The following is a 288,358-nucleotide window of genomic DNA, read 5'->3' on the forward strand; positions in this document are numbered from 1 at the left end:
AATGACTTCTCTGTAAAAAAGAGGAATTGTTTAATACATGTAACCTCACTGTTTTTTTTAACCTAAATTAATTACAAAAATATATAATTTAACGAGGACTCCCTAAACTATTGTGATTATTTCATTTGTTTTGTTATTAATAATTGTTTTTATTAACATGTATTTATTTTATGTTATTATTTTTTACACATCTTAATATAATACAACTCAAATTTCCCCAATACGGGAAGAAAAAATGGTGTATCAATAAATCAATTATCTACCGCTTATTTTTGCACTTTGTTAAGACAAATACATAACATTTAATGTATACGTAGAATATTCGTGTTTTATTGGCTTCATATTTCGTGTCAATATCATATTATCGTGATTATTAAGTATGGTTGTGTTGTTGGCTATGTTGTGTCATCTTTTTAACAAGAGTCACTGTAGAGTTTCTCTTTAATATTCCTGCCACTGAGACACAACATCGCTTCACTTTAGAAGCAAACGTGAAGTGGTTTTGTGACGTCATCATTAAAGCGGCACGTAAATAGAGGTTCGTGTCCAGCAAACGTGTTCAGAAACATCCAGACTTCTGAGGATCCACTTGTTCTCCTGTAGTTTGAGTCAAAGTTATTGTTTTTCTTTCACAAACGTCTGTTTTTGAAGAGCTGCTCTGAAAGTCACCACAGCGTAAGTACACACGTCCGGAAAAATGTTCTTAAATACATTTAAACAGATTATTAAACGGTTTTACTCTGGATTAAATCAACGGAAAAGTGATATTTTTGGTTCCTATTGAGTTCATATTTAGATCGTGATCTTTACAACAAATATCTTGAACCAGATGTTTAAATATATATATTTTTAATTCATTTTATATTCAAGTTATTCAGGTTGTCTTGAGTTGGCAATAATTGACATCGTCATAGTGAGATGGACTCCCAGGTCTTTAGAGCAAAGCTTTGTGGCATCAAATAACGTTGTATCATCATTTAATAAAGACTCGTTCTCCAAATACCTGATGTCTGTTCAGGCATATCGAAGAAGAATAATAAGACATTTCTCAAGACGATATACTAATATTAACCTTTTTTTGTTTATAAAATCAATAATTAATTTATACCTGTGATCAATTAAACAGTGAACTCTTGCTATTGAAGCAGGTCTATGGTTATTTTACGGTAATTTAGTCTTTTAAACATTGTGAACATTAAAAAACAACAAAAAAAAACAAAAACATTTTTAGTGTATTTACAACCCTTAATGTTCTTGTTGGTGTCATATTGCAAAGAAATTCTACGAAATAATAAAAAAGTTTGAAAGAAAAGTTATTTTACTCTATTTGAAAAAATATCCATTAAAAATTTACAGCATTAGAAAGAAGAAAAAAAAAGGAAATTATTTTTTCTTTTACAATTATCAAGTCAATTGTAAGTTCTCCCTAATGCCTGGAGAAATAACTTGTATTATATGTATTTGGTTCACTTTTTTACAGTGTAGTCATGAGTTCTAAGTCAAATGTGGGTTTTATTTGGGTTGAAATGTATCTTACTGTCTTAGTATTTCACATTAATGACGAAACTAAATAAATATATTTTAATTTATTTTATTTTTAAGTTTTCTGATGAGTCTAAATACATTTTATGTGAAGACAAATTACCCATTTCAAGCTCTCGTTCTTGTTTCCAGATTATAAAATGTGTATGTTATTTTGTTGGGAAAAAATTATCTTGTTGCAAGGATGCATAACTTCCAGCTGAATTTCAACTTGTGTTTATAGTAGAGCAGGTGGATATATAATATTGCGTCATCAAAGCACGCCTAGACGAAGCCAGAAAAGGCATGAGGTCAATAGGGTTACAGAAGAAAGACACAAAATCGTATCAACTTCTGCTTTATTGTTTAACTAAGATGTTGTTTTCTTTCTCCAGGCTTTTAAACGTTGACCTTGTTGTCAATGATGGATGACAGGAGTCAGGCTGAGAGGGAACCCTCCGACATGCCGACCCAGGCTCCACCAGCCAGCTCAGTGTCATCCGCCCTCAGTGTCCCGCAGGTCCAAGCGGCCAAAGAAGATGATCATCTTAACATGCCTCAGCCCACGGGTCTGCTAGCTAACCTGAAGCCCCTGGCTCTTCTCTCCCAGCCGAAAAGGACGTTACTTAACAGGAAACCAGATGCCCTGATGACTTCTGACAAAGCGTTTGGCATAGCTTCTCTGAATCTTTCCACGTGGGAGCCCTCCACGTCCCCCTGCCACCCTTCGCCATTCTCGGCCATAGTCTCCATCCCGGCCCCCTCTCAGTCAACTCCGACGACCCCCCGAGAATCCTCCCCTGAACCAGCGAGGAACTCTTCTTCTGTGAAAAACAGGAATTTAGAGACTTCTGTTATCAGGATCAATACACTCAGACAAATAAAGGTAAGAGGAGATATCACCTCTGACTGCAGTGGTGGAGGTCGTTCACCTTGACCCAGAGGCAACACAGGGGATACCACAAACTCATTTGTTTTTGGGCGTATGGGTCACCTTGACACTGAGAAAACACAAGATTTGTTTTTCCTCAACTACTTATTCCAGCTGGAATTTAAAATGTTACAATCAAATACATACATTGACCCTCAATCGTTCACCGTTTCCTTCTTACATCAATGATCTGATCCAGCCTTACACCCCAGCTCAGGCTCTGAGGTCTGTGGATCAGAATCTACTGATGGTTCCTGAACACGCTTCCGGACCAGAAGAGAGAAATCCTTCCAGACTGTTGCTCCTAAGCTTTGGAACGATCTCCCTCTGTGTTTGATGATCTACTGATTCCTTCAAGAAACATCTTAAGACTCTTCTTAGTCATGCAGACTTTTCCCTGATTTTCTGGGACACCTGTGTTTTTCTCGTTGTTATCTTGATCTTTTTAGTGTATATTTTTTGAGAATTTCTTTTGATTGTTGAAGCGCTTTGTGACCCTGGTCTAGAAAAGTGCTATATAAATACAAATTACTTACTATGTTCTGGAAGTGGTTCTGCCGCCTGCTCGTATCAACATTGATTAGACCTGACAGCTAAATCAACTACGTTCGTTCTTTAGTTTTGTCCCAAATCAAAGAACAATTTCCTTTATTCCTACTCCGTCATAACTTTCTTCCTTCCCTTCTTCTTGTGTTCACAGGGTCTGTCAATCCCATACAAGAAGCGAAAGCCTAGGGTGCTTCGAAAGGGACCAGACAGGCCTGAACAAGGAAATTCGTACCTACCACCTCCACCACCCCCTGCGGAGCTGCCCGACAACTCCACTCATTGTCACCACCCCTTTGAGATATTGATGGCCAACGCTCTCCTGGGGCTGCAAGAGCCCTTCATCCACAACAAAGACGCGGAAAGTTCCTCACAGGAATTCCCAAGTGTGACGCCAAAAACATCGTCCTCCTCATGCATGACCCTCGAACTGAACCGCGAGGATCCTCCGGACCAGAGCGCCCAAGCAAAGATCCTCCTTGAAGACCCGGCGAAGTCCTGGGCGAGCTTCTCTGAAAAACATCTGGTTCCTTTGCTAGTGGACCTGTTCGGAGGACACCATGGCATTGAGATTCCAGGGATTTGTGTCTCAGGAATTCCCGGGGTGGACACACATGGAACGAGTGATCGCGTCGCAGCAGAAAGCGAGTGTGGAAGCTCCGTTGATGACAACGTGGACAAGGGCGAGAATGAAAAGGAGGCTGACAATACACTGGCAGGTGTGGGACTTGTTAGGATGAACTTTTTTTTGACACATTTGGAAATGTTTTCCTTGATTGTCCGTAACTGGATTATTTCATTGAATCTGTTTCAGAAGAGATGACTCACCGTAAAGAGCCTGGAGCAGCAGCCAAACAGAACCCAACCAAGCACAACACCAGCTCTCACATGAACCTTAAGGACATCAAGAGTATTCCTAGGGTCGCTGCTGAGTCAGGTAAACGTTGCTCAAAGTCAATAAAGGTCAACAACTAATGTTCTTCCCCAACTGAAATCGCGTCAAACAAGAGGTTACGAGAGCGGAGTCCATTATGACATAATAATGACTTCACTCCTCCTCCAGCCAGCTGTAAATCACACCCCGCTTTGTTTATACAACGAGTTCCTTGGAGGTGGCAAATTCTGATTTATGACATGCGTTGACAAACCTTGATGCTTGGGTGTGGTTATGGTAAACAAAATCTAATCTCCAGAAAAACCAAGTGTTTTCAGTGGGCGGGGCTTAAGTACATTTTGTAATGTAAATATTTAAATGAAAAGAGAGTTTTGTACAAACAGACACATACTGATGATACAATAGATATATTTAAGACACACTTAAATCCCCACATTCAAGAAATCCTCCTGTTTTCTGCTAAAATCCGAGAAGTAAAACCAAGTATTTCTTTCAGGTGTGAAGAAGCGAGTGATTGACATGCAGGAGTTGATGTTGCCTCTGCAGTTGGGGTATAAAAATCTCTGTCGTGACTCAAAAGGAAACGGTGCAACTATTAAAAACGGCTAAACCTCTTAATCCAGGTGGCGTCGAGAAACCAAGATCACTTCAGGGCCGGGGCGTCCTCATGGCCACGTGACCTACTACGCTCCCTGCGGCAAGAAGCTCAGACGATTCTTTGAGGTTGAGAAGGTGCTGGACAAACAGTTGCTAATGTATCAAACTTATGCTCGTTGTTCTGACTGATGCGCTAACTTTATATAGAGACCTTGATGCTAAACCGTAAGAAGAGAAGTGAAATTCTTGCACTGTAACTTCAAAATGCTTGTCCTCTCATCATTGTCTCTTCTGTAGTATCTCTCTAGAATTGGAATCAGCGGAATGAAGCGAGAGCATTTTAGCTTCAGTGCTAAGGTGAACATTGGCGAATTCTATGAACGCAAGGAAGGAAACAAGGTGATTTAATCACTATTATTCTCTGTCAGGATTTAATCTCAGGAACATCCATCATCCTTTTAACAAGTTGAAATGAGGAAAAATATGAAACAACTTTGCTGCACATTTTTTATAGAATTGATCCTCCCAAAACGACAATTCTTTTTGCAGGGTTCACATTGGAGGCGGTTGCAGGTGGATGAGATCCCTCCTCGTCTTTCCGCGATGGAATGTCAGCGGGGTCGCCCCAGGAACTCCGCCCGTCAGGCACCAGTTGATCCCGACATGGTCTTGAGGAGAGAAGAATACGCTTCAAGTCAAAGCTCGTGTCATCCCGGTGAGTTCAGATGGTGTGAATATAGTTTTGTTCTCGCGTTGACTCTCTCCAAATACGAGATATCCTAAAGATAATCCAAATACATGGTTAATATCTCACCATGTTTTTTATTCCGCTGTGCAGGAGATCGACTGGTGGCTCGTGCTCAAGGAGAAAAACAGAAGCAGCGCGGTAAATTTATATTTATCTGATCATGAACTCATTTGAATGTATGAACACATTTAAATAGATTATATCATTTCAAATGTTTCTATTAAAGATAAAAATACATTGTAATAAACGTGTATTGTGTAGCATTGACTGCGTATTATAATATGGCTACATTATATATCGGATGCTGATTTTAAAAGTCACATTTGTCCGTCAATCATGCAGATGAGAATAAGTTAGTAAAATATTTTATGTACTTTTGGTCAGTACCAAGTTAAAGAGTGTTATGTTTGTTGCAGACAAGACGGAGCCTATTGTGATCGCTGAGCTTCTCAAGCTTCAGGTATGTTGTGACAATAGTTTCTCCGCCGTCCTCACACTTGAGAAACCACCTCTTTATCCTTCCTAATCTTAACATAGAGGAAGTTTCTTTATTGGATGCCTTTAGAAATGTAACCCAAATAGAAATGCCATCCCATTTCCGCCGTTACTTTTGCTTCTGCTCATACTGTGATGAAGAAAATAGTATATTTATCTACGACTCATAATGCTGTCACTGATGAAGAACTTTATTTGGATGGTGGTTCCCTCAGTCTATATCAGGGTTAATGTGATACTTTGAACCGGTCAACCATGCTAGAGCCAAATGTAACAATTTATGAACTTCTCCATCTGTAAATGACCAGTACTCTTTAAGCAGGAAGCATCTAAAGCAAGACATATACAGACAAATACACGTTGAATATTCAGGAATGATCTCCCTTTTATACATTAGCATCTTTTATTCACTTGCTTATCTTCCTTATTTTTACCTTATTAGGAGCAGGAACTGTTGCTGAAGAACACAAATAACTGCAACAAAGAACCAAAAGTGATACCCAAGGTGGAGCCAGAGGATGCCATTGAGGACATGTGTTTATCTGATCCTAAGGTTAGTGAAATCATTCATCCCCCCCAAGGCTCACGTGTTCTCAACAATCTTCAAGCTCATGTTTGTATCTGTCCAGCCTCTTCCAGAGTTCTCCAGGATCCCCGGACTGATCCTGCCGGGGCGTGTGGTGTTGGACTGTTTGTTGGTCCTTCACTTCATGAGGAACTACCAGGAGGTCCTAGGGCTGGATTTTTGCGCGGATGTTCCTACTCTGGGTGTCTTTCAGGCGGGTCTGCTCAATGTGGGCGACAGCATGGGTCGAGTCCAAGACCTCCTGGTCAAGCTGCTTTCTCTGGCCGTCAATGATCCCGGTTTACCTCCCGACCAAAAGGCATGTCATTTTTGTTTACTCAGAAATTCGAACTGCAAACTCTGCGAAGACTGACATCTAATTGGCTAAATGGTTAAGAATCTTATTTTGAGCCTAACTAGAACAATGTTAGTATGTTTTCCCGATAATTTAAAGTCCCAATTATCCGGTAATGGGAAGATATTTAAGCTATAATAAGGCGTGAGATTCTTTTTGCCTATTTTAAGAGTGGGATTTGTTTAAAACAGGAATTATAAGTGTTTTGGATCGTTCATTCATTAATTTTCTTTGCCGCTTAATCGGGGTAGCGGAGTGCTGGGGCCTATCCCAGTTTATTCGGGCGAGAGGTGGGGGACACCCTGGACAGGATGCCAGTCTGTCACAGGGAACACAAAAACCCAAAACCATTCACAAACTCACTCATACCTACGCACAAGTTCCCAATCAACCTCTGGATGTTTTCGGACTGTGGGAGGAAACCGGAGTGCCCGGACTGTTTTGGTCTATATTACACTTCTTTTTTTTTCTTTTACAATTTATATAGAGTTTCAGCTCCCCCGGTCAGAACCATGTATTGGCAGAAGTGGAACTACAAAACTATATAATCATTCCTGTCTTCATATTATACATCATATCATCAATTTGGAATTGATCTCTCCCTCAGACGAAGACCTTGCTGGGCGAGCACCTGACCGATGTTGACATCAACAGGGATAATGCTTCAGAGGTGCTGCAAATATACATGAGGTTTAACTCTGCCAACACCGTCCTGGCTCCACTGGCACACAGTTTAAAGACCAAAGCCTTCCAGGCTCACACTCCGGCACAGAAGTCCTCCATCCTGAGGTTCTTGGCTGATGAGCTGGCGTGCAGTAAAGCTGTCGTTGGGTAAGTGACAAGGATCAAATCTTTATTATCTTCAGCTTTACAACCACAAATTTAACTGGATTTCTTGCAGAGAGATTGATAAAGGTCTGGAACAAATGGCAGACTTGAGAAAGGACAATAATGATGTTTTAGAAAAGCTTAATAGGTAAGTTTTACTAGTTGCTGTGGCTTTCAAAAAGAAATAAAAAAACAATTAAATCATGTACATTGTTTATAAAACAGCTTCATTTCATCTAAAAAACAACGCACACAGATAATATTCATTATGAATCTTTAGTGGACGTGCTTTTTTCCCCACATTTTCCTGCATGTGTTGGTTTATTCCAGTTTGAGGGCGATACATGTCTTCTGCAAAAGCATGAAGTCGAGGGCGAGTGTAGCTGACGCACCGTCGAAAGGACTTCCTTCTGTCCTTAAACGCAAGCGACCACTGTTAAACCTCAACGGTGATATTGGGCAGGACAGGTTGGCTGAGAAAAGGGATGAGATGAAACAGATGAAAAGAGTCAAGACTGGAGAGGTAAATATGAGAATATCAATATCAGCCGTAGTTATTGACAGCTGGATAATTCTTTCTTCAAGTCCTGTCAGGGTAAAGTTAGTCATGTGATCAGTCAGGAAGAGGCCAGGAAGGAGTCAGAAGAGTTAGTCAAGGTAGGATTTTATTTTAACTGGAAGAAGGATTATCATGTGACTTGTGACATGAATACCCAATTCTAGTGGTGCTTACTGACCTCGAACCGATTTTATGGGGTACACGGCGCAGTACTTAATTGATATTACGCCTGATAATCTGGTGCAACTGACAATGTTAACAAACTGACTTAGGACTGAAACTCAAAAAAACAAATTTCAGAGATCAGAATTGGGTTAAAGTCTCAACAATTTGACTGGCAATGAGAGTAATACAGAACCTTCCCATTGAATGTCCTATTTCACTCTGAAAACAACTGTTTCCGTCACAATTTTACTGTCCATATTAAGATATTGAATATCCAAGAGAGAATAGCAAAGTTTAAAACTGGAAAAATACAGTCTTAAATGAAGCATAACATTTATTTTTTTTTCTATTGGCTAATCTGAGTTAAAAAAAGGTATGTGTCCTTCTGCAAAATTCCCCAATTCTCTCCAATTACAACTCAGAACGAAAACAAATGTCTTTGAGGTATCCCTTGTGTTGCTTCTCGGTAAAGGTGAATGACCTTCTTGGTTTCATTCATTCATTCAACACACAAGCTCAGTCATTTTTTAATCATCACCAATAGTATGAAAAATATGTTATATACCTCTCATAGCGACAGATAAAACAATATTCTTCTCAATAATTCTGTTTCAGGAACATTACAAGAACAGAAGAAAGTCATTTGAAATTTCCCATTCGCTGCGCTCCCTGATGCATGGACAGGACCGCTTCTACCGCCGTTACTGGGTCCTTCCTCAGTGTGGGGGGGTCTTCATCGAGGGATTGGAGCACCAAGAACGTACGAAAAGAAACTGTCTTCAACCAAAACTTTCAACCAAACTCATCCGCTTTATCTCATTCCTCGCAGCTCGAGAAAGGCTCGAGGAAGAGCGACAGAGGTGCGTCAAAGAGGAACCTCAGGAGCTTCACAACGGATCCATTTCCTTGGAAACGCAACCAAATGGTCAGCAAAGCTCCATCGCTGTGATGCGCTCGATCCTAGAAATGAAGAAGGAAGATGACAAAGAGAGGATCAATGCGGGAAACAACAAAAGGCGAATGTCTCTTACCACTTCAGCCTCTCTAAAAGTACAGATGGGAGCTCCAGGCATCGTTCTTCAACATTCACTCCCAGCTTTGCCTCTGAATCCCTCCATAAAAAATCACAACCAGCTGTTTCAGACAGACTTTTCTTTGCCAAAAGCTGCTCCCTCAAAGGGTCATCAGGTAACTCTGACACCTAAAAGTGCACTTCCTGCTGCCCCTGCCAGCCCAAAACCCCCAAAAGGTTTGCTGCATTTTCGACCCTCAGCCCTGCAGGTCAGTCCACCAGCATCACCTTGACTCATTTATTGTTGTTATACAAAAAGTCTCCATGTACGCGATATGATGAAAAAAACGTGATTTTTCAAACAATTTTCGTTTTCTTTCAAGCCACAAAAAGTCGGATCTTTACCTGGAGTTTCATTCGAGAGCTGGTACAGAAGCATGATGGCTCCTCGGCCACTCATCTCTCAAGAGGGAAACGCGGCAGCCTGGGTCCCCCCTATGAGTGGATCCCCCGCCCCGGAGCTTCTTCATTCGCTGGACCATGGGACAGCACGGCCAGTTCCACAGGGTGAGTTCCTGCATCTGCATCGTGAAACAAGGTTGAAGGCTTACAATTATTGTCGACCCAGAGATGCTGACCGGCTGGTGGCGACTGACGGAGGTTGAGGAGTTGAAGGCCCTCGTGAAGTCTTTGCACACCCGCGGTATCAGAGAGAGGAACCTTCTGACTCAGCTCCACAAGAACATTGAGATCATTCCTCAGGTCTGCTACAAGCACAGAGATGGTAAGTACTCTGAGGGAAAAAGGATTTCATTTCTTTTTTCTTCCACTTTCTTGACTTTCTTGGTCAGATGGCTCCAGATTCTACCCACAGATACAATAGACATATAGAAAACAATCAAGTAATATATTAAAAGAGTTTATATATAGGATCAACAGTCACTGCAAGTCCTCAGCTCTTCCGGTGTCCCAGAACCCTCATATGATATTGTCACCATCAATTCCCTCCCTGTAGTGACCCAAATTGACCACAAGGAGAGCCAGGTCAGCGTGGAGTCTGTCCGGGGCTGGTGTGTGGAGGAGCAGGCCATGGAGATGGACATCGCTGTGCTGCAGCAGGTGGAGGAACTAGAGAGGAAGGTCACTGCTGGGTGCCTACTGGTCAAGGTAAGACATTAAAAAAAAGGTGGGTGTTGTGGGTGTTCATTTAAAATGTTCCCTCCTCCAGACCCCGACTTGCCAAGACCCCCACTCTGAGCGGAGGAACTTGGTGTATTATGAGCACAAGCTCCAGAACAAATCATCTCCAGCGAACCTAATGGAGAAGCATGAGGTGGTGAGACTCCCGGACAACCCACTGGACATAGCGGTGACCCGGCTGGGTGTTCTGGAGCGCAACATCGACAGGAGGTACCTGAGCAGCCCCTTATGCACCACCGCACAGATCAGGCTGGGAGAAGGCCCTAACTCCACACCACCGACCGCTGACGACATGTACCCTCACTTTCTACGTTTTTTTAACTTCAGATGTTGAGCCACAATACATGTGAGAATTCTCCCTCCATAGGTGCGAGAAAGAGGTGACTCACGGCATGAAGGTCTGGAGAAAAGCCCTGAGTGAAGTCCGCAGCGCCGCCCAGTTGGCCATGTGCATCCAGCTGCTGCAGAAGTCCATCGCCTGGGAGCGCCCCATCATGAAAGTGGTGAGCAATCGACCCCATCATTTGACTGAAGATCACACCACTTGACATTAATCCTTTTGCTCCAGTGCTGTCAGATCTGCAGGAGGGACGACCAGGAGGATCTGCTGCTGCTGTGTGACGGCTGTGACAAAGGCTGTCACACTTACTGCAATGAACCCCAAATCGCCACAATCCCAAAGGGAGACTGGTACTGCCCATCCTGCATCACAAAGGTATTTCAAAAATATATATATCTGGAGCTCATGTTGGCTTTAAACAGGCTGTTTGTGCTCAGGCTCATTCCTCTGAAAAGAAGACCACAAGTGAGACTTCTGCGTCCTGTGAAGTGAAGAAAACAGCTGAAGAAATGGAAGAGCGGGACAAAATCAGGAAGAAGGAATCAGAGGAGAGCTCAAGTTCTCCCGAACTGGCTGATCAGGAGAACCACACCTGCCAGATAAGAGCCAAGAAAGGGAGAGACAACAACAGAGATCTGGAGATGTGCAGGTTTGTTCTCGGATAGATACGTTTAAAAAATAATTGTTACTTAAAAGTCGACTGCTTATCGCGTGCACAGGATTCTCCTCACTGAGTTGGAAGAACATCATGATGCCAGGCCTTTTCTCAACTCAGGCAGCGTCAGATCCATCCCTGACCACCAGGTGGTCACCAAGGACCCTGTAAACTTCCTCACCATCCGCCTGAAGCTTGAGTGCAGAAAGTGAGTGACGTCGCCTCTGATGAATGTATTTCAGATGTAGAAGTCAAGAAAGTCATTTGAACCAAAATGTCTTTTCACTGCAGATATGAAACCCTGGAGACCTTCCTCAGTGACGTCAACATGCTTTTTGACAACTGTGACAATCTCAAAGAAGATCTCAAAAGTTCTGCTCTCAACATGAGAAATTTCTTTGAGAAGCGTTTCATGGAGCTCGTCAGACAAACTTGCCAGAAGTGAACGAACTGTTCCTCTCGCCCTGGTTGTGGATCCCTGAATGATAGATTTCAAGTGCAGGTCCAGTTCTAAATACAGCTTTAAATATTTTGAGGCAATGACTCCTCTCATGAAGTTAATGCTGTATATTGCAATCACCTGCAATTGTTTGGAATAATTAATAAAATGATGACATGATGAAATGATGATAACATGTGTATTTCTGGTCTAGAAAGGCGCTATATAAATAGAGATTATTATTATTATTATTATTATTATTATTATTTCTTTGCAAGCTGCTCAGTATGGAATGTACGGTAGAATAGAAAATCAAAAATCAAATTATTATGTCAAAATCACCTGTTAGTGTGGCCATGGACCATTCCAACATAAACTCAGAATTCAATGGATTTATTTATTTCCTCCATGAACTACGTGAGTAAATTCATTTTTTTCTAAATAATGTTGCGCTTTATGAGATCAATAGTGGTGCTTATTGTGTGTGTGTGTGTGTGTGTCGCTTTAGTGCGTGTGTGTTTGTCGCTGAAGTGTGTCGTGTGTGTGTGTGTGTGTCGTGGCCATGTAAACCAAACAGACTGTAGTCAGAGTGAAATTTTTATATAATGCACTGATTCTCATTTGATGATAAACGTCTTATTGACCTATAACAGTACACGCTCAGATCCCTGTGGTGTATAAAGAACCTTGAAAGTAGTTATTGAGAGGTGGATTCATTCAAACGTGCGCCCCTGGAGGCCTATGTGTGAAATGCACGGCCCGCCACTGATTTAAAGGTGAACTTTTTGTATGGAGGTTAAGTTTTAGTAGCTAAATATAAATAATCGTCGTTATCAGACTGACTTATTGAGGTTGGTCTGTATTTGTTTAGCTTGTTTCTTCCGTTTGTTGTCATTTTTTTTAAGGTGGAGTCTAAGTTTTTAACTTCTTTTATCAGATTAAATCGTGGGGGCAACGCTTTATCTTTTCATCCTCCTGGTGTCTCAGTAAATGAACTGCTCAGAAGGAAACTGGAGTCTGTTATTCAGAGTCATGGTTACACTTTATTAATACTGCAGAGAAAAAAAACAAAGTCACAATGATGACAATCAAACACAGATTCATCTCAACACACGTGGATCATGTTCGTGGCTGAAGAGAGTCTCTGACTGCACCTCTGCTGACGCGGGAGACAGGTCGGACATCTCCACCTCCTCCACAGGTACTGGGCGCTGCTCTCGACTCCAGGTTCTCCAGACTGTTGCCACGACAACGACACACATCATCACGATCACAACAGTGAGCAGCGCAGACCTCACCAGAAGGAGATCAACCTCTGGCTCTCCGAATATAAAAAGGGTCTTAGACGTGAACACACAACGATTGTCTTTTAAAAGCACACACCAGAACTCCCCGCTGTCTTCCACAGAGATGTTAGTGATCACCAGCCTCGGGGGAGGGAAGTAATTTCTGTATTTTGCTGTGTAATTTCCTTTGCTTGCCACTCTTCCTTCAGTTCCGATTGTCCTCATGAACCATTGAAACCCATGGGTCTCTTTCCTGGTGTCACATTTTAAAGTTATGTTTTCTCCTCCAGTGAAGTACACAACAGCAGGCGGGTCAGACTCGGGACACACAGACAGTTGGTACCTTTCCGGATACAGATCCCTGTAATCACATGTGTAATAACCTTCGTGATTCAAGGTCAGTGATGGAAACATCAATGTGTGGTTGTGGCTCACTTCTCTTTCCACCACTAAATTACTTATCACCCACACATGTGATTTGTTTCCACTGTTGTCAGAGCAGTTCAGCTCCAGACTCTCCCCGAGCGAGCGATGAATATGCTCAAAATCTAAAGACACATATGACCATTTCAGTGCATCACACCTGTGATGGTTCTTCTCCAGACAGTAATAGTCGATATAATGAGACGATTTGTCGAATGTTACCAGAAGAGATGATGTGTTCTTCACCAGCTGGAGTTTGTAAGGGGAAAATGTTTCGTCATCTATCAAAGACAATTCGAAATCACGTTTGTTAGGGGAAAATGTTTTGGAATCACTTCTTTGGTAGAAGTGGACACTCTGGTTTGGTCCCGCATTGTCACAAGTCAGCTCCAGCGTCTGTCCGACATCGGGGTAATATTTCTGATATTCCATATTTTGTGTGTCACAAACCAGGAGTGTGAAGTTCCTCTCGTGCGTCACGTTGTTCTGGGTCCAGCACTGGACTTGGTACTGACCCGAGTCTGAAACCTCCAGACGTGAGATCCCATAAGAAGCTCCTCTCTGCAGACTGGAGTTATGATGCTGTGAAGTGTTCCACAGTAGTTTCTCCTCCTCACCGCTCCTTCTTGAGATCAAGCAGAAGTCGGCAGTTTGGTCCAAGACAAAGTGATGAGAGTTTCTTTCAAGCTTGATGATTTCAGCGAGGATGTTGTTGGAGAAGAGCGCCACCAGCATCAGGATCTGTGCAGCCATGTCTTCGTCTGTCAGTCTGAAGCTTCTCTGACTGTTGCTTCATGAGCTCCATCTCTTCACCATCAGCAGCTTCTCGTGTACTATTGGTGGAACTGGGGGATTTTATCTGGAGTTTGCTCTGCATGCGTCTTCCTGTCGGCTGTATCCCGTGTGAAGATTCTATAAAGATAAATATGAACTGAAATGAGTGAATAGATGAAAAGGGTACATGTTCGAGTGTTTGATCCCGTGTGTAAATGTTCGTGACAAGAACTCGTGTGTGTCTTTTTCTTTTTCCATTTCTAAATGGGCCACGTTATACAGCGACCGATGTCCAGCCAGAAGAAAGAAGGGGTACAGAAAATGAGATGTACTCAGATAGGAAAACAAAATTTAAGAAACGCAAGCAAAAAGTGAAGATTAAGAAAATTCTAGTGCAAAGATAATTTGTCTATATATGTCTGTCAGCTGAGTCAGCTCAGTCTAGAGGTTCTCTTCTTGAATTAGAGGATTTGTCTTTACTCGTCCCACATTGAGGCCATTTGATTTGTCCTCACAAAAACCAAATCATGACAAAAACAATATTAAGGTAAGGTAAGGTAAAACTGTATTGATTCATTATTTTTTTTCCAATAGCCACTATATATATATATATACTGTATATATATATATAGCCAATATAATGAATAAAAATAAACAATGAAAACTCTAATGCTGAATAACAATGACATGATAATAATGAAATGATAATAAACTTATAAAAATCAAATATGCATAATAATAATTAATAAATAAAAATAATAGTTAAACAAAAATCATCAACACAAATAGAAGTAGAAGTATGTGTCGAATTAACAAGGTGGATGTTTACGTTTTAGCCAATTATTAAAATTCTGTAAGACACAAACAAAACATTTTAGTGGGACTGATTTAGTGGGATTGGTTAAAAACTAGTTTCTTGTGATCTTCTGTGTTTAGTGTTCTTCGGTCAATGACTGTAAGAAAGCTACAAGTCGCCGACAGACGAGTGAGTCGATGGGGTCACCATCTTGGCTCCTCCTCCAGCCTACGATAGTTCACAGCTACACTTCCTCTGAGCTAATAAAAAAATGGTCGGACCCAAATTCTAGTTGGTTCTGAAGTCAACAAACTGCGTCTTTCAATCATCAAATGTCAGGTGAACACTTTCTTACCTTTATTGTTCTGCTACAACAAAGCTTTCTAAATGACCTAACAGGGGCCTCCCACACACTTCAAAGTAGAACTCTAGAATACTTAAGTTTGAACTCATTTAACAGTAACAGTAGTACAGGACACAACAGTAGCTAAATATAAATGATCGTTATAATCAGACTGACTTCTTTAGATCGGTTGGTACTAATTCAGTTTATTGCCTCCCTTTAATATTTCATCTTTGTTCAGCAAATGACAGAAAACCCCAAGTTGTCAAATGAGTTAAAGTTACAGAGTGGTATCGTCTCCCTGAGCTGATCAACCAATAGGTGCTTGAACGTATCTCCTGACATGGTGAGTAGAATATTGTCCAGCGTATTTTTCCTTTTGAAATCAAGACTAATTCATTTATTTATCAGGATAACTCATATGCAGTCTTGTCAGGATTTTTCAGAATTAATCAAATTGTTATTCAATTAAAATCATTTATTAAAACAAAATATTTTTTGTTTGTTTGTATGTTTTAACAACATCATGTCTTGTCCCAGGCAACAATCAAGGATGCTATAGCCAAATGGGTAAGTGCGTTGTTGATTCCTATTTAAAGTTAAAGTGTTTTCTATTCTTTATAAAAAAAAAAGATATACTTGAAAAATTGTTTTGTGCAGGAGGAGAGCATCGGAGAGAAGGCGTGTGACCAAACCCACGTCAAACTTTACGGTCAACTACCTCCAATAGAAAGGATGGACGCCTCCATCTCCACGCTTGTCAACTGCGAGTGAGCTATCTTGCCTTCATGTCCACATTTATCATAGGGAGTCATTCAAATGTGTTATTGAACTACTACCAGGCAGCTGTCACTGTCCACCAATAGGATCAAGAAGATCACCAGTCTTCACGGCTTGAGTAAGCGCTCCTTGTCAGAGATCTATGTTCCTTTGTGTCTGAGATGAATGTATGTGCTTCACCAGAGAACCTGAGGATTCTTTCTCTGGGGAGAAATTGCCTCAAAGACCTCAGTGGGCTGGTGAGAGTTTACACACACGCACTGCTGTCATGTTGAACTGGGTTTTAGTGAGTCTCCCATGTCTCCACAGGACCCAGTGAGAGAGACACTGGAAGAACTCTGGGTCTCTTACAACCTTGTGGAGAAGCTTGACGGAATCCAGAACCTGAAGAAAATGTCTGTTCTCTACATGTCCAATAACCAGGTGAAAGACTGGGGTGAGCTTGAGCTTTATATTTCACACTTTTAACAAACAGAATGACAGAACTGTGAGGTCATGCAGAAATCTAGATGAATAGATCTATCTATTCCTCAATTAATATAACCTTTTTATGCCCTTAATAATAAGAATAACAATACGTTATACAATGACAAAGATTTTTCTAGCATTATTTTTTTTTTTGATTAAATAACATAATAACTTTCATGTAGAATATGACATTATGAAACCTGCAACTCAGAAAGACTATCTTTGGTCGTATGCTATTGACAGGAGAGTTTTCCAAGCTGGCTGACCTGCCCTGCCTCTCCATGCTGGTGTTCGTTGGGAATCCTCTGCAGGTGAAGCACATGGCTGATAATACGTGGAGAGAAGAAGCCATCAAGAGGCTCCCAGTTTTGACCAAGCTTGATGGTAAGATATGATCCAGAAGAAGTTTTGGTCCTTCATGTGAGGATTCAAAAAAAAACAACCCAATAATTTCACCATTTCCTAATATGTCCTAAATATCCTCTCAGTTTTTCAATTAAATGTGGTGTTTAACTGACTTTTATGAATGTCCAAAGACATAAAAAAAAACGTAATGATATTAAAGTTTATTAGGGAGGAAATAAGCTCCATAAATAGACAAAAACAGATCCTCTTCATATGCTGATAATCAATACTTCCTCTTCTTTTTCAGGAATTTCTACTCTGAAGAAGTAACGCCTGGACGCCTTATGGACCCTGAAATTAAAATCTATAAATAAGAATATGTTGAAATGTCTTTTTTTTCTCTGCAAATACACGTTAAAATAATGAAATAAAAAATTATACAGGGACTATCTGATCATCCGATATATATATATATATATATATATATATATATATATATATATATATATATATATATATATATATATATATATATATATATATATATATATATATATATTCCTATGTTGTGTTTACAACACTGTCAATTAAAGTTTCTTATTTTGATACAGTTAAAAATAATAAAAATAAAAACAGTGGAATAAAGGCAATGACTGTAATGACGTTTGAAAGCGTGTCTCGTACATGCAAATAATAATAATAATAATAATAATAAAATGAAATCTAACGGGTTTATGTCAGCTACGTCACGTGACAACAGTGCATTGCGTCATGGGCAGCTGATCAAACAGGAAGTAAACAACAAACCCAGCAGACTACGTTGCCGAGACGAGAAGGTAATATTAGAATTAAAAAAAGAGTTTAACATCTAATTAGAATTATGGCTTCTGAAAAGAAATACGTTTAAGAAAATATTTTCGAGAATGTCCTTAGCAACCTAGCTCGTGAGCTGTTGTTGCATTTCCGGTCCACACTGTATTATTTTCTTTGGTCAGCCTAGCATCGCAGTTAAAAAAACGACCACACAGAGCACGAAGACCATTTTTAAAAGGCGTCACGACAATTTAGAAGTGGACAAAGTGTCCTTACTGTCAATAACATTAATTTTGAAATGTTTTCTAATACAACTTTCTTTGCTTTAATGTCCTCCTGCAGCTTTTCCCTTCCTTTCCAATGGTCTCCCTGGTGTGCACCTTGCAAGACCACCTGGACGATGTCAACTGGTGTTCTTTTTCCACCCAGCATTTAGCCACGTGCTCTGGGGACAAAACTCTGAGGTTGTACAAGTGCAGTGACTTCTCGGAGCTGCCGTTCTCGCCTCTCATCGGCCACGGCTATGGCGTCCACTGCTGCTGCTTCAGCTCCTGCGGTCAGTTCCTCGCCTCCTGCTCCACCGACGCCACCACCGTGGTCTGGTCCACGGTCACCGGTGAGATCGAGGCCGTCCTGGAGCATCCCGGTCGCAGCCCCGTCAGGATCTGTGCGCTGTCCCCGGACTGTGTCCACCTGTTGTCGGGCGGATCCGATGGATCGCTGGCGCTCTGGGATTTTCCCTCCAAAAAGCTTCAGAGGTGACCTTTTAATATTTGACTGTCGATCAAACAGATCTATAATCTTGAGGGTCTCGTTTAGAACCGGGGCGGTGGAAGACACGACCATGGTGGCCTGTTCCTTCACTCCCTGCAGCCAAATGTTTATGAGCGGGTCCACCTACGGAGACCTGCGGCTCTGGGACCTCGACATGAACCAACTGCACGTACAGAAGAACGCACATGACCTCGGGGTGACCTGCTGCGTCTTCTCTCCCACAATCCTCAGTGGTAAGATTTAAAAAATAATCTGGAACCTGATGTAGAAGAAAAGCCCAAGTCTTGATGAATTTAGAAATAATTAATTATTATTATTAATTATTGGAACAGTCACTGATATTAGTGCCCACAGCTCAGGGAAAAACATGTTTTTAACTCATCCAGTTATATGTGATTATTGCACCTTTTCTTTAACAAACTAAATCCAGTATTTAAACCTAATAAAATAACATAGTTTAATAGAAGATTGTCAATTTATAAATTCATTGGGAACAAAATGTAGGTAGTGGTAACTAGACAAAGAACCTTGAGAAAAAACTGAGACGAGAAGAGATGTTCAGTACAAAGGAAGGCATTTTAAACTAGCATTAGATATGGTTTACTTTCACCATGTAGCTCAGTCCACGTGTCTCTATTAAAAACCAACATCAATCTAACAGCTGACATGATTCAAGATGTATCTCACTGTAAAAAAAAAAAAAAAAAAAAGGTTCTCTGTCCAGGACTCCTCTGAGGAAATGGCTGCTATTTAATATATGCTTTCAAATTCCCGCAGCCATTGTTGGGGGTTTTGTTCCGAGGAACAGACCCCGTCCCAGTCTCAGAATTGAGTTTAAGAGAAAATGCTTTGTTTAGTGAAATATGCAAAAGTCAGAGACACACTTAGATGATTCATGGGCCCTGGCAAAGCAGAGATCTATCGCAGAGACTTCTTCGAATTCCGAGCGCCGGGTTCTAACGAAATGTTGGATCTTTATAGTCTGAATAAACGGTAAACGAAATATAAAATAAAAATAAATAAATATGGTAAACGCCTCTAGTCATTTGTGCATGTATGATTGGTCAGTGATACTAAACACTTGACTTCTAAGATGGCCGTGCCCACGTGTTAGTTGTGTAAAGTTACAGCAGTAGATTAATTCTACAGAGAATCTGTTTTATCCGTTGACTTACGCAGATGTTGTGTTCTTGTCCTTGACTAACTGACACCATTGAGATTATTTTGTATCTCTCAGTTTCGACCTGACAGCTGAACACGTGGATTGGAAAGAGAGGCAATGATGATTCAATATGAATTAAATATGAAAGATTACCAGTTAATCATGTGACTATTTGAAATGTGTGTTAAAATTTGGATGATTGATTCCAGTAAAGTTGTCAGATCTTACGCCATCTGAAGGGTGGTTTCATTTCTCAGAACAGCTGAAGTAAATCTTCACAAAAGAAAAAAACAGTAAAATGTTGACTTGTTTCCAAATAATCTTAATAATATATTTTTTGTAGTGAATTCTGTCTGGTTTATATAAATTATAATTATATAAATGGCTGATCCCTGATATTCCAATCCTCCTCGCCCACTCTTCAAGTGAGCGAGGGCAAACCAATCGAGTGTTGAAACGCAGCCAGCAAGTATTACCATGTGCCCTGCTGCATTCAGGAGTCCCAAAGTGTCTACCAAGTGCTGCCTAGATACCGTATTTTTTCAGACTATAAGGAGCACTCAAAATCCTTCAATCTTCTTAAAAATAGATGGTGCACCTTTTATTCTGGTGAACCTGAAAAATAATCTTAAATAATACGGTTCTCTGAAACAACATGTTTTGTCACCACCAGGAAGTTTAATTATTTAACAATTTCGATTGTATGCTGTGGTTATAAAGTCAAGTTTATAACTGAGAAAGTGCCATTAAACATTCAGTCCTTTTCGTCATTTTTTTACTTTGTTATTTTCCTGACAAACAAATAAACACCAAAAAAAAGTATAAGCTCTTAGTGGATGTGGGGGAAGAAAAATTGGTACTAAAAAAAAAAGAAATTTAACGTCTTTGTGAATCAAAATATTGAATGAGTTTTTGAAAAAATTTGTTGAAAGAAGTAAACATCATAGTAGAGACTTGAAACAGTCCAAAACAACCAAACATTCCTACATGTTCTGTGTAATAACTGTTCCCGTTGCTATCTTTCAGGCAGCAACGTTGTGGAGTTCGAGCTAGCGTCATGTGGACAGGACAGTCTCGTGAAGATGTGGACCATCACGAAGCTGGTGTCTGGAGGTGAGCTCTCTCACCCTCTGGCTGAATGATTGTGTCGTGCATATGGTTTTGTTTCACAATCTGCACTTTCTTTAAATTTTAGGTTGTAAAATGCAACTGTTGCGCAAGTTAACAGGCCAGACGGCGCCGGTTCTGTCCTGTGCGTACTCCTCTGATGGTCAGCTGCTCGTTTCAGGGTGAGATTCCACTAAAATTTTGAGAACCTTATTTACCATTATTAACCCATTTTTCATCTTTATATTGAAGTTGTCCTCCAATAACTGTTAAACTCTAGTATTTCAAGTTGGTATTTATTTTAGGTTTCCTTTTTTTTAAGACTTCAATCAAATCATTTTGTCATGAATACAAAAATTGTGGATGAAGAGTAGTCATTTCCAATGCTTATATAATTCAATCCATATCCTTCAATAAATTACACTTGCAAGTTATTGTCAATTTTAGAACCCAACTTGTTTATTTTCCATCAATCTCTTGCTCTTATTTTTGATCAACTTAGATTTAAGGTAGATTTATCTTTAACAAAGGTAATTAAAGATTGATATGATTCTGTTGTTTCTAAATATATTATTTACTATTTTCTTTCTTGAAGGCATCATTTTTTTTATTTTTTCAGAGCCAACTCTTTTCTCTGCTTTATATTTTGTTTAATGTTTATAGTTGCCTTAGAATGTTAGAAGCAGCTTTAAAAACACACATTTAATTGATCAATTTAATTTTTAATCCCAAGTTTCACTTTTCATTTTGTGTATTGTATTATTGGCTGCCATTGATGTAAATACAAGTATTCTATTTTAATTTATTAAAAAATACATGTTCTTAAAATGATTAATTCTGAAAATATGTTTTAATCAAACAATCTTTTTTATCAAAGATATTTTCTGTTCTTTGAAACTTCGTCAATGTTTGGACAATTTCCAGCACATTTGATTGTCCTTTTAAATATATAACACCAATATGTACCATCTTTTAGCATTAAGTAAAGTCTTATTAGTTTGAGGGAAGTTTGATTTATCTCAAATCATGATTTCTTGTGTTTGGTAATTTATACATCTTCATTATTTCACTATATGTCCAAAGAGTAATTTCCTAAAACTACATTTGCTCATATATACATTTAAATGTCTGCTAGTCAAGTTTTTATCTTCACACATGTTGGCTCATGTTTCTTGTTCAACTTCTAAGAAGGAGATCATTTGATACATTTAAAAGTCTGCAGTGGACAGTGGCTTCTTATTTCTCCATCACTGGAGGGCTTCTCAACACCACCTGTAACAGGATAAGAATGATCAGAATGTATGAGAAGGTCAGTTTTGAATCTATTCAGGTGATGACGAGGATATTGTGTGTGTGTGTGTCATGAGTTGTGTATTCCAAACTCTCCTGATAACTAAACTGTTTAGCACTTCCGCATGCAGTTCTCCATTGTCGCCACCAGAGGGACCTCGGTTCACGTTTTATTGTGTGCTACAAAATTTACTTTTATGTTGTTTCTTTCAGCTCTGTGGACAAAACAGTGACGGTCTACGACGCAGTGAGTGTTTTTTTAATCAGTAAATATGGAGTGAGTGTGAATCATCTTAATTTTCATGGATTATATTTTTAAATATTTGTCTGTCATTTTTTGCAGAAAAATGGCGTATTACTGTACACGTTACACCAGCATGAAAGGTGAGTCAAACAAGGGCACATTGATGCGTTATTTAGCTATAAATTGTTTCTATATTCTTTGCCAATTTGAGTTAATAATATCATGCATACTGGTGTGCTTTTCTTCCTAACACAAGTAACCTCTTTAGTAGAAAATAAACATACATGAGAAAATTGAGGTAATAATGTAAGGAATATGGAGTTGATCTTTTAAATAATCTAAAATGAAATCCATAAAAATATACACGGACAAGTATCTCAATCAGGTCTCAACCCATTATTAAATGTGAAACCTGGTAACCTGAATGATGAGATGCAGCACTGACTGTTGTGTGCTCCAGGTACGTGACGGCCTGCGCCTTCTCTCCGGCGGCGCCGCTGATGGCGACCGGATCTATGGACAAGAGCGTCAACATCTGGAAGGTGGAGGACGGCTGCAGCCTTCAAGGTGGGAGCGGCAATTGTATAGCGGGTGAAAGTGACTTCTGACATGTTTTCATTTGGTCTGACAGCTGGGAAGTCACTGGCAGGTACGTCTTCAAATCGCACTTTCAAACACGAGTGAAGGGATTTTTGTCTGGATATGTTAAAGAACACAACAAGACTTTTTAAAATGTTCTCCCTCCAGACCAGTCCTTCCTGACGTCAGGTCCAGGTGAGAGGTTTATAATTTCACTTCTTTAAATGTGTTGAGTTTCTCAAAAAAGAAACTTGTTATAAAAACGAGTAAAAACTCGATATGACACCATCTTGCCGCAGAAATAACGAGTCTAGAGCTCCTGCTGAGTCAGCGTTATGGTGAGATGTATTATTTAGTTTCTGTAGGTTTGCTTCGTGAATATCAAGGCGACTTTCCCCTCCATGGTCGACTCCCGATTTAAATTCCAGATTAACTAAGAAAAGGTGACCTTTCTAGAAGAGAACGGTTGTAAAAACCAAATGATATCTTTTTTATTTTTAACCCCTCACACTGTTCTCCAGTGTGTCATTCTTCGGTTGGGTGTCGATGAAGCGGCTCAATAAACCCTCTTAGCCTTGACAGCTGCCTTCAGCCTCCACTCTCGGGTCGATTCCGTAGCATGAGGAGCTATTGAAAAACCGGTACAGGGTTTCTTGGAAACGCAGCGGTGGCACTGACCACGGTGGCTCTGACCGTCAGGCGCCACGTCAGCCGGACGCTCCAGGCTGCTGGTCAGCGACTGGTCGGAGGAGGACGTGTCGGCGTGGCTGCTGGACGAAGGGCTGGAGACGCTGGTGGACAAGTTCAGGAGCAACAACATCGACGGCGCCGAGCTGCTCAGTCTCACCAAGGAGACGCTGGCGTCAGAGATGCACATCGGTGAGGACTCACACACACGTCACACACACGTCACACACACGTCACACACACTCTGGTGGAGGAACTCACTTGTTTCACAACTTTATGCAGGTGAGAAAAGTCTGTCTAAGCACCTCTTACTTCCACGAGACTCTCTTACGTAAGCCGCTCCCCCAACACAAGGTTTCCCACAAGGATTAGCTTGTTTCACAAAATCTAATCCCTGCAGCTCGTGTCGTGTGTGTACTTCTGCCAGTGAGCAGTGTTTTGGGAGCCAGCCCGTCGTCCTCATCATGATCCTTCATCTACATTGTTCCCATAGAGTCGCTTGTTCAACAACACTGAAGTACAGCAGGTAGAACAGTTTTTCAAGGTCGTAAAGTTTTGCAGTTTTTGCAGTCATGGAAGTGTCGACACATGGACTAACTCTCCCTGGCTGTGTTTTTGTGGCAGTCGTGATGAGCTCCCACCACGTCACTGCCGTCGTATACATAAACAGGGGCCACTTAGTACTATGCTGCCAGAATCAGTGGTATAACTTTGTAAGGCTTCGTAGTATTACAATGCCAGGCTCTGTAGTATTACTCTACAAGGCTCCCTAGTATTACTCAACGAGGCTCCGCAGTATTACTCCGCTAAACTCTGTAGTATTTCTCCACGAAACTCCGTAGTATTACACTGCCAGGCTCCGTAATATTATACTGCCAGGCTCCGTTGTATTACAGTGCGAGGCTCTGTAGTATTACTCCCCAAGAATTTGTGCTATTACTCCGCAAGGCTCCGTAGTATTACTTCGCAAGGCTTCATAGTATTCATCTGCAAGGCTTCCTAGTATTACTCCCCAAAGCTCCATAGTATTACTCCCTAAGGCTCAGTAGGATTACTCTGCAAGGTTCTGTAGTATAACTTTGCAAGGCTCCCTAGTATTACTCCACGAGGCTCCGCGGTATTACACCGCGAAACTCCATAGTATTACTCTACAAGGTTCTGTAGTATTACCTTGCAAAGCTTAGTAATATTACTCTACAAGGCTCCCTAGTATTACTCCACGAGGCTCCGTAGTATTACTCCGCTAAACTCCGTAGTATTTCTCCACGAAACTTTGTAGTATTACTCTGCAAGGTTCTGTAGTTTTACTGTACAAGGCTCCCTAGTATTACTCCACGAAGCTTTGCAGTATTTCTCTGCAAAACTCCTCAGTATTTCTCCGCGAAACTCCTTAGTATTACTCTGCAAGGTTCTGTGGTATTACTATGCGAGGCCCCCTAGTATTACTTTGCAAGGTTGTTTTAGTACTACTATGGAAGTTTTTTTTTATTTTTGATTACTATGCGAGCCTTCATAGTATTACTCGGCGAGCTTTCGTAGTAGTACTCAGTGAACCTTCATAGCAATGCTCAGCCAGGCTCGGTAGTATTACTCCACAAGGCTCCTGACTAAGGTACACTAAGGTCATGACACCTGGTCTCCACAGAGTCTGTGGGTCTGCGTGGCCGAGTGCTGAGGAAGGTGGAGGAGCTGAAGAACGAGTCGCTGTGTTCCGGCGTCCCGGACGAGTTCCTGTGTCCGATCACCCGAGAGCTGATGAAGGAGCCCGTCATCGCGGCCGGTGAGTGTCCGCCGGTCCTCGGGACCCCCCTCGCGTCCCCCCAGCTGACTCTCCTGTCCACAGACGGCTACTCGTACGAGAGAGACGCCATCGAGAGCTGGATCAACACCAGGAACCGCTCCAGCCCCATGACGAACCTCCCGCTGCTCACGACCCTGCTCACCCCGAACCACACCCTGAAGATGGCCATCGGTCGCTGGAAAACCAGCCGTTAACACCAGAAGGTTAAATACTAACAAGAACATTTCAGGTCAGTCTTAAATGTTGATCAAGACCACAATCCTATTTTCTTATTGACGCAGCCACACGTTAGGTTTATTTTTTAATTAAACCACAGTAATAATAACGTGGCAACATTCTCTAATCCGTAGCTTAGTTTGAAAAGATGATTGACACCTCCGGACGTTGCTCGCCCGCTCTCTCTCTCTCTCCTCCGGCCGTGACCGCGTGTGCAAACGCTCTCTTGTAAACACTCTTGTGTCTCTCCTGTGCAAATATGAACCACAAATACTGTGAACGTTGAACCACGATGCATCCATGGAGAGTTGGTATCAAATGTGCAAAGAAAGAAAGAAAGAAAAAAAAAAAGTATGACGAGTGATTCATTCTGAACTCAAAACCGCTGAAGTCGTCTGTCGTCGTCTACACCGTACAAATATAAATGTTCTTAAGACACGATAGGACGATCAGACCTAAGAGCGTGAGGTTTTTTTTTCCTATATTCGTGCACGAAGCTGCTCTCCTCTATGTCCATACAATAAATATATTTGAAATATAATACTTAAATCTCTCAGTCTGGTTGTCTCGGGGTCTTCAAAGCCTGAGAAGTACTGGTCCTGTCCAGGAAAAGTTCTTCTTCTTCTTCAAAAAAAAAACGCCGTCAGACGTTTGACTCTATGAACGAGCGTTTGGGTTTGATGGGGGTCATGTGCAGAGCCGGGTTGTCCCGGGTCAGGCTGGCTTGTCGGTGCCGGCCCTCCGGGAAGTGGAGCTGCGCCGGGCCCCGAGCGTCCCGCTGGTGTAGACGATCCCCGAACTCCCGGATCTGCTGCTGGCTGTTGGCCTCCTGAAACGAGGCGCGCTTGTAATCGTTGGGTCCCGCGAAGTCCACGTTGAAGCTGTCCCCTCCTCGGCCGGGGGTCTGCTGGACCCTCACCGACTTGTCCATCACGCCCATGAAGGGCCGCGGCTTCAGGTCGGGTTTGCTCTTGAAGCTCCCGCTGCTCTTGAGGAGACACGGAGCCTCGGACAGCGACTGCCGGCCTCCGTCGGAAAGGTTCCCGCTGGAGGCCTGACTGGAGCTGGAACCTCTGGACCCGGCCGTTCCCACCCCGTCTTTCCGGTGCTCCATCACAGAACCCAGAGCGAGCGCAAGACTGTCCAGCCCGCCTGCGTGAGCGCAGAACCGATCGGTGCCTCTGGAGAAGCTGGAGGAGCGGGGCTGGAACATCTGATTTGGACCGGGTGGGGAGCAGCTTTTAGGGGACAAGGGGTGGTAGAGCTCCGTGGGGCTGAAACCGGGGTGTTCGCTGATGGATCCGGGTCTGATGTCGATCCCCAGAACCGGTACGGGCCTGAGGGAAGTGGAGATGTGTCTGCCGGGCAGCGGACTGGAGGGTCCACACAGCGAAAGGGGCCGACCCCCGACCCTCCCCCCGGACTGGAGAGAGTGACTGTGGTGAGTCCTGCCGGCCTGGTTCAGCCGGTTTAGAGCCGGAACCGGTTCTGGCAGGTCCACGAACACATGGTTCTGTCCGAACTCTCCGTGTGAAAAAGTCGGCGCCTGTTCCGAGAAGGCGAAGGCCACGCCTCCGGGCAGAGTCCTGTTGGGGCCGTAAGGATTCAGGGGCCAGAATTCCAGATTCTTCCCACAGACCGGACCCGGGTCTTCCTCCTCGTCCTCCTCCTCCTTCTCCGTGTCCGTCTGCTCCTCCAGGTTCTGTCGGTCCAGCGAGAACACGTCGGCGTCCTCCTCGGCGCCGCCGTGATGGAAGTGACCGTGAGAGTCCCTGTTGCTGGCCTGCGCCCTCTGGTGGTGCCTGCATTCCTCCTCCACCCGGACCAGGAGGCGCCGGATCTCCCGGTTGGACGGACAGAGTCGCGAGGCTTCGTGGAGGTCGGCCAACGCTGCGGCAAACTTCCTGGAGAGACGACACAGACGAGAGGAGCGTCAAGACGACAGAGCGAAACGACGCCGAGGTAGACGGTGGCGTCTCACCTGCTGCTTCTCTTGGCGCGAGCTCTGGCGTAATACGCCTCGTAACATCGCGGCTTCAGCTCCAGGGCTTTGGTGGCGAAGTCCTCAGCGATGCCGAAGTCCTGCAGGTTCACAGAGAGACGATCAATCGTTTGAAACACGGTCTGTGTTTCCGAGGCTAATATTAGATGAGTGGACGATGACAAAGTGTAAATGAAGGACATTTGTTCTTGTAAATAATTTGATGGCATATGGTCAGTGTTGTGCTCAGTGAACAGTAATTTACTATTTATATTTAGTGCCGAACTGGGAGGTGAACATTCTTATATTATGTCCCATATTATGTAAGTAAGTAATTTTTATTTGTATAGCGCTTTTCCAGACCAGGGTCACAAAGCGCTTAAACAATCAAAACAATATTCAATAAAGTATATACTTTAAAGGTCAAGATAAAACTGATAACACAACAGGAGTTCCAGAAAATCAAGGAAAAGCCTGAACAAATAAAAATGTCTTAAGATGTTTCTTGAAGGAGTCAGTAGATCATCAAACACAGAGGGAGAGGATAATCGTTCCAAAGCTTAGGAGCAACAGCCTGGAAGGATTTCTCTCCTCTGGTCCTGAACCGTGTGTGAGGAACCATCAGTAGATTCTGATCCAGTATTGTCCGAGTACTTGACTCTGGTGATGCGGAACTTACGGAACACATGACTCTTGGCGTAAGTCGTAACTGCTTTCATTTATTTTGAAACCAAAATATATGTCCAAACAAAATTTAACGCTTTAAAAAAAGCTGCTGGAATCACTGTATCCTCTCATCCTCAGTCCTTACTGGGATCTCATGGGATTTCATTGTTAATTAAGCTGTGGAGGACGTGTTGACTGTTGCCATCTAGTGGCCGGGGGGTTTAATTGCAGCCGAAACATTAACAAACGCAGTGAATATTTGCATGTTAATTGTAAATCGAATAATTGTATTTTGTACACACTTTATTGAAATAAAGACAATAAAAAAAAACTTCAATTAGAAGGCCAAAAAAACGTTTGTGGAAGAAACTTGATACAGTGCTGTTGAATATGGTTGTATTAGTGTATTTATATGGTCTCACACCTTTAGTCGTGTAAATAACTGCAAGTAATAGTAGCAAGAATGTGCTGTTAGCCACTGAAACATTATTTCATTCGATGTATGTGTCTTGAATGTGTGTTTCTTTCATTTCCTTGCTTGGTTCATGAGACAAATCCTTGGACCATCATGGCGGTGGCGTGTCGTCTGAAACTCTTCATTAGAATCGTCATCAAACGGAAGCTCGACACGACTCGCATGAAAGCCTCGCTGCAGGTTCACGGTGGATTCTTATCTCTTAATTAGCGACAAGGTCGACACAACATGTCTAATAAACCCTGAAATAGATCAAATGTGTGATCATCAGATGTGGCGGCACTTCTCTGACAGAAGCACCTGTTTTTTTCCTCGCGCCGTCACTCTCCCAGGTGGATGTTTAACGAACGCATTGTGATTCCGTCCTTGAGCTCAGAGTCAGAGTGTTCGCCGTGACGGTCGAGCTGCTGCTGCTGAATTTTTAACAAGACCCCCCCCCCCCCCGCGCACCGGACTCTCCTCGCCCGGATCCTGATGGTCCTCGTCGACGTAATTGGCCCACTTGCACGTGCAGTGTAAATACGTGTCGTGGCCTGTCGGACCGTGACCTTTATCACGTTATCGGCTCCATTATTCATGGCGAGCGCCCCCCCCCCCCTCCACCACCCCCCCACGGAGGATTGGCCGTCTTCCTTCTGTCTGTCAACAGCGAGGGGCTTCCACTCGTGACTGCCGGCCACACATCCATCTCGCCACCATGAGATCTGGACGCTTCATTGTGTTTCCACCTGCTCCCGCTCAGCAGCACGGTTTTCACATCAGGATATTGAACTATTGTTGGAACTTTGAAATCGTTTGATTGAAATGTTGTTTTTCTGAAGCATTTTTGAATAATTCACTTCAATAGTTTCTGTATTGAAATGTCTTTTTTTTTTTTAAACTATTGAATTTAATTGATTTGTTGTTGTTTTTTTTACACATAAATTTGATATTCTAATAATTCAATCTAATCCTTACTAAATGTTTTATTTTTTAATTTGTCGCGTTTTTAATTTCAATATAAAAAAGTTGCTCCAATAATGCCGCCTCACCAGACTAATCCAATCGAGCGCTGAGCCACTAGCTCTTACTTTTCAATTCAATATAAAAACACAAATTACTTCACAATACATACAATACAACTTGCTTCGGAATCCACGATGATGAATTTACGCGCCAATGCTTCTACGTCGTCACGAGATCGTATGAATGTCGTAAGTTTGATCAAGTAGTTCGGTGCTCTCTGTATTTTCTGTCGGCAATATCTTACCAAAATGTTTGTATTGAATTTAAGAGCGAGTGGCTCAGCGCTCGATTGGATTGGTCTGGTGAGGCGGCATTAATGGAACATTTTTAGATTGAAATTAAAAGGCGATAAAATATATAAATTAAACATTTAGAAATGATTAGATGTAATTATTGGAATTAGAATAGCAAAATATATGTGTAATATATTGAAATTGGATCGTTTATTTTTAAATTATAGTAATACGAATATCAAACTATATCAAATTTTTTTTTTGAAAATTCAACTAAAAAACTCACTGGAACATTTATAGTGTTAAATTCTTCCCTTCAATAATTCGTTGGCACTGAAATACTACCATAAGCAACTATCTATTATCATGTGGATGTGGATGAATTCTAAATGAATGGTGAGGAATCTTCCATCTTTCCTCTCCTCCGCCTCACGTCTTTAAAAGTGCATGAAGTGTTTGACGGAGCTGTCGGACTCACGTTGGTTTTCCGGCGGCAGCGAGAGAGGTTGAGATAGAGCGACACCCGCAGGTCCTTCAGGCCCTTCAGCTCCCCTTCAGAGTGGCCCTCGCGAGGGAACTTCCTCAGGGCGTACTGGTACCGCTGGCCCGCCTCTTTCATGCGTCCTTTCTGGGTTCAGCAGAGAAACGCAGCGGTCAGCGTTTTGAAGTTTTATAACATGTAGCAAAGGTGCTGGGGACACTTCCTGTGTCACGAAAATGCACTTACACTGTGTTACCAGAGGAGGGAGCCAGAAACAAATGTAGTAGCTGGGATTTCTTAACTTACATTTCCTTTTTGTCCATTTATTTTCATTCCCATTTTTACGTGAAATAATATAAGTTTCATCTTTGACTCAGTCGTACCTTGTAGAGCATGTTTCCCTCCTCCATGAGCTTCTGCAGCAGGATGAGGAGAATGTCCGGCTTGGATGAAGCCATGGCCCATGTGGCGTGACCTGAAAAAGATGGTGCAGAGATTTGTTAATAATCGACGGAATTTCATGTTCATTTATCGGTTTCCACGTCAACACACCTGATCGGTCGTGCGGCGTTGTTCTGGATCCTGTAGATCACAACAAATAGATTTCAGACCAAAATCCTGGTGTCCAGAACAAGCTGGGGGTCATACTAAGAGTCCACACCATGAATATTTTCAGTCGAGTTCAGATAGTCTTGGGTGTTGGTGATTTTAAAATGTGGATCTGGAATGTACTGTGGCTTCTGTTATGGATCTTAAGTCAGACCTAAATGAGGGTTTTTTAGTTGTTACCCATCTTGGCTCCTTTCTTGACCAGGGAGGCCACCAGGGCTGGGTTCTGGCAGCCTTCGGAGTCCCGGGCACCGTCCACCCTCTCCAGCACCGCGCCGTGCTCCAGCAGAAGTTGAACCTGGAGGTGTATCTATCATTGCTCCTCTTCTTCTTCCTGATATTGTGTTACACGTTCACTGTTACCCACCATCTCGGAATCCCCGTTAAGAGCAGCCAGGTCCAGAGGAGTTCTTCCTTGGCGGTCCGGAACGTTCAGGTCAGCTTCAGCCTCCACTAGCTGTTGTAGCACCCCTTTGTGACCCCTCAGACAAGACCAGCTGAGGGCGCTCAGACCCTCTTGGTCAACGGCTGAAACCGACGCACCTATAAACCCCAGAATCATCAACAACAGAAGGTGGTTCTTGTGATATTGTGATGTGTGTTGCGACGTCTCACTTTTTGACAGCAGCAGCTGGACGCTCGAGACGTGACCCTCGGCCGCCGCCAGCATCAGAGCCGAGCGACCCTGTTTGTCACAGGAGTTGATATCGGCTCCTTTTTTCAGCAGCAGCTCCAACACCTGGCGAAGTAGAGATTAGAGATTTGGTCGTTCGTCAAAGTATTTTCCCATCACTCCCTGGTGTGTGTCAGTGCTTGATGGAGTTTTTTTTATGGCAGGAGTTTTTGACAACAGCTACATGGTTCGATAACAGTGGAAAATTGTTTATTTATAATTGAAAAATTGTAGTTGAATATTTTTTGATTACAGTTGAAAATGGTTTGATTACAGTTGAAAATGGTTTGATTATAGTTGAAAATTGATTAATTATAGTTGAAAATTGATTAATTATAGTTGAAAATTGTTTGATTACAGTTAAAATTGTTTGATTACAGGTGAAAATTGTTTAATTATAGTTTAATTTTTTTTTTATTATAGTGGAAAATTGTTTAATTACATTTGAAAATTGTTGAATTACAGTTGAAAGTGGTTTGATTTAGTTAAAAATTGTTTGACTACAGTTGAAAATTGTTTGATTATAGTATAGAAATGTTAAATTATGGTTGAAAATTGTTTGACTATAGTGGAAAATTGTTCAATTACAGTTGAATTGGTTTGATTATAGTTGAAAATAGTTTAACTACAGTTGAAAATAGTTTGATTATAGTTGGAAATTGTTTAATTTTATTTGAAAATTGTTTGACTACAGTTTAAAATGGTTAGATTACAGTTGAACATATTTTAGTTACAGTTTAACATTTTCTACTCACAGTTATAATTGTTTGATTATAGTTTAAAATGGTTAGATTACAGTTGAACATCTTCTAGTTACAGTTTAACATTTTCTAGTCACAGTTATAATTGTTTGATTATAGTTGAAAATGGTTAGATTACCGTTGAACATCTTCTAGTTACAATTTAACATTTTCTACTCACAGTTATAATTGTTTGACTACAGTTGAAAATCGTTAGATTATAGTTGAAAATAGTTTGATAACAGTCGATCAATGTTTGATTACAGTCATAAATTCTAAGATTGTATTGTATAATGTATCCAAAAACCCTGTGCAGGAGAGAAACCGGCGACCGGCTGTGTTTTCCGTCTCTTACATGCGTGTGTCCGTGCTTGGCGGCGCTCAGGATGGGCAGCATCCCTCTGCGGTTGGCTACCTCCAGCCCCGCCCCTCGCTCCAGCAGCAGCGCACACACCTCCGTCCTCCCTCTTCCTGCCGCCGCGCTCAGCACTGACGGAGGGTCGGCAAGGAGACGAGACAGCGAGGGGGGAGAAGAAAATGTTACTGACACGTTGGTGAAGGAAGAAGAGCTGCAGCAGCAGCAGGCTGGTGATTTTCCACTGACTAATACTTCACATGCTGCCTTCCATCAACAGGAAAAAAAAAAAAAAACTGCTTCAAGATTCCTTCATCGCCCTTCATCAGTGACCTTGTCACCGTCACTGATAGAATACAGGGGTGACCTTCAGAGATGAGATGAACACAGAAGCCGTGAGTGGCACAAAGTGGAGCGTGGTCAGTTAATCTGTGGCTCCAAATACACACAAAACTAAAAAAAAAAACGTCGCTGCGGCGGTCGGTGGACCTCTCGTCCAATCAAATGCTCGTGTGGTCGAGTCCTTTAGACATCCAAGCTGGGTGACTCCGAATAAAGACGATGAAGGTTTCACACCCGCAGAATACTAACGACTGCAGACGTGATCTGAAACCTGCTCCTCTCTTATGCTTCATCACTGAGTGATACATATGGTTCTAAGAAAATATTAGTATGTTTATATATAAGTACCGCAATATTTTTTTTCACTGCATTGTATGAATGTTTTGGTTTGTTTTGACGTCTCCCTCAGCTAGAAGAAGAATGAAATCCTGCCAGATCCTGGTGATGACTGAGGACAAGAGGATACAGTCCACTCCAGCAGTTAAAAAAAAGAAAGATGTTTGGTCTGTGTACTGTGTGGCTGGGACAGACTAGAGTGAACAGACATGTTTAGATGAGTGTGAGGAAGGACTTTATATTCAGACTTTCATGAGACTATAATTAGACTGAAAGACCAAAAGAGGTGGATTTCTAAAATTTGCTAAAACGCACCAGTTTCTCCCCAGAGAGAGTCGTGAGCGTCCATCTGCACGGCCAGATGTTCATCTTTCAAGTCCAGTAAGCTCCTCACCACCTGCAGGAAAACACACTCTAATAGTCGGGTGTGTGACTGTGCAGAAACGGCGAGGCGGGGGGGCGGGAGCCGTGCGGCGCATGACAACGAGCAAGAGTTTTTGGGTGAGGATCTGTACCTGAGAGAGTCCCACACTCGCCGCCACAGTGACCGCCTGCTGCACCGCCTGCGTTCTCGCAGTCTGGCTCGTGTGCGGCTGCTGCTGCGGGTCAGCCGGGTTCTCCTCCGCCCAATCCTGGCCCAGCAGGACGGCGATGATCTCGGCGCTGCCCTTCAGCGCCGCATGGACCAGCGAGCACTGGCCGTTCTTATCAGCGTGGCCCACCTGGCAGAGAGGAGGCAGACAGAGGCGCTCGTCGTGATTCAGGCGCTAATGCGCTGGCCTAGATCGGGAGTGTTTGTCAAACGTCTCCCGGAATAGATCTGGAAATCAGGGCCGTTCGGAATGAGGTGGAAGTGTTCGTAATGATTTTCGAAATTCGTCACCTTGGCCCCCTTCTTGCACAGCAGGCTGACTAGGTCGGCGTGTCCTGCGGCGGCGGCCAGGCAGAGCGGCGTCATCCCCGCGTCATTGGTCACGTCGACGCAAGCTCCCATCTCCAGGAGCAGAGCTACCATTTCTAGGTGGCCCAGGTGGGCGTGGACCCCCAGGATGGGCGCGTGACCCACGACCTCGGAGCTCCAGGACACATTAGCCCCGCCCATCATCAGAAGACGACTGACCTGCAGCACAAGGAAAACATCGGGTCATTTTTCCTTTGTGAGGTCAGGTCGCAGGGGCAGCGTTCAGGGCAAAGAAGTCTAGTCTTCCATCTCCCTGGAAGCCTCCTCCAGATCTATACGTGGTGGATACATATTTGAGAATGATTGGGAGGAAAGAGATACAACTCACATAACAAATACCGTAGTTTAAGACTAAAGTATGAGACGCACTTAGAACCATTAAAATAAAAAGAAGAAAAAAAAGCCTGTGCGTATTATTTATTAATTGTGGTTGTACTTACTGACCTCGAACCTGCGCTCACACTCAAAATGTTAGTATTATTCTGCGAGGTTATTATATTATTCTGAAAGGCTTTTTAGTAATACTCCACGAGGCTCCATAGTAATAACCTGTGAGGCTCCGTAGTATTACTCTGTGAGGTTTTGTCATATTAATCTGTGAGGCTCTGTTGTATTACTCCTCCAGGCTCCTTAGTATTAATATGCGGCTCCCTAGTATTATTCCACAAGACTCTGTAGTATTATTTGCGAGCCTTAGAAGTATGAAACTGCCACGCTCCGTAGTATTAAATTGCAAGGCTCTGTAGTAACAATCTGCGAGGCTTTGCAGTATTACTCTGCGAGGCTCCAAAGTATTCATCTGTTACGCTCCCTAATATTATTTTGCAAGAATTTGTAGTATTATTCGCAAGACTCGACAATTAGTATGATCCTACGTAGTATTACTCTGCAAGCCTCTATAGTATCAATCTGTGAAGCTCAAGTATTTGTGCAAGGCTCCGTAGTATTACTCCGTAGGGCTCTGTAGTATTAATCTGAGGCTCCGCAGTATTACTTCGCAAGGCTCTATAGTATCAATCTGTAAGGGTCCCTGGTATTTTTGCCAAGACTTCGTAGTATGAATCTGCTAGGATCCGTAGTATTACTCTGCCCTGCTCCAAAGTCAGGAGCCTGAGAGAGTAATACTCCACCAATAAGGACTATGACTTACACAGTAATACAAAATGCTTATGTATGAAAACAGACTCGCTCATTGATAGTATAGTAAGAATATACGTTTTTTGAAATACAAGATAGTTTAAGTGTGTGAGTTTGTGAGTACAAGCATACGTCACCTTGATGTTAGGTGTGTAGAGGTTCCTCAGGGATGCTAGCGCTGCAGACAGACTGTCCGTGCTGCAGTTCACCCACATGGCCTGCAGGACGCTGGAGGACACTCCTGTTCTCTTACTCAGGCCCTGCAGATGCAATCAGAGCTCAGATCTAATCTGTGCAGCACATGTCGACTCGTGTCCCAGAAGTACGGGTCTACATATCGAGTGTCAGTCAAGTGCAAACAGTATCTGAGTGTTTATGTGTACAAGGAGCACTAATGTGTGTAGGTGTGTGTACTATCTGAAAGATGATGAGGAAGCTCTTCATGTTGCACCCCCAGGAGTTGTCAAAGACCTAAAGGTTTTAGGGGCCAATCATCTTGTTATAGTCATTGAATAATACATTGGAGCTTCCTCACCTTGAAGATGTGAGCCTTGAGGATGTGGTGTCCCAGTTCCATGGTCTGCTGACGGTTCAGCTTCCCCTGCTGGCGGGAGAACATGAAGGCCAGAAGAGCGTGGCCGGATCTGTAAACAACGAGCGTCACACTCTCATCTCACCGTCAACAGTGATCCTGCGTCAACGTTTACTGCTCTAGTCTTGCCAATGTCCTAAAAATACTATTATAATGCTATAATATACTAATAATAGGTTGAGATTAAGTTAAAATCAGCCTCTGAGTAGATTTATAAGTCATTCATAAAATTGGGGGGGAAGGAAATGGCGCGATATTGTGACTTTTTTTTAGTTTTAAGAAAGTAAAGTTTGATTATAGCTGAAACTTTTGGATTACAGATCAAAATTGAAGAAATGTTTTATTACAGTTGATAATTGTATGTCGTGTATACAAACAAAAGATTGTGAACAATTGATTATATACCGTAAAAGATGTAATAGTTGTATTAAATGTTCTGAATTACTACAAGATTAGGAATGGATAATGTATATTTGACAGAACTAGAATATATACAGTATGTTGTATGTTATGTATTGTATACATGTAGAACAATAGTTCAAATTGGGATATTTAGATATTTTAACAGAGCAGAGGCACAGCTTGACAAGTCAAAGAGAACATATGTTCCATCAATTCCCTCAATTGACTTGAGTTTGACCAGAGTCCGACCCGCAGTGACGCACTCAAGTCTTACCTCGGCTCACAGAGGAAGTCGTTGCTCTCTCCGTCCGCCCTCCACACCAGCCACTCTCTGAAGGACGGGTGACACAGCATCCGCGTGCCATCCCTGCGCCTCACCTAAAGACCGAGAGGAGGTTCATTCATCCGCTTTCATGTCAGTGTCCATAGAAGAAACCGACGGGAAAGAGCTGAAAGTCTAAATCAACCCACTCCCATCCGTGCATAAAGAGTCTCACCATGAATCCAGTCAGACTCTCTAATCTCTGCTGGAAGTCTTTCCACTCCAGCTCTCCGCTCACACTGCCTGCATTCAGCGCCCGGAACATTTGCTCATCAGTCAGCGGGTGCAGAGAGGCAAGCGCCACATTTAGCACTGGAAGTACTCGCTCAAAAGCCTCTTTATCAGGGAAGTTGACTTGACACATCAGCAGGTAGACCTGCCGGATACGAGGGAAGGAGCAGAGAGTTAGAGCACAAAAGATGGAATACATTAAAAGTGTAATAATCATCGTGACAAGATAGGAATTGTAATCATTGTGATGACACCGTCTTATTTTCAACGTAAATATATATGGAAGTATTTCGGTGTCACCAGGATTTTTTTTTTAATTGTAGAATTTAAAATTTGAAATGTTGAATATTTTTTTGAATTAAAAAATCTGTTGTTTTTTTAAGTATTTAAACATTTTTTTAGGAATTTAATTCAATAATTTGTGAATTTAAGGTTTGATTTCTTTGTTATAATTTAATTTAAAAAATTTAATATTTAAAAGATGATTTTTTTTTTACACAGATGGTTTGATGGTTTGATTCTCATTCTAATTATCCAAAATATTTTTTATTTATATATATCATATTTTTTTATATTTGTATACTAAGTAGTATACAAATGTTAACAAAATAGTTCAAACGTTTGGTTTTAATTATTATAAAATTAAACTTTAATAAGCATCTGTTTGAAAATGTTTTAATGTTTTTAATTACATTTTCAATTAAGTAATTCAATTATTATTAAATATTTCAAATATTAAAAGATTGTTATAAATGCTTAAAGAAACCCTATAATGGCAACATTGTTAAATGTTAAATTCAATGATTTAATATTCTGCTGGTAATATTCGTTGATAATCTTCCATAGTTGTAGCTGCTGTTGTAATTGTTATTGTGACCTTAATTAAAAATGTAATTTAATTGAATTCCTCTTCACTGATGGAATAAGATGGTCTTGAAAAGATCCACCTCAACATCACTTCCATTTTCCGTGGCGCTTGTAAGCAATCACGGAATAATTAAGTCATTATACTGCTGTCATAACACCTCGTCATCGTCCTTAATACAGTCGATTATGCAACTTTAAAATGCCACTGTCACTCAGTTTCAACTATTCTGGTATTCTGACAAAAAACTCTTTTATCGAAACCCTTTTCATCTCCTGACGTCTCCTCTGGGTGTTGTGCGAGTTTGAACGATTTGCAAAACAGGTTGACCTCTGACAAGGAGACGGGCACCACCATGTAGTTCCCTCCTTTCAGGACCAGGTGGCTCTTGTGGAACAGGTCCAGGGTCAGCTGCAGGTACAGGAGGGAGCCGTGGCTGCGCGTGGAAAGGTGGCTGCTGAACTTGCTGAGGAGCAGGGGATCTGGGGCGGAGCCCGTGGGCGTCGTGACGTTGGCGGCCACCTGGGCGCTGCCGCTGACCCGGTGATGGATGTAGTCGCTGAGGTCGGCTCCCAGGTCGCTGCTGTCAGGTAGGATGTCCAGAGAGATTCCCGAGAAAGGAAGTGGAGTGGTAATTTCCTGAGGGGCAGACGCGACACAAACACCTCAATATTTAATCACCCGGCTGCGTGATTTAACTAAGACCAAATTAAAGGCATCAGGACTGGTTCCGTGGATGCTGTGAGTCACACGCAGCCATGGGACAGAACAGTAAATAGTGTGACAATGACTCAAGCTCCCACATTGCTCACAGGCCGTGCTCAAGATTTCATGTCTTCATCTGCTCAAACTCGCTCTGAACCACTGAGAACCAAATGAGAACACGACCAAAACATGAAAGGATTGATTCACTGACAACTAAAATGTACAACAGAATTCTTCCTTGCAAAGCTGAATGAATGAATGAATGATATAAACATTATATTTTGTTGATGACTCATGAAAGAATGGATAAAGTCACAAGCATATTCAAAAACTATTGCAAATAAATGTGTCGCTTCCTCTTGATTAGGTTTCCTTCCATTTCCTCTTAATATCCCTTAACTACACCCATGGAGCACCTCAGGGTTTGACTTTAGGCCCCTTTTCACTCACTGCAATTCTGACCAAAAACATAACCAAAGCTACTTAAGGATCTACTGTAACTTGTACGTTGTTAAAATAAAAATGATATACATGACTAAATTATCTCTGAAATCTTTCTGATATTATCAGGGATAAAGTCTTGTCACCACTGCAAACATATAAAGCTTCATCACCATTTAAGTTTCAATAATAAAAATGTCAGGTAGCTTTGTGTAGTTAAAAAAATAGAAATAGAATGATGTAAAGTATTTTTTCCTATAGAAAATATATTCCAGAAAGTCCATTTCTAAATGAATCCATGAATATATTTTGATAACTTCTAAATTAGACAACATGTGTTTTATCATAGGAATAATATTTATTCTACCAACAATCATATATAACATAGAAAAGATTCATAGAGTGCATCTGAGTATAAGATGCACCCAATACATTTAATATTTAAAAAAGTTACAATTATTTCTAATATACATATATATTGGTCGCATTTTTACCTATAAGCCAGAAAATAATTTACACAGAAAGATTTGTTACGGCAGAAAAGGCAAAAAAAAACCCAATTAATTAGCATTAATAGTTTTTACGCTGCCGTCTCCAACGTCTCAGAACCAAGCACCAAGATGTATTTCTCCGTATGTTTTCCAACATGAGGGTTTGTGCATGATTAGTCAACTAACCAGCTTTTGGTGAATTATCACCATCTCTTGTTCCTGGAACTATTGCCATCCCCAGTGTATTATCTCTGCCAGCTGTCTGGCTCGTTGGTTTGCTGGAGCGCCTCCTGGAGGCCATTAACCCATAGAAATCTAAAGATAAACGGCATCGTTCTATAAAGCGCAAGGCTCAAAGCAAGTGGTATAATCCGTAAGCGACTGTATATGAATCCAACTTTCAATGGAGATGTCGAAGCCAGTGCTGTATATTTTTACGTGTAGATTTTAATTTAATAGGATTGGAGCAGCCGCTGTAATAAAACCCATATTAAACTCGCCCACTGTGTATTTCCAAATCACTAATCTAATTATGAAACTGACTGTCGAGCGGACTCCTCGTATCACTTCTGGTCCTAATCCATTCATCATTCGAAGACTTGGCTCTGACGTTGGGCAGATGTGTCTGTGGGATTATCGACTGGATTGAGGAAGAATAAACATCAGAGAGCCAACAGCCACAATGTAGAGATCAGACATCAGGGCTTGGAAATGTTCTCTGGCTAAAGTAAACACCGACATCAAGATGTGGTTGTTTGAAATCTATCCATATCATAGTGGATAAACTACACAACAGTAGAACGTAATAAACAAGATGCAAGATAGGTCGTGTAGAAATGTATGTTGGAGTGACGTGTTGTTCTTACTGTATAGTGAGTCATTATTAGTGCCTCGGTGTATTTAACACATTTTGAATCAGATTTTAAGAATGAAAGGTTCCGTGTATTACTTGTATGTGGAGTCAGTAGGAAACAGTGTAGGTAAACCAGAAAGCGATGATAACAATTGTTTATTTTTCCAGATTTGTTGTGCATTTTATCTTTTTGAATGGATGTTTAAATGCATTGTAATTCGACACACAGACTCAGATTTAGTTTAGTCCCTCCACAGTTTTTCCTTAAGTGAAAAATGATCTTGTCAAATGTGACAATAACAATAAATCAACAATAACAAAGAGGCGTGAATGACAACTGAAGACAAACCTCTGCTTCAATGATATCTGACATGTTAAAACCACCTTAAATCTTCAGGGTTTCATCTTTCAAAAGTTATTTATCTCAGCTTTCAGCAAATGGCTTCTTCAAGTGTTTATCAAAGGTAATCAAACAATCTTTGGCGTCACAGTTGGTTTCTATGGCAACATGTCCAACAACAAGGACAGGCTGTCGGGATGAATGAAAATGAATCTCCACTCTACGAGAGTTGTATCCAACTTTAAACCAAAGTACAGATTTGTAATGTACCTATTGAGGTATCTTTAGGTAATGAATGGTCGATGACACTTGTTTTAATCGTCCTCCCCGGTCACACCGGGCCACAGTCCAAGTCACATGCAAACAACAACTGACATACTTGAGGTGGAAATAAGATTCTAATCAGTCACAAGTTTTAAAAGGACATTTTAAAAACTAATTGATAAAAGATACATTAATCTTCGACAGAATCGCCGTTCCATCCAAATCAGAAGAAAAGCTTTTGCATAAACATCGCCTGATAATATGGAATCTATTGCAGTTAAAGAATTAATAATAAGAAATAAATCTCACCAACAGGCCCGTCCGGACTGTCACCACCAATTTTAGCCATGATGGGAATTTGGAGACGATTTTGGTGATGAAGGTCGCGATGGTGTCGCCGTAGTCGGGTTTGTGAAACTCTGCCTCGTTGAGACTGTCGACCAGGATGACGTAGTCTTCTTCAGGCAGCCGGCGCTCTGATATCGAAATAAGAAGCGTGAAAACATCTGGCTCAGTAACCACAGCAAAGCAATCGCTCGAAGCAATATGGAGGCATCTTTGTCGTCTTAACAATGCCGGTATTGATTACATTGTATTCAAAGAAGCCGAGAGGGAGCGTTTTTATCGCCCCCAACAGGAAATATTCATCAGGTTTCTTATCATCTGGGTGTCAATGCCTCTCTTTTCTGCTCGAGGGCTCTTCATTTTTTCTCCTCTGCCTAATAGAGATGGAGTAGATGCTTCGCTGCTCGGCTCAGGTTTTTAGTTTGGTGGCAATAATGCAGCCATTTATCCGAGGGGCTGAATCACAAGCAGGGTAGTACGTCGCTAACGTTTACTGTCTCTCCGGAGGATTCATGACCTTGAAACCGATCAGATGATGACGATGAGGGGGAGGAGACGAGAGGCAAAAATAACACTCCCTAATGTAAACGGCCAAACATCTGTTTCATGCTTGAACATCTTTTAAAGCTGAAGTTATAGGATCCAGTAAAAATAACGCCACGACTACCATCCTAGTGTCAAGTGGACGAGCGACTTCATTACCCTTGCGGAGGCTGGCGATGGGCTCCAGGATGCCTTTTCTGAAAGCAGCGATGGGGTCTTGAACGCATGACCGCAGGCTGAGCGTGTTCTGCTGCTGAGGCTCTTGAACCAGGAGCTCTCGGTATGCGTTGAGCTGAGGAGCTCTGGCCAGCAGGGCGGCGACACTGTGGACGAACTCGGGCACGAGGCAGGTGTAGGTGTTGTCTGCCTGACAGAAATGATAGGCCACCACCTGCAGGGGGCGCAAGACGAGAATTATTTGATATTTAATTTCGACTTTGTGAGCCTCATGGATGTGTTTTCTCATGTCAGAGGTTTGTACTAGCAAACATTACCAAATTACAGTATTAGTATTGTTTTCAACATAAAAAATCTAGCTCCTTCAAAACCATGTTTTTAATGAATACTACCATCAACTCTTATTCCTGAGCTTCATAATTCTTGAACTATTGACATGCTCTTAGTTTGCTAGCTATTGTCTCGCTTATGTTTTGCATAAAAAGCATAAAAGGATTATTTATATTTTACCTTAAAATGTGAACATAGATTACAATTAAAAATAAAATTTTAATTAACTTCCTTTTTAATTATTTTACATGAGCTAAAGAGCCACGAAAGGTCAGAGTGGGCGCTACATGAATAAATGCAATAATAGGGCAGATATTCTCTGTCAGTACTAGTCAGACCAGTTCCCATGGAAACTGTTATTGAGGCCAACTCAGTAATTTTAGCAGCTTCCATGTCATCTCCGTGATGCAATCAGCAGCATGTTCTTCATCTGTCCATACAGGGAGAACACTCAAAGTTGTGAGTGCCAGAATTCAAACTCTCAAGCGCTGTATGTGGTCAGAGTTCTCCAACTTTTTAATGACTCTGTGGGCCTGTGAAGAAATGATACTGAGTCGTGAAGGATCTTCAAAGATGAGCGGGTGAAGGAAATTGGATAGAATAATAAACCTTTTTTCAAGACCACCATCTATTATTTTATGAAATGGTTTTGGCTACAAATTAACGCTTAACTAACACGTTATCAAGGGGTGATGAGATCCGCACCCAAAACTACACTGTAGTCAAGACCAGTTGAGCTTCTCATTAAAAGTAGGAGAGAACTCCACCTGGAGTAGCAACCAAATCCACTGACTTGATAAACATCTCACCCCCTATCTTGGTTTTGAAAGACATCTCAGCACAAATAAATTAAGTCCGATCAAATGCATCAACAAGCTTAGTTAAAAAGATAGTAATTCGTTGTGTACACTATTCTCAATATAAATTTAAAAAGAAGTATGGACAAAACATGGATATTATATTGTCACTTTTTTCTATTATCTTTCAATTTATTTTGAGGGACAAGAAATACACTAAAACACTAAAAAGAAGCTAAAAAGATTAACAATACATAAATAGATAGATATGTTTATAGTTATATTTACAGAAAATCAAGAGTAATGGAGTATACAAATGTAAGTGCTAGTAAGCTGTCAGAAACGTTTACTCTGACCTACAGTGACCCACATAAGTACACAAAGTAGTCTCTGACTACTTGACCTCCTTCATCTTTCCCCAATTAAATTTAACCTGTTCTCCATATTTTTTATTTTATTATTCCAAAATTATAATATTATTGTGTAGTTGTTATTCCACTGTTATGTTTAGTTAATTTTTATTAATATTTTCACATGCATTTCTATTTTATGTACTGCTTTTAATGACCATCTTTCTAAGAGGACCCCTGTCATAATGTGATGGTTGCTAGAAATGGCCCCAAATTATTTTTGGCTGAAGAAGTTGTTGACCTTGCTCGAACTCTACAGAACTAGAACGAAAAGAGCAGCTGAAGCTGCTGAAGGGAGACGGAGGAACCCTGAACCAGCCATGAGACGTCCCATCCTTCAAGTGTAATTGCCAGTAAGACAGTAATAGTCTCATTGCACAGCAAGTCTAGCTGTAACATTAACCTTTAAGCAGACTTCTATAAGCAAACACTCTCCTCGTGAACCACAAAAACAAGTAATTCAAATGGGAGCAGAGAGCCAAACCTTGCTCATCAATTTTAAAATGAAAGCGTGTACTTGAAAATGCGTGTTGATACCTTGGCAGCGATGCTTTTGACAGCCTCCTTCCTCTGGCCCGTGCTCTCTCCTGCCGCTGCACTCTGGTTGGTCTGGGATTCTGCTTGTTGTTTACAGACCGCTCTTCCTTGCTTATCCCCACCTGAACAAAAGCACACAAGACGAACACAACGCTGCAATTTACACTCCACGTAGGATGAACCCGGTGGATGGAACACAATTAAACTGCTGCAACTAATTAACGTATCTTTGACCAAGGCAGGAAATATACCATTATGCTAAATCATAGATGAGAGAAATGAGTAAACCCTCGCAGGGAAGTGAACCGGGAGTTGAACATGAATAAAAATAACCACGACATTGTTCTGATATTTATAAATAATGCAAGGGGACTAACAAACCAGTGCCATTTTTAGCCTTTTTTCTAAATTTATATTTACTTTTTAAAAGCGTGGGTTATGTAACCACAGGTTTCCCGTGAAGGTTGTTGAACCGTCGCTCACATAGGAGCACGGTTACTGCACTGCTTATTAAAAACACTCTGGCATAGCTTCACGCCGCTGACAATTCTCCTGGGAGTGTGACCCATTTTGGCTAAAAATACCATTTCTGTCAGTTTTAGAACCGGACTATCAATTGCAATTCAGTGGGTTTTGCTCCCGACACATACGCTCGTAGTAAGCAATCGTACCGCGAGGGGAGGAGCCGGGGCTGGGGGGGATGTTTGACCCTCCCTGTGGCATGCGTGTGCCGTGGCAGCTGAGCGCCACGAGCTGCCAGATGACAGCAGTCTTTCCCGCGCCGGCGTTACCGACGATGACAGCCCCTCGTCCCTCACAGCTGCTGGACTTTTGCAGGACCTCGGTCAGTCGCGTGAAGAGCCAGTCTCGACCCACGAGAGGGGTTTCTGCGGTGGTTCCCGGGACCTCGAACAGCAGCGGCTTAAGCATGATTTCGGCTTGTTTGAAAGGTGCCAGTCTCCCTGAAGAGAAAGGATGTTGTTATTTACACACAACTGCAGACCAGAATGCGAGACGACTACCTTTGCTGTCATCGCTGGACCGTCCGGAGGTGTTGTGTTTTCGGACGGATCCTCTGTGTCCAGAGGCTCTTTGGTTCTCTAAATAACTTAAATCCTCCAGGCGAGTTGAACACGTTGCTTTAAAAAGAAGAGGGGAATTCAGAAAACATTGAGTTTTGTCCTCACAAAAAGACACTGAGTGAACACTCAAGACTATCATCCGTCCTAAATCAATTAATTGAGATGAAAAATGCAAATATAAAACATTGAGAACACGCAGTACAGCACAGCAGAGTTATTGACTCCCACGTTTGTTTCCCATCCGCCTCCTCAAACTACACGAGTGTACAGGTCAGCCTGGTTTCTCACTCGGCACAGTTAAAGATTGTTCTAATTCTCAGCAAGATTAAGAAATATTCAGTGAGTCCCTGTAGTTTAAACGAACAGATTCGACAGTCAGGCTAACATCAGCATTCTCGTATCAACGTAAGAGGTCTTCACGGTTTAGTATCGCTTTTTTGTAAGACACATTTAAACTGGAAAGTCCACAAAAAGTCACATTGTGTTCACCTGGAATTAGGAACTGCTCATATGGATTTACTAATCTGTCCATAGCACTTTCTCACTTGAACAAAGCTGCAATATACTTAAGATAGCCCACAGTGTCGACTGGATGAAGCCAACAGATGTAGTTCAGCAAAGACTCAAAAATATCAATTTTTCAGCAGTTAACTGATGATCAAAACAAAATAAAATTAAACTATTTCTAAAAAACGTACAGTGTGTATTTTTCTGGTAATTTAATGCTTCACTTTTAACTCAAATCATTCCCAAGCAAGATTCTACCTGGCACCATCTTATCGCCTAATCTGGTGACTTGACACTTCCCTTCAGCTAACAAGTACATCTGAGAGCAGTGTAAAGTAGAGCGATACTCAACCATGGTGAATTTGCTAAAGTTAATTTTAGATTCTTTTGTTGTCGCTTCTGGCAGATCCTTCACTTAACAATGATGCCAGGAGCCACTGAGGGAAGGAAATGAAACAAAATGAGCCAAATCCAAACTTCATAAGCAAGTCATATGCTGCGCTTTTGGAAAAGTTTGATCAAAACCAGAGTTTCCTGACTTTAACCCTTAAGGGAAAACTAATTTGTTGGTTTAAGTGTGTCTTAAATTAACCTTGGACCTCTATTGTACTCATCAGTATTAGTCTGTTTGTACAAAACTCTCTTTTTATTGAAATATTCACATTAGAAAATGTGCTTAAGCCCCGCCCACTGAAAGCTTTTTTTTCTGGAGATTAAATTTGTTTACTACAACCACGCCCAATGTGATTGGTCGAATCTAGCAAAATCTATTGATATTAAGAATGATCCAATGCTTGTCTATTTAAAAAATCTTTTTTGTTTTTAATTGTATATGTTTATGAGATTGGGCTGTAACAACATCCAGTGTTGAGGAAGGCTGCAATGTTCGGACATTAATGCTAATATAGAGGACAAGATTACTTACTACCATCTTTGTAATAATTCCCACATTAGTCTTCCACTAAATCTAGTTTCAAAATTCAAACCAGCTTTAGATAAATTCATCCATGACCACAGTCATTTGTAATAAATATAATTACAACAGTGCATACATGTCTTGTCAAAGTTATAGAACAGGTATAAGCGTACCGGTGCTGTCAGTAAGTTCACGTCACCAAGGAAAAACGGCTTTCATTTAGAAACCTGGTGCCACCCATTATAAAAGTCAAGAAATGGAATAAGAGGGTAATAGTTGAATATGAGCTGTGACTTGTGAGATCAGGACTTGTACTAGTTAAGAAGACGACCTTCATTTCTATAGCGCTGAAGCATGATTCACTCAATGATTTCTGTCTGAAAGTACAAAAAAAAAGATTGATCTCCATGATGTGAGACTACAATAATGGGGCGCTATCTTTTTTTGATATCAGAAGAACACCGAGTCCATGCATTGACAATCAAAAAAGGACATACAGTTCTACACCCTTTAACCAGACACGTCAAGCATCCCTGCATGTGTCCATCACCCCGCAGCATGAGAGCCAGACAGCATCTCAGCAATAATAGACTTTTATTCAGAGGGATGTGAAGGCAGCCTCTTAATCTACAACCACTCAATTAGTAGCAGAAAACATGAAGGAAGAAGACCTAACAGGTACGAGGAGAATTTAAGATCAGGGACACCGAGTGAATTAATTACCCAGAGAGCCACCGTGGAGACTGGAGGATTGAAAGAACATCTTCAGTCAGAGGTGTGAACTGAGAAAACAGTATGAAGGAGGTGTGGCGTGGGATGAGAATGATAGCCTGCTTAAGACAGCTGCGCCAAATTGCTGAGCAGCACCAGCGATAAAATAAACAAGTATCAGATGATCTTTTTGCTGATAGAGCGCTGGTCATCGCCTCCTGACCTGCACTCCTATTGACCCGCCCAGCTGATGACAGAGCGACTTATCACCAAGGTCCCCTGTTGATCCGTTACCACTTGAAAAGGTCAAGCCAGTGTGAGCGATTGGCATTCCTGAGAGCTTCAGCGGCACAATGCTAATAACAAAAGCAGTCTGGACACGACTCCTGGAAACTGCATCAGTGCTGCAGCATCCATGAGCCTCATTGTGTGACTTTAACCAGTGTAGCTACACAAGATACATATTTTAGTTTTATATGTATAGATAGATAGATAGAACTGTATTGATTCCTCAGTATATATATATATATATATATATATATATATATATATATATATATATATACTGTTAAACCAACAAAGAGGCATTTTCCCCTAAAATTAGGCGTACATCGTATCTTAAACAGTTGAAGAAAAAATATTTGTTGCACAATCTTTACCCGTGCTGCAGAGAAAATAATGAATAAGTTGCTAGAAGGCTGATTAGCAAATAAGTAATGTCTCTAGGAATTCAAAATGGCTGCTTAGTTAAAGGGCAACTCATTTGTTGATTTAAGTGTGTCTTAAATCGATGTTGGCCCTAATTCTACTCATCAGTATGTGTCTGTTTGTACAAAACTCTCCTTCAATAGAAATATTAACATTGGAAAATGTGCTTAAGCCCCGCCCACACGTTCTTATGGGAGATTTAACCTTATTTACCAAAACCACACTGCTGTGATTGGTCAAACATCAAGGTGTATCATCAACCCCGGTCTCCACCTCCAAGGGCCTCGTTGTTTGTGAAGCCATCATTACCATTATTATCATAATGGACTCCACTCTCGTAACCTCTCGTTCGCCAAGATTTCAGACGGGGGAGAACTTTATAAAGTAATAAGTTCAAAACATGGTCATGATGAGAGACTTACTGCATCTTGGAGAGGAAGACTTCAACATTTGAAACATGTTGGTGAGTCAGAAGAGTTGGGTTTCTACATTAATCGCCCATTAAACAAGGTAATTTTCCAAGCTACTAAGTAAATACAAGGCCTTTCTTTTACCCAGAGGAGTGACGACTGTGTATTGGGTGGTCGGACTAGATTTGTCAAACTCAAGGTACGGAAACCAAGTCATTTTATGTGGATGGCTAACTAAAATCAAAGTAGACTCAAATCAATGTTGAAATGGTGACCTATAATATGTCAATTACAACAACAGGGTTTAAGTTATTTAAGATAAGATAAATAGAAGAGATCATGTACTTCAACAACTATACAGCGACATGAAATAAGAGAAAAACTGAGGTCAGTAAAAAAAATAAAAGGTTAATTAAGATAAATAAAGACCCCAATATTGATAACAATGCAATCAGAATCGCACTAACTGTCGGAGAAATTTCAGTAAATATACAATCTTTTGGCCCGTAATTCAAATCTTTATAGATTTTGGCCTTTTAAGATTTATAGCGTCATCACTGGACAAAAGCAATAGCTTGATTCAGCCCGTTGGTCTGTTCTCCATTAATAGGGATGAGGCTCAAGATAAGATGAGGTGAAAGACACTGACATGCTCTGGCAACTCGTGATGGGTCATTTGAAAAGGCAAGGACAAAGACACTAAGACTAACATCCATTGCAGTGACAGATAAACCAATTATGCTATAGGCAGATATTTGGTACAGAGATGCAAGAGAAGAGCTGTGTAGCGTAGAAAAAAACCTACAAGTTAAATCGTTATTCAACAATAAAATACTTTTAATGGAACTATTGAAAGACTGTGAATGAACCTATCATCTTCTTTTTATATTACCTCAGTTATTAAACTTACATTTTGAGCTGTGCCCCAAGAGTTACAATGATAACATTCAACATCAGTATGATTGGACTTCAACTGGACCAAATTATCTTTATTTATCATGATCAGACTTTCTGCAACTAAAACCAAATAAACCCGCAATGACTATTTCTGAACAACAAGAGCATGACTGTATGCCTGGGAATACAACAAGAGCTTTAACATTACTTACACCATGGGGCCTGGAGGCGAAATGAAATGGATTCTGTTATTAAACAACACATCTAGAACATAAGCATCATATGGGAGTTCATTTTGATTACATTCGGTGTCAGGGACCAAAACAAGACATAGAATAAGTTGTCTGGATACCAAGACCAGTCTTGAAAAACACACTTATTGAAGCTTTTATAATATGTATGATTGATTATTGTCGTACAGTATTCTGGTAGTTAAAATAAACTATTTCAAAATCTCCTTCACAGTGCAAAATGACTATTACTCTCACCGTGCAAAAACTGTTTGTGATTTTGTTGTGGACTTAAGTTGCCGAACTGATATTTAACTTTCACCAATGTATCAAATACAGTATCAAATACCTACTGCATAATTTAACGTAACTGTCTAGAGCTCGGCTTCTTACTAGACATGGTTTATTTAAACTGAGTTGTGTAAACACAATTTCATTACCACATTAAACTAACACAACTTTTTTGCAATTTATTTTTTCCCTAATATAGAATTCAGTTTCCCTTGGGAGCCATTAACAATCCATTTGATGTCATGTCCTAAATTCTCCAGCATATTTAGACTCGTTTTTATGTTCCTGTGCGGCACAAACACGGGCTAAAGTCTTAATGCTCAGCCAGGTGGCTCGTTTCATGCTTATCTTAAAATTCATCAAGAACTGAAATGAAAGAGAACCCTGACAAAATAAACTGGCGCATGTTGCTGTGAATCCACTCCATAGGGGATAGTTTGCGCTTCCTGCAACCACAAAGGAACTGACATCTAAAGAGAAAAATGAAAGAGCCTGGTGCACTCAGCAAAGATGCTGACAAGAAGAGGAGGAGGAGATTTTTTTAATGACAAGTTGGTCGTATAAAAAGAGAAGTTTAAGATGAGAGTTTTCAATCAACGACAAATTGCATCAGCAATCTCTGCACGGCTTAAAGATCAGCATTTGTTTCTTTGTGGTGTGGAATCAGATAATAAGTGTTCAATAGTGCCCCAAGACTGCTTGTTGCCTGGCAACCTCAAGGTAAGCACAAGATTTTTATTTCAACCCATTTACATTCATATACAATCCAATGAATTTTCCACGGCAATCCACCCTTAAATTCAAAATCGATCTTCTTTTTGTTTGTATTGAACTTTTCTTTAACAGGAATCACTAAACCATGGCAACACAACTAAACAAGAAGTCCAAGTCTAGTCCTCAATGTTTTCTGTAACATCTGACACAGCAATAATTATAAACTACAGTAGAGGCAACAGAGTACCACGTCATTTAGCAATGTATCATAATGCAGCATTTCCTAACTATATTACTATGTGTATTGATTATAAATGCATGCCTCGAGCTAAGCAGGACCAAAATATTTTATTTGCTTCTACACTAATCACAGGTTAGCGCTTGGTCACTAGCAGACTGGATGGAATGGAAAGGTGTGAGATGGTGCAGACATCCCATAAGAATTAAAAAAAATCTGTACATCAGAGGTAATAGGAGCCCATTGAATATGATGGAGAGACATTTAGGAAAGCACATTTCTTGCTGAAGAATCTTGAGAACTGCTAGTAAAACACTGAAGCAAATATAAAATAATCCAATAGTTATTTCATTTATCTGTACGTTGAAAGAGGAGAAGGTTTAATTTTATTTTTTAGTTGAATATTACACAAACATGGGTGGAGTAACTATGCATTAAACTGTGTACATTTGTGCTTATCCAGAAGTAGGGAAGTTTTTACTATCAATGCTAAATACACATGGCGCTATTAATTAAATGCTCAAAAAACATATTAGTTCTCTGGTGAATAGATTCTGTTAAAATATATATATTTTTAAAGGACCTAATTCTTTATGATCAGATGGTTAATTAGCAACAAATATTCTGAGCAGACAGGTTGGGATATTTGAACTAAAAATGATCCATGCTCACAAAGATCATCTGCTATTTCGCATAACCCTTGTGTTATCTCAGAATGAAGGTGAACCGGAGGCCTGGAAACAAACGTGTTTGAGGTATCCCTAAGTATTTCTCTGGTCAAGATGAATGACCTTCATCACTGCATATGTACACATTTGTTTTCCGGCCTTCCAGTCACCTTGACCCTGAGATAACACAAGGGATAAAAGCCAGGTTAAAAGGGCTGCATGTCACCATTCCAATTTACTCCTTAACCATCTGAAAGCCAAAAGCATAATTATGCATTTAAGGAGATTTCAAACATACTATTGATATACATGATTACTTTTGTACATACGCTCTTCTATCGGTTATTCACAAGGGCAAGAATAATTGAGTCATTATGGCATTGCTGGCCACAGCTCCTAGTTAAAACTCTAAGAGGTAAATAGAGAGCAGCAAAGCAAAAAGGTCTCTGGATGGTTCTCAGGCGGGAGAGTTATTATTAACCCTCATAAATAATAAACATTGTTTAAAGAAATCGACTTTTTCCACGCAGGATGTGTTCAATATGCACGAGGTGAGGGTTTCAGTTGGTCAGAGTAAGTGCACTATGTACCAAGAGCTTTATATTTGACGAAACAACACAGATCTGAAGCAAAGGTTGGTTCCTTTTAGTGGAATATTACACGCAGTTCCGCTAAAAAAAAGCACAGAATACCAAATAAAAACATAAATATTGCATGTACCTGCCACAGAGTTTGGACGTGGCATCAGGAATGAGGATGGGCTTTGTATGTGGTGCTGCGGGAGGGGTCTCTTCGGTGCAGGCGGGGTCCTTGGCTCCAGGGCTTCATTTTTCAGTGAAGAATCATCAGGCAGCACGTGCAGATGGTCCTTAAATATCCCGGGATGGCCGTCCTCTGGGTGGGCACTTGCCCCAGCAGTGCCCCCCGGGCCTTCATCCATCGTCAGGTCTGTGCTCGAGGCGCTCCGCTCCTCATTCTCAGAAGAACTGGTGATAGTTGCTGCACAACAAATAGAAAAGTGGGTTACCTAGAGCGGCATTATAATGAATAAAAACCATGTTGTTAATTCCTCCTCTTCTCCTTTCATGTTTAAAAGGTTTAACTGGTATTAGACAGACCGTGGATGTTAAACAATGGATATCAATAAAATTGTCCTCAGTGTTATCCATCTGGCCTTCAACACACCGTACACAATTAAACACATTAAGATTATTTAAGGACAGAAAAATGTTCATATTTAGAGGAATCAGGCCCGTAAGCAACAAAGACAGCAGTGTCCCAGATTTGACAGCAGGGAGCTGAATCCTCGGGGCTCTTTTGGCACAGGAAACATAGAGAATCTCTTGGTGTTTACATTTGACTAGGATGCAAAAGTTTGAAAAAAAATATCCAAATAATTTAATTAAAAGATACAAAGTTGTTCCTTTTAAGCTCAATCACCAACTTCCATCGATATCACATGAGAACTCGTTTGTCAAGTCAACATTATGATGAATACCCGAGCATAATGACAGCTTATTATCAAACATTATACAGTGAATCTTATAGACAGATGGATGGATGGATGGATGGATGGATGGATGGATGGATGGATGGATGGATGGATGGATGGATGGATGGATGGATGGATGGATGGATGGATGGATGGATGGATGGATGGATGGATGGATGGATGGATGGATGGATGGATGGATGGATGGATGGATGGATGGATGGATGGATGGATGGATGGATGGATGGATACTTACTTAAAAAAGTGTTCCCCTTACTTAGCACTTTCATACTTTATTATTAACATTAGACATTATTAATGACATCAGGCTATGTGCCTCAGATTTTTAAAGTTGCCGTAATCAAACCTCAATTCTTGATCCAGAGGTTCTCACTAACTATAGGCCAATCTCTAATCTTGTCTTCATTTCAAAAATTCTGGAGAAAGTGGAAACAAGTCAGCTCTGTGTTTATCTCCATGACAATGATCAATTTGAGGTGTTTCAGTATGGTTTTAGGGAACACCACAGCACAGAGACCGCCCTGGTTAAGGTAAGTAACAAACTGCTAATGACTTCTGATCGGGGCCAAGTTTCGGTTCTTGTTCTTCTAGATCTCAGTGCTGCATTTGACACTGTTGACCACAAAATCCTTCTACAGAGGCTAGAAAACCATATAGGCATACGTGGAACTGCTCTAAACTGGTTTATATATTACCTGTCGGATAGAACGCACATGTACATGTCAACCACCTCTCACCGACACACATTAAGGTCAGCTATGATGTCCCACAAGGTTCTGTTCTTGGTCCAATCCTATTCACAATCGATACGCTCCCACTAAGGGACTTGATCAGAAGACACTCTATAAACTTTCACTGTTATGCTGATGACACCCAACTCTACTTGTCAATGAAGCCAGATGAAAGAAATCAGCTAACACAACTACAGTCCTGTATTACAGATATCAAGCCCTGGATGACCAAAAACTTCCTCCTACTGATCTCGGAAAAAAAAGAGGTTTTACTAGTTGGTCTGCAACATCTCAGACAATCATTATCTAGCTAATTATCTAGCTTTACAGAATGGACTTGTTCCTTTTACTAGCACCACTGTAAAGAATCTGGGTGTCTGCTTTGACGAGGACTTGTCATTTAACTCAGACATAAAACAAATCTCACGGACCGCCTACTTCCACCTTCGTAACATTTAAAAAATCAGGCACTTCCTTCCTTCAGATGCTGCTGAGAAACTCATCCATGCTTTTGTTACCTCCAGGCTGGACTATTGTAACTGTCTTCTGTCAGGATGTTCTAAAAAGTCTCTCAGAACTCTTCAGCTCATTCAGAACTCGTGTCCTTACTAAGACTAAGACGCGCAAACACATTTCCCCTGTGTTGTCTTCTTGGACATTGGCTTCCTATAGAATTTAGAATACAATTTAAAATCCTTCTCTTAACCTATAAAGCTTTACATGGTCTAGCACAAACATACATTAAAGATCTAATCCAAACTTATCAACCCTCTAGGACCTTAAGATCCTTAAACTCAGATCTATTATTTATACCACAAATCTCTAAATGTAGATTTGGAGCCAGGGCCTTCAGTTTCCAAGCCCCTCTGCAGTAGAACCAACTCCCGGCTTCAGTCCGGAGGGCAGACACCATCTCTATGTTTAAAAACAATCTTGTAACCTTACTTTTCCATAAAGCCTATAATTAGCCTTACTGTTTTTCTTAGCTGCTATACGCTGAGAATGCTTCAGCAGAGTGTTAGACACCGAGCTCTGTATATCCTTCTTTTCTGCATTACATTCATCACCTGTGCAGTTTAAACCCACACTTTTTTATTTCTCTCCCAGAGCCCCAGGGCTCCACCTCCAGAGCTGCTGCTGATCCAGGATCTTCACCACGTCAGCAGATCCCGAGTTCTCTCCAGCAGCTCCATGAACTCTCCCATACTCACCTCTTTTCTCTCACTGTATCCTCCCTCACTCTTCTTTTTATCCATCTGTCTACCCCCCAGTCCTTCCTCCCAGCCTGTCAAAGCAGGAGGCGGTCAACAATGAGTCAGGTTCTGCTCGAGGTTTCTGCCTTGTAAAAGGAAGTTTTTCCTCGCCATAGCTCACTGCACAGTGTTTGGCTTTTTGCTCATTGTTGAATTGCCAAGATCTGCTTTTCCTTTCTCCACTTGGTCTTACCTCAGCTGTAAAGTGTCTTGAGATAACTTTGTTATGATAAGACACTTTAAATAAAATTGAATTGAACTGAATTGGTGGGATTGAATGATGGATGGATGGACGGACGGATTGACGGATGGATGGATGAATGGATGAACGGATGAACGGATGGATGGAAGGTAGAATACTGTAAATGTGCTTGGCGTAGCAAACATTATACGTGGAATAAAGACAAGCTCACCTATAATCCCACTGTCTTTGCTCTCCAGAGTAGAGTTGGGACTCTGAGAAGGTGGTGCAAGAGTGTTTCCTTGGGCGGTCCCAGGAGTAGTGCAGGATACTGGGCTGGACAATGGGCTAGATAGAGCCCCACAGGGGCTGTTGTCGGCGCCACATTGTGGAAAAGGCAGGGATAAAGGCTGACCTTTAGCATTTGTGCTCAGGGTGGATGAGGGACTCTCAGAGTAGGGTGACGCAGTGCTGCGGGTCAGAGTGGAGCTGGGGCTCTCACCCTGATCAGGGGTTTCATGCTGAAATGAAAACAAAAAAAATCAAAAGTTATCATGTAAGACAATAGGTAAGGTATTGTATTGTACGTATAACTTTCTTTTTACAACAAACCCTTTGTTGTAAAAAGCAGGATACCATAAACAGAATGTAATCGTAATGTACTTGGTAATAAGGAAGTGTTTTTCTCTGTAAGTGCACACACTTCTAACATTAGTTGCCTTCCCTCACAGTTTGTGTGTACATGCAGCCAACTGTGTTTGAGTGTGCACACAGATGGGAAATGAAAGGATAATTCCAGTTATTTTCATCCTAGCTGTCATTTCTCTCCCAGTTTTTCATAATGACAGCTGGTTGTGTTCAAAACTAGATCACGTGCTGTACACATTTAAAGTCACTGCACATACGCACACAAGCAGGTGCAGACAGGACTCACAAAGATAAAATGATGATGATTTCTCAAGACGCAAAAATAACACACTGTGTTTGAATAGTAATGAGGCTTCTTTGTTAAATAGAAATAAAATAAAAAGTGTTCCTAGATGGAATCAAAAAAATATTGATTAAAGTCTCGTAATAAGAGATGGAAATTAAAAAGTATGACCATTAATTAAAACATCAAATATCCAGTTCTGCTACATTATTTATGTTTACTTACATGCTTACATACAATAAAACTCTTGAGTAATGAGGATTATTTTGGCTACTTTTGGACCGCATTGGTCCATAACTGTCAGAAGAAGGAGTGGAGTTATGTATGACCGTGCCTCAGTGATGCATGACGACGGTGAAAAAAGTGTTCATGCTGATCCTGATAGAAATGTGTCAGAACATAACGTGCAGCACAATGTGTTACATATGAGACTTCTAGTCACGGTTTGAAGACAATATCAAACTCAAAGTGGCCTACTGTGTGCTCTAAATCTATTCATGATTTCAATGCTACAAACAATATAAATATGTTATTATATCGAACATTCAACTTTAATTTTTAAAAAATCAGCTGGTAAAAACACACAAAACTAACATTTTGGGTGTAAATTGGACGCAACATTCTAAAAAAGCAGATCTTTGCTTGTGTACTCAGTCGAGGGAGGTCACTGTTATTCCCACCTTTCCACGGCCTCATCTATCTGAGCCGAAACAACCCACATTTCTCGTACAATCCATGCTCTCAGAAATTATCTGGATCTGGATCGTAGGTTGAGGAGTGAGGCTGAGAAAATGGGCCATCGCTGAACAAAACGAAGGCGCAGAGATGAGAACGTGCCCATCAACTCTTAGATAACGTTGACTGAGAGCTCAATGCAAAGTAATGCATAGATAAGTACGTTGATGCAATTGACCAGGAGCTGTAGTTTGTTGATCTTCGTCACGGATTGTGGTTTGTTTTTCTACAATAAAACCATCAAATGCTGTTAAATCGAAATCGTTTCCTACCTTCTTCTCCTTCCTGTCCTCCATAGCAGCGCTAACTGTGCCAGGTGTTGCTTCTCCCAATAAGATGCATAGTCTGGTCATCAGTTCCTGGTTAAAAAGGGAACCCGGCTGGGTCTCCGCCTGGAGGTCTGAAACACACACACACACATGCACACTGATTGATTACGAAGCCAATGGGATGATAGATGGCAGATGAAGCGGCCACATAACTGATGCTCTCGTTCTAGCTGAGCCAAAGGTTTCCAGCCCGCAGTGTCGTGAGCGGTGAAACATTTGCATCCACAGGTCAGCAGAGACTCAGCTTTTCCGATCGCGGATGCAGAGAGTGTGACTTTCCAGTCGGTGCATGTTCGGGGTGGCAGCGAGAGGTTGTGTGAGGTTGTGAGTTTGCCTGCGTACACGCCTGGCAGGTGCTCTCCGTTAAGAAACGGGATGTGAATTTAAATGAGCTCCGTGTTGACTGGAGTGTCGTGAAGGAGTGATTTTGCAGGAGAGGAGGCTGACACCATAGATGTGCTGTATTCATTTCTCACTTCAAGGGCTCCCCACTGTGCTGACCTACAAACTTGCGCCCTTTTAAGGTCTACAGCCCCATCTGCATAATTGCAGATGAAAATGAACAGTTCCTGATGGTGTCGCCTACAGCTGTGCACCAAAACTTCCATGTTTTGTTTTATCTACGTGTGCGCTCACCGTCAATTTCCATCCAATCTCACTCTCAAAACTGGACGCACTTTTGGAGATCAAGGTCAAGTTTTTATTTTACGGGTCGGCACCTTCCTGAGGCAGCTATCACTGTCCAATTGGTTTTAAGAAAAGAAAACTATGCATTCACTAAGCAAAGCAATGAGCACCGAAGCAGAAAATCTGAATGCATACTGCATGTCCTGCACTATTCATCAACCAACTAGCAGTTGCCATTGGAAACGGGAAGCTGAGAGGTGCCTGGCAACCAACACGGACTATGCTTTATGAAATCCACGGGTAGCCTCTTGACCACATTGACAAAGAAGATATGTTGATGTACCTATATGTACATTTTATCATATTATTTTTTCCACTACAAATAAAGACTAATATTGAGACCAAACTGGTATTATAGCTAACTCATAAAACAACATTTAAAAAATAACAAAGATGTACCTGCAAACCTGAGAGCTACAACTTATAACATTGGAAAGAAAAAAAAACATCAACCAGCTCTCGTCTCAACCTCATTTATTCTCACTCAGCTTCTGCGATCCATTCTCAACCTAACCTGTCTAATCACACCCGGACACTCACTCTCACCTCTGGGATCTGTCTTGCCACGGCACCAGCCCAGGACTGGAGCTTCCCTCGGTTCGGAAGAGCCATCCACATACTTCCTCACCCGTCCTTTGGCCACAGCATACAGGGAGGAATTGGAGGGAGGGAGAGTCGACAGGAGGGAGGGAGAGAGGGTAGAGGGTGGAGATTGGGAGGGATGTGAAAGAAAGTGTATGATGGAGGGAGAGAGAGGGAGAGATTGGTCTCCACAGATCCAATCTGTGGAGCAGAATTGCTATTGTGCCACATGGGAATAAATCAGTATGTATATATGGTGAGGAATGCAAACGGTAGTATGTAACAATATCCACTGCATCGTGGGTGTTTTTAACAAACAAACACTGATGTGACAACATGCTAGTATGCATGTTTATAAATGTGAGAGATAAAACTGAACTCCCTCTGATGCACGGATGCTTTTAAAATAATGCAAAATTAGCTACACTAAATACAGAGTCACAAGTTATTCGGAATTTGATTCATGCATCAACAACAAAATCTTAAAGTACAAAAAGTCTAGATTTATTTGAAATCGTTAAAATGTTCGTCATTTTCCACCGTTATAGAGAATGTGTGAGGGTGAGAAAAAAAGAGAGTAACAGAGAGAAATAGAGAAGGGGAGTGAAGGGTGGGGGGGGCACTATAGCTGCAATATAGTGCCACCTTGTGTTTAATATAAGGCCACGTTACACGTTTTGTTTATGGTTTATAGTCACCAAATCAGTAGCTTGATTTCTTAATATTTTAGATTTATCATTTTTTGTGCTTCATTTGTTTGTGGATTTCATTAAATGTGAAAAATGTCAAATGTTTTGTAACATTAGAACTAGAATTTTGTTTTTCATTTTTTTTTCCCTATCTCGAAACAATGTAGATGAATAAAAAAGGATTTTTAATGCAAGCTATGTATATATATACTGTATATATATTATATATATATATATAATATATATATAATATTATTCTCATATAATATTGTGATATTATATGAGTATTGATTTTAATTTTAGACGATATTTATAAACAGGCTGACCCAATTGGATTATTTTCTTGGCCTAAAGTTAGCTTGTTTAATCATTAACTCTGACAATCTGTCGCAGGCTCTTGGGCCCTGGGGGCCACAGTCTCCGTGCCTGCGCTCACATATATTGAACAGCTGAACGCACACAAACTGTCTGCTAATCAAGGCAACCATGAAACAATTCTGCTGTTACTGCAAGAATTCCCTGGACACATCACACTGGCAACATGCTCTGTTTAACTTATTACCATTTCATATCCACCCACCTGGGAACCTCACACAGGAATGCGAAGGAACCTTGCTGTCGTTATGAGGGAGAATAGGAGACGATGGTAGTGAAATAGACACGCCCTTGGTCAGTCTCCTGCGCCGTGACTGACCGTCCTTGTTGCTACTAGGACGGTCTTGTGATGGTTTGACCTTTCCAACACTGTGATGGTGTAACCCTGCTCCTACATGTAAAGAAACACAAATAAGTGAGAAGATAGTGGTATGATATATCAGACGCAATAGAATCAGTACACTTTCATTTTGTAACAAACTCTGAAAATAATTGACATTACATAAGAGTAAAGAACTCAACAAGGACACATAAAGTACTACCATTGGGAAATATCTGATCAGTTTCAATAACTAGTAGAATAAAAGAGAACAAGGATCATTAAAACTCTTTAGCTACTGTGATTCATCTCCATAAATCATCTTCAAGTCTTTTACTTGATCTTATTTTAATGAGCATAACATTCGGTCTTCCATGCAAAGCAGAGCAACTCTTTGTTAAATATTAATGGTCGCTCTGGTATTGAGCTTCATTAATGTTTATCTCATCTCTTTCTTCGGTGAGGAAACCTTATCTGAATATGCGGTGCAACATAAATAGACCCTGTGCAACCTTGATCATCTCCTCATTTCATGAGAACTCGTTTCGGTGATATCTTTAGCACGGATTTGTTTAAATGTGGTGACTTAATAAGTTTATCTTAAAATTCAATTTTGATTTAATTCATTCAATTTGTTTCTCAGTAGGTAGGTCAGGATGTTTTTCTAACCCTTCTCCTGACATACTTAAAGTGGCACCAGCATAAGGGACGGCACAGTCTCATGAAATAGGCTAATTGAGAGAAGCTCCACTTAAACCACCCGAGAGAAGAGAAACTGGATGTTCGTTTTTGCATGTTTTCAACACATTTTAACTCAATAGTGTTCCTTACATCCTTCAAAACAGCAAAAAAGGTTTGCATGAATGTGGAAAAATATAGAAGAATGTTACCTCTAAAGTTTAGTCATACCTGCATTTTTTTGCTTTTTCTTTTCACTCCGGTTTTCCCCTGACTGTCTCTTGCCTCCAAACACTGCCTTGAACATTCTTGCTGTTCTTTTATGGCTTTATTGCCTGGGGAAATGTTACAAATGTAAATAGAATTCATGAAAATAACCCATTTAAATAGTGATGATCCATTAGAATAGAAATTACTAGTCAATTTAAAATCAACACTTACCCGTCGCTTTCGCAAACTATGTCCAGGTTAGGTTCCGGGAAGGTCTTCCTCTCTGTCGGAGTAACAAGTGATGCACCTCCTCTCACTACTCGCAGGGAAATAGAGGCGTTATGCAACGCACATGCGTATTAAGTCCTTGATGAATACTGATTAATATTTCATTTATATGCTTTTTATAAAGATCATAGGATATATTCCCAACAACACAAGCAAGCTCATAATTACATTGAGTAACTTGGTAAGCATTTCAATAATTAATGAAGGAAAGGTACCTTCACATACATTCAGATACGCAACTGTAATCCATTCTTTAATAGCAGCTTAACTAGTAAAGGTTAGCACAATTATGAGACTGCACTGTGTTATAAAGCTGGGTATCGGTACTACTTATGTAGGAAAATGATGTCACAACACGAACTGGAGCTTGTAATCCATGTGTTTGTGTCTTCTCATTTGGACTATTGTAACAGTTTGTTTTCATGTCTAAACAAGAAGGTCTCGCCTGGAGTTAATACAAAACTCTGCTGCAAGAATACTGACCTGCTCTAGTAGAAGAACTCACATTTCATTATCATTAAAACTCTTCACTGGCTGCCAGTTTCTTTCAGGATAACATTTTTATTTGTGCAGGCTTTTCCTTGATTTTCTGGGAATGTGTTTTTCTTATGTGTCTTGTTTTTGATCTTTAAAGCGCTTTGTGACCCTGGTCTAGAAAGGCGCTTTACAAATAACTATCACTTACTTACTTGTTCTTTGGTGGCACTGACCAAAAAGCTTCATTTTTCATATAAGAATCAGAAACTATTACCAGTGTTGTAAACGCATCAATTTGTTGTGGTGGCATTACATAATAAACCAATGAAATAATATGAATTAAAAAAAAACCCATAGAGATTTCTTCCATGTGTGATCAAAATCTAATAATATGTGGGTTTTGGTTTTAGTTTTTTCTATAGGAAAACAGCTTAAACTGGGAATTGACAAAACCTGAAAAAACAATATTTGTTTTTTCATGTTCCTTTTTTTTACAATTGATCTTGTGAAATTGGCATCTAAAAAAAAGTATCATTCAGGAACCGGTATCAAAGTAAAGACATCGGTATCAGCACCGGTTTCTGCAATATTTGATCGACACCAAGCCTTGGCTGTAAGTAGCTCAAATGCATTTGAAGCAAAGCTAGTTATTTGTTTTGTTTTCAAGCTTCACATTTGATCGTCCTGCAATCCAAAAACTTACAGACTGGAGATTCTTAACTGTCTGACTGTATTTACTCATAGGTGAACTCTCCAGAGTGTCCCCTGCCTATCACCCCAAGTAGCTGGGAATCATACCTATGCTCAGGTACCTCCCTTGAGAGTTCTTATCTAGAATATCTAGTGTGTCCTCAGAGTTTTCAAGTTTTGTTCAAACGGATTTTAAATACATTTTTAATAAACTATATGCTAAATACCTAATCCATAAATGTCCTGTAATGTCCTTTATTCTTACCTGAACGTCAATGTTGTGTTTAAAATGTATATTTTTAGTAAACTTACAGGTCCAACCCACCTCAATAGAAACCGCCAACAAGAGCGTCGGACAGGCGGAGCCGCCATGAGGGGTGGAGACGAAAAGGGAAACAGGAAACACTATTTAAACCAAAGGGAAGAACTTCTCGACCTCTCTCTCTGCTAGATTCCGACAATGCAACGACAAGGGGAACTGCGGAAGATGAACAATCTTACAAATGGTGAGGCTTTAAGCTAGTTTCCTTAGACGTTCTGTTAGTTAGTTAGCTAGCTAGGTAGCTTGATGCAGACACCATGTTTTATCAACTTGTACTACTAAACTTTCATGGATATCTAACACAACTTGTCACATATTACTCAAAAATGACTGAATTATTTGTTTTGCTTTTTTCCAGTCGCGTTTTTTAGCTCTTAAGTTAGCAACACTGTGCTACAGTAGCAGTGTGCTGCCATGTGTTTGAGCGGCTAATGCTAACATGCTAACTCGTGTAGTAGTCTACGCTCATTCTTCAAGACTTGTACGAGCATCACACGCTCTGAATTAATATTTACACCATTTCATCTTGATAGAAATCGCACATAATTTATAGTTTTATTTACGTTACCCTTAACCAATCTGAGTTTTGTATTCCAGTACCAGTGATGCATTGCTTGCACACTCCATCTGTACACGAGGTCAAATATTTACTACAAAATTGACCATGTAGACATTTTCTCAAGCCCATCTATTTTAGTAATGGTTCAATTGTACATATTTTGTTAGAGCTTTTTTTCCCCCCTCCATACTTGTCGTTGGTAATTCTTTGGAAATGTTATATTGTATGCGATGTGGTGCCATGTATTTTCTGTTTTGACACTTTCATTTCAAATCATTCGTTTCATTTTTATTAAAAGAAAATGTATTTTTCTGGTCTGAGAAATAACAAAATGTCATGATGCAACCAAATTAAGACTATATCTTGTTTAAAAATGTCTTACTTGATGGCCCCTAATACCTTTTTACAGTATATATTGTGGCCCCTGATGAAATTGAATTGCCTTTTATGTCCAAATGAAGGACACGAATGTACTGGTGTAGACTTGTATCCAGTGTAACTGGAATATTTGTGTCTAACTGATCCATTCCTGTTTTAAGGTGGATTCCTGCAGAAAGAAGATGGAGGATGACCATCCAGAGAGAAATGTCTTCTGCGTGTGGGGCTTGAATAAAAGTCCTTGGGATAAAATGTGAGTCGCCATCATCGTTCATGTGGATTCTTGCCAAGTAGCATCTTTGACAGCTTGGGCTCTCTGACGTGAGATATCCTGGGTTTAATTCTTTCAGATGCAAAATCAAATATCTCCGCGCTTTCTGTGCACCCCTTCATGGTGTCCTGGATTGAAGGGGAGATGATAATCTCAGTTTGTTTTGTGAAAGTGGTGCATGTTTATGATGACCTCATTTGTCAAGTAAAAAAAATATGGCAGCTAATGTAGTTCTTATTCCCCCCCCAGCCAGATGGTCTGAAACTGGTACAGTGAACTCTGGCAGCCCAGTCAGGAAGTGGCACCGAGTACTGCCGTAATGTGGTGAGTTTTTTTTTTATGGTAATCTTTATTGTACGTGATCCTAATATTTTGCATCTTTCAGTGATTTGGAAGATCGTTAAAGTGGAACCACTGTCCTAATGAACAGATGCCCTCAAGTCTGTTGGAGTACATGCTTCAGGTAAAGAATAGTTTACAGCAATGAATAATCATCATAAATGTATTATGTTTGAGTTGATCAAATGCTTATTTAATGATTGACATGGCTCTGGTTGATCTGGATAAGCATCCCCCGATAGGCCTGAAGCATCTTCTTTGGCTTCAGGTTTGCATGGAGATGCAACAAAAACTTTCTTGCGCTTTCTACCCGCTACTTGAAGAGCGGTATGGATTGAATTGAGAAATACATTTTTGCTGTTTAAGACTCAATCGGAGTCCTCTGCATGGTCACGCATGAATTGAAATTATCTTGCATTAAGTTTCACGTCTGATAAACCGTATTCTTGTCTTGCAGGTTAAAGGGTCAAGTGGTGGCTTTTCTTCAGAACCTAATGTGTTGTAACTCATGAATTTTTGTCAAATAAAATGGATAAATTGAAGATGTCTTTGAGGCTCGAGTTTTACTTGATCATCCTATTTCTTACGGTTCTTTATACAGAATTTCTGAGGTGCTAAACAACACTAAAATTGGCTTAAAACCCTAACTGACTATTTAAATCTTAAAGGGTACACTTTTAATCATTCAATTTAGGAAATCTTTTTTCCATGATCGTATACGTAGCATAAGCAAGTTATAATTCAGAGATTCTAGAGTTCACTATGGGCACCAAATGTAGCCTACTTGAATAGTATATAATGGAACATTTCGTTGCCGTTTATTAAATCCAATTTGATCATTGTATCTTTTAATTCAGAAGCTTAAAACGACTGGTCATTTGGGTCACATGGTGCCCTTGGTGTAAAATGTTGGACTCCTGTTCTGGGTTGCAGATGAAGGCAGTGAGATTTTTCAACTGACTACCCTAAAGTAAAACAAATAACATTGATTTGAAGCGTAATGTACTTGTTAGACCACTTGTATGTACCGCAGTCTTTATTTTCTACGTGTGCACATGTTAACTTTATCAATGTTCTATGGAAACATGTCTGTCAATCGTAAAAGTCGGTTTGACAACGACAATGGGTACTGTAATTTAATAAGGATTCCTAGACGCCACCAGTAATATTTGTACACAAGGCCTCACTCTGTCTTCTCGCTGTGATAATGTCTATACTCTGGTTTGAGCTCCCATGTGTTCTTGTGAGTCCCCTTCACGTTGTAAATGCCAATGTCGCGGAGGATGTCCTTCAGGTAGATCTGAGGGTGAAAAGTTAATTTGGCAAGATGGAATAACGATTAAAAAAAATGCGTGCTGTTCTCACCACTGGCTGTTTGGTGATCTCTACCAGATCTCGGATGTTGTAGAACTGATGCTTCTCGAAAGCGGAGAACAACATGTCCAACACTCGCTGCTTCTCAGCTCTGGCTCGCTTTCCTTCCTCTTTCTTTCTTCTCTCGTATTCAATCTATCCCATAGAAATGGAAATAAAACCCATTGATTTGAAGTATTTTATATTCTACCACCAACTGTTAAACTCCAAATACTAGAGAAAACGGGTGTTTTACGTTGTAAGCGTGGTTGGCCACTGGCTTGTAGTTGCTGGTTACAGGTCTCTCCAGCTGCTGTGACAGTCGCACTGGCTTGGCAAGGTCTTGAAGTTGAATCCTAATAACGGATGAAAGGGACTCATAATGAGCCAAAACAAAAGACTTGTTTCACATTAAACTTGTAAAAAGTATTACCGCTTCAGCTTCGTGTAGTGTTCGTTGATGGCAGGTTTGCACTCGGCTCTGTGCGCCACCGATCCTTCTATAGATATTCTGCCTGGAGAATGACAAGATAAGTCACTGAAGTTCAACACAGATAAGAGATGGTGATCTCACCTGGTCCTGCTGCTGGCTTAGAAACTGTCAAAGACTCGCTGATGGACTCAAAACCTCCACTACAGAACATGTCTTCCGCTTTAACTGTAATGGCTGGAGTAGAAATTTACAGAAAACACAAAATGACATTGTGTTATATCCTTTTTTTTTTTTTTAAATGCACATCTCTTGAATGGCCCTTTTTAATTTTTTACTTTTGTATCTGTTTGAATAGAAATAATTGACAGAAGTTTTGTTTCCTCAAACAGTGAATACATCTTAAGTTTGTGAAACTATTTGCTGGTTTAAGTGATCTGATCTCAGCGAGTAATAAAGTTGAACGAGCGATTAGACGCATCCGACTTCCTAGTGATGACACTTGAATCAAATGAACAAGAGCGAATATTGATTAATAAAGTGCTCGCAAAGGTTATAGTGGCGTCATTCTCACTTCTTCAGGAAAATTATTTCTCTGATTACGATGGATCTGCCTGAGATCCAGGGAGGAGACGGCCCAATTCTTCTCCATAACCTGGGTAACAAATGAATATTTAAGACGTTACATCCCTTATTGTTAACATAATGGGAGGTAATAAAGTGTTATTATACCATGAAACCTTTTTTTCATATATATCTTTTTAATTATTTTATGTGAAATACACCGATTTTAATAATATATATAATATGATATATAATATATTCTCTATTTCTCGGGTGCTACAGGGGTTCTACAGAGATCTTCTTGGGCTTAAAATAGCTGCCATAAACCGCTCTCTGTCTGGACTAAGCCTGATTTTTAGTTTCTGTTATTCATCCGCAGAGATTAAACTACTCCCGTTACTCATTTTCTAAGTGTAATTCCAAAAACAAGGTTATTTTTTAAACCAAATCAGAATTAAAGCAGGTTACAACCTTTTAAAAGTAGCACGTCCTTCAACGTTTTTCGTCTTTTCTTTAACCCTTAGAAGCTTTCGCATAATTTTGTCGCCATCAGCCGAAAATTCTGACGCTAGCATACTTTTATTTCAAGTATCTGAAAAGGGACACTGAAATATATTAATATAAGTAAATTACATGGTTACTCGGCATACTTGGTATGATATAACATTTTATTTTTTTAATTTTCTAGGAACGAAAGAATACGAGTTAGTTCTCATAAACATTTATAAATGATCAGTTTTATCGTCGAGACTCATGAATCCAGTCAAATATACCTGTATATTGATGTCAAAGACGGCAGAACATGTAGAGATTGAAAAAAGAAAGAAAATAATGTGGTGACTCAGGCATGATGGACAAGGGAGTGACACCAGGGCAGAGGCAGGACTCGCCGCTGAGGTATATCTGGTGACCTGTGAAAGTCACTATTCACCCAGAAGAGATTTCGTGGGAGGTCCAGGCATCGCTTCTTAAAAATGTTACACCCACCAGCAAACCTCAGACAAGCCAAATGAAATGTATTTCTGACCCACAGCTTATGCAAGCATCATGTTTTTTTTTTTTAATGAAATATTAGACTGTACCTGTGGTTTCAGAAAACACCACCAGTGTTTGACCCCCGACCGCCTGGATGGTGAACGGGTGTTCTCTGGGAGACGATGCCGTCTTGTCCACTGAATTCTCTATCGCTGATAGATCTTCATTCAGGACGAAGGAAACCTGGACGGGGACGAGTCACGCTCGAGTGAGTTCTCAGCGTCACGACCGTAAAAGTATTCAGATTTGAACCGAATAGATTAGTAAAGGTCCTGGTCCTTGTTATGGGATTGTGCAGAATCCAAGTGGGAGAGAACAGCAGGGAACATAGTTCAAATGTCACGTACCTGCGCTTTCGCTTGATTAACATTCCTCAGGAGACACAAAGGACGATATTAGAGCACATTAACATTCATGATTATTCACTTTCTAACCTGAATACTGTAAATATTCAAGAGCTCTTACTGGCAGAATTTGAGCGTCCCGACTTCACCTTTCCCACTGGCCTTGGACCACTGTTTGGACAGATACTTGGGCACCTGTTGAAGGATAAATCGCATTGAGATGATGTCAGATCTTTGTAAACTCTCTGCACCTACCTTGACGAGCCACAGGCCTGGGTTCAGTTTGGCTGCCGTCAAATCCGCATCCACCCTCTCAGACATGATTTGAAAATCCAACTGGTGACGAAGACTTTAGTGTCTTGACTTTTAAAAGTCTGATTCCCTGACCTCACTTTTTTAAAAAACATAAAATGAGCTGATCATCCTCAGGACGACTTTGATTTGTATTTCATCGCCGTGATGTTACAAAGATGATCTTAGGTCACATGAATGGTTCAATTTACTCTGTGTGACTCACTCCCACTTGTTCAGAGAACATGATTTTTTACTTTATTTGAGCAACTTTTTCTTGCTCTTAAGAAGCACCTGAACAAATGCGTCAGAGGGTAACAAGACTTAATATACTGTATAAATATAATATTGAGAACATTTGAAAGCTTTTTATTTTAAAACTTTTATTTTATTTTACTTAAAGGACAGTCATTTATAAAACTAAAGTAGTAATGTAATGGATGGTTGGCTCAAAGTCAGTGTAGATCAGTGTTTAAGATAAGGGGCAAAGAATACGCATGACAATAATACAAATAAACTAAGAGAATTTCGATTTTTAAACCTCAAAGAATGAAAAGACAGTATCAAAGTGAGACTCCTACAGACGTCCTATTAGATAAATACATTTTGTTTGCGACTTTGACCGTCAAAGTATTCTGGGAAAGGTATCTTGTGTGATTGAGGTTGACAACTCTCCTCTGGAACTTATTGAATTTGAGCTCGCTGTGATTACCACGAAACTGACTTGTTTTCTGTACGAAACATTTCACTTGAGAATGACCGAGACAAGTCCACCGGATGTCATATCCTTTATTTTAAACACTTATTTGAATGAAACCTCATCATATATCATAATTTAACCTACTGAGCTCTAAAAAAAATAACACTGCTTCATGAAACAGTGTCATTATTTTCAGAGTCCACTAGATGGCGGTCTCTGCTCTATCTTCCTTTATTTTGAACAACTGTTCTAATGAAAATCACATAATTTCTAAGCTAATTGCACCACCTACTGACCTCTAAAACAACATGACACTGTTTCATGAAGCTTCACAAACCCATCACTAGTAATAACCATCTGTCTGTTTCATAAAAATGAAAAAAGAAATCCTCACTAAAACACACAAACCACAATTTAATAGTTTTATTGAGAACAACTTGAAATTCTGAATGTACACACTTAGAAAATCCACTACAAAAATTACAAACAAGTTCAAACATTACAGTGACATAAACAGATTAACACTTGATGGAATAAAAACATTCAACACTTGTTTAAAATATTTTTAAAAAGTGGTGCAGATTTCTAAAAATAACCCTGTCGTGACAAGATTTCAGAAGCCTGTCTCTGTACAACGATGATCAGATGTTATCACATCAAGCATATCACTGAAGCTTGACTTTTCCATCTCCACTACAAATAGACATGAAACCCAAGAATGTGAAATGGTGACCAAGTCTGGAGAAAAAGCGGTCCATGGAAGTTATGAATCGTTGCAGTCTTCTGTCTTCTCTTCACCTTGATAATGCCGGTACTCTGGTTTCAGCTCCCACGTGTTCTTGTGTGTTCCCTTCACATTGTAATTCCCGATATCGCGCAGAATTTCCTTTAGGTAATTCTGAAAAAGCAGGTGTTTCCAAGTTAAAAACAGCAGGCGACAAATTACAAATATTCTTAAACTTTCTATCCTCTTACCACAGGTTGCTTAGTGATCTCCACCAGGTCCCGGATGTTGTAGAACTGATGCTTCTCAAAAGCGGAAAACAACATGTCCAGCACCTGCTGCTTCTCAGCTCTGGCTCTCTTTCCGAGCTCTTTCTTTCTACTCTCGTACTCCAGCTGTAATTAAAAACAAAAATCGGTCACAAAATTTTCCAAATCAAAAATAACAATGGCTGGCTTACATTGTTGGCATGGTTAGCAACAGGCCTGTAGTTGTTGGTGACGGCTTTATCCAACTGTTGTGAGAGCCGAACTGGCTTGGCGGAGTCTTCGATTTTTAACCTGTGAAATAAATCGAGATCCAATTAGCTAAAAGGCAAAAATAAACATATTTGGGGTTTGGCTGGTACATATCATCAAAAATCATATAAATACAAGTAAAAAAAAAAGCTTTAATCGCAACATTTGCATGCACAATAGGACGTGTCCCGATACAGGGGCAACAATGCGATTTTTGTTGCAGAACTTAGAGACCACGTGACTCTTGACGAGGTCGTAACTGCTTTCATTGGTTCCGAAACCGAAATATATGTCCAATACAAGCTTTAAAAGCTGCTATGAGTGTTTCCTCTCATCCTCAGTCATCACCGTAATCTTGCTAAATTGAATTTTTCCTTTATGGCTACCATCTAGTGTCCTGAAGTGTAATTGCAACAATGCTGGGAATATTTAAATACACATTTCATTTTAATGTAAACCACAAAAAACTATGATCAAATAAGACATTTGAAAGGCCCTTCAATAAAAAGAAATATCACCCAACACGCAATACCGTGCTGTTGAATATCGATACAGTATCGTGACAAAAATATCATGAAATTTAAAGTTATAATTCAACAAGGTCTTAACTCATTTTCTACTCACTGATACAAGATGGACGTGACAGACAATAAGGAGGTATTTAAAACAACAACAAAAAAAGATTACTGAGCTCCAGTGACTACTTTAAAACGAAAATACATCTTTGCCAATAACTCTGAAAAGGAACAGATTACTCTGAAAATAATCCCAACCCTTGGTCGACATGAGGGCGAGTAGAAAATGAGTGAAGTTTTACCTTTGGGTGAACCATCACTATAACTGTATTGATATTTTCTTACATCCCTACATCCGACCTCAGGTCATCTACGCCAGTTTTAATTATAATGGAATAATCAAGTTTATCTTGTGTCTGTGTCCTTTCTTCGCAGACAGATAAAAGGACGTTCTGTCATTATTTGCTCCGTGCTCGCTATGCAGTACTCCGGGTACTCGTCTGTCTCTGTGTGCCCTGCAATAGACTGGCAAACTGCCCGCCTGCAGGCAATGACAACTGGGACTGGCTCCAGCGTCCTTGCTAGGAAGGACTTTGCAGTAGGAGCAGTGATGAATGAGGGTGAATGAGATACAGCATTTAACTTTAACATGTTTGAGTCAAAAACTCAGAACTAGCATGAATAAATCGCATTAAATTACCTCTTCAGCTTCATGTAGTTTTCATTAACAGCAGGTCTGCACTCAGCTCTCTGAACCACCAGGCCTTCCAAAGCTATCTTGTCTGAAAAAGAAACACATTATTACATATCGAACGGCTACAGCCTGATTCATCACACATTCAAGTCAGCTAATCATTCAGATTAACAAAAGACAATAAGTTTGAATCACATCCGAAATATTTGGAAGACGTCTTTCTTTACGACGGTTACAGCATCCATAGAAAGTTGAAAATGTTTTTTGAGTAATACTGTGTTCAATGTGTCTGGAACGCTGCTCTGCAAGTGAATCAATCACTCTGAGCAAAACTCACCTGGACCTGCCCCTGCCCCCGAACCTGAGCAGCTGCCATCAGATCTTTCTTCTGACTGGCCTACAGGGAGGGAGGGATGGAGGGAGGGAAGGTAAAGTAATAATATAGTGGATGGATAGAGAAGGCAGGAGTGGGGAATCGAGCAATCAGAGCCACAGACCAAAGTTTAGAGTCTCAAAACAAGAAGTCACACAGGATACTGGCGACAAGATTAATGTGCACACAAGCAAAGCTGTCATGCCCTCACAACAAGCAGAGACATTGAGCCAAACACCTCCCTCCACACGCAGAAGCCCATATTTAGCAACCTTTTGAAGAATCATATTAACATTATCATTAATCTAAATTACCCTTACATTAAAACCATTAATGAATTTTAAGATTAATAGATTGTGGATCATGACTTTTGCCATGACACACAACTCCCCATTCGCAGTTCTTCTTCCCATGCCCTGCATTTATTTTCCAGTGCAAGACATGAGAAGTTCTGATTTATTAAGCAAGGACAGACAACAAAAGCAAAAGAAATCCCATTAAGGTGAAACACCACATTGTTAAGATTACGCCACACAGCAAAAGCCCATTCTCAAATCACATCAACTCTGAATGTTAACGTGTATTTTTGGACATTGCAAGAGCTCATGATGGGATTTTAAAGGCAGCACATGTTAAACACCAACACATATACATCACATTTGGAAGACACAGACATGAAGGATCTGATTTTCCCACTTCAAGCTGTGATGTTCAAACAAGACCTCAACAGGTTTGGTCTTTTACATACATCATCAACTATAACAATCAGAGAGGCAGGCAAGGAAGGCGGGAGAAATTAAAAATGAGAACAGCAGGCTGCACACCAAACGCCTCACCACACAGCAGTACTCACCTCTGACTTGTATACAAATCATGATTTCAAGCAAAACTGGCAGAATATCTTGGCATTTAGATATAGATTAGTAAAAAACACTTCCTTACCGGAGGGATTTTCAGTGAAGACCGCCAGTGTTTGACCTCCCACCATCTGCATTGAGAAGGGATGCTCACGGGGAGCAGACACGGTCTTGCCCTCTAAACCTTCAATGACGGTTAAATCTTCATTCAATGTAAAAGAAACCTGTGGAAATGTAAAAAAAAACTATTAAAAAAAAACAACAACTTTTGTTACATCAACGCATAACTAATTGATAGGAAAGCCCTGAGCTAAAGAATGTTTATTACATTTACATAACAACATATAATAATATTCTCTCACTGATCGCATTTCTTTCTAGGGGAGGAATGAGGGAGTTAAGATATCTGGGACGATCACACTGAAGGAGAGAGTGTTTTTGTTGGACACCTTTGGAGTGAGAAAATGAACAGCTTGAGAGCTGCAAAGAAGATATAACGGCAAACTAACAGCTCTGTAAATTAGAAAGGATTCAGAAAGCGATGTTTAAACCAGATCTGATTACCATTCTTTGATTAAGTAAAAGCGTTAAGTTAGGTTCCTAACCAGACACTAATACTACTATTACTATTACTTATGAATGAAATACAACCAAATCGTAATACATCTGTCTCTGTCCATATGTGCGGAAATTATTTGCATATGTTAGATTAACAAGTTTACAGTTTGGTTAAGATTTGACCTGAGAAATTCAAACAGACCAATTAGTAAATTCATTTAATTTATAATTAAAACACACACGCACACGCAAACAAACACACAAATACAAATGCATTCTATGATAAACTTTGTTTCAAATGTTATATTCTACATACAAATAAATAAATAATAAACGAGTAATATGGAAACACTTACCTCTGGTTTTCCTAAATTTCCTTTCCTTCAAATAAAATGTAAATAGTATGAAATTAGAGAGAACATTATTTACGGTCTGAAGAAATGAACCATAATCTATCATTACAGCAACACTTACTTGCAGATCCGGAGTTTGCCGACATCCCCTCTGCCGGTGGCTTTTGCCCATTGTTGTGAAAGATATTTAGGCACCTTCGGGAAAGAAAAATACATGACATATTTTATGACAAAAAAGGTACTTGAGCATTTGTTATTGTTTAATAAAGAAAACTGGAAGTTGTTATTCATACAGCAGCGCACCTGGAATTTCACAAAATTAATTTTTCATGTTTATATTTAACTACTTTGACTCGATTTTTCCACTTCAACACAAACTATATTTGTGTACTTCCTTTCTATACAATTAGTTGTGATTATTCTGACTGCATTGGTTAAGTTTTTTGGTCACCTTGTATAAAAATTCATGTCATAAAAATAAATACGTACTTGAAGCTACAAATATCATGCAATTTAAAATGAATGAATGAAAGCAAGGGGCATTTAGCACGACCTTGGTTTTACTTTCTCGTTAAATGAAGTTAGAGACTTTAATTGAACCTATAATTGTCAACTCCAGATTACCACAGATTCGAAAATGTCACATGGATTTCTCAGAACTTTAAATTACGTGATGTCTATTATTCACATGTTTGCAGCATTACGAGTGTATACTATTAATACATATGCACGAATAGTTTTAGTTTTAAATATGTTATATAGCAAATTTAAGTTATATAGACCAGCAAAAAAAATCACCAACACAGCATGTTTACTGTTAGCAACAATGCTAACAAGAACAATAGTTCAATAAATAAAAGGATTCGTTGACTTTAAACTGGAATGATTGGTTGAAATACAAGCAGGCGAACCTTTACGAGCCACACTCCAGTGTTTTGCTTCGCCCCCGTTAAATCGACTTCTCCTTTCTCTGACATAGTTTTAAAAACAAGCTGCTGAGATAAGCTACTTGATGCTACCGCCACACGCCTGCGCAGTAAGACTTACTCAAGAAGTACGGTGGCTCAGCCAGCTCAAGACCTCAGAATCGCCTTTCAAAGTTGTTTTAGAATACACAACTATTTAAAAATTAAATAGAAGCGTACCTATTAAAATGTATTTGTTCAATAAACAGATACACGTGTTTTACATAATGTCAGTAATATTATAGTTACATTTTATTTCGTGTTGAGTTTTTACTTTTCAATTTAAAAAAAAAGTTCAATCGCAAGCCATTAAAGCCACTAAAACGTTTCAGCACAAGAGCAGAAGACACACATAAACTTAATCTTGATTAATTCATTCTTTCCATGTTTTGATTAATTTTGTGTAGATTATATTTTATCCAAAGGAAGGAAAATCACAAGACAAACTTCATGGAAAGTATTTTATTAAAAAAGAAAACCTGAAATAACAAACAAAAAATGAATGACATGAAAAAAACAAACCTGAAAAAATATAGTTCGTCTGACTGGACCTCTTTCTTTTTGGAACACTTTTCAAAATCGATGAATACATTTTTCAAAGTGTTTTCTAATAGCCATGAAAACAGTGAATAATATTGAGAGTGGAATGCGGCTGTAAATGTTCTTACCTTTTAAACCCACGCAGCACTTTAACATAATGACTATAAAAATATTCTCTGCTTCCACATATTAGATTCTAAAAATTCACATCGCCAACTCCCTATTTTTTTAATTTTCTTTTTACAAATCAATGTCCATGTTAGGTATACAGGGGAATCACGCTTCACAAGAACATCTTGTCTCTGCTGTGAGAGAATCGGGTGTTCAGACCCTGGGATTTTTTGAGCAGCTGCTGCTTCTGTGCCTCATCGAATCGGTTAACCTGCAGGTCTGTATCACGATCAAAAGCTCTTCTTTCCACTGGCTCTCCTTCTTTTTCCTTCGCCTTTTCCTTCAGGGTTTGTGCGTGCAAACTCATCAGTGACTCGGAGCGCTTGGTCTCCTGAAAAAGATAATAAGAGTTAAAAAACATAGACAAGTTAAATTAAACTAACCTTTTATATACAAATGCACTTACATTGTACTTTGAAATTGTCTCAGCTATTTTCAACTCTTTCTCCGGCATCTGGGGAACACTTTCTTTTTTATCTTCCCCCTTCTTCTTCTTTTCTTGATGCTCCTGTCCGTCAGGAATTAAATCATCAGTGCCAAAAAAGGGAAAATAACAAGTTGCACTGAACATACATTGTCAAAGTCACCAAATAATATTACATTTATAATAATGATTAAAACAATGACATAAATAATAAACATTTTATTAAAGTACAGTTTAAAAACAAGCACCAGGGCACTGAACTTACTATGGCCTTGCGCTCTCTGTCAGCTGGTGTGTCAGTCCACATAGACCGATCGCCTTTCTCTGGACCCGATTTTTTCTTAAAAGTTCGAGCGCCAAGACCAATGTGTTGGAGTTCAGGTGGAAGCTCGGTCATCCATGTTTCTCTTCCCTGTACTTCGGGTACGTCCTGTTAAAAATTGGTCAAATAAAGAGGCCCAAACTCAATAAAAATGCATTTCCAAAAAAAGGTAACTTAATAAACTACATCCACTACTAAAACTAGTGACTTACTTTTCCAGTCAGTTTCTCTTTCATTTGTTTTGCCCTGCGCTCAATGTCCAGGGCTACAGAATCTTGAACAGGGCCTTTGGCTGGAAGTGGTCCAATAACATCCTCCTCTTCCTCACTGGTAGCAGGATCTACCTGGTATCCTGGTGGAAGGGCCGGACCAGAGAGACCGTCGTCATCATCTTCATCATCGTCACTGTTTTCCTCGTACGCTGCTCTGCGAAACCCTGGAGGCAAAGCTGGACCCAGGACAGGAGGCCTGTGGAGACGCCGAGAAGTTACACCTTCATAAGGGACAAAACCAACTTAATTATTTTTTTTAATTGATTAAGTAATTTTCTTTACTTCTTAATCACTTATGGGGGTCACAGGGGCGCTATCCCAGATTCTACGTTCAATAATCTAAATAAATGTATAAACTGTGTAATTAGTTATAAAATGAGTAATATTAATATAATAAAAAAAAACTAAATAAATAAGTGTTCTTTCATTAAAATATATTTTACCATTAGAAACATGCTCTAATTTAAGGTTGGTATGATGGGATACACGTTAAATTATCAATCTAAATGTCAAACACACGACAGGTGATAACAAAATTGTCTGATATGAGAAGAGATAGAGAAGAAAGAACAGATTTTTAGTTTAGTGAAACCTTTTTTGTTTCTGTTAAACTCACATGTTACACAATTTTACCTCTTTTTTATGTTCTTTACTTAGACCAGGCTTCACAATAAGTCTTTACACACAGTTTAAGACTCCGTAAAGGAAATTGATTTATTTTGAACTATAGTGTATTGCACTTGACTAGTCTGTTGTAAAATGTGTGAACTACATGTTTTTTTTTCAGAGAGCTAACGTTTCAGTTTCAAACCTCTCTGGTGAACTCTGCTTTTTCTTGAATCCTGGTGGAAGAGCTGGACCAAAGAAACCATCATCTTCATCTTCGACCTTCGCCCCTCCTCGCCTATTTAAGAAAACAAAAACAAAATCCATTATTGTGCTTATAGTATAACGTTTTTAACAAATAGAACCTACTCTTTAGATTTGTCGTGACTCGTCTTGGTTCTTTTGAACGACACCTCCGGCTCACTATCATCGGATGAGCTAGAAGGTTCGGTCCGCTTGTATCCAGGGGGCAAAGCGGGACCAGCGACTAAGAAAAAACACCAAAACATTTTATTAAAAATTTAAAACGATGGAAACACATCAAAACAAAGGCTAAATACTTACAATCGTCGTCTGAGTCCTCATCACTCTGTCCGAACGACGGAGGCAAAGCAGGTCCAACTAATTCATCGGACGACATTATATTGTACTATTTGTTGCCTCTATAACTTCAGAAGTTAGTCTTCAATATTTAAAATCTGCTATACATCCCCAGACAAATAACAAATAATCTGACCTCTGACCGACGGAAGTAAACAAATCGGGTTCCGGTCTCAACCAAATTAAACTTGTAGTGAAGTGAAACAGGATAAAGACAAAAGAAAGCGGGAAATCAAAAACAAACTTCGAAAGGATTTTGTTTTAATTCGATTCCACATTGTTATTTTGGAGACGTAACTTTAATTCTATCCTCGTCTATAATCTTACTGGAAATTGATCTTTCTTCAATTTTAATATGAAGGAAAACAACCGGATGTGGCGAGAAATACATTGTCGAATTGTTATTATTTTTTATTGTTATTATTGGACTCTTTGATAATGTAATAATACTAGCTAATCTCGAGCGTGTTAAATTTCGTGTCTTAAAATTAGAAATTGTATAGTTTTTGGGTTTGTTTTTTTTAAGCAAAGAGTCTGATTGACACTCCGGGACAAGAGGGGGCGCTACTGTTACAGAAGCTAGATGTCATTCGCTGTTTAACAGCTACAAGAAAGAAGCGGATGTCGCATTAGTTGTGAGCTTGTTGTTGTGAACGCCACACTGAAGATGAGTGACAGATAGAAAACCTTTAATAGATCAGGATTCCCAACAGTTTGAGACATTTCATCCATTATTCTGAAATAACAATGGGCAAGAAAGACAGAGGAGACAGGGGTAAGTTGATCTACTTAAGCCACAATTGTTACTGTCATCGACTTTATGCCACTAAATCCTTATTGTTGGCAATTAACAGTTAATATATGTAGTAAATCACATAGATTTAGCAGATGTTAAAAATAGTGTTTTGATTAACATGTTGTTTCTCATATAAATAAAGTGTACTTGGTTGTTACACCACATGAAAATGCAACCTTTTTGATAAACCTAGTGACATCCTTTACAAATATATGTTGCTATATTAATCGTGTCACACATATACAGTACCTACTGGGCAGTAAATCAATATTTCCACAGTAAAAGTACATACATACATACTACATGCTTGGCTCACTTTTAGTTCAAAACCTGGTAAACGCGGACATCAGGTCAGATTTTTGTCAACTATTATCTTTCACATGAATTAGAATATATTGTGATATATCAATGACATATTTGGAGAGTATAAGAGTTAAAAGTTAAAAAATATTTCCAAAGTAAAGTATCTTTGCTCACTCATAGATCCAAACTTACTGATAAATATTAATATAAAAATACCGATACGCCTTGTTTTCTTAAATTGTATGGAAAAATACATCCCATAATACATATGACCAGGGGTGTTGAGATTAATATTTATGCCACTAAAAATCCATTATTATATTATAGAGCTTTTTCCCTTTGCACTTTGAAGGTGTCACTGTGACTAAATACATTAAGTATTGTATATAAATCCAGTTTTATATTTTTCATATCCCTTTTTTAACAGAAAGAAAATCCAAAAAACGTATCTATGAGGAGGAAGATGATGATGAAGAGGCTGTTGGCGGTGAATCCCAGGAGGCCATACCGGCTGCAGCAGGGAAAACGGTGGATGAAACTAGTAACAAAGTTGACGAGTACGGGGCAAAGGACTACAGGGATCAGATGCTCCTAAAAGGCGATCACTCCTCCAGACCTTTATGGGTGGTAAGAATGTTTTGTCTTCTCTTCTGGATGTCAATATTAAAATACTTTTCCTTTTAAATACATTGACTGTCCCTTTCCTCACCTAGGCTCCGGATGGTCACATCTTTCTAGAGGCATATTCTCCTGTGTACAAGTATGCACAGGATTTCTTGGTGGCCATTGCGGAGCCAGTGTGTCGACCCAGTTGCATTCACGAGTACAAACTAACAGCCTATTCACTTTATGCTGCTGTAAGTGTTGGCCTGCAGACCTCGGATATCGTTGAGTACCTGCAGAAACTCAGCAAAACAACTGTACCTGATGGAATAGTTCAGTTTATAAAGGTTTGGATCGAAAAGCACCTTTGACATAATGGGAGAGAATAGATTTTGTGTGTTTAACGTTTTTCTATTTAATCTCTTTTAGCTCTGCACGGTCAGCTACGGCAAAGTCAAGATGGTGCTGAAGCACAATCGGTATGGATCCAATTTGTGTTGATTGAAATACACCAATCTCATCGTAACTTTTGACCATTTCTATGTATTCAATCAGGTATTTTGTTGAAAGTACCTTCCCCGATGTGATCCAAAGACTTCTCCAGGACCCATGTATCAAAGATTGCCGACTCCGCACTGAAAGTGGAGCAGACACAGAACTCATCACTGAAGTCCTGCACAGCAAGTCAGCGGTGAGTTTTCGTCACTTTCTCAGTGTTGCAGATCATTGTGTGTCAATCAGTTACAATAATAGTTTATTTTTTTTTTTAAAAACATCTCAATTCAGCCTCTCTAGTGCAGGTAAACCTGTAATATAAAAGTATTTTTAAACCAACACGACCTGTTGTTTGTTTCAGATATCTAAGACTTTAACTGAAAAGGAAGCTCCCTCGACTTCAGACCAAGCCAACAATGGACAGTCTTCCTCTGAGCAGGTCCCAGAAGACATCTTTAGCTACTATGAGCGCATGGATAAGGAAGAAGAGGATGAAGAGGAAACCCAGGCTGTTTCTTTTGAGATTCAACAGGTACTGCTGCTCATATTACTACCGTTTTGCTGAATAGCATAGCCTAAATAAATCTGTCCACGTCTTGCCTAATTCTTGATGAATGACAATAATAATCCTTGAATCAAACTTGTTTGGATATGTAAGTCATATTATTTTTGGTTTGTCAGGTTGGAAAACTGGATTAGATCTGGAACTCTAAGACCAAACACCAGATTTAGTCCAGAGTCACAAACTTTTAATTTTACAAGAAGACACAAAATGGGAACATACATGCATACATTTAATGTCAGGTTAGAAAACCTGAATGAACGTTGAACTATATCTGGTGTCAGATCTTTGAATTTCAGCTCTTAGTCAGTTTTCTAACCTGACATGGTTCAATTTTACTTTGCAAATGTTGGAAGTCATCAGGGAAAAAACACATTTTGAAGTATATCTGATGCAATATAATGTGTTATCGGGCAAAAAGTGAATAAATTATGTAATAAAAGTAAAACTCAAAACATGAACATTGACAATCGTATATAAATTCAGAAGGAGGCAAATGACCAGAGCACAAATGACTCCCAATACTCTCCTCCATGTTTGTTTTCAGCTCTGATTCCCATCTTTGTTTGTCACAGGAAAAGATTGAACAGCTGCAGAAGCGCTGTATTGAACTGGAGTACCCCCTGCTTGCGGAATATGACTTTCGCAACGACACCGTGAACCCAGATATAAACATTGACCTGAAGCCCACCGCCGTGCTGCGGCCGTACCAGGAGAAGAGTCTGCGAAAGATGTTTGGAAACGGACGAGCACGCTCGGGAGTCATCGTCCTTCCCTGCGGTGAGGGCCTGGATATGAAAGCAGTATTTATTTACACGCTTGTTGGCTTATGTCCTCAGGCAGCGGAAATGAATTCATGTTGTGCTTGTAGGTGCGGGGAAGTCTTTGGTAGGAGTGACGGCCGCCTGCACGGTGCGTAAACGTTGCCTGGTGTTGGGGAACTCGTCGGTGTCGGTGGAACAGTGGAAGGCCCAGTTCAAGATGTGGTCGACCATCGATGACTCCCAGATCTGCCGCTTCACCTCAGACGCCAAGGACAAGCCCATCGGCTGCTCCATAGCCATCAGCACCTACTCCATGTTGGGTCACACGACCAAGCGCTCCTGGGAGGCTGAGCGGGTGATGGAGTGGATGCGCAGTCAGGAGTGGGGCCTGATCATTCTGGATGAAGTGCACACCATCCCTGGTGAGTTGAACGACACACGACTCCAAACAAACAGGCATATCATTTTTATATTTTCAGATATCGTCTTTATTAAGGTGAACAACTTCCCTGGCTTCCATAATTACAAATGCAGTCGTGGAGGTCTTTCACCTTGACCCAGAAAAAACAAAAGGGATACCTCAAACACATTTGTTTTCAGGCCTTCGGGTCACCGTGACCTCGAGATAACAAAAAGGTTAACATTAAAATGTCAGTACTTTCTGAAGTCTTGCATATCAATATTCAAGACAAATTTGCAATATTCCTCAGAGTCACCTTGATAAACTAACTGATGAAGCCATTGAGAGAAATAAGTTCACAGTAATGTTATTAGAGTCTTTGGTAAAAATAAGCAGATTTCCGTTATTTCCCAACATATGAGGATATGCTTATGTGTCAGCATCTGACTTCTACTGTGTGTTTCTGTCTCCAGCCAAGATGTTTCGTCGGGTACTGACCATCGTGCAGGCCCACTGCAAACTGGGCCTGACGGCCACACTTGTCAGGGAGGACGACAAGATCGTAGACCTTAACTTCCTGATCGGACCAAAGCTGTATGAGGCGAACTGGATGGAGCTCCAGAACAACGGCTACATCGCTAAAGTGCAGTGTGCAGAGGTGACTATGAAAATAAGCTACTCGTTTCATTTGTTTGATTTATGACTTCTTATGCAACTTAAAAGGAAGAGGGGGTTCGGACAGACATGCTCAATAATACTGGTATCATTGCTACACTCACAAAGAGCAACACAAAAAACTGAGAACACAGGTTGGCAACTTGAAACTATTTTAAACAGAACTCAAACATTCTACTGAGAACTTTTTATTTGGACTCTTCACTTAATATTTGGTAGATCATCCCTTGGAAATAAATGAAATTGTTTACTTCCTGTGACCATGAATCTGCCTTTTCTTGTAAAGTGCTATTCAAAGGTTTGGAATATGCCTTCTTGAAAACGGCTACAGGATTATTTCTGGGCTTTCTTGGACCTCCTGAATTTTTTTGTTGTTTTTGTAATTCATCAACATTCTTCATCCAGTATTCAAACAATCTTTTTTTTAATAATCAGTTTTGTTGTTTTTGTCTTCTGTTCTTTCCCATTTAGCTTAGTTACTGTAGACTTCTAACAATGTGCGCAGCAGTCATAAGAATTTTAAGAAAGTATGTGTCTAACATTCACAGACGACTTAATTACCACATGCTTCAAATATTACTCAAATGTTCAGTCGGTAAAGATGACCTTTTACCAAAGAGCTGTGAGAATACACATTTTAACTGAATCACCTGCTTAGTTTTGAGGGCGATTACTGTGGATATGAAAAGTTCTTCCTGTCCCCAACAGGTCTGGTGCCCAATGTCCCCGGAATTCTATCGAGAGTACGTCGCCATCAAGACCAAGAAGCGTATCTTGCTCTACACCATGAACCCGAACAAGTTCAGAGCCTGCCAGTTTCTGATTCGCTTCCACGAACGCCGCAACGACAAAATCATGGTCTTTGCCGACAACGTCTTTGCTCTGAAAGAATACGCCGTTCGCCTTAATAAGTAAGTCATGAACAAAGATGGCTCTTTAAGTATATAAGTTTATTTAAACGTGCTTTCTTTTTTTTCTTTCAAGGCCGTACATCTATGGCCCGACCTCGCAAGGGGAACGAATGCAGATTCTGCAGAACTTCAAACATAACCCGAAGATCAACACCATATTTATTTCAAAGGTAAACCTTGTTTTAACATCGATTGTTTCATAACCAGAAACTGTTTTTGCCAGTGTTTTAAACACAACATGGGTTTCTTTTGATGCGTCGGTACAGAATAAATATTATGTTTTCACAAATTGACAATATACATTTTGTATTTAATCTTGTAATGTACGAATCAAACAAACAGGCCAAAAAAGATTTTTTGAAGTAATTATTTTACTTTACATACATTTGTCTCCAAGTGCTTAAAATAAAAGCAGGTCAATAAGGATAACCCCTCTTTTTATTAATGACCTTTGATATCTGGATCCTTGCAGTAAAAGACTGTCGTCATATGGCTTGGTGAACTTTTACTAATTACTTCATAATACTCTCAGTAATATTCAATTGTTATCATTATGTACAATAGTTAAGGAGGCTAGTTTATATGTTTGGCAAAATGTATACAAAAAATCATTCAAAATTCCTCTTTTCTGAAATGAATATGACTTTAAAATAAAAGGCACAACCTTGAGATTGCACACAAAGGATTAGGCAAGAGAATTTATTATTTCAAAAATATATTTGCCCTGAAATTAACTGACAATATTACCTCTTCTGTGAGACCTTGGTGCCAAAACTGTTGGTTGCTTTTCAACTACTATTAACAGCTTTAAGCTTCATCTGTGAAAGAAAACATTGTTTCTAATTTAAAATAAAACCCAAAGAAACTATACTGCGTTAACAAATTCCATTTGCATGCTTTTATTCTTCCTATTTTTCCTAAAAAAACAACTATATTCACCTAAAATATGAAGCCTTTTCTCTGTTTTTTTTTGTTCTGATTTTCTCCACTAATGCATATTCCTACACAATCCTCAGGTTGGAGACACCTCATTTGACCTCCCAGAAGCCAATGTTCTAATCCAGATCTCGTCTCACGGAGGATCCCGCAGGCAGGAGGCTCAGAGACTTGGCAGAGTTCTGCGGGCAAAAAAAGGTTTTAAAAAGGAGATTTTTGTTTTCCACAAACACGATTTAAAGGGTCGTCTGTGTGTTTAGGAATGGTGGCCGAGGAGTACAATGCCTACTTTTATTCCTTGGTGTCTCAAGACACTCAGGAAATGGCCTACTCCACTAAGAGGCAGAGGTTTCTTGTCGACCAAGGCTACAGCTTCAAGGTACAAAGGGGTTGACGTTGTGATCATTTTATACGCTTTTAAAATCAAGTCAAAAGACTTTTCATCCTTCACCTTATATTGAGATATTTTGTAGAAAAATGAGATGCAAGCTTTGAAATGTTCCCGCCCCAGGTGATCACAAAGTTGGCGGGAATGGAAGAAGAAGACTTGATGTTCTCCAGCAGAGATGAACAACAGCAGCTCCTGCAGAAGGTTATAGCGGCGTCTGATATCGACGCTGAGGAGGAAATCGTCCTCGGGGAACTTGGATCCCGACCACAGGTAACCGTCAGACTAGCTTTAAAAAATGAATCGTAGACAGTAGATGTGAACATTCCGGCTAACGCCTCGTTTCATGTCAAGTTTTCCAGACGACCCGGCACCATGAGCTCCATGTCAGGGGCTGACGACGCCATCTACATGGAGTATCATAGCAAAGGCAAGGGTTCGGCAGCCGGCAAGAATATTCATCCACTGTTCAAGCGCTTCCGTAAATAAAGTAATCAAGTGTTATTTGATTAAACATTTTTGGAATGGCTCTGGAACATGATGGATCAGATCCATTTATATTCCATTCATTCATTCTATTCTTTTTTATACAATGGCGTGGCAAATAATTCCTGTATTTTCAATACTGGTAATAAATCTTTTCTGACTCTGAGTTTGTATGGGATCTCTTCATGGTGTTGATGTGAGCTCGAGTCTGATAACATGCTGTCATGTTAAAGTCAACCTTCATGTGAAGCCAAGTAGTCTGACTTTACATTCGTAATAATTTATTAGGCTTTCACTCTCTCCGTCCGTCTGCTTTTATCTGGTCCTTGTAAGGTTAGTGTCTTGGTTATTGTTTCATTTGAATTGTTTAACTTAATCAGGTCCTTGTTTTGTTTCCACATTTTAAGGTAAGGTAAAACTTTATTGATTGGGTTAATTGTTTAAAATTATAAACATTATAAAAATTGTTATTTTGGACACGTTTGACCTCTCAATGTCAAACTTAAAATAAAAAAATTAAAATCGTATACAATTGTATATCTTTTAACTTATTGAATAATAAATAACGTTTTTTTTCTATTATAACTTTCTTAAGATATTTGAAATTGTACAATTTCAAATCAATAAAGTTCTACCTAACCTAAAATGCGTTATAAATTCAAATTGTATTATAAAAGTTCAGTTTACAGTAGAATATCCGCCTATAAAAGGTACTCTTCTTTTTTCCTGTCCTGCCTGGTAAAATTCTGTCTCTGTCAGCTGAAATAAACAGTGGCTTATTGTCACTGAGGTTTATAAGGTTGCCGAGGTGACCTATAGTAGAAGCCTGTTGTGTGAAATTATAACTTTAGGCTGTGGCAGCCGTAAAGAAAATGGACGGGAGGTGATCTGGTTGTTGAGATGCTGGCATTGAACTTGATAACTTAATAACTATAAAGCACACTTACAGCTATCAATTGAATACACATGGCCTTGATGTCGCCCCGTGGGGCCAATAGTTTGCCAACAGTTTCTTCCTCAAACCTTCTAATTCATTTACCTGCTTCTTCATGGAGTGTCTGCCATGGAATACAGTGACGTTTGCTTCCCTTTATCCTGCGTTGTCTAACTTAACCCAGTTGGACTGGAACCTGATCTGTTCTTTATTATTTCATTTTGTTCGGCTTAGCGATCTGCAATTTCAGGCCTTTTGATTTCATTACATTTTCTCTATACACTGCAACGATTTGGAATGATGTTTGGGACTCACACTTGCTGTTTCTCTCTCTCACTCAAACTCCACTCACACACTCAGACAGTCTCATGAAGACATGTACACTAACACACACACACGCAAATGTACACACACAAACTTGTTTACTCCTTTACTGTTTAATCTTCCCTTAGTGATCACTTAATCTGTCTGTGCTCACACACATGTTGGTCCAAGTCGTATTTTGTTCTTGAGATCACTGTTCTGCTTTAAATATGCAGAATTTGTTTATTGATAATAATTCAGCTTTAAGACTTGACACACATACAGTTAAAGCCTTCTGACTGAAAGGTTGCGATCAATTATTTGGACTTCAAAATATCCGTCACACAAATACTAATCATTTTCTTAAAATTGTCAAAAATGGCTTCAGTTTATCTATTTATTCTTATGCAGCGACAAAGCAAATCGCCTGCATTTGCCACACTGAGCAGTAGGCCGCCTTTATATAACGCCTCATTTTACACAACGCAGGGAAGCAGTCTGCTGGGCCACACGTGCGTAATGGAGTAAATGTGCTCCCCGGGGGCCGTGCCTTGATGAATGTCCCGCCTGGAAAACGCATCCAGCCCATGGTCCCAGTGTGGATTTCAAAGTCTCCAAACACAGAAACTGCTTCGCAAGACCTGAAAGATCCTCGTCTTCCTCTAGACTGTGACTTGTTCTGGCCCCTAAAATTTAATTTCCTGCTGCTCAGAGTCTCTTTTCGCCGCCTCCCTTTGGAACAACCAGCTTGGACATCTCAGGCCCAAACAACATGGACTCCATCAAGGGGGTGTTCGGACACACTTTTGGTATTCCTCTGCCATTGAAGACATGCACAACCTAAGATGACGCTGGCCTACCTAAGCTGCCTAAAGTGCCAGGCAGACGGCTCGATCATCCCACGTATGAGAGGCTCCCCAGCACTCAAAACACAAGTTCTGTTGATCTGTGACAGAAGCATATTACAAACCAGACAGCCATTTGGAACCTTTAACCCCGATAATGACTTGCAGATCTTCCTGGTAAGGAACATTTATTTGTCAAAGCTGAGCAGAAAGTTACTGACGTTTTGTGTGAGGTTAGGCCTTGTATAATAATTTTATATATAATTGTTTTCATTTTAAGCTATCCTATGCTCTGAATGTAAATTTTGATTAAAAAAAGCAATTTTCTTTAACTTAAATTGCAATAATTAAAAAACGAAAAAAAGATGCAGTTCCCGCTTCTTCATTTGCTTTCCAGCTTCCCTTTCAGTCAACGCTTAAATGACACCGTCCTCCTTTTTTTAGGGAGAAGTTCCCAAAACAACCGACATGGTGCGATTCAGCTCTGCAAGAAAAAGGGCTGTAGCACAATGAAAACCCAATGGATGGTACCAACACAAACTAAACCAAAGTGAGTATCTAAATGTTTTGATAAACACACAATCGTTTTTTAAAGAAAATAATTCAATAGGTTAAAAAGCATTTTACTGAATACCAAGTACTGTACGTGATGAAACAGGTGACTAACCCAGGACTTTCGTGGTTGTGTTGTGTGGGTTTGTGACGCTTTTTTTCCAGGAAATCCCGGACACTGAGCACAGGCCTTGTTTGCAGCTGGTGTTGTTCCATAAAGAAGGCAAGCTGCTTATAGACACATGCGTACACACGAGTAGGTAAGGCACAGAGCCATTTTAATTGTTTAATTCTATTTTTAATCGTGGTTTAGAATGTTATTTTGAGGCTTGCTATTTCTAGAGTTTTGTAATGAATGTAATTGGGAGCGCATGCGCGTGTTTGTCTGTACATCTTTTTCTATCAGAAGCCAATTAAATCTCTAATTCTAGTTTTGGCTGTGAATGGATTTGGGTTATTCAGCCGCTCCACATTGCCTAACGGCTCTTAGTGTCCTGGGTTGAACCCTGATCTTCCTAAATCAACTCACAGTATGTGTAGTACTTATCAGGGTGCCTGTGTGACTCAAACCCAATTAGTGAGTGATGTGACTGAGATTTGGTGAGGATAACCCCTGCTACGGTTGGAAGACACAACTTGCTCGGACTTGCACCACGGTTAAAATTCTCCTTCTTGAAGCTTAAGTTATCTGGTGGACGTTGCTTGTGCCCTCTCAAATGGGTCTTGAGACACCCTCGCTCACCATGCAATTGGTGGACCGCCCAAAACGGCGAGCGTGCCTCATGGTTAGTGCAAAGCCATGCTTGGATGCAAAAGAGGTCGAGGGCTATATGGCACTAGTTGAACCAATTCGGGGTACCAGTGACCCGCCAGAGCTTCCTTGCATACCAAAATGAACCCAAACCTGAGCCTCGTTCTCTACAAGAGTGGGGGGGGGGAGGAAAAGTTTTGGCTGAAATGCATCAAGAAATCGAAAGAGCCAGGGTGTCTACACCCAGAGGGTTGTCTGTTTGATGCAGGAAGAACCACCGCTTGCAACAAGTCCACACCACGGGCATCTGTTACCACCTCACAGGAAGGTTGGCGCCACCGCAGACAATACCCCCACATCGCCCACACCTCTGTAGAGACACAAGATATGATTGTAGAGGACCACACCCATCTGGCTATGCTGTACAGTGCACCTGACACAGCCTTGTCAGCAGCTGACAGCCGCAAATCATTACGATAATTCCACCAAACACATGAGAGCCTCCCAGACACACAAAACACAAGTTAGGTGGATCTGAGAAGGGGGCCACATTATGTAACAAACCGCGATGACTTTGCGGATCTTCCCGACAAGAAGTGCGAACAGTCTTTCATGAAAGCTGGGGATGAAGATACTGATGGGCTGTGGGAGGTCCCACTGCCAAAAGAGGGGTAGCAAGTGCTACCGATCTCTTTCAGCGATGAGGCAGAGCCTCAGCAGGGTAACCCGGCATCAACCAGTAGAGGGCGGAACTACAAATGAAGTAGAATACTAATTTCATTATTTTTCATGTTAATGAGCAACTTGTGTGTTGATTTGAGTGCCTCTTTTAATTTACATATTTACTTTACAAAACATGATTAAGCCACGCCCAATGAAAACACTTATTTTTTCTGTAGATTAAATCTTGTTTGCCATAACCGCACTCAATCTGCTTTGATTGGTCAAACAACAGGTTTTGTCAACGTCATCAGAAGTCCCACCTCTGAATGACTTGTTGTACAAACAAAAGGGAACTTCGGATCACATCACAAAAAGCTTGTAATTAAAACATTCGGGATCCTATCTGATAAGCACAAAAACAATTTAAAAGTTTCTAAAAGTCCAGATAATTTCCCATCTCTCTCGACCAAAACATGTAACACTTCTACAGTTTTTCCTCTCCTCATTATTAAGATGAGAAGAATAAGGTTAAGGTGGTCTCAGCTCTTTTGCTGAAGCTAATGCAGCAAAAAAACTGTCACGTACGCCCCTAGAGGTGAGTCACAATACTGCACCAGCATCTGTTTTCCTTCTTTGCCTTATTGAGTGACCAGCAGGCATTATTCAACCAAAAAAAAATATCTACGACGTTACACAGAGTGCAGAGTCATGCTCTATAACAAATATTTATGTAAAGTTAATATTTGGCAATATGTTGAGGAAGTGCCTGCCTGTATCTGATGGCCAAATAGTCCAATTATTTTTTATTCATGTTTTACTTGATAACATTTAAAAACAATATGTAGAATCATACTGGATATGCAACACAGATCAGTGTAAAATATTAATATTTATTTACTTTTTCTCACGATGCTGGCAAGACATGTCCTCACCTGCCTTACCTAACCACAGGTCACTGTCTCACACTCCTGTCTGCTGCATTGTTGGCAGGCCGCGTTGTTTCATAAAGAACCTGCTTATGGACACGTGCCACCGACAGGGAAGGGCAAGGGACATTTTAATTGCTTAATTCTATTTTTAATTGTTATTTATAATGCTTTTTTTTTAAAGGCTTGCTATTTGTGGAGTCTGGATTTATTTATATAGACATATCCTTATGTCAGACCTTAAGTTTGTAATTGATTTGTTAGTACTTTTTCCACCAGAAGCCAATGTAATCTTTAATTATAGTTTTGGCTGTGAACTTGCTCCCGGAGTTATACATAGATGTCGGTTATTCACAGTTCCCAGTCCCTGCACACACCTCATTGGCTTTCAGTGTCCTGGGTTGAACCCTGATCCTCCTAAATCGACTCATATGATAGACAGCCTTTCTAATACCTGTTGAGCCCTTATCCAATTATATATACCTGTGGTATCCCTGACCCCGGGGCTCCTGGGGACTGGTACCGGTCTGTGATTGCATTTGTTACCAGGTCACACAGAAAGAAAGAAAAACAAGTTATTTATCATTTTTATATAGATAGATAGATAGATACTTTATTCATCTCACAGAGAAATTCATATTGATCTTCCTCTCTCTTTAGCACTTGATGGATCTACTGACTCCCTTAAGAAACATCTTAAGACGTTTGTATTTGTTCAGGCTTTTCCTTAATTTTCTGGAACTCCTGTTGTGTTATCAGTTTTATCTTGATCTTTAAAGTATATACTTTATTGAATATTGTTTTGATTGTTTAAGCGCTTTGTGACCCTGCTCTGGAAAAGCGCTATACAAATAAAAATTACTTACTTTACTTACTTATAAATCAATAATTCATATTTAACTTGTTGATTCATTGAACTTGTTGAAGCATGGAACACATTTAAATATATATATATATATATTTTTTTAATAAAGCAAAGCAAAGTTGCTGTGAAATAAATGTGACATTTTTATTTTTCAATTGGACGCCAGGAAGTTGTTAAAATAACATAGCTACAAAACTATCCACTTTTTTATTTTAAACATCAGGAAAACAAGGTTAAAAAAAAAAAGTTCAAGCAGTTGGTAAATGTCACTCCGATTTACGTGTAGATTAACTTGATGTCATTAGTTTTATTAGGTGTATCTGATTAGTTCTAATGACGTAAGTGAGATTTGACACGTTGAAATCCACCCATTCTGTAATAAAAGGCCTCCCTCCCTTCATGCCCGTGACATCCAATCATCTTCTCCTCCTCGCATCGAGAAGCTGTGCAAAAAAAAAAAAAGAAAAAAAAAAAAGGCGATCCCTGTTCCCAAACTTTTTCACTGTCTTGCACGAGCAGAGGGAAAAACTGAAGAAGCATCTTTTGGAAAAAAAAACTTATTCATAAACTTAAAAACACGTCATGGCTGTTCGGGGTTATTTTGCAGCGACGAGTCTTCCACGATTGTTCGTCCGGTCGTTGCACAAGTCCGCGGGCAGCAGCGGGACTCTGGAGATCCCGGCGAGCAGCGAGGAGACCGTGGGGGACAGGGTCATCCCCCCGACGCAGACCGGCTACCAGACCCGGATCAAGAGCCTCAAAGAGATGCCTGGTCCCAATACGTTTTCCAACATCTACGAGTTCTTCTGGAAAGACGGCTTTAGCAGAATCCATGAAATCCAGGTAAAAAAAAAAAAAAAAAAAGTGGTTATATATGTTGTTTTTTTTTGGTCGCACTTTAAATAAATCATTTTCTCTCCAAGATATCAATGGACTATTTTACACATTGGCTAAGATTAACCTACAATACTTAAGTAAAGAAAAAGATTTATGTGACATGCTTTTCCTGCTGCAATGCACAAGTTACTTAACCTCAACAAGAGCCTTCACTTCTACTGCCTGGCTGCCAATGATGTAATCTTTCACAAAAATCCCAATAGCATTTATAGGTTTTATTCTTAAAAACAAAATGAAATCAAATTGAAATTAAATATAGCTTATTTGTGGAACAGTGTTATATCATAACTAATGGCTCTTGGAAAGAAGAGTCTCCCCCGAGTCTATATGTCCTTGTGTAGTTCTCTGAAAAACTGTTATAAAAAGAACTATTTAGGACTTGTTTTTAAACATATCTGCTTCTTGTAATCCATCCATCCATCGTCATCTGCTTATCCGTCGCCGGGTTGCTTCTTGTAATGTGTTTCGGAAATAAAGTATATTGTTAAGAGGATTAAAAAAAAATTTTTTCTGACAATTGGCTTTAAAAATATATATCATCTATATATAATCAACAGAATATTTAATTGTTCAATATTATTAATAATATAATTTTGCATTTTAATATCAATCAAACTGCATCCCAATCCGACCATAATACTAATAAATATCATTTTTCTTTCATAGAGGGAGCAAAGAAAAAAGTATGGAAAAATATTCAAATCCCACATTGGGCCACAGCTGGTGGTTTCTTTGGCTGATAAGGACCTGGTGGCTCAGGCGCTAAGGGCTGAAGGTGTGGCTCCCCAGAGGGCTAACATGGATTCCTGGAAAGAGTACAGGGATCTCCGTGGGCGAGCGACCGGTCTCATTTCAGCGTAAGTCCGTTCAATGGGATTAATGTGGGTTTCTAGGTACTTATTAGACGCATCATGTTGTGGGGAATCCTGCAGGGAAGGAGAGGATTGGCTGCATATGCGAAGTGTCCTGAGACAACTGGTCATGCGTCCCAAGGATGTGGCCGTCTTCGCTGATGACGTCAACGCCGTGGTTGATGATCTTGTTAAAAGAGTCCAAATTCTACGCACCCAGGGTGGCGACGGCTCGACGGTGCTCAACGTCAACGATCTCTTTTTCAAGTACTCCATGGAAGGTTTGTCCCTTTCCTTTAAATGTTTAGACAAACATTTGAATCCTTGCTGAATTTGTCACCAGAAGAAAAATTGGTTTCACTCGCCTCTGTTCTCCCCCCTGATCAAGGCGTGGCGACCATTTTGTACGAGCGTCGTCTGGGGTGTTTGGAGGACGTTATCCCCCCTGAAACTCAAAGCTACATCAGCGCTCTGCACCTCATGTTCAGCTCCTTCAAGGTGACCATGTACGCCGGAGCCATTCCCAAATGGCTTCGACCCCTTATCCCAAGACCCTGGGAGGAGTTCTGCCAGTCCTGGGACGGCCTCTTTAAATTCAGTAAGTGGAGATCAAGTTAAAAATAAAATGAACAAATTGACAAACCTGTGTAAGTTAAGCGAAAAACCGAGCTTAATCCTCTTTAAGACTATCTGGGATAATAAGGAAGAAATGATTACGTCAAACTAAATCCTTAGATCATATCAGTAGACAAAACACTTTCAACAGGAATGTTGATTCACTTATAAATCTTCTCCCCTGGAATTTAAGTTTGAGGGGTCCCCACGTTACATAACATGTGTTTTTCTTTCCTTTTTTTTTCCTTCTTCTTCCAACCCCCCTCGCGACAGGAGGAGCTGCCTTTTAACAAAAACTCTTTCTCATTCCAGGCACTATTCACATCAATAACCGGCTTAATGAAATCAAGGCTGCGATGGCGAAAGGAGAGCCTGTGAAAGGGGGAATGCTTACGCACATGCTTGTGACCCGAGAGATGAGCTTGGAGGAGATGTACGCCAACGCCACAGAGATGTTGCTGGCCGGCGTCGACACAGTGCGTTTTTGTTTGCCTTTTCTCTCAACTTCCTGTTTTTTTTTTTTCTGTTTTCAAGACGAACTAATAGAGATTCACTTTATTTTATTAATACTTAAAAGAATGTTTCAATGCAGACACATTCTTGCCTGTAAATGTTCAATATTATATATGTGTCGACTAGTTATTGTTTGGCGTAACGAACAAAGAAAAAAAAAGTCAGTTAAAAAACGGCTGCTCACTTGTGAGTCACCGGTCTAGAGTTTCAGTGTTCCTGCTGTGACTTCCACACCTTTGTAGCTGTGCCAACATAAGGTCATGGCAATGAATCGGAGGGTTATGCAGCGTCCCGCTGACAAACTCGTTCATGTTAGGCTCCCAGTCATTTGTCAGTCGGACGCACGGGAGGCCCTTTTGTCTTCTCATCTGTTATGGGTGTAGGTGTTGTCCTCCCGTGATTGGACGACTCCCAAAGACCCTTCTGAAAAACTGCTCCTGCGGCGAGACATTCTTGAGTGTCACATGAATACAGAACCTCCAATGTTATTAAATATACCTGCCGATGGGAACATCAAACAACCACGGCCGTGTGAAAAACCACACTCGCCTAAGAACTTTCATATCCAAAGAACCCTAATCCAGATTCGGTTGCGTTCATGTGACGCTCACATCAAAGGTAAACGCCGCTGATTTAGACGTACCAACGGATTAATGAGGAGCTACAAGTGTAGAGTGTTTTTGATGAGTCGACAGCTTCTGGATAAAAGGGTGTTCGTTTCACTTGAACTTACAATGGCCGTGTCCTGGTGGGGGGTTGGACTCGACAGAGTCTGCACACACAAGAGCTGTCAAACCATATTAGCTGTAGCCAGAGTCGGAGCTTCTGCTGAGCAAAGGTGAGAAGAGAGAAATAAGAGTGCGGCAACGGTCAGTGGGCATCGTGGCCACATACTTTATGTACAGACCCCCTTTTTTTTCCCCGGCCGTTATTTTTTATTTTTTTGGGTCGACCTCAAGGGACGATCAATTGATACCATCTTAAGTAAAGTGGTTAATGTCTGTCATTTGTGTGGCTGCCAGTTCTGACTGGTCTGAGACTGAAATAGTTTAGTTTATAGTACGACCATTTCTCAGACCACTATGACCCTGGCATGCCAGGAATAGGGTACTGATGGGGGATTAACAAAGGGAGACTAGTTTTATAAATCGTTTTTTTTTTTTGTTTCGACTTCTCTCGAGTTTTGTTTGAAGTTTTGCCAAAGACCCGGTCCAGTGTTGCTGCTTTCGAAGCTAGTTAGTTTGAGCGGTCTGATCCGAGAGCGAGGTTAAATGATCACAAGCCTGTCGTCTGAAATCCAATGTGATGAGTTCAAATATTGGAACCGAATTCTTTTACTCTGAACTTTTTTTTTAGTCTAAGACAAATCTGCCTCTACCGCTCGGGTGGTTTTCTCAATTTCACGGCATTTCTTGCTTCCTTTTCCTGAGACCCACAACTTGATATGTGGACTAAACACAATCTTGAAACGTGTGATTAAGTGTCGCCCCTTCCATGATGTCTTTAGTTTTTAAAAGGGTAGGCTGGGACAAGGAACTCAAAAAAAAATAAAAAGAATAATAATCATATCAAAATAAATCATTTATATTGTTGGAAAAGATTTTTCAAAAACAACACAAACATAATTAGACAAACGATCAAACGTGTAGAAAACAAAATCGGCTGAAAGACCCCACTGGCCTGAAACCCAGTCTGAACAAGGAGTAGAAGAAGCAAAAATATGTGTTTTTTTTTTTTATGAAGATGCTCATCTCTGGCATTAACCATCACATTTAATAACTGCACTTAACAGCCAATGAGATTTTGGGAAGTGGGGCCTCATGATGTACTGTTTTTGATTCATAAAAATAAAAAGGGATATAAATTGTGAAGAAAACATTGACAAACATTTATGTATTGGGCAATATACTTTATTTCTAGAACCATTTTAAGAGAAACATTTTTAGAAAAAAACAAACTCAAAGCCCAAAAAACAATTAACTTAAAGATGTATTTAGGTCTTAACTTACAATAATAAATACCTTCTAAATTAAGTCATGAAAGTTGGGTCATTCTAAGAAGCATTTGTTTCACGTCAAAAGTTGAACCGTGACATCAGCAGGGCTGCATTGAAAGTATTAGCATTAGCACGAAACTTTAAACCCAAGATGAACAGAGTAGAATTAAACTTCCCTGTATTTTTTTCAGACCTAAATTTAATCATCACTTCCAGTGAAAAATACTTGTTTTAACACACAGCAGGAATTAGTCGACTCATCCTGAAGCGTGTTTCCTCTTGCGTAACTCAGAAGAAATCCTTTAAGTTCAGTCACAGTCAGCGAAAATCCTGTTGTTGCAATACATCTGCAAAGATGCCCTAAGATGATCGTTATTTGCAGACGTCCTTCACACTTTCCTGGGCTTGCTATCTGCTGGCGCGAAATCCTGAGAAGCAGCAGAAGATCTACACGGAGGTGGAGAAACTCTTGGGTGACGACAGGGTCCCTACAGCGGACGACGTCCAGAACCTCCCGCTCATAAGAGGCCTCGTGAAGGAGACTCTGAGGTCGACATCTTTCTTTGTGTCATAAACGTCATCCATGATATGAAATGACTCTCTCTTGTCTTTATGCGAACAGGCTGTTTCCAGTTCTCCCCGGCAATGGAAGGATCACCCAGGATGATTTGGTGCTGGGAGGATACCTCATCCCTAAAGGGGTAAACAAGACAAAAATCGAATGTGATACGTGTGGGCTTGACACGTGAGATAAATGCATCGCTCTAAAAGAGTTTTATAGCTCCAGCCAGAAGTAATCTGATCCCACGTCGGTCTTACAAAAGCATGGCTGCGCGCACAATGTCTCAGCTGTTCCCAATACAAGGTTGTCTTGTCTCTGTGTTTAAGACTCAGCTGGCCCTCTGCCACTACTCCACCTCCATGGATCAGGAGAATTTTCCCGATGCCAACGAGTTCCAACCAGAGCGTTGGGTAAGGAAAGATGCCACCGATCGGGTGGATAACTTTGGCTCCATTCCCTTTGGCTACGGAATCAGGAGCTGCATCGGCAAGAGGATAGCAGAGCTAGAAATGAATCTTGCGCTCACACGGGTAAGAATTTCAACTATTCTATTGTGTTTACTATCTAAACGTACTGTAGTGATGTCCCTGTTGTTTCTAGATAAAAGTTACGAGTTGACTTGTTACTTTTTATCTATGTAAAGGAAAATACACCCATCACTTTATGTGATGGAAACACTTTTAAAGACAATTCCTAATATGTTCTGACTCTTATTTAAAAATCTTAATTAAAGCATTTTCAGAACATTTACATAGTAATACAAAAATACATTGGGATTTATTGCATAAAATGGTGAGGAACATTTTTTTTTTTTAATTATCAGTCCAATATTTGTACAATATTATTTTGTTAATAGTTAACATGTCATCAATGTGCAGGAGTTGTTTTTCCTTTAATGCATTAAAAAAAACATTTTCTATTTCTTTTGCATTAATGGTAAACTAGTTAGTCCTTCGCATAAAATAATATTAATTAATAAAAAGTAAAAAACTGTTTATTTTAAGTCTTTTGATCAATTGTAAAGAATTAATTTGAGAGACTGAAATATTCGCGAATAAATTCTCAAATACAATTACGGTTTGAATTTAATGTCCAAGAAAATACATTTTAATTACTCTTGCTTCCTTTTGAAAACTTGTCTTAAAGCTGCTATCAAATAACCCTCATCAATTCATCTTCCGAGTGTGGTATTCTTTCTTTATCTTATTTTATAATTATTTGACCTAATTGTTGATGTATGTGTATGAATCTTAATTTATGTTTTTGTCGCAAGATGTTTCTTATTCCGTTTTATTAATCCAATTGATTTCTTTGCAGCTCATTCAAAAGTTCCACATCAGCGACAGTCCTCTCACTGATAAGGTGACGGCTAAAACGCATGGTCTTCTATGCCCTGGTGGTCCCATTAACCTGCGATTCAACGACAGAAAAAAGCTGTGAAGATGATCTATGGATAACTTCTTATTTTTCCACTGACCCAGTCATTACTTTAATTAGTTTTTTTACTGCACAATTAGACGGTTTTACAGGTACATTACCTTCTCACACCAGCTAAGAAAGAATTTAAATATACTATTAAGCCAGTAATGTTTATGTTGTGAATCCAAAATGTCCTGCAAAGCATGAATGTATTGAGCTTTTTTAGAAACAAAATAATTTTAACACATTTTATCGTATTTAGTATTCGTCCTCGTGAAATCGTTAACCATCTGCTGACTCAGTGTCTGTTGGAAATGTTTTAGTATTGAAATATAAATAATATTTTGTTTCTAAAAATGTTTGTCAAGTGATGTACTTTGGTTGATTTTTATTTTCCTTACTACAATGGGCTCTTGTAGAGTGTCAACTTCCTTAATGTGTTTTTAAGAAATGTATGTGAATTTAAAGTGAAGAAATTTTTGAATGTAGACGATGGATGTTACAACACAGACTGTTACATCGGGAATATAAAAGTTGTTGAACTGTACTCTTCCAGGAGATTTACAGGTTCACGTTAAGTAGATACAAATTCTGTTGCTCTGTTTATAATGTTTTTTTTATGTCTTTTACTAAATAAAAATGCCTCACTGAAACTCCCAAAGTTATTTCTTCTTACAATGTTAGGTTTGAGTCCTTGGATGCCTCTAGAAAGTTTACCAAAAATAACATGAGTTGAGTTACTTACTTTTTCCCCCTTTTGGTGGTGAAATCACACTTGCATGGGTCGTTCAATAGACTTCCAAGACTGCAACCCCGAGGAAATATCCAACAGCAAAAATAAACAATCGGCCACAAGACGCCAAACCCCCACTGGTTCCTTTTGGAAACGTGTTGAACTCATCAGCAAATTCCTCTGTTATGAAATGGCAGCAAAGGTTTCACAGCAGGGAGTCTTAAGCGTAAGAAATCAAAGGAAATCAATTCAATTTTTTTTTTTAGAAAGATATGAATAACTGTATTGTTTATAATTATTTGACATTATTAAGAAGAAATGTATATGCAATAAAAATGAAATAGTAGTGTTAGTTGCTATCTATTATCTATATATCTGGCCACTAATGGTAAAACATTAATTTTGATGTAACTCAAATATTTCTATTTTATCCATTTCATGAAAAACTTGCCATCACTATTTACTAAAGTTTGTTGAAAATATGTTACATAACTCAACACGCAGTCTCGCCGTACCCCCGGGGAGACTTCCTCCATCTCGCGAGAGTAGCGTGTTCACGTGAGGAAGTAAATACTCTTTATGACGTGCTAGCAAGTGTGGCTACATGCTACAGTGTTGAGTTTGAAGTGTGGCTCTCGTTTTTTAAAACATTAAGTCCAAGTGCTCTGTCGAAACTACTTTGTATGAACACTGGACGTTTAGCATGAATCGAAACCCTGCGAAATTGTGATTTTGGGTGTCGTGAAGCACTTTTGGCTCCTGGAGAGACGTATGCTAACTTTGCTAATCTAGTCACTGTTTCGGCGGCTCGCTCCTGCGTCTGTGACCGGCCCTGAAGTCAGATAAAGTGGCCGAGGACTGTCCCCTTAGCGAACCTGGACCTGGGAACTTCGCCTGGATCTAAGATGATCATTGAGGACTTGGAAGCCCTGAAAACATGGCTGTCCGAAACACTGGAGCCCATGTAAGTGCTGTTAGCTACTAGCAAACTCTGCTAATTATTGCACGTAAAAAGAAATGGCTCAGAAGGTTGTGATTGTTAAAAAAAATTGTTTGCAATTTTCTCTTTAAATACAACTTGCTTTTATTTGATTTCTTTAACCAGTTACTTACTAAACGGCTAAATGAATGAAGCTCGAACGCTGAACCATGCGACAGCTGCATTCACAGAAACATGTTATGGTCTTTTTTTTTTAAGAATTAAAATGTATATATTTAAATGTATTTGACGTCGGAGCAGTTCTAAATGTGTAAATACAGTTTTAGTTATCTTATATCAGTCTTGCACAATGCACTCCCAAGTGCGTAACACACGTGGACTTTATCGATTCACGCACAACCATCAAAGTTTACAGATAAGGAGACTGTTATAATAAGGTTACATAACCATTATTTAGCTTTAGAGAGAGGAGATGACTTTGCTGAACATGTTAAAAAAACAAACTTAATGGAAATAAATGACACAATAATAAACATTTTCAAAGTCAAACCCTTTAAGAATTGTCCACTGCCTGTTATAATAATGCCGATTTAAAGGTCAACAATTTAAATCCAAAAATGTTTCTTTCCTTTTATTTACAAATTGTAATTCTTCCTTACCTTGGGAATATATATCTATTACTTGTATATAAATTAGAAATAATCACAATGCAAGATTTAATGGCTATACCCTATCCTTTGTGCATTACTTCCAGGTGTATGTTTATATTGACAAATTTGACAACATTAGGTAAATAAGTCACTATGTTTTAAGTACATTAAGACACAGAGATGGTGGTGGTGGTGGGAAGATGCTAGGATCATATACAGTACATCTGCACCACCTCAAAAAATGATATGCAACAACAACAATCTTTGTTGTTCAGGTGGATGATGTAATGATTAAAGGAATTTGGGGTAATCTATTTCTATAGTGGAGCTGGTATAGTATAAAAGTAGGAGTGCTTACAAAAGATCACAGTCATTAAGACCAAATGCATACAATAAAGTCATAGAGCAGTCACTATTTCAAATGTTTTTACAACCAATTCTTGGCAGAAATGGATACTCTGAGAATATTGTTATTTTTGTATTTCTTTATGGACTGCCTTGAACAACATGTTTAAAAAAATCTTTCTAGATGGTTGAAAAAAAGGTACTAGCCCTAATTATAATTCACAAGTAACATTTTCAACATTTGGTAGTAAAATCGAATTCCAACTCTCCAATCTACTTACTAAACATGGAAACTGCAAAACCGTAAGTTATTGTCATTAACATGAATGACACTGGATGCTTTATTTTTGTTTTTTGTATTTGCAGCTGTGATGCAGACCCTTCTGCTCTGGCTAAGTATGTTGTTGCGTTGGTGAAGAAGGACAAAACTGAAAAAGAGCTGAAAGAACTATGCGTAGAGCAGTTGGAGGTTTTTCTACAGAAAGGTATACTTTAATTTTTCTTACCTCAGTCCTTTATACCTTAACATTTGTCTATTGTATTTTTCCAGAAACTACAGAATTTGTCGACAAGCTCTTTGTAGCTATTGACAACAAGAGCTACTATCCTAAGACTGACCAGCCCATTCTGGATCTTAAGAATGAAAAAAAGGAGGCAAAAAAAGATGAGGTGATTATTGAATACAAAAGAATCTGAAGTAACGGATGAGTGTTGTTGCTACAACTAATCTCTTTAACCCAAACTCAATTTTCTTCACAAGATTCTTACTGAAGAGGATCGAGAAAAGCTCTTTTCTCGGCGAGTAATTCACAGCCCGCCACAGTCAAGCTCCCGCTACAGCAGAGATAGGTTTGTGTAATAATGATAATTAATCCACCGATTGTGTCGCGTTGAATAGCTAATTTATTTTAACATTTTATTCTTTATATCTTGTAGAAGAGTTGATGATCGCAAACGGAATGATCGCCCAAGAAAACGGGACTATGATCGCAACCCACCAAGAAGAGACTCCTACAGGGATCGCTACAACCGGCGTCGGGGTCGGAGCTACAGTCGAAGCAGGAGCCGTAGTTGGAGTAAAGAGCGTCCTCGTGACAGGGAAAGGGAGAGAGACCGGAATCGGGACAGGGAACGAGACCGAGATAGAAGCAAGAGTCGATCACACTCGAGGTCCAGAAGTAGAAGTCGAGGTGAGCTAAGAACCATCACAGGAGTTTACACCCTTATTTAACTGCTAGTGTGTGATATAAGAGACTCATGGAGAAATGTGGTGGCAACGTAAGTGAGGCCATACTCTGATGGTTCAGTTGAGAGGGGAGACATTGGAGTCCAATTTGGACATGTTGGATGGACAGCAAATGAGGCTCTGATGGTTTGACTGTGGAGAATGAATGAGTGGAGGAGGCTGTCTTACTGTGGTAGCCGCTGATGGGGAATCCCGAGTGTGGTATTGTGTGTTTTGCTAGCTTTCTCTCATTACCATTAACTTTTCACTACTGTCAGAGGGTCTCGAACTTGCCCTCCTTGTATTTTCCACATTTTATGAGTAAAGGCAGAGCTAGGGACTCTATTAGTGTTCAATGTCAGATGGTTGAGGAATAAAAATCACGTTAAATGGTATCCGTTGTATAGCTTTGGTTATGTATTTAAGATTGAACAGATTTATAAAATCAAATTACAGTAAACAATGGCCCAAATTCCCAGTGAAATCACCCAAAAATCCATAAAACATGTAGTGAAAAAACTAAAACATATTGTTCAGAAAAAATAATGAAAGACCCCCTAGCCTGTGGATCAGTCTCTACAAGAATTGACTTAAGCTTTCCCCTTGGACAGTTTGAGACCCCTGACTATCATAATTCAAACAACTAATTTAGTCCACACATCTTATCTTCTTGTTTGTGACTTCAATTATCTCAACCATTTTCAGAACGTGACTCGACAAAGTTAAAATACGATCATGACCGAACAGAAAGGTCAGAGGTTGCCGATGGCTACATCCCCGCTGCTCTGGATCCCATCGCCACCACCTCACATTTTCCTGTGCCAACGCTGAGCAGCACCATCACTGTCATCGCTCCAACACATCATCTACGCAACACCACCATCGAGAGCTGGACTGAGTTCTGCCCTGAGCGCCCCGGTGAACACGGTCCTTTCCCTAGAGGACCGCCACCCATCCCTCAGCAGAGGAAACGATGCAGGGATTATGATGGTATGTCTGCATTATTTATTTCGAAATGTTTATGCTTTTATTCTGCTAAATGTTGTTTGTGTTTTTCCTGCCTGACCATTTTGATAATTGTATCTCGCATCTCTTTCAGAGAAGGGATTTTGTATGCGGGGTGACTTGTGCCCTTTTGACCATGGAAGCGACCCAGTTGTAGTGGAGGATGTCGGCCTGCCAACTATGCTGCCATTTCAACCACCACCGATTCCTGGTGTTGACTCCCAACCACCGCCTGGTCTCCCGCCCCCGCCATTGTTAAACCCTCCTCCGCCTATAAACCTGAGACCACCAGTGCCTCCACCAGGCGCCCTTCCACCAAGTCTTCCACCTGTCGCAGGTGGATATTGCATATTTAAACCTTCACATTTCAGTCATTTTCTTTGTTTTGGCGTTATAATCATTTAAAATAATCACATTGGTTTTTATCATATAACTGCAACAAGTGAGTATCATGCCAAAAAACGATAATGTTGACCTTCTCTACCTTTTGTAGGTCCCCCTCCTCCTCTTCCTTCACTTCAACCGTCTGGCATGGACGCGCCGCCTAACTCAATCACAAGCTCAGTTCCTACGATAGTCACGTCTGGAATGCGCTCATCGATTCCTCAGCCCCCTCCACCTCTCTTTACTCCTGGTGAAGCTCACATTAAAAAATATCTTCTTAAGTTCTGTTGAAAATGAATGACAATACACTTTGTTTTTATAGATTCTTATGAGACGGATGTCTACAACCCAGAGGCCCCCAGTCTTTCCAACACTTCCAGACCAATGTACCGCCACCGGGTCAACCCTGAGAGACCCAACCTGATTGGCCTGACGATGGCAGACCGGTCACACAGAGGTATAGATGTTTATTCTAATGTATATTCATTTTAGACTCGTGTGGCAGCATCTACGGGATCCAAGTATTTGTTGTGCAGTTATTAACATTAACACTATCGCTTGCTCCCCTAGAAAAGATCCCCAATAACAGTTCCAGAATCGTTATGGAGTCTGATCCACGGAAGAGGCTAGCTGGTGCCCATGATGGAATTTATCCTCCCAAAAAACCATGGTTTGAAAGGTGAGAGTGAACGTCTGTTTCGGGCAAAAATTGTACACCTCTTAACATGACTTTTCTCTCCATTCAGGTCCAACTTCAACAAGTCAAACCATCAGGGATTCCCGAATAGGGGCCAGCTCATGTCTCTGAGAACAAAGCTGCATGTTCTGCAAATTCCCCCCGAGCTCAACAATATCAGCAAACTCAATGAACATTTCAGCAAATTTGGTACTATTGTCAACCTTCAGGTGAGAGTCCGATCGATCTCGAAGTGTTTTATTTTGATGGTTTATAAAAGTCTGTATGTATTTTGAGGTTTGTATTGTTTGACCTCTTGACCTGGGGCAGCACTTCCTGTGTGTCTCATTATTCTCTATCATGAAGCTAATTACAAATGGGTGTGAATTATGGGAAGCGATGCATTTCAAATTATTTAGCCACTTTCCCTTTGTAAAGAAACATGTTAATGAGTATCTATGTATTTGGTTTGGTTGAAGGTGGCATACCAAAATAATCCAGAAGGCGCTCTGATCCAGTTCGCGTCACCGTTTGAAGCCAAGCGGGCATTTCAGAGCACTGAAGCAGTTCTTGACAACCGCTTTATCAAGGTGCATTGGTATCGTGAGAACGGAGCTGATGGACCAAACATGGGCCAATCGCATTCACAGCAGCAGATGCAACCAACGACGGTGAGACTTATTTTATATTTTTGTGAAAAGTCAATTGTAATCACGCACCTCATCTTCAAGCAGGACACTCCAACGGTACTGAGGCAGTCAATCAAGGATCGGCTCGGACCTCTGGTCAATTCCAACTCTGAGCTTCCCCAAAAATCCATGATGCCTCATAAGGTAATTTGTTCAAGATCCTTGTGGAACAAACTGCATGTTTGACTTTATTTTACTCAACTTTTCATAAGGTGCCAGTGAAGGAACGAACAGGATTAGCCACAAAATCAGTCACTTCTTTAGAGAAGGTACAACACTTTGTTAAGCTTTTGCAGAATGTATTAAATAATCCAAATTTCTTTTGCGCCTCAATGTTCAGGGCTTAACAAGTCCAACCGGCCTCACTAGGACAGTTTACAGTGTTTCAGCTCTACAGATATCACAAGAGGACGCTCTGAAAAAGAAACGGGTGAGAAAGACGTGTAATATTATTGAAGTGGAAGTTTGTTTCAATGCATGACTTATGTTCACAGGAAGCTCTACGTTTACAACAGGACGTGAGAAAAAAGAAGCAGGAGATTCTTGAGAAACACATCGAAACACAGAAGGTAACATGACATCACAAATGAATGACCTTGTATATATGTTTGCTGAAACATTTGAGCGATAAACCCTAATATTATCATCATCAACTTTTGTTTCCACCTGCTTCTTTAACTCTGTTGTTCTCCTGATTTAACTCTACTAGCTCCTGATCTGCAAACTTGAGAAGAACAAGTCAATGAAACCAGAAGAAAAGGCCAAAATCATGGAGACCTTGGGTATGTTGACGAAGGGCATCACCAAACTGCAGGAGGAGATCAAAAGCTCCTCGGGGAACAATAACCTGCTCCGACCCACCAAAAGCAGAGCCGAGGTGAGTTGAGTCTTTCATCTGTTTGTCCATTTTTTCTAGCCATAAATAAATCGTTCTACTAGTCACTCAAGCAGCCGTAACATTGAACACAGAACTCAATCTAAAGAACACTCTTCTATTAAGGTTGTTTACCATTAATTCAGGGGAAAAATCTGCAAATTATAATGTGTTTTTAATATTAAAAATATAAATAATGCCTTATTTTGACCAATATTTACTCTATTTTGCCTGTAAAGCAACGATTCATGGGGATAATTGGAAAGGTTTTGTAAAAGAATTTCATAAACTCGGATGAACTTTAATCTTGCTATCGATTTCAGGCTCAAAGAGAACTACTTGATGCTGAGCTGGACTTGTTCAAGAAAGCCCAGAGCGGGGAAGACACTGCTGTGTTGAAGATGAAGTTCACTCAGTTACAAATTGAGGTATCATTTTTATCTGCGTTATAATCGACATACGGTCCATCAGAGGCCGCTGTGTCACACGTATTCTGTCACTCATGCTTTAATGTAACATTTTTATTGGCTTTTAGGCAGCTAAAAGAGGAATATTGGCCCCTGGGAGAGGACGAGCATCTGCCGGTCGTGGTCGTGGCTCCTCCTGGTCCAGAGGAAGGGGTGGAAGAGGGCGGGGTAGAGGTGTTCCGATGCATGCGGTCATCGACCATAGACCCCGAGCGCTCAAGATTTCTGGTTTCACTGAAGCTGAACAAGTGGATATGCTCCCCCACTTTGCTGTAAGTCTACATTACTAAAATGTCTATCCTATCCTAGCTTTTTGGGGCGAGGGGCGAGGAACACCCTGGACAGCACGCCAGTCTGTCGCACAACCATTCACACACAAACTCATACCTGCAGACAATTTCCACAAGTTCCCAATGAACCTCTTTATGATGATGTTGATGTTTTAAAATCTAAATTAGTTAAGATTGTTTAAAGTCAATTTTCTTCAATGTCTCTCTTGGTGTTCAACACATCTTGTTATGGATGGATGGAGAAGTGACTTTGTTCTTTGTCCAAAATTTGAAGCGATTTGGGGAGATCGAAGATTGCCACATTGACGAGAGCAAACTGGCAGCTGTCGTCACTTACAGGACCAGAGCAGAAGCAGAACAGGTGAGACGAGTTCAGAAATGAATTGAATATCCATATAAACACTTCCATCACCATAATCGTGGCCTTTATTTTATGAACGATGTTAATCAGTTTACATAAGAAATATATCTTGGTGGTTTTATTTCTTCTTTTTTTAAGTGCTGTAGTCTTCTTGGAGAGTGTCATAATGTTGATCTAGAGGAACTGTGATCAATTTATCCTTTGGATTGTTTTCCAATTGAAAAAATTCAAATAGTGGATTTCTTTTTACTTTCCTATTTAATTGTGCTATTTTGTTCTGTCACCCAACCTCCAGGAGGTCCCAAGGGCCTGTAGGTTGACAATCCTGAGCTATGAGTAAAACTTGGCAGTTAATGTCAGACTGTGAGTGTGGGAAACTAAATATGAATAAAATGGGTAGATAAGATTTATTAATCCCTCTGGAAATCTCCTTCAGGAATTTGGGTAACAATAAAGATAAAATGGAGCTAAATAAGAGATATGAATCGGATTGATTCAGATGAGTTTTTGTCTCTGTTTACCCAGGATCTTTATCAGGATCTACTTGTGAGATAATTGATAAGGTTTTTATTCAATCTTTGAAGATCAGTCAATTGATGGTTTTCTTTGTTTCTGTTTGTTTTTCAACCACAGGCAGCTGTTCATGGCATGAGACTGAACAACCATTGCCTGACCCTGTCCTGGCACAAACCTGCTTCTGCCCACAGCACCACGGATCCTGACGAGGCCGACCCAGAAGACGAGGAGGTGGGTGTTTTTAAACCTCCAACCCTTGCTCTTGTTTTACCCAACAGTGTTGAACAAGAACAAGAAACGTTCACAACTATGGTTCGGAGGAGCTTTTGCAAATTACAGTAAAGTTTTCATATCCTTACAAAAGCACACAAATAGATCCTCTATAAATAAAAAAAACTTTAATGTTTAAATGTGTAAAAACGGCAGTAAGGGAGCAAGGTGTGAAGTGGCAATGAGGCCATTTTAACGCAAGATTTCCTACTACCAACAAAAAAATGAATGAAAGTCCAGGTGAACGTAGGGCAATAAAAATGTGTATTTAAAGTGTTCGATGTATCTCAGGTACTTAATCATGTCGTTTGAGAGTTAATGTTTGTGTCCTTTTTCAAACTTGGGTTTAAATTTGTATATATTTCTTAGAGGTGGAGGACAAAAGCACAATTCTACACCCATATTGTTATTTTCAAAATAAGGTTCTGGTCAAGATGGCTTGTTGTTTTAAAAGAAGGTAATTGATGCTGATTATAGTTGACAAAATAACGAGAAGTAGTCCATGAGTGAGGTGAGCTATGAGATTTCTTGCGTACTGTTCCCTAGAAAGTGGACTTGTTCCTTTTTAAATTGCCTACAATGAACCCTTTAAAAAAAAAAAAAAGCTTTTGTCATGCACTACTATAACCAGACACCAGAGGGAGCTGTTGTGTTTAACATTCTGCCCTGTTGTTTCGGTCCAGTTCCATGAGGAGACGCTGGCGGACGCACTGCTGCAGGACGACGACGAGGAGGAGGACGACAACGAGCCTCGTCCCTGGCGCAGATGAAGAACACTTCCAGAGGAAGACGCCATGTCTCAAATCTGTCAAATTTTTGAGCACATTTCATTCACAGCTAGATTTTTTTGAAGATGAACTAGTTTGGTTATTTTTAACTTGTGTACCAGATTGACTAATGCTTTTTTAAATGTTCTTAACATTTTTGGGGGGGTAGTGGGAGAGCTGTGAGGACATGTCGCAGCTGGATCATCTGTGAATCTAAAAAAAAAGAGAAAAAAACCCAAACCTGTGTTGCAGTTGTACATGTCAGACTGTAGCTTTTTTGATGATGTAGTTAAACTGGTGTTATGTAAATATTTTACGTCTTAGTTTCAATACTTTGTACGATTGCTGTTTTTTTTTTTCTTTTCTGTTTTTGGCTTTGCTTTTCAATTGTACAAAATAAAGAGTTGAAATGGTCGCTCTAACAACTGCCCTCAAAAAGAGAGAGAAAAAAAATGGCAGTTCAAAAAAAAAAAGAAGTTAATTTGGAGGACAGACCATTTCAAAACAAACCAAAAACTTCATGTAAAGAGCAGTTCCTTACATTTCACACATGGTAACACGTCACAGAGGAAAGTCCGAACAAAAGACACTTTATTCATGAGAGTTATGTTTGGTTCTCTTACAGACACTGGTCATCCCTCGCTTCCTGACGGATGTTGATTTCATTTTGTATATGCGATGATAAACACTGTTTTTGTGAGTAAATTAAATTAGACTACCACTGATTTTAGGGTTTATTGCTAATATATTTCTGTCTATAACAAACACTGCTGCAGAATGAACCCCATGTCGAAGCCCAGCATGTTCGTTGACCAATTGTTTCGACAAAAAGGCGCAGATGTACAACAGGTAATTCTGTGTTCCAGGGCCATTCCCCCCCTTTCGAACCCGCCACATCATCGCCCCCTAATGTCCGTTCTCTACTAAACCATTAATATTTGATGTGGTCATGAGCCTCCATAAGCAGATTTCGGTCCCAGGCAAGTTCAGCCAAAGCATTATTCATTTAGTTTGTGTACCCTGACAACCCTTTAAACAACTCGGAGCCTGCAGACGCGAAGCTGAACAATGGTGGCCCCTAAATCACCATCAGTATGAACAGTATGAGTATCACTTTAATTGGGAGGGGGGGGGGGGGGTCTCTTATTATGAATCATTTTTATCGTTGAACTATCTGAACTCACTGCTTGGACTGATCAGTCTTTAAATCTAAAGGAAAACTTCTTTGACTGACTCCTCTGGAATAAAGTACTTGTTGAGCTTGTGCACATAAGTATTAAACACCAGTGAAAATGAAGGAACCTTCAGGTTCTCTGAAGTTTCAGCACCTCTTTGCACTTTTGTTAAACTTATATTTGTTCCAGGTAAATGTTATGTATCTCAAGGGATCTGGCACTGAACTTGAGCCAAAGGATACTTTTTAAATGATGGTTCAACTTCTCGACGAGGAAAGGTTTATTAGTGCGAGGAGAGCCTTGAAATGTCTTTAAATGATACGAGTGTTATATTAATCTTACCTTGGATTTCTTCTATAATTCAGGGTTCTGGATGGCCTGGAGCAGATATGTTATCTCAACTGCGTCTCCTGCGGGATTGAACGTGTTTTTTAAGTTGTAATGATGTTAGCCTTCGCGCTAACTTGATCATGCTACAGTTCATTAAAGGTAACTTCTGTCCCGACTTGTTCACAGCGAGCGTCCTCATCTCTAAACACCCCCCCCTCCCCGGACCTTCCTCCTCTCCGATTGATCCCTGCAGTGATTTGCAACACGTAATCCGATGCACAGTGACAGCTTGTAACTGAGGTTAAAGATGGCAATTTAATTATGTGTCAGAGGTCACGTTACACGCTGACCCCTCGACCCCCATCGCTCAGGTCAGTGACGACCTTTGTTTGATATTGTGATACCTGCCAACATTGTAGACACACGGCCTCTATTGCTCACTTCTGATCCTCCTTAATGTAGTGAAGTGGAGGGGTCACATGCAGCCCCTCGACTGTAGGTCCTTATCGGGTCATGAGATCATCTAGAAACTCATTATTTTCTATTTATTTCTAATTATTGGTCTCTAAATATGACTATTTAAGTTTGGTTTTAGGACTTTTATCTTCTGCTTTTATCATTTGTGTGAGTATTTATTGCCCCCTCATTAAGATTTAATATTAAAATAACATTTAGGAAAGTAGGTGCTTCTATATCAGGTTTTCTTTTTTAAAAAAGGTTATGAAAATACAATACATGCATGCATATTGAGCTGAATTTTATTACTTTTCAGTCCTTCTTTTCTGCTTGATGGCCCCTCATGACTGCCACTGTATAGAAGCTGGCCCCTAAGGAAATGTAATTGCCAACAAATCTCTGAGCTTAATTCTCTCTTTACATCTACTTAACCCTCTGAGGGGGATTAAATAATAAGAAAATGTTTTAGTGCACTGTAGAAAAACTATCATGTACATAAGTGAAAAAGATGTGTGTGTTTCTGCCATTAAAACTCTTATAGGTATAATTGCAGTCAATGAAAAATGAGAGGACCATATATATTATCATTCATTCTAAACTTTTTTTTTTTTACCTGGGAATTACCGTTTGTCCACAATCGTGTGAAGCTTGTTGAGCCGCGGAGCCCCCCTGGTAGGCGCGCCGGGGAATACTTTTTATGACCGGACCAGATATGCAAATGATGGGGCAATTGTAGATATACAAATATGTACCCGCGGTCGACTCGGGCCTAATGGCCTCCCTCCCTCCCCACGGCTGGTTCAATGGCTCATTTAGATTTGGGCGAGCTTTATTATGTGAATAAGTCACGCCTGGCTTGTTATGACCCTCCAGGTTCCTGTTTCTGCTGCGTCGCTGAGATGTGTGGCGCTCAATTAGGCCGCCTGGCTGGCAGAGTTAACCCTTCGCGCCAGATGAGCTCTCGCCACGGAGGTTTCGGCGGCGGAGCCGGGTCGAACTCGGGATCAAAAGATCAATCCTAATAGGAGGCCCGGCCCATCTGACCTCTCAGGTGTAATAAAGGCGCCATCCTTCACCCCGGGGGAGCCGTTGTGAGACCCCCCCCCCGCCCCCCGCCCACGAGCAAACCTGCTATCTTTAAATTAGCTGACTGGCCTGCAGGTAATTGCATTAGTTTATCAACGTTTCCTGCACAATTTATTACTTCCTAGGATGCTGGTGTCCTGGTGCTAATGTCCACTGTGAGCAAACGGGAGGAGAGCAGCTTCCATGTGCAAATGATCAACATGGAGCGAAACACAACCAATTATTGATGATGAAGGGATTGACAAAGGAGACGCCACGTCCTCTATGGTTCCCACTGAACACCATGTTTGTCTGGAAGGGAGCGACTCGGGTGCTAATGCACGAGGATTCGGGAGTAGAAACACAAACAACACAAACAACACGAGTGAAGGATGGCGCCTTTATCACACCTGAGAGGTCAGGTGGGCCGGCCTCCTATTAGGATTGATCTTTTTATCCCGTGTTTCTAACCCGCTCAAGTAGAAGAACTCACATTTCTCCGATCCTTAAAACTCTTCACTGGCTTCCAGTTTCTTTCAGGATCAACTTTAAAATTCTGGTTCTTACTTTCAGATCTATTCATGATCAGGCTCCTCCTTATGTCAGTGATCTGATCCAGACTTACACCCCAGCTCGGGCTCTGAGGTCTGTGGATAAGAATCTACTGATGGTTCTTCGCACACGGTTCAGGACCAGAGGAGAGAAATCCTTCCAGACTGTTGCTCCTAAGCTTTGGAACGATCTTCCTCTCTCTTTGCACTTGATGGATCTACTGACTCCTTTAAGAAACATCTTAAGACGTTTTTATTTGTTCAGGCTTTTCCTTGATTTTCTGGAACTCCTGTTGTGTTATCAGTTTTATCTTTACCTTTAAAGTATATACTTTATTGAATATTGTTTTGATTGTTTAAGCGCTTTGTGACCCTGGTCTGGAAAAGCGCTATACAAATAAAAATGACTTACTTTCTATTTGAAAGATATTGGAGCTTGAAAAAGCTGCTCTGGAACTTTGGAGACAAGTCATGGCAGGTTAACCAATCAGAGCCCAGATGTTATGTTGAGCTCAAGTAGTGAAATAGAACTACTCACTGGACTGATGCGTCTTCTGGACGATCGGATGGACAAAAGGATTAAAAAAAAGATTTTCCCTAACATTTCACATCAATTGTGAATCTGCCTCTACGATCAGTCATTTTGACTTTCCACTAACTTTAGACCTGACTATGAGAGAGAGCAGAAAGTAAACTTTGGTGTAAACATACCTTTATAGCGGCTTAAGGGTAATTTAGTGACACGTGATGGTATTAAAAAGATATTAAAAAGTAAAAAATAAAGATTCGAACGATGCAGTCGATAGATCTATAAGATCCTTCAGGGGCGCTAACAGTTTAGTTTGTTTATTTCTATTCACTTACTGTTGTTGATTTAAAATCTGGGCTTTGATTGGTTCACACACTTGTCACGAAGGTTGAGATACTTCCAACCTGAGCTTTTGGAATCACACTGATCTTTGAGCGTCATGTCAGGTCGGTCAGGACCAAAAACAGATGTTTGTGTGGAAGAGTATAAATGTCAAAAGTCCTTCCACTCAAGCTTTATAGAAGTTTTAAGATGAAGAGGCGCAGAAGAGAGTGCAGGCAGGATGGGAAAGGTAGAGAAAACTGAGGGAGTGATCAGAGAGGCAGGTTTGGAAAGTGGTTGATCTCCAGAAAATCAACCAGATATTTGTATTATTCTACCAGAGAAATGTTTAAAAAAAGAAAAGAAAATCAGTTTCCTATTTTATTCCCTTCAATAATTCTTCCCTCCCTTCTGTCGGCACTTGAGTCTGGAGTGTACCATCTAGTGGGGAACTTTTATGGGTAGTAGAAATCTAGTAGAAATGTATTGTTTAATTAACCCATTCCCGTGACACAGTATGTAATTTGGAAGTCTTGCATTTATATCCTCCTCCAAATACACCCAAAAACTAAACTTGTGTTTCCGTCAATAAGACCCTCGTTGCTCGACGCTAACATTCGAAGTGACGTTCATTAAGAAGATGATAATGTCCGGAGCGCATTATTGACCCCCGCTGTCGCCCCGGAGCTCCGGGGGGCGACCAGGTGATCAGTTCATCTCACCTGCATTAATAGGTGCTTAAATCCGAGCGTCCTTCATTAGACAAAGAACAATATTACTGTCTGCACCTCTCGTCTGGCCAGAGGCTTCCACCGTTCGCCGCCTCACATCTGTATGCATTATGGATCTGTCGGAGGTAATAAACAGAGCCGGGCTCTTATTCCTGCTTCCTGCTATCATTATTCCTCGCCCTCTCAGATGGATTATAGCCCACTGTGCAACATGTAGATGAGCGGCGCTCTCTGATTGCCTTATGGCCATCAGGCCTTTGCATATTTACTGCCCATGAATCATTGTGAAGCTGAGAATCCACGGCAACATATTGTGATGCTCCTTCTCTGGCTGCACCTTCTCCTCTGTTTTTCACTTTTACTGTCATTTTCTCCAGCGCTCCTCCTGGCTCCCCTAATTAAAACATGTATTATTGATGGACTTTTATTCGTCTTTCCGCCGCGTTCAACGTACAAAAAGTAAACACTTTTGTTGCGCCTTCATGTGAGCGGAGGAGGAGGAGGAGGAGGAGGAGGAGGAGGAGAAGGAGGAGGATGTCTTGATGCTCGCTTCTGTAATTAGTTCTCTTTTACAAGTCAAATCCAGCCAAAAATATGACGTTAATAATAGGAAGTTGCGACTGGTGCGTCGGGGTCGTGGGCGAGGCCCCGGGGGGGACCAGAGTGTTGTGGTTACGCCTTTTTAAAAGCAGCGACCCATTGTCCTGGTGAAAGTGTAATATGATTCTCATTATTAGACTCTTTTATTATCAACTGTTTTAATATCTTTTTTTTTTTTTACCCACTCCTTTGTGACCATCCGTCCAACAAGTGCAAATATTTTAGGGACATTTTAATTTATTTGAACCATTATCGCAATATCATTGTTTCACAGAATGCAAAATACATTTATATTAATTAGCTGTATTTCAAATGTATAATTATTTTATTTACTTTTCTATTTAAATCTAAAAAAAAATAATCTTTGATCATTTTTCTATTGAAAAACAAACAAACATTGCAATTTTTAATTTAAAAAAGTTAAATCTAAACTAGTGTTCATTAAATCTCAAGTGTAATTAAACATTTTTGAAATAAGAAATATACGTATATACACATTCAAAATGAAGATAATGTGTCTCTTCTCCTCTAAAAGCACACTTAAACTTTTGTTTTTTCCCAACTTATTCATTAGTTATCATGTTAAACATGTTAAACACACAACCGATTTTTTGGTGTAAATAAACAAACATTGAAATTGTAAATCTAAACATTATGTTTGAAATGGAATGAACAAAGTCAATAACTTCTTCTTAATAAACGGGAATATGTTGTTTTTTTTACAGCCCAAATGTTCTTTAGATAAACCTATCTATCTGGAACTAATCACCACACCTACCTTACTCATGGTGCCAACAAAAGTGAACTCCCAGGATGCCTTTCTACGCCTACTTATATTTAGTGAGGGCTGATTGGTCGATACAATACTGTATATTACACTCTAATTGAGGTCGGCTGGGCGGCAAAGCTGTTTGGGCCGCCGTTACTGAGAGGGTTGTTGAAAATGGAAAATTTGCAGGTTAAAAATGTGCCAGTTTAAATACTCTACATGTTGTGAATTCAAACAATGGAAACGCATGTTTGTGGGTGACTGTCTGTGACCCCCCCCCCCCGTCAGACGCCCCTCATCCTCCTCCGGCGCCATCATGTCTAATAAAAAGCCGCTGATGTTTCCCATCCGTCACGAGCTACTTCTGCTTTAGCGTCATCGATTTCCAGGAGAACACTTGGCAGGAGGAAGGTGCTGTAAACCGGACAATTTAGAACCTTCATCCCTCAGTGTCATGCGGGACCAGATTGTTAGAGGGCCAAATGAGCGACAATAAAGGGAATGAAATATCTGGCGGCGGACAGAAGCTGTCGATGAGCGCCTGCGTCCCTGAATGGATCGCCGTCGCGCACATGATTGGCCGCGTCGAGAGACTCCCGTGATTTCCTTCCTCGTATCTAAGTTTAGGAAGACGGATGTGGGACGTGAAAAATGGCGACGTGTCAGCCGGAGAGAGAGCGAGGGCGGTGGTGCGAGGGCCCCGCTAATATGGTAAAACAGTGTTTAAGTATTTTAATTTCATTTATCAGCCCCCCCCCCCTCCCTCCCTCCCTCGCGCCCCATTAACGTGACAACCATCCTTCATCAGCTGAGTGAATGTATTATTCATTAACACTAATTATTTTCACATAATGTCTGCCCCGATATATTTAACCTCCACATTACACCCTGGTAATGGCCTCCTGTAAAATTGAATCGCCAGAAAGAAGTTGGAAGAGCTCGTTCGAGAACGAACGAGGGAAGGGAGGAAGAGTGGTGGAGGTGAAGTGGACGGAGAAGACGTGAAGCCTCCATTTGTTCTTGTCCTATTTACATGTGGGGTCCCCTTCTGCTGGATGATGCACCTCCCCTTTCTTTAAAAATCTGCTCCCTGTGACCTTTTACTTTTCACCATAAAAAAACTGCTTGACCCCGAGGCCCAGAGGTTTGGACGCCTGTTGCTGAGGACAAACAAATAACCAGGAGGCTTCATTTGCATGCCTGGTATTAACGATGTGGACATAAAAGCGGCGCGACCTCGGCTGGGAAAAGGCTGCAGAAGCTGTGACCCCAGTTTATATCACGGAGGAGCTAATGTCGCGCACACAGAGAGCCTTATTGAATCAATAAAACAAACACATGAATGTGGAAGATATGAACGTGGATTCATGTTGGGAGGGTCAGTGAGGGGAAGGATGGAAATGTCGTTTCTTTCCTTTTACGGGATCAAATATTTATTTAGGTCATACCTGGACGTTTAATCCTGTAAAATATATCTGATTGGATGGTGGGAGGCTAGAAGAAAGAAAGAGAGGAATAAGTTGGATCTTTTTGTTTTTATCTACATTTATTTCCATTAAAAATTACATGTCATTTTTTTCTTTAATCTAGTGTCGTCTGGGTCAGGTTGACCCGCAGCCCCCAAAACAAATGGGTTTTTGGTATCCGTTGTGTTGTCTCTGGGTCAAGTTGACCCGAAGGCCCAAAAACAAATGGGTGTTTGGTATCCCTTGTGTTGTCTCTGGGGGAAGTTGACCCGAAGGCCCAAAAACAAATGGGTTTTTGGTATCCCTTGTGTTGTCTCTGGGTCATCGTGAACAACCTCTCTGGCTTCCATAAATACATTGGCAATGGTGTAGGTCGTTGACCTTGACCCTGAGCTAACACAAGGGTTAGTTCACTAGGTGGTGCCCTCAGTTTAAAAATGATTGTTGAGATGATATTTTTTATTAGGATGTTCAAAACAAAGCTGTGGTGCCATCTAGTGGGCTCTGAAAAAAGGCACGCTGCTTCACAATGCTTCATCAGCCCATCACTAACAAGAAGACCTATATAAAGTCATTTTTTATGTTTTCTTGATAAGATTAAAAAATATTTTTTTGGCATAAAATATTTACTTTTAAATGGTAGAAAATATTTTTTCATATTTATTGCTGAATGCTTTACACGGCTGAAGCTAATTTACTCTTATCTTAAACATAACCCTTGTGTCAATTCAGGCTCAAGTTCACCCGAAGGCCCGAAAACAAATGTGTTTGTGGTATCCCTTGTGTTATCTCTGGGTCAAAGTGAGTCACATTTTTTCGGGCCTTCGGGTCACCTTGACCCTGAGATAACACAAGGGTTAAACACAATTATTTAGGGTATTTGGTGGCAAGTAAAAAAAAGGAAGGTTTGTTGTGTAGTTACAGCAGCACCATTTAACATTTTGATGTTAACAATGGTTTTAATCTTGTCAACCTTGTTTTGTAACAAATGCACAGGACACTAGGGGGAGCCATAAATAAGATTTTTAATTGTACATACTTTTACTTTATAGTAATGTGACCGGGGTAAAGGCAGAAACCTCGACAGAACAAGACTTAAGGCCTCTTAATGGCTTATATCAGTTAAGAATTATAGACCTCAGTGTCCATTAGACAAGTGGAGAATACTTCCATGTGGTACTGCAACAAACAAAGCAGCAGCTACGTTACACAACCCACCTAGAGTTGAGTCTCATCATAACAGATGGTGTCATGTTGGTTATGAACTATTTATCAAATGTAATTCAGACAGAAGTCGGCTCAAATTGCCAAGAACGTACTTCGTTGATGAAAGATAGAAGGAAAATACTCCTAATAGTCCTTTTAAAAACACAAATACTTCAATTTATATTCATATTTTATTCAATAACAAACGGTTCCATCCTGAGGTGGAGCTGAAATAGACACTTTTTTCACACTCAGAGATTGTTTTTGTCCTTCGATGAGTCACGTGACCAGCAGTGGCCGCGCTCGTCTCCAGGCTGAGTCGACGCTCCATGATTGCAGTTCCTTCAACTGGGAGCAAATATTGTTCCGCGCCTCATACGTCGCGCCCAGAAGGCAAAACTTTCTCCCTTCATCACTTTGTGTTTGTGAGGCTGCGTGGAAGATCAGTCTCTCTGACATTTAGATTTCCCTTTCAAGTATTTCATTTTTCACAATTTCCATCTCTTTCGCACGTTTACTGGCGGCGGCAGAATTGTTCTTTTTTTACATCCAGATTCCGAGCGTGTAATTCATCGCTGCCGTGGGTTTATGTTGTTCGGGTTGAAGTCTCGAGATGAGTCGAGTCCGCCTGGTTTCCAGACGGATCATCTCGATAACTCCAGCATCTTCTCATCATCTGCGAAAGAAACACAAGAACACATCTGTCATAAGAGAGTCGTTCACATCTGATGCAAGAACCTAAATGGCCTCATCGAGTCTGATGGCGTCCTGACACGAGTCGGGCCATGATGACCCGCCACGACGCGCTCGTCTTCAGATCGCTGGAGATTTTCCAATTACTCCACTCCGGGTCCTTCCCGTCCAACCTTTATCCGTCCTGCAAATGAGCGCATTCCCCAAATTATCTGGTCTACAAAGACGCTGCAAACGCATTATGAAATATTCACAAGTCAATTTTCCCGCTCCGGCAGACTCGGGATGGATCCTTAATTACGTGATCATCGCAAATGTAATTCCTTTTTTCTCCTCGTCGCTCTGGGAATTTGACTCGTCATCATTCATGGGGAAGTTTGAGGAGTCGATTCTGTTTGTTCTTTGTTTTACATTCTCAACACGTTTTTTTTTAATGCAGCAAACTTCTAACATGGAGACTATGATCGGGAGAGAGCTGGAGAGGGAGGTCATATGATCATCGCGTTGGTTAGTCTTTTTGTTCAATGGATTTTGGCTGTTAAAATGGGTCATCTGGACACAGGGAGGTTTTGAAGGTTTTTTTCACCCGCTTGGCTTCTATCTGCTGGTGGTCAATTAGCGAAATAAGCCAAAAAACAACGACTTGACTTTAAAATACACTGCATACAATCAAGTTACTAATATATATCACGTATTGACCTGGTAGTAGTAGTTATTTGACTTTTTATTTGTGTATTTACCGTATTTTTCAGACTATATCAGACCATAAGGCGCAATATCAACGAGTGGATCTATTTTCGTACATAAGGCGCATTTTGTTTTACTGCATTACTGATGACCTTGAGTTTGAAATCTGCTTAGCAAACGTGTTTTTTAACAAGTGCCATAACTATAATGTAATGTTGAAGCCCAGAACTTAAAACGTAATACTACAGAGCCTTGTGGTGCAGAAGATCCTCACAGAGTAATACTTGGGCTGGTGAGGCTTCATGAAACAGTGTCATGGTGTTTAGAGGTCAGTAGGTGGCGCTGTCAGTTTAAAAATTGACCTGATGTTTCATTAGAACAGTTGTTCAAAACAATGGAAAATAGTGCAGAGACCGCCATCTAGTGGACTCTGACAATAATGACACTGTTTCATGAAGCTTCATCAGAACATCACTAGCAATACTACTGAGGATGGTGGAGTAATATTAAGGAAAAATAAGAACTAAGGCATAATTAAAACTATGCTTTGTCTCAGTGGTTTTCTAGTTTCACCAAACAAACCCATCTAGTAAGTTAACTCAGTAAGTTATTAATAGTGACGGGTTAAGAAGGGTTAATGATGCACTATACTTATTTTCAAAAAGCAACTAGATTGCACTCGCACTTTTTAAAATGAGAGCGCCCCCTACTGAACTCCTAAAAATTAGGACACTGTATCATGGAACCCTTTATTAGCTAATGTAACCTTATTAACTTTATCACTGGTTTTTAGACTCTATAGTAAACCTGGAGTACTTTGAGTAAACCCATTGAACGCAGGGGAAAATCAACACAAAACATGCTGGATTTCAACCAGAGACTTTCTTGCTCCTCATCCGCAACACTCATATACTTGCTCCTTCCATTATTTGCACGATCAATAATTACACATTTACGACAGAAGTGCCCAAATATGTTTCCCCGCTTCCTGCACTACAGCCAACATTTAGGGCGTATAAGTATCGAACTAATTCCAAATAGTAGCCGATAAAAGAGCGTGTTAGAAAAGTAGAGGCTGCATAACGTCCCTGGATGACGACTCGCTGGCCGGACGCGAGGTCAGAGTTCAGCGACTGTGTCGTTCTCTGGCGTCGGCAGCAGCTCCGGAGATGCATGTGTCAGACGTCGCTGGCGTTTTCATGGCAAACGAAGAACATTCGGGCGACTCTTGTTTGAGTCCTGCTCCGAGACCGAAGTGTATTGATGGAGGATTTACTCACACAAGTGAGGACTCTAATGGTCCAAATCCCCGAGTTCATGTTGAAGTTCATAGTGTAGGTGTGTTTTAGGAGAAATCAACGGACTTGTCAAGAAGGAGCTTCAGTGTTTCTAGAGTTGTAGGAAGGCAGTTTGGAACTGGGGTAGGAAGGCAGCAAAGATGAAAGGAAATAAGATTCATGAAGCAGTGTCTTTTTCCTCAGAGCCCACTAGATGGCGGTCTCTCTCAATATTCTAATGAATCCTCTCATTATTTTACAGGGCGACACCTACTGAGCTCTCAAAAATAGGACAGTGTTTCATGAAGCTTCACCCATGATCTACCCATGATGTTAGTAAGTAAGTAATTGTTATTTTTAAAGAGCCTTTCTAGACCACAAAACGCTTTAAAAACTCTAAAAGGCCAAGATAACATAAGGCAAACACAGGAGTCCCAGAAGATTAGGAGAAGTCCTGCATAAATAAAAGGTTCTTGAGATGTTTCTTGAAGGAGTCAGTAGATCATCAAACACAAAGAGAGAGGAAGATTGTTCCAAAGCTTAGGAGCAACAGTCTAGAAGGATTTCTCTTCTCTGGTCTGAAGCGTGTTCAGGAACCATCAGTAGATTCTGATCCACAGACCTCAGAGCCCGAGCTGGGGTGTAAGGCTGGATCAGATCACTGATGTAAGGAGGAGCCTGACCATGAATAGATCTGAAAGTAAGAACCAGAATTTTAAAGTTGATCCTCAAAGAAACTGGCAGCCAGTGAGTTTTAAGGATCGGAGAAATGTGAGTTCTTCTACTAGAGCAGGTCAGAATTCTCACTGCAGAGTTTTGTATTAACTGCTGGTGAGACAACTCCATCTTGTTAAGACACCAAAATAAACTGTTACAATATTCCAGACGAGAAGATACAAACGCATGGTTTATAAGATCCAGATCATGTTGTGACATCATTTTCCTAAGTTCAGAGATTTTGAAACAGTTTTGTCAATTGACCTGGTCCTGGAACAAGTGGTGTCAGATGTGGGACGAGGCCTTCAGATGAGTACAGATGAATTGTAGATGTACAAGCCTGTATTTAGATATGGAGTTCTGTGCGCAAAGTATTCCCACAGAAGACAGTAATCCAAGGTCAAGTTTCCACACTACATAGAACTTCTTTCTAACCTGACGACTGAGGCTCGTCTCCCTTTAAAAGAAGGACGTCTTCGTCGGAGGATCTTCCCAACAGAGGATCAGTTCAGAAGGAGACAAACGTTCTCAACATCACTCATGAAAGAGGAGACATCTCCGCGTAATCGAACTCTCGCGTCGCTCCTTTTTCTCCGTTTCTTTCCGTGATGAATTCCCATCTGCAAAGTATTTCCGAATACTTTGCCTAAGGAGGTGTAATTTAAATAATATCAGTCACAGCGTCGCCGCCAGAACGAGAAATATGTCCGAGCTAATATCTCAGGGAGCTCACGGCGGAGGAAGTTCTCGCTAACAAACGTTGCTCTAGTTTGTCGTGACCTCGCGCTGGAAAATTGCTTTAAATAAAGACATTAAAAAACAACAGGGAGAACTTTACTACAAATCCGTCGAGGTCACATGACATGTCAACTCATCGCTCGTCCCCAGTGGGTTTATTTCATATTTAAAATCCTTGAATTAACGTAAAGAAAGCGATCATTTTCATCTCCTCGGAGGAATCAAAGGTCTCCGTCAGTCACGGAAGGACGTTTGGTTCGACTCTATTAATTTTCCGAGCGTGTTCTGAGCTTGTCAGGATTCTAACGTGTCGCTCCCCGAAGATTCTGACCTCTCAGCACATAAGAGCCCAAATTAGACTCTCATGAGTATTTAATGGACTCGCAGCTCTGGCTCTGATGGTGGGCCGGGTGACGGAGAGAGACCTCCGGATGACGCTTCACACGCGTGTGTCTGGCTTTATGGATTCTTTATGGAGCCACAGAGATGTATGGCTGAGTTTCTGACTGTTTTATTGATTAATATTTATTATTTTAGTTATTTCTTGAAGTTTTTCTTAATGAAACCTTAGATTAACACATTGGCTGCAGTTGAAGTTGAAAACGCTTCCACGAACTTGGACGCTGATTGAAAGCGAAAGGTTTAGTGAAGCAGGAGGATCATATTTATGGAAGTCCAACATTTTTTTTAGACGCGGGAGGTACAGCCTGGATGAGTCGCCAGTCAATGAAGAGAAAATTGATAGATTTCAGAAGTTTTGGAAATGTGAGAAGAAACGGTATAAAGTAAACCAATGCAGACTCAAATCATAATCTGTAACTACACGTTTCTTTTTTTCAAATTGATAAAACTAAGCTTCTGTGACTTTTAACCTAAAAAACACATTTTAAAACTTGCAAACAGGAATGTAAAAAGTTGACTTTTAATTAGTGATGTGCTGATGAAGCTTCATGAAACAGTGTCATGTTGTTTAGAGGTCAGTAGGTGGCGCCATCAGTTTAAAACTGATCATTCACGTTTCATTAGAACAGTGCTATGTCTCAAATCGCATACTTCTCTTAGTATACTAGAAGTTAGTATGCATCAGGATAGTGTACATACTAACTAGTACACAATTCTCAACAGATAGTACGTCTCAAATCAAACACTTAGTTAGTGTCAATCGAAGCATACTCAGTTTTGTGGGCGTTTTAGTACGCCAATTTAGTGTGTATGGTGCACTAAATTTCGCTTACTAAGAATTGAGACACACTTACACACTAAAAATACTAACTTTGAGTACGCTAGTATGCGATTTGAGACACAGCACTGGTGTTCAAAACAAAGGAAAATGGGGCAGAGACCACCATCTGGTGGACACTGAAAATAATAACACTGTTTCTGATTAATGTTATCGTCATTTTTACGTCTTACATTTCAGTAAAGTAAGTATAAAAGTAAAACTTTTAGTTTAAAATAAAAGGTACAATTAACAACCAAATAATCACAACGTTACTGTTGCAACTATACCTTCTGCAATCATTACTACAACAACAAACAATGCAAAAAAAATTGCTGAGGACGAGAAGATACAGTCGACTCCAGAAGCTTTTGAAGCTCCTGTTTTTTGCTGCACACTTGGAGGTTTTATGTCTAAACGCATGAATTTGAGCAAATCTTCTGCACGTTTCGGTTCTGTGCACATTATCTGGCCTGCGTCTCATTTCTCCGCCGTCAGAGCCTTTTTTTTTTTTTTTTTTTACTTTCCCACTGTTTCGTTTCTAATGAGGACAAACATCTGGACGCGCCGCGTATTATGGGGCCGTGATGAATGTGACCCCCGTGGTCAGCCCTTGGCCCCCCAAACCCACCAGGGCACATAAAGCAGAAGCGCGGTCCCAGTTAAAGGAGCTGAACTGCAACATAAATCGGCGCTGGAGCTTCTTAACTGTCCAATTTGCATGTTTCCTCTCACAACCGGTCTAACAATGTTTAACAAGACAAACAGAAGTCGCTCGTAAAAAGCGCGTCTGCAGGTAAACGACTGGACGACGACGCTTAAAATCACTCGCAAAAAAAATCTTTATATGCACATAGATGGAGATTCGAGCCTTCACACGAACGACTTGAGTAATCAGCAGAGAAATGTAGAATGTTTTAAGAGATCACTTCTTCAAAGAGAAGAATGAAGGGGGGAGAGAACAGAGAGAGCGCAGACGGCCACTGAGAGAAGTCAAGATAAAGAGTGTTGGGGCGAGAGCACGGGTTTTATCTGGTGGCGAGAGGATCCGTCTCTGTTAGAGCGAAACACGCCGCCGTTATTAAAGCCATTCATCACGGCCTGAATATTCTCCCTTTAATAGCTGCACTCGTTAATTAGCCAACTTTGTCAAGATTGGGAGTCTTCGGGGTCTCTACGTCTTCCTGAGGACGACGGACTTTCAACACAACTCTTGACCCCCGTCCCAGCCCCCCCCAAACCCCTCATGTAATGGTGGACACGAGTCGATAACGCATGTGAAGTTCCTGTGTTTGTCCAGCACACATCTGCTCCTCTGTGTTTCTAATTGTTATTGCAGCAACTACTCTTTTTATGTTTCCACGGCTCTGTTGTCGTCTCTGCAGCAGATGTTCCCGCCAAGAGTCTACGGAACGAGGACCAGTTTAACGTCAGCAGGAGGTCAGTTCAACTGTTACATCTGATGGAGGAAGTGAATCACAGAGAGAACTGTTTATTGTAAAATGTGCCATTAACATCCAAATAAGAACAAAATCAGTTATTTTCTGTGTTAAATAATACTTGCTGCAATCATTACTACAACAACAACAAACAATGTTGAAAGATACTTTGGATAATTGTAGAAATTGTAGAAGGAAAGTTTCAATTTTATTTTTTGTACAGTCAAAAGTAATTTTATATAGTTTCAAATCCCATTTCTTTTAGGAATTAAAGAACCTTTTCAACATCAACATTTTTTTTTATCAATGTAAATTATAATTGTTCCCTTGGTACTAATACATTATATATATATTTGAAATAAAAGAAACATTAAAATCTGTATTTATGCTTTCCTTTTCAGATTATTACAGATACTCAAGTGACATTCCAGAGACGATACCTTTCAAAGCCAAGGTCTCAAGCAGGCAGTTTAGGGTCACTTTAGCTTCTTTGTACCACACTGTAACGCATAATACAGTATATATGGGAGATGTTGAAATGTACCTTATTTTCACCTGTAATTTTATAAATGAAAAACTATACTTGCTGGCTTAGCTAGTGGCTAAAGTGTAATATATGTCCACGTTATTCTAACTTAATAATAATCTAATTTCTGACAAATTCATATTTTCAAATATCACTGTGCGTCTATGCCATATTGCCTGGGTGGTATAGAATGATATGAAAACACACACTATATATATATACATATTTATAACAATTTGAATGTCTGCCTCACGTGTAAAAAATACATTACAATTTAGGTCGTATGTTACTCATATAATGTGGATCCAAACATAACTTGAAGTGATTCTGAACTAAAGCAGTAGGAGCGCCATCTAGTGGGCTTGTAGAATAATGACACTGCTTCGTGAAGCTTCATCTCAAGTAGCAACATGTAAAGAAAAATAAATAGTAAATAAAGGGAATGAAGGAACTTCTTGGGGTCAAGGTATACATTTAAAACTGATCATGTATAAATGTCTAACACATATCTTACCATTTTATTGTGTACTTTTTTCTTCAAATACTTTTTTACTTCCAATGATTTCCAATTTTGTGTTATCCATCACATTACAGAACCTTCATTTCATATTGTCTTGTGATTTATATTTAAATGTAATGTACAAAGAAAAATGTATATATATATTTTTTAACAGTTTTTGCTTTGTAATACCATTTATATTTTATACTTGTTAGTTCAGAATGTTATTGTCGCTACAGTGTGTCTTCTGTATTTTGACTGGACAGCCCCCGCAGTATATGAATCTATAGATCTCTGAACTAGGTGGAGTCCTCGGGTTGGACCGAGCGTCACGTAGAGTCAGAACTAGTTTCTTATCTGCATGGTTGATGTAAAGTCACTTGTTCATGCCTCGCAGACGACTGGACCTGACGTCCCTCAAACCTCCTCCTGGCCTGCGTCTCTAAATCACCCTCTTTAGCGCCCCCTCCTATAATCAGCCTCTTTAACTAGCCGCTCATAAAGCCCCTCGCCGGGGTCCGGGGCCCGGACACGCCAGCACCTTTTGTTTAGCAATTAGTTCTGAGGCAGACGAGACGGATGGAGCGGAAGACATCTGGCGACCCCTCAGGACGAAGAGGGGGTCTTCGGAGCCACGCCGAGGACGGGACCACCAGGATTTGCCATCAGGGCCGTAAAGTTCTGAGACAACGTGGAAATGAAAAAAAGGCGCTCTGACAAATATGATGATAAGAGAGCGTGGCGGTAATGGAGGCCATTTTTCTGTACACAACTGATGAAGAGGAAGTGAGGCGTGGGGACCCTCGTGCACAGACCCTGGTCTTCCTCTCAGCCCAGTCATTTACATTGTAGTTATCTGGAGGCAGGGGGGGGGGGGGCGCAGCAGCAACCTCCACATTGATCCCCGCGGGCTGATTAGCTCACCACTGTTCTCTCAAAGCAAACTAATCAGATACATTGATCACGGAATACTTTTTAACGCTTCCCCAGGCATTATTGAGATTTTTCTCCAGTCAAATTACTGGTTAGTTATCGGAAGATTCCACTTCCTCACCGGGGGGATTCAGATAGACCCCACTGTTAAAGTTATATCTGGATGATTATATATAAATTCTATTATTTAAAAACAAAATAATTCAAGCTATGAGGTCATCTGTGGCTCCGCTTGTAGTTCTCCGTTCAACCAGCAGAGGCTGCTGTGTTTCCTGCAAACAAACGAGTCTCGCGGTTCAAGAAGTCTACGTTGTTGACCCCACGACCCCCGAATCAGATCAAATATACACTAAAATAAAAACAAAAAATTCATTATTCGTTCATTATATAGTCATATCCTTGAAAGGATTAAAAAAAAAAAAGTATATTTTGGAATAACTGTTTGGAGGCAAGTGTCACAATCATTCTTTTACTTTTCAAAACTTTTTATTTTCCTGATTTATATTAAACAAATGTGTTATAAAATGAATAAATGTGTTGTTTAACACTAGAAGCGCACGTTGTTCCTATTTACACCTCATTGTCAGCATTGAACCAGCAAACAAAAGCTGAGACCAGAATAATTTAAATTGTCAAGCGCTGTCGTTAATTGATTATGGGTGTCGTTCTCATTATTGGCAGTAGGGGGCAGAATCCATACATCGATTTGACTTCTCCTCCTCGCGTCCTCGAGCGACGCCTTTAAGTCACGTCGACGTCAATCGCTTTCAAAAGGTTTCCACGTTTAGTGAGTTTATGAACGGCGTGAGTACCTGTGGCAGCGATCAAGACGCGAGGAGTTGAGAAACATGTCTCAGAGCCTCAGGCGAACACCAGCAGCTGGAGAAGGTTCTCCTGGCAACACCAGAACGTCTGGATGAATCATCTGACTCTGCAAATGTGACATTCTGTCTTTAAACCCTGCAGTGATTCGTGCTGTTGGTGAAAAAGAGACGTTTTTGTGCTTTTTTTCTGGATTTGAATGTGACTTCAAACTATTTTGGAACTTTTTTAAAACGCTCAATATTTTTGTATTTGAGTTAAAAACGGACTGTTTTTCCCCACTATTGTTGAATATTGTTTTGATTATTGTTCTATTTTATTTCTATTATATCTCCTGTGTGCCCAAAGAATGCACTTCCTAAATAAGACTCAAACATTTGGAGGAAAAAAGTCAACTTATTTAAAAAAAAAAAAATGATATTCTAATTGTAATATACTTTAAACATGTATCTATTTTCATTAGTACATTTGTGAAACATTTAAAAAAAAGTCGCTGTTGACAATAACAAGTGATTATAATAATAATATTAATGTATATATAGTCACTACTCTTTTCATCCCACAAGATTTAGCGATTTTATTAATTATTATATAAACTAATAATATGATTCTTCAATCTTCTTAAGGCATCACGTCAACAAATGCCTTGTACATTTATTTTGAAATTCCAGCTTCGATGTGCAATAAAACTTTCACCAAAAATAGTTTAACGTCCCTAACAAAATAATTTCCAAACTTATTTTCTTTAGTTGCTTTGCAGGCAAAAAACATACCCATTGAATATTTCATCAACACTAAGTAAGTGATTTGTCGATACATATTCAAGGAATACTTTCACCGACTACACAAACGTATGGCAAAATGAAACAAACATGATCATTGTCTCCAGTTTGAATAATGCACCTTCAGACGGACTGTCATCTGCTCTCTTCTCGTCACTCGTGCACTCCGCTTAATGCCACATGACTTGAAAGCCTCACAAGTCAGAGCCAATTAGCCGAGGCTGAATAAAAAAAGTCCTGCTCCAGATGGACCATCATGAGTAACTTTTAAAGTCTTCTGATTTCTTACTGATTTTAAACCATGTGCGTCTAGTTTCCAGGTCATATTGATCATTTCAAACTTGACTATGCGTCACACAAGGGGTTCAAATCTTCACTTGAGGGTCGTTGACTGAACAAAATGTATATTTATGAAACGGTTAAAAAAAATTTTTTCCTCCTACAAACATTCCCATCAAAGTCTTTCAACACAAGTTTGGTCTAATTGGCATTTTCTGTACAATTTTCGACAAGTTCTCGTCAAGATATTAATCTTATCTTAAACACAGGTATATGTAAATGTGACCATATTTAAGTGGTCCATCCAGAGAGCGAGATAAAATAAATGATAGGCCGGATTTGTTGAGTTTGACACATGTATGTTAATAAATTAACTAATGTTCTTTCTCTTTATTTCTCTTTGTTCTTGTTCTTATTTTATTTCGATTTATTTTTTATGAAAAATTGCTGTATTTGCTGTGGCTATTGGGTAAAAACAATTTCAATAAAGTTCTACCTTACCTTACCTTAATGAGTTTGCATTAAATGTCTGCCTATATATTCCTCGTAATAATAGATGCCTAGAGTGTCTCTCGCCTCTTTCACCGTGTAGCTGGGATGAGCTATCTTTAATTCTGTCAATCAATCACCTGAAAGTGCTGTCAAACGTTCTGACCCATTATAAAAAACGATGACCAGGAACTGTTTTGTTTTTCTTTGCTGTTCAAGTAAAACTGATGGACGAATATGATAAAGAACAAAAACACTGACGACCTGAAGCGGTTCATGTCTGAGGCGAGACGAGCAGACATGCAGGAGGAGTCCTGGCTCACTCCACCTCTCGGGGTCTGGTCGCACTGAAATATTGAGAAGCTTTTGTTGTGCCTAGTTAAACATTCACTGATGTGACACAAACTGTGAACAATGCCATTTCACACGCTTGGGAATCCTCTCTTCATAATTCATGACGGAGACTCCGGAGCGCTTGTTTCTGTTTACATGATCAAGATGACAGTGTTTGAAAAATTAACAATAATAAATATGTAACGTTCATTTTGTCTTATTTTTATTAGTGAATCTCATTTTATTTTAATTTTCAAACATCCCTTTTAATTCCCACGAATGTAAAGCTTCCGCCTGCATCCGTCATAATCATCTGGAATCCCTTTTGTCGTTTTAAAGTGTTGATTCGAGGAGCGTTGGGTTCGCGACGCTGCTCTCTAATGTGGAGTCTGTGGTGCAATTCTCCGAGCCGCCGGTGATGAATTAATAATTACATCATTACCATGGGGAACCTAATTTCTACTGACATTCAGCCAACATGTTTTTTTTTCTTCCAGAGGATTGGAAGTATGGCTCAGCAAATTAAAGCGTGGCGGCGCACGGACTGTTTGTGCGCGAGCTCACAATGGTGTCTGGCAGATAAAACAAACCCGACATACAACAGCCCAGGGACTCGCCGACATTAATTGTGCAGGTGGCATTTTGGAAATACTCGCACAACGCCGGGTCAATTCCTCTTCAGGTCACTGAGAAAGACATCATCAAACCACTATTAACTCTGCAAATAATTCCGTCTCGGTGGGATCTGTCCCGAGCGCGTCATCCCTTCAAAAACAAACAGTGGGCTTCAGGCTTTGCCCTCAATCTCAAACCATAACCTCCGGGAGAAAATGTCCGTCTCTGCAGGAAGGACCAAACGCCTGTGAAATGACACCGCAAACAGATCTGGACGACGCACCTTTAGCTGCTCTTCTTCCTTTGGACTCACATAAACTCTATTGGACTGGAAGCTTCGTTCACTCGTGAAGAAGAAGTTTCTTTTTTTTTTAATGATTATCTTCTAACCATTCATGTCCTACTTGTACAAATGGATGGGAGGTCTTGCACAGGAATATAATCCCCTCAACACATGTTTAGATAAATAGTAGACAAAGATCCATTATTAAAAACATGACTATTTGTTACAATATAAAAGGATGTTTTCTTATATCTCTGGAGTCTACCAGGAGTCTATGGAAAGGGTTACTTCAAGCAAGCATGTGACCCGAGGCTCCATTCTCATTGGCTTATGGTCCTCTGACTGTAAGCTCATACCAAAAGCGACTGATATTCATGTTAAGTAGAAGTACTATTACAAACTATTGAGCTGCGATACAGGCTTCAATATGTTACTAGTGACACGATGAGCGATCTAAACTTCACCGACTTGAGGTGGTGACGTACGTAGAGGGAAAATTGGACCAAACTAAATGTAATGGAACTCACAGCTGAAAGCACTTGTTAAAGATCTGATATTTTTTGTCGCTCTTTTGTTCAACTTTCAATTAGACATAGTCCAATCGGCCATTTTGACTTTGCACTAAATATAGACCTGTTCCTTGTCGATGCGACTTCAAGGACGAGGGAAGTAGTTTTCGTCAGACCAGTATCACCAAACTGTATTTGGTGTGAAGGTACCATTATTTTTATGACCTTACATTGTACTCAAAACTGCCTTTATTTTATTTTTTTGGGTAGTGTTTAATTTTGTGTTAGGAATTGGTCTTAACATTTTTGTAATCTCCACTCTCACGTTCCTGTCTTCACGCTAGATAGCGGGTAACGGATTAACCTTTGAAAACTCAGCCACGTTTGGCATTTTGCGCTCAATACATTTTTTTTTTCACCATTAGGGAAGAGTTTTGTCCTAAGAAAAAAGCAGTCGGTGTGAATTGTTGAGCGAGAGAAGAGACGTATTCTTGACGGACACCATGAGGTAAGAGTCCAGATGCTGCCTGCTGTTCCTCTGTAATAATAGCGAGAAGCCACACGTTTAATTATTCATGCTGTCTCTCCAATACAAGGTAGACGGCCAGCAGACTGCACGAAATTGCTCAAAAAAACCCGGAGCTCACTGGTGCAGTGTGAATAACTGGACTTTAAATGTGTAGTCACGACTTTGTGTCTCTCGAAAGTTGTGCGACGCTCGAGTGCAACATGTGGTGTCAGAATCAGGAGGTTTGCTTCTTTTTGGTTTTTAGGTGGACGTTTTTTGGATCTGCCAAGAACCTGTTGTTGGGTAATATTAAGGGCTTGTAGGAAGCGTAATCCTTGTGTTATCTCTGGGTCAAGGTGACCCGGAGGCCTGAAAACAAATGTGTTTGAAGTATCCCTTGTGTTATCTCTTGGTCAAGTTGAACAACTTCCACTACTGCATATGCATTTATGGAAACCAGAGACTACACAAGGGATACCACAGACGCATTTGTTTTTGAGCCTCTGAGTCACCTTGACCCTGAGATAACACAGGGATTAAATATATTGAAATGATCAGGTATATTCAGCCCACGTTCAGACAGGTGTTTGGTGCCACATAACCTTCACGGAGGCCAAACTGAAAGTGTTGTATTGACCTGAAAGAACCGTCACTGAGTGACCCACTGCCTTGGTCCTGCCCCCACATTGAACATGTTATTTTCTCTACAGTTTTTTCGAAAAACAATCTGCTTCTTTCATGGCAGTGCAATAAAAGCCGGGAGAAAACTATCGGAGGTTATGGCAGGATCAGTCACATGATCAATAGCATGAGATGCAGGTGAAACACAGCGACCCACCACCACCACCAGCGCTCCTCCATCTCCTCCATCTCCTCCTTCCACTGTGTTTGCACCACCTTTTTTCCTCCCAATCAATTAACTCCCCCAAGTAAACACATCCGTCCCATCGCTGGCCGCTGAAACTCGATATCCCCCCTCGCCCGTGTTCCCCCTCCTGACCCGGCCCAGTCACAGGGAGGAACCCGATACCTAGACTGAACGTTTCCATTGTTGAGGTAAGGCGGCTAAATAAAGAGCAGTGACATCATCATCTTCATCATCTTCGTCGTCTTTGACCTCTGAGCGGCTCGTCATCTTCCTGCGGCGAATACGAAACACGGGTGTTGAGTTACCCTCGGATTCCTAATATAGATGGAATAATGAGCCGCGGATATGACTTTTGCTCGTGTCAGCAGCGTTCGGTTTTCATCCGCAACACAAACTGACATTAAAAATGACTCAAACATTACCGGCGTTTTATCTACGAGGTATTAACGTATAGGAAACGACATCTAAAGACGTGTCGACATGGTTTTCAAAAGACACATTTTGGTACATTTGAGTCTGGTTCACAAGGGTGTTTTTCAAGTACAAGGATACTTCAGGAGAAGTATGCATCTTGGTTACCCTGTGAAAAACTCACTCAGAATTACCCCAAAATAGTTGGGAAAGGGGTCCTTACTTGCAGCATGCTGCAACCAATCATAACAGTTTAGTCTTCGTCACTGACCAATGACGTCTCAACTGCCCAAAGAATGGGTCAGGTGTGTAGTCCAGTGTTGACATTGAGCTCTGATGCACTTTAAAGAACAGCTTTAGATTAACAGACCATAAATATTAATATCCGTTTAGGACTTAATTCCTTTGAAAAAAGAGACAACCACCTGATTATGCCAAAATAGATGGAAAAATACTTTAGCCAGTATTTTCAGCATTAAACAGTTGTGGATTGTGTATCTTGTAGAACAGGAAGAATCAAAATTGTAAAGTGGTTGAGAAAATAAAAGGGACACAGATACTAGATACAATAATAATGGGCCCAAGACATTTCCTGAAACAGTGTCTTATTTTTAAGAGGTCATAAGGTGGCGCCCCTGAGTTATAAAATGATCACATACATGTTCAAGGGCTTACAGAGCAGAGAGCATGAAAATAAAACACTTTGTCAGATATGGAATATGCTTTTAAAAAATAGTAGAAATAATCGGGTTTCCAACCCCCCCGATAATACTTTGACGATTTACTTTTAAAATTCAAGAAATAACACTTTTATTTGAAAAAAGTACAAATGTTTTTAAGCTACAGCACCATTAGCCACCATAGCATATGATCTGGTGAAACTTCATGAAACAGTGTCATTATATTCAGAGTCCACTAGATGGCGGTCTCTGCACTATTTTCCTTCGTTTTGAACAACTGTTCCAATGAAACATCAAATCGTTTTTAAACTGATGGCGCCACCTAGTGACCTCTGAACAACATGACACTGTTTCATGAAGCTTCATCAGCACATCACTATTTCAAGGTATATTACCTCTACCCTGGAGTGACAGGGGTTCTGTAATTCGTTGTTTGAAACCAGATTCAGAAGTGGCTAATAAACCGGTTCATAGAAGTGGTCACACCTGAGCCCAGGTCCCAGTAAAGCTTTACTAAGACTTTTAAATGTAAGAGACACTATCAAGGAAACTCCAAGCTCTTCATATCTTCTCTCGTACCTCGCAGTGCTGGTGATACTTTTAACATGCTGGAACTTCCTCCATCATTAATGAAGTTTCACTTGCACAAGTGCAGGTAATAAATGAGTAAATCATCTCGTCGACTGTTGTGACTCACACATTAGCAGGTGTTCCCGGAGAGGACATCTTTCGGACTCGCTCTTTTATTTAACGCTCCATCTGGAACGCCGGTCTGCCCAGATAGAAGTGCGAATGTGTTCTATTTGTTTATTAATGACAAATGTTGTGACTCCGCTCTCTCGGCTGAGCGATGGCCAGATGCTGGGCCCACATTCGCACGACATTCCGCTAATATATCGGGATATTTGGTGGCGTAATTGCCGAGGGGGAGCGGCGCCGCATAGAAACAACTCCGTATTATCCCCGCTCACTTAATACATTAGGTGACTACGGGCCGGATCCCCGGGAGACCCTGGACATCAGATTGTTCATTCTTGCAACACTCCAGCCAGCGAAGGTGGAGATGCAAACTAATCTATATCTGCCGTGACCCCCAGGATCACATCGTTACGCTCGCTAATCACATCCAGAGACAACAAGTGAAGCGATGGCCTCTGCAGGCCGTCTGTGTTCACAAATGGATATTCCTAATATGTAAGATTAATAGACTACAATCTAATCCGACCGCTGATTGAAGCTCTGATCCGGTTACGGAGACGCATGATGGATGTCGAGATGCTCGCGCATGAGAGCCACGTTAACCCTTTCAAGACCATATTGCTCGGCGGGTTATTGGCTGTTAAAAGGCGATGCAGAGCAGCAAAGATATTCATAAAGATGTTTACGGAGCTCGTAGATCGTGAGCCGATATGTTGTTTTACACAACACCCTCGAGTTATTGTCTTTGGTGATCTTTGTGAAGCTGCATTCATGGCTACAATATCATAGGCCATGATGTTTTATTTGCATGATTTGGATGTATTTTTTATAAATTAAATCCTTTCAAACATTAAAATTGAGTTCAAATTTGTTTGTTTTTGTTTCTTTTTCACTGTTGCTAAACAAGAATATATTGAATTGGGATTTAGAACGCTGTAAGAAACCTGCACAATTTTAGAAATTCAGTCAAAAAGTACGATTAGTACTGTATTGCATATTAGTGTCAGTGCACCAACTGGGAAATTAGCGTTCAAGTTGTGCATGAGCCACACAACTTTTATTTATAAAATCTCCCCAAGTCTCAAAGCATCGATTTTGTGAATCATTCAAAGTTAAAAAATAATAGAGTCTGTGTACTTTGATTGTAAAAATAAAAATCCTAAAAGAAGAGCAACGTTTGGCAGGAAAACTCTATTATTACGATCATCATTTCATAAAATCGATGCATTATATTATCTGCTATATAAATGAAGTTGTATTTTTTAACACAACGCACACGTGTTAATAGGTCGCTGAGTTTCTAGATAGTGTTGATAAACTGCCGTATAAACATGACGAACCAAAATAGGCCATTGTTGTGTGCATGTGCTCACGGATTGTGCAAATTTTAACGGATGGTGTTCAGACATATCCGATTAAAGATAGTACTAACAAACTGCAACATGCTGATGTAGCCGCTAGCGTTAGCGATGATCATATTGATATTGGACTTTTTATTTTTATTCATACATGATTATACATCTCTGTATCATTAGCATTCGTTTAAAATGATTTATTGTCCCTTTAACATGCTTGCATGGACTTAAAAGTTGCTGAGGGCTAGTAGATGGATGGATGGATGGATGGATGGATGGATGGATGGATGGATGGATGGATGGATGGATGGATGGATAATAACTTTATTGATCCCTCAGGAGGTCAAGGCCAAAAAACAATGGGGGACTCGCGACTTTCAAAGGTCTGCAACTTGCTTAATACTTGAGCTAAATAACTTTGGTGTAGTTTAAAATTATCCTTGGAATGAGACGAATAAACAAATAATAATGTTTATAGCCTTTACGGAAAAGCAAGGCCCAAAACTAAAAATCTCAAGTGCCCTTTACAGGATAAAGATTCAATCCAAGTGTTATATTGACCAACTACTCAACAAAGTTCAAAGTTTTTTCAGTTGTATTTGTAGCTAAAGGAGCAGCTGATGATGTTTTTAATGATAAAGTATTCCACAGACTATAATCTTTGAAATAAGTGAAACCTGACATCATTTTCCAACTGAAAGCATCACCCACTGAGCTTTTAAAATCCACTGTATCATGAGGCGTCATCAACCTTCTCATCAAGCCATCACCAGTAATCACCTGAGAAGTCTCATCTGTCGCGTGGACACAAATAGGTGACATTAATTAATAAGATTTAACGTTTCTATTATCCGCTCAAACCTCTGAATCATGAGTCTTCTTGTTAGTCGCCACAGACACCAAATGGCTTTTGCCTCGCAGGCAAACTAATTATCAGCTGTTTAGCAGGCCGAAGCTGCAGCCCGCCGAGGGCCGGGGTCACCGTCTCCTCCATCATCTCCATTTCACTTCCACGCTTAATCTCCTCGTTTCATCCCGAAACCACGTGTCCTGTTTTCATCCCTCCTTCTTCCATAATAAAAAACAGCTGTGAAACTGGCCCTGGGACATTTGCGGGAACATATGCTGACGGGTGGGAGCGGTCGGTGTTGTGATGTACAACAATGTGTCGAGTAAGTAGGACATTTCTCTCACTGTGGCTTTGTAAAAATTCCCTCGAAAAGATGAACGTTTCTAATCACATAGACGTCAGTCGCAAAAAAAAACGATCTAGCAGTCAAGGCTGACTGGTGGAAATGTTGGAGAATCTACCAAACTTGACAACAAATGTTTCGTCACTGGGCCTGCTGTGAAATGTCATTTTTGAGCCAAATAAATTTTAAATTCTGTCAGCTTTTGTTATTAACTCTCTATATAATTTTAAAATTAATTTTATGAAATGATTGTGTCTGGCCTCATGAAACAGCTGATGAGGTATCGAGATTCAGTGTCTTTATTTTGAAAACCAATAGATCTCCCTGCTTTATTATGTTTGGCTCTGATCTACTGGTTCAATGAAATCTGGCATCATTTTCAGACTGCCACCTAGTGGTCCTTCAAACTGACACCACTGTATCACAACACCTCAGTAGCTGTTTCATGAAGCCTCATCTAACCATCAATAATATATTTTTGTCAAGAGGGTGTTTTATTTATTTTTTAAATATGATATTAATGGTATTTTAACTACTTAAGATTAGTGAAAAAGTATGAAACAACATTTTCTTTGTTTTTTAACTATTTTTGTCTCTAAAAACTCAGCTCTGAGCAGGAAGTAAAAATAGTTTATTCGTTTCTCCAGTTATGTTTCAACTAATTGTGGCTAAAACCTTTAAACCTTTATTTTCACTGTTTTCTAGGGTTAGTTTAAACATTGGTTTGGTCAATTCCGAGACTTCAAGATGTCACTTGTTTAGGTTACAAAGCCTGTTTTATTTACTTTTATCTTTTTTAAAAATGTGAGTATTTCCCTGCTAATGTTGTTCTCACAGGGGCCTCAAATAAGTGTCCCTTTTATCAAAACCCTTCTGAGTGGACGAGTCAAAGAGCAGGGCCCGAGACTCGACCCTGTTACGGAGCCGCTCAGATAAGAACACCTCACACCAGAATATGTCCTGCAGGCCTGTGATATATGGATCTGCGGGAGCTAATAGCAAAGTATTGACAGGGAAATGGTGTGCTTATCCTGCTACTGCATGCTGGCTGGAGCTCCCCAAAGCAGATGGGATCCACTTCAGGGAGAGGAGGAGAAGAAGCAGGGGGTGAAGGGATGAAGAAGAGTCGTATTGGGACAAATTAGAGTCTTTATTGCTTTTTTTCCAGCTAATTTGTCCCCAAGTTGAACACCGGAGCTGCAAGCGATTGGATATTATTTAATTAAATTATTAATTTTTACGTGTTTTGTGTTGGAAAATGTATTTTTATTAACACATGTATATAATAATACTAATAATAATAGTAATAATAATAATAATAATAATAATAATAATAATAATAATAACGTAACAATTACTGTGTTGTGTTTACAATGCTTGCAATAAAAGTTTATGATTCTGATAATAATGATAATATATATACAATATTTATATATTTTTTATATTTATATCCAAGATTTAAACAAGATGTTTATTTTCTGAATAAGTTGTTTTTACTTCTACAAATAAACATACAACAGTTTTGGGAATAAAAAAGAACATTGTTAATAAAACGAATTAAATAATTGATGATGAAGACGACGACAACAGTACTGATTTTTATAAATATAATTCCTGTTCTTAATATCGTTGTTTATTGTTTGTGTTATTGTTGTTATGATCATTTCTTATTCATGGGCCAAAAAGTTGAAAAAAAGACCCATTTTAAACCCGCTTCACAAAACTATCATATTCATTTCCGTCAGCTGTTATTAATAACTCTATATGGATGTTTACAATTGATGGAATTATGAATATTTGAATACAAATATAAGAAAATCCGTTTTACATACTATCATAACTCAAAATTCTGGTAATCAAAATGATTCTTGTATAAATATATACATATATTTAGCATTATATTCATTATATATTTAATTGTCCTTAATCAAATATAACTTTCTTTATTTTTATAGTTTCCTTATTGCTGCCTTACAATTGTCTGCCATCTATAAGACGAAGGTTTTAATATTAACAATGTATTAATCTTCTTTTCCTGTTGTAAATTTGGAATGTTTGAATTTGTTTTGTAAACTGTCAGCTGAGAGTAGAAACTCATTTATACAATGGCTGATTTAACAATTGAGGTGAGAATTGTTGAGTTTTCAGCCACAGAGTAACAGAAGCAGACCCACTAAATATACTTAACCAGCACCAGAAGGTGATAGATCAGGCTCCTGTTGGGGAGCATGTAGAGAGGTTATCTCTGTGGGGCCCACACCTTGCTCTAACAAACCCATCCTGTCGGTGATGCTGCTGAGGAAGCAGCAGATCAGCCCTAATGGAAACACTTCATCATCAAGCTCAGAGGGTTTTTTCTCCTCCATGGAGAACCAGAAACCTCTCAAGGCGTATCTAGATGTTGACTTAGTGGACCATGAGGCGTTATTCCATTCAGAGCTTCTATTGCGTCACACTTGAGAGCCTGTAACTTTCAGCTGGCTTCATTCTTGACGACACAAGATGCTCTCGCCGCTGTAATTCAGTCTCATCCTGAATTTAAGACGGTTTTAAAAATATCCAGGTTTTTTTTGTCGAAGATCCTGACCCGATCATCACAGGATGGGTCACAAAAGAACCCTGGGACGACACGTCAACATGAACAATGTAATTTAATAATCTAGTTTTATCAAATCAAACTTTCATCTTTCACATGATCCAGCCGATTATTTGCAAAACAACTTCATCTGCAATAATTCTTAATAAACTAAACATTAATGATCACAATGGGCAAATACACACACACCCACTCTCCCCTCCCTCGCCTCTGCTGGGCCGCACATAAGAGCATGTTCACATCTGGAAGATAAGCACTGCACTGGGGCCCGTCTATGACCGTGATTATCCACTTGACATCTTTATGGCTCCGTGGCAGACTCGCTGCTCCACGGAACTGGAGGGAGAGACGCCGAGCGCCAAAGTGATCGTGCGGAGCTGGTGTGGGACATCAAGAGTTTTGTGATGAAATAATTAGTCTGCTTAGCCGCCATCTGGGCTGTGGTGGTCGAGCCAGGTGCTTCATGGGTAATACCAAAGAGACACATACAGCAGATGCTCATGGGTAGTTGCTGCCCAGCAGACTGGCACAGATCAGATAGTAAAAGTTGCTCCACCAGAGGCATCGCAATTAGACTTTTACTTTTCTTCTCAGACTGTCAAACCTTTTATCCCCAATCAGGAGGATCAAACTTCTTCACCAGAGATTAATCGTCGCTGATCCTCATCCTTTATGATCCATTGCTGTTTGCAAACTAAGCCAATTGAGGCAATAATACAATCTTCAGTTTTGCTTTTTAAATAATTTAAATACATGTTTTTTGGGGTCTTTGGTTGTATTAAAGAACGGCATGGTGGAAAGGAGAAAAGGAGTAAAAATAGGCTGAGGGAGAAGAGGAGAAGGAGGAAGTTGGTTAAAGAGGGGAAAGAAGGGGAAGACAGGGAGAATGAGGGCGTGGAAGAGGATAAAAATGCATAAAGAGGATGAAGAGATAGAAAAGGAGAATGAAGGAGGTGAAGTAAGAAGATGAGGAGTAGGAGGAAGAGGAGGATGACAAAGAAGAAGAGAAGGAGGAAGAGGAGGAGGAGAATGAAGCGTGTTAGGATGTGTAAAAGGAGGAATAGGAGGAAGGGGAAGAAGGGGACGAGGAGGAAGCAGAAGTGGAGGAGGAGGAAGAGGAGGAGGTGGAAAAAGAAAAGGAGGAAAAAGTGGAAGAGAATGAGGAAGAGGAAGGAGAAGGGGTAAAAGGAAAGGATTACAAGGAATGGGAGAAGAAGGAAGAGGGGTAGGAGGAAGAGGCTGAGGAAGAAGAGGAGGAGAATGAGGAAAAGGAGAAAGTATGAAGACATGGAAGTGGATGAAAAGTATAAAGAAGAGGAAGAGATAGACAAGGAGAATGAGGATGTGAAGGAAGAGGAAGAGAATGAGGAGGAAGGAGATGAGGATGATGAGGAAGAAGAGAGGCAGAAAGAGATGAGAAGGGAAAGGAGGAATAGGAGGAGGATGAGGAAGAGGATGTGAAAAGGGTGAAGGAGCCAGAGGAGGAAGAGGAGGAGGAGAAAAAAGTTGAAGAGAATAGAGCAAGAGGAAGACAAAGAGGTAGACGAGGGAGTGATGAGGAAAAGGATAAAGAAGAAGAGGATGAGAAAGAAGAGTAGAAGGAGAAAATGAAAAGGAAGAAGAGGAAGATATTTTTAATTATATAAAGGTAAATGGTAATATTTCTACATTATTATTAAAAGATTAGAAACAATTATATTGATGTAACTTGGATTATTCCTCAAGTACAGCTGCTGAACTTCCTCTTCATGATCTGCAGTTCTAAGCAACAGTTAACGTCTCCTGCATGTTCAATATCCACACAGTCAACAAGCTTATCTATGAGAAGCAGATGCCACTTAATTGCTCATCTACTCCAGATCTGAGGTCATTTTTGGGAGCAGTTCACTAGGCCAGTAACTTGATAAGGCCTTGGATTTACTCGATGAGGTAAAAAGTTCCTGAGCAAGCAGCAGGCATGTGGTTGTTGTTCCCAGAGGGCTGAGAAACCGTATCTGCCCTGGAGGAGCATCCTCTTTGCTAAGCACTTCTTATCCAGGCCATCACTGCAGGCCGATAGCAGCGGGTAATATCCAGTAACTGCAGCTTTATGTGCGATCCAATACTTGGATCAATCTCCAGGACAGGAGGACCGCCATTAAAACCCTGCACATATCTCTCTTCCTCGCTCGTGTGTTTCAAAGAACTGCAGAAATCCTCATATGTTTTTGGCAAAATGGAAATGTGGCATTGATCCGGGGGCAGTCGGCTGCTTCTTTTTTTTAACTCTAAACTCTAAATGGAAGGAGGACGCCTTCGAATGAACAACATACACAAGAGTCGACTAATTCTCAATTGTTGTTATTATAAGGATTATTTATATGAGAAAATATGCAATAATAATTGAAATAATTACTGTAAATTCATAAGTTTATCATAGTCATGTATTCCCATTACTACTTATTAAATATGTAATGTTATTTAAAGGCCATGACATGTTTTTGTATGTATATACTGTATGTATATGTTTGTATGGTAATAAATAAATAAATACAGCATTTATATATTATTATTATTAATAATCATTTTCAAGGTTATAAAATAAAATAACACTTTTGTGAACAAATATCAATGTATTACTTTCTTATATATTGTTATTTATAAGTAATTATGGTAAGTGTTTTTATGCAAGAGAAAATATATATATGTTAGCCTGTATGCTAATACAACTTTATAATGAGGAATAACTGTCTACAATAAAGCTAATAAACATGATTTAGTTAATAGAGAAATCGTTTTCTGATCTAAAATGCAAGTCATGTTTGGTTAAGATTATTAAATAAGACTCTTGTGTTTTAACATATTATTTCATGTTGTTATATAATTACAAAAATAATAACACAGTTACACAGTAATTATCATAATTAGGAAGAAAATAAATCCAAAAATAATATATTTTTGCAATTTTGTGTTCTCTATTTTGTAAAAGATTACACATGTGTTATTTTACAATTTGAATAATAATTTATAATTTTTCATAAATATATGTTGAATTTGAATTCAACTTTGAATTTGAATGAATAAACATCCATACAAATACAATGTTTTATTGAAGTATACATGTTTAAGAAAAGAAAACTGTGTCAATAGAAAGATGAAGTGAGCCATGTGATAAATAATAATAAGGACCAAATATTTCCCACAATGCAATTACAGCGAAAATATGTTATTTATGGATTACAACGAAAGATAAAGTCACAGAAACATTCAGTTCACATATTTATAATGAACATGTCTCGTATACGCTCGACTGTGTATACATTGTAAAATCCTGGAAATATCATGGCAAAAAAAAAAGTGGCAGGTTTGAGACTTTGTTTAAAACTCCCGATGCTTTGGGGATTATTGCCCCATATATCGTCCCCCGTGAGCGAGCAGAAGAAAGATAGAAGCAAAGAGATATATCTGCTGTGCAAGCGAGCTGTATTTCCTCTCACTGCATATAAATGGATAGTGAGTGGAACGCGAGAGGATATTCTTGTGTATTTAAAAAAGAAGTTACGTTTTAACAAAGGGGGGGGCTTCTGTTTTTCAATTAAAAGAGGAAACACGTCTGTTGAGATTTACACCAGAAAAAGACCAACTGAATCGTTGTGTTGTTGTTAAATATATGTTATAATGATTATGATAATATATATATTTTTGAATTTATGTCTGTAACTGAAGTTTTATATTAGCTTTCGCAGCTCATGCATGTATTTAGAAACTGGTTATAGATAATAACTTGTACTCTCAAATGAAGCCATAGGAACGACAAATGTGTGTGTGTGTGTGTGTGAGACGCTACACATAAGTGATGATGAGATTTGAATTGTGATTGATGAGCTGTTAAATGTAGCTTTTTTTTTAATAAACACCAATTTTAGATGATGATGATGCCTTGTATTTATACATGATAATGATAAAATATGTATCTTTAATCAAATATAAGTATAAAAAAAGTATGTACATTTGGTGTTTATAATTACACTTGTTTTATTTTCTAATACTTTGATAATATTATTTTATTTTGAAATCATCCTTCTGTCCTTTACATAAATAATATCATCCACACAATACATTCAAAATACAGCCCAGTGTGTTGGATAAAAATCATGACATGAATGATAAAATAGATTGAGCAGTATAGTAGAGAATTTTGCTTACCTTGAGTGACCGGGATCTCTGGAGGGTCAAGACCCCTGAGCCTGGACCAGGAGGGTTTGCAACATCCTCAGCATGGAGAGAGGCCAGCAGCAGCCTCGGAGGTGCGGCGTCGGTGCAGGAGAGTGGTCCGGGGCGCGCTCGCAGTCCTCTGGAACCGCCGGTCAATCGACCCCCGTCGGGCAGAGGGAACGGACCAAGACACTCGGGGAGCAGGTCCGGACTGGACTGGGCGTCCGCTGGAAGGCTTTTCCCAGCCTCGGCTTCCCTTGAATGAAAGCAATCCCTGAGAGTGAATGGGTAATGAGAGACCGGCTCCTGAGATTTTAGCTTTCTTAATCATGTTCATAATTAATTCAAGAACATTGATAATTTCATTACATTCTTTTTGTCTTATCAATAAATGATGTGGCTGCACTTTTGCTTCTTGTGTATACGTGGGAGAGAGGGAGGAGGACATGGGAGGGCGAGAGGGACACGACAAGTAATATGGCACTAAAAGCACAAGAGAAGGAAAATGATACAAACAGGGAAGTGGTAATTATAATCTTTGACCAGACCGTCGGCTGCACAATATGAAGTCAAGTGGCTACAAATAATTAATAAGGCCTCCTGGTATGTAGGTGTGTGTGTGTGTGTGTGTGCACGGGTGTGTGTGTCACCGTGGTGTCAGTCTGAGTCAGGAAACATGAATCATATAGAATTTGTTTTCGTTGCTACTTGGATTATAATGTATTGTTTCAATAGTTAAGCTAACACTAGTCAGGATAAAGTGTGTGTGTGTGTGTGTGTTAGTGCCCTTCACATCCAATAAAGACTCAGGTTTCAGGGACATTTGTGCAGCTCTTATCTCCGCCTCTCTCTTTTATCTCCTCTTCTGGTGACCTCAGTCCGGCCAAGAAAAGAAAGAAATGGAGAAAATCTTTTTTTTTGACTTCTGGCGTATTTGGTTTCTTCTGGCGGCAGGATTAATGGGATTATATGTGTTTTCAATAAATCATCCTGGGAATATTTGATAGAGCTTCACCATTAAAAGATGTTTTCTACATCCATTGATCCATCTGATCCTGAAAAAAAAAGAGGAAAAGGAAAGAGTCTTGTAAGAGATATCTGTCTTGTGATCGGGTACAGACCGTTAATGACACATGAATCCATCACTTTTTTTCTCTCTCTAATTAACTTTTAGCTGGTCTCGAGGTGATTTAACAGATATTAAGCATGAATCAAATTTAGATTTCCATCTGAAAAGTTAGAAGGAAATCATTTTGACTTGATTAAAACATTTATGAGAACTAAAACATTTTGATTTTGGCCCGTGTTTGGTTTAATTTGACACCACCGCATCAGAGCATTAGATGTGAAAATAAATAACAAATTTAGGTCAAAACTGAAAAAAATATTGAGATTATATTGAGAGATTGAATTGCTTATTTATTAACGTTGAAAAAATTATAACTTCCAATTTGGTCATAGGTAAGATGTGGCCCACGTGCTTTACAATAGACAGGTGGAAAGACAATAATAATAATAATAATAATAGAATAGAATAGAATAGAAAAGCTTTATTCATCCCCAGAGGGGAAACACACTTTCACAACAGCGCATATTATATAATACTATATGTTGCTAGCTTTAGCTTAATATGGCTAACGTCAGGTTTATAATTTATGATGGTGTCAGCAAATATTAGTCACTCCAGGAAATTAAACCTACAATAAAGAATCAAATAATTTAAAACGTATGATACATATGTAAAAAAAACAATATTTTGTTTTTATTTCAATCATATTTTTGGGCCTTTTCTGTTGCCGTAACTGGATTTTCCCTTCACTGGACTAATAGAAGATTACCTTATCTCATCTTCAAACATGTTTGTGGTGTCTCTCCTGTGGTCCTGGAGCTTCTAGAACATCACGATCAATGACTTTAACATACATTACAGTCATCATTAGATCAGTGTCACATTAATCCAATTGTCTCTGAAGTAACTGGCTCACCATGATTTAAAAACCACGCAGCAACTTGCATTATCATTTCAGCATCTTTTATTAAATGGACATTCGCTTGGAGAATCCTGAATGTCATTTGCGACGATAAATACGTGTAACGCGGCGATGGAAGAATCCCTATTACAGTATGGAAGTGCTACTTTTATTTTCCGTCACACGCTAATGGATTTCAAACACATGACTACAAAACAGATGGTAAAGCTATACGAGACATTAGAGATTCGACTACTTTACGTCCTATTTATTCCTTATGTGCCACAAGCCTCCCGCCGGTGAGATATGGCCGGCACGGCACAAGAAACCTTTAATAAAATACAAAAGAGAAGAGGGGAAAATAGAGATTTACTGGCGGTCGTTTGACACGGGACTTGATATAAGGTGTTCATAACAAGTTTTGCATTTTATTCCTGCTCCCCTCGCACACATTTTAATCATATTTTATATGATCTATGTATGCAACACTCATCCTTCCACCGTCAGCCGACCTCTCCGAACGTGTCCCTCTTAAACAGATTGCTATAATACTTGTAATGATGGTCCTCTCCTGCTGTGTGAGGAGAGGGGACAGCGGCAGCAGGCTATAGTATTACCATAATACTCCCTCCCCCCCTCTACCACTGTCCCATGGGCCCGGCCGCGAGGGGATGTGGGCTAACTCCGCTGTGGAGGCGACTCAAGTGGCTGCCAGTCCTGCAGGGTGTGTGTGTGTGTGTGTGTGTGTGTGTGTGTGTGTGTGTGTGTGTGTGTGTGTGTGTGTGTGTGTGTGTGTGTGTGTGTGTGTGTGTGTGTGTGTGTGTGTGTGTGTGTGTGTGTGTGTGTGTGTGTGTGAAAGAGACAGGGCTGAACCTGCCTTGGGGCAATGTAATAAAAACACCCCACGCTGCTGGTGGTGATGGTGGCACTGCTGCTGTAGCTGCAGAGGATAAATATAAACCGGGCTCGCAACAAGGAGACGGCCCTCCAGTCACAGCCTGACTTACATCCTAATAATTAGGCCCCGTTTCCAATAAAACTGCTCTTTGTGCCCGTGTTCCTATTTCACTTGAGATTGCAGCTGCGGAGCCCAAAGATGGACCGTCGTCGTCCTCGCTCTGCTTTAATTCCAGCCATAAAAAGATCATTGTACTGGTGGATCACTGCAAAGTATTGAATGTTGAAATGAACATGGATGAGCCTCAATCTAATCGACACTTTTATGATCTCGTATTATACGTTTTAAACTCCCCACAAGCTAGTTTAACAGAACCGTTATTACTTAAAATTCTAACATTTCTGAATAAAAAGCATAGACAGCTGGTCAGGACCACCTCATTCGAACCCAAGTTTCTACCAAGAAAGACAGAGAAACATTTGAGGCACTTAAGAAAAAAACAACACACACATAATGTATGAAATAACTGGCTCAAGTTAAAGAGAGTTATCATCACATTGGAGTTCATTTGTAAACTATCTGTTAAATTTTTCTCTGTGGAGTGAGCTGGATGGATACGTACCAATGTTTGTGCCATGCAGCCAGAGGGAGAGAGGACCCGAGACCAAGACCAAGACCAAGACCAAGACTAAGACCAGTCTCGACAATTATAACACTAATATAGCATTCTAACTGTAATTATTTTTAAGTACATTGTATAATATTTTACTTGTGATAATGTTCTGCCTCACAAAATATTTGTATTATTATTTGAATGATACTGCTTGTAAATATTCTCTAAAAAGATGTTGACAAGTTGCTCTTTTTTAATTTGCAGATATAAAAAGCTCTTTTCCTTTCTGGGCATATTTTCTGATAAACAGTATTGGTATCTTGCATATTAGTTTGTTTGCCTTGATGCACTTCACATACCCTGTCATGTCTTAATGTTGTTACCTTTCTGTGGCCAGAATGAAGACCAAGAACCACATTGTCCCATCATATCTTGTTTGGTCCTTTTAATTTTTTTCTGTTTTGCTTGTTTTATTACTCCAGTTTTTAGATTATTGTACCTACTTTATGTAACTTCTTGAGTCTCTTTGTATATCTTATAGGATAGGATTCGATTCAATACGGTACAGTGCTATGAAATACCATACCATACCGTACCATACGGTACCCTACCATACCGTATCCGTACCAATACCATACCCTACCATACCATACGAAACAGTACCGTACCCTTCTCTACCGTTCCGTACCGTACCATACCGGACCGATACCATACTGTACCGTTCCGAACTGATACCATACCATATCATACCGTACCGTACCGTACCGTACCGTACCGTACCGTACCGTACCAATACCATACCATACCATACAATACCATACCATAACATGCCATACCATACTATACCCTACCCTACCGTACCGTACACTGTGGTATAGTGTCGAACAGTATGGTTTAATAAAGTACAGTGCAATATGATTTCCAATAAGTCTCCACTGTAACAAGGGTATGAGTCAATAGCTCAATTTTTATCATGATGAAATGTTTTTTTTTTGCCTGTTTATGGATAAAATGCTCATATTAAAGATAATTCCTTATGTCCATTAATGCCCTTTATATTGTCCTCACACTCTCCCTCTTCAGCCCCTGATAGTAGCTGATCAATAGCATGTTATCTAAAACCTCCTAATGTGCATTGCTTTATCTCTTACTCTTCAATTGACCCCCTCCTTGTTCTGACGTCTTTCTTTGTGACACTTTCCAGTGATGTTGAAAATGAATACCGATGGCTGTCCTTCCTTTAACACCAAAATCTACATAATATCTGAGCGTATTGTAGCAATAAAAAGGGTACGTTTATACCTCCCCCTAAATAGACTCTCATTCTTGTCCCACCTCTGGCTGCCCAGTGTGTGTCGGTGTGTGTGTGAGGATGAGAGGATCGTAAGCCGGGTGGGGTGGCAGCCAAGGGTTCCGGCTAATTAAAGCAAGCATTTGTCAGAGATTGCGCCTCAAACAGAAAAGGTCATGTGAACACCAGGGCACACGGCGCCGCTGCTGTGCTCTAAGGGCAATCTAAACCTTTCCCGGCTAAATGGTAAAGATGCTATTTGGCAGGCGCCGGGGAGAGAACACACTCCTGGCCAGTGGCGAAACTGACACATGGGCCATTGGTGCTTTGTCGTCCATTACATATGCTGGTCAAAGCTGCCAATCTGTGTCATTTAGGGATGAAAAATACGCTCCTGGACAGGATCAATAGACGCAGACGTCTGTTCTGGACATGATTAATTGACTGTCGGCAATTAATGACTTGAACTGTTGCAGAAGAAAGCAAGAAATCACGTGCAATGGTTCATTTCCAAGCATTTGTTATTGGGTTTATTAATAATGCTTGACTTTTTGTCTTACTTTTGAATGAAAAAAACCTAAACATTATGATTATTTTTTGCTTTTTTTTACTCGTTAAAGATAAGTAAAAATGTTTAATCTAATATGGACCTGCTTAGTGTTTTATCAGTTTGTGTACATTAACACTACTTCAAGAACGATATTTACTATGAAAGGCGACAATAATAACTGAAATGTGTTTTCTCACCGCAACTTCTGTTTATGATCAATATTGTTGCCTCAATGTATATGATTTTTGCTCTAAAAAGGAAACAAAAGTACCCAGAGACACCTGCCACAGTGAATGCATATCATTGCATTATGAGATTCAAACCTAGTGTCTACAGTTGACGGTTATCATAAAGGTAAGGTAAGGTATGGTAAAAACTTTATTGATCCCTCAGGAGGTCTCCTTCGGGAAATTGTTTTTTTCCAATAGCCAATACATACAGCAATTGTTTAAAATAAATAAAAATAAAATAAGAACAAGAACATAAAGAGAAAGAACAAGATGACACAATCTAAGTCTAAAGATAAAGACAAAGAACATAGATCAAAGAAAAACAACAAAGACAAAGGATACAAAGACTAACATAGAACAGAACATCCAGATACTTTCACTCCACTCCTGCCCCCGAACTCAGAATTGTACAATTTAATAGCCCGAGGAATGAATAAGTCCCTGAGTCTATTTGTTTTGCACCTGGGAAGGAGCATTCATGCACTCATTCACCTTATATTTGAATATAATATAACCTTATATTTCAATCCTGACTAAAAGACAAGAAGAAAACACAAACACTGCTCTGCGATCAGTTCATCACGGTGGTGCAAACAGCCACTTACACGTGTTTTGAGAGTGGGCTCGGTGTACACGCTCATTTGACACTCAATCCATTGAAATGAGATTAGAAGATGTCGTAGTTGGAGATAAATGAAGCAGAAGGAATGTTGGTCAAGATATGAGTAATCGCTTTGGTGGTAAAGGGTCTGTGGTGGAGACGCCATTTATCGCAGGGATTGTATTAATAAGAGAAACCTCGATGTCATTTAAAAACAATATCAATAAATTAAGATCTGCAATAAATACGTCACTTTCTCCATTAACCTCGGCGGCTAATATTCAACGTCATATTCTTCCTCTCAATAAATTATATTTGCGAGCTAGGTTTCAAAGTTTGCCTTTTCCATCAAGAATTCAACAGCTACAGCACATCTATTTACACATAAGCTATTTTAAACACCAGACACCCGTGCATAATAATTCACTTTAAGTCTAACCTTTTGAAAATCTTCATAGAACCATCAGAAATACAGGGTTATTTTTGTCACCTTTGTAAAATGCAAATTAGGTCTTCTTTTTTTTTTTTACATCTTAACCAAGGTGGGTGGAATATTCTGGGGAGCACAGCTTAACACCGAGGTTGGAAACTGCAAACTAAGCACTTTTAACTTTTCAATTTATTGGAAAAAGAGTAGATATGTATTCATGTTCACATCTACTCCTTGCAGAAAATATATTTATCTGTATACTGTAGTGGTGAAGAACCATGTTGGCGTGCTGGTTGAAGGTAGTACCACATAATAAGGTTCAATATGACCTCAAGCTATTTAGATATTCTTAAATCTATACTATTCAATTTTTTGTTATTTAGGATCCTAAGGTTCCGAAGACTCATTCAGAAAGGTAACTATTTTTAAAGCAGTAGTCTCTGAAACTCATTGTATTTCACCTTATTTTTATTGATTTTTTATTAAAAAAAACAACAACATATTTTAACATTGCTCATTTTGAATAGCTAACTTGACAATAAACGCAACTATGGCTGTCACATGCATAACTCCAACATTTAAAACATATTTATGTACAAAAATGTTAACTTTTCCCAGTATGAAAGTACAAACAGAACAACAACTAAAAGTGATAGTTTCACTCATTTTCTACTCATCCTTACGTCTACTAAAGGCTAAAGGTTGCGAAAATTTTCAGAGTAATCTGTGCGTTTTTTGGACTTTTTTGGCAGAAGTGTATTTCCATATGACCGGTGCAATAGGTGTTCACTTTTTTTGTTGTAAAAGACTCTACTAAAAACATGCAATTACCTCCAGACTGCTCCCTTGTAATCTCATTCTTGTAATAAAACCCTGACATGAGAAAAATGGTCAAGAAAAATAAAAGTAATAAGTCTATACTTTAAGATAAGTGTCTCAGGGTAAATCTTGACACAGCAGCTTCTGCTACAAACAAGCTTATAATATAGACTTTAAAAAATGTTTCCCACAACAATTTTTCATGTCGAGGCTTCAATTCAAGAGGGACATAACAGAGGAGCAGTTTGGAGTTATTTGGACGTTTTGACGTGTCTTTTTGGACGAAAAAAAAAGAGAGTCCTGTTGCTGCCGTTATGTGGACGTACATTTCTGCCTGTAACTCGGAAAAGGCACAGATTACTCTGAACATTCTCTCTAAGTTGACATGAGGCATGAGGCTGAAAAATGTGTGAAAGATATTAAGGTAAGGTAAGTTGTTTTTTTTCCAATAGCCACAGCAAATACAGCAATTTTTCACAAAAAATAAATCAAAATAAAATAAGGACAATAACAAAGAGAAATAAAGAGAAATAACAAGTTGATACAATCTAAGTCTAAAGATAAAGAACATAGATCAAAGAAAAGAACAAAGACAAAGGATATAAAGACTAACATAGATCAAAGAAAAATAACAAAGTCAAAGGATATAAAGACTAACATAGATCAAAGAAAAATAACAAAGACAAAGGATATAAAGACTAACATAGATCAAAGAAAAATAACAAAGACAAAGGATATAAAGACCAACATAGAACAGAACATCCAGATACTGCATTATCGATTAACAAGGTAAGGTAAGGTAAAACTTTATTTATCCCTCCTTTGGGAAATTGTTTAATTAATATTAATATTAATTATATTAATTAATTTATATTGCATTTCCAAATCGTAACATTTTTTCTGGAATTTCTAAATAATATATCTTTTAAATCCAAATGTATTGTATTGTAATTCTTCTCTCTTCTCCATATGTTGGACATATTTGCCTGTGCTTCTTGATTTTAACAAGTTTATTGTTCAATCCTGCGTCTAAATTCATAACCACGTTATTATTGTTTCCCATTTTCGGGTTCTTGTCGTGTTTCTCATTTGTCCAATTGGTTTCTGTGTTCTGTCTCTGTAGCCATCTACCTGTCCTTTCTTCTTCACAACATTTCCGCCAATTTTCTTTCATTTTTTTCAATTGATTTTGTTTTTTATTTCTGTTCCACTTTAATGGGATGACGATTTTATTGCTTCTTTTTAACATTTGTCAGCCATTTTATTTACCATTTTCCCTTAACCCGACATGAGCCTGTATCCAGAGAAATGCTATAGAATGCTATAGTCCCATTTGGATTCCAAATAATGTTTCTATTAGGATGTCTTTCCTACTATTAGTGTCCATTTCGTAAATACATAAGTTGTACTTACTTCTTCCACCCACTGGAAAACGTCATTATTCCTCCCGTGTTACTCTATTTTCAAATTTTGTTTTCACACCTTTTGCATACTCCAGGCTTCCGTAGAGCGGCGATTTGGCGCGCTTTTTGGAGAGCTTCCGGGTAGGAGGTTTGCTACTGCGACTCTGCTCTGCGCTGCAGTGCGTCTGTCTGAAGCGTGCGTGTGTTTACACGCTCTTCACCCTCCTCGAGATGGATACTAACTTCCAAACGTCAACTCTCTTCCTGACGCTGCCGATATCCTGCCAGATATGTCTCGGAAAGGTATACAAACATGTCCGCCCTCCGTTCCCTTGTTTACGTGTGTAGCTAGCTGATGCTACAAGCTAGCTAGCTAGGGTGAATGTCGTCTGTGTGTTAACGCGGTGTGTTTACTGTTCAGGTCAGGAGACCCGTCATCTGTAGCAACCACCACGTGTTCTGTGCGTCCTGCATGGAGATGTGGGTGAAGAACTCCAGCCACTGTCCCACATGCAGGGTTGCCATCACGACAGAGAACCCATACAAAGAAGTCCTAGGTGAGCTTCAGCAACACGAAAGGGTTCCATGTTTGTTTTCATTGAAATAGTTGTGTTTATTGTGTGGGTCTGGGCTTCGTTTAACCTGAATCTTGATGAGTTTTATTCCGTGATTATTGCATAAAATGTTTTAGTTATTAAAAAGAGATCTAAAGCTTGTATTGCCGGTGTTATAAAAACACAACATGGGATGTTTTGTGTGTGGGGTCGGTACATAATAAAAGAATGAAGTAAGATAACTCTCAAAATAAAAATAAGAAGTATATTGACATTAAGTAACTAATTAAATATTTTAGCACTATTATCTGTATTTCATCTAATGTAGTTTATGTCCATTGAAATGGATCAATAAACAATGTGTTATTTTTTCTCTCATATTAGTATCTTAATCCCATCAGTCACCTTAACATAATTTTAAGTTTTTAAGAATTAAAAATTAAGGAATTAAGGATCATGGCTGACCCTTCTCATCCTGGTTTAAAAATATATATACATTTCATGTATATCAAACAGTTTCCTCCCCCCAGCAATTGGACTCATGAATGCAAATAATTGTTACTGTCCAGACTTTTAATTTTACACACTTTCTGCATGTAAATAGTAAAAAAACTGTTTATTGGTGATAAAAGTTAAGAAAGTCAATGGGTGTCTCTTGTCAATATATCCATGGTTGTTTTGTGTTTGTAGGAGGCACAAATGAGAGTGATCATACGTACAGCCCCACTACAAAAAAACGACTCAGGAAAACCAGAGGAGAGCTGCTCTTTCAGGAATATGAGGTATATTTTGTTTTGAATCTTTCATAGTATTGCCTTTTTATGTTATTTTTTTGCTTGGCTCACTATAATTAAAGTTTGATCAAACATACTTAAATTCAATTTTTTATGTGTGTTTTTGGTGCTTTATTCTTGGTAACCATCTAATCTGTCGTGTCGCACAGGTCGAAATTGACAATCTAATGAAAGATAATGAAGAGTTAAAAAACAAGAAGCAGCACCTGGAGCTGCAACTGAAGACCGCCTTGGATCCGGGAAATTTCAAATCTGCCCACAGCGATGAAAAAACTGTCGATCCGTACATCCTTGAAGAACTGGCCAATAAGCTGCGAGCTGCTACCGACGCTTGCGATGACGTAAAGAACGACATGGACAGACTAAAAGAGGCATGTCCTTTATTTTGTTTATGGTTGAGGACATGTAACAATCAAATGACTTTTGTTATGCTAGTTTTAGGCACATCGTTTAAATATCTCTTTTTTTCTTCCTCAGGCAAACAAGGTGTTGCGATCGCAAAACCTTGACCTTGTTCGGGAGAATATGAGACTCAAAGCCGAGGTGGCCAGCAGATCACCACAGAAGTAAGTTTTATTTATTTGATAATGAACAAAACTTCTGGTTGCTTTTGTGAGCTCAGGCTGTTGCCTTGTGTTCCGGACATGTTTACACACCAAGGTTTTCCCAAAACCAACAAGTTAATATTAATGCATTATGGAGAGTGACTTGCCCAAGGACACCTCAAAGATTCCCTTGTGGTGAAGTGATGCTAATTCAGCAAACATGTTGTGAAACTACTAGTACATTCATGTCATTGAAAAAAAACTTTTTGCCAAAGAATTGAAATAAATTTCAGTTTTCATCATTTTATTTGCTTATTTAGTGCATAACAATATCTGCCGTGAACAGATGCAATCTTGTAAGAAAATGTGTGTTTAACAGTGGTAAATATTCATGTAATATACAAACAGTGTAGTTTATTTAAGATATTAAGAGAAAGATTATCCAAATAAAATGCTGTTTGAGTAAAAAGTAATTCTCTATTATCTGGTATTTAAAAAAATAAAAAACAATTTATTATTCTGGTTGTGATGTCTTTCCTAGTGTATATAGTTTTTACAATGTTTTATCTCATTTTTGTCCACTCTCAGGTTTGGGCGCTACACCGTGGCAGCCCTGGAAGCAAAAGTCCAGCAGTATGAACGCGACATGGAGCACCTAAGGAAAGCCCTGGAGCGCAGCGACCAGTACGTTGAAGACCTGGAGAGTCAGCTGAGCAAGGCTGAGCCCGGAACTGTTGAGATGCCGCAGGTGTGCGTCACCGACAAGTCCCCAACAGAGTCTCTCACACAACAAATCAAAATTGACATGATGAAGAGAAGCACCAGCGACGACGAGAGAGCCTCGATCTGCAGTAATCCACAGACGGAGTCCGGATCGTTCCCCTCGTATCATGGCCTGATGTTCCCGCCTTCAGTGGAACAGAGTGAGCTGAACAAAAGTGTGAGCCAGAGCAGTGCGGTCGTCGACAGCACCACCTCTGACCTGCTGCCCTCCACGCCGTCCTCAGCATTTCGCTCACTGACGGTTCGCAGTCCGGCTCTCTCTGAGAAAAGGGGTTCGGTCAAATCTCGTTCTTATCTGAGGAAGCTCGATTTCGATGGAATTCCCAGTCCGAGGAAGAGCAACGGCATCTCCGAAAATCCCTTCAGCAGCCTTGACAAATTCTCTAAAAGTCTGTCTTCAAACACCGAAGCACATTCTTTCAAGTCTGTTTTCTGGGGGGCCTGGGAAAAATCCAAATCCAGTGAACAACCATTCGCTGGTCAAACTAAGATGGATACAGCAAGCGATGTTGCTGATGAGCCAGACACTTTCCAGAAGTACAGTGAGGCTTCCATGGACGCAGCGTTCCTGGACAAAATCTCCGAGTTGGACTCTATGATGCTGGAAGGCGAGGGCTCCAACAACAGAGGGTCTCGGCTCTCCCTCGCCCGCTCGTCTCCTGCGGAATTGAACTCTTCTCTCGTTCAAGAACCGGCAACCGAGGAAGTAGTTGAGGGTGAGGCCGAACTATCCTGTGGCACCTTAAACACCGAAAACAACAACAACAACAACAAAGAGGGAGGGTTTTCTCCACAGAGGTCGGATGAAGTCGGCGAAGTCCCGGTGTGTGCTGGACACGGAGTAGTTCCAGAGACCGGAGAGATGCCTTTTGATTCACTGTTTGATCCGATAGACGAGAGCAGCGCCGGCCCCTCAGACGCCAGACTGGAACAACACCAGGATGGTGAGGGCTCCTTCCCTGGTGAATCTGCAAACACACCAAGAGAGAGACTGATGTTTGGTCACGCAGCGAAAAGAAGATCCTACAGTCCCTTCAACACGAGCAGTCCCACAAAACTGTCCAAGCTTATTTGAAGATGTTACCTGCACGGCCCACTCCTCACACGCCAGAATATATTTTCTACGCTCACTGTGGGATGTCGGATCATAGATGAAAACATGGAAGCTCGAGGTTCAATTGTTATTGATATGTATCTGTGTGATGAAACGATGTTAAAGAAAAGATGAGAACTGAATGATTAAAAAATTAAAATGCATTGAGAAATAAGTGGTTTCTGTGGAGTTACTTAAACTACTTTGAGAATCCAGTAAAAACGGGGAGAGGTCAAAGGTTGATCACATTTTATTTTTCCCATAAAATTATTCCTCAAGCGGTTCTATTCTGTGTCTCCAACAAATGACAAAGAAGGAGAATCATAATATTCGTGTATTTTCTCCTGGGCTTATACTAATGTATCTAATCTCATTTGATCAAGTAATCGGCTTTTAAAATATTTATAGGTAAATATTTAAATTAGAAGAGTTTTGTACAAACGGACACATTTTTATTGATGTTTTGATATCTACCAGCGTTTACTAGATTATAATAGCACATATCATCCTCACTTTGCTTCTAGCTTAACTCTTAAAAGTTGCATTACAGTAAGATGTGCCTATTAATAAATTATTTTGTATTTTAACTTTGAAATTAACAGAATAGTTATAGATAGATAAAACTGTATTGATCCCTCTGAATACAGCAACATCTTAGATAAAGGATAAGAAAAAATGGCAAAAGAAGACAACAATGCATATCCGATAATATGGCAGATCAACAACCATTAAATATTCTGTTAAGTAAAAAAAGAAAGTTGTCTTCACACTAAAAATCTATTTTTGTCGTTTAACGTGTAAGACGTTTTAAAAAACATACATTTTGTATGTTCTTTGGTGTTTAATTGTATATAAATCAGATGAACTGTAAAATGACAAGATTTAAATATCAATATATACATTTATCTGAAGGAGGGCTGCTTGAAAACAATACTCAAGTGACAAAACAAAACTCAAAATAACATATTGAATGCTGTATGTCCTTCAACACGGGTCTGCAGCTAATGACCGCTGGCTTCTGTTTAAGTCGATAAATAATTCTCATTAATTCTCTTATTTCTATAATTGATTTTTGCACTTGTCGACTGCATTATTAGCTGTGTTACTACATCTGCTCCCATTAGAGTCTCTAACAGGGGGGTGGGGGGGCTGTTTACACCAGAGCAGAGCGCGATGCCTCCCCCATAATGACACACATTAACCTCGCTGTAATTCCATGGAAGCAGAGAGCACCTGATTTATTATGCAAATGTGACGATATCATGTATATTTCACATACCTCTAATTGCTGCATGCAATTTTAATTGGACAACCGTTGTGGTTTGGATAAATGAAGTGCTAATTCATTGGGATAAATTAATTTAGGGTAAAGACTGTGTACAAGGTTACACCGGCTGTATTAAATCAATTTGTTTAGCGCTCGTCCGGCTCTGATGTGCGTTTCCACGAGTGTGATTTTGTAATTGAGATGATTTAATATCCGTCCACATATTTACCACAGACAGTATTTGAAGTTTGAAATAGTTTGTTTGTGAGCATTATTACTTGGATGTAAATTAAGAAATGAATCTAAAAAGTAGAGAAGCACTTTTAATGTTGAGGTTAACTATAACAACAGGCAACGATTGTGCACCAACTATTGTGTTGTGATACACTAATGAAGCTTTATGAAGCGCTGTTTTAATTTTCAGAGCCCACTAGATGGCACTGTTTGCTCTATAATACGTTTTTTAACCGATATAATGAAACCTCAAACCATTTTTAAAGTGAGAGCACCACCTCAAAAATTAGGCCTTTCTTCACGAAGCTTCATCAGTCCATCACTACATGAATCATGATCAGTCAATTATGAACTCAACACTCTGGAAATCAATGCTACTAAACTAGTTGTCACAAATTTACAAACAAAAAGTAAATACAATATATTTTCACTTGTTATAAGTCACCTGTCAAACTCAGGGCCTAAGGGCCAAATTTGGCCAGCGTACTCATTCAAAGTAAAAGTTGATAAAATAAAGGATGGTGCATTATCTAGGTCAATGATTCTAGCAGGACTTCCAGTAAGAAAACAGTTTCGATGGGAGCGTTTAATAAACACAAATGTGATAAGGATTTATTCAGCTTGGAAAGACAATATCACAGTCACAGTCAAACTTCCTGTTAAAAACAGTTTTGCAAATAAACCATTTTTAATGGCTTTTGACTTAAATTTTTCAAAGATTTTGGCCCTTTTTGTGATGGAGTTTGACATCCCTAATATGTGTGAAACGATCTACCAAGTCCAAATCCAAGATGTTCCAAATACACAAATGCAAATTCTAAGTTAAGTGTTACTCTTTAGGTGATTATATATCTTAATAATAAGTGTAATGACATATCTTTACTTTTCAGAAAGAGGATGCAGCTTTTGTGTTTTTTCCTGGGTGTGACCCATGCCTCCTCCCAAGTGCCCTGAAAACTACTTGCAGGAACACAAACAGCTATAGTCCTAGTCTCTCCTGAATGACAAAGCTCTTTGTATCAAACTCTATGTAAGTCACTCAACCTTCTTCTTTCTGTCACTATTCAAAGTCTCTAAAGTCTCTCTACTCCGCGTCAAGAGTGGGAAAGCAGATCTGCCCGTAAATCGAGAGACTCTGAGCTGTGGTTTACTTTTTCACCAGGATAGACGATACAGGATCCTCATGACTGAAGATGCTGCACCGACCCATCTGTCTTACTATCAATCGTGAACTTTGGGGTAAAGGGCAACATCCAAACTGTAGGGTTTGTGTTTCCAAGTATACCTGTGATAGTATTTAGTGTTTTAAAGTTAGAATATGAAACCAGTGCTAGTTACACTTCAATTCATCCTTCTAATGCATTTTAAAAAAAATTCATACGTATACACATGAAGTACTAAAATATATTTCTACAGTACTTTTGTTTTCATTGTTACTGATGTGTCTTTTTTCAAAACGCTGTGCACTTTAAACATAATACAGTTATTTATCTTAAATAGTTTCAAAAAACTATTAGCAAATATGGTTTTCCTAATGTATTTGTGATCTACATAAATTAAATTGACACTCAAAATACACAAAGATACAAAGTACTTCCGGGTGATACATTTTAACATTACAGCAAGTGATGGTATTGACCAGCTAAGCTAGCAAGTATACAGATACACTTTATAATCCAGTTGAAAAGTTAAAAAAAATAAAAATAAAAAAGCTATAATGTATTACAGGTTGGTTAGTTTCAACATGATTTTGGACCTTGTCTGCTTAAGACCTTGGCTCCTCAAATAGCTTAAGTTATCAGTGTCTTGTTAATAGCTTGAGTAAGCAGAGTGTGGTTTAGACATAAATCCAATAAAACCATTTTTCATTATGTAATGACGTAAGTGATCATGTCCATCATTTAAATTATTAAAAAAATGTACATTTTGGTTACAAAATAAAGAAATCTGAATTAATATTTCAGGCTTATTCGATGGGGGATTCCAGATATTTAGAAAGTTACTGGTAAAAATGACTAAAAGGTGTACGACTCACTCATAACAATGTACTGTTTGGATCCTTCAACACACTTTGACACAAATCTCAGAAAATCTGATTTATAGCTAAACTTTTTTTTTTAGAAATGATTTGGCACATGACAATAATAGACAAATTAAACATTCAAATATTCTCCCCTGTCAATTACTCAAACTATAAAATATGGGATATTTTCATTACTTTCAGATGATAAGATCGACTTCTACACTTCCCTTCTACGACTACATGTAGAAAATTCCATGCTGCTTTTTTGTCTGGGTGTGGGTGAGTCTCCAGATGTGTCTGCCTGCCCTGAGAGGATCTCTTTTTTTTTTTTTTTTTTTTTAATTCTCCCAGCCTTTTTTTTCCACTGTTCTGGCAGCTCCGGTCTCGCGAGAGAGCGGGGCGAGCGCGGGACTTGACGAGATGTGAGGCGCTCAGGTGTAAGAGTCTCTCTCATCCCCCAGCAGAGGGGGAAACACTAGACAGATAAGTGCGTGTGAGAGACTGCAGGCATCTCTGTGATCTCCGAGGGGCTCAAGGCTTGTATCACATCCTCTGGAACCTATCTATGACTGCGACTATCCACCGGCTCTTTTCCACGCCGGTCCTCATCCTTTCTTTCTTCTGGTGCACTTTAATCCACGACGCGGCTCCTCAAGATGATGTCCATGAACAGCAAGCAGGCGCACTTCGCCATGCACCCTTCTCTCCCCGAGCACAAGTACACGACCCTGCACTCCAGCTCGGAGGCGATAAGAAGAGCGTGTCTGCAGACTCCACAGGTAATCTATCCTTCTTTTTTTTTTTTAAAGAAAAAACTTTTTTTTTCCTGCACGTGTGATGTTTTTTTCATGCGCTCACCCGGAGTCGCTGTGATCTTCTTGAAAGCGGGCGTCTCTGTTTTTGTATTAATTTTTATGACCCGCTGCCTCAGAAGAAATATTCTTACTCTTGTTCTTCTCTTACTTTTTTTTCCCTCTTCTTCTCGCCCCCCCCTCCCTCCATCCCCTCCATCAGCTGCAGAGCAACATCTTCGCCAGCTTGGATGAGACCCTGCTGGCCCGGGCCGAGGCTCTGGCCGCCGTGGACATCGCGGTGTCCCAGGGCAAGACGCACCCGTTCAAGCCGGACGCCACCTACCACACCATGAGCACGGTGCCGTGCTCGTCCAACTCCACGGTGCCGCTGGCGCACCACCACCACCACCATCACCACCACCACCACCCGAACCTGGAGCCCCCGGACTTAATGGACCACATCACGTCGCCGTCGCTGAGCCTGATGTCCGGCGGCGGGCACGACGGGTCCGGAGGCGGAGGGGGAGGCGGAGGCGGAGGCGGAGGCGGAGGGGTTGGCGGCGGCGGCGTCGGCGTCGGCGGCGGCGGTCTCCTCTCCGCCTCGTCGCACCCGCACTCGCACATGCACGGCCTGGGTCACCTGTCCCACCAGGCAGCCATGAGCATGAACTCGCCCCTCACCCACCACCACGGTTTGTTGCCGGGTCACCACGGGGGGAACCAGGGCTGCCTGGGTCTCACGAACGCCGGGCTCCCCTCCATCAACGACTCGGACACGGACCCGCGGGAGTTGGAGGCGTTCGCCGAGCGCTTTAAGCAGCGGAGGATCAAGCTGGGGGTCACCCAGGCGGACGTGGGCGGCGCCCTGGCCAACCTGAAGATCCCCGGCGTGGGCTCCCTCAGCCAAAGTACAATCTGTCGCTTCGAGTCGTTGACTTTGTCCCACAACAACATGATCGCGTTGAAGCCGATCCTGCAGGCCTGGCTGGAGGAGGCCGAGGGCGCCCAGCGGGAGAAGATGAGCAAACCGGACATTTTCAACGGCGGGGAAAAGAAGCGCAAGCGGACCTCCATCGCGGCCCCGGAGAAGAGGTCTCTGGAGGCGTACTTCGCGGTGCAGCCGCGGCCCTCCTCCGAGAAAATAGCGGCTATCGCGGAAAAGTTGGACCTGAAAAAAAACGTGGTGCGAGTGTGGTTTTGTAACCAAAGACAGAAGCAGAAGAGGTTGAAATTCTCCGCTGCGCACTGATAACCACAGAAAAAAAGGGGGTAACACTTAATAAGGATTCTTTTATTAAGGTTTACAAAGGCACTTAGAGAAATAGGATTTCTAAACCTGGAAAAAAAAGCAGGGTTGAGAGGCTCATTCGATAAAAAAAATGTCTTTATTAAAAATATCTGTAGCAGTAAACAATTTACACTCTACTTTAAACAGAAAGTTGCAATATTTAACGTAATAAATTCACTTTATATATATATATAAATTCAAATATGCACAAAACACACGAGAAATCCAAGAGAAATAACAAATATCTATAATAAATATCTCATCTAAAAAAAAAGCACAAATTGAATGTTAAAAACAACGAGCCTCAAACCAACATCTTCCCGGTGCTCAGTTTGTAAACCTTTATAAAAGGAGTTGTTATTAAAGTGTTAAAAGGGACGGACTTTGGGGACCAAGAGACACTAAGACACCACCTCGGTCTTTTGTCTCCAGCGACTTTACACGTTGGTGCACAATGGGGGGGGGGCTTTGTAAACCCCCCCGTTCCGAGGCGTCATATATCTGGTTTATTTTCACGTTATCGGTGAATGTGAAGTATGCAAATAACACGCAAATTTCGCTCCGTTCTTACGAGGGAAAATTTTAAGTGACATTGCCTTTTGAAAAACAAAAAAATTTGCTTGAAAATATAGCGAGTTTGATTTAAACCTGATATTATTTGAAGTATAGCCATTTACAAATTACCTCATTGAGTGTCGAGCTATGTTGGGAATTTATTTATTTGTTGGTGTTGTCGGTATCGATCATTCACTGTTTATTTATTAATTATTTATTTATTTATTGACCTAAATTTGGAGTTGAGTTTCGTTCACAAAAAGGGGCCTGCATGGAATCCTACTTCACGGGCAAAAGTACTTTCAGCCGTCGCTGGTTGTCACATTTATAGATATATTTATTTACGATTTGCACAAACCTATTGATGGGGAAAAAAATGTTTTGTATATACAAACATCACTGGATCACTTAGGTGAACGTCTTATGGATATTTGGCATCATGAATAATGAACCACAAATTCTGAATCAAAGCAGATAAACGATGTATTGAATCACACGTGATCAGATCGTTCCCAGCGGATGGTCACTGTTTATGGAATGTTTTCACATTAAGACCGGTGTTCGTCGTGTTTATTGTAATGTAAGTGACATTTTTTTTTTTTGTGCACAAGTATGTTTACAAAAAAAAAACTGCAGTGACATGAGCATCACGAAGACAATGACACACTGTCTCTTTTTCCTGTCACACACACTTTTCCACTTTGCTTATGTTCCATTACTATTATTCATCCTGTTAGCCAAAATCAAGCCAGGAGATGTTTCAGCGATCTTCTAATAAATTGAAGAAAGATACTATTTTTTTCCTGCTTGTGATTGAACCTTGTTTTGCTGCCACTCTGTTTTTTAAGTAGGATTATCTTTCCACTAAACACCATAATAATATTTTTTATTATCTATACAGGCTACAAAACGAAAACATGTAATATTAAATCCTATTCATCATCGATTGTCTGATCCAAATCGAAAAATATTACTCTCTCTCTCTTTATGAAAATGTTATCTTCCTGCACTTTACTCCAGTTACATAAAACGACATATAATCGTCTCGTGTTCGTAAATTATGAAGCCATTTTGCGAGGGTAGTATTCCTGGAGGTGCCTCAGTAACGGTGCAGGCAAACACAATCCAGCTTTAATGAAGTTTCACTGTCAGGACAACTCAAGAGTCTTTTAAAGACTCTCCCCTTGACACCCGAATCATTCGCTGAATGCACAACATAGTCACGAGTCTAAAAATATTTCCCTTCTGATTTCAGCAGTTTACAGCTCACCCCCCGAGCCATTAAAAAAAAAAGGATTCGTTAAATAAGATTTATTTGGGATTTAAAATGTGGGCTAACTTCATACAATCGATTGCGATTTTTTTTCAATTAATAAAACATGCTGTTCGAGTATTTCCATTTTTAAATTAATATTCATCATTTTTTTTCTTCATCTGGTTAATATATTTTTTCTAATTTCACATTTCTATTAAAATATTTATTTCCTAGCGTCATAGTACCAGCCCCACAAACAGCTCCACACATACAGAAGTCATGTATTATTGAAAGCCAGTATCAAACAGCTCTGGGGCGCTGTCTCTCTCACAAGGGCCCTGGATGAAGTCGAATGTCTGCCTGCACAATAGTCTCTAATATGTTAATGGCCGGAGGGGAAGCCCGAGGTTCTGTCCCCAGCTGCTCCGCAGACCATATGTCAGCCCGGGTGCGACACGGTCCGCTATTAATCAGGACTATTTCATCAGCACCATCACCGGTATTACAACCCATAATACTCTCCATCCAGTGACGCTCCTACTGTCGCATCTTAAGAAAAATATGAGGCCTCACAAGGGCCTTCTCTCTGTTCTGTCTCTTCTCTATCTTATTAAGGGATAACAATATTTAGGAATTTACTGATACATTATAAAAATAAAATTGCGGGGATTTACTATATATATTTCCCTATAATCCTACTGTTTTTAAAGGTTACCCCCCAATTCCCTAGTGTCACAAATTAATTTGGTGTTTGTGAAATAAATAAATCAAGTAAAAAATAAAATAAAATAGGATACGTAAAACGAATAAACGATTTAATTGAGTTTATTTTTCATTCTTTTCTTTTTACATTTTTTTTGTTGTTGAATATTTAATTGCATTAATACACAAATATTAGCAGGTAAGACGATTATTTTATTTAGTGAGTCCATTAAAATAAAAGTAGCAGTCCCATTGAATGTGCCTATGAAACCATACAAAGTAATGACAATCGTCTTGAAAACATTAATAACCTTTAATATTCTCGTTTTAGTCTCTCTCGTTCTTTGATTAATCATCTTCGCCTATTTCCCAGCGACTCTCATAACTAAATTTCTCCAGGCTACTTGTCGAGGGAATAATTAATCTATAGCAAGGATGTAAATAAAGGGAAATTGGATTCCTGACAGACGAGATGAGAAACTCTCTGAGTCCACGTCGCCAAATGATGCTTTCATCGAGCTTTATAAGCCAGTCGTTAAGATTTACGAGGTTTTGAGTCGCTCTGAGCAAAAGCAAATACGTCATGATCACAGCTTTTGTCTCAAGATGATGGTCTTAGTTATCATAAGAAAACTAAAAGAAAAAAAAACAACTCGTTTAAATAAATCGTTTCTTCTTTCTTCATTTCAACTTTGATAGTTTGAAGAAACAAAGGAAAAAACGGTCCCTGCGAGGGTTCCGTTGATCCATCAATGCACAGGAAGGTTGGCCTTTGGACGGAAATGTCAGGGCGGGGATGTGGAGGGGTAGATCCCCCAGATCTGCACTCATTTCCCATTATATTTGCTCAGTAATCCGCCGTGGCAGCCTTCCATCGCCCGGGACCCGGTTTGAGAGGCGACGCTGTTGACACAGGGGTATATTTCAATCACAGAGGGTTCAAAGTCAGACGAACAACTTATTTGTCTAATAAATCCGTCATTTAGTTAGAAAAATATTTGATCTTCAGCGGCTGACCTCTTGTCATGTCGCTACTGACGGAAATAAACGGCGGGTCACGCTTCAAGGATATGCAGGTTGCCTGCATATGAAAAAAAAAAATGAACATTTGAATTCAGATAAGAAGACACCAAACACAGGGGAGTGGCTTCTTGCAGATTGAAATACTTTTTTCCACCCAATTTGTAGGAGGAGTTAAGCCATCAGATGAATAATATATAATAATAATTTTCTATTTTTAAACTCCCATTTCTACGATAAAATCTGTTTTAATTTATTTATGTTTTTTATTTTTTAAACTATACATACAATTCACAAGAAAAGCCCGGAACGCAGCAAAATTAAACAATCACTTGCTTCATTTCCATGTTCAATCTAGAGGGCAAACGTTATAAACTCCCTGTCAGCTTCTTGCAATATTAACACGTTTCTCAGGGAATCCGACACATCTGCTTGAATTTAAAATGAAACATTCCAGAGTAAAAAAAAAACCACTTCAGCCCTGATATCACCTAACAAGACAAAATCCAATTAAATGAATACATTAATATAATATAACTAGGCGTAATTAAAGAACAATTACTAGTTCGCCAAAGACTATCATTTTATTCAATTGAACACTGAATTTCATTTGCTAAACAAACTCATACCCAACGCTTCCTCTTCCTCTGTCATTTATTTTCCACTCACTGACTCTCAAGAGCTGCCATGACCCCAGGCGGAGTGAACTTTGACCTCTGATATTGAACCCATTTCCTGTCGTCATCACCCCCCGCGCGCCGTCTAAACAAGAGGCACGCGAGCGCAGGAGAATTGATACCCTCGTGTCGGTTCAAGTCGCTGTCCAGAGTACTGAACTCAGGGAGGGTCCTGACTGGGCTGCACTCCCTTAAGAAGCTAGTATTCGTTCATTGATCAATCATAATGAAATCCAAATGACTATGATGGAATGTTTAACTTAGATCAGTGGTCAATTAAACGCCCTTGGGGGGCCACGTTATATACTGGGACTGATTCACGGGGTCGCGTCAAGCCAAAACAAGATGCTAAAGAAAAATAATAAAGTTTATATATTTTTAAAAATGAATATAAAATACATTAAATGCAAAAACGTTGTATTATTACGTACATTTTATTTTTATTTTTTAAATTTTATATACATTACATTTAAAATAAAAATATTAAATAACTTTAGTCTCAAAACATATGAACAAAATACCCGCAAAACAAATGTCTTCCATCAAAGACAAGCTAAACGTATTTGTTTAAAAGATATTAGAAACATTTCTACATGGTAAGTTTGATAGTATTCTCAAGACCTCATTGAACTGCATAGATAGAGTCAGAGGGCTTTGCCTAGGTCTGACTTAAACAATTGAACCATCCAAAAATATGAATAACAACAATACTAGTGACACAGAAAAGATGATATTTTGAATTCTAAAGTCGCTTATGTTAGTGGTTATTGATAACTCCCCGCCTCCAGCAATAATAAAAACCTCCAGCCACATCATTCCCACTCTTCTGTTGTTCAGGAACTGTTTGGGCATTTTTTCGTGGCTCGTGGAGAGTCCAGTTCCACATCGCTAGGTATTGAATGTCCCTCTCCTGCACACATGGACTTGGATAATGAGGCGAGTGTCGGCCACCGTTTGCCCGCCGCCACACCATCAAATATTCATCACTGTTGATTACACAGCCGGCAGCTGCCGATCGGCCGGGTGTCAAATTTGTATCCAGCAACTGGTGTATACACGCACCCGGGTCTGAACACAATCAAATGGGGCTGAATCTAAACACCATGTAGAGATGCACACACATGTGTGTGTGTGTGTGTGTGTGTGTGTGTGTGTATCCGAGAGAGGAAGGAAGGGATCACTTGTGCATAACACGTCGGGGGCTTAAATGCACATTGATGTTTTCCAGCCAAAATGACAAAGAACCAGAGGAAAAAAAAGTGTGTGTCTATGTGCAGGGTGTGTGTGTATGTGAAAGGGGGAGAGGTTACTGTGAGGCGCATTGAATATTTCATGAGTTGCTGGAGTGGGGAGGAAAAAAAAAAAAACTGCCCAGGAAGGTTGGTTCAACTCATTTGTTGAACTGGGGTTGAGATGCATGCAGAGAAACAAATGTTGAAGTTTGATGCACACACACACATGAACACACACGTGCACACGCGGGCTTGTGTAGTTTTTCCTTTGGAATGTCTGCAGCAATAAAGATGATCTTTGATAAGAGCATTGGTTACAATACCACGTGTGTCATGTCTTCTTCTCTTCTGATTCTCATCACGCAGAAGGAACAGAAGAAAAGAAAAAATTCCAGCATCAGAGAGTTGCCATGTCCTACAATCGTTGAATTCAATTGGCTTTATAATTCTTTTATGTCTTTAATACATTCATATATTTTACATTCATATATTTGATCTTAATGTAACATTTAATTTAGGAACTGAGTGAAAAGGTGTGATTTTCTTCTGCAAAAATAATTTTGATATAAAATTATTATTAACTTAAAGATAAGTGTCATTCATTCATTCATTTTCTGTGCTGCTAAAACCCTTATATGGGAAGCGGGGGGGCTGGAGCCTATCCTAATTTCTTCGGGCGAGAGGTGGGGGACACCCTGGAAAAGACGCCAGTCTGTCACAGGGCACACAAAGATAGACAACCATTCACACACACTCTCATACCTATGGACAATTTCCCCAAGTTCCCAATCAACCTCTGTATGTTTTTGGACTGTGAGAGGAAACCGGAGTTCCCGGAGTAAACCCACAGAACACGGGGAGAACATACAAACACACAGAAAGGTCACAAGTTGCTTCCCTCATGACTTGGAAGTGAAAACCAGCGACCTTCTTTCTGTGAGGCGATCGCGGCAAACACGCTTATCTTAATTATAATTTGAGATAATATGAGAAAAGTTAAGACTTAACAAGTTTTTAATCCAGTTGAGTTCACCTTGAATTTGAGTTTTAATTTTACGCTGTATTTTTCCGAATTTGCATCTGAAGGTTCTAGTACGATAAATGGGATGTGTGTTGATCAAGAACAGAACACCCCTTCCCCCGAAAATAAAATAAAATAAACCCAAAGTACTTAATGAGTACATTCTCTAGTACAAAGTGAATAGAATTAGACGTTAAAATTTAAATTTTTACTTGCTTATAAAATTATAAATGTAAGGAAAAGTGATGATTTTGGTTAAAAAATAAAGACGTTTTCCCCACAGATACTGTAAATCCTTGATCAATCCTTGTCTGAGTCACAGAAGAATGAGTCCACATCGTTTACAGCTCATTGATCATCACCCTGCTTTCATTGTGCACCTGTTTGTCTTCAGTTACTCCGACTGAAACATCATCACCTGGATCCTCTTTCAGGAATTCACCAGTCGTGACACTGCCTTTAAAAAAAAAAAAAAAAACGAGTGTCACCAGCCCTTGTAAACAGCCGCCCCGAAGGAATGTCTCTAAATAGTTTCCATCACACGGGAGCCTTAACTCAGATCCACCGCGAACGGGGAACATGTTGTCAGGTAAAAGGGCTGTTCTGCTGTGACACCGCGCCACTTTACTATTATCCCAAACAATATGTTCCGTGTTAATCAAAATAAGACCCGGGAGACGCTCGCCGAGCGCCTGCAGGATCCCGGGCATGTTGCATTCCTGACATCTTTCATCAATACCACATGTTCTGACATTGATTGTTATGTCCTCGGAGTCTTGACTTCTCACCATGAAGGGTGAACGCTGTAAAATCAGCTCCTAGGATTATTACTCCGGGGACGTAATCAGTGCCGAGAAGACTGACAGCTATGACAGGTGGAGCTGGAGTTGGAGCTGGAAAAGTAGTGATACGCCTGTCAGTCTAAATGGAAGAGGGAAGTGAATTATACGTAAAGATTTTAGGGTCGACGCTCGGAGAGGCAGAGAGGATGTAGAATTTGGAAACTGGTGAAGACGGACGATAAACGATGGGGTCTTCATAGAAACCATTACTGGATAATCTCATGGAGATTATGGTTTAGAACAGAGTTTTAATGCATGGACCACCGTTTCTTATTCTTTGGTTCTTATCGGGAAATAGCTTGTTTCAAGTTCTATCGGCTTAGTTGGTAGTAGTAGTTTGGAATATCCGGGGAATACTGAAGTGAGTGATGATTTATGGAAAGTCAGAGAGTCAGTAAGTAAGTAATTATTATTTGTAAAGCGCCTCAGACCAGGGTCACAAAGCGCTTGAACAATCAGAAACAATACAGAGTTAAAATACATACTTTAAAAAGCCAAGACGACATAGACACAAACACAACAATCCCAAAAAAATCAAGAGAAAGCCTCACTGATGTAAGGTGAAGCCTGACTATGAATAGCTCTGAAAGTAAGAACCAGAATTTTAAAATTGATCCTGAAAGAAACTGGCTGCCAGTGATGTGTTTTAAGGATCGGGGGAATGTGAGTTCTTCTACTAGAGCCGGGCAGAATTCTCGAGTTTTGTATTAACTGCAGGCGAGACAGCTCCTTCTTGTTTAGACACGAAAATAAACTGTTACAATAGTCTAAACGAGAAGATAGTGGTGTGACACCCTTTTCCAGAATTTAGAGACAATGGAGAATTTAGACAATATATTTTTCTAAATAAATTAAAATTAAAATTAAAATCACCAGACAGCAGCACCTCTGTCAAAGAGTCCACTTCAAGACCAAAAAATACAATTAAATAATCAACTTTTATGATTGAAAAATTGCGTTAGCTAACGGCAAAAAACATTTTTTTTAATCAAGATGAAACTCGCTCTAATTAAATGGCATTCCTGACCATTTAGTCAGTGGAGTCACAGACTTTCTTTTGTGCTTCGATATACAATGTTTTATAAAATCAAGTTTTACTGAGGTTTTGGTAGATCTTAATAAAGCAGTGGATGTAAGCAGGAGCGGCGATAAGTCAACGACACATCTGTAAACACATTCCTGATTCCAGACCAGATCATTATTCATACAATATTCCTAATCAATCCTGAAAAAAATCCACTGAGAATCCATTGAAAACTGTTTGAGGTATGCTGTGGAAGATAATCCAACCTTCCAAGCAGAGGTCTTTAAAACACCAAAACTTATTCTAAAATGAATGACAGACAACCATTATTTGTTTGTTTGCTTCTTATTCTGGTTTACACCACATAAAGATTATAATTAATTTATACTCAACTGAATATCCCAGGTGTCCCCCTGAAATTAAGATTGTTAAGAAAATGCCAATCCTAACCCTAACCTTACTCCAACATTATTACAGATTATTAACCCTTGTGTTATCACAGGGTCAAGGTGACCCAAAGCTCCCACCCCAAAAAAACAAATGTGTTTTTGGTATCCCTTGTGTCGCTTCTGGGTCAGAGTGAATGACCTCAGCCCCTGCGGATGTATTCATAGAAGCCAAGGAGGTCGTTCATCTAGACTCAGAGACAACACAAGGGATACCACAAACACTTTTGTTTTCGTGGCTTTGGGTCAACTTGACACAAGGGTTAATAAAAGAATCAAAATATTCTTCGCAACTCTATCAAAATTATCAATGGGTAACTTGGATATTTTTGCTTCCTTCCTCGAGCTTCAACAGCATCAAACCTCAGTGGACCAGACGACTGTTGATACTTCCTCTAATTACCATGATTGACTGTTGTGCAATAATATCTGTCTGGACCCCCCCAACCCCCACTCAACTGTCAAATCTACACCCTGTCTCACACAGCCAGGATACAAATATCAGTCTCCTATTGACCATCGTGACGTTGGGGGCCGGGGATGGTGGGACTACGATCTTGGGTGAGGAGAAGGTGAGGAGATAAAATGTACCACTGAATAATTCACAATGAAAACACAGAGGAAATCGATCGAGGAGCCTAAATCTGATATTAATGACTGTAACTGTGATGCCATGATGGTGGAAGACTAGAGGAGCTATGCAGGGGAATGGAAAGTTCATGTTTAGGGTAGTCGAATTATGCGATTAATTGCGGTTAATTAATTAATTAATGTCAGTATAATTATAATTCAGTTGTTTTTTTTTTAATTGTATCTAATTTATTTTAATCTTTAATTTTATAGTATCTGTTTTCATGTTCCTTTTCAAAAATCTTATTTATGATGTTTTTCTAGTGCTTGAGTTGTCGTAGTAAAAACAAGATACACCATGAAGTGGACATCGATGTGTCTGGTGAGTCATATAACGTCTGTTTGATCTGTTAACTAACACCACTTTATATAAACCTGATTTATTATTTTTATTTATTTATTTTTAAGACAAAAGAACACAGCAATATTCAACCCTGCTGGTTGAAACTGAAAGTTGCACTTGGGATTCGAAGCAGAGTGTACAACTAAAACAGCATATAAACAGGTTAAAGACAATAAATTACTTTTTTGACCCTTTTTTTTTAAATATATATCCATCCTTTGATCTGCCAGAAAAAAATGATTTAATTGAGAAAAAGCTATTTGATTTATTTGTAGAATTGCCAGAGTAAGTAATACCTAAGTAATTATTAATTATAGAGCGCTTTTTAAGACCATGGAATATTTTGGTTTCAAAACAAATGAAAGTAGTTACAACTCTGTCAAGAGTCATGTGGTCTGTAAATAGAATACTTAATTCACAGACGACATGACTCTTGACAAAGTTGTAACTAATTTCATTTGTTTTAAAACCAAACTATTCCCAAACATCAGCTTTAATAGCCGCTTGAGTCGTCTGTATCCTCTTGTCCTCAGTCATTTCCGGGATCTCGCAGGATTTTGTTGCTTTAACTACAGAAGTTGGAATGACTGCTGCCATCTAGGGGCAATATTTGCATGTTAATTGTGAATTAAATAGAAATGATTCATAAAATCTAATTTTTGGAAAATAACTATGGAATAAATATTATTTGAAAGCCAATAAAACTTTAAAAGAAATTTAAAGAGTGCTTTGAACTATCGGCAGAAATATTGCGATTTATCACCACACCGATATTTTCCCACACCACTATAAATTATTTCAATTAATTACAGATCATTACTCATTAATCTCTTTTTTTAATCTGTTAATGGTTTTAACTATTAAAGGAATGAACGTGGTTATGCTAGTTGACTGTTTATCTGAATTTACGACGAGCTCCGACGAGCACAGATCAGTCAATTAACCACTCAAATCAATCCGCTCATTCAAGCAGTCGTGTTATTACTCAATTAAAAACAAACGCTCTCAGTGGTGGAGGCGGAGAGGAGGGAGTTGTTGAAGGGAGATTTACATACTCTGTATATAATCAGGTAATTAATATTTTCATTAACTCTCCCGGTGTTGAGCAACAACCTGACTCCGTTCGTTTCATTTCCTCTCCCAGGGTTTGATGCTACAGTGGCTCCATAATTAGTTTGATTTATATCTGGCGGCTATAATGAAGCGTGGCGCTCGCTGCGACCTCCAGCACTCCCGCTCAACTCGCTCCACTCTAATGTCCTATAAATACTGGCCGCCGTGTCCGTGGACGGAGTGGACCGCTGTGATCCCGGACACTCTGAGCAGCCGACACATGGTCTATGAAATATTCAAACCCAAATTGGTAGAGATGGATCCAGGAATCTTATACGTGATCATCTGTACTCCTCTACTTGAGACATAGAGAAGATTTGTAGGGAATACCAGAAGTACCTGTATTGGGGGATAAAAAGACGAATGCAATTGGAGACATTTAGGCGGAAAAAAGTTTAAATACATATCCGAATACATCTAAAATCGCTCATTTAATATGGCTATAGGCAAATAAATTCACACGGAAATGTATATATAATAAGGAAAAACTTTTTTTTTTTCCTCATTTCCAAAAAGCGTATGTTCAAAAACTGTATTTCCTCCTCATTTATTACCTCCTCATCTTATAATATTTTTAAATGTGTATGTATTTTAACTGTGTATTGTTCTGTTGAATGACTCACTTACTTTCTTACTTAGTCATTTATTTATACTCATCGTATATAAAAACATATTTTTTTAAAATCTGGAATGGAAACCATTCGTGATGGTCTGATGAAGCTTCATGAAGCAGTGTCATTACTTCCAGAGCACCACTAGATGGATAGATAGATAGAAAGATGGATACTTTATTCATCTCCTGAGAGAAATTCACGGTTCAGCAGCTCCAGAATATGTTACAAAGAGATAGAACACGGAGGCATGCAAGTTATGTACAGTCTAAAATACACTGAAACATATGTATAAAAAGGGAAAAAAAAAAAAAAAAAAAAATATATATATATATATATATATATATATATATATAAAACGTTAAAAAACGTTGGAGCTCTCTGCACTATTTTCCTTTGTTTTGAACAACTGTTTTAAAGAAAAATCACATCATTTTTAAACCGATGGCACCACCTACTGACCTCTAAACAACATGACACTGCTTCATGAAGCTTCATCAGCCCATCACTAGAAATCATGTGCTGTAGGCTTGAAAGAAACCCTCGCCTCTGCCAAATTTATTGATAAGTGCTTTTAGCTTGGGAGCGGGGTTTAATATCCACCAAATCACCATATTTGATAACACGTAATTGACAGGAAAACAATGAGGAAGTAATAGACAAGGAGGAAAATCTTAAGGAGGGAATACAAGTCACAAGTGCTTTGATTTGTTTTGAAACCAAAATATGTCCAAATATCAGAATAGCTGCTGGAGTCTACTGTATCCTCTTGTCCTCAGTCACCGCCTTGAATTTTTCGTTTTTTTTACATACAAGAAATTTAAATATAAACCATAAAAAAGGCTTGATAAAAATAAAATTGAATTTAAAAGCCCTAAAACAAAGAAAGAACTTACATAAATATTGATACAGTTCTGATAAATATCGATAAAGCATTATATAAAAAAACACATCCATCTCTTTTCACACACATTTCTATGCGTATTTATTTCCCCAAAGCTTTATAAACAATATATTTATATCCACTTAAATCTATATATCGATATATATATATATTTAAAATATAAATAAATATTTTTCAATCCCTTTTTATTTTCTACTCATGACACTCCTGGCATTCCATAGTTGGGAAGGCGGTTCAGACTTCTAAACGTGCCGGTAAATGGAAGTATTGGTCTCTACAATCAGAACCATGTGACACAATCGGCTGCGCGACTTTGGTGTCACAACGCTCGGCTTGTCTCAGCAGGAGCGCACATGAAAGATCTCAGCATTAATAATGCTCCATTGATTATTGTTCTGCTGTTTAAAGGTGAATGGCAAAGCTTCTTTTTTCCCTCCAGCAGCAGGGGAGAGCGATGTCTGTGTGTCTAGCACTGATTTACATTTTGGAAAGTGCAGCTCATCCTCGGGGGAATTGCCTTTCAGTTTTCAGTCATTGTCGACGCTCAACTTTCTTTTGTTGTGGAAGAATCATCAGTCCTCTACAAACAAACTTGCTCAACGGCTGTTTAACCGCCTTACGTCTTGTCACTGACCCGCGCCGAACCATTTGAACGCGACCCAAAGACGAACCAAACGATTATTAGCAACATTAATAATGTTATTTTTCTTCGGAGTCGATACACACCTGACGTACGGGATTGCAGGAAGCACTTTTTTTCCTGCTCGCCCATGTTCGTAAGTGCCCAGATGAAGTGGGTGGAAACATAAAGTTGATCTTCGGTGCCACATAAAAAGGAGCCAAATTAGCTATCTAGCCAGACTGTCCATTTCACCCTCTCACAGGCACATTTAGCAAGCAGTGAACGCTCCACTTTCTGCCATTTCCCCTTACTCAATTATTGATGGTAATTATCATGGCGTGCTTACTCTGCACCATAACAATATATTCTTAACAAGAGGCAAGTCCGTGGCTAACGTCTGAAACGAGCTTGGAGTTGTAAGGCATTGTTTTCTTGTTTTTTTTCTTCTGTTCCCCGACTCTTAATCTGTCCCAGCTACACGGGGGGAAAGGGCAGGGGACACCCTGGATATTTCGCCATCATAATAATACAGAGATAGATAATCAAATTAATTTGATAATTAACGTCATGTTATCGTAAATAATTGATAAATACTTAGTAAGAGTATGACACTTGCAAACATACCTTTACTGTGAATGTAAGCCTTTTAGTGCCCTCTTTAAACACCAAACATAGCAGTGTATTTTTCATGGTAAAGTTAAGAATATAATAAAGAGAACTCTCTGTATAAAGCTAGTTTACTTCTAGTTTACTAGCTAGTAAATTTACTGACTCACATGTTTCAAATGTTGACATATTCCTCTCCAAGATGCAGTAAGTTCCTCAACATGACCATGTTTTAAAGTTATTATTCATGAAGTTCTCCCCCGTCTGAAATCACAGCGAACGAGAGGTTACAAGAGCCGAGTCCATTATGACGTAATAATGGCCTTACTCCTCCTCCAGCCAGCTGTAATCACGTCCCGCTTTGTTTATACAAGGAGTCCCTTGGAGGTGGATACTTCCGAGATTGATGACACATTGTGACAAACCTCGATGCTTGACCAATCACAGCAGAGTGGGTGTGGTTATAGAAAGCAAAAGTTTATCTTCATAAAAACCTTCAGTTTTCAGTGGGCGGGGTTTAAGATTATTTGCTAACGTAATTTTTTCAATGAAAAGAGAGTTTTGTACAAAAAAGTACATACTGATTATACAACAGAGTTTCAAAATATATTTAAGAGACTCTTAAAGCATCACATCAGTTGCCTTTAACCCTTGTGTTATCTCAGGGTTGACCTTGACCCTGAGATAACACAAAGATTAAGAGATTTCAGTAAAGTAACAACACAATCATGTTAACACATTCAAACTATTTCAAGTGTTTACAGTCGTCTTAATAAAAGTATAGTTATAATACTTTAAACTTGTTACATAGACCAGGATGTATCTATTCACATTTTGCTCATTGCCAACCGTTTCTCGTGCAAAAAGTGCGGAACTGTCCCGACTAAAAGCTGACCGACTGCAAAAAGTGTCACCGAAAACCAAAAGTGTCGAAGCAACTTTAGGATCAACACTCTGCCTAAAATGCAAACAGACTCAGTTGACAAAAACTAAACTGCTCTCTCGCTTGTGATTATGATCTCGGCCTTCCTCTCTCCCCTCCACTCCCCCCCCACACCCCCTCTCCATCCTGCAGGAAGGCCCGAGCTTGCCGTCTTCCAACGCCGCAGGGCATGGAGCTAGCCGGCGGTGAGTTTCCATCAATTAGTGCACCCCCGCGGCCTTGTGGCTGAACCCACCTTTGACTGCAGAGAGATATTGATTAGTTCAGCTGCACTGTCAGGTCTGCAGCGAGCAGGGCAGGGAGATCCAACGGCCTTCACCAGAGACAAGATCATGTCAGGTTTTCTGACACTCCGGAACACACATGTGTACACGCGTGTGCTTGCCTCGTACAGGTGCCGAAACACACACCCGCTCGCTCGCTCGTGCGCACAACACACACCGAGCGATGGAGTGTGAGCTCTGAGGAGACATGTCCAGTGGCTTGTCAAGAGAGTGACGGCTGAAACACAAACTTGAACTCGTTCTGCTACTTTCTACAAATAACTGTGAGCTGCTATGACCAGGGCAACATAAACAACCGAGTGTGTACATGTTTCTCCATTATTTAATTGAATAGTCGGACAGTGAACTTTAGTAAAACATCTCAAAACCGTAAATATACATTTGGATGTGCAGTAAGTGCTACTACATACTTTTAACTAGAGATATTTAAAAAGTGTTTCCAACATTTAAAGTGTGTTTCTGTCGAAAACGGTTTCCTCCAGAATGCTGATGCAACACAAGGTAACTTGACAGGTCCTCTCATTAAAATAAATATAACTTATGTATTCAGTATTTATGCCATGCTTGTTTACATTCGATGTAGAAGTATGCATCACTATTGCAGCAGTTTAATGAACACAATTCTGTCCTAGTTTTTTTTTTTTACACAGAATATTGATTTATCTATTCAAACTAAATCGTTTCTGTAAGCTCGTTGACCTATTGGTAGATCCACATTAATAAAATATATATGTATTTTTTAACTGACGTTTAAGTGTTAAAACTGCTTCCATTAACTTCGGAATATAGTTGAGTATCACTTATATTCTTAAGTGATGTATCAGAAATTGCTTTAATTCTAATAAGAGAGTGCATTAATAACCTCTTTCCTAAGAACTTCCATTTGGAGGTTTTCTATTTGGATATTTCTGTACTAATAAAACACATATTTAATCAAATGTATTATTGTCAAGTTAAATTCATATAAATCCCCCAAACCTTCATATATAACATAAGAAGAGATATTAGTTTCCATTCATGGTTTCCAAAAGGGCAACCATTGTTTGATTTAAATTGACTTTCCCAGACTTCATATTTTCTGTACAACCTTTGTCTGCTGACAGTAGTTGTACTTCTACTTTGAAGCTAATGTATTCAAACCACATGTGTCAAACCTGAGGCCTCCAGGCAACCTCGTATTTTGCCGGCTATTATTTATGTCCTGCTGGTAAAAACAACTCCCTACACTTGTGTTACAAGTCACATAAAGCTCTGCGGTGGTTGTAGACCAGGGCTGTCCAAACTTTTCCGAGGAGGGCCACAGATGATGAATTGTAAATGAGTGGGGGGCTAAATGTGATACCAAACGTGTATAAACGTTTTCTTTGTCGTGTTTTAATTTTACTACATAAACATCTTAAGTAAAATTTCTATATTTTATATATATTTTACATTTCCTGGATGAATAATACAGACTGTAGGTCGCTTGAATTTGTGTCATCCTTGTGTTTTCTCTTGTTTTAAGTTAACCCGAAGGACCGAAAACAAATCTCTACTCAAAAGTCCTTTACTTGTGAGTTGCCACAATATGCAGCCACAGGTCCTCAGAGAGCTCCTTTGTTTTTATCCATTGTCTGCAAAACCAACTGCAGAGACATTTAATTTGATTTAAACAGCTGTTTTTAATACATCTGGGTAATTAGAAAGCTTAAGAACAGCTTTGACTCTTTAGAACTTTGGTCTTTTCTGTAGAAGTCAACTATTTTGCAGAGAATATGGAATAATATTTTCTTTTTATACTGTCAAAATGGTACCATTTTTTTTAAACAGTACTGGTTTTCCAGTTAATACCATAATTCTCTACGTCTGATCTTATTTAATATCAGAATATTTAATCACATTCACATTCATAATACTTCATAAAAGACGTTATTACGGTTTATGATTATACATGGAAACTTGTATTCACAATTATAAAGCATTATAACTATAATTTTATTCATATGACATTAAGAGCTTCAGATAAAGTCACAAAACTGTATAATGTGATAAAAAACAAAACAATGGAAGAATTGACAGAATGACATGTTATTAGTAAACCTGATTATTCAACTTTACTACTTTACTACTGATACGTTACAACTGATACGATACAACTGATACGATACCATTGACAAGATATATATATATATATATAAACCGTATTAACGTCTTTTATAAGTAAGTATTATAAATGTGAATATGATGAAATACTCTCATCTTAAATAAGGTCAGAAACAGAGAATTATCGTATTAACTTTAAAAACACTACTGTTTTAAAAACAACATACATTTTTGACAGTACAAAAAGAAAATATTATTCCATTTCTCTCACAATATTCTCTGCAACTCAAACGGTTTGTAAGAGGCTTTTCAAAACCAAGCTGATAGTTATCAAACTCTAAATGTGTGGCAGGTGACATGTTATTACCCATAGACTTGACCCCTCCTGACCCCATCCTATTCCCACGAGGACCTGTGCTCAGGCTAGCGTACAGGAGACAGCGGCTCCGCCGTCCCTCAAACAGCTAAATCAACAGCGTCTCGCCGCAGCTCATGTCGGAGCGTTTTGCTTGAACAGTTCCATGAAAAACTAATCATCTGTTCATCATGGAGATCAAACACACGGTTCGATGCAATGATTAGGAAATGCAATCTGATAAACCTCCCGGAGTCACTAGTCCAGATATAATAATTTTCAGATTAAAATTCAACCTTTTTTCCTGCTCTGTTATTCTCAAGCTGATTCCTGCAGCTGGCTTCTTTACCCTCCTCAGAGTTCAAGTGAGCAAGCAAAATTGTTATCTGGTATGTAATTGAAGCTCAATTGGCTTCTGTGCCGCCGCGGTCTGTCTCCATTTTCTCAACAAGTCGACCTTACCGCGATTAATTCTGCTTCTATCACCGTGAACAACTTTATTTCCAACCGCTGTCACACCACCTTGACTTTAGAAAAAAAAAGAAGAACGAAACATGAATCACAGACAATAAAGCTCCACTGTTTCCAGAGGATGATCATATGAAATTTTAATATCCTTGCAACGTCTTTAATCTTACATTGCTCACATGACATGTGGCTCTTTTAATTAGAACTGACTCGCCGTACATACGAGACGATTCCTCTCTCCTCTGTCTTCAAGCAAACATGTGAACTCGGACTCGGGGGTTGAAGCAATCTCTCTTCTTTATTGCACTGAGAAAAAAAAGTTTCGAAAAGTATCCAAGAAAAAAAAAAATGTATTCCAGTTGGAGTCATTTAAAAGTTGTCTGGTGTAAAGAATCCCAGGAGATCAGAGGAGGATGATTTATTACATCCAGAGACTTTCTCCAGCGTAAAACAATTACCTGCAGAAGCCCCTGCGTTACTTAAGCAAATAAAGAGAAAATAAATAGTGTCTGTGTAATGTTTGATTCACCCTCTGAATATAATAACATTTTGTCATTCACCACAAAGTGGGCCGGAATGAAATTAGGGGTCCCTGCAGGCCTTAATGAAGCGCGGTGTGTCCCAACTCTAATGCGTTTTGTCATCATGAGAACGTATCAATGCTCTTCCCTAACTTTCTCTTGATCGATGTGAGCTCTGGAAATATGGACGTGCACAAACATTAACATCGGGGGAGTCCAGCGGAGCATGCTGTTCAGTTATAGAGATGAAGAAATATGAGGTGGGCCGAGGAAGTGACATCTGAGAGCTTTATTTATACATGATGTAGCCTGAGATGAATGGGACTGAAAATATTAGCAACAATAACCAAAGTGTTTTCACCCGTCAACAGTGTTGGACATGTTTTGCTTGTTACTAAGTTTTGATTTGAGTAAAACCTTTTCAAGTGGGATTTTTAGCTCATCATTAGCAAAATAACTTAAATAGAATTACAATTTAATTTAAAAAAAAAAGGAAAAGCAACTTCTATCTTACTTACTTACTTATATATCTATTGTATCATATCAGTCGTATCGTATCAGGCATATTGTATCCAATGTATCAGTCACATCTGTCGCATCAGTCGTATTCTATCAGTCCAATCCATCGTATCGTATCAGTCTTATCGTATCAGTCATTTCATAACAGTCGTATTGTATCAGTCGTTTCGTATCAGTTGTTTCGTATCAGTTGTTTCGTATCAGTCGTTTCGTATCTGTCGTTTGGTATCAGTCATATTGTATCAGTCCTTTCGCATCAGTCGTATTGTATCAGTCGTGTCATATCAGACGTTTCGTATCAGTCGTATCGTATCAGTCGTTTCGTATCAGTCGTTTCGTATCAGTCGTTTGGTATCAGTCATATTGTATCAGTCTTTTCGCATCAGTCGTGTCATATCAGACATTTCGTATCAGTCATATCGTATCAGTCGTTTTGTATCAGTCGTATCGTATCAGTCGTTTCGTATCAGTCGTATCGTATCAGTCGTATCGTATCAGTCGTATCGTATCAGTCGTTTCGTATCAGTTGTATCGCATTAGTCGTTTCGTATCAGTCGTATCGTATCAGTCGTATCGTATCAGTCGTTTCTTATCAGTCGTATCGTATTAGTCGTTTCGTATCAGTTGTAATCATGTTATCAGTGGTATTGTATCAGTCCTTTCGTATCAGTCGTATTGTATCAGTCGTTTCATATCAGTCATATTATATCTGTCAGGGTGCGGAAGGAAACCCAGGAGCAGAAAGTGTCTGTTCGTCAAAACTTGACAGTTTTATTGGGAGCAGGCAGAGGGATCGTCACAGGTAGTCCAGGAAATAAACAGCAAACAGGTACGTTATCCAAAAAACAGGTCAAGGGCACAGGCAGGCAGAAAAACGAGAAAACATACCAGGGTCAAAACCGGGAAGGCAAAACAAACTCCAAGCGGAAGTCTAAAACGTGAAACACGGACTAGACAAAAACTGGACAGCAAGTGTGACGAACCGACAAAAACAGAGGGAGAGTGAGCAGAAGATGAAGGCTGCCAGCAATCACTGGCAGCTGCAGAACGGGAGAACACAAGACAGGTGGAGACAATTACAATCAGCAGAGGGAGGGACCGGAAAGGAAACTCACAGACACAGAAGGGAGCAGGTTTCAAAATAAAAACAGGAAACACCAAGAAAGACACATGAGACATAACAGTATCAGTCTTTTCGCAAAAGTTGTTACTATGGTATCAGTTTTATCGTATCAGTCGTATTGTACCAGTCGTATCGTATCAGTCATTTCGTATCAGTCGTAAGCATCATATCAGTCGTATCATATCAGTCATATTGTATCAGTCGTATTGTAGCAGTCGTTTCTTATCAATCATTATCATTGTATCAGTCGTATTTTATCAGTTATATCTGTTGTATCAGTCGTATCGTATCAGTCATTTCTGTCAGTCGTATCGTATCAGTCATATCGTATCAGTCGTTTCGTATCAGTCGTATTGTATCAGTCATATTGTATCAGTCGTATTGTATCAGTCGTATTGTATCAGTCGTATTGTATCAGTCGTATTGTATCAGTCGTATTGTATCAGTTGTTTCGTATCAGTCGTATTGTATCAGTCGTATTGTATCAGTCGTATTGTATCAGTCGTATTGTATCAGTCGTATTGTATCAGTTGTTTCGTATCAGTCGTATTGTATCAGTCGTATTGTATCAGTCGTATTGTATCAGTCGTATTGTATCAGTTGTTTCGTATCAGTCGTAACCATCAAATCAGTCGTATTGTATCAGTCGTATCCATCATATCAGTTGTATCATATCAGTCATATTTTATCAGTCGTTTCGTATCAGTCATTATCATTGTATCAGTCGTATTGCATCAGTTATATCTGTTGTATCAGTCTTATCGTATCAGTCATTTCTGTCAGTCATTTCGTATCGTATCAGTCATTTCGTATCATATCCGTCGTAACCATCTTATCAGTCATTTCATATCAGTCGTTTCGTATCAGTCATTATCATCGTATCAGTCGTATGGTATCAGTCGTATCAGATGTAACACATCAGTTGTATCACACGTATCAGTTGTATCGTAGAAATAGTATCGTATCAGTGGTATTGTGCCAGTGGTTTCATATCAGTTGTTTAGTATCAGATATATCGTATCAGTTGTATGGTATCAGTGGTTTAGTATCAGTGGTATTCTGTCAGTGTTATTGTATCAGTCATATTGTATTACGTACTTCGTCTTATTCCCGGACCAGCAGAGTAGATTTGAAATGCACTTCTTTTTGTTAGGTGTCCAAAGACCAGTATTTAACCCTCACTAATCTTTTAGGATCAGCCGAACAAATAAACCGCCTCACAAGTGCTCAAATGGATCACTGGACGTCCTGCTGGGACAAGGAAGGCTGTTACGATATGATCGCACACCGACAGTACGGCAGCAGCTTCTCTCTCGTCTGCACTGCATCACCACTGATTCATAAACATCACCTCGGGGCACGACTAGCGAGTACACGACGAGTTCAAGACTTATGTAATCCAGCGAGTCCTCGTACAGTTTGCGTTACAATCCGTGTGAATTTCTGTGTACGAACCGTAGAAATAGAGATGCTTTGTGAAGCTGAGCGTCGGTTAAAATCTCGACTAACATCAGGGGTATGGTAAAGAGGTTCAGTGATGAGTGAGGGATGGATTTGGGGAGATAGGATGCAAAGATTGTGTTGTCTGGCAGCTCATCTATATTTTATGCTGCCACTCAGACAAATGAAACAGGAGCCACCCGGAAAAGAGGGATGAGGGGGGACGGGGGGGGGTTGGACCCTCAGACACTTCAAAGAGAAGTCCTATGGGTGGTTTCTTATTGAAGCCGGGCTGATACCAACCCCGACCCACATTCATAACCCCCACCAACCCACGCTGAGAAGCTGCCGGGGCCTCATTAACCCTTAAACAGCCTTGAGAGGGCTGAAACATACAGGAGACTAATTACCCTGCTTACACACTGAAAGAAAACACAAACACACACAACACCGGTGATGATGATGATGATGATGGCCATCATGCTCGTCTGCAGCGTGAACCTTAATTGAAAACTGAACCCCCCCCCCTTCTCAATGATGAGCGGTATCAGAGGCGTTTTGCATCCCCCACCCCTCTCTGTGTCGTACAATAGTGTATCCTGATTAGCCCGATCTGACAGAGATAATGAGGAGAAAGGGAAGATGAAAGAAAAGGGACACGGAACGAGAGTCAGATCCGCAAAAAAGACGGGTCTAATTGAGGTAACGCGAGCCAGCCAAATCATCACATCGCCCACATTAGCATGCGGCGTTGGCTCGGCCCGTCGCTAACAACGCTAATGTCTTAACAAATTAATTTTGCTAATTAGGCACGCCCAGCGGAGCTCACCAGCAGATTAAGACGATTAAACAAACAGATGCCGATCGACCCCCGGGCGGCCCGAGAGGTGCGTTTCTCTGCTCGACCGCGTTGCCATGAGGCTCGACTGTGCCTCGAAAAAAAGTCTTCGCCAGGTATGACGACAGTTTGGGTGAACTAGCTCAGATGATCGACTTGTTGCTGGAGTCCAAACCTGTTATGCAGCCCCGATTATTTATCACTTTCACCATTCTTTGAAGGAAACGCACGACATGTTAATGCTTTAAACTTTATAAAACGGTTGATTAAAAGCAGAATTTAAAACTTGAGAAAAAAATTCCTGGATTTTCAAGTAATAAGAAAGGTTTTTCTTTTTTTTTTTAGAAAACAAATAGACCAGTTGGTTCAAAGAAGCCGGGAAGCCATTTGTGGCCCTTTAGCTCAGTGGTCCCCAACCCCTGTAGCAGTCCCTTTGGCATTTTATACCGGGCCGCACAGAATGATTTTTTTTTAAATACAATTTCTGTTGTTCTTATTTGGCAGAAAGGTTTTATTTTTATTTAAAAAAAGACAAATTTGTTTCTTTGAAGTTACAATAGAGTAATGTGTTAAGTGTTTAGTTATATTGGCAAAACAAAGACAAACCAGACAAGTTCATATTTTAGCACAAGGGCCATTTGTGGCCCTTTAGCTCAGTGGTCCCCAAACCGAGTTGGGAGTACCCGGAGTAGTCCGTGAGGCATTTTCTTTAACCGCACAGAAACAAAAATACAACAAAAAAATGTAATTATTTTTAAAAAAGGTTACTTTTTAAAAAACACTAAATAACATCACCATGGGAAACTTAACATGTCAAGACGGTTGTTTCAATAAAGTTTATTTAAAAAGTCTGTTGACTAGTGAAAAACATAAATCTTGTACGTGGCTGTCTTTTCTACAGCTCCTGCTGAGATTTTTGTACATTAAATGAATGAGTTTTTCTTTGATGGTCTGCTATCTTATTTTATTGTTTTAATTTGAATGTCAGTCTGTGAATATTTGGTCAAGACTCTACTAGTGCAAAAAATTTGAGGACCCTTGTTTTTTTCTGATTAATTTGGTCCAAAGTCTCTATAAATATTATATATATATATTGTATTATTCAACCATAAATTGTCACGACAGATTTTTGTTACAAGATTATGAGTGAAATGTTTTCATGAATTCTTTTTCGTTTACATGGTTGATGAAAGAGGAGCTTTTATTTTGAAGTCTGGAGGAAGTTAGTTTTGGTTTCTGTTCTCATTTGATGCCCACTTGTTCTCAGCACTTCATTAAAATGTGCCCCCCCCCTTTGAATAAAAGGCCCCTGAGTGAATTTCATAGAGCCCACAGTTTCTTTTTTAAACCGTGTTTAAATTCACATTTCTAAAATACAATTAATCCCCTTTAGGTCACGAAAGGTTTCTATGCCTTGATCCCACATGAAGAAGTTCTCAAGTTAGTCTTGAACTAGTTTGTATGATTGACAGATGTGTTTTTGACAGACAGTGGAAGCTGGAACTGATCAATGTGTCATGTGTCAATGAATAAAACACTCTTGAGCACCTGAAATGTGATAAACAAAATGTAAAAATATCCAACATTTGTAGTGAAAGTTGTTGTGAAAAAAGCAACCGAGCTTCTCAGAGGTCGTGTCCGTACGCTGTCATGTCACAAATACAGCCAGACATGCGATTTAGAATTCAAGAGCATGCACGTCTGCACCATTACCAGTGTTATGTCTCCCAAGTTTTAATCCTCACCCTCCCGACTGCAGCCTCCCTCCTCCCCGGTGGTGTTTTGTGTGACAGCTGCTGCCCTCTCCGGCGATGGTGAAATGAATAGATTATGAGCAGTAATTAGGTGTGGAGCAGAATCAATGTGCTCTGGGGCAAGGCCCCGAGCTGCACAAGGAGGCAGGGGGTAAAGGGCTTGTGTGTCTGAATGTTTGTGAGGGAGACGGAGGGGGAGGCACTGAGAGGGGGGAGAGGTCAGCGAGCAGCAGGGGGGACAGGAAGGAAGGCACAGCGATGGCAGGGGACAGGTGGGCTGGTGTTTAATGCCCGGGAACATCGGCGTTCATTTTTGTTGAACTTTAAATGATTTTAAATCTTTGACAAAAACATTTTTATTTTTGCTTGTAAGTGGATAAACCAAAATATGTCTATATTTATTATTTCTGGAATTTATAATTGAACTATGTCAAATTATTCTTCAAAGAAAATGGATTGAAAGTGGATTGTTTCTGTTCTTGTCAGAACTAATTAGATCCGAGACACTTAAGCCCCGCCCACCTACTTTGAATCACCTTTTTAATGAAGTGCTGGACCATTAAATACATTTTTATTAGATTTAATTAATAAAACAGTTAGCACTTTATTGAACCTTTTAACCACATATGTATTCAATTATTTAATGATGTATAAATTAATTATCTTTTGTCGCTTCTGTTACTCATGCCATGAAATAAATTAATTTGTTTGTCTTTAAACATTTTTAATAACACATGTAGTTTTCACTCCACTTTTATTTATTTTGTCATGTATTTATTTATTTTAATCACTTTTTTCCCTCAGATTATGAATCATATATTTTTAAATATTTAAATACACAATAAATGGAAAGACATTTAAAAAATAAATAATTTCTAATGTAATTTTTTTTACAATATGTTTATATTCGTAACTCCACTTCTATTTAGTTAATGATGTATTTATTTATTTCATTGTGTTGCTTTTGTTATTCAGATAATTGAATAATGAATATTTGTATGATTTAAATAAGTTTCCAATTAAAACGTTTTAATGCCATTTTTATATTTTTTATTCACAATAATGTATTTAAATTAACGTATTGATTTATTTCCTTTGGTCGCTTTTGAAATGTTTATTACCACGTTTTAAAATATCCCTCCACCTTTTTTTAAAATTTGATTTTGCATTTATTTATTTCATATGGTCGCTTTTATTTCTCAGATCATAACATTTTTTTTTTCATTTCATTTACACTTTTAAAAAGACATTTATATTTTTGACATTATTTATATTTAATTTATAGATCTATTCACGTATTTAATTTTGTCGCTTTTGTTCCTTTGATCCTGAAGTAAATACATATTTTAATTAATTAAAACATTTTCCATTTAAAATATTTATTACCAGGTTTAAAAAAAAGTCCACCTTTTATTAATTAATTAATTATTGATTAAATTTTATCGCTTTAGATCCTCCTTTTTCTAGTGATGTGCTGGCGAAGCTTCATGAAACAGCATCATGTTGTTTAGAGGTCAGTAGGTGACGCCATCAGCCATAAGAACGATGTGATGTTTCATTAAATCAGTTGTTCAAAACAAAGGTAAATAGTGCAGAGAACGCCATCTAGTGGACTCTGAACATAATGACACTGCTTCATGAAGCTTCATCAGTCCATCATTACCTTTTTCCCATTAAAACATCTTAACGAGAAGTTAGACTTCACTCTGCACACGAGGGTTGTTGTTCTGTTGTTGCAATATTGTGCGATAAACATGGTTTTATTTGTAATATAATGATGTGTTTCTAATACAGCTAGATATATGAACAGATTGTCTTTTAAGAGAGAAACTTCAGTGATATGGGGGATGCTGAGCACAGGAGGATGTAGGGGAAGGAGGGAGGGCAGCAGAGGGGTGTACTGTGATATTGGGATGTGCACCTCCGGCCCTAAATTTGCCTGCCAGTAATGCATGGAACTCCTTTTTTTTGTGGCAGAGCGTTGAATGACCTGCCTGTGATCTTCTCCATAATTAACATATGCTTGTTAGTCAAGGTTGGTTGGGGGCTCTATGACCCAAAGCGCACTCACACACTCACACACTCACACACACACACGTTCAGACACAGGAACAGAGCTGGTACTCAGGGGGGTAACGAGGCTTACCGTGTTATATAACAGCAAATGGGACACATCTCCTCCGACCAGTTTTACATAAAACTCAGTGTTTGTCAGTGTTATCACATCAGCGTTACGTGTTCATTTCCACGAGCTCCTTCATTTTGTCCGCGTTATCAGCGGCGAGAGCTGATCAAATTTGCTCAGAAAATGACTCCAGACGGCTTTAATAAGGTCATGAATATGAAGTGCAGCACGTGCCGGTGTCATATTTGTCCAATCTCTCCCAACCTCATTTGGACATAATGAAGACACGCAGCTACTCCTGATTATTCCCCCAATTTCCCACAGCTCTTGACCTCCCCTTGAGAAGATAAATAGAATCCTCCTAATCCGACAGGATAAGTGATGAGAATCAGTGTTGATCCCGGATGATTATGGTCATTTATTCTCCGCAGAGAAAGATGATCACACGGTTAGAGACGGATGTTTCATCAGGATGAAGTTATTTATCGCTGCTTTACTATCAGGGACTCCTGAGAATCATACACAGGATATGAAAGAAATATGAAAACATATTCAAAGGCGTGTGAATATTTGTCTAGAATGAACCATTTTACATTATATCTTTTCTTTTATCACAATCTTTAAAAACATATATTTTGTGGCATTTTTGAATGATAATCTGTGATTTTACTTAATAGTAAAAATCTCTGTATCATAGCTTCATTCATTTGCTATAATGCAGTTTTGACTTTCACTAGAAAGCCAATAAAGACTTTTCTTAGTCAATTATCGTCCACTTTACTTCATAAAACTCTTAATTTAACTTCTTAAAACACGACAATGAGGATTCTATAATGGACAAAACTGTAATCCAGGAAGATGACGATATCAGTTTAAGCTGAGAAAGGAGTTCCATCTTTGCTCAATGTCAGCTGGTTAAGAAATAAAAAAGATAATATTTTAATCAAATGTTATAATTGATCTAAGATATAATAGTTATGTTTGATATTTGTAGAGCCCTTTTCAGACCAGGGTCACAAAGCGCTTAAACAATCAAAACAATACCCAATAAAATCTGTCTCTCCATCCCCCTGTCTCTCGTCTCCCTCCCCTGCAGAAGACACTGGGTCTGGTTCTACTTAACGTTTCTGCTTGTTTAGAGGAGGTTTTTCATCGTAACTGTCCCTCATAGTGATTCTCTGGGAAGTGATTTTCTCTTTCTTGCATCACGTTAATTAAACTGTAAAGTGTCTTGAGATAACTTTACGATTTGAATCGTCAATTAAAATCACATTAAAAAATCGGAGTGTAAACTGTTTAGTGAAGTATTTTTATAAGTCGGAACAACTTTAGTGGATTCATGTCGGCTTTGCAAAATCCTTTTAGTACCGATTTCATGTTAAAAAATAAATATATAGAAGAAGATGAAAAAGAAAACACTTGGATAAGTCACTGTTGTTACCTCTGGTGGAAAAAATCATATATATAAGATTAATGTAGATGTGAATCAAGAGGATGAGTTTGAACTCAGCAGTAACACAAGTGCAATATGAAGTAAAGTAACAGATACTAGTGTCTTCATCCTGTCTCAATACTCATATTATGTGTTAGTGCTGAACTTGACTGATGCTTTACACTCTTTACAAATGTCCAGACTTTTAGAAAATGTCTTATTCTTCTTAAGTTCTGTCATTAGCATTATTAAAGGGGTGTAAAGTAACTTAGGTTTCCTGCTTGGATATTCCTCTCTTACCACTAGTTGACCCTCTTATAAACAAATAAAAGCCACATGTCTTCCAGATGTGCCGAACTTAATCTGATACAGTTTAAAATTGTACATAGGGTTCATTAAAGTGAAGATTACAATAAATCCATCTCCTGATGTCGTTATATTAATATTTGTTAGACTTCCGGGTGAGAGCCCGATGACACGGGTTCACATGAGCGTTACCTGATACTGGCCACGTTAAAACCTGTTTGAGCGACACCTTATATTATTTTTAAATCCACCCTCAGAGGATCATGCAAATATGTGTACTCTTGTTGACGACCGCTGACTGAATATATTAAGCAACTCCCTCCAGAGGAAGTGATGTTAGAATGACATTAGTAGTGACATACTTCAGTCTCCTGGATTTCCTCTCGGAGTGTTTTGTTTCCTCACCGACTGCCCCAGCTCCAGTTCATACCAGGCGTGATGAAGAGATTGACCAGACAATGTTTTTTCTTTGGAAGATCTATCTTTTTAAACATTTTTTATGAAGTTGCGCTTGTCTGTGATGATTTAATTTAGATTTAATTTATTGTTTTATTATTATTATTAATTTAATTGTTTTATTTAAAGATGTATTTAATGTATAAATATATGAATTCTAATTTAACTTTAAAAAGGTTGAATGGAAAAGTGGCTCAGGGTGATTTGAGCTTTGATTTGTGTTGTGCCTTAACTAATGTGTTATCTCAGGGTCAAGGTGACCCGGAGGACTGAGAACAGATGTGATTGTGGCATCTCTCTCTGTCAAATAACATTTTTTTCTAAAATCTTTTCAACTTTAGATTTAAGATTTGGTGGTGCTTCATCAACTATCCATTGTGTTATCTCAGGGTCAAAGTGACCCGAAGGCCCAGAAACAACTGTTTTATTCCTCGTGTTGTCTCCGGGTCAAGTTCCCTGATTTCCATGAACACATATATAGTGGCGAAGGTCGTTCATCTTGAACCAAAAGCCACAAAAGGGACATTTTTTTTAAAATTAGTTATATATATATATTTTTTTTATATTATTAATTTTTATTTTAATGTATTTATTTCTAATTTTACGTTTGTATCCTTGTAGGTCTTTGTGTTATTTCCTTTAATCCAATGCTCTTCATATTTGCAATTTGTTATGACATTATTTGCACTTTGTTCTTTTTATTTACGATTGTTCTTGTTTTTATGAAACTTACTGTTCTATCGTCTGCTGTGAAGTGGAAACCTAATTTCCTGAAGGCGATCCCCAGAGGGATTAATAAAGTTAATCTAATCTAATCTAATTATTACTTTATTTTCATTATTAGTTGGATTAATTATATATAAATGAAATTCTGATTACATACCAAATGAAGGAGAAAAAAACGAGATGATAGCGGAGAAGTGATGCAGAAGTCTAGCACCTGAGTGTGCTGCTGCAGCCATGACACATTTGTACGCATGTTTATCCGGGCACGTGTGCGACTGCCGACTACTTATGTGGAGTTGTCTTCCGAGTGTGTGTGTGTGTGTGTGTGTGAGCTGTGTTTGCTCTCCCAGCATCTCAATGACATCAAAGCGCTGTGCAAACTGAGCCCCTGGCAGCTCTTTAAAACCCCATCTCCCCTCTCGGTAGAAGGCAGACGCGCCAGAGAAGACCCAAACTAATGAAAGAGGCGTTATTCAAAAGAAGGAATCCACTTTCAAATTGTATGTCATGTACGAGTGCGAGGCAAAAGGAGGACTAGGAATTATCAGAGAGGAAAAAAAAGGCAAGGAGATGGAGCGTTAGAGAGCTCTGAGAACAAACAGAGGCTACAGTAGAAAATATATAAAAAAAAACGTGGGAAATGATTTCATGTGAAAAGTCAAATGCTCTATGTCTTCGTTTCAAACGTTTCTTTTTTGTTAGATAAAAATCAATTGTTCAAACATACAGTAGGTGTCCAGCAACTATAAACACATCAAGAAGGGAATTTGAAGAATTAAATCAAAGTAGTGATGAATGGATTTTAACAACAATAAATCTAAACACAAAATTAATATAAGAATATAACACATTTCTTCATTGTCAGTATTATACATTTGGATTTGAACCTCCAACAGTTTGTACCTCATTTAGCTATTAACTCTAACTCGTACCAACTTACACCTTAAAACATTTTCACACCAACTCTGTGCAGGAGGGAAATGAAAACATACCTCCGCCATTTTTTAAATCTATTTTTAGCTAATATTATTGGTCTGTATTCATTACATCAATATAATTGACAACCTTTTTTATGTGTGAAATGTAGTGATGTGTTGATGAAGCTTCATGAAGCAGTGCCAAGTTGTTTAGAGGTCAGTAGGTGGCGCCATCAGTTTAAAAATTATGTGATGTTTCATTAGAACAGGTCTAGTCAAAACAAAGGAAAATATTGCAGAGACCGCCATCCAATTGACTCTGACAATAATGACACTGCTTCATGAAGCTTCATCAGACCATCACTAGTGAAATGGTATTTGTTTGCACATCGAAAAATATTAAAATTCTTTCAGGATCCAGATGGTTATACTGGATGATAAAATGTAAACATGTGTCATTTCCTGAAATACATTTTACTTAACATTTGATTTGCTAAATGAGAGACAGATACATATTAACTTTAGGTCGTTGGTGTGGATAAAGATTTGTGATAAACACCCTAATCGTTTTAACTTTTTTAAAAATGTATTTATCAACATATTTTATGCTTCAAACGTATTCCTACAGTAGTCAGTTTGATATTACTCTACGTAGTCAAAATGTGTCTTAATATTAGTGTTATTATTGTGTAATTTCTTTTAAAAAAATGAGATTCAATTAATATTGACCTTAAATACACCAAGTGGTTGTTTGTTCAATATTGGAGGATATAAATAACATTTCAAAGAAACCTAACAGGTTCAATACACAGACATTTGAACTCTATTTGACCTCTAAATATACTGAAAAATATATCCGTTGCCTCTTCATAAACCTTTCCCAAACTGTCATTAACATCCTCTACATACTCGCATAGTTTATATACTCTTAAAAAACCAACAACAACGTAAAACTGTTCATTATTACGTTTATTAAGTAGATGAACCAGAGGACAAATCACATTAACATTCATTGGAAATTGCAAACTCAACATTGCATATAAGTTGCCATCACTCTCTCTCGGTGACCTGAACAGCTCCCATAATGCTTTGCCGCCCAGCCGTCCAATTACAGCCGTCGATCACTTTTGACATAACAACATGGACGTATAATTAAAATACATGATTGTTGTGACCAATGAGCTGTCACTCAACAGAGTAGTGTGCAGAAATGCATCATGGGAGTTCACTGATTTGTTGTCACCATAAGTAAAGTAGCTGAGGTAATTAGTGGGAAACCAAATTTATGAACTTCGCAGTTCCGTGGGCAAAATATGTGATATCCCAAAGGAGCAATGTAAATATATATATGTATATATTTCATACAAGGTAAACAAAGATCTGATGTCCTTAAAACTGAAATGAAAACACATCAACAAGAAATTAATTTTACATAAAACTTTCACATCATAGCTCAATAAGTTTAGCGATGGCTGGTTAATTAGTATGTTCATAATATACTAATAAAACAACATTTTACTGCTAAATATTCTTATAATATGTTGTTGTTTTCCGTGTTTCCATTTCTGTCTACAAGAAGTTCTTCGGTCAATAGTTAGTGGAAGTGAAATCGACAAAAGGGCGGGATGCGCCGAGACGGGCGAGCCGATGTTGTAAAGTAAAATACTTTGTAAAAGGGAAATAAATGCTGCAGCGAGCGGAAGATTCGTGTGCTCAAATAAACCGGGGCTTTTGAATTTTTAATTGGCGAGCCCTAATTATGGCCATCAGACAGCACTTCTAAACACACTCGCTGCAGTTTCTCCCCAGCCTCTTCACTTTGGCTGCGGACGAGGCCTCAGCCCGGGTGTATTTTTCCACGCCATTAATATTTGATGAAATGGGCCGGGCTGCATCAGCTGCTCATCGCCACTAAGAACACGGCCTTCATTACGAGCTCCCCTGCACTTCCTCTCCGCCGCGTGCATTAGCAACGGCGTGGACGGCCGTGTGAGGCTGTCAGCGGGGTGTGTGTGCAGATGTTCTGGAGCGAGTGCTGGCTCATCAGCCCTCCCTGTCAATTGATGCTATTAAATGTTGAGAAACAGTTGGGTGTGAACTATAATTGAGCTGACACTAATAATGAAAGCAGATACTGTCTGGAAGCCCTTGGCAATATGCTAAAGATACTGATGCCCTAATAATTCAGCGGCTCGACAGATTGGAGATTTTTTTTTTTTTTCTTCTTCTGCTTCTTCTTCTTCTTCCCTCCGTTAGATCTTGGCCCAGGAAGGAAATAGGATTTAAAATAACTCAAAAAAGCAATCGAGCCTCATCTTTTAAAGCTCTGCTCTTATAAATCACTTAAAAAGCGGCGCAGACGCTCGGGTAGATTATTGCCTAATGTCGGAAATTGCCTCTCGTTTTTATGGAAGTCGTATAGTTTGTTACAAGAGCGACGTGACAATGATATTGCATCGGATTGGGGCTGATAATTGCCGTCTCACTTTTGTGTTGCACGTACACACACATCGCTCACTATTTCATTCCTGTGTATCCCTGACTGAGGAATGTCAGAGGCCTATTTAAAAGTGCAAGTTTATGTTGAGCCTCAGTCAAGGACCCCCATAATGATCAATTCAACCTTGTGACTCCTGTCTGTGAGATGAGGCCCTTCGGGGTGATCAGTGTGTGTGTCTCAGCGAGTGTGTGTCTCTGTGAACATAGAGGTATGTTGAGGGGAGTGGGGGGGGGGATTCATCTGAAGACAAGGTTCATCTTTGAAGGTTAACATCAGCAGATTCACACGTTTCCTTTAAAGTCAATTTGCTTCTATAACCTCTTGAAATAGTGAAGCTCAAACATTAAAGCCACAATATATAACATTTATTATCTTCATAATATACTAACATTTTACTGCTTCATATTCTTACATTCTGTTTTCGGTCAATAGTTAGTGAAGGTAAAATTGAAAAAAGCTGGGTTATGCAGAGACTGGAAAGCTGACGTAAAGTAAAATACTTTGTAAAAGGGAAATATCCATATTCATCTGAAGACAAGGTCTTGAAGATCAGCAGATTATTCAAAGTAAATTTGATTTGATTTAAAAATGTTTATACATTTCGGGGGTTCAATTTATGTTGTGAAACTAAAGTATTAGAACTCTGTGGCTATACTTATTTTATTTTTTTTCATGTTTTTCTTCACAACTTTTTGAAGTTACCAGAAGGACGAACAACAACAAGAGTCTTACCCACTACCTGTTACTAGGGACGAGTGGATGAAGCTTCATGAAACAGTGTCATGTTATTTAGAGGTCAGTAGGAGGCGCCATCAGTTTAAAAATGACGTAATTTTCATTAGAACAGTTGTTTGAAACCAAAGAAAATAGAGACCGCCATCTAGTGGACTCTAAATATAATGTCACTGTTTCATGAAGTTTCATCAGACCATCACTCCCTGCTAACTCTGTATCACAGTAATCTTTTATTCTGGTAAAACTTGAAGAAATCTTGCCAAAAGCGAATATACGATATTCCAGCAATAGCACTATTTCGACACTAGGGAGAGCCACAGTGGATATTTTCAATCTTACAGGCTGGGACCACCAAGGACTGATACTGTATCTATCCCCAAGGTATTTTTATATGATATTTACTGATGTGTTGATAATTACTGTCTTAAAGGTTTTTTATTTGGATAAAAAGAAAGTAGTTGTTTGGTTTTTGCAGATCATGCCGTTTATTTTTGTTGTTTTAATCTGAAAATAATGTTGATTTTGAATGGTGCAAAGCTTGTGTGTATTAAATCATCATGGACTCATCGGACTATGATGCTGGTTTGTCCTTGTACTTTGTACCTTGTACTGACTATTTGATATTTCTATTTCCAAATTTTTTCCTTCTATCAGTAGCAAGCCCACTCGACCTCATCAAACGCTACTCTTTCAAAAACCTCTCAGAAGTAATTCAGCCCGCAGCATTTTTATTTCACCTTTCTTAAAAAAAACACATTGAGTTGTCTCGTCTTCTATCTTCAACGCAGACTTTCATCATCGCAAACAAATACCGCTTTTGTTTTTTACCTCGAAAAAGTGTAAACTTTTGCTTTTCAGTCAGCAAGCTGCTCTTATTACGCCACGTAACCATTCTTCTGCATTCTTCACTCGTCTTAATATCCACTTCTATCCCATCGATGCCATTAAATGCGCGAGAAATGTGAAACCGTTGTAGGAAGCAAAACACATTATTGAGCCTCTCGCGAGGAAAATTTGGCTGTAAACGGCAGCATTAGACCCCAGAGAAATATGCAACAATAGATGTTGGATCCTCAGGCGCTATTATGCTAAGCTAACTCAAATTTATAGCTCTGTGTTGGCTTAATCTTACAACTTGTGGAGGTCCCACTACTTGCATCGAGTGTGCTTTATTTACTTCCTGGCAGTGCTTTAACGGGGGAATCTTCTTCTCTTATTATTTAGTCCCGGGTTATGGTTTCATTGTTTGGCACATTATCGTGCACTTGTTGTCGACCTATAAGCTTTGAAAATGGACACGGTTGTGTTTCCTCCCTCAGGAGACTCAAGGTCCAGTAAATTCCACCGTACAGTAGTTATCGCTGATGTTCAGGTATCGAGTGGAGATTATTCTAGCTTTTAAATATAACTTTAACCACCCAAAGTGATGCATTTACTTCTACAGCTACACAGTCTTGATTGTATATTCAATGGCCCTGATGTTTCCTCACAGGACATCCCATAATAGTTTATGTAATTTAAAAAAAAAAAAAAAGGGATGAAAAAAAAAGCTCTACAATATTCATCGGCTGCAGTTTTTTTTCCTTCAGATTTTTACTTGCGCGTGTTAAATAATTCAGTGAAATAGTCACAGCCGGGCTCTTTGGTCGTTAAACCCACAAATGTGGTTAAAGTGTGAAAGAAAAAAAGAAGCTGATTGGCAAGTTGGGTCGGACGAGGTTTAAGAGGCGACATGGATTCAGAGCTCGCGAGTGACGCTGGATGGAAGGAGACGGGGCTAAGTAGAGTAGAAACCACCTGTCATCTTCGGCTCTCCGTCAGCTTGATTAACATCAAATTTTTATATTTTTTCTTTCTCTCCGCCATGTGCGCTCCATTCCGGGGTATCATTGGAGTCTTATAAATTCACAACATTTATCTCTTTGATGATTACATGTTTCTTTCTGTCCATCTGCTACTCACTTATTTCAGTCAAACGTCGAGTTATTGTCTTCTGAGCTTAACTCTCTTTAAAAACAGGAAAAAAAAGTGCATCTTGGGAAATATAAACCATAATCACTTCAAAAAGAAGAATGTACGGCGGGACCTCAAACCCGCACTAAACGTTCGCCGGGTCCCAACATGGCGGTAATACATCTTAATTGGATGATGGAAATCACACGGGCCTTTTGTTTAGCTCCATGCACCGAGGAACACGTCGTTCCTGTCGGCGTCTCACTTGTTCTCGACGCCTCATATACATATTCATTGAGGTATCAATTATTAATCCTGCTCCGCAGCCACTTTCTGCATTACTGCGCGGCTCCTACTGTATAGCATCCACCGGGGCGTGCATTAGACTGAATAATGAATCAAAAGTTGCATAAATCAATATATAATATATCGCAAAAAAATAACAGCATGGACGATATTGTAAACATGGAGGGGGATCAGACATTAGTATTATTAGTAGACCATGTTAAGAAAAAAACAGAATATGTGCTCGACAAAAGCGTCAGTAATCCATATGAAAAATAAAACTTGTGTGTAGTTTTAAAAAAAAAAGGTTTCTGATTAAATAAAAGAAACAATTTAAAATCTGCAAATATATATAGAAAATAGACAAATTATTATAAACCCTTTTTTAGTTTTAAAATTTAGTCTACTTTATTCATAGAGGAGTTCACACAAAGTGCTGTACAAGAAGATAAAATATCAGGCAAAATAAAAACAGGTTCAAACAGTAAACGTACAATAAAAAATAATTAAAGTCTCATGCAGTGTTAAAAACCACATAAAAGTGAATTTTAAGTTTAAAGAAATGTACATTTTAAAATAAAATCAAACAACATCATTATTAAACAACAATTATTATAATTAATTTGTTTAAATTAAATTTATAATTGTATAATTCTGAATCAGAAAGTAGCAAAACGGTAAAAGACATGTCAAAGCTGATGCTCGGTGTTTCCCCGGCATCCCAGCTTTCACTGGCTTCACAAAGCTAAACACGACAAAGTCGATGAGCTGACTAATCAAAATATATCTCCAGCATCACAGGCTGCATCTCAACCAACTGTGACCAGAGGAAAAAAAAAGAAAAAAATCCTGGCCTCACCAGCCAATACTATTTCTCCTTCAAGCCAGCATCCGAAACACACACACACTCGGTATCGGCACGACGCGAAACACACACTCAATCTCCCCCAAATACACAAAATTGCCCGGTTGCCATAGCACAGAATAGATGACCGCACTTACTTTAAATGTCCTGTGAAGGAAAAGTTTCAGATTTTCTCCCCCTCCACTCCTCCTTCCTCCCTCAATTCTTCGCCCGCCATAGGTGCCCGAGCTGTTGGCCTCCCTTATCAGACAACTTAAGTTTTAAAAAAAAAAAAAGCAGGAGGCTCCCCGCATCATTTTATACATTTTTCCCACCCGTAACGCTCTTCTACCGTGCACGGGATGCAGACTGTGCTCACTGCATCTGGTTGCACAAGCACAATCAATATGGAAGGAGAGAGCTATTTTATGATTGGAGAAGTTGTTGTGTTTTTGGTGGTGAAATTCATTATTTAGTATCTGAACCTTCAGCAATTCAGTATCATTTATTCATAAAGTCCCTTTTTGCCAGGAGGAAATGGATACAGCTGCAGCAACTGAGCGAGAGAGAGAGAGGGAGGGAGAGAGAGGGAGAGAGAGAGAGAGAAAAGGAGGGAGGGTGGAGAAGACAGGATCAAGAGAAGTCGTGAAAGTGAATAAAGGCGATGAAAGAGAGAAAGTGTGCTGTGAGAGTGCAGGGGGGGGTGAATGGATTGATGATATTGATCAGGTGAAATAAAGGCATTGGGGCTTTATCGTTTTTTTTTGTTGTTTTTTTTAAAAGGATGATTGACAGATGAAGAGCAAAGGGATGGGAGGAGGAGGAGCGGCGGGCCTTGAGTGTAGCGCGCCGGCGTGCAGCGATAAAAGCAACTCTTCTGACAATCACAGCGAAAGCTCGACTCCGGATGAGGAATCACTGGAAAAATGATGTTTGTTTACTTTGCAGAAACGAGAAAAAGAAATGCAGAGAAGAGGGAAGAGTTGTAAAGTGGAGGAGCCGTGTTTATGTGTGTGTGTGTGTGTGTGTGTGTGAAAGCGCTTGCTTTGTATATTCCAAGCTGTGAAGTTGCAGCCATGGACTGTACATTTGCTGACTGATGCTGTTGCTGCACTGCTCTTTGAAATAAAAAACCCTAACAGCTGCAATAAAGGGAAGAAGGAGGGAGGGAAAAAAAAAAAAATGGCTCCACAGTCGGCGAGCGAGAGCGCGGTTGTGTCGTATACAACAGAAATAAGAGGAGATGTATGAAATCATTTAGTTCTTCCATGCGTTTCCCTGACAAAGACAATCTCTCTGCAGTCGGAGGCGACACTTTTTTTTTTTGCTCTGTTTTGTATTCTGTTGAAAATAAAAGCAATCTGAAAATCGTTTCACGTCCTGAATTATTTAGATTCCACTAAGTGCTACGCTAGCACCAGAGATTGCAGAGATCCATCTCAGTCAGGTGGTAAAGAATGAGGCGCACCTGTAGCTAGAGTGGCCTTTGGCTTCTGAGCCGTCATTGGCTGCCCTGACTTCCTGCTGTGTGCGAGTGCGTGTGCGCGAGTCCCTGTGTGTGTTCACATGAAGAAAGTGTTGCTGAGATAACACCGCTTTAAAAATGTGTGTCTTTGACACAGAAATACTGTTTTCATGTCATGGTTTTAAAGAAATTTTCAAGGGAAACTAATGAAACCTAACAATATGAGTTGGATTCAAGGAACAATAACGTCATTGAAGATACTAGAACCTGAGGGGCCCGAGAGAGCAGGTGGAGGGGCCTCAGATTGCAGCTGTGCATCCTGACTGTTATGCTAGAACTTCTTCCCAGTAGTAATGAACGTCTTCTTCTCAACTGAAGTTTCATTTTAAGAACATCCTTTTTTTAAATACTTAATGCTGCTTCTATCTATTTATAATTTCTGTTGTTTTTTATTCAAACACATCATGATTTTTAAAAAAAACATGAAAATAAAAGGTCAGAGAAAAAACTGTGTATTAATTATCATAGTCGATGTTATTACCATTTCATTTTTTCTGGCATCCTGTCCAGGGTGTCCCCCCGCCTCTCGCCTGAAGAAACTGGGATAGGCCGTGACGTCCATAGGGGGAATAAGCAGCACAGAAAATTAATAAATAAATGAATAATAGTATATATTTTACTTGGTGACACACCTGGATAGTGAGTCACATGACCACCAAACTGCTTTACATCAGTGTGTCAGAGTCACTGTTTTCAAATGAAGAACTGAGAGACTTTTACTAGTTACCAGGAAGACAAAAAGCAACAAGAGCAAATGCACTAAAATTTGAAATAGCGAAAAGCGAGATCTTTGTAAAAATCTTTGTATGATAACTGCAAATATTACTCACTGAAACACATACAAATGTCGGCTGTGCAGTCTAAGCTTCAACTAGCTATTGATGAAAAACTGTTGTTGAACAATAAATACCTCAAAATAGGAAGAACACAACGCTACTATACAGTTTAATGATATTAATAAAGAAAAATAAAAATAGCGAGATGAAAGAGCCACAACTTTGCGGTTACATTGTTCATGACACATGAAAGCCAGATATTATTTTTATAAATAAACATTTTTCAGTGAATACTATCAAGAAACAAGAGTTTTGGTTAAAAACAAAGCAGATTCTTTTCTGAAAACAATTCTAGCTGTTTGTCCCATTATTTGTTTCACTGTTGCAAATATCAAAACTGTCCACAAATGCATGTTAACACCAGTGTGAAGGCGATGAAAGACCAGTCAGATGGTGACAAAATTCCCCACAAATGATAAAATGTTTGCTTGTCTGAAGTGGCCAGACTTTCACATAGATTGTGAAAAAATAAATAAAAGTGAAAATATTAAAGTTAAAACAGCTTGTGGACATTTGCAACAGGTACTTTTTGATCTTAGTGGTCCATCAGACTTCTTTCCACTACTTGGAATGAAGCATGAACATCCTGTTTCAACACAGCTCGTTTGTGATGTCATAGTTTGAGTTATAAATTGGATTTGATTTCGGCTCTTTTTTGTTTCTTCCCCGTGAAAACCTTGTTCAGGTCGGCCTGAATTATTTTTTCAGGTGCTGAAAAAAGTGATCACTATTGTGTTCGTGTGTCACATGACCATTGCTGAGATGTTTGATGTCATCACGATGGAGATACTATCAACCTGGACCAACAACACAAGTAGGTCTTAAAGTTCAACAAATAAAATCTTGTTTATCATAACCACACCCACTCTGCTGTGATTGGTCAAACATCGAGGTTTGTCACTGCGCGTCATCAATCCCTGAAGTCTCCACCTTCAAGGAACTCGTTGAATAAACAAAGCGGGGTGTGATTACAGCCGGCTGGAGGAGTGAAGCCATTATTTCGTCATAATTGACTCTGCTCTCGTAACCTCTCGTTCGCCCTGATTTTAGACAAGGGAGAACTTTAAAAGGTAATAAGTTCAAAACACGGTCATGATAAGAGACTTACTGCATCTTGGAAAGGAAGAGTTCAACATTTGAAACATGTGAGTGAGTCAAAAGAGTTGGGTTTTCACATTAGTGGCCCTTTAGAAAAAAGGATGCCCAGTTTTTATCATCACCAAAAATGGCAGATTCAAGTTTTTTTGGCAATTATGTGAGAAACCTGACAGGAAGTGAGTGCAAATCATAAATATAAAAAACGTAATGGAAACATCTTGATTGTTTTGTTAATTCGAATTTTGACAATTTAATATCTATACATGAATATTTTAAACACAATATTATTTACCAGCATACGGATTTATGGATCCAGCGCATTATTGTTCTGTTAATAAATGGGACATTGGAATCTCGTCCAAGTCTGACTGCCTTTGAAAGCTCTGGGGAGTCTGCATCTTCGTGTCTGATGTTCTGGATCCATCGTCTGGATGCTAATGGAAGAGGTGGAGTTGGAACCGTATTTGATTTATCGCAGCTACAGTAACAGATTCATTCAAACGTAAGAGGCTCTACTTCACTTCCACCAATATTGTTTTGACTTTCAGAAGTTGTTGTTTCCACTGAAACTTTGTGCATTGTCCAAATAACGCAGACGCATCAGGAGAGCAGGCAGCATGCTCTTCACCGCGAGCTTCGTTCTTTGAACAATTCCACTAGACTCTCACACTGGGACTTCTCTAGGTTACGGATGGACCGGGCAGATCCAGACTCAGTCATGTCAGGTGTCCATCAAAGACCAAAGTGGGTTGTGCAGGCGGCGGGCGATCCTTCATTACCCAGGAGAGACATGAGCGCTCTGCACGCCTAAACCCTTGTGGATTCCATCCAGCTGCAGCAGGACCAGCCACAATTATGTGTTGACAATGTGTAAATGTGATGATGACAGGCTGACGGTGTCTCTTCTCGCTCCCCGGCAGCAAACCTCCGCCTCGGGAGATCGCTAATTGATTCCCACGTTCCCCTTCGGGAACGTTTCTTTCCTCCGTCTTGCTTAGTTGAACAAGTGATGGGAAATTAAAGCGAGTGACTCTTCGTTGTTTAACGTTGAACTTTAGCCAAACTTTGTGATGCAAAGATTCTTTTGTTTATTTTTTTCATCTGTTTTTGGTTTAAAGTCTATTTTATTTCAGAAATAAATACCAGATTGTCTGAGAAGTAACATTTCTCTGTGACTCTTGGCACGTCAAGACGCTTGTTTTGCTGAAGTTTACTCAAATAAAATAAGTGTAAACTCCTGGGAAGGAGTAAAAAACAAACTACATGAGGTCATCTTATTGTAGACAAACCAGCCAGATTCAGTGTGATGTTAATTTTTACTTTTTTACTGTTAACATTTGCTGCTGTTGAGTTTATGCTGTGTTGTTGTTGTTTTAAACCAGAGTTTCTATTCAAGGCACCATGTTTTGCTTTAGAGTTTAAGTTAAGACTTTACAAAAAAATCCACGTAAAAGTGCAAATAATCGTACTTGTATGAACAGAAGACCATATAAATATTACTTAGAAATTGAGACATTTAAACCCTGTGTGACATTTAAACAAATCAAGGTGTCAAGGTCAAGGTGACCCTAAAGCCCGAAAAAAAAAATGTGTTCGTGGTATCCCTTGTGTTGTCTCTGGGTCAAGGTGACCCGAAAGCCTGAAAACAAATTTGTTTGTGGTATCCCTTGTGTTGTCTCTTCGTTAGGGTGACCCGAAAGCCCGAAAACAAATGTGTTTGTGGTATCCTTGTCTTGTCTCTGGGTCAAGGTGACCTGAAAGCCTGAAAACAAATTTGTTTGTGGTATCCCTTGTGTTGTCTCTGGGTCAAGGTGACCCGAAAGCCTGAAAACAAATTTGTTTGTGGTATCCCTTGTGTTGTCTCTGGGTCAAGGTGACCTGAAAGCCCGAAAATAAATGTGTTTGTGGTATCCCTTGTATTGTCTCTGGGTCAAGGTGACCCGAAAGCCCGAAAACAAATTTGTTTGTTGTATCCCTTGTGTTGTGTCGTGGTTAGGGTGACCTGAAAGCCCGAAAACAAATGTGTTTTTGTTGTCTCTGGGTCAAGGTGACCCTAAATCCCGAAAACAAATGTGTTTGTGGTATCCTTGTCTTGTCTCTGGGTCAAGGTGACCTGAAAGCCTGAAAACAAATTTGTTTGTGGTATCCCTTGTGTTGTCTCTGGGTCAAGGTGACCCGAAAGCCTGAAAACAAATTTGTTTGTGGTATCCCTTGTGTTGTCTCTGGGTCAAGGTGACCTGAAAGCCCGAAAATAAATGTGTTTGTGGTATCCCTTGTATTGTCTCTGGGTCAAGGTGACCCGAAAGCCCGAAAACAAATTTGTTTGTTGTATCCCTTGTGTTGTGTCGTGGTTAGGGTGACCTGAAAGCCCGAAAACAAATGTGTTTTTGTTGTCTCTGGGTCAAGGTGACCCTAAATCCCGAAAAAAAATGTGTTTGTGGTATGCCCTGTGTTGTCTCTGGGTCAAGGTGTCCCGAAAGCCGAAAACAAACCTCCACCACCGCACATGTATTTCCTATACATAAATATTTGTTTAAGGGCTTTCAGGTCACCTTGACCCTGAGATAACACAAGGGTTAAACAAAGAAATGTATATAGAATGATATTGAGATAACGATAAAATGTGAATTAGTTGAAGGGACATACTTGTATGATAAGAAAATATATAAATCGTATCAAAATGATCAATACGATCATAAGTTGTGTTTTACTTTACAGTTTACTTTTCTTTAAATCTATATCTATGGTTTCTACATTCTTAGTAACATCAGAATACTTCAGTCTCTAAACTTTACCTTTAATCTTTATTTAAGATGTATTTTTTATTCATCATGTACGCACAAAAGAGAGGACTTTTGGTTGAATCCATAGAAAGAACAGACAAAGATAAAATACTCCCAAGATTCAAACTTTTTGTAAAATATGTATGTATGTATTTTCAACACTTCATATATAATACAGGATTACCTAGTGATATATATATGTCTTTCATATATTACAAAATACATCTTGTATTATTAAACAACAAGTGTATGTCTGGATAAATGCTTATTTTATGTCTGAGATAAGTTATTGTGTTGGTATTGAACGATCACAGACTTGCATTGAGGGCCACAGGGAATGAACAAAAACATAAAATAGATCTGTTAATTTAAGTTAAAAGTAAGTAAGTAATTTATATATGTAAAGCGCTTTTCCAGACCAGGGTCAGAAAGCGCTTAAACAATCAAAACAATATTCAATAAAATATATGCTTAAAAGGTCAAGACAACACCGAGACAAACACAGGAGTCTCAGAAAATCAGGTAAAGCCTACACAAATAAGAATTTCTTAAGATCTTTCAAACACAGAGGGAGAGGAAGATCTTTTCAAAGCTTAGGAGCAACAGCCTGGAAGGATTTCTCTTCTCTGGTCCAGAACCGTGTTCAGGAACCATCAGTAGATTCTGATCCACAGACCTCAGAGCTGGGGTGTAAGTCTGGATCAGATCAGTGATGTAAGGAGGAGCCTGACCATGAATAGCTCTGAAAGTAAGAACCATAATTTGTAAAGTTGATCCTGAAAGGAACTGGAAGCCAGTGAAGAGTTTTACGGATCGGAGAAATGTGAGTTCTTCTACTAGAGCAGGTCAGAATTCTCGCTGCAGAGTTTTGTATTAACTGCAGGCGAGACATGCTTATTGTAATCGTCAGTCTGAGCGATACTTGAGTTATGTTACTTGCATTGGTTGTTTTGTTGAGTCACTCACAACCTGCACGCAAGACACAGGAGCCCTCCAGGGGCCACAGTGCGTGAGAATGATGAGCTTTAAATTGTTTTCTTATCGGTTCTTACGGTCCAAGAGTGTTCAGCAGGGACATTAATTCATATAAAAATAGGTTCATAGTCGCAGTATTTTAAGGTGACATGGAGAAGGTGGAACTAGAATTGTGCCGGTTGATTTCATCTAATACATTGTAACAATAGAGCATTAAATCCAGATCAGGAAGAGAAAACAGGTGAGAATCGATGTCGCCCCGTGACCTGTAAGTGTGTGAAAACCCGTGCGTGGAGGGCCCTCCACTCGCTGAGAGTGCTTCATTGAGGATTACGTCTCTCAGAATTCGCTGGTCCACTGATCTCTCCCAGTATTCCCAGTGAGACTGATTATCCGGGGCCTGTCACAGACATGGAGGATAATTACAGGGTCTCCCTCAGGTCACTGCTCTCTCTGTGCAACATGACTGAAAACACACGGCCGGGCGAGACGACCAGGACGACGGCGAGGACACAAAAAAAACATCTCTGTTGTTTCTTTTGTTTGCTGGTGTGTGAGGAACACCCTTTAACACCCGACACACTGGTTTTATTTCTGAAATATGGAATTATACGGCAACACTGGTGAGACTAGAGCAGCTTAGCTTGAGCTTGTCTGTATAAAGATGCAGCATCTGAACTGGTAGTTGAGTCTGGAGCCCTTGTATTCATCTGACCCTTGGAAGGTCAGTAGGAAACTTTGAAACTGACCTTGGTCTTGAAGGTTCAAGTGCAAATTCTTCTTTGGCCTATTTGTTTTATCATGTAGTTTTAGTGTTATTATTATAATGCAATTATTATATAGAGGCTGTAGGTTGGAAATTAAACAATTTCCCGAAGGAGACCTCCTGAGGGATCAATAAAGTTCTACCTAACCTAATAATAATAATAATAATTTTATTTCTAAAGCACTTTTCAAATCATAGTTACGAAGTGCTTTAAATAAAAACAACTACAGTTAGAAATTACACAACACATTAAAACATCACAGTAATAAAACAAGATAAAACAACACACGTTCCTATCAGGGAAAATATTACTAAATAAAATGATAAAAAACTGAAGATAAAGGAGAGTAAAAGTCCATTGATGAATCCAGTTAAGGGTTAAAAGGTGACATCACACAAAAGCCAGTCTGTAAAAAGTGTGTTTTTAAAAGAGATTTAAAAGAAGGAACAGACTCAGCCAGTCTTATGGAAAAAAAACAATTGTTTGGGGAAGGATGGACAATTTTTTTCACAAAGGAAAAGGAAACATACAAATAGAACAAACAAATTTTAAGAAAAAAGGCAGATTGCTAGCCACAAAAGAGATAATTGGAGATAGAATAATAGATTAAAAAAATGCACTTTTGTTGACTGTGATTAATTAATCACATGACTTACACAAACGTACATAAATATTTCATATTTAAAAAGTCTTCTTGAAACAACATTTATTAGATGAAGTCATGAAAACACTGATGACACATGAATTTATCTCAATAATGTCGACAAAATATATCTAAACGTCATATAGTTTCCCTTAAAAAAACAAACGTTTCTCATTTAAAAAGTAAACTCAGTTCTGTGTCAGACAGACAGTGAAAAGAAGAACCATGGTCTCAGATTTATAGGTGCTAACCGGCCAGAGTAGACACAAATGTTTATTTAGAAAAAAAAAACTTTATTGGCACAACAGTCTCTGTTAATGTTCCTTAAAGCTCTATAGATGAGCATTAAAAAAAAAGGACATCATGAATGTTTAATGTTTAATATGCGAGTAATATTTATGAATTAATAATAAAAAACTAAAAAGTAATGAGGTAACATTACAGCTCTCACGTGTTGACATAACAGCCGGCACAAGTTAAGGTCAGCGGGATCATTTTTATTCAGCACTGAAATCAGTAAAAATATATTCGCACAAATGTATCAAAGTCATAGATCGAGCTGAAAAATCAAAAAACTTTTCCACAGACTTGGACAATAATCCTGCAAGACGTCTGGTTGATCAGCACAGGGTTGAAGATAAGGGGGACAAAAGAAAGGAAAAGGAAAGTTACCCCACAAGGACAAAGTGACAGTGGAAGAAACTCTAGACTCCTGCTCGTCCCTCGGCCCCTGCAGAGAAACATGAAACCAAAGATATCTTTTTCTTTTTTTTTCTACCAAAACAGAGCTGCCCGCAGACTGAGGCATCTTTGTGGATTCACCACAATAACGAGAAGCAATAGTTCCATCTATTTCTCTTGCTTTTACGAATGAATACATTTTTATATCAGTGTAGACGACGATACAGCCAAACCTACCTGACCTTAGTAGATAATGTGACCCTATTTTATACTTCATTGAGAAACTATTTTATAAATAAATAGGAATAAACAGTTGCTAATTGGAACAGAATACTAATATTAATGATTAGAGTGGGATCATTTTCTACACAAAAGCAGTACAAATTAGGACACCTATGGGACATTTCTTTATTCAAACTGATAATATTAACAAGAAAAGATCAAAAGTGAGATATCTGAATCATGGAGGATGCTGGGTATTATCTGTAAATTGTTCTGCTGAAATTGTAACATATTTGACATTCTATGCACATAGTTGTTAAATAATGTAACATGTTTTACACTTAATTATTCTCATAAAATTAGAAGAAGAGTAGTAGGAATATCAACTAAATCACATTTTAAAACTCACGTGTTTTTATTATTATTATTATTATTATTTTTACTTAGATAATAATAATAATAATAATAATAATAATCGTTTAATAATAATGATAATGATAATAATAGATACAAGTGTCATTTGGCCCTTTTACGGCATTTACATGGCCCCTGTGTCAAAGTAAAACTGTGACAGTGATCATCATTAAATCTGTCGATACTAGTTCAATTTCGCTTACATTTTAATACAAAAAATAGCTTACCACATTTTAAAAAATTGAATAAAAAGACAACTTCATGTTATTAGACTTTGATTTATTCAAAATGTTTTTATTTCTGTTGAAATTTTCCATCAGTTTCTTGTTTTCATCCCTTCTTACTTTCACTGTACGGCCCCTTGCAACACTCCTTAAGATATGTAAAGTCATAACAATGTATTGAAATGGAAAATAAACTCCATTTTGTAAGGATATTTCAAAAATAACAGATGTTTCACAAAATCTATATGAAGTTTAGGGGGAAAAGTTTTCAAGCGATGACCTGGATAGTACTGTGTCCACTCACGAACACCAGGAGATTGACCTCTGACCTCAAAACTCCATGAGTTCGACTCCAACATCGTAGAGAGTCAGCAGTTCGGTGTTGCACTTATAGAAGTTGGTAGAGAACTGACAAAGAGAAAATCATAACACAAGTGTGAATCAATGAAACAGAAAATAATATTTTATTAAATGAAACAATTAAATAAAGAATATTGACAGAAAGTCCTGGGATGAAGTGAAAATCTCCTTCAGTGCTTCCATATTCAACCCCCCGCCCCCCCAAAAAAGGTTTCCGTCCATCATGAAAGATGATAGATGAGCCTTGAGCCAGGAACTAACCGACCATGATGAGATCTTTCAGGGGGGAAAACTGCTCCTGATCTCTTGTCCACGTCCAATCTTAAGAGACTTCATCAGCACCAGGACCACATGAATGGGCCAGAAAACCCCACCCTCCCCCACTGCACCCCCACCTCGGCCTGTGTGGCTGCTTAATTATTGATGCTTATGTATTGCTGATTTTGGTTTTTGTGTCGTCCCCTGTGAGCGTTCTAGCAAGGAGGGTTGAGGCATTTATCTAACTCAAAAAGTAGTGCTCTATTCCTCATCCTGTCCACATGCTGCCCGGCCTTCCCAGTGGATATGACCTCAGCTCTAGAGTACTGGGGGGTTTCTCTCTCTCTCCCCCTCTCTCTCTCTTTCTCACACACACTCCCTCGTTTCATGATTATCTGCTTTTATATAAATCATCTTTGCATCGATCATAATTTTATTTTATTAAAAAAATGCCGTTTGAACAATTTTTTTGTTCAACAGATTGATAGTTTAAATTCGGAAAGTGAAAGTAGATTAATAAAAGTTAAACTAATGTATTAAAAATTATTAAAGGTGGATTCATTATGGAACATATTCAGCGACTTGAATACTGTCTTTCTAAATACTTCAAATATTCTTCTCACTGGATGATTATCGGTTTTGAAAAAGTGCAATACTACCCTCTTGCGGCCTATTGGTGTCAGTGCTTCTGGGTATTTAAACCCATTTATTTTTCCGATAATTATCCAATTGTTGACCTCGAATCACAATAAATGCGAATATATAGAAATAGAAATATAAATTCAAAATTTAATGCAGTTTAATGCAGTCATATAAAGGAAAAAACACTTAATTTTAATTTTGTTTACCATGAAAAGCGCTATAGAAAACACATGTATGTATTATAACTAATATTATTATTGTTATTATTATTAAGTTCTGACTACTGTGTGTTTCATGTGACTTACATAAGGAAAAGAAAACATGGAATTCCCCAAATCATTGTTTTTGTAAGTAAAAGTATAGTTATGGTTTAATTTTTTAAAACTTTATTTAGTTATTTTTACTCTTTTATTTAATTTATCTTAATTTCGACTGAACATAATTGTATTTCTCTAATATATATATATTTTTTGGTTGAAACAGACATTAAAATGAAAAATACAGTAACGAGTATTAAGGTTATTTTATTTAAATTGTATTCAGAAAAGATACTTGTGTTTTGATACAAAAAATACTGCTATTTTAGATGAATCTTGCTTGCACTAAAATAAACATAAAAACTGTCTCATTACAATCAAAAACATGTTTAAGTTGAACAGACAGCGAACAGATGCCAGTGAGATGCCTCCGGATGCATTTTAATATTAATTGAAATATCGTGACGTGAGCAGATGACGAACACATCTGTTGATTTTTTATAGTGAGGATGTTTGAGGGTCTTCATCAGAATATTTGGATGATAAAAAAAGGAATAAACAGTTGATAATGGGAACAAAATACAAATATTAATTATTAGTGGGATAATTATTCTACACAAAAGCTGGAACACATTTACGAACTCTGAAACAAATTTACAATTTCCTGATTTTTTTTTTACAAACCCTTGAACAAATTTACAATTTCTTAAAAACACATTTATAAAATCTGAAACAAATTGACAATTTCCTGGAACACATTTGCAATTTCCTAAAACACATTTACAAAATCTGAAACAAATTTACAATTTCCTGGAACACATTTACAATTTCCTAAAACAAATGTACAATTCCGTGGAACACATTTACAATTTCCTAAAACAAATTTACAATTCCGTGGAACACATTTACAATTTCCTAAAACAAATTTACAATTCCGTGGAACACATTTACAATTTCCTAAAACAAATTTACAATTTCCTGATTTTTTTTTTACAAACCCTTGAACAAATTTACAATTTCTTAAAAACACATTTATAAAATCTGAAACAAATTGACAATTTCCTGGAACACATTTGCAATTTCCTAAAACACATTTACAAAATCTGAAACAAATTTACAATTTCCTGGAACACATTTACAATTTCCTAAAACAAATGTACAATTATATGATTTTTTTTTTTTACAAACGCCAGAACAAATTTACAAATCTCTAAAACACATTTACAAAATCTGAAACAAATTGACAATTTCCTGGAACACATTCACAATTTCCTAAAACAAATTTACAATTCCGTGGAACACATTTACAATTTCCTAAAACAAATTTACAATTCCGTGGAACACATTTACAATTTCCTAAAACAAATTTACAATTCCGTGGAACACATTTACAATTTCCTAAAACAAATTTACAATTTCCTGATTTTTTTTTTACAAACCCTTGAACAAATTTACAATTTCTTAAAAACACATTTATAAAATCTGAAACAAATTGACAATTTCCTGGAACACATTTGCAATTTCCTAAAACACATTTACAAAATCTGAAACAAATTTACAATTTCCTGGAACACATTTACAATTTCCTAAAACAAATGTACAATTATATGATTTTTTTTTTTTACAAACGCCAGAACAAATTTACAAATCTCTAAAACACATTTACAAAATCTGAAACAAATTGACAATTTCCTGGAACACATTCACAATTTCCTAAAACAAATTTACAATTCCGTGGAACACATTTACAATTTCCTAAAACAAATTTACAATTCCGTGGAACACATTTACAATTTCCTAAAACAAATTTACAATTCCCTGGAACACATTTACAATTTCCTAAAACACATTTAAAAAAATCTGAAACAAATTTACAATTTCCTGTTTCTTCGAACACACTCTAAAACAAAAAAATAGTTTCTAAAACATTTTTCTTTTTACAATTTCATGAAAACACAATCTCCCGAAACACAAAAAATGTACAATTTCCTGGAACACATTTTACAATTTCCTAAAAAAGAAAGTGAAACAAAAAACAAGGTCAATTTCCTATGTTTTTGTAACACAATAAATAAACTTGCCCAAGACTTATTAGCACCAGATATATTTTTGCTACATTTTCTGCCTGTTTGTAAAATGTTTAAACAACAACAACAACAATGAACCGATTTAACTGAAATGTTTATAATAGGAGAAGAACTAGTATGTTTTTTTTTTACCATCTGGCTCCTCGGATCACTTGAAGATTTGTCTCCCTAGCATAGAAGCACAAGCTCCAGTTCTTGCTCATGACTATCATGAAAGAGAGTTCCTGAACAAATATCATCACATGCTGTACCTTTAATTCCAATTGCAAATACTGACATAGTTACACAATTATATTACGAAAGATATATACAATTTAAATTAAAAAGATACAAAAATACACAACATGACTTGCTTGATGGGCGTTGGTGCTTCACAAAAGAAGCCACATTGATGAGTGTAGGATGTAAAACTATAATCCCTCTCACTGCCTCTTCAACACAATTTCAAAACTGAATTGACACTTTGGTTCCTGAAAGAATACGGGAATCCGTGCGCTCGGCTGTCATTGGTTCAATTCCGCATCCATGTCCGCGACACTATAATGGAAGCAGAGACTTGTAGGTCTGTGTTGCCACTCTGTGCTGCTCGATAGATCCGATCAAACAGATCTGGTTACAAAAGCTGCAGAAAAGCCCAGAACCTCTAAAAACAATATTAGCAGTATTGACATCTTTAATGTGTGGGGAAGGTCTAATCCCAGAGGCGGCCACGCTAATGGGGAAATATTGAGTGTTGCCACATCTGAGGGTTTCTTCTAATCCCTCCATTATGTCCTTCGAACTTCCACTCTCACCAGAGATGAACGCGCCCAGTCGGATGCTGGCTAATGTGATCAATTTTGATAGAATAAAAGCAGCAATAACTCAAACTCAGTCACTTTGTGTAATGATCAGCTCGTCTGAAGATCACATTTTTCAGCCATTTCCTCTAAATCTCACTCTCTGTCCACTGATGACCGACTCGATCCTCCCGGAGCGTCTTCATCTCTCCTCATCTCATTATCAGAGAAATCCATACGTCGATCAATCGCCAACTTTCTTCTTTGTCTAACTTTGTGTTTCTCGGACAGACGTGCACTGCATGAAAGTCAGCCTCGTTACAACGGTTTCCCAGGAGCACAAAACAAATGTACAAATTCTGAAACACATTTACAAAGAATTGAACAAGTTTACAAACTCTAGAGCACATTTACAAACTCTGAAACAAGTGTACAAAGTCTAGAGCACATTTACAAACTCTGAAACAAGTGTACAAAGTCTAGAGCACATTTACAAACTCTGAAACACATTTACAAAATCTGGAACGACTTTACAAACTCTGGAGTACATTTACAAACTGTGGAAGAGGTTTACAAACTCTGAAACAAGTTTACAAACCCTAGAGCACATTTATAAACCCTGAATAAAGTTTACAAACTCTAGAGCACATTTACAAACTCTTAATAAAGTTTACAAACTCTAGAGCACATTTACAAACTCTATAAAACAAGTTTACTAACACTGTAACACATTTACAAACTCTGAAAAAAGTTTGCAAACTCTGAAACAAGTTTACAAACTCTGAAACGAATGTACAAACAAGAAGGGGTTTACAAACTCTAGAGCACATTTACAAACTTTTAATAATGTTTACAAACTCTAGAGCACATTTACAAATTCTGAAACACATTTACAAACTCTGAAAGAAGTTTACAAACTATAGAGCACATTTACAAACTTTGAAACACATTGACAAAGTCTGGAGCACATTTACAAACTCTGAAGCAAGTGTACAAACTGTAGAGCACATTTACAAACTCTAAAACACATTAACATACTCTTAAACAAGTTTACAAACTCTAGAGCACGTTTACAAACTGAAACACATTTACATACTCTAAAACAAGTTTACAAACTCTAGAGCATGTTTACAAACTCTTAAACACATTTACAAACTCTGAAACACATATACAAACTCTAAAACAAGTTTACAAACTCTAGAGCACGTTTAAAAACTCTGAAACACATTTACAAACTCTGAAACACATTTACAAACTCTAAAACAAGTTTACAAACTCTAGAGCACGTTTAAAAACTCTGAAACACATTTAAAAACTCTGAAACACATTTACAAACTCTGAAACACATTTACAAACTCTAAAACAAGTTTACAAACTCTAGAGCACGTTTAAAAACTCTGAAACACATTTAAAAACTCTGAAACACATTTACAAACTCTGAAACACATTTACATACTCTAAAACAAGTTTACAAACTCCAGAGCACGTTTACAAACTCTGAAACACATTTACAAACTCTGAAACACATTTACATACTCTAAAACAAGTTTACAAACTCCAGAGCACGTTTACAAACTCTGAAACACATTTACAAACTCTGAAACACATTTACATACTCTAAAACAAGTTTACAAACTCTAGAGCACGTTTAAAAACTCTGAAACACATTTACAAACTCTGAAACACATTTACATACTCTAAAACAAGTTTACAAACTCCAGAGCACGTTTACAAACTCTGAAACACATTTACAAACTCTGAAACACATTTACAAACTCTGAAACACATTTACATACTCTAAAACAAGTTTACAAACTCTAGAGCATGTTTACAAACTCTGAAACACATTTACAAACTCTGAAACATATTTACAAACTCTGAAACTCATTTACAAACCCCGGAACAAATAAAACACTAAAACACATTTACAATTTCCTAAAATAAATAACAAATTTCTTGAAACAAATACACAAACAAATATTTTCAGAAAGAAAATGTACAAACTTTGAAACGAATGTGCTTTTTCCTGGAACAAATTTCCAAAACCTGAAGTAAATTTAAAATTTACTGGAAGACATTTACAATTTGTTGAACACATATATACATACTACAAAATAAGTACATACTCATACTCGAAAAACATTTTTTTGGAAACTCTGCAATAAATGTACAATTTCCTGAAAAACATTAACAATTTCTTAAGACAAATCTACAATTTCTTGAAAAAAATGTACATACTCTAAAACAAAATATCTCGTGAAACAAACCACAAACACAAATCTACAATCTTCGAAACCAAATTACATTTTTTTCAAACAAATGTTTAATTCCCTTAAAATAAAAATATTCTTTCACAAGTTTGTAAATGAGTTTGAAGACTTTGTAAATGTGTTTTGTGCTTCTGAGGCACCGTACATTAGGATGCGAGGCACAAACACAAGTGAGCTCACACTGGTTCTACATGAGGAAAACTGACTGGCAGACTGAGGAGCCACAGAACTGCGAGCGCTGACACCTGGCCAAACTCAGAATGGACGTCCAGTCCTGTGATGCATAACTAAGACAACACTGTCTGTGGTTTAACAACACAACACGCGTGTCTTTGGCCCCGCAGGCTCTATCTGACGCCTCTATCTCGGCCTCGCACCAGTCGTGCTGCGACCACACTCGTGCCAGTGGATGGCACTGTTGCCAGTGATAACACATTTCATTGTCTCCTACTTTGGATGGAATTTACTTCAACTCTGACTAAAGCGTGGGTCGGGGGAGGGTGGGGGGGGGGGGGGGTATGTGGGTGTTGAATTTGGGACAAGGATTACTGTAGTCTTAAAGCGAAACACAGGCATTAAAGAGCAGCTTGTGGAAGTGCTTTATTCTGAGCTTAAGACAACTTTACTGACTTTGCTGTCTTTCTTTTGGCTGAGAAATCAACGTTTACACTCTTGTCCTGAAGTCAATGTTTCCATGCGAGTGACAAGTTCGTCTGTTTCTGCAGATCTGCGGGCATCGGTTGATTTTGTCTGGAGCAAAGATGGGCGGTTACTTTCCTCAGGGGCCACATTATTTACCACCGGTACTCAGGATCTTTATTAGATACAAAACCGCAAAAACGATTAAATATCCAAAAAATTGAAGGCCATGTGATGAAGTTTTAATATTTTATTGCCCCCTTGACATGCTTTCTTGGACTTAAAAGGGTTCTAGCGTAACTTTCTGGGCGACCGCAACAAATTCTGAAAAATGACGCAGATTTTGTTAATGGCTAAAAGAAAACCGATAACGTTGGAGTACTCTCGACTTTTAAAATGCTGTAACTTACTTCATTTTTAAGCAACAACTATATCTTAAACTCATAAATGATAAAAGGCGTGTTTTATTTCTACACTTTAATTCTACTTTGAGGATAAATTAAATGCTATATGCTAAAATGCCAAATGCTAAAAAGGACAGAAAAATAAATAAATAAAGGTAAAAAGAAGCTTAAATTAATATTAATTAAATACTTTAAATCTTTAGTCATAATTGCTCATTAATTTTCAACTACTTTTATTATTATGATTATTAAAAAAACAGGTTTCTTTAATGATCGTGATTGATGATTTTGCATGAATTTACGAAAAGGAAATTAAACACAGGTAATAATACAAATACAATAATATTTTTAATAAAAATAAAATTTTATTACAAATTATATACACAAATATGGTTTCATGAAAAGATTTACAAATGAGTGGATTAAATTTATTGAATGTGTGTTTTATTAGACACTGAAATTCAAGATTTCGTTATATTTTCGTAATATTTTCCTTATTTATATGTACAGCTCCACGCCTACGTAAAAAACATAATCAGATGTTAAATTATATATATTTTACAATATTTAAAAATATATATGAAGATGTACGTCTTATAATGATTTTGAAATGTACACAGATATGAAAATATATCTTTATAAAACACAGATCTTAACACAAGATAAAGAAAAATATGTTGCGTGTGATAATGAACACCAAAACAAAAAAGATCATGACATGTTTCTACTACTAAAAACTTAAAACTATACAAAGCTGCAAGAAAAAAAATTAATATAATTATATTGTTTAAATATATATTTTAAAATAAACTATTTTCCTTGTTAAAGCCTCATGTCATTCAACATATTTATACATATAATGAAAAAAGAAGCACAAAAGAACAAAGGGCAGATCAAAAGAACAAAGTGCAAATCAAGAGAACAAATATCAAATCAAAAGAACAAAGGTCAAAGAGATAACAAAGTGCAAATATAAAAAGCATAAATCTGGATATTCCTTTTGGTTTTTGGAGCTGGTTACTAGTGGAATACAAATCTCAAATATAAATTGACTGTGTGCTTTCAGCCATTTCTGGCTGAGAGGAAGTTCTTGAGCAATTAATGCAGTAAATGGCAGAAGAAATAAAAATCTGTAAACTGTAACGCCAGTTCTTTGGAAGTCAACATTTTGTCCTTAATCACTCGAGAGTGTAGTTAATGTATTTCACAGTGTTCACACAGACTTTTTAAAAGCCGTGGCACAAACACACACACACACACCAGCGCAGACTAAATGACAGCCAGATGAAAAGAGGGAATTGGCCCGAATGCACGAAATCATCCATAATGAAGCATGAAGTTTTTAATTGATGTTGGCTGCGTGAAACACATTTAGCAAAACTATATTTGCGGTAAATCACCGAAATCCATGGCTACTTCACAAACTTAACATGAATCAAGGCTAGTTTTTACTATTTTAAAAAAATGAACAACTACAAGACACTTTTTCCCGAGGATGTGTCATCATTTGAGACACTGAATGAAGTGAACACGTGGGAAAACGGCAGCTTTTCAACATCAGATCAAAAGGTTCTACTGGGTTCCTCTATAATTAGAGAAACTATTTACACTGCGGACACTTTGTTCTATTTGTTCAGCGTTGCATCGCACAGAGAAATTGCTTTTCTCAATTGCATATTGATTCACTATTTTACATCCATGTTGCCGTTCAAAGAGCTGCAAAGAAGGAGGAGGACTCTGTGTTCTTAAAAAAACAAGAAAAGAAAAATAGGATAAATCATGTTAATGACAACGTTCCATTCAGACGCAGCTTTTGTTGTGAGCTTGTTTTGCATCTCTCTAGTCCTGATGTTTGTTGTGAGCAGCGCGCCACGTTTCTCCGAGCTGTTTTTATTTGGTCTTGCGAAGAATTCTGGGCCAAGAAGTGTCTCACTGACCTAAACTGGAGTAATGAGAGCTCAGCGAGACACAGATGTTGTGTACGCGTAATAATTCATCTGATTTACAAGTAGTATTTGAATATTTACTCATGCAAACATTCATTCTCTCGTTGTTTGTCGGTATAAATATTTGATCACATGGCCTTGGCTTCCTTTTGACTCATTTTTTTTCTCGCCCCCTTTTAATTGGATAGCAACTCATAGAAAAGGCATCATAATTAAAACATGACGAACCACATCTGATGGATATCAAGCGTTTTAATCAAAAATCGACAGAAAAGACCTCGGGTGTGAACGCACGCTCTCTATTTTTCATGTAATCCAGGTGTTTGTCATTTTTTTTCTCGCATAATTCTAAAGATGAGGAATAAAGGTCTATGAATAAATTGAAGAGTTAGAGAAAATGTCAGCCTTCGCTTTTTGAATTAGAAAGCCTTGGGAAAAAAAAAAGAGAAAGAATTGGAATTATTAAAATGAATGCAAAAACTTCCTTGTTCCTGTCCTTCACTGTACGCCAGTGTCATAATATTCCGCCTCTTCTCCTGCTGAGCGGCACAGTGTGATCCCCCCCCCCTCGCCGCTGACCTTTACAGATTTTGTCCTTTGCTGCTGCTCCGTATAAACTGACCGCATTAACTTCTACTTCAAACGCCGCAGGTCATTAGTAAGAGTGGATTTGTCACCTGGCGTTGCCGCCGACCGGCGATAGAGCAACAAACAAGAAAAGAAAATGATTCTTGATAATTCAAAGAAGTGAGATTCAGGGGAAAAAAAAAAAAGTTAAGAAGGGGTCTTGGGAAGGAAAGAAAAAAAAGGCTTTTGACATGATTCCAGTACACAATGACTCATTACTCCACATCTGTGCGTCTGGCGAGGACCGGCACATCTTTATGCCGCGGCAGCTGCCCGGTGCCGTCGAGCCAAACTTCAATATGCTTTACCACCCTGCAGGATGGAGGCACCGTGAATAATCAACCCCCTACTCTTGCTCTTCATCTTCCTCTTCGCTTCTGACTTAAAGGATTGTGATTGGAGGTTTAGCGGTTTAACTTTTTTTCTCCAAACTTGCTTTTTTTTTTAAAAACTCTCATCTGTCCTAGTTTGATCTTCTTTGAGAAACATAATGAGTGGCATTATGTGTTTTTGCATTAGTGGGCTCGGGTGAACAACATGATGGAGAGATGCTAAGAAGTACAACCGCCGATGTCTTTTTTCTTTCAGCACATGGCAGTCAATTACTAAAAAAAAAAAAAAAAATGCAAATTTCATCTTTCCTCTTAGAACAAGAGTTTTTACGAGGTTATTACAACACAAAGCAGCAATTTAAAGCATTAGAAATAGCAGCAAAATGACTCATACCAATAAACGTGTTATGTTCTTTAATGGAATCCAAAAAAAGAAAAACTAACATTATACTTTGTTTAATGAAAAATTGTGCGGAAATAAAATCAACTATGAAATAAGAAACAGTTATACAAAAAATAAACAATGGTGGTGCCCTTCATTCAAACGTTAATACTGCAGAGGACACTGAAAACAAGAGTGATGGTCTTATGAAGCTTCATGAAACAGTGTCCTTATTTTCAGAGTCTAGATGGCGGTCTCTGCACTTTTTTACTTTGTTTTGAACAACTTCCAATGAAAGATCACATTATTTTATAAACTGATGGCGCCACCTAGTGACCACTTAACAACCTGACATTGTTTCATGAAGCTTCATCAGACCATCACTAACTAGTACTTAAATTCCAACAACATTTACTAACAAAAATCAATACAATTTAGCTGTGCCATTCATTGAAGACACTCACATATTTTCTTTCATCTTATACTATTTTATTAAAACACACCTTTTCCCATTTATCTTTACGTTTGGCTAATGCTGGTTACGGAAGCTTCTTGAAGCAGTGTCTTATTTATTTGTGGTCAGAGACCCAGTTTAGAAGTAACCTAGTATTTTGATTCGAATAGTGGTTCACTGAGCAGAGAGTGCCATCTAGTGGGCGCTGAAAATAATGACGCTGCCTAACGTGACTAACTCTCAGTCTTGTTTTCTCAAGGATTCTGCCTCTGATACAACATATTAACTGAGAAAACTCATCTTGAATCTACCAGTTTTTTCTCTGATATTGTTGTCCTCCTGAGTAGTGATGGTCTGATGAAGCTTCATGAAACACTGTCATTATTGTCAGAGTCCACTAGATGGCGATCTCTCTGCTATTCTCCTTTGTTTTAAACAACTCTTTTTAAATGAAACATCACATAATTTTTAAACTGATGGCGCCACCTACTGACCTCTAAACAACATGACACTGTTTCATGAAGCTTCATCAGCCCATCACTACTCCTGAGGAATCAACAGTTGGTTTGAAAGTGTCCATCATCAAGTCATTTCAAATGGTTTATAAGAACATAACAAACTGATAATGAGAAATATATCAAATACAAAAGTATTGAGGGAATTAAAAGCCTCTTCAACTCCTCATGTTACAACAATAGAGATGACTCACAGATTTCTCAAGGTTGCCTTGAGAGAAAACTGGTGTCTAACAATAAAAATAAAATAAATCTAAATTAGTATTACTGTCATATGTTTACTCTTGTCTGAATAGTTATTTCTTCGAAGGTTGAAAACAAATGAAAAAGGAGATGTTGGAAAAAACACTCCCACTCAACCACTCAAACTATTTATCAATGTAATGTCAATTTCCTTCCCTTTTCAGCTGCTTATTGCCTTATGGGGTGCCGGGGGGGCTGGAGCCTATCCCAGTTTCTGCAGGTGCATTTAGGAGAATTTCAAGTTTTTCTTCTGCCTGGAATAAAGTGGTTTATTGAAAATACGTCTAATGTAATGTGCGACAGTTTGAAATGTATTTTACAGCTGTGAGTGACGAGTTTTAAACGCTAGAGGTCAGTAGGTGGCGCCTGCAGTTTGAAAATGATGTGATGTTTCATTAGAACAGTTGTTTAATACAAAGGATTGATGAGCAAAGACCGCCATCTAGTGGTCTCTGAAATCAATGACACTGCTTTATGAAGCTTCATCAGGCTATCACTACAGTTTAGTGCTAGTAAATATATATACAGTATATATATATATATATATATATATATATATATATATATATATACAGTATATATATAAAAACCTTTTTCAATTATTATTTTTTATTTGAAACAGGAAAATATTTGCAATGGATTGTGGAAATGTCTGGATCATAACACATTTTCCAATGTATTGTTGCTTATCACTATTTTTTATCATCATTTTTAATCATATTTATGATTTGTAATGCAATCTTAACTGTAGTTTTGATGGAAATGTACTCTACACAGTTGTTTGTAATACACATGACAACTTTTCTTTTGAAAATACATCATACTAGTCTGTTTATAGATATAAAAATAGTCTGATGTGGATGCAAGAATCACAGTAATAACTCCTGATGTGCTGTTGGAAGGAAATGGAAGGAAATTGACATTACATTGATTAAATGTTTGAGTGGTTTCTGGTTTGTATTCCAACATTTATTATGTTCCTATTAACCATTTGAAATGACTTGATGATGGACACTTTCAAACCAGCACAAGTGTTGATGCCTCAGGAGTAGAGATGGTCTGATGAAGCTTCATGAAACAGTGTCATGTTGTTTAGAGGTCAGTAGGTGGCGCCATCAGTTTAAAAATGATGTGATGTTTCATTAAAAGAGTTATTTATAACAAAGGAGAATAGTAGAGAAGCTTCATCAGACCATCACTATTATTAACTTCCATCAAATAACGTATTACTAACCTACGTCCTTGAATTGCAACTGAAGGCAAAAAACCCTGATTATCTAACTACACAACAGTTTCCCATTGTCTCCACAACAAGTTATTATAAATAATATACCATAATATAAATCAGTAATACCTGCAATAATACCGCCAAATAGATCATAAAAGGATTTAGTGGATCAATGTATATGATATCACCTTATACTTTAATTATATTTTAAATTAAACATGATGTTATTAAAGTATCTTTCTGAAGGCACCTCAGGTCCAAGTTATATAAAAAGAGCTGAAATATATTCTCTGTTTCTCTCTCCGGTTCTCCCTCACACCCCGGTGGACATCCCCCACACGGCTTCCAGAAAGATCAAGGTAGAATTAACTTCCTTCCTTCTTCATTACTTGAAATAAAAATAGACCAGCCTGGGTCAGTCTGGTAATGACAACAGGGTGGGTAACATTTCTTCCTCTTTCATCCACTCGTTGCCCTGATGTCCTGCTGGACGTCTGACAGAAAAATGGATGAATCTTTGATGCTTAATCCTATTAAGGATGTAATCACCGTCTTCTAATGCAGTTATAAAGTCCAGCTAAAATTACTTCCAGTATCTTTAAAAAGCTGCTGGACCTTCCACTGATCTGAAGCCCGAGTGAGTCACGAGGATTTGAGGGATTTTCTATTTCCTCTACGAGGAACAGATGTAAATCGAGCCCAGTGTTGTTTGTTAGTCGTGTTGAAATGATCAAGACAAGTTTGTCATTTTGTATAAAAACACACATTTCTTTTTCTTCCGTTCAACATGACAGCCAGAGCAACATCTTTTTAGCTTTGGGGGCAAATCATTTTATGTAGATTCATTTGATTAGATCTAAATAGATTCATGTTCATATTGAAATGGTGACGTATGATTATATATACATATGTTTAAGATAATATAAGAAACATAGCTTATCAATAACAGTAAAAAATGATGTTGAAGGAAAGGACTTTTCTTGGTGAGTGTTGATAGAGGAGAACAAATACAGATATTATTAAGATAAATGAAGCCTCCAAGAATAAAACAATACTATAGCAATCACATCCACACAAACTGTTACATAACTTTGGTAACTTTACATTTTGTTTGGCGTGCAACTTGGAAATCTTTAGGATTTTGGCCCCTTAGGTGATTGAGCCGCCCCCCACTTTATTAAAGTGCTATTTTTCAGTTTTAAAAAAGTTATGCTAGATGCTGTAGTTTGACAAGAGAATGTACTTTTTTTTTACATGTTCTCTTTTACTCAGCATGTACTTAAGTGTGTGTTTTTATGAGTACATTAATAAAAGAGATCAATTCATAAATATTTGCGATGAATTGATCTAATTTGTATATTTTTGAATCTGACTTTAATGTTACCATAAAAATACCGTCTACTTCATTAAAAAAAACAACTTTATTTTATTATTAATAATAACAAAATTGTCTTCATAAAATCTAAAAATAACAGACTAACGGACGTGAACAGATGCTGTTCCAGTCATTTACATTTTGCTGTATTTAAGACTAGTCCCAAGTGTCGCCTGCAACACTTATTGCACCAGCAGGGGTAAATATTACTGTGTTCTTCTGTATTAATAATTCATTCTAACGCTTTATCCCTTACCCCCCGTCGTGGGCAGACTGGAGCCTATCCCAGTTTCATAGGGCGAGAGGCAGGGGACACCCAGGATAACCACTATCACACACTCTCAATCAACCTCCGTATGTTTTTGGACTGTGGGAGGAACATTAGGTCTAGATAAAGTTATGTAAGTTACCAGGTAAAAAAATAATTTAATAATTTACCAGACACTGACGTCTGACCATTGTTTTCACCCCGGCAACTCAAGGACAAGAAGACCAAAACACACTAACACACACAAAGCAATATGTTTTGCATGTTTATGTAGGGAAACTGTAACTTTAACCTTTAACCATAAGTGAGTGTCTTCAATGAATGGCACAGCTAAACTTTAACCAAAGACATAGAACAAACAAAGACACACAACCAGTCACACACACACACTTATAACAGACAATTTCCCAAAGTTTCCAATCAACCTCCCTATGTTTTTTGGACTGTGGGAGGAAACCGGAGTGCCCGGAGTAAACCCATCAATGTGAATAGAAAAACAGTTAGTTTGGCAGTTGAATCTCTTACCTCTTCTTGTTTGGTGGCCTCGACCAGTTTAATTGATAGTTTGAAAAGCTGCCACTACAGTGCAATATTTTTTTATTAGTCCAGGTGGTGTCTGCTCTGCACCCCTGGGTGGAATTGCACCATGTCCACCTACTCACTCCGTGTTTTGACAGGTGTCACTGACTGGCCTCTCGGTAATAAGCAGTAACACCATTGTAACGGACAACCTTGGTTCCATAAGGATTTATTCTATCACAGCAAGGGGCCACTTCAGAGGTGACAAGCCCAGAGAAAGAGATGTCACTGGAACAATACTGACAAGTGAAGTGGAGTGTCTTGGCTGTCCCGAGTCACCGTCTCGGCGCAAACACACACTTTTTTACAAAAAACAACCTTGCTTCTGGATTTCAACATTATTTTCCACAATAACACAACGCCAAAGTTGTCGACTAGGACAGGAGTCATCCATTTTCCTTTTTGAAAGTTGAAAAAAAAGCTATATTGAATATTTTATTAATTAATTTTGTAATTAAAGTGAAAATAAATGGTTTTGTAATCATATTTTACATTGCGTGGCTTAAAAAAAAGAAGAAAAAAAAGGTTTTTAAAACATTTTACTAGTGACAGGCAGATGAAGCTTCATGAAACAGTGTCATATTTTTAGAGCTCAGCAGGTGGCGCCCTTAATTAAAAAGGGTGGTATATTTAGAAATTATGTTCAGAACAACAGATAATAGAGAAGAGGGTGCCCCCTACTGGGCTCTGAAATAAAGGACTTGGCTTCATGAAGCTTCCTCAGCCCATGACTTCTTTTTGAGGATGAAAACAAATTCATTTTATTTAAATTCAATCAATTCAAAGCTTGTTTGTCATTTTGACCAAATACAAAATCCCAATTAATTGGATGTTAATTGGTACAAAAATAAACTTAATTAAGTTAGTCAGAATTAAAACTTTGTTGACGTTTGTCTCGATCTTAAATTCTGTTTTATTTGAGCAGACATCGCTCTGGTTAGTAAAAGGTGCCTCTTGTGAGAGAAATGATTGATACAAACGTCTAAATCACATTAATCACACATTCTTTAAAGACAAACAACGATTTCATCCCCCTCAGCACTTCTTAAAATCAAAGTCTGTCGGTTTCGCAGCTGGTGAATTAGACAGCCAACATTCCAAACTGGCAGATGATTGATGCCCGACTCAAGGTTTTTGGGTTTAGTCTGTGGATACTTTTCACTTGGTATCTACACAAAATATGTCGATTTTAAATGTGTTTTGGTTAATTATGTGAACATATCTTCTTCTATTTAATTAGTGATGTGAACTTCAATTGTTGCCCTGATTACAGAGCTCAGTTATTCTGTTGCTCTCATTTTGGTAGAGTCGCTTCAATGTCCTCTGAGATGAACATTCGTTTGGTAATTACAGTTTCAACTGAAAACATGGTGCGAATATTTTCTTTCGTTATCATGCATTGCAGAGCGAAAACCACAATCAGATATCTGGGTTACACCGGTTCCTCCTAATAACATGGAGGTGAGGCAACTGGAATCTTAGCAGGATTAGAAATAATCAAAATAGCTAGAAAAGCACTGAGACAGCGCATACACTGCCAAGGAGCTCGTTTCACATTCATTTAATAAATACAAAGCAGGGAATAAATCATCAAAAACTAGTTGAAAATAGCCATAAAAACTCATGCAAACCAACTTCAACCGTGTACATGTAAATCTATAACCCTTGTGTTATCCCAGGGTCAAGATGACCCGAAGACCCACCTTGACCCTTAGACAACACACTGGTTAAAATGCAAAACAAGTTTGGTGAAGAAAATTAGAAATTAAAAAAAGGCTCCAAGAAGAAGAACTCCAGGGTTATACATAATAATACTAATAAAGTTGCTTTTGCAACACATTTGGATATTTGAAGTGTATATCAATAATTGTGTGAGAAACAAAATCATGATTAAAATACATTATAAAAGGTCCAAGGTCTTAATCCCACTTTTGGCTTTTCTTACCTGATAAAATTCACCCCAGACATGAAACTCATTTGATGGTAAATACATGTTCATATTCCTATCAGAAGGCAAACAAAGTAAAAGACTCAGAAGCCCCGACTGGAAGATGATTTCTGGAACTTCTCAGGCAAGACTGATTAAAAAAAAAAAAAAAAAAAGGAAGTTGGATTTGTGCTGTGTCCTCTCCAAAGTGAGCAACAATCATGAGGGTCTCTCTACAATGAATTCCGAATTGGTATCTCGAAACAACAGGCGCTGTGGTTAACCATGGAGCAAGAAAAACAAAAACAACTTGTTAAAGGCGACAGTACATAAACAACAGGGAGTCTTGATCGCAGAGTAATGAGCGATGACCGATGGAAGTTCATGAATAAAACACTGCAATGTGAGTGTTTCTGTGGGTTTGTGTGTCGGCGGCTGTTTTTTTTTTTTACAACAATCTTCAAAATACAACTACACAGCTCTGCACCCGACAGCCTCAAAAGAGCTGTGCATGGACTGCTACACGCAAACATAGATGATGTGTATGGAAGCGCTATTACTCACGAGTCTTACATGTTAAACATCAACTGAAGTGATATAAATATCTTTATATTATACTGGGACAAGAACTACATTTTGGAGATAAAACTATTTTTAAGGAAACCACATAATGCTTACCTTAGTATCCACGATGACTCAAGTTTTACTTTATTTAGCCTCGTATTCAGTGTCAGTGTCAGAGATGATGATGAATTTGTCTCTTAAATACATCCTGAACCTCTATTGTATCATCAGTATGTGTTCGTACAAAATCCACTTTTAATTAAAATATTAACATTAGAGAATGTGCTTAAGCCCCGCCCACTGAAAACACTTTTTCTGGAGATTAAATGTTGTTTACCATAACCACACCCACTCTGCTGTGATTGGTCAAAAATCAAGGTTCGTCACTGCACATAATCAATCCCGGAAGTCTCCACCTCCAAGGAACTTGTTGTATAAACAAAGCGGGGCGTGATTACAGCTGGCTGGAGGAGGAGTGAAGCCATTTTTAGGTCATAATGGACTCCGCTCTTGTAACCTCTCATTTGCCGAGATTTCAGACGAACTTTATAAATAATAACTTTAAAACATGGTCATGATGAGGGACTTTCTGCATCTTAGAGAGGAAGACTTCAACATTTGAAACATGTGAGTGAGTCAGGAGAGTTGGAGTTTTACATTAGTTGCCCTTTAAGTTGTATTAAAAATGTTGGTTAATTGCAAGATTTTGTTTGTGTTTCTTATTTGCCGAGGTTTTATTTTGTTTACATCTTGGGCTAAAGCTAAATGCTAAATACAAAAATGCTACTTTTCAGTTTCAACATTTCTTCTTCACTAGTAAACAAAGGCTGAATTCTTTGGAAAGCATTCCAATATAAGAGCAACAAAACGAGTGCAAACATATACACTTTAAGTATATCGCTTAGTGTCTGTTTCTTGAACCCGCTAAATGGCTTTGGCGAGTATCACGAAGTAGCGAATCGAAGCTGCATTCTGGCGAAAACAATACGTCGTGCTTCAGTGACCTGCATGATGTTCATAAAATGAAATGGATCCCACAAACAAAACATATGAATCACTTTCTCCATGCGAGCTGCACGCATGTTTTGACGTCTAGCGGCTGATGAAGATGAATCACGTGACAGCCGGAGATTATTTATCTTTACTGTTCTTCTGTATCTTACATGACTTTTAAAGAAGTAGACGGCAGCAGTCGTGGATTAGTGAAGGGCTGAGAAGGTTGCAGGTTCTCCAATTCAGATTAAACAAGCAGCACAAATGGCGGTTTATTCAGAATTCTTAGAGGAAATTCAGTTAAAAATGACAAACAATTGACGTTTAAAGTTCCAAGTTTATTTCAAAGACGCTATGAAATGCTCAACACTTGCTCAACGGATATAAAAAGCATAGCCCGGGATTTTCTTATGCGTATCCACATCATTCCTACGGAGTTGTGCTTGTTAGAAAGCAAAAAAATATTGGGAAGGCAAAATTGCTGGTTCATATTATGCAAAGTGATGCAAATCAGTAGCTGCAGGCTTTAAATGCTGACTGTATCACACATTTGTGCCTCATTCCTTCGCTTTCCCAGCACTGTAACAGGCCAGAGATGAAAGTAAATTAGTGCTTTTTATTCTCTGCTGATTCTAAGAAACAGGACGAGGGCGGATTGTTAGGTTGACGTTTTCTTCAAAGATTTTTCGGCTGCTCCTTTTAACCTTGTACACAAGTTCACCGACACACGCAGACGACTCTTTTGTTAAAAAACCGCCAGAGATCTTTCCCACACGGCGGGATCAATGGGGGTCGCGGGAGGTTAATAGATTTTAAGGGTAATTCATTTAGTGGCGTGGATGAATCAACTTGCATGTGACCCACCTCAACACAAGCCGCCAAGGAGAACATTAAAGTAAGTGATGGTCGATTTTCATTCTCCATAACAGTCAGTTGATTTTTTAATTTAACAATAATATCATTTATCATCTTCCACTTGCTTGTTTGAGAGAACACTAACAATGCATATAACTCTGCAGATTAAACGCGGATGCATCCTCTGCTTAATGAGCAACAAATGACTAACATAACAAATGCACTTCTTTAAGTATGACATTTCATTCTCCGCATTCTGCCACATTCATAATCCTTCCGCACATGCTAATGAGATATATTAATCATGAGCGTTAGAGGTAAGCTGGGAGAGAATACCAAACTACTCAGCGGTATTCCCAACAGCCCAGTTGAAAATTATTTCCCCCTCAGCAAATGCTGACTTAATCTGCTTGTTCAAAAATCTACAGCGGCATTCCGAAGATGAGTGACATTCCCCTCCATGGATAGTGACATCATAAGAGCCGGCCCTGCCAGTAAAAGCGGCCAACACTGCTTATTCCTTTGGACGAAAAAAAAAATGCAACAAACAAACCTCAACGTTGCCCTTCTAAACGCCCGCTGTCCATCCCTGAGGATTTTAGCAGCATCTAATAAGAAGCGCACACCAAGGCCTCGAGCCCCACGATTATTCCAGCACTTAATTAGAATTCTCATTATTTACAGAGTGAAGGGAAAAAAGTCTGCAGTCACATTCACATCAAAGGCGTCATCTGTAGGCAAAGATGATAATTAGATAGTGTAATCTGTTCTCTGAAGTGTCTGTTCCAAATCTACATTTCTGGAGTGTTTGTTTTTCCTTCCCCCCACTGCCTTTGCTTTGCTAAGAGACTGATCAATTAAAAAAAAAAAAAAAGATTCAATGGTGGACTTGTTTTCACTCTCCCTCATGCCTTCCTTCCAACTGATCTCTTTCAAGATGTATTTGTTTGTTCCCCAAAAAACTAGATTTCGTACTTTAAAAGCTTGTTCTGCAATCTTGCTGACTATTATTGAAGGGTTTATCCTGCAAACTATCAGATTCACTTTTTTTTGTCTTCCCCTCGTTATGTAATACCGGATCACCGTCAACAGATGGCACTGTTTCACCGCTCAGACACTGAAGCGCGTTTCTCCTGCCTCACTTCTTTTTCTTTTTTTTTCTCTCTTTCTCCTTCTCGTCTCTGCACCTCTTCTTCATTGTCTGTCTCATTCCCCTTTTCCCATTTACTTAAGCAGAATGAGGGCACCGGAGAATCATTAAGTGTAACTGCTACCTGAGATTAGTAAGAGGGGCTCGAATGAAGTGTCACTAATATGAGGATTACCATGGCAAAGCCACCTGAAGTTCTCCCTGATACGCTTCGCAACATGAGATTGGGCCGGCAAGACAAGGAGAAGCTTATTTTTACAACCTTTATCTCGCGAGGAGATAACTCGTGTTTACACATTGGATGCGGCAATAACTAACCATTATGTGATTACCATGGAGCGTTGTTGGAAAGTGCTGCATTCAAGATTTCATGTTGAAATACACTAATTGCATCACAATTGTTGAACCTCGGCTGCATCATTAGCGGGTGGCAACCGTGTTGTAGTGGAGAACAACCTAAGAAGCTAATGCGCCTTCAGGCTTTTTGGATCTGAGGTTTACAGCTTGTTTCTCACATTCCAACGTTAACCCATCAACATTTCATTAACTTTTTTTCTAATGGGCAAAAAAAAAGACTGGAGGTTGGTAACAGAATCACACGCTATCAATGCCATGTCCGACATCAAGTCAGGTTTGCTTAGAAGGGCCACATTTGGCCCACGGAAAATGACCCAAATCCTTCAGCATTACTTGTGAGGATTCAGTTTGGAAAGTTTGTCTTCCAATACCACAGGGGGCAACAGTGAGCAAGACCACCACTTCACCGTGAAGATGTAGAAGAAGATGAGTTTCGACAGCTGTATTGGTATTGGATTCTGGAAATCTTTTCAATGTGTTAATGCAACTTCATGAAAAGGATTTGAGAAGGATTGAGATTTTTTACCACACAATACAATATATGCCAATTGGATCTTTTCCCAAGGTCCTTTTTGTCACTCCCTCTTCTTACATCACTTCTTGGCTAATATGTGCCAGTTATTGGTTTTTATTTTTCACTTAAATCAGTAACAAACTTCTCAATGGGATTTGAAAATTACATGTTTCAAATGTTGAAGTCTTCCTCTCCAAGATTCAGTTGGTTCATCATCATGACCATGTTTTGAAATTACTTTATAAAGTTCTCCCCTGTGTGAAATCTGGGCGAACAAGAGGTTACAAGAGCAGAGTCCATTATAATGCAACAATTGCTTTACTACTCCTCCAGCCAGCTGTAATCACGCCCCTCTTTGTTTATACAACGAGTCCCTTGGAGGTGGAGACGGCGCGATGATAAACAAGATTTAATCTTCAGAAAAACAAAGAGTTTTCAAACAGCGGGTATTTTGTATTTAGACACATCAGTGTATCTAGAGTAATATCGCCGTCAATTAAAAGACAGAGGTTATATGGAACATTTAACTAGTATTTCACTTCTAAAGTGTCGTCACACACGGAAATGAAAGAGAACTTTCAAAAGTGGGACAACGTGTCATCAAATCCTTCATGTAAGGTTTCATTAACTCTTCGTCATCACTTTGAGGCAGCCAGACTCATTCTGCACGACGGTCACTTTTCGTAACATTACTAAAAATAATAAAAAAAGACACAAAAAATAGATTTTAAAGTATTTCTGACACTGAATAATAATACAAGGGTAACAATGTGTATTACCTTTGTAGAATAACAGAATAAAGAATTAAACTATTTGATGCACTTTCAAATTAAACATAACTTTTATAGAAGTTATTCAGTCAGTTCATGCACATTTGTGTTATTTTAATCACTGCGGTCACTCGACTAATAATAGAATGGAGCATGTCCTTTCTTTTGGCCTTTATCTTTTAGACATCATGTCATGACGTAATCTTGACCTATTACTTTGTTCAACAGCTTTAGTTTCCTGTCAAGAAATTTTGACAAGACGCTACTGTTATGTAGCTATGATCTTGTCATGTACACAAACCAGCCACTTTTCACCATGTTAGTATCCGGTTTGACGCCTTTAAGAACTGCCTTCATTCTTTTCAATTCAATTCAATTCTTTGTTGCATTCAAAATGATTTGGGGATAATTACATTTAATACTATTGCTCTATATTTATTCAGACCCTCAGGCTGTTTGATTGACATATAAAGTAAAAGGATCGTCATCTTCTATAAACCAGCTTCAGATGATTAGAGTTTTGGTCCTTTTAGAAGAAGCCATCAGAAAATAGATGACCGGGAACTATACTCACCATGTCCCCCACACAAAGAATCGTTCCATGCTTTCACGTCGCCGAATCCTGACCCTTCCATCTGAATGTGGCAGCAGAAATCAAGACTCATCAAAGCAGGTTTTTTTTTTTTTTTCAGATCTTATCTTTCTTGTCAGCTTGTGTGAATGGTAGCCTCGGTCTTCTATCCTTAGTTTCAGAAGCCCACCGGCCTCAGGGTTTCAGCGGTCAGAGATTCACAACACATTGACTGTAACAAGTTACTGTTGCCTTTGTATCATCACAAACCATTATTCTCCGACCTCTGACCTCTACAAAGTTCACACAACTGCTGCTCTCTGAATACATTCTCCCTTTTCAAGCTGTTCTCTTTTAACCCCAGCATCTCAGAAACCCGCCTTCGCTACTGATTTTAGCTGCTAAGCAATTTGTGTTCCCAAGACATTGAACATGCAAACAAGTTGCTACATCCATCCTTTGTACTCAAGAATGCAGTAAATTTGCTTCCCTTGAAAATGCTATCAACAAATTACCACGGTGGGATTTGGGAAAAGGTCACACACATCTCTAAGGTTTCCCTTCACCTTATGCATCAATCCATCTGCTGACATAAGATGTATTCCACGAGCATTTCTCTTTGAGTATTAACTTAAAAAGGGGAAAAAGGTCAAAGTCTTGTGTGCTGAGGCTTTCATTGATATTTCCTACACTACTGATGTGGCTTTTTGTGTTCGGAAATGGAGCCTTTTTAAAAAAAGAAAATAAACCCAACAACCTTGTTCTGGACCCTGACTGATCACACATTTGAATGCACGTCTTTAGCGTGACCTTTGGAAGATCTTTGGGAAAGTAACGTTCTTGCAGACACTTGTAAAGCTCGGCTGAATATGAAGTTTGAGTCGATTTTCATCCGTCATTCAGTCCAACATCGGATACTGTTAAAGGGCTCAGCAGCCCTGACACACTCTGACTCTTTTGTATCTCAGTTAATTCAGGTTGGCATCGCTACACAAACATTCAGGGAGAGAAATGGCCATCAGCGCATGAGAGCAGGAGGAAAGCAGCAGCAGAAATGGACAGATGGTTAAAATGTGGGAAGCGTAATCTATGGATGTAATTTTCTTGTAGACTTTCGGCAGAACATCATCGTACTAAACCAAACACTCATGGGTGAAGAAGGGCTCATTTCTTCAGCATAGTTTGGATCCGTCAAAAGAGAAAAACACAATGTGTCACTATTGGATTCATGGATAACAAACATTACAAAAATTGTTGTCTAATACGTTTGATATCACTATCGGTGTCGTGGATATCTCAAGATGAAGAACCAAACTGAATCTCCTTCCCTTTGATAACCAAAAGAACAAGTGGATACAAGCGGATGGAATTATTTTCTCTTCCTCTGGTGTCATGATATTCCTGAAGGGATAACAAGTGATGGGCTGATGATGTCTTCATTTTTCGAGCACTATACTTCTCGGACTGACGTTCAGATTGAAAAAAAGTAAAAAAAAACGATAGCATGACCTGCAAAAAAGCTACAATGAAGTGCATGAAAAAAAAAGCTGAATCAGAAAGAGTTCCGGACTGGTTACAACAAAATGTTTGTGTATCTCCATCTATGTATATTTGATTGTATGCTGATGATGTTGTTCTGTATGTGTGTGTCTCCTAGCTTTTAGAGAATTTGCGGCAATCCGTGAATTTGTGTTCAATCATTATTTATATGAAAAATGAGGACTCTGAAGAAGAAGTTTTTGTTTGAAGTTGAGTTTTTTTTTTTACTCATTTTCACTAGTCAAGAGTCATGCACTAATGTTATTTCTCAGAAAATCTATTTTATTTTTATAAATGAAACACCTTTAAGAAGAAGAATGGCTATTTGTATATGTATGTATCTAAACCAGGGTCAGAAACTGTTTTTCCCATTTACACACACAATCACACACTGATGGGAGTAGGCTGCGACGCAGCGGGCCAGCTCTGCCATCAGGAGCAATCAGGGTAAAGTGTTTTGCTCAGGGACACAACGCCACAACCTCTAAGACCACGAGAAACCACTCTGAGATATCATGCCCTACAGTAATAATAAATAAACCTTTTTTTCTTTTTTCTCTGCAATAGATGAGACTCTTCGCCCTATAATTCTAGCGATTGTCAAACGTTGCTCCTACAAATGAAAGGAAGCCTGTTGAGGTGGTCCAGGAAACCTCTAAGGATGCCTCGGAGTGGTAACTCCAAGGTTTGTCCGACCTGCAACGGTATTCCTTGGATAACTAGTGGGAGATTGATGGGTAAAACTTACTTACTTATGGAAATTTGCTTCATTAAGTAGTGCATTCGAGTCATAGAGGGTTGGAAACAGGTCGTTTCCAACTCTTCCCTCGCCTCAGCAAACTCTCTCCATTGAGGTGTCCGACTTTGTCGAGCCCACAGGCTGGACTATATCCACACTAGATTAGGTTTCTAGATTAGTCTGGGAAACTCTTATTCTCCCAGTAGAGCTGGACAAAAAAAACCTCTGTGACCTCTTTGCTCCGTTCACTGTGACTAGAACGTTTATGAGGAAGAAAAAATAAAACATGTATTAAACAATTAATGTTGGGATTGATGATGATTTTAATCCCACTTTACTCCAGAGTTGTCAAATGTCCGGACCACCATGTGTAGACAGTCATCGGTTCACATGTCAGCAGTCTGCATAGCTTTGGGGCTCGAGTAGTCGACTTGTGATCAGAGGGTGGCAGGTTTCTCTGTGTCCGCAGGTGGTGAGAATCAAACCTCAATTTCGCTCTCAGTCTTGTGTCAAACTCTCTCAATGGAGTTGGGAACTGGATCGAGGAGGAAAGTGGAGAGTGAAGTCAGCAACAGTCAAAAGGTATTAATCGAAGCGTGAATTAAAATGTTCTTTAAATGCATGGACTTGATTTCTATAATATATACAGTATATATATTTATTATCAACAAAAAAAAAGAAAGCAATTGAGTCATATTCCTACAATAACAACAGGTGACACACTTTCAAATTAGTGTATTCAAAGTTTTATGCGTATTTCTACTACAGAGCACGAGTTTGACCTGATTTCTGCATCGGTGTTAATGCATCAGCTGTTCCAGCAGATGTTACCTGTTTACTACGTTTACGTCAGCCAACACCCTTGCAACTAATCACCGTCACTGCTTTTTTTGTTTTTTCTTCTTTTCTTTTCTGGGCAAGCCAGCAGACATGAAACAAAAGAAGAGCTGGAGTTTGAACTTGAAACTATGCTTTTGTTAAATCATGAGCCCGTGTCTGTGTGCAGCGACCAGAGGGAATCCTTCAGTGCAATGATCAATAATTGTAGGCTGCATCAGCTGAGAAGCTCTGGGATAGAAAGAGAGAGATAAAGAGAGTCTGCGAAATCTTGAAGAGCCAAGACAATGTTTTATTTAAGATAATAAAAGAGAATTTTTGATGACTGCACTCAAAACAACAGGCGGATGAGGGAGTGGATATTTATCTACCAGTGTCCGTGCGCGGAGGATGAATGGTCAGGGACAGAGTTTCAAATAAATCAAAGCCCCGCAGTGTAGAGATATTAAAGTGAAGAAAGTTTTCTGATCAAATAAATATTCATCTGGAGTCGTAAAACATATTTGGAAAAATCCAAAAAGGATTAAAAGTGCAAACGCCTCCAGGAGTTGACTATAAAGGGATGACTATAAAAAAAAAACAAGCAATGAAATCATACAAATAACTTTCATGATTCAAGAACTGTCTTCATAATAAATGGATGATTCTTAAAAGGGAGTTGAACCGTCCTCACCTTCGGTGAATGCAAGTCCTTCACCAGACGGGAGATGTTAACCTTGCAGTGCTATCGTGGAGTCGAGACAATAGAAAATAATCTAACGATCTGAAAATAACTTTAACTCTAATTGTCTTCACTGTTGCCACATGGAAGTTGTTTTATTTCAGTGATTTCATTTTATGTTGTTTTTATATTATGTTTTTTGTTGGATTTTATGCTGGTTCTGGATCAGAAGAAATGCAAGTGCACCACAAAATATTCTAAAAACCAGACTGAATTTGGGGAAACCACTAAATTGTAATCATTCTTTTTTAGATTTTTTTTAATAAAAAATCTAGACAAATATGTAGAATATTAATCAGAATCTGAAAATATGTATTGCCAGTGTTGTAAACACAACACAGGAATTCGTTTTGGTGGCATTACACTATAAAAATGTAATACGAATGAGATAAAAACAAGGTGGAGAAGGTGATGATGGACTCCACTATGGTAGTGTAGAACTACACCAGCATCATCTGTGGAAGTTGGAATTTTCTCAACTGACGCAGGAAGTATATCCGCTAGTAAGCCTTTTTCACAATAAGGACGATGATAATCTAAGGAATATTAGATTTTATCAGTGGAAAAAACTATATATAAAGTAATTTATAAATTATTATTTATCTATTAACCTACTATTCAGAGGCTAAATTTGTTTATTAGTTAATTTTCTGCTTTTTATTTGCTTATGGTGGCCGCGGGGAGTCCAGGGGACACCCTGGACAGGATGCCAGCCTGTCGCAGGGAACACAAAGACAGACAACCATTCAAACACTCACTAATTTTTACAGATCATTTCCTCTAGTTCAATCGATTTTTAAGTGTGGGAGGAAACTGGAGTTCCCGGAGTAAACGCAACACGAAAGAACAATTCTGAGGCTAAATCCCAGAGAAGAAAACTAGTTTAAAAAGGTAGATATTTATGTATATTTCTGGAGATAAAACAACAATTTCTCATCAATTACTTCCTTTTCAGGTTTGGAATTCATCAAGTCTTATTTATTTTCCATTTCCACGGTTACAATTCTTATCCAGAAATATGTCAGAATTGCACATTCCTTGAGAATAAAAAGGCTCAAGTGCTCATTGATTGTTTCTATCAAAGGGAATTCCTCACACAAGGGCACATGAATAATAGAACGCTTTGCAATGAATGGCTGAGAGAAATGTGAACTTTTTCCCGTGTCCAATTAATGTTTTAGCTGACTTCAGCCCGGCCAGGTTCACACAATCAAGATAACAAGGTGTTCAACCGTAAAAGGGGATGTTGGGGTGGTTACAATGGGCAGTCGCGCTATAGATCCGCACCAGTGTGGAGCCATTGAGCTGGACAATCGATCAAATGATGGATTTCTATGAATGCAGTTTTCATTTTTTTTTGTCTGGATAAATGAAAATGTCAACATGGGCGTTAAAAAATACCCCACTGATGGTTTAAAAAGTACAGATCTAACATAGCAACACACGTGTTAACATGCGTGCTCATTTGCATAGAATGCATAATTTACACCCGCTATTGCACTCGAAGTCACAATTGTATCATGTAAATGTAACCTTATTTTGTTGGCTTGTACTTGTTTGATGTATTCCTACAAGGCCAATTGCAAACACATTAAAAAGCTGTAACAATAATACACCACATTCATTATTTGAAGAGCTGGGATAATAAAAGGACGACTTACGTGAACATAGCATGAATAATACAGAGACTGCACTACAAACAAGGAGATTTGGTCAAAGACTGTTCTAGTCATGTGCATATTTTTCTTCTTTTCTGCCTCCTTGTCGGCGAAAGTGAAGTGACTTGATGTTAAACGACGTAACTTTCGCACGGTGCTTGTATAACACACGAGGAAGTGGCAACAACAAAACACTTTCTATTCTATTTAATAGAAATCAGTGCCGCGCGAGGGAGGAAAGAATACAAGGTGAATACATTTCTCGACACCTTTTGGAGTTCTTGACCTCACCGCTCAGTTTTGGCACTCGTGTTTGAATATACAAATGTGCTTAGCATAAAAAATAAAAAAAAACGACTTTGGTTACACAGCTGAAGGGAAAAGCTTGAAATATTTTTCCTACACATGAAATAAATATATGTTATATTGACATGCATCCATGTACATTCAACATTATGTCAGTGTGTGTGTGTGTGTGTGTGTGTGTGACCTGATCTTAAAGTCGTATAAGCACTTAAAACACTCAACAAAATTGCTTGAAAATAACCATGTAAACTACTGACCTCTCAATGGTGGGTTTATGGGGGAGGCTGCTTGATCAGGTCAAGGTTAATGAGTGAGACCCTATAAAAATGCAAATTAGTCCAACTTTGATTTAATTTAAAACACATGTATTCATGTATTTACAAGTTAATAAAAAAATACAGAATTTCGTCTGTTATTGGTAATTTTAAGGCCCGTAATCTTTCAATTTCCCTCTTCAGATAATACATTTGTGAAACTTTTATGTCACTTTTGAATTATTTATTACAGTCACCGCACACGTTCAAAATGACTGGAGTGTGCGTTTTCTCTTTTCCCACAATGAAACATTTTTATTAAAGCGATCGTTCACCCCAATTTCAAACTTTCATTTTCTCTTACAGTTGGGATTATTTTCTGTTCAATTTTATATAGATATATTAGTTCATTTTAATGTAGTGACTGGAGCTCAGTGGTCTTCGTCTTCATCTTCTCCTTAAAAGATACACTTAAAAACATCCCAAAAACCTTCCAAACTGCTCGTCTTGTATTTAAGCCTCGACAGGAGGATGTGTTTCTGAAAAATTCCCCGTTGAAAATGGAAAGTCCTGTTAGGAAAAGTCAACAGAGATAAACATCTCACCGCTGAAAGACATGAGTAGCTTAATAGCAAACCTACTTTAAATAGATAAATAGAACAGTTTTTTTGTTCCTGCTCTTGGAAAGCAGTGAAATTGAGCTAAAAGCTTGAAAAAAAGGCTAATGCACAACCATTCTTTTTTACAACAATTCTTGTGATGTAACAAGAATGGAAAAAAAGAGGAAATCTAACTTGAGCTGTTGATCATTAATAACGTGTTGATTTATTGAAACATATAAACATATAAATAACTGTGTTTTTGTACCTCGGTTTCAATTGAATTCTATGAATCCAAGAGGAAGATCTGCGATGTAAAATAAATCTTTGCATCTTTTCTTCAATACCAAACACAACGAAAAGTGTCACCGGTGAAACCTGTCATATCTTCTCTGTTGTTACTTTTACATTTGACACTTTCTTCTGAGGAATTTCCAACAGACAACATGCTGTCTGCCGGCATGCTACCATAGTTAGCTTAATCCACACTCGGGCACTTTTGATTTCTGACAATATCTGGTGAAAGCAGCGACAGGGAAACACCACCTACTTACTCGTCATTGTCATCTAGCAGCAGCGGCATGTCAACAGATCGTGTTTCTCACTGCAGCCCACCTGTTCCATCAATACGAGCCGTGGGGAATCAAGATTCAGTTAAGTTAGCTTGCATGGCTCAGAGATGTTCCTTCTTTCAAACACTTTTCTTTCTACTTTCTCTTAGCAATGAAAGTACAAGAAGCGAGAACAAATATATATATATATATATATATATATATATATATATATTGTTCCAAGTAATACAGTTCAGTCTGGATGAAGCTTCACGAAGCCGTGTCATGTTGTTTAAAGGTCAGTAGGTGGCGCCATCAGTTTAAAAATGAAGTGATGTTATATTAGAACAGTTAAAAACAAAGGGAAATAGTGCAGAGACCGCCATCTAGTGGACTCTGAACATAATGACACCGTTTCATGAAGCATCATCAGACCATCACTACAGTTTAGCATTACTCAACATAAAAACACAGCATTACTCAACATAAAAACACAGCATTACTCAACATAAAAACACAGCATTACTCAACATTAGAACACAGTATTACTCAACATGAAAACACAGCATTACTCAACATAAGAACACAGTATTACTCAACATGAAAACACAGCATTACTCAACATAAAAACACAGCATTACTCAACCTCAAAACACAGCATTTCTCAACATAAAAACACAGCATTACTCAACATAAAAACACAGCATTACTCAACATAAAAACACAGCATTACTCAACCTCAAAACACAGCATTTCTCAACATAAAAACACAGCATTACTCAACATGAAAACACAGCATTACTCAACATAAAAACACAGCATTACTCAACATAAAAACACAGCATTACTCAACATGAAAACACAGCATTACTCAACATAAAAACACAGCATTACTCAACATAAAAACACAGCATTACTCAACCTCAAAACACAGCATTTCTCAACATAAAAACACAGCATTACTCAACATAAAAACACAGCATTACTCAACATAAAAACACAGCATTACTCAACATAAAAACACAGCATTACTCAACATAAAAACACAGCATTACTCAACATAAGAACACAGAATTACTCAACATGAAAACACAGCATTACTCAACATAAAAACACAGCATTACTCAACCTCAAAACACAGCATTTCTCAACATAAAAACACAGCATTACTCAACATAAAAACACAGTATTACTCAACATGAAAACACAGCATTACTCAACATAAAAACACAGCATTACTCAACATAAAAACACAGCATTACTCAACCTCAAAACACAGCATTTCTCAACATAAAAACACAGCATTACTCAACATGAAAACACAGCATTACTCAACATAAAAACACAGCATTACTCAACCTCAAAACACAGCATTTCTCAACATAAAAACACAGCATTACTCAACATAAAAACACAGCATTACTCAACATAAAAACACAGCATTACTCAACATAAAAACACAGCATTACTCAACATAAGAACACAGAATTACTCAACATGAAAACACAGCATTACTCAACATAAAAACACAGCATTACTCAACCTCAAAACACAGCATTTCTCAACATAAAAACACAGCATTACTCAACATAAAAACACAGTATTACTCAACATGAAAACACAGCATTACTCAACGTAAAAACACAGCATTACTCAACGTAAAAACACAGCATTACTCAACGTAAAAACACAGCATTACTCAACATAAAAACACAGCATTACTCAACGTAAAAACACAGCATTACTCAACATAAAAACACAGCATTACTCAACATAAAAACACAGCATTACTTAACGTAAAAACACAGCATTACTCAACGTAAAAACACAGCATTACTCAACATAAAAATGCAGCAATACTCAACGTAAAAACACAGCATTACTCAACATAAAAACACAGCATTACTCAACATAAAAACACAGCATTACTCAACATAAAAACACAGCATTACTAAACGTAAAAACACAGCATTACTCAACGTAAAAACACAGCATTACTCAACATAAAAATGCAGCAATACTCAACGTAAAAACACAGCATTACTCAACATAAAAAAACACAACCCTATCAATACTCATCGTTTAAGAATAAAGACATTTTCTATTATCCGTGTAACTTAATGTACTCTCCATTATTAGAGAGAAAATAAATGACAAAAGCTTTGATCCGAGGCGGGGGGGATAAGTAAAAATCGTTGAACAGACAGAAAGGGAGACTTTAATACCTTCTTTGCCGCTTTAATTAAATCACGACCGGAATATAACCTAGACACACCTACGGTGGCTACTTTTACTTTCTTGGACTTTTGTCACCAACTAATCTGAAATGTACTTTATATGGTAATGTGCATGCCCGGTTGTAAAGATGGAGGACATCCTGTTTGATGAAATAAGAGATATGTGCTATTATATTTCAGCAAAATTGGCCAAACCCCACATGATACTGCATTTCTGTTTATGATGAAAGCCTGTCTGTATATTTCAGGACATGCAGAGTTTATATATTTTAGCATGATGGGTCTGATTATAAGTCTGTTTGACTCACGCAGGAGGAAACATTAAAAACACATTAGTTTAATACGTTATATAGAATACATTTATGAAGTGAAACTTGAATAAATAAAATGTTACCATGACAAAATCCTACAAAGATATACAACTTAAAAAGTGGTTAAAGACGCTCCTTAAATAAGTCGCTTTATTTTCAGAAAACATTTACGTGATTCAATGCTCTTTAAAAAAAAGCAAGATGCTTCATAAGGCTTCATCCGCCCATCACTAAAAAAATAAATCCCAACAACTAAAGTAGTCACAGTAAAACCTCAACCAACCCAAAAACAAAGGCCAAATTAAATCTAAATATAAAACATATAAAAAAATACCACAAAAATCAACACATAAAAAAAAGCAACTACCAAGAAAAAAGACAACAAAAGGCGGTACAAATAAATTAAATATCTTGTATGTTCATTATAGTATCTTACCATTTCTTACTAATACGTTAATGTAAATCTTATTCATAATATTTAAGGTAGACCTACTCCAGAATTTATTCAATTTAATTTTGCTTATAAAAGGAAGAAAAAGTATAAATTCGTCCTGCAGTGTGTCGAGCTATGGAGGACGCAGAACCTTTACTCAAACCACAGGGACTCACTTTTACTGCATATCCTGCGAATAAACGTCACTTTATTAATGTCTTCTCTGTGGTGGCCGAAGCAACGCCATATAATAGAACCTCAGCTCACTTTCCTTGGCAGTATTTTGTCTTTCCGCATCACTGAAAGACCACTGAAAAAAAAGTCAACGGTGCGAGGAGAACAGTTTCCACACTACGCTGGTGACGTCTCAACTTTGGTCTTTCTGTTCACATACTTTGTAATAACAGGCACTTGCTCGTACATGTAGGATCTTCTCATTTACAATGTATATATTTTTATATCAATACAGCATCTGTTCATTCTTCAAATCCCTAACGTACACATGAAGGTGATCCTCAGAGGTTTTCACTTGTTTATTTGTCTAAACCTAAGCTTTTTTAAATGAGTTCTCCAGAGACATCTCCATTGTTTTGATGGGATACCGTATATATATATTTATTCATACATGCAGATATCTCACGCAGGATTAAAGGTAATTCACATTTAATGAACATGATCTTAAGGCTAGATTTGCACATCAGACTTCCTGTCTTGGGCTTGGAGGCGCTGTAGAGCGACTCTGGTTGATGTTTGTGATGATCTGATAAAGCTTTATGAAACAGCGTACTTGTTTTCAGAGCCCAGTAGATGGCGATATTATTGTTTTGAACAGCTATCTTAATGAACCCCAATATATTTTTAGACCCACTGAGCTCACCACTGTTTCATGAAGCTTCATCAGACCGTCAGAACCTCTAGTCAGGCTTTGTTGAGGTTTCTGCCTCCGAGTAGCATTTAAATTGACAAGGCAATAGAGCAGAGATCCTCAGCCCTTTAATGCAACAAACACCAGTTAAAGTGGGTATTATTTTCATGGTCCGTACTTCTAGACGTTAAATAATAAAAATCAACTAACACTACCTCCTTGAAAAAATGTTCAGAGCATGAAAGATGATGAAGGTACAGCGGAAAGTCACATTGAAGATAATCCTTTTTTTTTTCTAAAATACATATTTAAACTAACTAAACAACTAAACTACAATTATAATGGAACAACTATGAACACAATCATGCATTATATTTTAAATAAATACTTTAAATATTATCTATTTATCTATTTTATATCCATTTTTGCACTTAACGCCTTTGTTTTTTTTTAACGTAATCTCTGACATTCAGCGGCTTCTAAATTTCGTTGTACATTGTGCAATGTCAATAAAAGTATTCTGATTCTAAACTCTAATAATAATAAATACAACTAAAATTAAATGAACTATATAATCTTTCTGTGTGTCTCTGTCAGCTGTGGCTCAGTGTTCGTTATACTGTTATAAGTGGTTTCTGAAAAGGAAGACTCAGTAATTAAATTCGATTTTTTACCAATTTTCAAGGATAATTAAAATATATAAAAGGTTATATAAACGTCTGTCTCACTGGAAGGAACAAAACAAAAGTTCATGTTGAATTATTAAAAACAATGCAGATTCTTCTTCTCACCATTTTATTTCCCGTTTTTTTTTCTTCCATCATTTCAAACATGTTAAACAAAATAAATTAGAGAAGATGAAATAAACATTAAGAAAAATACAATTTATGCATGAGGTTTGGGGAATAACTTTTTCTTCATTCACGGAAATAAAATGATCAGTTTTTTTTACTGGCCAATTTAAAACAATTCAGGAAAAACATAAAACACTAGGCAAAGTTAAGTTTGGATCCAGCTGGAGAAACCATGGAGACATCACACTAACTAACATATTGTTGTGAAAGACGGCAAAACTATTTTCAGTTTACAATCCTCAAGACTCACAACAAACCAACCGAACATATCCAAGTGTTCTGCAATTATTCCCTTCTTTTTTAAATATAAAATGTTATAAGAATAAAATATATAATATAATTTTAATTATTTCAGGATAATATCTTCTGGAGAATTTGCGTTATATTTGAGTGATAACAATTTTGTGTATCATACTTTTTTTTTTTTTTTTTCCTCCCTTGTACTTTCAAAGTAGACAATGCTCGGGCAGTATCGTACAGCAATAAAATAATGTAAATATATTCCGAAGCTTTTAAGCCGGTGAGTGGAAGTATGTATTCTTCTCACTTACTGCATCAGCCGAACAATCAGCATAAATCAACCGACTGCACCAGCAAGAGGCTGATAAGCTTTGGTGAAAGAGTGACTGAACAGCCGCCGTGTCTTCTTAGGCTTTTAGAAAACCTTCCTTCTGCTGGTGGCTGCGGTCGGATCTGCTGCTTCAAATGAAGTGAACGATAGGCTTCGGATGATAGTGTCTCAACGTTGGCTCAAAATTAAAATACATATATGTTTAAACATATACTCGTTCCGTGTCCTGGAAGAATAAATATTGAATTAACCACATTATACTTTATTCATATTTAACAATTCACTTTGTCTTGAGTCCAAATCTTTCCTCGCATTTGTCATCAACTCTGCTTTGGTAATAATGAAATACCTCACCTGAGAGATTAATAAAGGTTTCTTTTATCTCCCTAGTTCTCTTATCCTTATCAGTATAAAAATATGAATTGCAAGAGAAAATGAAATATTCATGATTAGGCACGAAGATACACTTTTTTTCAACATTTTATTTTTTTCAGTGATATATTAAAAGTAGGGGAGGATTTTTTCTTGGATCACATTTAAATATATATCGTTTATGAGTTATATTTCTACACCGAAAAATAAGTTTGAGTCACCCGTGGGATTCCAATCATTTACAGCAGCCGACTGGAAATGATTGGATGACGACGTGTTAATCAAACATTTTAACCTGTAGTCTTTAACACTAGTTTAAGTAGTGATGGTCTGATGAAGCTTCATGAAACTGTGTCATTCTTTTCAGAGTCCACTAGATGGCGATCTCTGCACTATTTTCCTTTGCTTTGAACAACTGTTCTAATTAAACATCACATCATTTTTAAACTGATGGTGCCCTCTAAACAACATGACACTGTTTCATGAAGCTTCATCTGCCCATCACTATGTTAAAGTCTAGTTAAAATTTATTTATTTATGTATGTATTTATTTGATTGTTTTTACATGTATTCATGGCTGTTTCTATGGATGGATGATAATGACGAAGCTTCATGAAGCAGTGTCCATTACAAGAGGTCAGTAGGTGGCGCCATCAGTTTAAATGTTATATGAGGTTTCAGTAGAAAAGCTATTCAGAACAAAGGAATATAGAGCAGAGAGCGCCATCTAGTATTCTCTGAAAGTAACAATGATGCTTCATGAAGCTTCATCAGACCATCACTACAATAAAGTATCCATCTATCCATCTATCAAGTGAAGCATTTATTATTGTCAGATTGAAATATACACTGCAGTTCTCTTATCCTTTGTTTTAAACAGTTAGTTTTTTCTGATTAAACCCACATCCTTTTTAAACTGATGGCGCCACCTACTGGCCTCTAAAAAAAGGACACTGCTTCGTGAAGCTTCATCACTTCTTTAAAGGTGAGGGGGATACTTTTCGTAATCGATACAATTGAAGACCAGATATCATGACGTACATTTTAACGATGTGAATACAAACAATTAAATGTGGAGTTTTCAGTTGTGGATTTCCAATTAAAAATGGAGCATCTGCTCATTAGATTTTACAGACGAATGGTCCATTCGTGCGTGCAACATCACAAACTGACTCTATATTCCAGTTCAAATATGCACTATAAAATGCAACAATTAGTGAGATGACAAAAGTTGTATTTATTTATGATTTATTGTAGAAGCTTGTTTGTCACAGATGAAACAAGTCTATTATTCTAGTTGCTTAAAATACTAGAGTATTCTCCACTTTGTCATTCAAGCTTTGTGTTGGAGCAACAAGGTTTGGGATCGATGTGCGCGTCAAATACCTGTCAAATAAGTATTTAATCTGTTGTTATAGGACACTTGGAGACAGTGTTAACCGTCAGCTGGGCTTTAATATCCCCTGCTGCAAACATCATTCTCACGACGCTTCTAAATGTGGCTCCAGTTATCCTGGTGGCAGGATGCATTGTGACGGCGCTGATGACAAAGTGATGCTTTGTTTTAAGATTATCGTATAGCGACGCGGCTAAGATTGTCGGCGGCTTAAATGTAAACTGCGAGGCATCACGGGTAAAATGAATTTCCCACCGCAAGTGCTACTCCATATGCACTCTCTATTTTTAATGACACAATCAGGAAATGATTATTTTGGAAGCCGATACTCGGCACATTCATCACAGGACAATGTGACACTGGTGTAATCAGATTGCATCTCACTCACTTACCGACAGCGTATTATCTTCCGCACCTCATCTTCTGCTGCATTTTATGGTTATTGCCTGTGGATAGTCATCCTAATGAACGCTGCTTCTGAAGCCATGATACTTTACAATTCAACATTGTGAAAGTGTCGAATTTATCGCCGAAATGTTTTGTCCAAGTGTGGCAAATCTTTGCTTTGCATGCATGACAGCTTAAAGAGCACAGTCATTATCTAAAGACATCGCCTTTAACAGTCGGAGAATCTGCGGCGGCGCCGAGGAGAATGGAAATCAATTCAAAGAATGGTGATGACAGTGGGGTGCTGGCTGCACCAAAATAAATAAATAAATTCCAAGTTCATCATGCAAATTTCATCCTCCCAACCGTGGCACATTCTTCAAACAGACACCTCCTCTGTTGGGAGGGAGACGGAGTCTGATAAGGAGACAAATGAGCTGGTGATCTCCCATGCTAGCATCTCTCCATGTGTGCGTCTTCTCTCTCCCCCTCTCAATATATAGTTATATACGTCTACTCTCAATTAAAATTATTTTTAATAAGAAATTCTTCTGGATTACTGAGCTCCTCATGGTATCTTTACGTCCAGACAACCCTTAAAGGACTCTCATTTGGGCCAATAATATTTCATTTTTTTTCTTTCAGTCATCACTGACAGGTTGTGATCCAAGTGGAAATGAAGCTTCATGAAACAGTGTCATGTTCATCAATTTAAAAATGATCTAATGTTTCATTAGAACAGTTTTTCAAAGTCAAGGAAAACAGTGCAGAGACCGCCATCTAGTGGGCAGGGAAAATAATGACACTGTTTTGTGAAGCTTCATCAGTGTATCACTGTGTTGAGGTAACTTAGGGTGAACTAAAACACTACAAATCATCAAGATGAGGGACTTACTGCATATTTAAGAGGAAGACTTCAACATTTGAAACATGTCAACAAGTCAAGAGAGTTGGGTTTTTCAAAGAAGTTGCCCTTTATATGAAGATTTCTTATCCATCACACTTGAACACAACCCTTAAGATATCAGATAAACTCACAGCAGGAACTTATTTTCAGAGTAATCTGTTCCTTTTAGAGTTATAGGCAGAAATGTATGTTCATTTTAATGTAGCGACTGAAGGTCAGTTGTCTTCGCCGTCATCTTTGTCCAAAAAGATGCTTAAAAGCATCCAAATATTTCCATGACGCTCGTCTGTAACGTCCATCTTGTATCGAAGCCTCGATAGAGGAATTGTTCAGTAAAAACTGTAGAAGTGTCCTCTAAAAAGAGCCCAAAATACAGACTTGTTTGAATTGTGAAAGCAAATTCTTGACCTAATTCATTTTAAATGCAACTCAGTGTTTCAAAATCTGTTATCTGAAATTTAAGCAATAACTTGAGTTATCTTCATTCAACAATTCTAGAAAAATGTCTTATTTAAAGATATTAGAGGGACGAAAACTGACCAGAATTGATTGTTAAAAGTACAAACATTACCAATAGTGTCAGAAAAAACATACCTATTTAGTTCCTTGTATAAGAACAGTATTCCTGTTTTGAGAAACTGTATTAAAATATGTTTTTCTATTCCATTGGGCAAAGTTTTTCCTCAACAATAAATTTCAGGTGTAATTGTCATAATATCTATATATTAGGACAATCCTCTGGAATTGTCAGGTGAATCTATCTCATCATTAGGTCAAATAAGAAAATTTGAACTTTAAATAAGACATTAACACACACTCAGTTTTTGTTGTGAGTAAGAAACCTGGTGAATGTCTAAACTTGTCTGTGGAATAATTGTTGTTACAGTCACTTAACACTAACTAGCATTTATTTGTTGGCAGAATAACTCATGGAATGTAATTATGTGTCATTTTCCCTCCAGCCCTTCTCCTGAGTACACTTTAAGTGAGAGATTTACCGTCCATAAGGCACGGTCAGGTTTTCTGACAATACGATTTACCTCGTTTACCGAATGGTTTCATTGGACGGAATCACTTTCTTGCTGTATTTGTCACAACCGCGGACATGACAAGCTTATTATTTATTTCTGTCTCCACTTTGCCGAGGATGTCTCATTTAAGTTCCCCAATTATCCTGACTAGATCACCAGTCAAACATGAGCTAACGCAACTTGCAATCTGTTAGACTGCACAGCCAATTTACTCCTCCTTATATGGGAATTTAACAAATCACAACCAATGCCTTGCCTGTTACCTTTTTTTTTTTATATACTGTATATACCTCATCTTCTTCCGCCTTTAGCTGAAAAATGCATGCAGATATTCCAACAAGGTGATAACAAAATTGCCTGACATTTCCAGATTTATTGCTGTATTTTCTTATTATGGCTGAGAAATACACAGAAATCCCATCCCATAAATCATGCTCTGAGAGAAATTGCCGACACTATTGTGTTTAGCCCATCGCTACCTTCTTTTAATATTAGAAATAAATTGCGGCCTCATTTTCGCAAATGGGAATGAAGAATCACTGCTGGTGCCTCAGCATGACTTTCTCCAGAAAGGATTTTCAATGGATGGGTTTCCCGAGTGTTGCTGCAACACGGGGATCAATTTCGATTAGCTCTTACTGGTTTTGACAATCGTCTCAGATGCTTCTGCATTTCTTTTTTTTTAATGCATCTGCGTGTGATTTTTTGATCTTGGATTGTTTTACGATTGCCGCTGTCGTTTTTTTCACCCCGGGGCGTACAAATAGACACGGCAGACACTCCATGAAAACACCACAAATTAAATGCGAATAGTAATTGCAAAAAGCAATGTTTATTCAACGATATATTTGAATTCAGCATCGTTTCTTCGAGGTGTGGGTTGTGTTATATGGCACGGATTGAACACAGTACACACAAGGTGTCATTATTTTGTAGTTTAGAAAATGAAAAAAAACAGATAGCGCTCCGACCTTTCTCTACACTGTTGAAGGCAACAGATCTGACACAGACATTTATTTTTAATATTTATGGGCTTCTTGATGCCACACAAGGTCAAAGCAGATGTTCTCGCTGCACTTCTGAGATAGCACTTTCCTTTGACTCCAGAAGCTTTTTTTTCCCTCCTGTTTAGAAAATCACTGCTTTGCGCTCAAAGTCAGCACATCAATAGGAAGGGTAGTGGAAGGATTTTAGACAGTTTTCCTTTAAGATTTGGGCGAAAATGTTCTTGCCAAATTTCACAGTGGCCTCCTCAATTAATCCGCTTCTGCTCTGGCAGCTTCTCTCGTGATTGTCATAGAAATAATGAAATATATTTTTTATTGTTGTTATCTTCTATTGCTTTCATTAAGAAAGTTAAGTGAACAAACGAATCATCACGCAGAAATGCAGCTGATGTTAACTAGAGACTCTGAGAGAGCATAAGCTGCACCTTGCTATATTCAAGTGGTAGTGAAACATCAGATTTACCAAGTTAATAAGCCTCTAGCAATCTTCCTTGGCAAACCTTAAACTGTGTCAAATGAACACCATATTTTCAGCACCGAAGCCAGAAAGATGGAAGTTATTGTGTTTTGATTGTACTCTGCGTTTGTTTCCTCCCTTGGCAGAATGGCACATGCTTTAAGATATTGCTGGTTCCAGATGGTAAAGTAAAGCAAGTAAAGTAATGGTTATTTGTAAAGCGCCTTTTCTAGACCAGGGTCACAAAGCACTTTAACAATCAAAACAATAAACAGTTAAAGTATATACTTCAAAAGGCCAAGACACATAAGACAAACACAGGACTCCCAGGGAAATCAGGGAAAAGCCTGCAAAAATAAAAATGTCTTAAGATATTTCTTGAAGGAGTCAGTAGATCATCAAACACAGAGAGAGAGGAAGATCGTTCCAATGCTTAGGAGCAACAGCCTGGAAGGATTTCTCTCCTCTGGTCCTGAAGCGTGTTCAGGAACCATCAGTAGATTCTGATCCACAGACCTCAGAGCCCAAGCTGGGGTGTAAGGCTGGATCAGATCACTGGTGTAAGGAGGAGCCTGACCATGAATAGATCTTAAAGTAAGAACCATAATTAATAATTTGAACCTGAAAGAAACTGGCAGCCATTGAATAGTTTTAAGGATCGGGAAAATGTGAGTTCTTCTACTAGAGCGGGTCAGAATTCTTAGTTGAGAACTCCACATAATTGTAATAAGGGGTTTGCGGTATATTGGTTTGTAATGAAAAACGGGTATTAATTCAACTTTTGTTTATTTTACTAATGTACCAGTTTATTCAGTGAGATTGAATGTTATTCAATTTCACTGCAGCACCACAACACCAAAGGAGGTGCACAGTGAAGTTTTGAGGAAAGAATGATAGCAGAACAGGACAAACTCTCAAACAAAGCACACTTTGATGAGGAATATATGATGCAAAAGAAAGAGGCATGTCTGTGGTTTGGAGGTACGTCGCCTTCAAAAGTTTGGATGCGGGACAAACCCTTGTTTTTGCAAATCCTGCTGAGTAGCAACCAGCGTTGACAAAAGAAGCGATTTCGTTCACCGGCTGAGCCGAAACCACAGTTGTTAGTATGAGGAAAGTATCAATAGATCCCTGACTTCTCACAACTCCGGTTGCAGTTAGCAGACAGACGTCACACATATGTTTTGTCCACCGTCCCATTTCCCTTTTTTGTAGATAATAATCATTGTTAATACTTAATAATAAATTGCACCTGTTTGATGCTTGCTGAACACTTATTAAATTTAATGTGCCTGGTCATTGTGCATTTATTTTCCTTTTTTTATTGTTTTTTTTAGTGTGATACATATCTTCAATTAACATTCTGGCCGAAAATGATCATTCATTTTGTTGACGATATTCATATTCATGATGTACGATCACACTCATGTCCAAACAGTCGCTGAGCAGACGAAGTGATAAAATGTGTTGCTTTTGGGCTTTTATTATTTATTTGCAACTCATGCAAATCACTCATGCCGTACAGATTCCGAAAATAAGGCAAAGTGGATCAGCAAACATTACTTTTTTGCATGTAACAAAAAAGTAAAATTCCTCCCCATCAACTGTAATCATCTGCCTTTTTGTCCCTTTTACATTTTCGGAGAATTCTACTGAAATACCTGCATGACAGTAACTTCAACAGGTGCATTATTTTAGAGTCAACATAAAACAACACAAAAAAAATGATCATATCACATGATTATGGAAACAAGTTAAAACATTTGCGAATAACATTTGAAAATACATTTTTATTTTCTTTCTTCCATTGTTCCAAATGCTGCTGAAATATAATAATGGCAGCGTCCTTGACAAATGCATGATTATATTAGGAGTTAATACAAAATGATGAATAATGAATATAAAAAGTTAATAAATTCTGATCTCATGATGATATTTAAGGTTTTTATGCAAGCTAAAGCTAGCTGTTTCATGTTCGCAGTCTGCTTTCTGGACTGGTGCAACAAAGTCTGTGTGAGAAATTCTACCATATTAATTATTTTCATTCGTTGCTTATTTTTCTTTTGTGTGTATACAGGGAATTTACATCAAACACGACTTGGGGACAATTGTGGTCTTTGGTTTCTAGTGATAAAAACAATGAAACTAGGTCAATCTGCAGGGGGTATGGGGTCTAAACTTAGTGGAATGTCAAAATGGTGAATTGTAACTGTTAAATGATGCAGCAGAATGAAAATGGAAACAAGTTTCAGACACTTCGGTTTCTGGCTACATTGGATCCTTTAGAATTGCTATCAGACTTGATGATAACTTATTTTGCAATCAAGCCATTTTATCCAATTCTTTCGGAGCTAAGAATGTTTAATTTACATGAAGTTGTTGCAGGAGTTTATCTATTTCAACTTGAACATTTTATACAACAGATGCTGCTAAAACATGTCGATAGAAACACATTGAAACTGTGACCCCAAAAACAAGACAGTTGCATAAGTTATACAAATAAAAACACAAAATACTATTTTTTTATGGGTCCACAATATCAAAGAGATAGAGTAAGAAAAAAGTAGACTCATCAAACCAACTTCGTATCTTTCTTCGGGCGTAAATAAATTAAGTGAATGGTAACATTGAGCACCTCTAGGTTATTTGAAACTGATGATAACTTATGCAGCTTCAGATCTACTGGGCCAGGATATTACCACATGGATGAGTCCCTTAGTAAACATAAACCTGCAAATTTCATTTTCCCTCATTTCCTCCGCTAGATTTTAAATGTATTCTGTGGAATAATGCTATAGTAGAGAGAGTGTTTGATGTGCTGCCAGAATAAATAACAACATTATAGCCAAAGGGAGCAGTTTTGTGGAATTTATTTTGTTCTTTAGTGTTTATTTCTTACTTTATTCTTGTACTGCTATGTCTGTCCTTATCTTACCTACATAATGTGTTTTAAAAACATACTTCTGGTTAAGGATGGGCAGTTGGATTGGATCCTTACAGTTGAAATGTGGAAATTGTTTCGGGACGCTTGATCGATGTTCTTGTCTTAGGCAGAGGTGCTGTTCTGTTCTTGAGATGGTCTCTATATTGCTTTCGGGACTTATCACAAGGGGAGTAATTGCAGTCATTTACAGTGTCAGAATGGAAAGCCGGACAGCTTATAAAAGCACAGTAACAAATTGTATACAGTCGTCTCTTCCTTGAAAACAGCAGCACAATCTCGTTCAGACAGAAATATAGACAGTTAAAGGGGACCAGGAAGCCTGGTGTTTACAGACACTGTAGGTCCAGATAACAGGTGTGTATTATGGAAAACACAAGCACATTGAGACACCAACACATTGCACAGTCACTTGCAAATAATTATATAATAACCATTCATTGACAGACAATTTTCTCTAGAGAAAAATCTGACAATTTCCTACCACCTTAAGTAAAATAATATCACCATAATTTGCAATTATTTTAATCGTGCAGCATTAATGAGTGATTCATTTTGCGGGAATCTTAGCGTTTGTTTTTATTCTTAACCTAATTCTCCTTAAACAGAACAACCACTTAAGCTTGTGGGTAATAGTATGTTATCATCTTTAAACAAATACTATATATTATTAGTGGAGGGAGAAAACAATGACACTCATGGAATCAGTTCATCTCCATAGAGATAAAGATGCTTAATTATTTTAATTGAGGGACATGGATATAGAGTCGCTATGAATTTGCAGAAAGAAATTCTGTCAACATTGTACATACTTTGAGGTAGCCAAACTAAATATAAGTTCAAACATTTTTAAATGTGGTATGTGAGATTTGATTACAAAAAAAAAAAAGTTGCTAGCAAATAATCATCATAGTTGCATCATAGTCAGATCTCTGATGACCATAACCTCACTTGAAAGAGGAATACATATTTAATATATAAATATTTAAATTGATTATTCTGGACGAACATAGAAAATTGATAGAGAGATGCTGCAGAGAAACTGGAAGGATTTTAGAATCTTTGTGTATGTAGTTTCAATACTTTTCGCCTTTTGCACCTGATTGAGAGACTGGATTGATATTGGAATGGAGAAAACCAGTTTTGCTAAATGACCGGTCTCGAAGCAGAAAAGTGTGCAGGGCAACTTGGGAAATTTAAAATCATTTGCTGAATCACCACAATCTTTTTTTGTGACCTGGATATCTCCCCTGAGCCTTAGTCACCTTGATGTTAAGCTGTAAGCAAAATGCCATCATCTTGCAGGCCCTATCTGATGCAACTGGAAGATACATTTGATCAAAAGTTATGTTTCTATTCGTATATCGGTATGTGTGGCTCTTTTCTTCCTCCTCAGATGTACCAGGCCAAAATGTATCAACCGAGTTTTAACAATGTGAAACGACAAAAAGCCCAAATTCTAAATCATCCTGACCTTCAACCAATAGAACATTTCATAGAGAATGACAAATATTTGAATATAAAACACAACATTCTTTACAATGTTCAATTCCAGCAGCCTCAACACCTGGTGCAACAGCCAGAGATTGCCTGACTGTATCTTGGCAACTGGACCCGAGAGTGACAATATCTCACTGAAGACGGAAGCAAAGATATAGTTTATTGAGTCACAGAGGAAAAGCTTTTTTAAACTCAGGTGTGCTACAGTTAAGGCTGTGTTCTGTATAGAAAACGATTGAGTAACAGACAAACATCTACTGAGTTAAGCAAACTGTTAAAGCATTATTTTGCATTAAACCTTCTAAATACGTAGAGTGTCAGAAGTATCTTAAATGCTCAGTGATGACCGTCAGGCTTGAGTGCGCTCTGAAACCATAAATGCTTTTGATTTTGACCCTGGATTCACCACAAAGTCCACAAGAGACCCACAAACCTTGCCCAGTGCTACACAAAGTCAAATGAGATAAACACTTGACTTGCCCAAGAGTCAGCGACTGCCTATAAGAGTTATGAAATTAAAGATGCTGTTAAACTGCCCACACTGGCTACATCTTTATCAAGGTTTCAACCCCTTTAAATGCCATGTTTAAATCAAATAAATGATGATAATGTTCACATCAATCATCAGTTAATTGTGTGGCGAACACAAGTAATAGTGCGTGTCACTCATTCATGGTTCGTGCATTGAGCTTGGATTGGGGATCATTTTAAATAAAATAGAACAGCTTAAAAAACGTATTTATCTACTTATTTGTCGTATTTGATACATCTAGTCACAATAATTTAGCCTTTAAAATTATATAAATACAAAAAAAAATTAAGAGGCCATTGCAAAATGACTATATATTTTACTATATACTTATAGGTGTGTTTGACTAAAAATAATAAATATATATTCTCATTTAAAGCATTTTTTTGCAGAAAACTGACAGACGAATGGACAGTTAACAAGTAGCAAAAGGATGCAGAGAAAACATCGGCACACTGAAGCTCCCAAATTTCACAGTAAGTGCAAGACAATCTTGCTTGTAGGCCTCTCCAGGTCTCTGTCCAACCATTAGAAGAGCAGGTGTTGTGCAAGATTCCTCTTTACAAAGGACCCTCGAATCAAACCTTATACAGAGTCATCTTAGACGAAAACTTACTTACTTCTGCTCTGACAACGTTCCCCAACTCTGAGGATTTTTTTTTCTTCAGCGGGACAGTCTTTCAGGTTATAAAGAGATGTGTATTAAACAAAAAATGTGTTTTGTTAGTTCAATGTCACATCATAGTTGTGTTATACTACTTATTGAAGAGTGCTAATGGTGCACTTGAAGCTACAGTATGTTTGGACCAGGATACTTAGCTGTACAAGAACAAAGCCCTAATGCTTCTCTTTAAGATAGACCAGATGTTCAACCAGATGCCAAATCCTCAGCCTGCCTACTTGACCACAAGTACCTGTGATAGCCACTGCTCTCTTCTATTAAGGTTCATGAGTCTACTTGGACCTAATGCACTGCCACCCTGAGCATGTAAACAACTGAGTTGAGTGCCCTCTAGTGGCCTCTGAAGCTTCATCAGCACATCCTTACATTACTCATACATTACTCAACCTGTCTGAACCCTGTAACCTCACTGACCCGCTCCCAACTTGTAGAACCTCACTATTATTCCTGGAAACCTGATATGCCACTAGCAGTAGCAGGTGGTGAAAAATATTCTAGGTGGGGATCTTTTCCGGTACAATTTTCCTGCCTTTCCTATAAAGTACACGTAGAAATTAACACTTTACTGGCTTCCAGTTTCTTTCAGGATCAACTTTAAAATTCTGGTTCTTACTTTCAGATCTATTCATGGTCAGGCTCCTCCTTACATAAGTGATCTGATCCAGACTTGCACCCCAGCTCGGGCTCTGAGGTCTGTGGATCAGAATCTACTGATGGTTCCACAAACACGGTTCAGGACCAGAGGAGAGAAATCCTTCCAGGCTGTTGATCCTAAGCTTTGGAACGATCTTCCTCTCTCTTTGTGCTTGATTGAGTCTACTGACTCCTTTAAGAAACATCTTAAGACATATACTTTATTGAATATTCTTTTGATTATTTAAGCACTTTGTGACCCTGGTCTGGAAAAGCACTATACAAATAAAAATTACTTACTTACTTACTTTGAAGGCTGATGATGGATAATAATGTTTATTATGCTCCTTGTTTGGATACAAATAAAAGCATAGTTTAATTATTCTCAGACATAGATCCCACAGAATAAACCAAATTATAAAATTAAAAAACCTAAAGGAAAGCTTTTAACAACCTACACCAGAACATCAAAGATACTTTCTACCAAATTATCACAAACAGACACAAACACACTGCAAAGAAAAAATAATAATTAAAAAAATTGTAATTGAAAAAAAACTTTTAAATGTCGAGAACCGGAATCGAACTGGCGAAACTTCACACACTCAAACTTCTAAAAATGTCAAGCACATTATCACTCGAGCTAATTCACCTCATCATGTGTTACTTAATCAAGGTCGATTTTTCCAGCGCCCCAAAATCATATTCACAGATGACGCTCCTCCGTTGCTTTTGCGGCGTGTATGAGCTACAAAAACGTGACGTCACTGATGTAAGTAAGTAAGTAATATTTATTTATATATTGCTTTTCGAGACCAGGGTCACAAAACGCTTAAACAATCAAAACAATACTCAAAAAAGTACATACTTTAAAGATCTGTTCAAACAGCGACCACGAGATAGATTGGATATGACAAATGAAACGTAAACCAAGATTGTAAACAGAACTTGAATCAATACAAAATGATCAACGTTGATGATTTTATAACTTAAATTATAAATAATAATAATAAATAAAATATAAAAAGATAAATACATTTAAAATCAGCGCCCTCTGTGGGCCAGTCGCCACTGTTCACTAGACTATAAAGTCTATGAAGCAAGAATCAATATTGATATTAATCAGTTGGAGAAACAGGATTGTTGTTCTTACAGATTAAGATACCAGTACTCTTAGTTATTTTGAGGGGAATATTATCATATGTAGCATTTACATGTAAACCGTTAATTGAAAATAAATTCTAGCATAGCAGCACATGCCAAGAGTAATTTCTACTAATTAACAGCTTGGAAATGAATGAAGACACTATCATGAAGCAAATAGAATCCAGGTTGTAAATGTGAGTTACTTGATTCGACCGGTGGACCACCGCTGGCTCCACTGACCACTTCTGGAGTTTCGATAATTATAGGCTTGATTTGCAACTTAATGGAAATATTAAAGTTCATTAAAAAGTCAGCATATCAGCCAAAAGCAGCGTCTAAATACATATTTTTTCCCGGACCCCCCAATGTCTGGTGGGTAAAATGCAATATGCTCTGGATAATGCAAACACCGGGTCGGTATACAGATTATGCTGTGTTTGTGTGTATATGTGGGTTTAAAAAAAAAAAAAAAAAATACAAATTTTCCCACAGAGACACCAATAAAGGGTTTATTCTTCTTTCCAAACAATGCAGACAATCAAGGACTTACACTGAGCATTTGCCTGCTGCAGCCTCAGTAGTCTTATAAAATAAGGTTGTTTTGGAAGAAAGTGTGTATTTGCATTTAGCGCCGTAATTCTCTGTCCGCTTCTCACATTTTAATTATTTACTTGAGAACAAAGCCTTTACCTACCCTTAAGGAAGAAAAAAGGAGGTTGTGGAGTCAAGTTTATTTTTGTTTCATAATGTACTATAAAGTTGCCGAGGAAAGTGCTGACACGAGTTCTAAAGGAAGAATAAGCCTTTCATGTGGCAATATCACACATATACGAGAATATCGGAAGAATTGAATAATTTGCAAGACTAAACTTGATCCTTGTTTTCTTTATGAATGTCCTGGACCTAAAGTTGACCACTTTCCTTTGAGGGTTTTAAATTTATACAGGCGTTATCTTGAAAGAGAATGAATTCAATAAAGGTTCAATGGAAGTTCAGATCATTTTTTTTGTTTATATGGTAAACAGATTAAAGTATAGTTTCATCAGAGTCTCAGAGAAGCAAATCTTTTAAGGTTAGCAATGATCATAAGCTCCAGTGTTGTTAATTAACAGTACCACAAATGAAGTGTAACACTTAATAAATATTTTATACAGTTTGGAAATATGTATCGATTGCATTTCGTGCTTCAATACTGCAAAAGGATGAGACTTTCAGAGCATACAAATACGAAGACGATAAATAATTCCAGAAGCAGAATCTCAAATTGCTGCTAAAAAATTATGTTAAAGCTTTTCGGTTCTATGTCTTTTCAACGCTCAGATGATTGTGTCAACGTGTGTTTAGACACATTCTTTTCTGTTCCCGTCTTTCCCTACTGACTGCTGCATATTTATAAGACCTGACAGCCTTTTGTGAATTTCATATTTGAGCGTAAGTGAAACAAAACTGGCCTCGTCTGCTACTGTGATATTCATTCATCTGCTAGTGCTTGTTTGACCCAGTGTTCCTCAACAACGGAAGTAGCCAATCACAATTTACATTCACAGTTCAAAAAGGCACTTATTGTGAATTCACCTTTCTTCTTCCAAGGCTTTTCATTTTTCTACTCCCACTCACGTTATTTCCTCCTCCTCTACAAACACCTAAAGCATTTAAGCAATAGTCTTATAGAGAGAAATACTCATACTGTTGCAATTATTTGATACATATCGTACTCTACTTGACCAGCCACAGCAGTTGTTAGGTCAGGGCAGTCCCCAGACCTTTTTTGCCCACAGACGTCTGCCAGCTCTTCCGGGGGAAAAGCGAGGCAATCAATGACAACAAAGAGATGAAATCAGTCTACTGTGCCCTAGGTCTGCCATGGGGTCTTTTCGCAGTTGGACATTTTCAGAACAGCTCACCAGGGAGGGGTCCAGGGAGTGTTATGAGAAGGAACCTGAGCCCCTTCAAATGACTTCTCTCGGTATGGAAGAGCGGCTGTTATTCACTTTTCTCTTATTTGTACGGGAGATTTCAACGCATGAGAAAACACTTTTACATTTGGTTGTTTTGTATGTTAATGATAAAGTCACTAGCCATAGCCTGTTTTTGTTTTTTTCAAAACAATACTGCATCCATTTTGCACTGACTTGTAGAGAGACAGTTGTGTTCTTTGAGCTGGAACTCAGTTCTAGCCAGGACGGGATTCTCCTTTCTTTTTTTATTTAATGATTAACCGACTACTGATATATTGTTTGGAACAGTGGTCCTCAGTGTTTTTTTCACCACAGACCGGTATTAAGTCATTGTATTCAGGTACCAACCTTCAGATAAAAACAGTAAAAGTCAATAGTATAGAGTTTGTGTTTCACTCATTTTTACTAGTTTACAGGTTGTTTTTTTTTAATATAAAATTGACGTAAACAAGCGCATTGACGTGTCAAGAGCCACAAGTTAATTTTACTTCGGAGAAAATACCATTTAATAAAAAAATCTTCTCAGACAGTACTATCAATAATATAATTTGTTTTTCTTTCTGTGTGGCCCGGTAACAAATGCTCACAGACTGACGACGGTGGTTTGGGACAACTGGATAAGAAGACGTAAGAACCAGTCAACAACGACAATTTACTTCACACTGACATGTACTAGAGTCTGGTTAACCCCTCAGGTTAACAAGATACGATTAGTTGAACGAAGTAGTTGAACTGTGTCAATTCAGAGACAAATGGGTCAAAGATCCGTTTAATCAAATGACTCCTAATAGACTGAGGCTTAAAACACTATCAAGGGGCCAACATTTTAACCGACTTGGGATCCTAAAAGAGATTACTTTCCAGTAGCAAACACAGCAAAAACAAGGGGTCAAAATCTTTTAGCAATTTTGTTCACAAGCCTAACATAATTTATATTTATATAATTGGCTGTAACTCAGAGTATCAAACTCCCATCAAATTCCTTCCCTTCAACCTCAATGTTATTGGAAATCACTGTATACTTCTTAATCACTCGCTTCTTTATAGGTCACCAACATAAACATCAACCTATTTTGATATATATACACATACACATACAAATCTCCAGAAAGGATTTATTGTAGTGATGTGTTGATGAAGCTTCATGAAACAGTCATGTTGTTCAGAGGTCACTAGGTGGCGCCATCAGTTGTTTCATTAAAACAAAGGAAAACGGTGCAGAGAGCGCCATCTAGTGGGCTCTGAAAAATAATGACACTGTTTCATGAAGCTTCATCAGACCATCACTAATATATTGGACTATCAGCACCGGCTGACTCTGCCTCATCTGTTTTAGTGGTGGAGCCATTTAAAACTTTTATTGGCCACGTGAATATAATTGGGTGGTCAAATTTGGACCCCCAGGCTTTGAGTTCGACACATGTGGACCAAAGCATTTGCAATACTAGTCATAGAATTACATCACAGACGTACACAAACTTCTCAATTCTCACATCAGCGCCTGTTAGAGCTCTAAATAGAACAAATATTCATGCAGATTTCTCTGGAGTAGTGTGAGATTGTGAGATCAGGCTTGTTAGATTTAGAAACTATATTTATACAGAGAGTTATGGGATTTTAATGGCTATTATTTGTTTATGTGGGAAGAAAAAAAGAAAGGTTTTTGTCTTTATTTACCTTCATAATCAGTTCTGAGGATTAAGGAACAGATTTAGTAAAATATTTGCATGTGCGGAAATGAGTTTGCATGAAGAAAATATAATTAAAAGATAAGAAGCGTAACATTTTTTTTTTTTTAGTGCTTTTTCCTATTTTTTCCTATGAAGTTGAAAAACTTTTTTCTTTTTTTTTTTTTTTACTAACTGCTTGCTCCGTGTACCAAAAACTTTAGTTATATTAGTTAATTTTTTTCTTGTACTTCAACACAATAAGTGTTGAAAACTTCTGTCTCCAAAACACCAGTTGCTTGGTTAACCACTACAATCCTTGGCTCAGCCCCTCATGCACAGACGGACTCATGGACCACAGTTCATTTGCCAGTTGGTTCGACATCGACATTATCCAGAGAAAGTTTCAAAGAAAGCTGCAATATTTCTGCAATTTGACAGATGTCAAATAATAAAAATGACGTAGATGTGGAAAATGTATATTCTAAGAGGTCTTATCTTTGATGCAACAGCGTTATTCAATTGCAAAGACTTTGATTTGCGCCGTTATAAATCATCCCTCCGAACCAATTCAATGCCGCCGAGCTGGCCACATCTCATCAAATCCTGAAGCACGATGGCACCTTGTTATCCGGCCAACTTGATCTCATGAGAAATGAAAAGCGGAACCAAGAGGAGCCAGTTATTTTCATTAGTGGCCAAATCACACGGTAATAACTTTAGAGGTACATTAGGGGCAGCATTTTAGGTGCTGGTGATGAAGTCTGAGTGGCTAAAATAGTATTATCGTGTCTCTCCTCTAAAATACCCATGACAGCTCAGCCATTTTCATAAAGCCAGGGGAAATTATACATCGTAATGGAAGTACATAGGGATGTAATTTTAACGTACGTTTGGAAAGCCATTTGTCAATTTAGACGAAGATGTTTGTTTACTTTAGCTGAATAAGTTACAACAATTGTAAATATCTAGAAAAGTAACAAGACCTTATCATGTTCTGCTCTAAAAGTCAACCATCAGACTAGTTCAATGTTCAAGGACTTTAAGGCTAATTTGTAGTAAATGCATACAAAAGCAGCTTTGAGAAACACACATAACATATATAGGAAGCAGTACATGTTCACTCCAAACAATACAAATGTTTCAGACAATCAAGATCCACGAACAAAAGCCAAACTATAAGAACAGAGTAATCCTCTGAGCTTTCGAAAGCAGAGACAATATAGACTGAAATTATAAATAATAATTGCACAAATATAAAATAATAGCGAAGTCAGGAAAAGACTGGGTCAAAGAGCGTACAGTTGAATTTGGTCCCGGACATCAGACCAGGAGTTCATTTAAATACATCAGCGAATATCTTTGACACTTTTGAAGATCAGTTGTGACAGCAGGTGTGTGATATTTTGACAGAGGACACTTGAAAAAAAGCAAAAAAGCGATGGAGGATTCTTCCAGAGAGTAAAGATGAGTTGTTTAAACATAACTTATGTGGACACGAATGAATTCAAGAATAACAAACCAAACCGTAACTGAGGTTTTTACTGGTGTGTCAGCGTTAAATCACTCAAGGAGGTCATTTTATATGTTTGGTCTGTGTTTGAGCAACAATTACATCTTTAATTCTAAATTAATAAATACAATTTTCGGGCCAATGTTCATTTTAGTGTTATTTTTGAGTTGAGTTGATTTTTGAGTTTAACAAAGTTTTGATTGATTTACTGGTACAGCTTCTTATTGCTGCTGCCCACAACATAAATTACTGTAAATGTGATAGTGGTGACAACAATCTTGTTTTCTGCTCTTTATACATTTTTTTAGGGTTTCTAAGTTAAAGTAATACATCAGGAATACAGGCAGGCTTCCACCCCCAGTAGACAACCTTTGTGAACGCTCTAATACAAATACATAGGTTGTTCTGTTCGAGGCTTAAAATCTTAAAATAAGACAATAAGACAGAGTTAAACTGTTTCATCACTGTTTGTTTTTCTCCTTGGACCACAAACCTCCATTGAAATAATTTAATATAATTCTCTATTTTGATATTTTTAAATCTATCTTGCATTCATAGTCTCAACTTTTTAGCTGAAATATTTTATGGTGAGAATTGGATAAGTATTGAATATGTTTTTCAAAGCTCTCGAGGGCCTAATGAAACCACTTGACGGGTCAGTTTTGGCTACTGGACACATAATTTTTTCCACTGTCACAAAGATCAGCCTGCCTGGAGAAAGAACCATATCACCATGCCATTGGTCAACTTAAACTTATATTTAATAACTGTCATATTTAGGTATTGATCTCGCATTTTTTTTCTGGAAGTCTGTTATGTGAGACTAAAATGTAGCTTGACGAACAGTCAGATAAAGAAGGGAGAGTTGTAGAAAGTTGCAGCTTGGATACAGAGATATAGAGAGAGAATAGCAGAAAAAGTAAGTAACTATAATTCAACCTGAAGATGTTATCTGGAACAAACAGAGTCTAAGCCAGGGGTGGGCAAACCGGTCCTCAAAGGGCCGGGGTGGTGGTGCAGGTTTTTGTTCCAACCGATCGAGCATTCACAGTTTAACCAATGAGACTGACAATCAACTGATTACAGACTGAAGACTCCTGATTGGTCAAAAGGTGTCCTCTGGATTGATTGGAACAAAAACTTGCACCCACTGCGGCCCTTGAGGACCAAGTTTACCCACCCCTGGTCTAAGATCATGTTGTTGTTGCTTGATGTTGAATGTATGTATGCATGAATGATGTAGAAATCAAACTTCCATGATTGCATCCAGAATATGTCAGTCATCGTCGTAAGACCCACTGAAGCCTGAAGATCTGTATGTTGTCGTATGAAGAGGAGGCTATAAACACTGTTGCTGTGTTGCGCAATAAAAGTTTAGCCATATTTACTCGCCTTCTAGTCTTCACTTTACTTTTAAATGCATTTTCGATTTGACAGAGCTCTTATTTCGCTTTAAAGTGTTTGATCACACGAAATTATTAATATCCTTCTATGAAAAAAATAAAACATTCAGTGGATTTATTTTGACTATCTGCTGCTGGGAAATGTACAAATCAATTTAACTACACCCTTGAAGTAAACTGATGCAATCCTATGAAAAGTCAATTTGCGCCGCAATATTTTTATGTGGAGGAATCAACACTTTCCTCATAGGGAAATGTATGAAACCAGATTTGACTTCACTAGTCCTCTGTGTCACAAAGTTTTTTAACTATGTAATAATGATGGTAGTGACCAGCAGTGAAGTAATACTTAGTCCAACCTAAATGAATCCACCTCATAAATAGCAACAATATGACATTTTGGCCAGAGAAACATACAAAATCACACATACGCATCACATATATATCTTCATATAGGCTGTTCAAACAATTTTCTTTTTACTATGACGAGTAAAGAAATGAAGATCACAGATAAATCTTCCAAATCTCAACAATAAAAGCCGATTTTAAAAGATGAATCAACAAATAAGTTGACTAAAGGTACAAATGACCTTAAACACATCCTTCCGATAAAATGCGTATTATCGCCAATTTATATATGACAACAACAATGTGATAACATACAATTAAACATTTAAAAAGTAAAGCAAACACAATTATTGCATTTCTTTTGGTGAAAATGTAAAAGAAAAACAATAGAAACTGCAGTGGATCAGAATGTATTTCTTTTTACTTGTAGCTCTATCATTTCACATCCGTTGGATGATCACTAACTTAATAAAATGTCAAATCATACAAGTCTTTTTTATGTCCACATCCTAAAATATCAATCTGTAACCATGGTGTATATTCTGGAATATTTTGTGCTGTAGTCAAAGTGCTTGTCCATTCAGAGGACATTTACGTAAAGTCCGCTGAAGCATGATAGGACGGATTCGAAACGTTTACTCTGCAATGCAATTAAAAAAAACATCACTAAACAAGAAGCTGTTATAGGCTCATGGAACGTAAGGTCACTAAATGAAGATGGCAAAATAAACAAGTTGGAATATGAACTAATTTGCAAAAATGCACAACCTAGTCCTAGCTAATACTCGAGACAATCCCAGACTGGATTACCAAGAACCAGATCGATTATATTCTCGTCAACAAAAAAAAGTGTGTCAGCAGTATTCGCGCTAGCAAAACAAGAAGCTTTCCTGGAGTTCATATTGGAAGCGATCATAATCTTGTTATGATGGCAATGAAATTGAAGTTGAAGAAAATATCTACCATCACCTGGCATTAAGTACAACCTTGACAGACTTAAAGATCAAGAAGTTCGAGACATTTTCAACATCAAAATTTATGGAAGGTATTCTCCATTAGTGGGCCTTAATGATGTTGAAGAGATAACTGTCTCCTTCCCAGACATTGTCAACAACAAAGCTGCCCTGGAGGTGCTCGGCAAAGCCAGGAAACTAAAGCAACCCTGGATGACATCTGGAATTATAACCAAGTGTGACAAACGAAGAGAACTTCGGTCAAGCCGTTACCAAGATGACGGAAGTAAAAGACGATACAAAGCTGCTAATATTGATGTGAGAAAGGAAATCAAGAAGGCAAAGGAAGATTTTCTTGAAATGAAGTGAAAGAAAATAAAACAAGGGTTTGAGAGGAATGATACCAAGGTAGAATACAAAACAATAAAGGAACTTACAAATCAAAAATCAGGTAAAACATGAGTAACAGAAGATGCCAATGGACATTTGCCAACAGATTCAGGTAAAATTCAAGAGCGGTGGACTGAATACATTACTGACCTGAATAATTACCCCATTCAAACAGACGATAGTGTTCTAGAAACCCTAGAGCAAGGTATTTCATTGACGGAAGCATCAGAACCAGACATTCTGCGAAGTGAAATTGTGGAAGCAGTGAGAAAACTAAAAAAAGGAAAAGCAGTCTTATACCCTGACACAACTCTGTCCAACAATGTGCCTGTCCGTTAATGGAACTGGTTTTACTTTAATGTGTCCAAATTATTTTCATCTTTAACAGTTAGTTTAACCTTACCTGCGTCATTATTACTTATCAGATGTGTAGTTCTTGTAGCCTAAAACACTTTCTGTGGCTTTGACAACATTCCACCAGAATTATTAAATTGCAAATGTGATAATTACAGTACTACAGTAATATTAGTTTGATAAGCCATCCAAGAAAGGTACTTCTACAAGTTATAAAACAGCAGGATGGAAAAGAAGGCTGAAGCTTTTTAAGCATAAGAGCAAGCCGGGTTTCATACAGGCCATAGTGCCATTGCACAAATTGATAATGTGAGGATCTTAGGAGAAAAATACAGAGATCATGAAATGGAGATTCACCCCAACTTTATCCATTTTAAAAAGGCTTTTGACAGAGTGTGGAGAAAAGCATTGTGGAAGGTGCCGAGGAAACACAAATTTGGACATAAGCGTGTTAACATAATCCAGGCACTCTATGAAAAAAACAGTAGTATAAATACCAGTACCTATAAATGGTTCAAAACAACAGTTGGTGTCCATCAAGGATGTATCCTGTCTCCACCCTTTTTTAACATCTTTCTAGAGCAAATAATGTTAGATGCTCTCCATAACTTTAATGGTTCTGTTGATGTAAATGGGAAAAAAAACATACAATAATCTACGATTTTCCAATGACATTGACCTAATTGGAGGATCCAGAGAATAACTGACTGACTGCTCGGATAGCACTGCAAGAAGTTATTGCATGGAAAGCAGTCATGGAAAGACCAAAGTGATGATAACTTCCCACATTGGTGATGTCAGGAAAACACAGCAAGTGGTTAAAATAGATGATTAGTTTGGAGGAGGTGACCAGTTTCAGCCTGAAAAGCTTAACAAAATTTAAAATAACAAAAAAAATATCCTGTCAATGATGAAGTCAAACGACAAATTCAAGACCTAGCTGGATCATAAGAACTCGGAGAAATCGCATGCAGGAGGAAACTGCAGTGGTTCGGTCATGTACCAAAAAAGCCCGGGACGCGAGCACACATAACCATGCATGGTCAAGTGAGAGGAAAAAGTACCACACCTTGTGTGAGAGATGCCAATGATCGAAAGACTTGGCGGATAACAGTTGAATCATCAAAGTGCCCCGACGGTCCACGGACTATGGGTGTGACGTGCACCGGTAACTGACTCGAGAGCTGATTGGCTCATTTTCTCTCCTTTCCTTTACGGTGCACAGAGATGTGAGTGACATCTTGAGCTAGCTAAAACATGATCTAGATGACCGTCTCAGCTTTATAATCCTTTTGTTTCGAACCACTATTCCATTACAATCTCACCTCATTTATATCGAGAGAGCTCTTAGGACACTGTTTCATGAAGCTTCATTATTACATCTGTATTATATCATAATACCCAACAGTAATACGACGCTTGATAAGCTTGATCTGACATTAGAGGTTATGCAGGGGATGACATAAAAGGTTGTTGAAATCTTAATAGGTAAAGCTAACTTGTGGAAGCGGTCCCCGATTACTCTTCATAGAACTGTGTGGGCGGCCAATAATTGCATTTCCAACCACACCAAATGTGGTGTTTGTCTTCTGGGAAGTAGGATGGACTTTTTAATGTAATGTACTGTCCACACAGTAAGTGAGCAGTCAAGCTGACCCAAGCCAGTCTTTTTCCATTCAGGGAGAGCTCAGCTGTGAGAACCATGATTTTTATTTTTCATCTTATTAGGATCATCTGTTGTGTAACTCATCTCTGCTTCTCTAAATAAATAAACATATAAAAATGTTACAGATGGAGAGTAATTTGCTGCTGCTGCAAATCCATTTGTGAATAGAACCAAAATATACTTGACATTCTACAAATCAACATTCTAGCTTCCACATTTCTTTTACTTTTTAAAGGCTGCTGTCTTGTTATTAATGCTGAACTTTTTTCTTATTGTTTTCACCAAACACTATTTACTTTGAATTCTCAGAGTCTACTCTTGGAACTCAAAGCAATATTTTTCTGTCTGTGTTTTCTTTTTTTATTTGAAGAAAATATCAAAAACCCATTTCAAGGTTTTGAAGAAAATGAACTTAACTTTTGGTTGGTATTTTAGATTGTTAATGTAATTCATATCTTCAGTTAAGAAGATATAACATGCTGGTTGTCAGATAAATACCCTAAAATAGGTCATATGGTCACATATCTACTATGTAGCAGCAAGACCATAAGAAGAACATATCATTTTAATTTTGACAGTTGAAATCAACCTTTTGTTTTGATCAAAAACTTGAAAGGTATTACTTACCTATATTTCAAAGTCTGTTGGTACAAAACATGTAAAACAAATATATAGATATATAAAAAGTAAAAACCTCTGGTGTTTTTAACCACATTTATTATATTGTAATATCTTAAGATATAAATAAGAACATTTTTGACATATTGGTTTTACAAAACATCACTTTGATGTCCCAACAGACATAAAAGACTAACTGGCTGTAACTAATCAATTCTAGTGAAATTCAATGTTTTACCTGGGTTACCAAAATTTTAAACCTCTCGTTTTCTACTGGTGCTTTTCCCAATGCATTTAAGCTATTGTGGAGCCTTTACTCAAAAAGCCGGGCTAGACCCGACTTACCTCAGTAATTTCAGGCCTATTTCTAAGCTGCCATTCTTGTCAAAGATCTTGGAGAAGGTGGTGTCTGATCAGCTGTCTTTGTTCCTGGATCAGAGCGACATCCATGAGAAGTTTCAGTCTGGCTTCCGCAAACATCACTCTACGGAGACAGCTTTATTGAAAGTGTCCAGTGACATCATGATGTCGGATGATTCGGGGAAATACACTAGTCTGGTTCTCTTGGATCTGTCCTCAGCCTTTGACGCAGTTGATCACCAGATCCTGCTGAGAAGACTGAGGGATGAAGTGGGACTGTCTGGGTCTGTTTTACAGTGGTTCTCGTCATACCTTTCTGGGCGCAGTTTTAGTGTATCTGCAATTTAAATGAGGTCTGAATCGGCGGATCGGTTGTGTGGAGTCCCTCAAGGTTCTGTTCTGGGTCCTTTATTGTTTTTGCTGTACTTGATTCCACTGGGTAAAATCATTCAGAGATTTCCTGATGTTTCTTACAACATTTTTACTGATAACACCCAGCTCTACTGCTGATTTGATCCAACTTAGCCCCAGAGGCTGAACAGCTTAGTCAATTGTTTGCTAGAAATTCAACAATGGCTGAGTGAAAACACTTTGGAGCTAAATGTGGACAAAACTAAAACCTGCACCTGCTGGTAAGTTTGAGTCAGTAATTAGGTGACTTTGGCCAGTCTGTCAAACTGAGCCCTAGTAACCTCGGTGTTGTATTTGACAAAGACATGTCTCTAATACAACACTGCAAAAAACTGACCAGAAACTGTTTTCTTCAACTGAGAAAAAGCTCTAAACTTAGGAAAATGATGTCACAACACGATCTGGAGCTTGTAATCCATGCGTTTGTGTCTTCTCGTTTAGACTATTAATAATAGTTTATTTTCATGTCTAAACAAGAAGGAACCGTCTCGCCTGCAGTTAATACAAAACTCTGCAGCGAGAATTCTGACCCGGTCTAGTAGAATAACTCGCATTTCTCCGATCCTTAAAACTCTTCACTGGCTGCCAGTTTCTTTCAGGATCCATTTTTTAAATGGTTCTTACTTCCAATGTCAAGGTCAGACCTTCCATCAGTGATCTGATCCAGCTTTACACACCAGCTCGGGCTCTTAGGTCTGTGGATCAGAATCTACTGATGGTTCCTGAACATGCTCCCGGACCAGAGGAAACAAATCCTTCCAAGCCATTGCTTCTACTCCTACTGCACTTGATTGAGTCTACTGTCTTCCTTTAAGAAACATCTTCTAAAAAGTTGATTTGTGCAGGCTTTTCCTTGATTTTCTGGGACTCCTGTGTTTGTCTTATGTGTCTTGGCCTTTTAAAGTATATATTTCAACTGTGTATCTTTTTTTGATAGTTAAAGCATTTTGTGACCCTGGTCTACAAAGTGGATTTACAAATAACCTTTACTTACTTAATGTCTCCCTTCTGAGCAAAAACGGGAGTTTGAGGGAATCTGATTGGATCTGGTTAGTTGCTGATCTAATCCTTACTTCCTACATTTTGGGGACAAATCAGAGGCGGAATCAATATAACACAATGATCAGCGTGTTATGACTCATTCTCTCTACACTGAACTTACGATTTCACAAATTGTTTTTCAAAACACCACAATTAAAGCTTAAGAATCTTCTTAAGGAATCGACTATGTTTAATTTGTGGTTCTTTTGTTCGATGTTTTCTTGCTCATTAAGGTGGAGAATGACGAAGCTGTAGATGTGCGAGGAGGTAAATGCGGTGAATTTGTGTCTGAGTGACCGGTGGCTTATTAACACGACAAATTAAACACTATAATTAGCTTACACTTTACAACATACTCCTTTAGAAAATAGGTTTGGGTCACCCTGGAGTAAAATAAGTAGAAAAGAAATAGCTTAACATTCAGCTTCTTTTGATCACCTTACATATAATATGATTGGACACAGAACAACTAATGATAAAATTACATCAATTAAGATCAATAAAATGTATTCAGTGATAAAAATACAATATATTTTCAATGCACCACAACCAAGTCTTCTTTTTGAATCTCATCCATTGACATTTGATTGCCATTGCCTTTCACATTTCACTCGCTAAAAGCATAGTCTGGAATTATTCTCACTCTTCTCTTTTCCAGTGAGCAGATGTTTCTTTGTTAATTAAAGTTGCTGAACTTTCTGTACATTTGGTCTCTCCCGGTACATCTTCAGTGACCTTTATGCTCAGTGGAAAAGCCGGATTCTTCTTTTTAATATACCCTCACAATCTTCGAGACTTTATAATGAATCCTGAACATTTTTTACTGTTTAAAACAAAGGATAATGGGGCATAGAGTGCCGTCTTGTGGAAAATAAAGACTGCTTCCTGAGGCTCCACCAGACCATCACTAGTGTACAAGAGACTTATCTTGATGGTTGCTTCATTTTATTTGCTTTCTGTGAAGCAAAAGTTTAAACCTTACATTGTTCAGACTAATTTAATAGTGAAAATCACAATTTTCTTGAATAAAAAATGTCCGATTTACTGTTATATATTGTGTCTTCGTTCTTTAGAAAAGCAATACAACAGTTAAATGGTTGTACATGGGTTTATAAATACAGTATTTATCTGACTATATATTAAAACATAATGAACTTTTCTATAGACTAAGAGTCTAGCATTTTTGGTTATATGTCACTAAGCCCATACTTGGTGTATATATATCTATATATATATTTAGATATATATAGATATGTATACCTATAATATTTACTTGTGAGTAGCCACAGTTCTAAACTCCAGGTCTTCAGAGAGCTCCTTTGTTTTAGCAATGGTTGTCTCAAAAACCAACTGCAGCTGCCGTTTTCAAACAGCTGTTCCCAATGAATCTGGATAATTAGGAATCTTTATAACAGTTTTGACTGTTTGGAATGGTATTAAACTTTTAATTTTCCTGTAGACTTTGACAGTTTGCAAAAGGTACCCATAATTTTGGACGTGCCACATTTTGACGGTTGTGTCAAGGAAAACTTGAATAAAAGTAACTTTTATTCAAAATTTGCTAGGGGTATAAATAATTTCAGGCTCCACTGCACATGAGAGCGTGAAAGATTTTAAGTGCGCATAATAGTCCAAGAAATACGGTAACTCAACTGGATCATTTGCTCCTTAATCCGTCACGTTAAATTTACTCCTCCCCCCTCATTTTTTTTTTTTGTAACCAATCCCTCACATCAATGATCCGGAAAAATATGATTGGAATCATCAGATGAAAAGCTTGAACATTTTTTGTTTTCTATGTAGCTTGGACTTGCTCGCTGTGTGTTCTGAGAGCAGCAACAAGCAAAAAAAATAAAAAATAAATCCATTTGTCACAGGAATATGTGTGGGCAGCGGAACCTCTGTCCTCCACGTCGCTTGCGAGATATGTATCACACTCCCCCATCAATTGTCTTTCATCATGTCATACTACAAAGAATAAAATACCTTATTATCCCGGCCGCTCATTTTCATAGCAGACACCACACATCCGTTAGATTACTGAACTGATATTATGTAGGCTAGAGGCCGCGCCGGCGAATTGGGGAAGGTCACCTTGGACGGTATTCTAGTGCAAAAATAAATATAAAAATGTACACCATGCTGTGTAAGATAATGGACTGCTACTGGGCAAATTTTATACACAAAAAAGCCCAATGCTATGGAACAGCTTGATACTCACTCTCCTGTTATAAAGCACGGATATCATGGATATGAATAAAACATTTTCTTCAGTTTAGTGGTCAGGGATTCAAGATCATGAAAAGGACTGGCTCACCTGGGGTGTCTGGTCATTTCTATCAAATGTTTCACCGTGGGCAAATGATAGAGAAGGTTAGACATCGCTCTCTTCAGACATTAGCTTCTACTGGCGAGAGTCATCAGGAGGAATGTGGCTTTACTTCCAGAGTTTAGGAGGATTTTTCAAACATTTCTGTGTAAATAGTGTGGTTAAAAACATTGCCAGACAAAGAAAAAAACAATTGTTACAGACTTGGTTAAATTATGCCAGACGAGCCTTATAATGCATGAAATTATTCACAACAAGATAGTACAGTGGTAACAAAATACAAATTAAATCATTAAATTGAAATGAATTAAAAGTTATTCACCCCTTGTTTTATCTTAAAGTCGAGGTGAACAACTGCATATGTATTTATGGAAGCCAAGGATGTCGTTCAACTTGCCCTAGAGGCAACACAAGGGATACCACAAACACATTTGTTTTTTTCCGGCCACTGGGTCACCTTGAACCTGAGATAACACAAGGGTTAACTGTTCACGGATGTTCTTTCTGTTATTTACCTGATCTGTGACTTTTGTTCTGGCATCAAATGTCCTGATTTAGTTAAAGCTCGTATTGTCTGTTAACTAAATGCTTCATTCTCTTATTTCATCATTTATTTCTTTTAATTCAGGGGTCTCAACTGACTCGGACCACTTACAAATATTTATGTTAAGACCCCGATTAAAATTGAAAAATGCACATAAAACTTAAAAAAAAAATGTTCATATTGTCTTTGGGGTTATTTGGTTTTAAAAAAAAAAGTATATATATATACAGTATATATATATATTTCTATATTCACAGTGCCAACCTTGCTTATTTATTCCTTAACCAGAAAACTGTACAGAGATTTCCTTTACTCGGTTGTCAATCCTGAAAACGTAGACATAAAAAAAACCGCATGATTGTGTTGTTGTGTCCCTGAGCAAGACACTCAACCCTGATGTCTCCAGATAGTGAGTTGGCGCTATGTGTCGCAGCCTAGCTACTCCCATTAGTGTGTGATTGTTTTCTTGGGTGAACAAGGGACTTGGTGAAAAGCGCTTTAAACGCTGAAAAGCGGTGAACGCACCATATAACAACCTTTATATAATCCGTCTCCCTGACATGTTTTTTTTTGTGTACAGTACCTTTAAAAGGTGTGAGCTCAAGATTTAAGGAAAATGGTCAAATTTGATCTAAATTAGTAATGTGAAACCACCCTGTAAATATCTATGTAAAAGAATGTGTTGTGGGTTCCCCATTAACATATCGTAATTGTGGAAAAACAGACTCATTTTCTTTTGTAAAAGGGTGACAGCAGCACTCCAGTTATTTTCAGCTGCTGCTAAAAGGCCCAACGTGTGCCAATAAAATGTCACCCACACCATTACACCTCCACCAGCATTCTGAATCGTTCTGTACAAGCCGGGATGGATACAATGATTTCATGCTTTTTTTGTGCCGACATCTGACAACACTGACCCAAGAGAAGCAATGTTTCACCATCTTTTGTCGAGCTCCTATACCTTGTTTCAGAACATATTTTTCACACCCAAGCCGTGAAAGCACTTGTCAAATTTCAGCGCAATTACTTTTAATTGTCGTTATTTCCTTGCTGTCGTATTGCATCACTTCAGGCAACAGTTATGCAACTTAATTGTCTGTAGTTCGTCTGGGTTAGGAGTTGTGGGAAAAAAATGCAATTGAGATTGACGTGCTGTTGTGCCAGCTGGTAAAACAGTTCACTGAAAAAAAAAAAAAAAATGTTTTACATAGAATTGAAGTCAGAACTTATTCCTGATATTAATTTTATCTATACATCATGAATTAAATTTGTTTTGTTTTTCAGAAGTTTTTCTTGTCACCTTATAAAAATGAACTACAATGTGATCCATCAAAGTAGATCTGAAGCAGCAATAATAAAGAAAGTTGTATGAGGTATGCCCCCCATGAAACACAGCTTTACACTGATGCAATAAACCTCTCACTTCTTCACAACCCCTCAGGCTGCCTGCTGTAACACAAAGGGACAGCTGCTCTCTGTTTTAGCTGATCAATCATCAGAAAGAATTGCAACACTCCGACTTACTATAGCACACACTTTTTATATATATGAACCTTGGTCCTGAGAAAAACCTTAAACCTATAAAATGAAATTCTGTTTCACCCATAATTCCCTTGAAAATATTAATCAAAGATGGAAGATTCACCATTTAGTTGCTGCTTTAGTTTATTAAAATTTCTACTGAAGAATCAATTGTTGGATTTGGATTGACATAGCCAAAAACCAAACATCGTCCTCAAACCTTTTAGCCTAACAAAGCTTTGTCTGTCCACTCTGCCGTGATTGGTCAAGCATCAAGGTTTGTCACCACACGTCATCAATCTCGATCTCCACCTCCAAGGGACTTTCAGAACAGTCCCACATACTTTTTTTGTACAATGATACATGGTGGGCAGTCCTGGGAAGGTGACTCCTCCTTAGACATGGCGCAGTTTACTGACGGTCCCTCGTTTTCATCATAACAACCCGTTCACATATTTCTACCATATTTATCTATATTTGGATTCCCCGTGTGTCTGCTCCATTCACTGCTGGCAAGGCCCCATCCATGTGATGTTCTGGTGACGCAGCTGTTTAGTCAATAGCATTCAGTTAACTCTCTTTAACTTCAAAACATCATCATAATGAGGGACTAACTGCATCTTGGAAGAACTGAAACATGGAAGTCAGGAGAGTTGGGTTTTCATGTTAGTTGCCCTATAATCCAAGGCAATCAAACAGTCTGTCCATAAGTGCAGTAAGACTTTGCAGATGAGTAGATCCAGGGACTTCCAATTAAAAAAGGAACCTGGGTCAGAGCCATGACACTTTGCAGATACCTTATCTCCTGATTGGCCTAGGGCTGCTCCTGTGTTCTCTCAGAAAAGCTGGAAGAGGTTTCTGGTAGAAGTCTGGACCTCTATGCAACCTGACATACCATTAATATTGTCTCATCTCAGAATATATCATCTGCATATTTAAACAAAACCATATTCAATAACAAGAGCTGGTTCTGTTTAAATCTGATCCACGTTCTGCTTGTATACTGGGTTTCCTCCACCATGCATTTTATGATACAGCGTTGTCTCTTATTGAATAAATGGACTGTAAAAATAGGACATAAATTCAGAATATCCATCATACCCCTGACTGCCACATTCATTTCTCCCCTCCTATGACAGATATTGACTGCAGATGTATTTTGTCTTCTCAATGTCACAGCAGTCAAACGGGCTTGTAAAACAAGGTCATGCATAACTCAGATGACATACTCTATCCTCTGGTAAATATCATGTGATTGCAATCAACATGGGTTTTTTAAGGGCTTTCTGGTAAATCCACATTCAACATCAAATTGCATTACATGATTATTTCACGTAAAACATTTCCCGTAATAACCATTGAGAACAGTCATGACTCATGCAGTAGCGTTGCCCCTCTATTCATTCATCAGTGCTCTTCACTGGTCACGTTCAACTGGGTGGGCAGGAGACCCTTCAGTTTTCCGGAAATTTTGCAAATACACTGTACTTACAATGAGGAGCAAAAAGCAGTTTTCCCCAAGTGGTTAAGTGTTGCTTTAACGTTTGTTAGGAGTGCAGCTTTAGAAGTCATCACGTGGGTCATCACTTATGTGACCAAGTCAAGGTCTGGGTCAAAACTCATTGCATAAGAGCATGTCCGTAAGAGCGTTCTGTCCTTCTCTTCTCATAGCTAACCTGATACTTATGTACTGTGACGAAATGTTCATAGAAATTTTTTAAATATATCATATATTATAAAGTTAAACTAATTAGAAACAACTTTATTTTAATTTAATGGAAATGTTATATTAGCACAATTATCTAAATTAAAAGTTGTTTTTTAATTAAGTTTAACACATGTTCACACTTTTATGTATTCGTTATTTATATACATGTCTTATATCTTAGCATTTTCCATAGAAATATGTGTGTAATACTAGTGTGTATAGTCACTGTAGGCAGAGAGACTCAAAAAACAGGTAAGCATGTTAAACAATTTAGTAATACCCAAGAAATACAGTACAAAAAAACAAACCAGAAGGAAAGCACACAGCAAATAACGTGGATGAACATCAGAAAGACACAATAAAACAGAAATCATTATGACAGATAAAAAAGATAAAGGACAGAATATAAATAAAAAGTAACAGTTCTCAACAAACAAAATACAACTATAAAGGTAAACCTTGAAGCTAATTATCAAAATCAGACCCACACAATATACTACAAAACATCAGAAGCACCAGGAAAATATACCAGAAACCATGATACTATGACACCACGGACTGGAACCTGGAAGCTTAAATATCGCCTAGAGGGGCACTGAGTAGACATTGGTTCCAGCTGAGTTTCATTAACCTGTCAAGGGAAATACAGAGAGAGGAACACACTACAGGTTAATTCTCTCATTTGTTTATTTTATCACCTTTATTTTTTTACCAGTTGGTTGGAGAAATTGTCTCTAAATGATATTTATTGAAGTTATTAAGACTCAAGTCTTGTTTTTTACCCAGTTTATTGCAGGTTTTTCTTCTCCTTCCCTTAGGATGTGACCATCAGCTCATTCCAGAATGTCCAGAGAAGTGTCAGCAGGCCGACAGGCTCTTATTATCGGAGCCCTTATCTTACTCATGCAGGTGGAACGGAATGACAACAAAAAAATCCAACTGACCCACGAGCCAAGCCAAATATTTCATCCGGTCTCAAGAGATTATTCCAAGACAAATAGTTTAGATCCGAAAACCTCTTTGTTTACAAGATTAGATACAGAATTGATGATGCAGGGTGAGATTTGCAGAGAAGCAAAGTACCACTCACTTTATCAGACAGAAACTTGGCTAAACATCACGACCGTGTTTAGAGTTTGTGTGTTTCCGTGTGTGTGGTGTTGCAGATTGCAATCGAATTCTTCGCCCAACTGGCCCATGTGTCTTGTCTGGACCCGCAGACCTGCAAACCGCTCTCGCCTAGGGTCTGTGTGGACCTGATTTCTTTTGGTTAAACGATGATTTTGCAAGTTGCAGTTTTGGTTCATAGTTTGTAGTTTTACAGGAGTTTAAGCACATCATGTTTTGTAATGTGTGCAAAATCCATCCTCAAACAAACAAACGGAAATAAAAATAGCTTACTGGCAGAGATAAATATGACTAATAAATTATTAATAGAGACACTTTGGCTTTGTAAGCACGGTTTTGGAAAATGTTTTCATAAACAACTGCAGAGACTTTTTTTTACTCACCTGATAAAACAAAAGTGAGGTGAAAAGGGTAAACAGGAAAACGGCTTCCATTTTTTAAATAGATTGATTATATTTCTCCACATATGATCCGTTTTTGCAAGAAGTTCATGTAAAAACGACATCTATGCAAATACATATGGAAATACATTGTTGGGATTTAAAGATGATCCGCTTTGTTGCCTTGTCTTGTTTGGATGTAAACAAACTGAGGATTAATACATGTATTACTATAAGACGATTAGACTTTTAAGTTCAATGTCAATGATCATATTAACGTGACCCTGTTTTGTTTTAACTGGTTCTTCCCTTAATTTACATTTCAAGTTTTAATCCAACTATTTAATGCTCTCACAAATGACAAATCATTTCAAAAAGTTGGCCAAGAAGAGAAGTGCTGTGAGCAGCAGCATGCTGTGCTGTGGGACTCCACTTACATTTTAAGTATTCAAATCAAAGCATCATCACCATTAGATGAGATCAAGAAATGCGTCGGCATTAAATTTTAACTCGGGCTTAATACAGGAAAATGATGGGATCCTTTTTTCTTCTAAAGGTTTGTTTAATCTTCACACAGATGCCACATAGAATCTCTTTGATCACTCGCTCCTCTTTAATCAGGGTACATACTCTCGTGCCCCCTCGATCACTTCTGATTCTCGTTCTGGCCCCACAGATCCCCCACCCCCTTCGACCCGTCTGTCTCTCTGCGCTGGTTTCATTTCTGTTGACAAAGCATTACAGAGCCCTCATGTCTTGTCTTGCCTAATTGGTCCACGTGGACTAATTTGGCATCTAATTACCAAGCTAGTTTTCATGCTTCTGAATTTTCAGGGCCGTGTTTCGCCTTTAGATGACTTTTTTTTTTCTTTTTCTCTCAAGGCTATGGAGGTGCTACACTTAAGTAAACCATGTTGTGATCGGAATATGTAAAGTAAGGAAAAAGACAATTATTGCCAAGTCTTAGGCTGTGCTCTGCATCTTGTATAAATCATAATCATCATGTGTGCATCGATATAAATAAATATGTGCTCCAATTGTGTTTGAGGTACAGCTAATAATAGCATTCGTTTTTAGAATAGTTTGTTAAAGTTCACTAAAACATATTTTGTATGCAATTTCATTTTCTTTGTTGGGAAATGGAGCCAATCCCAACTACTTGTTTCCCTGAATTTCATTATGTTGCTTGTAGTATTGTTGTGCCTTATCAGTTCATGTATATGCCTGTAGTAGCCTGAGTATAAAAATACTTTTAAAAAAGCAATTTACTAAGAGTAAGTTTTGCTGGAGTTAGTGCCTTACAATTTACAGTGGACATTAATGGGAACTCTGGAAATCTTCCTTGCTCAGTACGTTATACATATGGTTTAAATTTCAGCAAATTTGGACATATTTTAACTACCGTAACATTCTTAACTTTTATAACTTCATCAGTGAAAAAGAGTGCAAACAAAGACAAAAATAGGATAATATGAGCATTGGATTACGTCTGTCTTTTGGTGGTAACTGTTAACAACATTCTTTCGTGAATAGAAATTTAATCCATAGTTATTTTTGTGGTGTTTCAGAAGGACACACAAACAAAAAGGGACCAACTTTTATAGTTGAATGATAATTATTAAAATTGCTTTTTGAAAAAATAAACCACTGAGAATACACCTTATTATTTTGAATGTTTATTCAAAGGGACCTTATTTTCTGTGCGTCGGATGAGCGTTGTCAAACACAACAAAGCAGTACAAAGCTTAAGATCAACATCGGCCTTTCATTCTAATTCTTCCGTGACCTGGTGTGTTTCTTGGATGTTTTGTGCTTTACATCATCAGCAGTCTGCCTTTAAAAACACACTTCCTAATCATGTTTGTAGCTCAGATCCCATCTTTTATCGAAGGATGTTTGTGCTCCCTACGTTTCCATTTAATTGCTGGCTTTTCAAAAGATCTGCTTGTTGGAAAAGAGACCATCAAATGCTCGGGTAAAAAACCGTCCTAGATGTCGGCTGCAGGCTGTCAATCAGTGGATAGTAACTTTATTTCAAGTCAAAATATACAGAGTTCTTTTAGGTCACTTAAAAGAGACTTGGCATTTGACACTAGTTAGCATTGTGGAAGGACAGAGAAGTTTAGAATTTTCGAATGTTATATGCCAGCAAGGTTGCTGGTTTGCCTCCAGCCTGAGGCAATTTGTGGCTTTACTCTTCCTTGAGTCTACTCCAGTATCTTATAAGCAACCAAGAGTCCAAAATGCCATATACAATAAAGAAAGTCCAGTATCTCATAAACAACCAAGAGTCCAAAATGCCGTATACAATAAAGAAAGTCCAGTATCTCATAAACAACCAAGAGTCCAAAATGCCATATACAACAAAGAAAGTCCAGTATCTCATAAACAACCAAGAGTCCAAAATGCCGTATACAATAAAGAAAGTCCAGTATCTCATAAACAACCAAGAGTCCAATATGCCGTATACAATGAAGAGAGTCCAGTATCTCATAAACAATCAAGAGTCCAATATGCCAGATACAATGAAGAGAGTCCAGTATCTCATAAACAACCAAGAGTCCAATATGCCATATACAATGAAAAGAGTCCATAATATCATAAACAACCAGGAGTCCAATATGTCGTATACAATGAAAAGAGTCCAGTATCTCATAAACAACCAAGAGTCCAATATGCTATACACAATGAAGAGAGTCCAGTATCTCATAATCAACAGAGACTCCAATATGCCATATACAATAAAGAAAGTCCAGTATCTCATAAACAACCAAGAGTCCAATATGCTATACACAATAAAGAAAGTCCAGTAACTCAAACAACCAAGAGTCCAATATGTGGTATACAATGAAGAGAGTCCAGTATCTAATAAACAATCAAGAGTCCAATATGCTATATACAATGAAGAGAGTCCAGTATCTCATAAACAGCCAAGAGTCCAATATGCCATATACAATGAAAAGAGTCCAGTATCTCATAAACAGCCAAGAGTCCAATATGCCATATACAATGAAAAGACTCCAGTATCTCATAAACAACCATGAGTTCAAAATTCTATACACAATGAAGAGAGTCCAGTATCTCATACACAATTAAGAGTCCACAATCTAATGCAAAATTACCAAAAAACAAACAAAATGTCCACCAACTCGGGGGGAAAAAACAGGAAAGAAAACCGAAAAAAGGAATTTGGAAATAGAACAGAAAATACAAGAGGGAGAAGAATCTCTGCCAAGTGAAAACCCACATGAAAACTTTGTCCGGCAGACTAGTCTAGAAGTAGGTGGTAGAGATACTGCAGGTGATCGCTTGATCGGGTCCAGCCGTGTGAGATGCGTCAAGTCCAGTGTGTGGGAGAAGAAAAATCTGAACTACTATAACATCAAAAAAACAAAAGAAATTCAGAGTTTGAAAGTACTCTGTAGGTGTGAGTATGTGTGTCTCCGTGTGTCAGAATAGTCACCTGACCTGGTTGTCCCCCGCTCTCACCCGGAGTAGCTAGGATTAGTCCTATCCCCCGTGCGATCTTGATAAGGGAATCAGCGGTAGAAAATGAATGAATTGTATATTGAAAAAAATGTTCATTATATCTTGGAAAGGATTATGTGACTCAAACTAGTTCGCAATTACAATGTAAATATGTTGCACTTAGTACATTCTTTGTTTCATTCATTTCCTCCTTAAGGTCATAGACAGTTTGTGATTATGTGCAGCTGAGATGAAGTGAAGAAGAATGATCATTGACGTCAATCCACAAGAAAAAGATTCAAAGGTGGATTGTTTTATTGAATGAGGAAGATGAATATATTCATTCACTGTCTCGCACAAAGTTTTTCTCACCCTGGCTGAGTGAGTTGTCAAACACAGCACGCCATTATCCCATAATTTTATTTCTGTATATTTTCCCTCCCTAGTCACAGTCTGCTCAACCAAAGACCGGGGAAGTGGAAAGTTTGCTTGTTGGGCCCTTTTTACGGCTCCCTTCAGTGGCTTCAGATGCCGAGTCTAGCGAGCAGTCATGCTCTCCTGCCTCTGAGCAGAACTCAAAGCCCCCAATATGTGGAGCTAATTGGGTTTGATATAGCTCGTAAAAAAAACATTTTAAGTTGAAAGTTTTGATCAAAAAAATGTCGAGGTGGGTTGTTATAAAGATATTTATTGATAATTATAAAGCAAAATCTGTCCAAACTTAAGTAAAGCACCTCCATAGTCAAGTTGTTTAAGTCGACAAATATTTTAATTATACCTCATCCACTTTGTTCAATGAACTTCCAAACACTTTTGCTATTAGCTAGCTAAATCTAATATACTTCTGTGGACATAAGATGACCACACACCCTTGGCAAATTAAGATTTATAACCTCCTTGGCCATAAAGTGTAATAAAGTATGATACTTTCACACATTGGTTCCGTCTATGAAATTACTTTCCAAGGACACGACGGGGAGGCACGTTTCACCGCAGCCCCTGAAACCAGAGGCTTCTAATAAATACCTCAGACGCTGATGGAGGAAAGCAAATATTGTGTGGAAGTCTGAGGGAATGACATCTTATTTGTGCATGAATGAGTGCTTATTTCCTCTCTCAGTGGGTATTAGACTGCTTCTGCAGTCTTGTTGAGTGTGCGAGTGAATCAGGCATGTCTGGAAATGTGAAACATTATTGTTCAGATTTGATTCAGACGGCAGAAAGAGGGAACTGAAATGACAGCAGATGAAGGGGAACATTTTTCTTGCAGATGTTTTAGCTTCCTCCCTCGAGAAATACAGACAATGTTTGCATGTGCCGTGTGTGTTGTATGATTCCAGCGGTAAGTGTGACATTTTAAGTAAGTACACACAGTTATTTTTTTTTCCCAGGCAGCCCATTCTCTGTTTTTGTTTCCTTTTTAATGTCGGAAACTTTATTACCACACTTTTATGTATTACAAGGCACATTCATGAAAGTGTTTTCTCTGGATCACCCTCTAAAACCAAGCTGTTTTTTCTCCCTATTGTTGTAGTGTAATTTGCTCTTAGTCTTTGTTAGTGGTTTTTGTTTGAAGTTGTTCATCTTCACTGCTCATAAATGTCACTGTCTGCCCGCATTTCATACATTTTTAAAGGATTTTCAGTGCCCACACTTACACCTGCCATTAACTGACAGTGTTTATGTTAGGATTATTCTTGTTGAAAAATAGCAACAGAGGTTTAAGGTTTTGCCCAGAACCAAACTCGGGTTTCTAAAGGACAACTAATGTGAAAACTTTCCTGACTCTTACACGTGTTCCAAGATGCAGTAAGTCCCTCATCATGACCACGTTTTGAATTTATTACTTTATAAAGTTCCCCCCCCGCATGAAATGTCGGCGAACGAGAGGTTACGAGAGCAGAGTCCATTATGATTTAGTAATGGCTTCACTCCTACTCCAGTCAGCTGTAATCACACCCCGCTTTGTTTATACAACCAGTCCCTTGAAAGTGGAGACTTCAGGGATTGATGACATGCGATGACAAACCTTGATGCTTGACCAATCACAGCAGAGTGGGTGTGGTTATGGTAAACATGATTTTATGCCCAGACAAACACAGCATTTTAAGTGGGCGGACATTTTCTAATGTAAATATTTCAATGAAAATACTTTTGTACAGACACATAATGATGATTACAAGATCTATTTAAGATACAGTTGATTGACGTAATAGTTGTCTTTTAAATAGATTGATATATTAAAAGAAAAATATATATTTTTATTAAGACACGAAAATTTTTTTTTTCCCAATTAAGAGTTGGATTCAATCAGGCTTCCTGTAGATCGAGAGAGATACACTGTATGATCTAAGCTAATAATGCTGTCAACAATCTCTGATTGCAAGAGGAAAAAAGGTTAATTTGCGGTAAATACGTTGGTCTGTAATGCGATAGTAAAGTACATGCTACACAAACTCAAAACTGTTGATTTTAAATGCATGTGCTCCATCGTTGAGCTATGCTGTTGGCTAATTTATATCGTTGTAAGGGCCAAGCTCAAGATGAATAGGTGAGTTTACCGTTGAGGCATTGGTCTGCGATGCTCCATGCTACACAACTTTTTTTTGTTTTTGTTTCGTACCTGGACTATGCTGCCCTCCAAAAATGCCGCCCGTTACGCCCGTTCCTAGAACTGGCACTGTAATGCAGCACTAAACTTTAGACATCACTACTACATATACCACTGCTGTTTGAGCTTTTTTTTTTACGGCTATTAAAAATAGAATACCTTGTTAAATACTTTGACTTTCTTTTTAAATTAGCATTAGATTTCTTTTTTTTTCAAGGCAATTTAAATGTTTCTGATGCCTTTTCAAGTGCCTCTCTTTCTATTGAAATAAATGGATTAACCAAAATGGTCAAGTTTGCAATTTTAGTATCCTCGCAACGGTACTCCAAACATAATTACACAGTTGTAATCTCTCTTTTCTGTTACTTTAAATACATGTTAAGGGTTAAAGGGGAGATCCACGTGCAGAAGAGAAGATGAACAAATGCATATGTAACTTATGTCCCAAAACAAAGAAATCCCTCAACCCTGTCTTACGACCAAGAATAGAAAAACGCTTGAGAGTCTCGTCCAACAAATACAATATATATATATATATATATATATATATATAACATTATTCACATCAGTTTACCATCTTGCACAACACAGAGATTGGGCAAACAAGAACAAGCACTTTGTTTTCCGACACAGCATGATAAATCAATCATTATTTGATACAGATAGTAATTTAAAACATCACAAAAAAAAGATGTAATCATCTTTTTTTCTTTGTGTCTCTATAGACATTTTCTGAACATTTCATCCAAATCTTTTCATTATATTTCATTATTTTGCCAACAGAAAGAACTAATGATCAGAAAAATGCCTAATGAAATTCAAGTACGAACTCAGATCGGTTTTGTCTACTAAATTAAAATTGATCTCATTCTTACAAGTAGAAAGTTGGCCAATCATTTGAAAAAGTGCCTTTTATGTGTATTTTCATTTTTTTTCTGTTCTTCCCTGGATTGTGTTTAAAACTTACATTTGTCTTTTGTAATCTGGCTCTTAATAGGAGCCATTATAACTGAATTTAAACTGAACAGACCAAATTCTAAGCACCGTAGTTGCAGAGCGTGATTCACAATTACCTCATTATATACAGTCGATCGGTCCAGGAGGAAGTAAAGATTAAGACTGCAGGGGAAACTGTGGGTGTTTTGTTTCATCTGGAAATGTAGAAACATCCAAAAAGAGCAAGAGCAGCAGTTTCAGAAGTCTTCTCTGGGGAGAGTTTTATGAAATGCAACACAAAGTTTCTGTGTAGGAACTAGTGAGTGTGTGTTTGTGAGTGTAAACGTGCGTCTGTGTGTGTGTTTGTGTGTGTTAATGTGTGAGTGCATACAAGACAGGGGGTCAGAGTTTAAGGATTCAATCTACTCAAGAGAGTCATGGTTATTTTTTTAAACCAATAAAAAACCTTTTATCTTGACCTACAGTTAACAAATATAAAGTATTGGTTATCTACCAGCTCAATAAACATCCCGGATTGTTATTTCTGCTGAGTTGCACAAAAATAAAGAAATAACACGTGCCATAAATAAGGCGCAGCCACTGTACAGACCAATGAGACAACATTATGAACATATATAAGTATTCATTTTATGTATCTTCGACTGAATTTTTTTAGCCCGTGTTTTCGTTTTTCCCCTCCCAATTTTGCATCATTTTTTACCCATTTTATAGTTTAATTTAACCTATTTAAAAACTTTAAAATGAATAAATCTAAAATGTATTTCTCTGACATTATTCATCGGTCATCAGTAACTTTGTCAAGATTGTATTTTCCTCTTTTCTGCATTTTATTGAGGTGCCTTAAGTCAGATTTAAATCTTGAAGCTCTAAATCTTATACGAATCCTTGTCAAAAACATGAAAGACAAATGTTTGTGATTAAAATCTGTGATCCATCCAACATGGATTTTCTTCACAATGTATTTTTTTTTAATTTATTTATAGCCATTTCACTTCAACTCATTCATCGTGGGTTAATTCCCGGTAGTGATTATGAGCAGGACGTCGGTCAAGCCACAGGAGAGAAGCTTGACAATTAGCCCACGAGCTGAAAACACTATGTACATCCCACACAGAGCACAGGAAAGAAAATAACAATGATGATTATCTTTCTATCAAGCAAAATATCACGAGGGCAACAACATAAGTTTTTATCAGTTGTTTCTACCATTGGTGACACATATTTTGAATTTGTCAAGGATTTGGTGGATAGTAGTGATGAAGCTTCATGAAACAGTGTCATGTTGTTTAAAGGTCAGTAGGTGGCACCATCAGTTTAGAAATTATGTGATGTTTCATTAGACTGGATGTTCAAAACAAAGGAAAATAGTGCAGTGACCGCCATCTAGTGTACTCTGAAAATAATGACACTGCTTCATGAAGCTTCATCAATCACTAGTGGATAAACAACCTGTGTGAATAAAAAAGGAAATGTTTCAATAAATGAGTATTTTCAATGTTTATGGAGAATCTTATATTTGTGTTAAAAAGTATTGGCTCCTTGTTCTAGAGTTGCTCTCCATCCACAAACCAACTGGAGTTATTGTAAGTGCTAAAAAAAACAGTCGATTTAAAAAGATCTGTTATCCCTCTTTGGCTGACCAACTCCCCATCAGTCTGTCACTTGAAGATCTGCTCATTGATGTTTGTCTCATTAAGGGGGTCGGACGAGGGCATGACATCAGACCTCTATTTCATTCCCACGATGGCCCATTTAGTTTGTTCACTCTTCGAGTCAGCTGCTGTGATGCTGTCAGTCCATAAGACCCAGGCCACAGAGGAGAGAGTGCCTTCTCCTTCAGAATATGAAGAGGCTTTAAAGTGCTGTACTTTTTGTATATGTTCTCACTGACTTTATTATGAGTAAAGATATGCTTCAAGATGTATTGTCCTTTTATTAGGTCAGGAAACTGACTTGACGCTTTTACATAAGCAAAAAACAGAAATTTGGTTTTACTTGCAATGAGAAAAAAACACGGTTTACATGCATGTCAGATTTTTTTTCTGAAGCACAGAGCTTTCAGGTTGCTGTTCTATCTTCATAGCAGTTTCAGAAGCCGTTAATGATCTTACTCCAAAGGTTTCCACCAAACAAACTTGAATTAGTTATCGCTTTAGGTCAGGGTTTAGCTGTTCACTCCTTCAGAGATCAGTATCTGGCACGGAGTCATCTACTCCCACAATTATAATATACGAGTGGTTGGTAAATATGATAATATATTTTAAGCTCACCACTTATGTCAAATTGAGTTACAATATTTGTTTACTACGATCGTACTGACATCAGGATATCGAGTGTAAATGTATTCATTTATTTATCTGTATATAAATAGCACAACCTTACACTGTACTGACAAATTAAAATGAACATATCCACTACTTGCATTGATGCAATATTGACGTCAGATATGATGGAAAGGTCAGAAAAGTTGAGGTGAACGTTACATCAGTTCCTGAGGAAATGCAGCTGTTAAAGGGAAAAAGACACAACAGTGGGAGACCGTTTGAAGCTTCACACCGGGCCGAAGAAAAACAGTTTGTACGAAAAACATGTCCAATGACCTTAAAGATTGTCTCGTCTGCAAATCAACCCTGAGACCTCACTTGGGAGTCAAGATGATGCTAAAGATGTTCAAAGAGTGGAGTTGTGAGCTCTCCTCCTGGTCCCGGGTCTCTTTCCAAATCACACAGGTTGTGTAGTTTTGATCAGTGGGAGGAGATATAAAACAAGACAGTGAGGATTTATCCGACCCCCCGCAGGGGCGCAGTTAAAGACTACAAAACACATTTCAAACGCGCACACACAATGTGATTGTTGGTTCACGAAATCTTAAAAGCTGTCTTTGCCGTGTTCGATCAAATTTGACTTTGATTATATTACACAAAATAGTTGCTTTACTCTCTGTGATGAATCAGAAAGAGAGCTCGGCGTGTTCATGCATCCGAGTTCCTACAGAATGTTACCTTTATGGACTCGCACAGCAGTTATTGATGAATGCTGCTGTGCAAGTTAATGGTGTAAAGCCAGACTGTTGAGTCATCTTCGGGTCTGTATACGAAGTGCAAAACTCAACCTTCTGTCCACAGAAGTTGAAAAAAACAACAAAAACAACATATAACTGAAGGGTATGAGAAAGAATTGATATTCTCTCAATCTTAATACATATTAATGAGAACATTATTTTTCTAAAGTCGTTTCCTCAGGAAGAATTATATTTCCACGCCAGCCGGAACGTCAAGGTTTCAATCACTCCGAGATGTATAATGCAGCCAGGAGAAGTTCCAGCTTCGTGATAATATTTAATCCAAACAACTGCAGCCGGCACTCGAAATTGTTGTTTACAAAACTTGTCGCCAAGGAATGTAATAATCGATCACAAAGGCTACGATCTGACATCTCATATTCTTCACTATCACTGACATATTTGAATGCAGATCACAGTTGTATTGTCGCTTGAGGAGGGTTGGTATTTGTACTGGAACTAATGTAAAAAAATATGCACTGACAGAAACATTATTTCTTGACAAACACCTGAAAAAATGGTTAAAAAAAGAGCAGAATCATTTTTTTTTCATATATATATATATTAATGTATTGGTAAACCAAGTTTTAAATTCTTTAAATTAGTTATCTTTTAAAATCTGGTAGCCTTTTTGTTTGACTGCATAGGCAGCTATTCTAAAGCTTGACCTTCTTTAATAAGGAAGGTTATGTCAAACTCCATGAACGCAGGCACTTTTGCCCCTTATTAATATCATATGTGGCACACGATTCTTAAACCATTTATACTCCAGGAATGCACTGTAACATTTCTTGTCATTTTTTAGCCTACTAGATGAAATATTTGAATCAAAATTTAATTCCGAATTAAACATTTTAAATTAGGAATATTAGATCAAACTTTGTCATGGTCTGTTCTTCAGGCTGTAGCTTTTCAAAGTATCGCTGTGTCCATCTGTTGGCTGAATAAATAAAGGTTAGAGTTATAAAGACAGATAATTTAACTTTTTAACTTTCATGTGACATTGTCATTTGTCTGTTTTTATCAAAGATTAAATCTTCTGTTTACTAGTAAAGAGCTTACAAAGCTTCAAGAAGCAGTGTCCTTATTGCCAGAGCCCACTTGATGGCAATCTTCACTCTATATTCCTTTGTTTTGAATAACTATTAAAATGAATTCTTACATTATTTTTAAACTGAGGCAACAAAGGGATGCATAAAAAAAAAGAGGTCAACTTCAATATTGTCTAAATAAACATTATCTTCAGGAGCATGTGATGATGTTAGTGGTTGTTCCAGCAACAACGTTTTGTCTTTGCTGGAACAACCAGTGTCGTCGGCTGCCAGTGTGAAGAGGAAAGTCAACCCCCGCAAGGCAGCAGGACCAGACATCATGCGTGGAAGAGTGCTGTAGGAGCTCAAGGAGGTCATCACAGTCATCTTTAACACCTTTCTGAGACAAGCTGTTGTTCCATCATGCTTTAAAACCACCACCATCATCATCATCATACCTGCGTCGAAGAAATCATCTCCGTCCTGCTTCAATGACTACCATCCCATGAAGTGCTTTGAACGACTAGTCTTGTTCCACATCAAATCCACCTCCCCCTCACCCAGGAACCCTTGCATTTCACAGAGCTAAATTATCCACCAAGGATGCGATCAGTATGACTTCAGTGGAGACTTCAGCTGAGGTTTCAACACCAAAATAACAACAAAAAAATAACTCATCGGCAAACTCAAAAACCCTCACTGCAACTGGCTGCTGGAGTTCCTCAGTCAGAGGCCACAAGAAGTACTACTCGGCAACAAGACCTCATCACATTGAGCATTGGAGCTCCCCAAGGCTGCGTGCTTAGTCCTCTGCTCTTTACCCTGTTGGCACATGATTGTTAAAAAAGCCCCCTACAGAACGAATCACGAAGTGTAGACGATACAACTTTCTTTCCTGGTGAGTCCTATCACCAAGGGTGATGAGACTCATTACTGAAACAAGATTGATCTTCTGACCACGGGGTGCAAAGATCTCCTGCTGAACAGCAAGACCGAGGTGGTGTTTGTCAAGGACCACCAACACCAGCTTTACTGGCAAAGAAAGCCTAGTGGCGCCTTTACTTTCTGCACAAACTCAAGCAGAAAGTTCTCCACCATAAAGACCATGTTCTACTGAGGAACTATTGAGGTCATCCTTTCCTGCTGCACCAAAGTGTCTTGCAGGAGCTGCACAACAGGAGAACACCACGCTTCACCCACAAAGACATTACAATCATTGGCATTGCACGTCAACCAACACACAACCTCTTCAGCCTCTTGTTTTGTGGTAGGAGATGTAGGAACTCACTTCCCTCTCAGGAAGCATAGTCATTCTGAATATAACACTTTG

General features: G+C 38.6%; 13 protein-coding genes, 1 long non-coding RNA gene and 1 other non-coding gene across 18 annotated transcripts; 10 read left to right on the forward strand and 5 right to left on the reverse strand.

Annotated features, from left to right (window-relative positions):
* The first annotated feature begins 588 nt into the window (after positions 1 to 588).
* LOC148076549 (bromodomain adjacent to zinc finger domain protein 2B-like) lies at positions 589 to 12,039 on the forward strand. Its single transcript, XM_087793907.1, has 27 exons — positions 589 to 675; positions 1,917 to 2,407; positions 3,153 to 3,717; positions 3,813 to 3,935; positions 4,390 to 4,444; positions 4,517 to 4,625; positions 4,788 to 4,889; positions 5,040 to 5,205; positions 5,329 to 5,376; positions 5,655 to 5,698; positions 6,176 to 6,286; positions 6,363 to 6,617; positions 7,261 to 7,484; positions 7,555 to 7,629; positions 7,812 to 8,004; positions 8,067 to 8,138; positions 8,821 to 8,965; positions 9,035 to 9,486; positions 9,601 to 9,784; positions 9,846 to 10,001; positions 10,233 to 10,384; positions 10,446 to 10,711; positions 10,785 to 10,920; positions 10,986 to 11,132; positions 11,195 to 11,406; positions 11,477 to 11,620; positions 11,704 to 12,039. Exons 2-27 carry the CDS (start codon positions 1,943 to 1,945, stop codon positions 11,855 to 11,857), a joined length of 4,755 nt encoding a protein of 1,584 aa, XP_087650033.1. The 5' UTR covers positions 589 to 675; positions 1,917 to 1,942; the 3' UTR covers positions 11,858 to 12,039.
* Positions 12,040 to 15,628: 3,589 nt separating this feature from the next.
* On the forward strand, positions 15,629 to 17,441 carry LOC148076550 (dynein axonemal light chain 1-like). 2 transcript variants are annotated; one of them, XM_087793911.1, is made up of 8 exons: positions 15,629 to 15,819; positions 16,014 to 16,043; positions 16,134 to 16,243; positions 16,316 to 16,371; positions 16,437 to 16,492; positions 16,563 to 16,689; positions 16,965 to 17,105; positions 17,374 to 17,441. In XM_087793911.1, exons 1-8 carry the CDS (start codon positions 15,817 to 15,819, stop codon positions 17,394 to 17,396), a joined length of 546 nt encoding a protein of 181 aa, XP_087650037.1. In that variant the 5' UTR covers positions 15,629 to 15,816; the 3' UTR covers positions 17,397 to 17,441. The 2 variants fall into 2 exon arrangements, with proteins under 2 accessions (XP_087650037.1, XP_087650038.1); XM_087793912.1 differs by lacking the exon at positions 16,014 to 16,043.
* Positions 17,442 to 17,844: 403 nt separating this feature from the next.
* Positions 17,845 to 26,282, forward strand: wdsub1 (WD repeat, sterile alpha motif and U-box domain containing 1). Its single transcript, XM_087793909.1, has 13 exons — positions 17,845 to 17,902; positions 18,222 to 18,637; positions 18,699 to 18,886; positions 20,842 to 20,928; positions 21,011 to 21,104; positions 22,426 to 22,459; positions 22,556 to 22,596; positions 22,917 to 23,023; positions 23,088 to 23,105; positions 23,204 to 23,230; positions 23,735 to 23,914; positions 25,368 to 25,502; positions 25,566 to 26,282. The coding sequence occupies exons 2-13, from the start codon at positions 18,240 to 18,242 to the stop codon at positions 25,715 to 25,717; spliced, it is 1,461 nt and encodes a 486-aa protein (XP_087650035.1). The 5' UTR covers positions 17,845 to 17,902; positions 18,222 to 18,239; the 3' UTR covers positions 25,718 to 26,282.
* Positions 25,814 to 61,227, reverse strand: LOC148076552 (protein TANC1-like). Its single transcript, XM_087793908.1, has 29 exons — positions 61,195 to 61,227; positions 60,985 to 61,088; positions 59,962 to 60,147; positions 58,657 to 58,893; positions 57,367 to 57,494; positions 55,661 to 55,949; positions 52,471 to 52,749; positions 45,401 to 45,517; positions 45,050 to 45,340; positions 44,379 to 44,500; positions 42,287 to 42,518; positions 41,549 to 41,715; positions 38,476 to 38,784; positions 37,225 to 37,425; positions 37,002 to 37,105; positions 36,269 to 36,377; positions 35,871 to 35,993; positions 34,519 to 34,755; positions 34,151 to 34,357; positions 33,951 to 34,032; positions 32,958 to 33,091; positions 31,805 to 31,928; positions 31,557 to 31,732; positions 31,370 to 31,487; positions 31,133 to 31,162; positions 30,964 to 31,055; positions 30,578 to 30,727; positions 27,721 to 27,821; positions 25,814 to 27,643 (listed from the first exon to the last, which is right to left on the reverse strand). Exons 2-29 carry the CDS (start codon positions 61,058 to 61,060, stop codon positions 26,383 to 26,385), a joined length of 5,682 nt encoding a protein of 1,893 aa, XP_087650034.1. The 5' UTR covers positions 61,061 to 61,088; positions 61,195 to 61,227; the 3' UTR covers positions 25,814 to 26,382.
* A 1,575-nt stretch (positions 61,228 to 62,802) lies between these two features.
* LOC148076553 (uncharacterized) lies at positions 62,803 to 64,829 on the forward strand. The gene is made up of 5 exons (XR_015711434.1): positions 62,803 to 62,924; positions 63,839 to 63,930; positions 64,198 to 64,272; positions 64,334 to 64,411; positions 64,745 to 64,829. It is a non-coding gene; the product is annotated as an uncharacterized LOC148076553 (long non-coding RNA).
* Positions 64,514 to 64,641, forward strand: LOC148076554 (small nucleolar RNA SNORA31). The gene has a single exon (XR_015711786.1). It is a non-coding gene; the product is annotated as a small nucleolar RNA SNORA31 (small nucleolar RNA).
* A 641-nt stretch (positions 64,830 to 65,470) lies between the features above and the next one.
* Positions 65,471 to 68,334, reverse strand: LOC148076555 (general transcription factor IIF subunit 2-like). The gene is made up of 10 exons (XM_087793939.1): positions 68,269 to 68,334; positions 68,135 to 68,208; positions 68,017 to 68,041; positions 67,717 to 67,852; positions 66,677 to 66,725; positions 66,215 to 66,300; positions 66,074 to 66,155; positions 65,897 to 65,996; positions 65,653 to 65,796; positions 65,471 to 65,587 (listed from the first exon to the last, which is right to left on the reverse strand). The coding sequence occupies exons 1-10, from the start codon at positions 68,332 to 68,334 to the stop codon at positions 65,471 to 65,473; spliced, it is 879 nt and encodes a 292-aa protein (XP_087650065.1).
* A 1,078-nt stretch (positions 68,335 to 69,412) lies between these two features.
* On the reverse strand, positions 69,413 to 74,633 carry LOC148076556 (general transcription factor IIF subunit 2-like). 2 transcript variants are annotated; one of them, XM_087793937.1, is made up of 9 exons: positions 74,508 to 74,633; positions 73,718 to 73,791; positions 73,600 to 73,624; positions 72,771 to 72,909; positions 71,793 to 71,852; positions 71,462 to 71,543; positions 70,189 to 70,288; positions 69,980 to 70,123; positions 69,413 to 69,902 (listed from the first exon to the last, which is right to left on the reverse strand). In XM_087793937.1, the coding sequence occupies exons 1-9, from the start codon at positions 74,571 to 74,573 to the stop codon at positions 69,768 to 69,770; spliced, it is 825 nt and encodes a 274-aa protein (XP_087650063.1). In that variant the 5' UTR covers positions 74,574 to 74,633; the 3' UTR covers positions 69,413 to 69,767. The 2 variants fall into 2 exon arrangements, with proteins under 2 accessions (XP_087650063.1, XP_087650064.1); XM_087793938.1 differs by lacking the exon at positions 71,793 to 71,852.
* A 375-nt stretch (positions 74,634 to 75,008) lies between these two features.
* Positions 75,009 to 77,633, reverse strand: gpalpp1 (GPALPP motifs containing 1). The gene is made up of 7 exons (XM_087793149.1): positions 77,461 to 77,633; positions 77,266 to 77,383; positions 77,102 to 77,194; positions 76,231 to 76,486; positions 75,962 to 76,126; positions 75,679 to 75,780; positions 75,009 to 75,603 (listed from the first exon to the last, which is right to left on the reverse strand). Exons 1-7 carry the CDS (start codon positions 77,534 to 77,536, stop codon positions 75,385 to 75,387), a joined length of 1,029 nt encoding a protein of 342 aa, XP_087649275.1. The 5' UTR covers positions 77,537 to 77,633; the 3' UTR covers positions 75,009 to 75,384.
* A 482-nt stretch (positions 77,634 to 78,115) lies between these two features.
* Positions 78,116 to 84,981, forward strand: ercc3 (excision repair cross-complementation group 3). Its single transcript, XM_087793913.1, has 15 exons — positions 78,116 to 78,271; positions 79,023 to 79,222; positions 79,309 to 79,545; positions 79,628 to 79,677; positions 79,754 to 79,889; positions 80,055 to 80,225; positions 80,831 to 81,035; positions 81,127 to 81,441; positions 81,893 to 82,077; positions 82,803 to 83,005; positions 83,079 to 83,175; positions 84,022 to 84,139; positions 84,202 to 84,320; positions 84,453 to 84,602; positions 84,684 to 84,981. Exons 1-15 carry the CDS (start codon positions 78,244 to 78,246, stop codon positions 84,816 to 84,818), a joined length of 2,349 nt encoding a protein of 782 aa, XP_087650039.1. The 5' UTR covers positions 78,116 to 78,243; the 3' UTR covers positions 84,819 to 84,981.
* A 6,032-nt stretch (positions 84,982 to 91,013) lies between these two features.
* Positions 91,014 to 98,145, forward strand: cyp27c1 (cytochrome P450, family 27, subfamily C, polypeptide 1). The gene is made up of 9 exons (XM_087793078.1): positions 91,014 to 91,497; positions 92,218 to 92,408; positions 92,484 to 92,683; positions 92,791 to 93,000; positions 93,330 to 93,493; positions 95,909 to 96,075; positions 96,149 to 96,227; positions 96,415 to 96,618; positions 97,406 to 98,145. Exons 1-9 carry the CDS (start codon positions 91,237 to 91,239, stop codon positions 97,526 to 97,528), a joined length of 1,599 nt encoding a protein of 532 aa, XP_087649204.1. The 5' UTR covers positions 91,014 to 91,236; the 3' UTR covers positions 97,529 to 98,145.
* A 687-nt stretch (positions 98,146 to 98,832) lies between these two features.
* Positions 98,833 to 108,215, forward strand: rbm26 (RNA binding motif protein 26). Its single transcript, XM_087793914.1, has 22 exons — positions 98,833 to 99,204; positions 100,542 to 100,660; positions 100,726 to 100,844; positions 100,936 to 101,024; positions 101,112 to 101,365; positions 102,106 to 102,390; positions 102,500 to 102,742; positions 102,899 to 103,039; positions 103,112 to 103,246; positions 103,360 to 103,468; positions 103,536 to 103,695; positions 103,945 to 104,136; positions 104,200 to 104,298; positions 104,367 to 104,423; positions 104,495 to 104,584; positions 104,649 to 104,723; positions 104,864 to 105,031; positions 105,352 to 105,456; positions 105,564 to 105,767; positions 106,060 to 106,146; positions 106,780 to 106,893; positions 107,616 to 108,215. The coding sequence occupies exons 1-22, from the start codon at positions 99,146 to 99,148 to the stop codon at positions 107,700 to 107,702; spliced, it is 2,991 nt and encodes a 996-aa protein (XP_087650040.1). The 5' UTR covers positions 98,833 to 99,145; the 3' UTR covers positions 107,703 to 108,215.
* A 9,032-nt stretch (positions 108,216 to 117,247) lies between these two features.
* Positions 117,248 to 151,117, reverse strand: LOC148076561 (uncharacterized). Of its 2 annotated transcripts, none has more exons than XM_087793916.1 (3): positions 151,058 to 151,117; positions 142,234 to 142,516; positions 117,248 to 117,574 (listed from the first exon to the last, which is right to left on the reverse strand). In XM_087793916.1, the coding sequence occupies exons 1-3, from the start codon at positions 151,081 to 151,083 to the stop codon at positions 117,485 to 117,487; spliced, it is 399 nt and encodes a 132-aa protein (XP_087650042.1). In that variant the 5' UTR covers positions 151,084 to 151,117; the 3' UTR covers positions 117,248 to 117,484. The 2 variants fall into 2 exon arrangements, with proteins under 2 accessions (XP_087650042.1, XP_087650043.1); XM_087793917.1 differs by having other exon boundaries at positions 117,248 to 117,775.
* A 77-nt stretch (positions 151,118 to 151,194) lies between these two features.
* obi1 (ORC ubiquitin ligase 1) lies at positions 151,195 to 154,991 on the forward strand. The gene is made up of 6 exons (XM_087793915.1): positions 151,195 to 151,350; positions 151,469 to 151,604; positions 152,292 to 152,383; positions 152,545 to 152,766; positions 152,873 to 152,961; positions 153,529 to 154,991. The coding sequence occupies exons 1-6, from the start codon at positions 151,279 to 151,281 to the stop codon at positions 154,796 to 154,798; spliced, it is 1,881 nt and encodes a 626-aa protein (XP_087650041.1). The 5' UTR covers positions 151,195 to 151,278; the 3' UTR covers positions 154,799 to 154,991.
* Positions 154,992 to 158,645: 3,654 nt separating this feature from the next.
* On the forward strand, positions 158,646 to 161,760 carry pou4f1 (POU class 4 homeobox 1). The gene is made up of 2 exons (XM_087793936.1): positions 158,646 to 159,119; positions 159,355 to 161,760. The coding sequence occupies exons 1-2, from the start codon at positions 158,997 to 158,999 to the stop codon at positions 160,381 to 160,383; spliced, it is 1,152 nt and encodes a 383-aa protein (XP_087650062.1). The 5' UTR covers positions 158,646 to 158,996; the 3' UTR covers positions 160,384 to 161,760.
* Positions 161,761 to 288,358: the final 126,598 nt, after the last annotated feature.

Source organism: Callionymus lyra, chromosome 6 (genome assembly GCF_982586985.1).
Source record: "Callionymus lyra chromosome 6, fCalLyr1.hap1.1, whole genome shotgun sequence".
In the NCBI taxonomy this organism is placed as follows: Eukaryota; Metazoa; Chordata; class Actinopteri; order Syngnathiformes; family Callionymidae; genus Callionymus; species Callionymus lyra.

Coding starts and splice junctions, on each gene's coding strand:
- LOC148076549 (XM_087793907.1), top strand. CDS start 1,943: ATGATGGATGACAGGAGTCAGGCTGAGAGGGAACCCTCCGACATGCCG. Junction 8,139..8,820: donor AGTCAGAAGAGTTAGTCAAG/GTAGGATTTTAT, acceptor ATTCTGTTTCAG/GAACATTACAAGAACAGAAG. Junction 10,921..10,985: donor AGCGCCCCATCATGAAAGTG/GTGAGCAATCGA, acceptor CTTTTGCTCCAG/TGCTGTCAGATCTGCAGGAG.
- LOC148076550 (XM_087793911.1), top strand. Junction 16,493..16,562: donor TCAAAGACCTCAGTGGGCTG/GTGAGAGTTTAC, acceptor ATGTCTCCACAG/GACCCAGTGAGAGAGACACT. Junction 16,690..16,964: donor TAACCAGGTGAAAGACTGGG/GTGAGCTTGAGC, acceptor TGCTATTGACAG/GAGAGTTTTCCAAGCTGGCT.
- wdsub1 (XM_087793909.1), top strand. CDS start 18,240: ATGGTCTCCCTGGTGTGCACCTTGCAAGACCACCTGGACGATGTCAAC. Junction 23,231..23,734: donor CTTCCTGACGTCAGGTCCAG/GTGAGAGGTTTA, acceptor TCTGACCGTCAG/GCGCCACGTCAGCCGGACGC. Junction 25,503..25,565: donor GGAGCCCGTCATCGCGGCCG/GTGAGTGTCCGC, acceptor TCCTGTCCACAG/ACGGCTACTCGTACGAGAGA.
- LOC148076552 (XM_087793908.1), bottom strand. CDS start 61,060: ATGTTCAAGGCAGTGTTTGGAGGCAAGAGACAGTCAGGGGAAAACCGG. Junction 57,495..58,656: donor TGGCAAGACAGATCCCAGAG/GTGAGAGTGAGT, acceptor TGTGTGTTTCAG/ACCTCCAGGCGGAGACCCAG. Junction 31,163..31,369: donor CAAGAAAGGAGCCAAGATGG/GTAACAACTAAA, acceptor TGTGATCTACAG/GATCCAGAACAACGCCGCAC.
- LOC148076555 (XM_087793939.1), bottom strand. CDS start 68,334: ATGTCTGAGAGGGTGGATGCGGATTTGACGGCAGCCAAACTGAACCCA. Junction 66,301..66,676: donor CCTGGATCTCAGGCAGATCC/ATCGTAATCAGA, acceptor TCCAGCCATTAC/AGTTAAAGCGGAAGACATGT. Junction 65,588..65,652: donor AGATCACCAAACAGCCAGTG/GTGAGAACAGCA, acceptor TTTCACCCTCAG/ATCTACCTGAAGGACATCCT.
- LOC148076556 (XM_087793937.1), bottom strand. CDS start 74,573: ATGTCAGAGAAAGGAGAAGTCGATTTAACGGGGGCGAAGCAAAACACT. Junction 73,792..74,507: donor CTGGAGTGTGGCTCGTAAAG/GTTCGCCTGCTT, acceptor TCTTTCCCGAAG/GTGCCTAAATATCTTTCACA. Junction 70,124..70,188: donor TTGCTAACCATGCCAACAAT/GTAAGCCAGCCA, acceptor TTTTAATTACAG/CTGGAGTACGAGAGTAGAAA.
- gpalpp1 (XM_087793149.1), bottom strand. CDS start 77,536: ATGTCGTCCGATGAATTAGTTGGACCTGCTTTGCCTCCGTCGTTCGGA. Junction 75,781..75,961: donor ACAGAGAGCGCAAGGCCATA/GTAAGTTCAGTG, acceptor CCTGACGGACAG/GAGCATCAAGAAAAGAAGAA. Junction 75,604..75,678: donor AGACAATTTCAAAGTACAAT/GTAAGTGCATTT, acceptor TATCTTTTTCAG/GAGACCAAGCGCTCCGAGTC.
- ercc3 (XM_087793913.1), top strand. CDS start 78,244: ATGGGCAAGAAAGACAGAGGAGACAGGG. Junction 79,223..79,308: donor CCTCCAGACCTTTATGGGTG/GTAAGAATGTTT, acceptor TTCCTCACCTAG/GCTCCGGATGGTCACATCTT. Junction 83,006..83,078: donor TACGCCGTTCGCCTTAATAA/GTAAGTCATGAA, acceptor TTTTCTTTCAAG/GCCGTACATCTATGGCCCGA.
- cyp27c1 (XM_087793078.1), top strand. CDS start 91,237: ATGGCTGTTCGGGGTTATTTTGCAGCGACGAGTCTTCCACGATTGTTC. Junction 92,684..92,790: donor TTTCAAGTACTCCATGGAAG/GTTTGTCCCTTT, acceptor CCCCTGATCAAG/GCGTGGCGACCATTTTGTAC. Junction 96,228..96,414: donor GATACCTCATCCCTAAAGGG/GTAAACAAGACA, acceptor TCTGTGTTTAAG/ACTCAGCTGGCCCTCTGCCA.
- rbm26 (XM_087793914.1), top strand. CDS start 99,146: ATGATCATTGAGGACTTGGAAGCCCTGAAAACATGGCTGTCCGAAACA. Junction 99,205..100,541: donor TCCGAAACACTGGAGCCCAT/GTAAGTGCTGTT, acceptor TTGTATTTGCAG/CTGTGATGCAGACCCTTCTG. Junction 103,469..103,535: donor AAAAAACCATGGTTTGAAAG/GTGAGAGTGAAC, acceptor CTCTCCATTCAG/GTCCAACTTCAACAAGTCAA.
- LOC148076561 (XM_087793916.1), bottom strand. CDS start 151,083: ATGACGTTTTCCAGTGGGTGGAAGAA. Junction 142,517..151,057: donor TTTTCCAGTGGGTGGAAGAA/GTAAGTACAACT, acceptor ATTCACTCTCAG/GGATTGCTTTCATTCAAGGG. Junction 117,575..142,233: donor AGAGATCCCGGTCACTCAAG/GTAAGCAAAATT, acceptor TTTCTTTCGCAG/ATGATGAGAAGATGCTGGAG.
- obi1 (XM_087793915.1), top strand. CDS start 151,279: ATGGATACTAACTTCCAAACGTCAACTCTCTTCCTGACGCTGCCGATA. Junction 151,351..151,468: donor GCCAGATATGTCTCGGAAAG/GTATACAAACAT, acceptor TTTACTGTTCAG/GTCAGGAGACCCGTCATCTG. Junction 151,605..152,291: donor CCCATACAAAGAAGTCCTAG/GTGAGCTTCAGC, acceptor TTGTGTTTGTAG/GAGGCACAAATGAGAGTGAT.
- pou4f1 (XM_087793936.1), top strand. CDS start 158,997: ATGATGTCCATGAACAGCAAGCAGGCGCACTTCGCCATGCACCCTTCT. Junction 159,120..159,354: donor CGTGTCTGCAGACTCCACAG/GTAATCTATCCT, acceptor CCCCTCCATCAG/CTGCAGAGCAACATCTTCGC.